The sequence below is a fragment of the Cyanistes caeruleus genome, chromosome Z (genome assembly GCF_971803275.1).
Source record: "Cyanistes caeruleus chromosome Z, bCyaCae1.hap1.1, whole genome shotgun sequence".
Classification (NCBI taxonomy): Eukaryota; Metazoa; Chordata; class Aves; order Passeriformes; family Paridae; genus Cyanistes; species Cyanistes caeruleus.
The window spans coordinates 68,834,872-69,123,229 of NC_141732.1; the positions used below are offsets into that span (position 1 = coordinate 68,834,872).

The following is a 288,358-nucleotide window of genomic DNA, read 5'->3' on the forward strand; positions in this document are numbered from 1 at the left end:
TGCAATGCAGTGCAGTCACACAAGAGTAAAGAACAGACAGGAATGAATCCCTCGTCCTCTGCAATAAGATTTCCCCAGTAACTCTCATACTTAACACTTTCACAGCAGATCTTTGGTGACCTAGTTAGTCTCCACATAAATTTAGAATTTCAGCTTTGTGAGAAAAGTACAAAATTTTATTTGTAAACATGAAATTGCAGTTTCATATATAGGGCAGCAGTAGGCAGAATTTTTCCACAATTTTTCATTATAGGCTTCAGTCACAGGCAGAGAGGAAAGCCAGAATTAGAAGGCCCATGTGGAAAAGTGAAAGGCACATTTGCTGTCACCTGTCTTGAGCGCAAGAAGTAGTTGCAGCCTCTACACTCTCAGATCATGCTCGTTCAGAGGATTATTGGGGTGGAACAGGGAGAGGCTGTTTAAGTTCTCAAAGCTGTAAGTGGCATAGACGCACTTTTGTCCTGTGTTTAAATGGCTCCATCTTTATGTTTGGAAAATAGCTTTGAAAAAGTTGTATTTTGAAAAGACTGTTACTCTTCGTTGTAGTATCTGGAGCTCTCTTTTTGGAGCACTTACAGGAGAAATGGATGTAATGCTTAGAACTTGTGTGTCAGATCTGAAGCTGCTGTGAGGCAAAGTCTTCTCACAGACCTGTTCTGATGGCAGAATTACTTTATAATTACTGATCTTGCTTTTCTTCCTAAGATGCTGTGCAGTTACAAAGATGCAGGCTTTCTTGCATAAGCTGTTGTGAGATCACACCATTGCCATCTCTTCTGACACTGAGCTAAAAATGGATATTTTTTCACCATGAGTCAATACCTCAATACAAGAAATGCAGGCTGCCTTTTGAACTGCCCCTTATTGTAACCACAGACTGTCTTTAAAACAGCAACTCTCAAGACCATAAATCTTAGCTGACATGCCTGTGATCCACTTTTATTTAATTAGTCACAAAATCCTTCTGCTAGCCACTCACCCCACTTGCCATCAGTAGAAAAGACTTATGATATTATGAGGCACTTAAAATCTGTTTAAAAAAGTAGGTCTGAGATTTTTATAGGAAAAAGAAAGTCTTTTGGGCCTTAGACACTGCACTAGCAGGAGTGAATTGCTTGTTTTTACACCAATACTCATAAGCTAGTCGTAAGCTGGCACTCCTGAAGGGCAGCATGTGAGCACTCAGGTGGGAGAGGACAAGTAAATAGGACTTTAATGAGGAAGTGGCAACATACTGGCACCAATATTTTTTTTTCTTTTTTTCTTCTTTTTTTTTTTTTTTTTCTGAAATAAATGGAAGGAGCATATACAAAAGTTTTCATTTATTGAAGAAGGCAAAATGTAGGCTAATTTCTAAATTATATCTCCGGCATTTGTTTTTTTAAATTCTTTCTGTAAAAAATGGATTTGAAGTTTATTTCTAATTTTAGAGTATTAGGCAGACTAATTAGGGAGATTCTTCCAGTATAACATGTAAGACCAACATGGCATGTAGAACCATGTAGCTTTCACATCCTGGTGTAAAAATGCACAAAAGGCTCGCTTATGTATTTCCCTTTTTTTTCTCTGAAACATGAGTGTTTTTTGTATCTTTATTCTAAAAGCCCTTTCACACTTTTTTGGGGGTTTGGTCATACAGATATGTTTTCTTTGGTAGTCTGAATTACTAAACTTTCCATTTCCCTCCATCTTAATAAATATATATGTTTAGTGCATATATATATTATATATATATTATATAAAAATAATAAAATAATGAAACTTAGTATGCAGTATAAATCTACCTTTGGTGCAATTATGCTGTTTATTAATCAAATAATCCAATTCTTTAAAGTATCTATTAGCACATTTTGAATGCTGATGACTATGCACAGTAACTTTCTGATATTTAAATAAGCAAACATGGTCTAATTCACATTATCCTTTTGCTGGAGTTTTGATTTCCTTCTCACTGCCTTTGTTTTCTTATGGACAGAGGGAGTAATCAGTGTTGTATGTAAGGACTGACTGTTTTGGATTTGCTTCAACTCTGATGAGGAGGTATGCCTTGTCTTTCTTACATGATCTTGAGCAAGTTTGTTTCCCCTCTTGCTTTAATCTTTGTAGATAAAACGTTTTTTGTAACCTAGTCCTTATCCACAAAATCTCTGTCTGTGCAACCTGTTTCTTGGAAAATAGCATTGATGCCATGCCTGAAAAGCATTGATGGTAGGGTAGGTCTTGTGGCAGCACCTGACATTTAGTTTCCTGCTGATTTATATGTCTGGAAGCTCTGTTTGTCAGCATTCATTCACTGACCATCTCTGTTAGAAACATGAAGACTCATGTTCTCGGCATGAGATATGTCCTGATAAATAGCCTCCAGCTTATTATTATTAGGAATTTACCAGTTAACTTTCTATTTATGTATGAGAACCTTGCAACATTTGATCAACCACAATTAATAAATGTTCTAAATATCTAACTTTAGCCATTTGTTTTTAGGTGTTGAAGTTACTAGAAAAGAGTACAGTTTGCAAGGAAAGTTGTTGATTGACCTGAAGTCCTTACACAGAACCATGAAGTTCCCCCTCTTATGTAGTAAGACAGGTTTATTTGGAAAGGACTGTAGTCATTAAGCTCTGAATGTTAAAGTCCTTCGCAATACTAGAAGAAAGAATAATGACTTTTGTATCAGAGGCTAATTTGTTTTGGCCATGTAGAAGAAATGCGAATTCCAGCAGCTTAACTGTATCACAGGGATAAACTCGTTGATGAAGCTACTTTGCTGTAGCCTTGCCAATTCACTCTTGATGCAAGGAGCACCATTCAGTTTACTATTAACTGGAGCTGCTCAGGCTGTGACATAGTTCTGGTTTTTCTCAAGGTTAGGCAAAGGAGGGGCTTTCCCTACTTTTGGAAAAAAAAATTGTGGGCATGCTTTTAAATGGATACAAACTTTCTATGGAACTGCAAAATCATTCTGATCTTCCAAAGAAAGAATCAGGAGGTTTGAAGGTTTTCAAAGGTTTTTGAAAGATCTATTGCAACACTCAGAGCTTATAATACTTTTGTGAAAATAAAGTTTGTACAAGTATTTTGGCAGAAGTTTCACAGTCACTCTGATAGTGCTCCTAAACCTCTCAGTTTGGACTGATTTCAAGGAGCCAGCACACTCTCCAAGAGGAGCACACAAGGCTCAAGCAGAGGACAGTCAAAAACACACAGGGACAGAAGCATAGATCCTAATACTTCCTAATCCTGTCTTCAGCTTTTTTTGTAAGGCAATCTTTGGGAAAAATCTGAATTGAAGGAAGATAAATATGAGACGATTGTTCAAAGAAAAAAGCCAAATGGTGGCTTAATTGAAGTTGGAGTTGACAGCAAGTGAGATTTATTCTTTGCATTCTAAAATGAAAGAGGAGTGGAGGCCTGAACAATGTACAAGGATGGGAAGCAGGAGGGCATTCAGTCGTAGGTGAGAGGAGAGAAAATAGCTCTGAAGAAGGAGCCATTCAAATTTGAAAACATTAAGAATGCTTGTGGTTCCAAAAATAAAAATAAAAATTTTAATGCTGTGCAACCCAAAAACCGAATCTTGTTGCTTGCTTCTGAAGGCAGCAAGAAAGGCAGTATTCAAATGCCTGTCAATAACTGTTGAAAAAGGAGATTTAAAACATAATCTCATATTCCCTTATAACATTTCTCTACAAGAAAACTTCTTTATAGAATAGATTTGTGTTTACCTCATAAGCACATTCCCTTTTTCCTGAATATTTCGCTTCTAATACAGCCTTATTTTTCTAATAATTTTTTCTTAATCTGCTGAAATGAAGCACAAACACTACTTTTAAAAAGTAGTAATAGCTATCTAAACTATGTGTGGTTTTTCTTTTTTTTTCTTTTTTTTTTCTTTTTTTGTAATGCTGGAACAATTTATTTGCATTTGTTCTTGAGATTGTCATCTGACCAGATATAGGTACTTGCTAAATATTGCTGCTGTCAACATTCAGAAACAGACAATGGCTTGGCTAAAATCCAGCTGTCATTAGAAAACTCTTTCTAAAAAGAGCTCTGTGGGATTTTAATTCCATCTGTCCTTCATCATGACTTCAAACATACCAGTATTTCTAAAAGCCAGCTAAGTTCCTTTTAGGTCAGTCATGATCTCTAGGGACAAAAGTAAAAAAGAAAAGCTTTAGCTGACAGCTTTATCAATGATATATGAGGGAAAACAGAATTCAGTGTTGTTTTTTTATAGCTACATTAGTTATGCATTGCTGGCAATTAAATATAATTTTCAGCAGTAAAATAAGAACATAGCTATGGGTGATTTCTTCTCCCTTGAAAAGTTTTCCCATACTGGTGAGCTGCAAATTGTGCACAGTGAAAAGGGAGCTGGTGGAAGAAATGCAGGAGACAGAATGGGACAAGACAGGGTGAGACAGGATGGGATGGGGTGGGATGGAATGCAATGGGGTGGGTTGGGATGGTCAAAATCCTGACAGTACCTTAACAGAGCTAAAAATGCTGTCTCATACCAGGAACAGATCTATCTACAGGTAGTTAGAAAATGATGATGGGGAAGGATGGTAAAACTTCCAGCAGTTCCCCTGGGAGAAGTATACTTAGAGAAAAGACTGTTTTAGGGGTGTCTAGCTTCTCTAGGACCTGGGAGCAGTGTGCTTGTACCAAACACATACAGCCAAGAGTTGGGGTAGAACAAGGGGCATCTCCAAACCTGTTTTTGCCTAAGGTTGGTGGGGTCCCTGACACTGGCTCTTAGGTATGAGCTACTCTATAAATAGGACCCATCACTTTCAGAGGGTCTTGCTTGAATGTCAGTAAACCAGACACACTTCAGATCTTCAGAAGCTTAGCTCACCTGCAGTGAAGGAATGATACTTAAAATAGCCAATCCTACTGACATTGTCTGAAAATGGCATATTTTGAATAAAAGAGTATTGAATAGGAAGTAATATGCAAAGCAAAACAAAGGAATATTATCTAGAAGATACAACAGCTTAGTTCTAGGACCAAAGCTAGGCCAGAAGTAATAGTGAGTAGCACTTTACTTTTGCTGTCAGTACGATGCCTCATCATTTGGCTTTGGCCTTTCTGGAAGCAAAAGATTTCTTGTCCACAAACACAAGAATTCTCTTTAACTGTGTCAAATTTATTAAGTGTTGAAGAAAATTATCTTTTTCTTGGTCTTTTGTTTAAATCTGTGGCTGCCCTGTTTGAGGATTGAGCTAGTGTCAACAGTCTAAAAGATGTGAATGAGAGCAAATGTGATACAGCCTTTTGGGCACAGCCAACTAGTGGTTTATTCTTTAGACTGGGCTTTCATAAGGGGATAATATTTCAATTTAAGCTTTCAGTGTAAAATTACACTATTGTTCTGTCTCAGGATTGATTGAGCATTTGAGGATAAGTATTATACAGTAGCCTTCAAAAAAAACCACCAAAAAAACAAGCCCAAAACCCAATCTGGTAAATGTGGGGGAGCTTAACTAGATTTTCTCAAGAATACCAGAGAGAGAAGGGAAGGGAAGGTTATAGCTATGGGGCCATCTGAAATCCCTGTTTAACCTAATGATTAGCTGTTTCTGAGCTAATCATGACTGACTTCGAAGGGAGTAATGCAGTGCAGGAACATAATTTATTTCCCCATCTGGTTAGGGAAGGTGGAGTTCAGGCTTTAAACACAGGATCAAAAGTTTTCTTGAAGTCTCTGGGTGATATGTTGAGATTTGAGGACCTTTGAAAATACTTGTCTTTCTACTGCATCCAAGTTTATATAATCCATATCCATTGATGATAAATGGGAGGTGTTTATGCCATCAGCAAGGATGTTACAATATCACAAAATTTTGTCCCATTTGCTTCAGTGGGATATCTTATGGATTGAGCTTCTACTTGACACACACATAGGATTTTTGCTTTGAGTAGTTCAGTAGTTCCACAGTTCTGTTAAGCATATTGAAGAAATATCCATGTGAATTATTTCTAAGGTCTGACTTTTCCTGAAGAGAACTGTAGAGTGCTGTACCAGCCTGGCTATATCAATCACTGAAGATAAAAAAAAAAAGTTAAGGGTCTATATTTAATGTTGTTCTACAGCTGAACTGTGCCTTTTCTTTTGGGATGATGTCTTAAAATTGCTTTCTATCTTCTCACATAATGTTTCATGAGATAGAGTCCATACTTGTGATATTCTGCCAGGAAGAAAACCACATATTCAAGATCATGACTGCCATCCTCAAGAGAGTGTTGGGAGAATGAAGAACTGCCTGTTGTAGGACATGACTGAGTCCATGAACATCTAAGGAACTTGAAGATGCACATGTCCATGATATACATCCATGGGTGCTGAGGAAGTTGCTAAGGTGTTAACCATCACATTTGAGAAATTGTGGCAGTCCAGTCAAACACCCACTGATTGGATAATGTCCTATTTTTAAAAAGGGAAACAAGTAACACCCAGGGAACTATAGGCTGGTCAGTCTCACTTCAGTGGTTGGTAAAATCATGGAGGAGGTTCTCCTGAAAACTGTGCTAAGGCACATGGAAAACAAAGAGGTGACTGTTGACAGCCAATCACCATGTTAACATAGCTTCAATAAGGGCAAAAAGTGCCTGACAAATTTCATCACCTCCTACAATGGGTTTGCAGGAGTGGTGGATGAGGGCAGGGTAAGAGACATCCTCTACCTGGACTTGTGAAGAGCATTTGACACTGTCTGGGACAACATCCCTGTCTCTAAACTGGAGAGACATGGATTTGATGGATGGGACACTTGGTTAAAAAATTGGCTGGATGGTAACACTGAAAGATTTGCAATCAACAGCTCAGTATTTAAGTGGCTGCTGGTGGTGTCCATTAGGGACCCATGTTGGGACATTATTTAACATGTTTACCAGTGACATCGAGAGTGGGATTGATGACACCCTCAGCAAGTTCACTGATGACCCTGAGATGTGGGGTGTGATCACTACAGTGGAGGGAAGGTGTTCTGTTCTAAGGGACCAGGACAGTCTTGAGAGGTGGATCTGTACAAAGTTCAACACAGCCAATTGTCAGGTCCTGCACTAGGTTTGGCACAATCTGGTTTGGCACAATCCCAAGCAGAAATATATTCTGGGTACAGAATTGATTGAGATTAACCCTGGGGAGAAAGATCAGGGGGTGCTTGTGGACAAAAACCTCGATATGACTCAGCCCCATGCACTTGCAGCCCAGAAAACCAATTGTATCCTGGGCTGCATCCAGAGCAGTGTGGCCAGCAGGATGAGGCAGGTGATTCCCTCTACTCTGGTTTGGTGAGACCCACTTGGAGCACTGCATCCAGCTCTGGGGTACACAGTATAAAGAAGGGCCATGGACCTGCCAGAGCAAGTCCAGAGGAGGCCACAAAGATGACTGGGGCTGAAACACTTCTTTGTGAGGAAAGACTGAGACCATTTGGATTGTTCATCCTGGAGAAGCAAAGGCTCACGGGGAACCTTACAGCACATTCCAGTACGTAACCATCCCTACCATAGGGGTCACAAGAGAGCTGGAGAGGGACTTATTGCAAGGGAGTATAGTGACAGAACAAAGAGCAATGATTTTTAAACTGAAGAAGAGTAGATTTACCTTACGTATTAGGAAGAAATTCCTTAATGTGGGCGCGGTGAGGAGCTGGAACAGGTTGCCAAGAGAAGTTGTGGACTTCACAACCCTTGAGGTACTCAGGGCCAGGCTGGATGGGGCTTTAAATAATCTAGTCTAGTGGAAGGTTCCCTTTCCATGCCAGAAAGGTTGGAACAAGATGTTCTTTAAGGTTCCTTCCAACCCAGACCATTCTATGATTCTCTGTTTCTATGACTGTATGATCTGAGTTGCTTGAGCACCTAGAGTTTTCCATGCAGCTTACTTTTCAAAATCCCTAAGATTTCAGCTTATGACTTTGGTTGCTAGGCTAAACACCAATTCTGTCTCTGTTTTCCATATTTTTAAGAATCCATTCTTCACTGTCATGACTAACAGTAATGCTACTCTAGACATAGTGAAATGATACCACCTGAATTTCTCTGTAAATGTTTGATGAGAGAAGGAAGGCTTTTAAATTTGCCAAACGGTAGTTTCATAATGCAAAGTTTACAGATAAATACCACTTCCATCTTTCAAACATCTGAAGTATAATTAGACAAATCTTAAGTACTTCTGAGCAATCCATTCCAGGATGACAGTCCTGATCCCATGTTAGAGCACAGCTAATGCAAGCCTCTACACACTGCCTTCCAAAAGTGGAAGAGGTTGGCAGAAACATCAAATTATGATACTTATCTCTTGGAGCACTTTTTGGCTCTAGATAACCAGAAGTTCTCCAAGTATTGTTGCAGCATACTGGAGTGCTATGATAAGCACAGGTACCCCCTCCTTTTTCTTACTACTCTGGCAGTAACATTAACTGGCTCACCCCAGAAATTTGGCCACATGGAAGAATAAAAACTCCTCATTGTTGGATGTGAGATGGCTTTATTTAAAGGACTTTCTTCTTTTTAGATAAGTTTGGAGCTCCTAATGCCTCACTCCAGGCAGACACACAGACCAGAGACTGTTCCGTCTTGAATTTTGCTTTACATCCAGCAGAGGTTAGGAGAGAAAACAGAGAGCAGCTAATACCAGGCATGCTAGCCTGCATACAGATTCAGGGAAGAGGTATAATTAGATCCATGACCTCCTACATTGCATGTAGGCACCTGCATAGCTTTTATCCCTACAGGCTTCTCTGCATGCCAGAGAATGCCTAGGAGCTGTTGAAGGCTTCTGACAACTCCTGGCAGCTCCTGCAGAGAGATAGTATTTCTATGGCTCCTTAGGCCTATTAGCTACTAACACAGTTTTCACTTCCTTGTCCTCATATTCTCCATAAACCATATTTCTTCCTTTTTTTCTGCACAGGAGGTAAAGAAAAAAGGGTTGATTCTCAGACACTAAATGATCCTTTTCCTATAGACTGTGAGAAGTAAGACAGCATCAAGCTACATGGTGAAAATAAAAGCTAACCCTGAAATATTTCCATGTGTTGTTATTATTGTTTTTAGTTGTTTATTATTATTTAGTACTATTAGTTTATTATTGTTGTTATTAGTTTATTAAATATGTACATTAGATTTCAACAGTTTCCAGCACTAGTTTTCAATGCTACTTGATTCCTGATCTATTTCTGATTCCTGCTTTTTTTTCCCAAATGGAATGTACTTCAGCAACAACGCTTTTTCCCCACTTAAAGTTTATCACTTTTGACCGTTACCAAAAGAATCAGAGCATGCTCAGAGCACCAGTAACATCCATAAAATTCTGTGTTGCACTTTGGCATGTTCAGAAAGCTTTAAAATTTTCAGGGAATGAAACAGTTTTTCAAAATTGCTTCAGTTTTATTAGCATATTCCTCCCTCCAAAGGCATGAAGCTTCAGTCATCCCAGACTTACAGAATTGTTCTCAAGAAAGATTGTCAGAGTTGTCACATAGGATATCTAGGACACATCATAGGAAAGCTAGGACAAGGTTTGCCTACAAGACATCTAGAGGTTTGCAATACCTTTTCTTCATTCTGGGAAAATACAGACACATAGGTTATTGCTCTTTTAGGAGAAAATCAGAACTCATAAAACCATGATTATTTTCTACTGCGCAGAAACTTTACAAAATAGAACTGGTATGTCTAACGTGGTGTAGCCATCCTATAGGAGCATCCTCATTTACTTTTAAGATAACTAGAATTTTATACACATTTGTTCTGCATCTGGACTAATGGAAGACTGAGTCTGAGGATCCAAGTAACTTCACCTATAGAAAATGAAAAATATTTTCTGATAATAATTTGCTTAGAAATTCCAAGACAAAGGAAATGAAAGTAATGAGTAAGTGAGCATTTTAAGAGAGAACAGATCTTGTGGGAAAGTCTCCTGGGAAAGAATTGTTCCACCCACTGTGAGTGAAAGCAAACACTGTTTTAATGTTTAATAACATGTTTTCTTTCCTTTGGCCTGGCTTTCCTCTAGAAAATGTTCCAGTGCAACTGAGTGGTAAGGAAAAGACTTGACTGTCTTGGAGCAGTTTTATTAGGCTTTGTATAGCAGATATGTATTGGACCATGGAAGTGCACTAGTAAGAGCTTATCTCCCTGTGCAAGAGATGAAAATACTTTCTACCTATCTACCGTTACAGTGATCTCAAAGTCATCCACCACTGCAGTCAGGAGTAGCTTTCCCATTTTCCAGATACACAGCCAGCCTAAAATACATTGATCAGAAGGTGGTGTTTGAAACATAAAGCCCCTATGTGTCTGCACCCTGGTTCTAATTTGTACACATAGCTTCTACCAATTTGATCCATTAGAGCAGCCAAAAGGCTAAACTCAGCTTCCTCCACAAAATGTTATAATGCAGGGCTTCCTGTGTTTCATCCTCATAAATCTGTGTGTTTCTCTTATCCCCCTTCATCCCATTGGAACTCATTGCATGCCTGGCACTCCTAGCAGTGGTCAGCTCTGATCTCTATCCATAATGAAAATGTCAATGTGCTAGTATGGAAAACAGCAGGGATTTCAGAAAAAGCTGTTGTACTTGTCAGACCACAACAGGGAGGTTCAACCCTTCTCCTACAGAGCTGGAGAGGTGCCAGGGAGAAATTATTTTAAAAATACAGGTCCTTTGATCAGGCTTTCCACCTGAGTGATTTTGCGCAAACAGTGTATGAGGTCAGGCACCTGTCAAGCCTGCAAAGGGCTTCAGCTATAACTCTGAATGCTATTAAATATCTATACAAAGGGTCATGGGAATTCCCAGTAGGTGTCTGTGGCTTTGCTGTTCTATGTACTACTCAGATGTGTTGGGAAGAGGATTAAAAAGTTTATGATGACATCCAACAGATGATTAAAACAAACAAACTGGCAGGCCGAGGATGAGGAATCAGCAGCACAGGAGCATGGCTTTAACCTAATGATTTGTTGCCTCCACTGGGCAGCTTGCCTAACCTTGGTATATCTGAGTTGCATCATTTCAGGGAATAATGTCCTTGAGTGATTATTACCGCAGTGAAGTTACAGGTCAAAAGGTCTGAAACATGACCTGTTTGGAAAGATGGAAGGAAAGGCAGTTGTTTAGTCTGGAGGAGTAAAGACTGTGGGAAGAAATGGTACAGCTTCAAATTTTCAGGAAAAAAGGAAAGGAATACAATGTTGCAGAGAAGACAGGAAGTAGTGGGTACGAGTTACAACAACAGAGATAATGTGGTAGAAGCATTAGGTAATCTGTCTCAATCTTAAATTTCCTAAAATACTGTTGAATCCTCATAAATTAAACTAAGTATGAATTAGACAAGAATCACCAAGTGACATGGGTACTCTAGATAGGCAGGGAGATGACCTAGATGAACTCATGCTTTATTCTGGCAATAATTTGAATAATTTTTGTGGTATGTCTACATACCAAAATTGCACACAAAGCTATGTATTTTAATACCTATTTATGAAGGACTTCTCCTAATCATCATCTTGATTTTAGAGAATTGCACTGAACATTTTGCACAGAATAATGGAGTTTTTTCTTTTTCAGCCTTTTTTTACCATCCCATATTTAAGGAGGATTATAATAGAGTTTTGCAATTTTAGCTCTCATGTGATAAAAGCAACTTACTGTTTTGTTTCCTGCCTCATGTGTTCATCTCTTGAGGGTTTTTTTTGCCATCATTTATTGCCAACAGATTCAAAGCAGAGAAGCTAGTCAAAGAAACCTTGTAAAACACTGACAACTGTTTGTCATACCATATCACTAACTGCAGTTTGTAAGGTTTTTCCAGACTCTCAGGATTGTATATGATAAACAAACATACAGTTACTGTAGTCAGGGCTGATCTAAGCCCAGCCAAGAGCATCTGGTACAAATGTGTAGAGATTCACAGGGAGCAGAGCAATCAGGGAAGCAAGGAGGTGTCTAATTCTGTAGTAAAGTAACATAACAAGAGTACAGAACTGACAGCTTGCTTATCACTGCTTGTTAGTGTTTTAGTAGAAAGAAATAGGTCTCCTAGCTGGTCACTGCAGCCTTTTCCTGCACAATCTAGTTCCCTTCTGATCTGATGATTCATGTTTATGAAACTTTTTAGATCAATGGTGTGACTTTCTGCTTAAGACTAAGGCTGTCTGCCAGCTCTGATTAGGGGAAATGCTTGAACGCGTACAACCAGATGGTGTTTGCTTGCTTTACTTAGATTGCACAGAAATCTAGGCAGCAATAAAAGGTGCAAATACAGTGCAGTGCCTCTCAGAGACACTGAACTGGGACACAAATTACCATATTTGCATAGCACTGCATTGTGTTCAGACCTAGCTCAAGTGTTCCTACATTTTCCTATAAATGGTATTTCTTTCTATTAGTTTGTGATTTGGCCAAAGCTAAACAGATTTTCATGCAAGCAACACAAGATCTAACATTCTCAGATTGTCCCTTTATCATATTGCAAGACTTTGTCTAAATCTTGAGTGTTTTAAAATCTGATGCAATCTAGTTTCTCCTTATTTAACTTTCAGGAATGGAGGAGGTGGTGTTTTGCCAAAACTAGGAACAAACCAGAACGTTGAAGCAATGCTCATTAAGTGGTAAACTTCTGGCAAAAGAAAAAGAAGGTATATGATATCATAAGTGAAACAATTTTATATTGCCAGCTCTCTCGATTATGGTCAGTATAATTTAAGATCTTTATTTCATAGAGAAAGGACAATGATAAATCAATTATTTTCTAGTTCTTAGAAACATTGACAGCTCTTAACTTGAAGTATCTTGCTGTGATGAAAAGTCAGGTTTGATCTTGGTATGACCTTTGAATTTCGTATAACAGCCAGGTAACCCAAAGTTATTAATAACAAAGTATTTAGAAATGTTGTTCTTGTTCTGGGCTGACAAGTGACATGTACTGTGTTATCAGTTGGCTCTCTCCTGCATACCTTCTTAGGGAAGTAAATAGCTGGCACACTTGGAGACCTCTGGTTAAGATAATCTGGGGACAAGAGCAAGGAAACTGGAGATGTTAGAGATCATTAGGCATGATACCTGGCAAATACCTGCCTGTACTCTTTGTGGTTATAGCCTTTGCTTTTTATTCCTCCCTAAACATTAACCTTGTTAAGAATTTTAAGTGAAAAGTTAAAGGAAAGGATAAAGGCAATTCCTTTTACCTTTTAGCAGCTGGTAGTTCTAAAACATAATAAACCTCTATGACAGTGTTAATCAAAGAGGGGAGAGAAAAAGTAAATCAAAAGGACAGTGGCATTTGCTTCTAGACTCCTAAAATGCACAAAAGCATTTTAAGATGCCTTTGGTGCATGACTGTCTTCTAAAAAATAGAGAAGACCTTTGGACTGAGTTGCCAAAATATTTTTTAAAAGCTAGCCATAATTTCTTAAATTTTTGATGTATTCTGCAGAATGTACTCTGATGTACTTTGCTATCCATTCTCATCATAGACACATTCTGTTTTCTGTCCCCCAACTATGGAAATTAACAAGTGTTTTACACAACAGATGCTCATGGAAATGAGCTTAGAACAATAGTCTCTCTCCTGTTACACATAAAGGTGCAGCTGGTTGGTCTGATCTTTTGCTCCTCTAATCAAAGCACTCAGCACATGTGGCCCAGAGCAGGGTAATGATCATTCTGCAGTGCTATAGCCAAGACAAGAAGGGACAATTTATCTGTACCTCATAGCATGTCCTTTGAAATGAAAGCGCCTTGCCAGAGGCACAATGACAAGCTGCAGCCAGGCTCTGCTCCCCTGTGCCATGTGTGGACCCCTGTTTCTCAAGGAAATACAACCCATCATGTGTCCTAGCATGCCTTCATCTGTCAATAGCAAAGAGAAAGTCACCTACAAGTCTACAAATGTCTTGTGATGAACAGCTGATTTTCTTAAACATAGAATGCTTCCTTTCTTCTTTCAGAGAGTTTGCAATAAGACCAGTCTCTGACTTTTTCCAAAGTAAATTGTACATTGGGTTTATTTCCCATATTCAGTATGAGCTCCATGGGCTACATCAGCCACGGGCTTTACTTGTGATGTCTAAAGTCCAATGTAATGCAGCTAAAAATATAAGAAGGAAGAATAAAAAAACCCTCAACTTGTTCCGGTATAGATTGCCTCATGCCTGTACTGGCAAAATTATACTAAGTTGATAATAATCTATCACTTTGGGTGAATCTCATGTCTTTTCTTTTTTTAAGTGACAATATTATAAAATATATCAAGTGGAAGAAAGGTGAACTATTTCTGCTTAAAAATAAATGCATGCATTATTAAACACTGAAAGATAATTTTATACACGTTTTGCTGTGCCCTAGTACCAAGTAAATATCATAGAATCATTGCATGAGTGAACACAAATGAAAAATTACGACAGGGAATTTCTTTCATGTGTTTTGCCTTTGGGTAGGGATTGGCTGTGAAAAGGGTAAGGTTTTCTAAAACTGAGTCATCCGTATTCAAAACAGCTAGAAATAATATTTTAACTGAGGCTTTAAGACTACAACATTCATGTTTCTTCCTAAGAGACCAGTGTTTATAAATACAAGAAAATCTTTATAACATGCCTGATAAAAGACTACGCTTAGATTTGATATTGAGGTGAAATTAGCAGCCAAAGTTTCCCAAGACAGAGAACCGCTTCGGCATTCTTCTACACAAACCCAACATGATAGATGAGATGAAGAATATATTTTTCCCTTCCTCCCCATCTCTTGAAGATCAAATCATTACTCTGGTTGCTTAATGAGAACTGTCATGCTGACAAGCCTGTTAAGCTCTGACAAAACCTCTAGCCCAGTATCCTGTCTCTGACAGGGAACAATAACAGATACCTAGCAAGAACTTGAACAGTGTGACCTGCTGCTAGCTCTGTCCTAGTTGTTGGCTTTTGTCAGCTTAATGCCTTCCTGAGCCTGTGGCTGCATCTGGAGAGTGCCTGACAGCCACTGACAGATGCAGTACTGTAAAATTCTTCAGTCTTTTCTTCAGCCTTGTAAGGGGTGCAATTTACTATATCTTTCTGTGCATTCTTCTGGGAGAAGCAGGTCAAATAACAGAGAGGATGTCTGCTTTTGATGGCCAAAAAAGGGTCTTTCAGTGCCCTCCTTTCTTGGAGGGCACCCGAATGTGCTTGACAGGAGCAGGACAGAAAGATGGTCAAAGAGCCCTTTCCACAGTATGGAGTGGAACAGACAGAAATGAGTCACTAAAGCCTCGTTTCTGTTTCTAAATGGGACAGGCTTAGGAGAGAAGCTTAGCTGCTGGTACAGGTTTGGCCTGTGTCGGCTAGTACCCTCTGAAATACTGCTTGAGTATGGTGCAGGCAGTAGCATGTGCCAGGCTATTCCCAGGCTATTCCCAATAAGCATATGTTGAATCCCTAGCCTTGAACACAGCCCTTTTTCTATTCTTAGACAACTTCAACTGAAGGAAAAATAAAAAGGAAAAAAAAAAAGGAAAAGAAAAAAAAAAGAAAGAAAGAAAGAAAAAACCAAACCAAAACAAAAAAAACAACCTCAGAGATGCACAATCACCACATGGAGTACAAAGGAGACCCAGAGCCAGCTCTCTGTAGTTTGAACCCTGCCATTTGGCACAGAGAATGGGAACAGTCCCTGCCCCTGTGTCACTTAGCAAAATGAATGGATCCAGAGAGACCGGGAAGCTGATGAGAAAATCAGTAAGCACACCCCAACCAGAACTCAGAGATGGTAGGAAGAGTGTTTTTTTAATAAACCTGAGCAGCTGCTTGGAACTGGTTGTATGGCAGAAACCCACTACACTGGTGGAGTAAAAATCTGAATCCAACATCAAGATAATGAGGATACTTCTAAACCTATCTATTCTGTCTCAGTATGATCTTCTCTACTTTAAAAAAAGTTTATAGCCGTAGTTTAACATCCCAAAAATGCTCAAGCTTAGCCAAACTCAAACTATTGAAGCCTTTACAGAGTCATCCTGAGGTCTCCACTCAACTCTTGCTCTGACACACTCATAGAACACTGGACAAAGTTGTACCTTTAAACTGTTCTCAAAAGGATATGTAGCTTGCTCCACAGAATATAATACCAGTAAAATTTCACTTATTCTTCTCTGTGTGAGTTGTCTTCTACACTTCTTCCTGATAAACTACTTCCATTAAACTGCTCTTTCCATTAAACTTCTGTAGCATGGTACTCAGGAATAGGGCCGGAGTCACACAACAGCGGTAATGTAGTAACATTAAAGTAACCATCGATAACTGTTGGCAATATGTAACTTTGCCTTAATCAGAACGCTGGCAAGAAAAATTTCACCTCAAAAGGACACTGGTCCTTCAGAGTATCTCTCTCATCATACTCCTGATTCAACCAGGTTCTGCCAAGCTGTGATAAGCACCATTTTCAGACAACTCAGTTTTACACACTGAATTTAACTCCATCTTTTCCAGACTCTTCCTACTGGCTAGAACAAGCTACATGTGGTTAAATACATGTCAGTTCTTTCAGTTCCCTTTTTGCAAAAATCTGAATATATTTTTTCTGAAAATTGAAACAGTAACTCTCTTCACACATAAATTCCTGTAACCATATAATCTGTCATTGAATTAATGCATTTTTCAGTATAATTTATCTCATAAAAGTTGATTTCTCATTTCTTTAGCAAAAAATATTCAATCAAAAAGAACAACAAAAAAAAGCATTTAAAATGAGAAGATGTGTTTGCTGCAAGCACTGCATATTGCACATACGTATAAAAAATATTCACACTTTTTCATTCATCTTCTTAGTGGCCAGTTCATTCTTACAAAATATAGAAGACAGCCAGGATAAAGTTAGATATGTAATCTGAGAAAAATAAGAAATATCAAAGGTGCCAAATATATTCACACTGTAAATGGCTTCAGATGCCTCTTTCTCTAAATCCACAACCCAGTCAGAGCTTCCCAACACTTTATCAATTTGTTGTGGAGAATGAAACGGAATGCTAACTTGGGAGGATTTCCTTTTTTCCATTGGCATCTTTTGGTGCCAGTGAATCACTCACCCCTAAGGCTGTCACAGTACACATGTCAATATACTGAACTTAGCTAGACAAACTGGGGCCTCATTTGAAGCATTCTGCTGAGTTCTAATTCCACATGTGGAATATTCATAGTGAGAAAATTACTAAAATTCATGAGCATTATGAGAAGAGCCAAAAACTAATCCCTTGAGTAAAAAAAATGAAAGGAATTAGCTCATTTCCTGGTTCAGAATGGTTAACAGCATACAAATTATTTTTTTTTCTACTGAAAATGGCATTTGCTGTCATGCAGGTCAAAACTGACAATAATAGTATACGCTCAAGAAAAAAGAATTTAGATGTTCAGAGCCTATAATATGGTGAAATCACTGTTTTCACTCTCTTCCTCACAGAGAGAAAGAAGCATAAAGCCATTCTTCATGGAGTACATTAGCAATTTGATGCACACGGAATTTACACCATGACACCAATTAAGCTTAAGAAAAGTTCTACAGCTGAATTCCCTCATGCTTTCAGCTGAAAATGTACTTCTAATGGTGTTTGAACTAATTTCTCTCCATGAGTTTTCCTATATAGGTTTTTTACCTTTTATGTCATAAAACTTGCAGCACAATTTGCATACTTGGCAGTCACTATGTCCATGTTTCTTAATCATGTGGTTTTCCTCCTTAATTGAATTTCAATGGAATTGCTCGGCATGCTGTGATGGATAAGACAGAAAGTGTTGACATACAGCATTGATCTCCACAACCACCACCACCTGCCAAATTGGATCTTGATTTTGTTCATTTGTGGAAGGTTCTATTAATTTGCTTACTTCTTTCACTTTTTTCTGACCATGTTTTGCATTTTGTTTTTCTCTAAGCGTTCTTCTCCTCCCTACTTTCTACCTCCTATCTTGATTTTCTTCTCAACTGCATAATCAACAGAGTATTTTCTCATTATATATTAATGACCTGCATGTTTCCAAAGCTTTTATCAGATCTTTTTAATTGAAAAAGAAAAACAAAAACATTTGGGGAAGAAAAATCACAGGTCTTCAAAACAGAGCTCTTACTTTTTATCAGTGACACTTATTCATTTAACCATTTACATGCAATTACATGCCATTCTGGACAAGTTCTGGATTCTTGTAAGTTTCATTGTGTACAGGAGAACTTCAGGACATTTCTCTGTTTTTGCACTGCAGATGCTGAGATTGTGTTTTGACCAAATGCATTGAGAGAAATGTGCAAGTGTTTATTTAAAAGAAACCACTACTTTTGTGTTTGATCTTACATACACTCCTTCTAGTAGAAGACCTCACAAAATCTGGCTCTGTCTTTTTTGTGAAGGAATAGCAAGAGCACAGTACTGTACAAGGTAAGAAAAATCAAGACAAACCAACCATAACAGGCTGGGCAGAATGTTCCAGAAGACGTCCAGGAACAATCCAGAGAGTCTCAACAGGAGCAGCAGGAGATAAGATGAGGGAAAAGAGTTTACTGAGCTATAGCATAGCCCCAAGAGTCCTTTAAGAGGTAGGGCTGGACAAAAGGTGTGCTAACACCTTACAGCTCAGCCAGGCAATGAAAGGCCCAGGTCTGAGCCTACAGGGAGCTCCTGGGTGTGGGCAAAGGGTGCAAGTCCCAGATGATGCTGGTCAGAGCTTCAAAGATCTATTAGTAAACTCCCAGCCCTGACCATGGGGTCTTCCATGTATTTGGTCTTCCATGTATTTCCTGGTGTCAGGTTTTTCATCTATGTCATCTAATTCCTACCTACTTCATAATTAGAATCTAGTGAGCTCTTTAAAAGTCTTCAGAAATTTGGTTTCAAGTGCAGAAGATACTCAGCCATTAGGCACCTAAGAAGCTTTCAAACACATTCCTGAGGCTAGTGAGGCCATTTAGCTGGTCACCAATTGCACCAAGTGTTTGCATTGCATTTTAGTTTTAATCTTTCTGTCTCCTAGCTTTGTTGTTTTGAAGATGGCATTCTCATGAGGATTAATTAGCCCAAGCCTGTATTGCATGGAGGGTACAAAAAGTTCTTCAAACTGCTAATAATTATGCTAGGAGTCACTTTACACGCTAATCCTAACCCTAACATCAGAATTGATCTTCACACCATATAAACTGTAAAAGAGAACCAGTAGAGCCCATTCAGAATTTCTCCATGTGCTTTGCTTAAATCAGTTTTTCTTCATTGACAGGCATGTAAAAGGTCAAAACCATAAAACTTTTCTTACAGTGTTTTAGTAGGTGAGACAGAGGAGCAGTGGCAAGGAAACACAAATATCAGATATGTGAAACTTGATAACAGATCTGTAGTTTTTTTGGGATAATTAGACTGAGCCCCCACAGTGCCTCATGAACCATCTCATGAAATCTGTATGTGAGAGCACAAGTACAAGGTGAGTTTAGGTGGAGTGCACTTTGTAATGGACAGGGACTGCTCCTCAACATCCATGTGACAGATTGTTCTACACTACTGATCTTGCAATTCCAAATGCCTTTATTCTATTTAACTTAGGAATTGCAGCTGAAACATTTGGCAGGGCATGGAGGGATGTTTTGGGAAAAGTAGACTGTCATACTTTGACAGTAAAAATGGCAAGGAATACTTGATCGACTTCTGATGCATCCCTTGATGTCAATATCTAGGGAATACTACCCACATATTTGTCATTTTCAAGGTCCATTTTGGATTTTTAACAGTTCAGCTATGTGGCTGTATAGCTGAGTTACTAATTTTGTAGTAGTGCTATCTTTGGAAAGTGAGCCACTACTAGCTGATTGCTATAGCAGTATGTTGAGCCAAATTTATTCTGACATGACTGCTTTGCTCATAGCAGCCACAGAGGTCTGTTTATGAGATTTTCAGACAGCAATTCACATCTTCTCGATGCTCAACAATTTCTATTTCAGGTCCCTGTATCCAGGCTTAGCTCAACACTGCATTACTCCACAATTATGCTGGTAGAACTACTTTAGACAAGTTGATATAAACTGGAAGAACACAATGATAAAATAGGCTTCCTTTCTTATTTTCAGGACAGTAACATACCTCCCTATGATAAGGATGAACAGAAGCATCCTGCTCCAAATTACTTCCTCAGCATGTGTTTGTCCCTTGTTGTTTTGGATCTTTGAAGCTTTTAAACATTTGCTGCATGTTTCTGAGTACCCCTATTGGATTAGTCTGTTTTGGTTTCTCCCACAGAAATCCAACATTAAGTGGTTCTTTTCCCAGCAATAATAATCTCATTTACTATAAATTATTATATCTGGAATACCTTGGAGACGCTCTAATGTTTTTACATAATGAAAGAAGCATTTATTTCTAAATATTGTAAAGCTAGTTTTCAAATTTTTTTCTCATTTTAAAACTGAAAATCATTGAATTTGAAGGGGAAATAATTGCTTTTACAAAAGAAATCAGTTATGCAAGTGTATGTATAACTTATGTGCAGGCAAAGAAATTACTATTTCTTAAACGTACAAAAAAAATATGAACTTTGTATAGAAAAATAAATGAAAAGTACACAAAACAAGTGAGCTATGCATTAGGTTGAGCTTTTCCTTGACATTTAGATTAAAGTATACAGGTGTCTGCATGAAAGAGATGTCTGATAATAAGGCAAGTTTCAAAATTTAACTTGCACAAACATGGCTTTATTTTTAGGCAAGTCTGGCAAAGGGAGGAAACTTCAAAACCCAGTTATAGAGAGAGGGTGAGGTAATGATACAGGCATTTGCATAATTTTTTACATAAATCAAGCAATAGAACAGTCAGGAAGGGCTGCTCAGTATATACTGGAAAGAGGATACATAAGGTACCACAGCAGCATAAAAGAATTTTGGGCCTTTATCATCTTTATGGGATATGGATATTTTTGTGGAGATAAATATATGTCCATAAAAATAATATCTTTATGGATAAAATTCCACCTTTTTGGAATACACTCCAGGTGTGAAATTTTTCTGTGTGACCATCTGAACAGCCTCAATGTATCTTCTGGACAAAAGAACCAGCCGGCCCAGTCCAGTTCCATGGTTCCCACCGAGCAGCTGGGATCTGCTTTGGCAGCTTGTGCCAGTGTGATTTCCAGAGTGTGACTCTAAATAAGCAATCCTCTCATGCTGCATAGGTGATTGCTGGGAGGTTTAGAGAATTTAGCACTGTCCCATGAGCACTTCTCAAACCCAGGTCAAGTGCAGGACAGGTGTGCACGTTGCTTCTTCAGAAAGACCAGTGACCAGTGACTGTGTGATGGGAAGCTGCATGCCAACACAATGGACCAGGCAGCAGGGAGGCCCTGGGTCTCATTGAAAGGGTGGGTTGTGTAGTGTGGAGAGGCTGAGTGGGGTCTGGGCCAGGGATGTTAATGTTTTTATATAAATGCCACAGATTTAATTTCTGGTTATTTATTTGGTTCCTTGTAGCTGCCTTCCGTTCAAGGCTTAGACCTAGGCAGACTTGAGACATGGCCTGCTACAAACTACTGGAAATTCAGCACATCTGAGTGCCAGGTTCTGCACCTGGATCAGGTGACAAAGACAAACAAATGTTTCATTTGGAAAGGATTGAGAACAACACTACCAAGAAGGACTTTGGAGATAAGAAGCTTGACATGAGCCAGCCCTGTGCACTCCCAGCCTAGAAAGCAAACTGTGCAGTGGGCATCCAGAGCACTGTGGGAGGAGATTCTGCAGCTCTGCTCTGCTCTGGTGAGACCTGCCTGCAGCACTGCATCCAGTTCTTGGGGCCCCAATGCAGAAAGAATGTGGACCTCTTGTAGCTGTTCCAGAGGAAGCCAAGAAGATGATCAGAGGGCTGGAGCACCTCTCCTTGAAGACTGGCTGAGAGAGCTGGAGTTGTTCAGCCTGGAGAACACAGGACTCTCAGGAGGCATTATAGAACCTTCCAGTACCTGAAGGGAGTCTATAAGAAAGTTGAAGAGGGACCTTTTAGAAGGATATGTAGTGATAGGACAAAGTGGAATGGTCTTAACCTGAGGGAAGCCAGGTTTAGGTTAATTATTAAGAGGAAATTCTTTACTGAGAGTGATGAGGCTCTAGAACAGGCTACCCAGAGAAGTTGTGGATGCCCCTTGTCTGGAAGGCTGGATAGAGCTTTGAGCAACCTGGTCTAGTGGAAGGTACCCCTGCCCGTGACAGTGGGGGTGGAACTAGATCATCTCTAGGATTTCTTCCAATCTAAACTATTCTGTTATTATAAATTAAACTAAACAATTCTGTAATTGATACCTATGAGAGAGCATGGTAAATGTGTGTAGGTGCATACCTAGGAGTCAGTAGGAGTCAGTTTTTTGTTTGAGCTGTTATTAGTACTGTTCAGTAAATGCAGTTTATTCCCATCTGACATCAATGACATGTCACCACAAAAACAGATTGGTGGATTTGAGGTTCTGGGTGTGTAGCCTTTTTCTCTGGGCCATTCCTAATTGAAAGACATTGTCCCACTGATGATTGTCAAACTTCTTCCTATGTGAAGGGCTAGAAAAATTGAAGCCAGAGTTATAAATCAGTTTTTACTCCATGAGTCATGGAACACAGTAGAAATCATGCATGACACTATCAAAAAACTGCTTGTACTTAATTTGCAGCAAGGCTTGAGGAATAATTGATAAAATGTTTGGATTTCCCAGGCTGTAATGATTTTGCTTTGATCAGTCTACCTTCCCATCTCTTTGATGATGAGGTTGTTTCCTATGAACCTCTGATAACTTGATTTTTATGGAAATAGTTGCTAGCATTTACATTTGTTCTTGTTCCCACCTATCACTATCATTATCCTTTGAGGTGAATACCTTTTAAACAATTATGTGTGTATTAAGAGTGCAGTGTTAATGCTGCAAATCTAAACATCCCATATGAATTTTAAATAATTACCGGTATAGTTTGTCTTCCTACATACTTGGAACATATATACATTTTTCAGGTCAACTGATGTGCTTTTGTGTTAGAGAAAGTAAATGCAAAAGTAATTAAGAACAGCTCAGTAGTGGGACTGGAAGATTTTTATGTCATTGGATCAGTTTTGCAAACACTCTGTGTGAATGTCTAATGTTCGACTGAGTGAGCACATCAGTAGCAGTGGAGATGCTCAAGGAACCTTCAGTACACAAGAAATAGAACCTCTTCTACTCATCCAGCAGTAGATACTGCAGTTTTACTTTACTGCTTTTTACTTTGTGGAGTGCTGTCAAAACAGTGTGCAAATCTTTGCATTCAATATATGTGCTCTGTAGGAGATAAAATTACGAGGAGGAGCCACACTGATGTTTCTGGTAAGAATTCTACTTTTTTTATTCTTGGTGCTGAGAGGGCCAAGTTATTAGCTATCAGTAGAGGTTACAGGATGTTTGAACTCTGCTTTTTACTGGAAAGAAAGTGAGATTAATGGGAGTTCTAGTATCTCTGCTTACCAAAAGCCCATTTTCATTTTTGCTTTTAAAGGGAAGAGCCACATTTCTTGCGCTTTGCAAGACAGCCGTCAGCTACATATAAGGAAAAGAATATATATTCAGCCTCCCTTCTGAGCTATGGCATTCTGGTTGTCATGCTTACTGGCAAATGAGCATTCAAAACCACTGCACTGCTGCGTTTGTTTAGCAGTTAAGTGCAGACTTCAGCATACTGGGACTTCATAACTTACCCACTCCACCCTCCAATTAACCCACATATTGACTTTGCATCCTTCTCCTGGGCTTCTGTCTTGCATGTCTTTCCTCTGCTGCAGATAGTTTCACAGAAATCTGTGTTGAAACAAGGACAGCCCCTGTGTCTTTGGTCAAACAGCTCTTCCTCAGTGAAGTTTGCTTTTGGGAGTTCGGGCTGTGGGCAGTGAAGCTCTGCAAAACCACTCTGTGTCTCCACTGGTTTGTGTGCACAGATCTGTCACACTGTCTTGTATTTGCCCCGAGGGTTTGTCTAGTACCTTTTGACTGATTGTGCAGTGATTAATTTCCTCTTTTTCTTTCACAATCCACAGTTACCAGCACTGACAGGAGACTGCACACAAAGTCTTTCAGTGTTTTCTGTGAGGTTTTCTGCATAACCCCTAGGCTCCATTATTTCATAGAATCATAGGTCTCAAGTTGAAAGGCATCTATAAGGATCACTGAGTCCAGCTCCCTGATCCTCACAGGACAACATGAAAACTAAACCATATCACTGAGAGCATCATCCAGATGCTTTCTCATCAACGGTAGAGGAGTTCTCAATAACTAGTGTATTGCAAGCCATTCTCGGACTGCTATGCCTAGGAACTGAAAAGATAGAATGGAAAGGAAGAAGATATTAGTTAGGAAGTGGATGAAGCCTCATTCTTGCTAATTAAGGTGTCTTGGTGCACTCAGCACCCCGAGAGCCCTCTGGGGATATTATAGTAATGGTGGTGAGTGCTTCCAGGAGAAAGACATTTGAGGCTGTTGTGGCAGTGAAAGCAAAGAGTTGGGAGGAGGGAAAGTGATGTGTTTGGGATGTGCTGTAGAAAGCAGTCAGGGGAGATTTGGATGGAAGACATAACCTTGTGCTAAGAGGTTGCCGTCTTTGCTGGCTCAACTTCTAGTGATAAAAAGGCATTAGTGAAATACTAAATGAAACACCACCATAAAGTTTTTGGCTGTTTCATACTGAACTATCATTTGCCTAACTTTGGTCTGAAAAAGTTATCCCTGATAACTTTTTAACCTAGGGGTTGCTGCAGAAATACACAGTGTGCAGTCAGATAAATAAAGTAAACCGTTTCTCATTTTTGTTTTACTAAGAGCACAACATACAAGTTTTGTTATTTCTATACATGTTTTCCACAGTCACTCTCTGCACTAATTTTAGTCCCTTAAAACAATAGGAGGAAAATTGTACATGGCACAGTATTGTTGATTAGGCAGTAGGGAAGATTTTGCAGCCTAACCAGCTTCTGAGTCACAAATGAGATATCCAAATTTGCCATTCTTCAGAACTCCCTTTGCTGTTTGAATACAGCTTCCCTGACATTGTCTGACTCTGAAATTTTGTTCTCTCAGACAACAGTGCTATTTCTACCACCTAATAAATTGCCATGGCTTAGTATAATTGTGTGATCTACTTAACAACATTTTGATATGTTGTGCTAAAGCATCTCTTACTGCTTCTCTTAATGCAGTCATCTTCACTCAGAAAGTGGCCTCAGATTAGCCCAATTTCTGGGCTATTCCAGCTTTTCTATTATAATTGAATAGATATAACTCAGGCTCTTCAGGTCTTATTTATCGTAGTTATAGTGGTGCACTCCCTTCCTCAGGGAAAAGATATGTACACTGGCAAAAGGGCTGTTTTGCTGTTACTGCCCTTACCAGTTCCTGGAATTCAATGACTATTCACTTCTAGGCTGGTACGACCGTGGCTTCAGACCTTGGATCAACCTCAGTGAAAGGGATCTAAGCTGATTCAAACAACTTTGCTTCTCATGTGGGTAGAGCATACACAGACAGCTGCAGCTATCTTGCAGAAACTTGTTTTGTCTATCTAGGGACTCCTCTGGAGTGTCTGCCAGCACAGTTGTCAGAGAGGTGTGTGATGGTTTTTTCCCCACACTCTTAACCAGCGTCTCTCTGCCAGTAAAACTTCCAAGTTTAGACTGGCTGTAGTGTGAATGCAGCTGTATCAGTAATGCTCATTTCTCTATTAGAAGAGAACAGTGTTGTACCATTGTAAGGAACTTTATCATCACACTTATATTGGGGGCTATATCAGCATAAGCACTTAGGCACAAGTGAGAATTAGGCCATTTATCTATTGCACACCCCACTGCTGATGAAAGGGCCCAGTTACAGCCATCTCTGAACCTCTTAGGAAAAACTGAAGGATTTGCTGACTGAGACAAGTTGATATATCACTGGAGGGATTCACAATGTGAATCCCCACAGTTCTAGTGGTGAAAAAAAGCATGGGAGCTAAAAAAAAAAATAAATCTAAGTTGCCATAGCAACCTGATGGGCCACTGCATGTTTCCTGGCTGGCATGTTTCCTTCCTTGTTTGCAGAGTTTGTTGGGCTGGCCAAGTTTTTTTGATCTTGATCATTCATGCAGTTCTTAATAAGATGTGATTCTATGACCACCTCAAAGGGCATTTTTAGCTGAAGACAAGGCAGTACCTAGATTTCATGCCTTTTATTTTCAATAAGATTATTCAAGAGGAAAAAAGACTCAGTTGACAAAACACTGGAGTGAAAGAAGAGCATGACAGAATGAAGAGAACTACATTGCCCTTAAAATGCTAGTACCTTTTTTTGAAGTTATGTAGTGTCTGACTGTATAACCCAAGTATCTTTCTATTTTATGTCTCTTACCTGTTGTTGAGGGACATGTCATGTACATGCTTTTCATGAAGACTGTGAGGGCTTGCAGAGCATTTTCCTGGTCATTCTGTGTACTCTGCAGTTGAGTGGGAGCTGTTTTCTCCATTTTCTGGGGAATTCCAGAGTTGCTGTTTCAAAATTTTCCCCATCACAAAATGGTTCAGATAGACATGCAAATATCTGCCAGGAACCAGAAATGTCCAAGATTTGTCCTTTACCTGAGAGCTTTAAGCCCTTGAGTTTGAAGAGTTTTCTGGCAAGTACGTGCTTTTGTACTTTAATGGTTTTAGATGTGGAGAAGCTGAAGGAGGAGAATCTGTGCCTGTCGTTGCTCACATGAAAGGCAATATAGGAAGAATTTACTTACAGCAGCAGTAGTACCTGTAACCTGTAATCACTACCTAGAACAAGATTTCTGAGGCTTTCCTAGTACCCAATGTGTAGGCTCTAGAGATTATGTTTCTGCTACACCTTGCCCTCCTCTGCCTGCAACTGAAGATTGCAAACTGAAGATCGCAATACTAGCATTTAATAATATTGTGAGGAATCATCTACTCCTTTAACATAAATGCTTTGCAACATGCCAGTGCAGGGTCCTGGAAAAATGTTTAGAAAAACTGACCCTTGTCTTTCTCAAGAAGTAGTAAGCTGGTTTGTATGGGCAGTATCAGGGGTTTAAAGGAAAAGATTGCCATTTATATGCAAAACTTCTCCCATAATCTAGAATGAAACCAGACACAATCCTGAACTGAAACAGGAGAAGCCCAATAAAGCTTTTGCTTGTCTTGACTGACTGACTGTGTAAGTGCACTGCAGGCTCCCACCTCAGCACCCTGAGGTGCAGGCTGTGAGGTGGCCAGGTGCTGCACTGCAGGCTGTGAGGTGGCCAGGTATGGTTTTGCTTTGCTCACAGAAATAACATAAAACAAATCTTCCAGGAGAGTTAAAGCAAAGTGAGCAGCTGAAATAGATTCACTAGTGTTTCAGCTGAGTTATTAGCTGATTTGGATTACTTTTAAAAGAAAAGTCTAAATAGTTCTCCTTTGTAGGTGGACCAAAGCTAAATGATAAAGTCTCTGTGATGTTTTTTCTCAGAACAGGGATGCTGTCCCTCATGTACAAGAAACTATACAAGTTGTCTCTGAATGTCTCTTCTCATGAGTTCAAAACACTTTTGCCCTGTATTACATAGGTTGCTATGGAGCAAAGGCAGACACCCTCCAGAGTCTCCAGGGTCTTCCCAGGTTTTAATAAATGCATGCAGGAGCAAGACACCCCTTGTTTCTGGTATTGTCCTTGGCTCCCAGGTGGGTTTCACCTCAAGCACATGCTGATAGACTCTCAATAAGAAAAGACAGGTAATAAAACACTGAAAGCAAGCTTACACAAACCCCTTTTTCTCCTACAGGTCTTTGCATACATGGTTCTTTTTGGTTGGAGCAGAATTTTAAAGGTCATGTTGTTTCAGCCCTTTGAACCCCAGTGTTCTGTATGTCCTTTGAAACATTCTGTTCTTACACACATCTTCCAACCTCTTTACATCAGCACATTTGGTGTAGGAATCTGCTCTTTGGATGCCAGCAAATATGACCTGTCCAATTTTCAGGATGAGTATTTGTTTAATCATGAGTTCTCCAGTCAGCTTTTCTACTTTTTTTCTAAACCCATTTCTCAGGGGATGAAGTGCAAAAAGCTATTTTCTGTAAATGCCTGGAGTTGGTCTGAGGAATTTAAAAAAATTCAGGGGATTTGAATATAAAGGGTACAGTGTGTTTTCTGCTTTTGGGTTTTTTCCTGCTTCTACATTCATCTATAATTTGTGGCATCACAGTTAAATCATGTTGTGCCACTGACATTTTTGTATGGTGTAATCATTCCTGATTGCTGTCTCTGCCCGTTGCTAGCTGGTTTCTGTCTACAGTACAGTTCTCTTGAGAAACCCCAAGGAAAGGAACAGAAATAAAAGGGAAAAAAAAAGAAAAGGAAGTAGGAAAAAGGGAAGGGAAGGAGAAAGGAAAAGGGAAAGGGAAGAAGAAAGGAAAGGAGAAAGGGAAAGGGAAGAAGAAAGGAAAGGAGAAAAGGAAAGGGAAGGAGAAAGGGAGGAAGAGGGGAGAGGAAGGGAGGGGACGGTACCAGAAGGACAATTTTTTTATTTCTGAATGTTTGAGTAAAACAGGTCTCTCATGGAAAATAAAGCCACATGAAATGCTGAGATGAGTTTTGTGCCATCTTGTCGTCTTTTTTACGGGTTTCTTTCAAAGCTACAGGGACTTGCTGTCATCAGCAGGTCTTAAGAAACGTTGGTTACTGAAATGGAATCAGTCTACACTTTAGAAAGGTTTTGCCTCACCATGAAGAAAATAAAGGCATGATTCACATGAAATCTGTTCTGTTTCTGCACTGTACCATGTGCACCTCTCTTGAACTCCTGGCAGTGGCCTAGCATGAATGTCTTGGTCTTTTGAGTTTCTCTCAGTGTGCTGGGGTGGGCAGGTCATGAAGGAAATAAGTTCACCCCAACAGACAGGACATTCTGACACTTCTGCCCTATAGCTGGCCTCAAACAGTGCAGCAAGGAAACTGCTTTCTGAACAAAACACAGCTCATAAGGAAAATGAAAGGCTGTGTTGTGGCCTGGCTCTGGAAATGTCATCTGAGTCTATCTGGCCTGGAAATACTGGGAAGCTTCCTCTGCTCTGGCTGTATGCCCACAGACTTCACTGCACTGCTCTCCCTATCCAGATACCTGCATCTTCAGGGCTGGGAAATCACTGGACAGTCCTAGAGCCAACACTGTTTGTTACTTTGGAGGCACTGCTTCGGACATACACTCAGTGTTGGCAGTAGGATTTCTGAAAGGTGTAGTGATGGTTTGTAACTCCAGATGAGCTTTAATCAGTGCAGCACATATGTCTAGAGAACAAAATATAATGTATGACATCTTTTTCATCCAGATTCTACAAAACGGCAAGATGCGTTTTAAGATCTTTTCAATTGTACTTTTTAAAAAAACACATTCTGGCCTGCCAGCTTGGTGATACTAACTTCAGCTGAATACCTGCTCAATTCTTTCTGAGGTAACCATCTCTTCACTCTCAGCTGACTTAATCCAAGAAGTCATTAGTGCATTTGTGAGACAGGACTGTGAGCAGTGATAAGAGAATTCACTCATAGCTTACTACTGGTAGCTTACAGGTTCTGGCTATAGCTGCAGTCTTATGTAACTCATTAGTACAGAAAGTGGGAACAAAAGGTGCTGAAGATCACTATTACAGAGCATTTCTCAACAGCATGGAAGGCTTAGGTTAGTTTTCATATGTTTATAAGTCAGAATCATTACACAACTTCTCCTTTTGGATGATCTGTTTAATGATAAAACCTCCTCAGGAGACTATTTCAAGATTTAGATTTGTTTTGGCTTGGTTGTTTTTGTGTTTTGTTGCAGTTTTTTTTTTTTTTTTTAACTATGGATGTTCAGTAGTCATAAAATTTAGCTTTTGCTCATTTTAAGCCATACTAAGTTATTCCAAATTACAACATCTTGCATCCCTTCTCAACTCTAGTAACTGTACTATCAGGTCATATAAACAAGTCTTTCAAAAAATGTTTTTTCTCATGAATTTGAGAAATCTGATCTTTAATATCTCTGTGCACTAGTTCTGATTTGTGAAAACTATGAGATCTAATTGGCCTCTGTAATTTTTTAATTTTTTTTTAATTAATAGAACTCAAATATGGATAGGACTATAGTAATTACTTTAGTAAAATCTGGTGCCTTGCAGATGACTGACTGATGTATGGAGCTCTGACATACGGAGACCACAGAGAATTTATTTTGATTCATACAGTTAAGGAGAAGGATAATTTTTTCCTTGCAGTTGAGTTATACTTTATTTTTCACATAAATGTAAAGACCTTATGGGTGAAATTTGTTTTACATCATTCCAGCTTTAATGTTCAGTTTTGTATAGGTTCACTCTCTAGATAACACAGAAGCAGACATTGAAGGCTGACATTTCTGAGAATGATGGGCTCTATCATCTCAAGAGCCTTCTGTCTCTCCCCACTGACTCTAGAAGAGACCTAAACAATTAGTTGGGGACAGATTTTCATAAGCAATAATTTTATGAGACACCCTAAGTGCTAGTGTGGGGATGTGCCATCAGCACTATAATTACTATTGCTTATATATCGAATTTTAATTTTTTCTAAGAATAGCTTCCCACAAGAAACACTTGCCCAGACCCTTGATATATTAAATTGTGACTTAGGTAAATGAGAACTCTCCTCTTTATGGTACATCCTAACACAATAACCATGTGCCATTTCTAATCTCTTTCACAAACTCAGAAGGTCAACTTCTTTTAATCTTCTTTAATAAGCCTGTTTTTCTAGGTTGTGTATCATCTCTGCTGACAGAGAAACAACCAGAAAATAATCCTGCACAAAGACCCTTAGAGATTGTTTTCACTTTCTCCTTTTCCTGGGTTGATAGCACCTTCTTCCTTCCTTCCTTCCCATTTCTAGCAGAAATTGTCATAGCCTATTCTTTAAATCCTCCAAACATGGAGATTTCAGCATTGAATTCATCCACCTATCCATGCTATATCTTCACTGTTTTTCTTAGAAGAGCGTTTTCCTTAAGATTTAATATTCATTATTGTGACTGCACTGCAGAGTCCATTGTCACTGCCTTTGTAGTCTTCCAGTCCTGGGATACTGGGAACAGTAGTGATTTTCCCAGCACCATACACAGGACAAATCTTACTTTCCCCCACTTCCCTTATTTAGATAAGATATGTTATAGAATGCAAAAAATCATGAGTATTTTCTCTCTTTAGCACTGTTGTTTGGGGTTTTTTAATCTCTGTCCAGACCACATGTGTTACCTGACAATAAGTATCTGCCTTTTCACCCTAAGATAGCTCCTTGTTAATCTTACACTGAGGAGAAACTGAGGTATACATAGGTGAAACAGCCCTCCTAACTTTGGGATGGACAAAGCATGACTAATGGTTCTTAATAAAGAAAGGCATGCTGGAAAACTAGCCACCAGACTAAGTAACTATGGAAATAAAAGGCAGAGCTGTGGGAAAAAACATTCTGCTCATGGGTTCAAGTCTGATTTCTCCAGAAAAGACTGGCAGACTATAGCAGTTTACAGGCTATTGTTCTTTACAGATACAGAATCTGCAGAGACAGGAAGGTGCAGAGATGGATAGCTAAGTTATAACTTGCATGCAAAGCACTGCCAGGACAAACAAGCATTCTGGACCATTTCCTAAAAAGAAATCAGGATATTGTTTTCCTTTAGGGATATATTAACAAGAGAAGGCTGCTGAACTAATGATCTCCATGTCATACACAATGCCACAAATTTTGAGTTGAAACAATCTGGTGAAGATTATGGTCCTGTTTAGCAAAGAAAATGCTTGACTATAGCCAGCTAAGGTGCACTTACTGTTATTTGACTTAACTTCCTGCAGCCATGTGTGGCATAAATGGAACTGAAATGTTTGGTAGGGGTTTATGTCAGTATCCCTTCTCCTGTGCTCTTTCTGAGTGGCATAGCAGCTACAGCTGGATATAGAAGAATACAGTAGCTCCTCAAGTCCCTAATTTATCTTGTGAAGAAAGATCTTATTATGTTTATAAATATGCAAGGTCTGCCTTTAACCTTCAGCCTCCATGTATACTGGCATGGGGCAGGGTTTTCCAGGCAATGTCATACACCCTGTGCCTGTGTCATGCAAACACATAAACAAAATAAGTGCTTGGTGTAACTGGAAACATCTTGAAGCGAACTCTGTGTTAATAAACATGGAATCTTTGTGACAATTCCAAAGGAAGACCAGGCATTCTTGAACTCTTGATTGAATTTAGCTCTGAATGAAAGCCTGAAATGAGAGGGCTGATTGTAAAATCTACTGTGAAATATTGGGCTGTTTATTTGGAGATTCAAACCAGACATGCTAGAAAAAACGCAGGACCAAGTATGACAAAGCTGCACACACACAAAACCTGCTCTCAAATTCTTTGAAGTTTAGAGATAAAACAATTTTTACAGCATTTTTTGTTGTTCAGAGTCCTATTTTCTTCTCTGTCCCTGCTGCAGTGTAACTTGTGGTGCTCCTGTCATGGAGAATCTGTTTCATTATCAAGGTCATGGCTGGATACCATCATAAACCCCTTCTTTAAAGCATGCAGGAAAAAACAGACCATGCATTAGCTGACCAGACATCTCTATTTCTGAAACAGTTTTTGGCTGAAGCTTGCATCCAAATATTCCCTAGTTGGAGAGGACTCTTGTGTGAAAGATGACTGATTGACCATGAACAGTAATACATCAGATACCTCAATCCACCAAAAATAGTATGGTTATAAGGGCATGAAGAAAAAATGTTTTCTTTTGCCACTGAGAATGAATTTTCTTCCAATAATGTCAGAATGAGAGTGAATGAAGGTGGAGCAGAAGTCAGGAATTAGTCAAGCTGAAGTATAAAAATAGTTAAGGAAAAATCAAGTCACATCTTTATTACTTTAAAATTATGCTATACATTCATTATATAAATAAACCCATAATACAAAGATTTAAAATATTATAGGTGATTTATATTAAAATATCATACTATCAGATGATGAATTTAGGAGGAACTGACTCCCCATACATGCAGGATCTGTAGTTACGGACTGAATTACTCAGTTAATCCTTGGGACTGTGGCTGCTGAGACAGGATATTGTCAGTCCCCATGATATATCCACAGGCCCTAACTACATTGGCCAGCCTCACCTGGGACCTCCACACACACTCTGTCCCTGCAGCTAGGTGCCTCTTTTAAGTTCATGTCAGGGATTTAGTCCTACTGGAATTATGTTTTGGGAATACTGATCTCTAGCTCAGCCACAGCCCAGCTAGCAGTGGATCCTATTGATCCCTGTCTGCAGGATGACTCCCTTGTTTGTTCTCAGATCTGTCTCATTATTATAACTGGACCTGCTTTGTTACTGCTGATCTGTGTCTTGCCCTGGGTTGCCCTCATCATATCTTATCCTAGTCCTGATCTGTGGATTTACTTCATGGCTTGACCTCAGACCTGCCAAAATACCATGAATTCACCTGATAATCTGGATCCTTTGCTGACTATGACTGCCATCTCTGAGCCTGATGAGATGAGATGCTGCTCATCTTCCTTGGCCATTGTGGGGTCTTGGGTTTGCCCTGGCAGTCTTGTATTGTGCTCAGCTCCTGGCTCTCTTTCCCTTTAGGAATAGCCAGTCCTCGCTGTACCTGTAAGGTCTATCCTAAGCACTGTTACCACTGTTGTTTTTCCAAATGACTCTGTTCCAATTAGAGGAGAACTCAAACTATCTATGTTACATTTCAAAGACATGATTTCAGTCTCATTTCTGATTTAAATACAGCATAGACTTTGTTGCAAAATATTTTAATGATTGGTAATGAAAAAAAGTGCTCCAATATGGAATAATTTTGTGTTCCTATTAGCTCATATGGGACTACAAGCAGTGCATCCTAACTCCTGGGTTGAATATGCTATTTTCCACAGATTAATTTTTTTTAAATTTTTTTTTCCTCCAAATATATAACTCTATGTATGGCAGTAATGCAGCCCCATTCTTTAGTCAGAATCCTAGAGCTTTATTCTTTCCCACATCTGTGATACCTTGCTAAGTAGGATGGTCCAAGTTGCTTACATGAGAAGGTGACAATTAAACTGACAGCTGTCTGCTGAGATGTAGTGGAGCAAATAACTGTCTGTACTTGAAAAATAAATTGTGCTACAGATACATGACAACATAGCCAATCTCTTTGAACAGGGAGAATAAAACTGTTCCCTGAAATAGTGTCTGACTATATTGGGAACATTCAGGTATGACTCTGAAAGCTGTGGCTTCAGCAACCAAAAAGTAATCACAAAATAAATAAAGAAATGAAAATACACACATTCCCACACATTCAAGCAGAACAGGGAAAACAGAAAAGATAAACACAGGGTTCAGTGTATTTACTTGGTCACGAATGAAAGTCAGTGTCATAGCTAAGAACAACAAGGGCCTTGAATTGTTTTTTCAAATAGGTGAGGCAGTCTTTTGGTTAGAACCAGAAAAGAAGTGGTTTGAGTCAATGTGGCCCAAGAAATAAGCCAGATTTTCAGAGTGCTCAAGTCTCACTTCAGTTTGAAGCCTTAATTAAGTTGATATTTTTTTAGGGTCATTACTGGAGACTTCTAAATTTATGTACTTGGGACTAGTAGTTTCCAAAGCCATTCAGGTCAATAGCAGCTCCATGGACTTCAGGAAGCTCAAGATCAGGTCTTTAATGAGAGTATTTAGCTGCTACATACATACACAGAATTAAATATGTCATATATATGTAATGCATGTATTCCTACAGGATGAAGCCATGCTTTACATATAGTTTTTCCTTCCTATTTAGCATTAATAAAGAGGGTTAAGCGTGCCATTTCACTTTTTTTTCTCCTAAGGCAACCCGTTCCATATATGAACAATTACATTCTTGCAAGTTAAAGATTACACAGTGAGTTATTAACTTTAAACACTCGTCATTCCTGAAAGCTATGTGGTAGAGACATTTTAGGTTGAGGCAACTCCTCTTACATAAGAGAGTTTTTCTGCCAAGTTATTACCTGAGACAGTTTTTGTGTTGTAGGTGAATATTTATATAGAGATTTCTCCTCCTGACACAAGGGCTACCAGGGAGCTTGGATATCCAGAATACAGCAAAAGCAGAAATAAAGCAGTCTTGGGCTTGATGAAACTGAAGAAAAACATCTCCAACAAGAGCAGACAAAAGGAAACCAAATGCTGACTTGTAATCCTGTCTCCTGTGAAGTCTTCCTCCCCCCTACTGCTTCCAGCATATGCAGAGCTCTCTTGACACCTTGCAGAAACTTAGGAGCACCTGGCTGGCTCTCAAGGGTAAGTCTCAACTTGTTTATGAGTTCACTAGAAAAACACTAGCATGTTGTTCTTCCACCTGATTTTTCTTTTCAGTTTGCCTACAAAGGCTCCGGTCAGCACAGTTTCTGCTTCTCAGAAATTCCACTAAATAAATACTGATATGGTTGGCTTGCAACTTAAACTGCCAAGTTAAGCAGCTGTCCTGAAGGTCTTGGGCTCCCCTGGGTGCCTGAGGTTTCTGTGTCCTTAAAAAAAGAATAGAGAAAATGACAAAAATACATACTTCTTTATTTTTCTCTTTTCACTGGTTTGTTGGTCTGGGGACAGCATGTACTAGTTAACAAGTTCTGCCTTTTGCTATAGTTACCCTAAATTGGTACTCTTTGGTCAGACAATTAGATCAGGCAACTAGAGGGCTCTGTTGTTAGGCTCCCTTTTAATGTGTATTTAGATTAAGGGCAGCCTAAAAAGACTACTGTATGTGTCTGGCTGGATCCATACAAATAGGGTTCAGGACTACTCAGTCTAATTCACTTTTTTCCCTTCAGTCAGTAAAAAATATTAGGATTGTTAACAGAGAGAGGTTTCTCACTAAATTGTAGTCAGACTTTTAAGGAGTGGTGTCTATGAATGAACTGGGGGAAGGCTGAGAAATCCTGCAGAAGAAAACTGCTTTGGCCCTGCAAAAGAGTCGTGAGCAAAGAACCTTTCAGACATTGGCTTGCTTCTCACTCCCACTGGAGTCAGGGAAGATGCCTGTAATTAATTTCAAAGGGAGAAAACCATGCCAGCATTTGTACAGAAGTATTTTTTGAATACTTCAATATATGTGACCAAAGTTCTGGCCCTTCTGTAGCTTATGTAATGGAGTAATCTCCAAGGAAAGGGAAAATTGGCTGCTATATAGATGTGGAAACATTCATTAATCATTGGATCAGCACTCTAAACATTTCCTGTTTATATCCAGAGTGACACTTCTTTAGATGATATTGCCAGCTTCAATTTGGCATCAATGTCTTATTTTGTAAAAACAAGCTGTTATCAAATTTAACAAAAATAGAACAGTTTCCATGAAGAAAATGGTTCTGAATGGCCTTTGGTTCAGATCACATTTCAGAAAACAAATTTTCTTCAAAAGTTTTGATCCAGTCACCTCAGACTGAAAAACTGAAGGGAAACTGGTTGGGGAAAAAAGAAAAAAAAAAATGTTTGAAATTGTTCTGTATTGTCCACTTCAGGGGTAAAAAAAAAAAAAATTATTAAAGAGATGTGCAATTCTCTGGCTCAGGTCATAGTAAATGAGCCTATGGTGGATATCTTTCTATCTGCAGTTGTACTGCTCACACACAAAAACATCCATTCTGATTATTGCTGTTTGTCTCTTTTGCTCTCAGAATTTCCATGATTAACAGTTCTCGACGTCTCCCACTCCCGGCTCCCTAGACCTAAACCTACCTCCTTTTTATCATCACAACACAAATAACACACAGATTTTAACATATTTAAGACCACTGCATGAATGTATAAACAGATTTTGCAGGGGGAGGGAGAGAATGGAGTGGGGGGAAGGAAAAAAGTTATCTGAATTCTAAACCTTCTAATATTCTATTTCTATCAATTGTCTTCAGCATGACAAGGTCTGGCTTTTCAGGCTAAATGTAGACTTGCAATTTCCTATATTAGGAAACAAGCATTTTTGGCGCTGAGTTTAACTGGTGCAGAGTAGCTGTGTCTATTCTGTTAAGCAATTTTGCCCTTCAAGATGGTTTGGCTGTATACAGACCCTGACTGATTCCTGGAAGTATACCTGGGAATTGTCTGGGAGACCCCTACTTGGCTTCAGCCAAAGCTATATCCCACTGTCCAACTGCTTGAACAGTTGAACAGTAAAGGCTGGTGATCAAGAATCACACAAACGTCTTGGATCTGCTTAGTTTACTAGTTGTTCCCTGGACTGCAACCACTAAGTTTAAATTATAAAATAACCCACCTGGGTTCAGGGTCTCTGTGTTGTAATCATGAAATTTCTTTTTGACAGTCTGATGTATCTCTCCTCTCCCGCTACATACCTAGCCAGGGAAGACCCTATATGGTGCTGGGGTACTGGCAAGCTCTCTATTCTCTAGGGATTATAAATTAAGAGGAAAAGTAGTTTATGAGACAACATAGTGAAGAATGAATCCAGCCTCCCAGTTTTTTCTTTGCCTTTGTGTCTTAGCTATCACATCAATGCACAAAAACACCATGCCTAGACATCAAACTCCCACATCTGTCACCCCTTGGAAAACAGGTGGATGAGTAATTCACCTAAGGTGTGAATGTAGGTGTATGTAAGGTGTATATAAGGTGAATGTAAGGTGTATGACTGGCTAAAATACAGTAAATACTAGAACACTGTGTCTGTTCCTACTTCTTATCTGTTCTGCTGCTTCAGCACAGGAAAGAAACAAGTTTAGTGGCATATAAACTGCTGATGAAAGTGTGAGTGTCTTGTCATATTTTGTGTTAAGTAATGGTGAATCTCAGAGTCTGGCTTGCAAGGTAAAATGGTCTTTAGTAATCCCAGCAGAGAATCATTGATGTCAGTGTCCTGTGTCATGGCATTTTTAAATCAAGTCATAAACATATCAATAAGGAAGGATGTATTCTAATCCATGGAAATTCTTCCCAGTGTAAGAGGAACAGTTTTAAATTCAGTGGGTTGTATCAAAAGAGGTTACAGAATAACTTAATCTAGTAATCATTTGTGAAGTTCAGGTCCCAGGATATGGCCAGCAAAAGAACTGTAAAACTCTGGCTTTTTGTTTGAGCTGTCCTGACATACATTACCCACAACAAAGCATTTGGCCTTTGCCTCCACAACACTGGCTTGTTCTGTGGCAGAGCCAGGAATGTAGAAATGTGGCTTCCAGCCAAGCTGGTGGGGAGAGGAGAATGCCTTTGACCTGGAGGATTCCAGCTCCCTCCATGTCTGCATCTTTTATCCAGCACTTTTTGCCATTTGAAGTGGGTGCTTCTCCATGCTGGTCACAGCTGCTGTTCTCCCTCCTGCATCTGCCATTCTCACACTCCCAGCCTGGGTGGCCGTGCTGGGTTTGTGCATTGCGGGCTAGCCAGGATGTGGCTATTGAAAGGGCAAACGTGGGGAAGGCTGGAGCTTGGCTATATGTGCATAATAGCAAGTCAGTCAGTGTTCACAGGCTGAGAATACCACAGTGTTTGAGCTAAGGGAAGCTCTTTGTTTGCTTTTCTTTGCACTAGTGACTGGGTTACTTCAGCCTAATAGAAGGCTCTTTATTTTATTTTATCCTCTGTGAACCTGACCTGTCACAAATCAATTTACAAAAACCTTATAGGTTCTTTCATCCTGCTCCTCCCAGGAAGGGCAGCTGAGAATAATTCATGATGAATAAATTTGCTGGTTCCCAGAAGACTGTACTTAGTGAGCTTGAAGTTATTCCTTCTGCTTCAAACATTCACTGAAACACTTGAGTTTCAGGTGAAGTAGTGGTAGTAGAAGAAAAGATGTTTTACACTTCATTTTTACTAGTGGGCAATTTCTGACTGTTCCTCTGATGTACTCTATAACTTCAGAAAGCATCATCCCCCAGGGTATGGTAAAGGTGACTTTACCACGAGGTGAAGTCAGTAATAACTGCAGGGCTCCGGACTCTTGCTTGACACTTCACAGTTCTTCCTGGCATCTGAATGTGCCAATTTCTTGGAAGTTTAGGGTTAAATAAGTGACCAGTTTATTCTGTTGAAAAGACTGTTAAAGGAACTATTTTGAATTCATCCTGTGGCTGTAGGTCCAGATGTTAAAATTGACTAAGACCTACCTCTAATTCTAAAATCAGTGGTAGCCTACAGAGGAATTAAATTTATTAGTAAGAATTTAAATTACATCTTTTTCCAAAGCCTGTTTATATTCTTTACTTTAATCATACTTTCATTGGGCCAGCAAGCAGTAACATTGTAATAACATCATGCCAGACAAGCCACTTCAAAACTAGGAAGAAATAAAAATTACAAACACTGAACTGGCAGAGAAGATGACCACTAGAGATTGCCCAAATGGGGCCACAATGTCTGCCCTGCAGACATTGCAGGGAGACAATGGGATATTGCAGGAGGCATAAGAACCAGTTCTGGAGGCAGGGTGTTTGTTCAGGACATGGAGAATCACAACCTCTGGGATTTCTATTATATGTGCCTTACTTAAGGCCATGTTAAAAGAGTGTGTAGGTATCTAAAGAGTCAGGTTGAACCTATGAGATTTTCTATGGGAGATGGAAATATAGGTGCTTTTGAGGTCTTACAAGTCACTATTCTGCTGCTTTAAATACTTTAAGAGTTTGGCTTTTTGAGACTGAGACAATCAAAGTTGAGGATTACGTAACTACTGAGTAGCCTCCACTCCTGTTCGCACTGATGGGAGTATGGAGATCCTGTCCTCTGCCTCAGTGTTACTTTAACCCATCACTTAAAATACCTATACCCAAAGGTAATCTCTGTCTTACATGAGATTGCTCCAACAAATGGTGTTTTTTTGCCAGCTTTTTAATTTCCTGTCCGCCTTGCAAGTGTGTTGTGATGTGTGGAGTTTTCAAATTACTCTGGCAGGAAAGCATTCTGTCAAGCAATATATTGTGTACTGCAGGACTTGGTTTTAGGCCAAACAGATAGAAAAACAGAAGGAGGTCAGAATTTTCTCTCATCCCTTATGTTTCTGAATCCACATAACAAGAAATTAGGTGGGCTTAGAAATCTCCATGTGCTGGAGAACCTGAAAAGAGTCTTCATGTCTGCTTATGAAACTGTACTTGAAATTTTTCTCATGCCATTGACTCTTGCAGGTCCAACACTTAGTGCCTCCAGGCTGAGAGAGGAGCCACAGTGAAGTTCAGCCTGAATAATGCAGACTGAAGAGATGCCTCTAGGTATCAAGGGTGGCTAAGTCCTAGAACCTCCATCTGTTTGGAGTGGATTAACTCCCAAGGCATAGGAAAGGACAGTCAGTTCACTACCAACTACTAGTGCATAGTAAAGGAGATATGTACACTTGTGCAAGGAGAATACACTGCAGACAGTACCCACAGCAAACAACCTCTGACTCACCACATGGTTATTAGCTAACTTTTTTAACCTAAAATTTTCTCTTAGTTAAAGGGAGAATGCTGGACATTTGGAGTTTGTACATCCTTACATCATTTAATAGAGCTAACAAGACAGAGTGCTTAAACTCCCTATTGCAGCATGGACATCCAAGCACTGTCTGCTTTTTATGCTAATTCAAATACTTGTTGCTGCTTTGATTTTGTGCTTAGCCAGTCCCAAGGGATTCAACTCTCCTTGAGTTCAAGGAGAGAGCTGTTGCTAGCTGTTGAGAGCTGCTATTTGTGAGCAGGTGTGAAGTTGGAGGACATGGGCAAGAGAAGGAAGCCTGATCTGTTGCCTTTCTTCTCAGCTTTGAAGAACCCACATAATAATATAATTTGTAATACATATCATTTGTAATACATATCATGGTCACTTTATGAAGTGGCAGCAAACCAGAGGGGAAAGGGCTTATACATGGGAAGTAACACATACATACATGTATATTATCTTGGAATAAATGGTATGTGTGTATGTAGGTAGGTACATGTATGTGTGTGCCTCTGCACATGCACACTAGAGTGTGACGTCCCTCTGCCAGGAAAAGCAGGGAGGAATTCATAGCTGTCTATAATGTCCACAGCTAAACTAGTGACTCCACACTTCCTTACAATCAGTGGTGAGAAACAGGCACTTAGCAGAGCACAATTCACCTAATCATCTGAAATTAATCACCTTTTTAAAAGGCGATTTTAAAAGGCTGTTTCTCACCATTATCTGTAATTGGGCAGAGATCCTTGTTGCAGAGGTGTAACATGAAGTGAGATGAATCTCACCTTTCCTGTCAGAGCTCTCTGGAGTATTCCACATGCAATTTACTGTATTATATGTTACCTACAGTGCTCTTTGTGTGTGACCTGGGTGTTCACTTACCAAAACCAATGAGTAAACCTGATCTGAATCCAACTGAAAATTATAACAGATTTTTCCACACAGCAACCTCATTACTTATTACAGTGGTATGTGCTTTCTTAAGTACAATCTTAAGTGTAAGAGATCTTCATGTTTTGAAGGGTTCTTTTAAAATTAGTTGTTCTTTGATCTACAACATAATGTGATTGCACAGACAGTTGTATTAGCACAATCAAAAGAACACTGGAACATGCCATGGGACAAGAGGCAGGAATATTTTAAACCAATATTTCTGCTAGTTTCTGTTACTAAAAAGAGTGTGAAGAACTGACTTGGCAGACAGTTGCTACAAGGTGAATGAATTCACTTCATTGGTAAAATAAGTATAATAGATATGTGCTTCCTCCAGACACAGCTGGCTAGAATGTTAGAGGGCACCCTTCAGGAGGAGTTAAATAAGCTGTGTAATGTAAATGTTCATGTTTCAATAGCATCTGCATTGATCACAGGTTTACATGATATAATGGTTGCCAAGGCAGAGGGCTTGGAACTGTATGATCTCTAAGGTCTCTTCCAACCCAAAATATCCTGTGGTTCTATGATTCTCTAAAGGTGGGTCTTGGAGATGATCAGGGCAGTTCAGGTCCTCAAAATACACAGAGAAAATGTCAGTTGACACCAACCTGATTATACATCCTTTGCTAATTCATATGATATTGATATAGGTAATGACACAGGTGAAAAACAGGGATTCCTGAGATATACCTAGATTCATCCTACCTAGCTTCAGATGCTGAGATGTCCAGCTGCTTTAACACACCGTGGAGTTTGTGGGGTAAGGGCACAATGACTAACTCAGATATGGATTTAAAGTGCTCTCTATATCTCCCCTGATGATAGAGAGATCGTAGAATAAAAAAGTACAAATGCAGGTACTCTGGTTAAATGGATGAGCACATTATCAACCCTGTAAGGCATTCATAGGATCCTCAGCAAGTCCATCTGGATTTGGTATGTCAAGGGAAGAGCATATTTTTCCCTAGTTACTCAAACACGAGTTATCAGTTGCTGTGTTTGCTGATAATCTCAAGATCTCATTCCTGAGAGTGCTGACAGAGGCATGTGTGGTGCAGATTTTAGGCTGTGCTAGCTGGAGGGAACAGTACTTACAAACAGTTCATTAACTCCACTTGCATTAGGTACTTACACAACGGATGTTTACAGGCTGTCCTGGCTGGAGTTGTAATGGCAAGTGGTTGCTAGGAAGCAGGAGTGGATTAATCCTAAACAGAAAGGAAGGCAAGAGAATGAGCTTTTGAAAGGACAAGGATGACCCAGGATACTACAGGCCTGTCAGTCTCACTTCAATGCCTGGTAAGGTTATGGAGATTATTCTGGGAGGTATTGAAAAACACCAGAAGGTCATTGCAGTCATGGCTCACAGCCAGCACAGCTTCATGACAGGAAGGTCCTGCATGTGGAGAGCACTGCTGTCTGCAGTGCTGCAGAGCAGACCACAGTATCAGGAACTAGAAGACATTTTAACCCTTGCTTCCACTATAAGTAAGAGGGAGTTCTACAAACACCACCTCTTTCAGCGAGTTTGTGATGGAAAACAGAATTTTAATGATCCCATAGGGTGCTCTTTGCTATTGTTGGAAATAAAAAGCCTTGTGCAGAAGTACTGGAGAGTCCAGAGAAGGACCATTAAAGTAATTAATGTCTTAGATAGCTGCCCCTGCTAGGATGGGCTGATAGAGCTGGGAATGCTCAGCACAGAGAAGGGAAGTCTTACGGAAGGATCACATCAGTGTGTATAAAACCTGAAGGGAATCAGTAAACAAGATGGAGCCAGGCTCTTTCCAGAGGTGCCCTGTAACAGGATGAGAGGAAATTAGCATCAACTGAAACACAGGAGGACATCAGGAAACACTTTCCCTTTTTTACTGTAAAGTTCACTGAGCACAGGAACAGGTTCTCTGGATAAGGGCTAGAGTTTCTAGCCTTGGAGACTCTAATAATCTACCTAGTTCATGTAACTCTTCATGGTCCTAGGCAAGTGCTGACCTGCTTGAGCCGGGGAGTTGGACCAGATGACCTCTAGAGGTCACTTCCAATCTTAGCCCTTGTGATATTCTATATATGTTAGTCTGGAGACCATCTGTGGATTTGTGGTTGTCAAAACCCAAGGCAAGAAACACATACATGCAAGAGGATGATAATGGGGAAGAGATCACTTACAGCTTATCTTTGGATGTTGCTGTCCTTGAAAGCTGTTGAGGAATTGGCACACATGACAGCACTAACATTTGCAAGGAAGTTTTGGATCTGTAGATCTACATGCCTCCTCAGCAAGAATAATAGCTGAGAAAAATTGTTTCATTGTTCCTGATACTTTTTTTCACACCCAGGAATCAGCTTCCCTTGGAATCTTTCCATCTTTGGAACTCAGCTGCCAACAACCTGGTTTGGGTTTAGCTGACCTACTGTATGTTTTCCATTTTAAATATCATAGACCCAAAAAATAAATTAAAAAAAAACAGAGAAGAAGGCTAATTTCACTACAACAATGAGTAAGTATTAAGTAGATTTTCTTTCATATGTAGTGTGTTCATACCTGGCCTATGTCCTCCTACAGTCACGCATGAAAGAAATCCTATGCATGCAGGTTACTCCTTTCTCAAAAGTGGCAGCCAGTGATCCAGGACTTACAGCAATAAGGAGTCCTGCTGGTTTTTGCAAGAAACCTTAGATTCTTTTCATGCAAATTCACCAGATAAATGATAAATTAATTTTTAAAAATTAAATTAATTTTTAAATTTAATAATAAAAATAAAAATTAAATTAAAAATAATAATAATTTTTCCCCCTACTTGATAGGAAAAAATAGCTTTCATAAAACTTTCAAGTAAGTTGATATTCTATTTGTTTGGACTCAAGCAGAGAAAAGAGATCGTGAAAGTGACCTACGGATAAATCATTTTGGGGGCCCTGGTATGAGCAGTTTTCTAACTGAGCTGAAGCAGAGCACACATAGTAGGAGATCTCAGATTCATGTGGGTGAAATAACCCTGCAAGGAGTGGACCCAAATGATCCTGGCACAGTTCTGCTTTCACCTCCCGTTGCTATCAGAAGTTACAGTTCTCATTCTCCTTAGACATAACTACATCCTCTGCTGCAACACAACTTTTTCAGCTTGCATGAACATTCCACTTCATAAGTTGTATTCAGAGATCTTCCCAAGCAGTTGTGGGAGTGTTCCCTAATATGGAAAGTATATTTGAAGACTGGGAAGAAAATGAAAATGTTATGTGGTCCAGAATCCTCTGTTTACATACCTTATTCTATTTATATGTGTATATATAAAAAAACAGAAGATATATATATATATATATATATATATATATATATATATATAAAATGTGCCAAATTGGTCTCTCTGTATGAACTGAGAATTCTACAGTAAGTGTGCTTTATATAAGATAAATGCTTCCTGTTGGTATTTTAAAGCATACAGAGGCAGGCTTAAAATAATGCACCAGCCCAAAAAGTCCTTTAAATAGCACAGGAAATATGACAAATTCTGAGTCTACCAGTGACAGCACAAGAAAAGGAAAAACAGAGATAGGACTTTGGTAACAGGAATGACAGTGGGATTATATTCCTCCAGAGGTTATCACAAGCTTGATTCTGATACAGGTAGAATATCACTAATAAAGAGGATATTCTTCCAGGATGGGTTATACTCTCCTAATTATGGAGCTGTTTCTGTGGCACCTGAAGAAACCACATTTGACCTGGTTTTGTTGGCTTGTGTATCTTTAATGATATGCTTTCAGAGAATTAAGGAGAAAACAGTGACTTGTGGAAGGCAGCATGGGAACCTATTTTGTCCTGTTGTCTTGCTTGAACACACTGACTGCTAGACAGAAAAACTCTTGCTATCAGATGCCATGCTTGGTTACAGCTTCAATTGTATAGAATAGCCTTCCACATTGGGAGGAGGGGGGCAAGGAAGTTTTATTCTTATGGCTGGTACATTGTTGCTATTAACAGTTACCGCAGAGTCTGTCTCCCTCCCCCTTATCTGTTGATTTATGTGTGTGTTGCCACACAGAATTACTTGATAATCTCATTATACCTAATCCTGTTTACTCCTACAGAGGAGACTGGCAGAGCTCCTTTGTTTTCCTGTTTCTCTTTTCCTTTAGTTATTTAAGAGATATTCTCTATAAAGCACAGTCTTTCAAAGTGAATGCTTATTCTGTCCTTAATTCCAGACTCATCAAATTCAGCACCCACTCTATCTCCTTTAGTAAACATTTTCTTTGAGTCAAGCATCACACAAACATTAGCTGTGGCTCTTCTTATGTTCAGTTCACGTAATTGCATTATTCTGAAGCAATTAAAGCTTCTCAAATAACATTTTGCATTTACATTATCTATTATGCCTTTAAAAAGTGGTCTCCCTTACAGGGTTTCTTCATGGAAATGCAGTAAAGAAGACTAGAAGCTGTAAATGTCTATACATATTTTTGGTTCTTGAATACTAAGATGCTTATTAAGGTAGATTGACTTAATTCAGGATATTTCTAAAGCATAGGGAATCACAAGTATACTTTTGGTGACTAGAAGCTCTTAACAAGGTTACTAAAAGCATGTAAATGCTGTTGATATGAATACAGGCATTAGAGGCATGCCCACAGTAAACAGACATCTAGACAGCTGTTGTAAGGCAAGATGAGAACTGTAACTTCATCTACCTGTTTACTTTTTTAAGTGCTGAATGTAGTTAACAAGAACATGCTTGGCTTAATAAATATTTCCACAGATAGGCTTACTAATTTTTGTTTTACTTATTTAGTGCTTGTGGAAAGTTCTAAGGAAGATGAATGCTTTATCCTTATTTATATATAACAAGACAGTGAATAAACAAATTTCCTGAGTTTCTTTTAATCAAATAATCCCATTCTGAAGTGATGACTTTCAAAAGTACTGCAGTACACACTACTTAGCACTACACAAGGTTTTGGAGAAAAAGAAGGCTCACAATTTCCTAATCATTACTTTTAAGCCATTTCAAAAGCTATTACAGTTAATCATATTGTAATTCTCCATCATTAGCAGTCATAGAATTTCTAAGCTAAAAGGGGCAAGAATTGTAGGGGAAAGTAACATCACATTGTTGGCTTAAAAGAAACAGTTGAGTTTTCTGGGACTGAAATAGGAACAGTTCCACTCAAAATTCTTACATTCGAACTTTTGGACCAAGATGTAGGTAAGAAGACTCCTTACAGCTTGAGCACTACATGTATTTTACTTAGTTATCTATTGTACAGGAGAAAACTATTTCAGCATAGTCACACACAGTGCGACTATGTCATGCAGAGGAGTAAGCCACAATTCCATCAATTTTCAGCATCCAGTATCTCAAGACTGACAGCCCAGAACTGCCACTCTAGGCATTAGTCATTTTTGATCATTTTATTGCATTCAGGAGCACACTGAGGCTTTGATAAGGAACTCCATCAGGAAAGTTTTCAGTCTAGGTAGGAATCATTATTTGATAATGACAATGCAGAATCTCACTGAGGAGGGGAAAGAAAAACGTTTCAGCATAGCCTCTGAAGGAACAAAACTTAAAGTTATGAGAACTGTACAGTTCTTGTATTTTAGGGCCCAGATTTCGGTACCATGTTACCACTAGGAACTTCTAAAATCAGTGGCTATGTAGCTGTTTATCTGCTTAAAATCACTGTGTAAAATCCCTGTATTTGACTTCTTGCCTTTAATAATTCTGAAATTTCCACCATCAGGCATTAGGCCTTTCCATTGAGCTTCACTCAAAAATCAGACAGCAAGAAGTCCCTGTAAACAGAAGACTTGGTTTTACATTCTTACTCCAAATCATTTAAAGAAGAAAGATTTTAAATTGGGTCCTGCCATCTCCCAGCTGAGGTCTCCAGTCACTGCCCTCTGAATTAGACATTTTAGATTTGCTTAAGCTTTTCTGCTTCTCGTAAAATACTGATGTACCTGCTGGGAGGAGGGATAGGAATCACAGCACTACAGTATTGTTTCCTCAGAATCAAGACACAAGTATTTTTCTTGCCCATACAAATTTCCAGAGGTTGTGTGGAGTGAGATAAATTCTGCAGGAGAAAGAGAAAACAATTGCTCTCTTTGACATAGGAAAGATCTGTTCTCAAATTTGAGCCAGGTGAGATCCCATGTCACAGGTGGAGTGTTTTAATCAGGCTATTAAATTATTACTGGAGACCTTTTTTTATTTTTTTTTTCCACGAGAACAACTTATCTGGACACAAATTGATGCAGCTGAGATGCTGATTCACAGAAATTGGAGGTATACACACACAGACTCCCCCATCATGTGACAGGCAACATGTCCCACTAAATGATGCCAATTGTGTGGGAGAGAGAGGCTGTGACCAGTGCTGTCAATACACATACTCTTATTGTTTCCTCCCAGGCAGCTCTAAGCTAGAGTACTCTAGGGTCATTGTCAGCTACTGAACCTTCAGTTCTTGCTTTGCCACATGCAAAAGATGCTGGATGTTCATCCAAAGCCTGTTACCTTTATCTAGGTGAGAAGAAGTTATTCATTCACAATGGTGAATGTTGTTGCATTCACCACCAGTGATGTTCTCAAAGACAGCTATGGAATTATGTAAAGCTGAGCCTAGACTTAATTTCCATGCAAGTGTCTTGCTCTTTTCCTCTACTCATCTGTTTCCCTATAGAAATGATTCTTAAAGTACAGAGGCCAGATTTGCAATCAAGTATATCCTGTGGTTGTAAATTATTGTATAATAATTTACCATAAGAATCCATTTAGAAATGCGCCTATTATAATGGCATAGGAAGCATCCTAAGTACTTACCCATTTCAGAATTTTCCTCAGTTTCCCTTGTTTCTCCTCTTTAAAATTTGAAAGCTTTTATAGCACAGAATGTGAACAGAGCATATTCCCTGGGTACTACAGGATGTTGGCCTCTGGGGAAAAGGCTTTTTGAGATCTTTGCTGTTCCTTATGCTGCCCCTTTTGCCAATGCCAGCCTGTTTACCTCATCTCCTTTTGCTTTTACCTGTAGGAGTCTTGCAGAACTCTTCACAGCTGGGCACTTAAGAAGCAGATCCTAGGAAACACTTTAATATCTTCTGCAATTGACACCTGGTGACAAACACATAAAGAAGCTCTCCATGTGCAAATTATCAGTGTAACTTGGTTCAGGTTGCAGAGTGCACTGTAGCAGGAGACTTTGTAAAGTCTTCTCTATAGCACTGAGTCATTATTAGTTTTGAGACAATGACTCAACAGAGCATTTCAGAATAGAGCTGTTTTATCCTAAAATCCATCTGTGTTCAGCTAAGAAACTAAATATCCACTTGTCATAAAGTTAAAGAATGTTATAGAGTTCAAAAATGCTTATATATTTTGCCAAAACAATCCTTTACAAGCAGCCTGATTTTTTCTTGCACTGATTCTTTTCCTATTCCGTTGTAGCTGTGATTCTGGCATCTCAACAGCAGGAAGGTGGCTGTGTCCCAGGGGAAAAAAAGCAATAGAATTTGAGATAAAAACATTCTAAAGAGAAATTCTAAGTATGTGTTCCTTCTATCAGTTAAATTAGATATACAGTGGCAATACCACCCTGCAGATATGCACAGACACTGATACTCAGACAGATATCCAGAGAAAGACATTCATGCTTTTTTTCTTAGCACGCCACATAGTGATTTTTTGCTTTACAGGAATTCCCACAGACCTCTAGACATGACATGATGAGAGTATGCTGCCTTTTGCCTAAACAGTTTCAACTGATTTAATTATAAAAAAGGAATATTGGAATAACAACTGCTGTAAAAGACAATATGCCTCTTATTCTGACATAATAAGTGCTGACAGAAAGAGAAGGAAAATGTATTTTCTGTAAGAAGTCTCAAAATGTCTGACAACTGCATTTGGTGTTGTGTTTGGGCTGTAATTTTCAAAGGGAAGCAAGGAGAGAAGTGCTGTCCTTGAGTGAGTGAAGTGTAGCCTTCATTCATTAGGGGTGCCTTCAAAGCTTAAACCAACTGTTCCATTCTAAGAGGCAAGAAATATCCCCTGCCCTACAGATCATAACAAGGCGTGCAGGCATCTCTACCCAGGGCAGGAGTGCAACAAATGATAGTGCAGAAAATATGAAATGACATGCACATGATAGCCTTTTTAATAAAGTTTGTTATATCCATGCTGGTTTTCTCAGACAAGACGAGCAACAGTTTTTATTGAAATAAACTTCATGGTGAGTGGTACCGTGAAGAGAGAGATAGCATTCACATGTGGTTCTACCAAATGGAGGAAAAGGTATCCAAGACTACTTCTGCTTCTTAGAGAGGATCATCACTATTTATTTCAGCGGCAATAGTCATAAGGAGGAAGAAAGTCAAGGAGGATAAGATTATGTCTCTCTGTATCACCACTGATACATTATCAATCCTCTGAAATTATAGTCTCCATTTTTATAATCCTTGAAGGAAAATACAAGCAAACTGTCAGTACCTCAAGCTAGTGGAGCATCCTGAACAAAGGGGATATGAAAATGTGCTCCCAGCAAAGAAATCCCTAACAACTTACAAGATTAATTCTCCTTGATTGTGATAATAATCTTCAAGAATATTGAAAGGAGTGGTACCAAATAGTGATGTATGGTTCCAACACAAAAGTAGCAAAGGAAGATGTTGAAGACAGGGATCTAATATTTATTCATTGGTTTTGTCACAGTTAAGGATACAGCTGAATAGCACCAAAATGTTCTTAATAAAAATGTTTAAGCATATCCATTTTTTGATCAAAGTGGTTCCCAGTAATCACATTGCATATTTTGTCTCAAGAGGCAAAGTAGAAGAGTTATGAGTGTGATAGCATAAAAATGGTAAGAAAAATCATTAGACAAGTTACAGATATAACACAATATTCTGGAGGTATCTGTAAGATAATCTGGAATAGGTAGCAATTAAAAATAGACTTCACAAAACATCATGACAGATCAAAAAAGATAATTCAGATAATTCAGGAGAATTCTACGTGTAAGGACAAAGAAGCATTGAAAGAGCTCATGGGAATGTAACTGGAGACAGTCTTGTAACAGTGAGTATAAAATACCCAAGCTGGTCTCATGCTAAGTGTAATACAAGCATGATGAGGCAAAAAAGCACCTAGAGGATCATGCAGGGTTTTCAGGATTTGGTGAAACACATAAAGTAAGAGGAACATGCACATAATGTGGTAGTATTTCATGTGAGCTACAACACATGGAGACAAGATCAGCTTTGAGTGCGATAGCAAGAATGCGGTTATGGACAGAAGGAGAGAGGGAGGGAGGTTTTAGTGGCTTTCTCAGTACAGATAGTTAAACATAGCTAAGCTGTTTGAGGAAGATAAATTTATAAGAGAATTAAAAGGCAGTTTAAGCTCTTATCAAGAAAAAAGAACAAAGTATGGAGAATTTTAGAGCCAGATAATTGTAACCAGAGAGATGTTGGAAAGAATTTTGTGGGATGGTGGGATAAGATAGATTAAAGACTATAGAGACTGACTTTGTTAGACTGTAAATACTTTTAAGAGTGTTGAAATAAACAGTAATAAGTGCCATAGAATTTCCTACTTATTGAAAATTCCCATTTATGACATGGTATATAGCTTTCCCTTACACAAAAGAGATCAGCTAAATAGAAATGTGGTTTCTGTAAAATAAGAGAGGAAATACACAGAAAGACTGACTTCGTTGTGTCTTCTTAAGATGTTTTGGGAGTCATAGCACAACTATAATATTTTCTGGAAGAAATAAGGTGATCTTCACTAGTCCTGATGTCACTGGTAATTTTGGTGCTTGCAGAAGAAAGAAAATAAGATAAAAAGGATAATCAGACATCTCAAGGAAGTAGAATGAAAAATGGGACTTAAGATAAATGAAGATACAGCCAATTTTACAGAATTTTAGACAAGCTTCTCTATCAGCAATAATTATAGAGACCAGAACATGGCAGCTAAAGCACCTCAGAGTACTGACAATCAGAATTTCAGTGGGACTACTGAAATTAATATCAATCTGGGGAGATAAATATATTAGGAATACGAGTTACTTTATTTTTAAATCAGAATACCAGAATTTATAATACACCAGATAATTTTAATTCATTTGTTTTTACATAGAAGTGACACTTAGTCATTTGCTAAAAAGACAAATAAATGAAATAAATAGAAATAAAATAACTGCTCAAACATGTGTGAGTAAGAAAATTAATTAGGAATAATGGAGGGAGGGGGTGGTCAATAAAGATCATGAGTAGTCATTTAATCCCCACAGCTCCAGTGGTCAAAGTATGTGGTTAAGATGACACAAGAAGCATCTGGGTAAAGCTCTTCTGTTGCTACTTAAGGCTGGTCAATCAAAAGGAAGCAAAGTGGAAACACTAAGTTAAAACTGTGTTCTTAATATGTGTGACCAGCTATACAAAAAAAGAGCCCTAGCAGAAGGAGATTGGGGCAAACTGAGGAATCATGAATCATTATGTTCTCTAAGTCCTTGAAAGGGGGAAGGCAGCAAGAATCTGGGAATGAAATGGACCACCAGCAGAGATTTATGCCTCGCAGCCATACTGACATGCCATAGGAGACAGGCGTGTAACAGACAAGTATATTGTGATTACGGTCTGCCAAATGTTGAGCAGCCCAGATCCTAACCCATATCACCATTTACATCATTCCTGAGTTTACTCATCTAGGTCTCAAAATAAACAAAGGAGGAGTCTTATATTTTAAGCAGTTCTATTTCAGCTTAAACAGAAATTTGAACATATTGCCCAAGTCCAAAAAGATGAGGGGAATGTCCAGCTCCTGGTATTTCTGAGGCAAAAGTGAGCTGTGCTTACTGTACATGCTGTACTGCTGGGATGGCCACACAGACAGGATTGAAAGTAATAACAAAAATTGAGCTCACTGCTCATTTGTTACATGCTGCAGGAATATTTCTGCGCAGAATTATCAAGCAGTCTTGGATTTCAAGCCAGATCTAATTGCCATCATGAAGGAAAAGTCTTTCCCACTTATTTTTTGGAGTCTCTAGTGTTTTCCCTAAGTATTTGAAAATGCACTGACTTCTGCCCTGAAATACACAGTAGTGAATAATGGTGTTCCTGGTTCTTGCATTTAAAACATTATGCCTGGTGCCAGATAATACCTTAGTAGCAATATGAGCTATGAAGTTTACATTGCGGTTTTCCTTATGCAACCACATCACATGCCCAAAATTAAGTAAAATAGTGATTTTTATAACTTCAAGAGCATAAGCATGCTTAAGATCATGCTTAAGGATGCTTTCCAATTATCTGAAGCGGGAATATATAAACTGTCCTTGTCCAATCAAATGCAGCTGATCACTATTGGATGCTAAACTCTTTATTCCATATTCTTTCATCAAACCATTGAAGGAAGCGGCACCTTTGGGCTTGGAAATTTAGGGAAGGGTATTTCTCTCCTGTAAGTGATTTTATAAAAGAATTATTTTTTAACTTAGCTTTGTGCCAAGTTTTATCTACAATTGAATATAGAAATAAAATATACACTAGGGCTTTCTGGAAAGAGTCAGAGGCACAGAGAGAAGATAAATTACTTTACAAATATAAAATCTTCCAGATTTGAAGACAGAGTGCATAAAATGTGCCTATAACAGCTGAACCAAATTTGAAGCTAAATCTATATTTTAAGAATACAAAAACAACTTAGGGTGAGTCACTGAGGACACAAAGGCAACCACAAAGTTTGAGCACAGTCTATATAGCGAGCTTGACATGATTTCCAAAACCTTTAATTTCTGTTGGTTAGGAGAACGAAACACATTATTTAAACAAAATGCTGTGTTTTTGCAAAATTTATGTTTTTCAAAAATGAAAAAGTTACTGAAGACATTAACTCTTCAGTGATGTACAAATGTGGGAAGGATGTTTACTACTGAAAACTTCCACAGATCACCTTGGAAATTAATGTCTGAACTAGGGACCTGGGCTGCAAAATTTTCTTTGAAGAGAAGGAATAGTTTCCAGTACATATTTTTTTAATAGTTTAGAGCTTCTCTTCTAGTTGTATTTCAACAGTATGATGGAGTAAATATTTTATTTATTTCATAATAATTAGATGCCTACCAAATAACCTTGATACCTAGTATGGCCACAGACTGATTATTTAGGCTGTTATCATCACTGAATCACTAAAATTCCTCTTTGTGCAAATTTTGTCACCTACTGAGAACATATCATGGCTTTTCTGTAGGTACTTGTCCAAGTTAATGAATCTCTTAGTGAAGAAATTTTTCTGGCCTCAGAATCAAAGGAACTTATCCAAAGCCCACTGGATTCAAAGGGAGCTCCTCTATGACAAAGATTTGAACAAAGCCTTTAGTATTAACATGAAATCCTGGAGGGAATGGTTGCAGTTCATGGTTGCTGTGCTTAAAGGCATATTTTATCAATATCAATGTAGTGTCAATGGTGTTAATGTCTTCTGTGGGAAAAGACTGAAGAGAAAGCCATCATTAACACAAAATATTTTCTGAGTTACTCTGCATGAAATGAAGAAAATAAAAAAACCTGTCATAATAGTCTTCTAAAAGACTATTGCACTTAAGTGGGCTCTGCTTTACATGTGGTATGAGCACAAGTTAGTGAGGATGACATCAGTGAAAATAAACAATGTAATGAAAAATCTGGTGCCCCTAAACATCAGTAGAAATTCTTATTGTCTTCACTCCTATTTGCCTGAGTCATGAGTATGCTATCCCTTCTCTTTACAAGGGAATTAAAATCTTTCACAGATATCACAGGAAAGCCTATAAAATTTTTTCTGCACAAGGCAGCAAGATTATGGGAACTGGAAATTATATATTTATTATGATTAGTCAGTATACATATTATATTTTCAATGTCACGGGTACTATGAAGTGCAGCTCTCTTTTGCGTAGACTGTAAAGAAACTAGTGACCTGAAGTGTTCTACGTACCTGGTGAGAAACTGCATATACAAGGCAGGTTAAAAGTGTTAAACAGTGTGTGTGACACAGGCAATCAGTGCCTTTTTTTAGCCCTTCTGTAAAAGCCAGGTCATTCTGTAGCAAGACTTCAGGTCTCACCAAGCAGGAAAAAGACAGCAGTAATTCAGTAATTGTAGTACTTTCATAGACTAATGGAACGCTGGGTTCTGGTCCTGCTTAAAGGGCTATTTATGTTAAATAGTGATCAGATTCAGGGCACAGTCCTTGGAGCAAGGGTTGGAGTTCAGATCTCCCCTTCTTATGCCTAATATTCAACTTAACACGTTCTAATAGGAATCTGGAGAAATCTGTGTTGTTCTGGTTTTATATTGGCTATCTTTTAGGCATCTTTTGCAATAAGAACACCGACTGAAGGCACTTGCACTCAGTGTTCAGAGAATTAGTTATGAAAGCCAAATGCTCAAGGGCGAGGCCATAAGTGACTTTGAAGAGCCTAAGAAAGAGACAGATATTGGAAGCCAGACTTTCCAAAAACTCTTTCAAAGCCTCTTCCAGCCTCAATTCTGCTTGTCTCTCACTAGGCACAGGAAAATAACTCACAGCATCTGGAACTGTGAACTAATAGTCAAAATTATAAACCTACATTCATATTACATTACTATATCTTACTTATAAAGTCCAGTCTGTTAAGACTGACAGAAAATTATACAGATATTGTTCAGAGTGCAGGAGGAAATATGCTGAAATAGGTCATTATTTGGCCATCATCTATGTAATGCAGGGGCCAAAAATGTTGAAAACAGATTACTTCTCCCTGTGTATATTGAAGAAGAAAGGTTACCCAAGTTTTCTATGCATTTGGCTCAAGGATGCTGCAATATGAGAACATGTGATTTGTTAGGGAAATCCTATGTGACTCCTCTACAGCAGCTTACCAAGTAAACAAGAAGTGAGCTGGAACTTTCTGTACAAGGACCTTTACTGGAATAATTCGGAAGCTTTTGAATATACTCAAGCTTCCTTGGGAGGTTCCATCTGTTGCTGCAGGCATCATCTCTCATCAAATGAACTTTGAATAGCTCACAATTTTCATATCAAGGACTTCAGAAAAGGTTTTTCACTCCCTTGCAAGTTCAAGGACATGTTAGCATTGTCATTTCTATGTGACTTGATAGACTGTTACAAAATGTATTTTAGACTTCTATTTTAAATAGGAAATAAACAGCACAAACATCATTTAATAAATCTTTCATCTTAACAATCTTGCTAATAATCTTCATGTATAATATGAGTGTCTTTAAAAGACATTTTTTGCATATCTCCACATGTGGCTTTTCAGACATTCGAGCTGGCACCTGTCCATGCTACTAAATACGAAATGATTCAAAACTTCTGATCTTATTTTAAGCCTTTATCTATGGAAATCACAAGGACATTTCTTTATTTGACTCCAATGAAAATCATATGGGATCACTAAATACTGAATGCTCATTATCATTATCACATTCTATCACTATAAAATTATGTCACTCAGGAGAAGTCAGTGGTAATGTGTTCTTAAAAAAATCACAAGCAGAAGACATGAAAAGTGGGGTTATTGCTGAAAAAAAAAGAAAAAGAAAAAGAAAAAGAAAAAGAAAAAGAAAAAGAAAAAGAAAAAGAAAAAGAAAAAGAAAAAGAAAAAGAAAAAGAAAAAGAAAAAGAAAAAGAAAAAGAAAAAGAAAAAGAAAAAGAAAAAGAAAGAAAAAGAGGAAAATAAAAAAGAAAAAAGAAAAGGAAAATAAAAGCTGGCCAGAGCACCTCAGTTCACTCTTACAAATGATTTTGAGCCTTCTTTCTGCACTGAAATTTCCAGAGGTACATCAAGATTTTGACAGTTTCTGTAACAGAATATGGACATCTAATTATTGTTAAAAATTTCTTTAAAATACATTTTCTTTGTTCTAATATGAAAATAGTTGTATTCAGAGGTTGGTGGTAGGTGCATTTGGGTGTATTTTTCCCTCTTTTGCTCCTCCTCTATTTCTTTTTGCTCGGTTTTCTTATTTAAGAATTTTCACATTATTTCAGAAGGAGGATCTCAACACAAAACTGTTAGTTTGTGATTGCAGAAACAAGTCTCAGCAGTGAGAGCACATCAATTTTAAAATTCATCTACTTGTCTTTACAGTGATTATCCTGTTTGTCTGAGCTCAGTGGCAAAAGCACACCAATATTTCATGCCAGAATTCAGTAATCACTGGATTTGTAAATTGGTGGCCACTGTCCTATGAGTAATCTTTCACCTTTGCACCTTAACCACTACAGCCCCATGCTCTCCAATTATTGTTTCCAATGCAGAAATTGCCTGTGAAAATTACTTCTCATGTCATGTGTGCTGCCATTTCTAAATAATTTGAATGAAGCAGAGCAAAACCCTGAAATCTCTTCAAAACAGCTTATAAAACACTTTCTTGTAGATGAAGACTAGACACTGTATTTAAGTTTTCAGTTCAGCTGCCTGCTCTTTGGGCTGTCGTAGCAACCATCAGGGTGAAAGCAAAACATAACATTTGAGCACTTGTTCAGTGCTCAGGAGTTATACTTTGCATCTAGGATGTTCCTAAGATTCATATTTACTATCATTCCTGGTAGTTTTTTATGAACCTTACAGGTAATATTTGCTCTTGGGTTCCCCACTTCATTTTAGCAACTAACAAAATTTAGGCTGTTGTAGATGACTCGTATTCAGAGGAGAAGGTAGTGACAGACTCAGACCTTTTGTGATGTACTCTAGTTTATGCACAAAGACCCCAGTAAGCCTGTATTCCTGAGTACATCAGCCTCTAACAGCTGGATTCTCTTCCAGTGATCCTAAGTCCCTGTTTCTTTCAGCCAGCACTCATAGGAGCTAACTTTCTATAGCTCATGGCAAGTGCTTCTGCAGTGACTCCTACTTCCATGCTACTTTATCTTCGTGCTCATTTATCTGTTTATTGGCTACGCAGACCTTCACAAATATGTATCAGCAAAGTCCTCCTAGAAAAAGTTTGGGGTAGAGAAAACATTTTTTCACAAAATGCCAATGGACTCACACATTCCCTGTCCAATCCCTGGACAAATACTAGTCTCAGTTCTGTTATTCTGAAGCAGAAGGAAAATGGGTAAATGTCTTAAGGATACTGGAACACCCCAAGACAGTCCTGTGACTTCACTAGAAAACCAAGAACACAGTATTTTATATGTCTTTTTGCAAACCTGAGAGATCAGTGCCAAAAGATGTACTTTGTAGAGATTCCAAACTCCTGTCATCAAAATCATAAGCTCCAAAGAGCATCAGGGAGGTAGAGGCTGCTGATGCCTAAGGCTGCTCTACATGTTTTCCTTTCTCTAGGTCTGGATCTGCATAGCTTTTCCTGCTTCTCACAAGCCACCGGAACCTTGGATTTTGCTGGATGAAGGAGTCATATAAAATAATGTCATAGAGTTCCTCCTCTGTTCATAGAATGCCACAGATTCTTCGTTATCTAAACAATTTTGGATTATTTTAGATGTTATAGGTTCATTCATTTAGGAGTAAATAGGAGATTTTAAAGGTCACAAAAAAACATAGACTGGAAAAGTAAAATGTTGTGGAGTATAATCCCTTGGAAGAGCACTTGTTACCTCTCTGAGTTTTTTTAAACCAAACTAAATACTTTTATAATAATAAATCAAAATAATATAGAAAATTTACAAGCCTGGAACAAAAGAAAACTAAGTTTTATAACAGAAGCAATATGTGAAATTTTGATATAGATTGATCAGCAATTATTACTAACTTATCAGGATTATTCCGAAGCTGCCCAATGTTGTTCCCCTTTCGACTGACAAAAGAAGTTTGCATGCATAAAATCCTCCCTCAAGAAAAATCAAAATGTATTGATATTGAAACTTGTAAATATTCAGTGTTGCATTAATTTCAAAAGCAAAATTGCAAAATGTAACACAAAGTATGTGCTACATTTCTTTCCAAAGCAAGCATTAACACACACCCTTTAAATATCATTAATTGGCTTTTAGGAATAAAATCAGGGGGAAGAAAGAGTCATAGTAAAGTAACAAACTTTCTAGTGATAATGCAGTTATCCTCTGCTCTCCTCATCTTTTTCAGGAAAAGTTTTGTGAGGGTATAGGTCTTATGGCACAGAGTTTTTTCCCACTAAAAGTGACAGCAAAGGTTTGCACAGGCCTGATATGCTTCGGAAAATCAAAGACAAGGGATTTATAACTTTGCCTGGCCAGATTTGATATTACACATACATGCTAGTAAATATGGAGCAGGTTTATGTCCCTTAATAAAATTTAACAGTATACATAGCTTTATCTTTCCAAACTGCTGCAAGCTGCAAACGGCTAGCTAAACACAAAGATAACCCTTCCTTTCTAATCTTTAGAGTGCCATGCTTCCCATTTGTTTCCAGTACAGAGATTTCCTGTGAGAGTTATTTCTCTGTACAGTGCTGAAATTAGAAGAGGAAAATTAAGGAATCTCAGGGAGACTATTTAGTAGGTTGGTTCTGCAGCTTGTGGTTTTTCTCAAAAGGTAAGAATAGCATCACATTTGGTCAGTGACTGCTGCAGGATAGAATGAAGGCTAGCTCCCTGGAAATTTCTATGACACTTGGCACAACAGACCACGGACCTTCATAAGAAAGTGCTAGAGTAGCTTTTAACCAGCTTGTTAAACAAAAGGCCAAAGAAGAGGGGAAGGGAGAACAAAAAAGAAAAAAATAACCACTATCCAATCAAAACAGAGAAATAGAGAGGCAATAGTATTTGCAGAGCTGTAGTAGTTAGCAAAACTAATATTTTTAGTGTTTTAGGTAAGACTGCCCCTAGATTTTCTCTTCTAAAACTGAAATGCTTGTTTCTGGGTCAATCTGAGACTGAGCTGAGTAGCTCCCTTTGGAAACAGAGTTATTGTTGTACTTCTTCTTACCAGCTGTGAGAACCCATCCCACAGGCCAACTGGTACAAATTCCCCCTGAAGCCTTTGGTACACTCCCTCTCTCTGGAGTCAGAGCCAGTTGCACTACCAGAACATACTTCACATCCATGTGCAATAAAAGCAGCCTGCAGTCTCTCTGGCAAACACTTCTTGCCAAAAAAAATCAATGATTTATGCAACCACTGTCATCTGTGCAGCATATAAGCTTATCTCCTAATACCAGAGCTTCTCCCTATGGCTGTGAGCACCACTCTCTGGAGCTGCGAGATGCTTGCTTTGCTATCACTGCAGCGTAGTGCTGGTCTGTACTCCCAACTGGGAACAGAATAACCAGCCCTTAATTCCCGAGAGTCACCTTTTCTCACTGCTGCAGAGCTTTGGTTGTCACATACCCATGGCTACTGTAACTCCTGCCTCCTCTGGATGTGGGAAGGGCTAGGGAGAAGCTTTTACCACTTGGACGTCAAAAGAAAACATGTTAATGGCACAGTTACTTTAGTGTCGAAGAAGTGGGAGTTTCAGCATGTCTTTCTGTCCAGGCTTTCTCTTCTGCGGGTGGGAGGAGTCAGGCCATTCTGAAATAGCTCAACACAAAGGGTCGTGTTCCCGTGATGTCCGGGAAAGTGTTAGGATTGCACAAGAGAGTTGTCAAGGTTGCTGCCTGTAATAAGGGACAGGGTGAATCATAGTGTGACTGTAACGGGCATACAAGTTTCTTCCCAGCTTTCTGAGGAATTCTCACTGTTCTGTGTGAAAAACACACGTTTTCTGCACACGAATACAACGAAAGAAAGAAAAAAAAAAAAAAGCTTGCCCTGGAGCAGGGACCAGAAGTTTGCACATCCCACTCCCTACCCAGGCACTAGTGTTTGCACAACCACCTTCACTCCCGCTTCAGCCCTTTCTGCCTCCACTGCTTCCCTGTTGGTTTTTAAGGGGTGTCCATGCTTCAAAGTCAGAGTGGACAGTGCCCTCTAGCCTAAGGAGGCGGCCAGAACACCCTGGGGGCACGGAAAAGCCTCTGGAGCAACCTTTCCCATTGCACTCCAGCTCTTCCACTTCCCAATCAAGCCTTTAAAACCTGTATCTACATTTATGATGGCATTTGTTGTTTCTCCCTTGTGACTTCAGAGAAACAAATTCCCCTGGTGTTTAAACCCAAGAGAGGGTTTCATGGCCAAAAAAGCCAATTAAGTGAGGCTTGAGTAGAACAGTTGAGTAGGTAGGACAAGATGTGACATAAAAGATTGATGTTAATGCTATCATCTCCAAAGCCAGAAGAGATTCCATCTAAATATGACTTCACACAGTATGTATATTCCACATTTTAACAGGCTGAAACTTTCAGAGACCTCCTTGGCATCAGTTTTGCCAACTACAGGCATGAAAGGGAAGACTGCACATAAGGCCAGGGTCTGGAACAAGGCATGGTGGAACTGCTGCCTGTTGATAGACAAAACTCAAAAGACATCAAAACCTCAGCTTACAGAGCTGTGTGGAGGAAAGCAAAACTGAGAAAACAAATGAAACAGCAGGAATTTCCTTTTGGCTAGTACAAGTGCTCTGTGCTCAGCAGGTTGCTTCCTGTGAGCCTTTTCCCCTGTTCACTAGATGCCTATGTGGATTTTTTATTATATATTTTAGGTTCAGCAGAGTGTGTCAGTACCTTGACTTCTGAGTTTGCAATTTTCATTAAACTGAAGGAGAGCTAGCAGCCTATCCAAGTATGAGGAACATCAAAATGCCAAGTGTGCAGTGTCTATAACTCAGTATATTCAGCCCCATGCATTAAACAGGGAACAGACCCAGGCTGAAGAGGCATTCAATACTCAGAGATTGCAATACCCAGCACACCAAAACCAAACACCCTTACTGGTGCTTCACTGAACTACCTCTAAAATTGCAGTTAGTAGCCTAATAAAAGTTTCTAGCATCTATGTTCTCCTCAAAGTCAGGTACTCCTCCCAGGCAAGTTAGTTTCCCTGTTCCAGTGGGCATCCAAGTGAGTCAGATATACAGTTTTGTGGAGGGTGAGCACTGCTGCCATGCTCAGATGCAGGCTCATAAAGAACAGAATCCAGATGATCTTTGCAACTAGGGACACAGCTCACCTCCCTCAACTATGATGCTTCAGACAATGAACAGAAGGCAAATTCTTTCTTTCTTCAGGTTCCTACTGTCAGTTCATCCTGGCTATTGCAAATGTTCTTGCCTGGTTGTGCCTGAAATACTCCAATCTAATGGCTAAGGCACAAAGCTGAAGTTTGAACTCAGCACCTCCACCAGACTAGGGTCAACCTAGAGCCCAGGACTGTGGTTTGACACACAGCAGGAGTGCTCCTTCAGCTCCTGCTCTTGGATGCTAATTCCAGCCCTATAGTCTTTTAACCTTTGCCCTTGGCTGTTCATTCCTGTTTATTCCTACCTCCTACCAGCCTTCCAGAGGCTTCATGTTTGTACTCAGTGTAGCTCACAGCAGGAAATCTATTCAGTTAAAAAATTAATTGAGGGGAGTTTAATAAAACAAAGCAAAAAAAATGACAAAAAAAAAGAAAACCAAAAAAGAAAAAAAAAAGAAAATAAAGAATAAAAGAAAAAAGGAAAAGAAAAAGAAAAAAGAAGAGATAATTGTTTCCTCAATCTGTGTTACTGTATGGATGTATGCAAAGCATTGTTAACACAATGCCAGATCACAGAATAAGAGATATATGATGGATGCTGAAGTTCATACTGGTGGCAGAAAAAGTACCTGCCAAACCCTAATCTAGGCCAACAATGCATCAAGTCATTAACATGCATGAGCCTGTGCCTCATGCACTCACATCACCTGTCTGAAGAATGTGCTTTGCAGCCTCCCAGGTGAGCTGTATTTCAGCAGGGAGGACAGAACAGAGACAAGTGTGGATGTAAATCCATTTTAGCTCAGTGCTGACAAAGGTGGTTCTGTGACACCTGGTTGGTCTGCATCTCATGTGACCCCAACGGGGAGTGAAGCTGCCTAAACATCCAGCTTGGCCAAGAATGGGAACAAGACAAAGCTTGCTCAGTCACACAATCTTCAACATGTACATACATACATTTCTGGTGTCTCCACTGCTGTCCACATGTGCCCTAAAAGCATTTTGCAGAAAATTGTTCTCTGCTTGAAGAAGCAGCAGCAGCCTTGCAGCACTGATGCTGCAAGAAATCAGGCGCTGTGCAGACAGCTGCTTTGGCTTCACCAGGTTACGCAGAGGCAAAATAAAATCACCACTAGCCTTCAAATTACTGAAAACAAAAGTGCTAGTTACACCAGACGGGAGGATGTAAGGATTTACACAGATATGCAATTAAGTCAATATTAGGTTAGAATTGTATGCCATTATAGAGTTATTTTTACAATAATAAAAACAAAGCTGAGAGCAAAAATAGGTCCACCTTGATGGAAACTCATAGAATAGGTACAGAATTTGCTGAAATAATTAAATTCATAAAAACAGTTGCCTGTTTTTATGAAAACTTCTTTCAACCCGACTTCAAAACATGTTGGAATTATCTGCTTCACTGAAGTTAGCACTACTGTTTGTACTCAAATGCTGACCTTTTATTAGCCTTTTATTAGAGAACTGTGGTTAACAAAGGTAAATGAAACACAAACAAAAAAAAGCAGTATTTCTTAAGTCAGGGGCAGAATTTGTTACATATCTCTACCTCCTCTCTAGCTGAGCTGTCTTTGTCTCAGTACATCTATGCTGATGCAGAGAAATTTGCTTCCAAGCAGTGAGTGGGCTAACAGCTCCATCCAAGGATATTGCTGGAGAAGTCATATTTCTTTCCCTGGACACAGTTCAGTATGGGGAGAGGGTGTTGCTGCCTGGAAGCTTTGTGCAATGAGAATTTGAAAATTCTAGTGACTTACTTGGGATTCACTGAAACTGGCAGCTCAGCTTGAGTTGCATGAATTCTGGTTGAATGGTTCCTGTGGATGTGGAGCTCCGGAGTGCATCTAAAGTTCATAACAGCTTAAAGTACTTCAAATTCATCCAACATTCATCAGACATGTTCAGGCCATGGACTGATGCACAGACAATCTGAAGCAACAACTTACTAAGCCTTGTAGTACAGAGGGCATTTCTCGGTGAGATCTCTTAGAAATAGATAAAGCATGGCAATATCTAGCTGATAAACTGGTGATCAGAAAAGTGTAACTGATGGGAAAGGCACTGGAAATAGCACCAACACAGCAGTGACAAAGAATTGTGAAATAAGGAGCATAGTTAAAAGTTGCACAGAACACGACAATATGTTTGAATATGATATGCTGCTGTCAGGGAGCCAGTGAAGTGCCTTGTAAAATTACAAGCATATGAATGTCTGAGACGTTCTTGGTATCTTTTATTTTCAGATTTCCATGCTTCTCTGGCTATTACAAATCTAAATTGCTTCTGATTCTCATAAATCCTCTTTTTTATGTAATTAGGCCCTTCAACTACTGTACAAAATATTCCTCTTCAATTTCATATCCATAAATCACACTTAGTTCTAGGACTGATTCCACCAACTCTTCCACAATTAGCAAGATTCTCACCATTTGTTGATGTTTCTTCAAAAAATATATATTTAGCTTTATTCCTTCCCAAGAACCATTCTGTGTCTGATATCACTGTCTCAACAACTGACCTCTCATGCTACTGTGTTATACTCAGCAATATGATGCATCCAACGGGATGATTAAGCATGTGCTGTACTTTACACTGCAGTATAGCCACCTGCAGGATGACACAAGTGCTTAGATTGAAAAGCAAGCCGGCAGCTCTTAATTGGTTACAGCATGGAGATGGTTGTAGCAGGGGAACTACAACACCAAGTTCCTTCTCAGGCACCAGTCACTGTAGCCCCTGTAGACATGTTTAACAGTGGTATTAAGACTTAGCTGAAGGAAATACAAATGGAAATGCCTGCTTGTGGGAGCATCAGAAGCCACACTAGAGCAAGGAGGAAAGAATGAGCATTATTGGACATGAATGGGCATAAATGGCTGTACTCAAATCAAGGAACAGTTATAGGAGTGTGCTGGTTACATCAAGTTCACAAGATAAGACCGAAAGTTCAGTTCCCTTAGCACAGGCTACTCATTACCCCCCCAAAACTGTGCTAACATGGGTTCAGATGACATCATGTCAACCAGAAGGTAGACAGTAGCCATGAAGAAGTGGAAATGAGGATATAAGGTGATGGGCAGAAAGTTTTCCGAAGTTTCTGCAGAGTAAGGCAAGGAAGGATCTGAGACAAGATCATTGCACAGCTGCTTGCCTCAGGAAGATATAAAAGACCCGTTCAAAAGAAGTGTTTGTAGCTGTCAGTGAAGATGCACCCCAGGTACTCCATGAAGACTCAACAGTTGGTACCCTTGTCCTCTGTGCTACACATAAACACCCCAGTTAGACACAAAGATCTTGGCATTTGGCAATGTGGCAATGCAATCCATCTCCTATCACCTCTGTAATGCATGGGAGAAGCTTTACTTTCACTGCCAACAATAAGGGTCCTATTACTGGCAGTGAATCTAGTATTTCAACACCATGTATTTCCCAGGCATCTGAGGTAGATTTTTTTTCCCAGTGAAAGGACTGTGTATGCATTACATTTAATTGGTTTTGGCAAGCAGTGTTTTTCTTCCCATTTCTTTTTAAATTCATGGCACTGTCAAAGTTAGTGCAGGTCACTAGATCAAAGTCCTTCACTGCTTCGCCCTGCAAACGCAAAAACCACAACGGGCTACATGGTTTTCCTGCAGACAAGAGAGACCAGGGAATTTTTTTGAAGCCCTTTAGCAATATATTGCAAACATGTCCCTGTTTTACAGGCATAGGTCTTTAATGATGAAGAAAATGCTCTGTATTTGAAAATTATTAATTACCAAGAGTTTATTTCTCTGGGATCAGTGTCCTCATTTCCAAGAAAAGCTCTGTGTCAGCTTGCAAACAAGAGATGCTTCCACTGAGACTTCATAGGAAAGAACCGTTGCTTTGTAAGTGCACAAAAATAAATGCACTATCCCCAGTACACGAGGTTATTCTTGGCATGTGCAGAGGTTACTCCTGCGTTTATCACAGTCAATCTCAGTTTTGTTACTGGCCTTCCTGAACACATTCAGCCAGACCCAAATTTGCTTTGTTGGTTGTATTATATAATTTTGTTTTAAAGAAAACAGGAACAGATAGCCCATAAAAACAACCATTGGCAGACCTTTGCTGGCAATACTATATATTTGCAATTTCTGGCTTTTGTAAACACTTGTAGAAGTACTACCATTCAAACTTCTGGTTAAACTGTATGGTTTGTAAAATGTGCGCACAACTTCTCAGCAGAGGAAGTTCTTTAATATTCCTTATTGGCTGGAGGACAGTGGGTGCCAAATACAACTGTGAAATGGGAAACAATGCACAAAGGAAAAGTTCCAGAACATCAACACATCCGTTCCTTTTCTCTGCCATAAATAACCAACACACCCTTAAACACAAGACTAAATGGCTCCAGGAAACTCTCATTAATGAAAATGTCCTAGCTGGACTTTCTCACTTTCATTTGGAATTACATGCCTGAAGAACTTTTTCTGACCTAGACAGCAGATCTGTCGTCCTCTAAGTAATACTAAGCCCTGAGATAGACTAAGATAAACTGAAGCTGACCTACCTTCCACAGAGACCTAAACATCTCCCTCTCAACGTCCAAAATATCAGTGTTGAAAGGCGTAGCCCTGCTGCTGTTAACATCAATGACAAGATCTTACTCTGACTATATAAAGACACAGTTGTGCATTTCAGCATCTGTCTTTCAGTTTTCTGGAAAACAGATAAGGCAGGAAACAAAATAAATGGCCTTCATGTATGTACTCTATGCAGATAAATTTCCTCATAAAATATAGCAGCTATGATATGTTATGGAGAAGATATTGTGATGAGACTGGATGCATGTATAGCATAATTACTGCAGATCAGAATAGCAGGGTACTCACTTATCTAGGGGATGTTGATATTAAAATTAACATATTTCACTGTATAAAAAAAAGAGATAAATGATACCAACCATCTGTAGTCTTAATATCTTGAAACTTGTGCTATACAGACTTGTTGTAAATTGTAGAAGATCTAGAAAATTCTGTCTCTTAATATCCAATTGAGTCACTGAAAATTGACTCATTATTACAATATCAAACATTAAAACAACTTCAGGAACTATCCCTACCTTTGTTTTGTCCTGGAAGCCTCTTCTAATTTTGCAATCACACTTTTCCACTTTAAAAACCCTCAGACACACACAGCTCCTGTATTAAATGTCTGTGAATTACAGGGAGGCTATCTGACTAATTGAAAAGTGAAAATAGTAAAAATTACTATTGCTTGGTTTTGTGATCTAGAAAATTTGCCAAATCTGCCACTACTGATGGTATCATGTACATGGTATAGGGCTTTCTGACAGGTGAGATGCCTGTGAGCCTTACTAAAGTTAAAAGAGCATTAGCTGCAGAAAAGGAAGGTAGTAAAACTTCATTTAACATTTTCAGTGCCTTTTAAAGACAGTCCTTGTGTCATTTTTATGGATGAGAACTTGCATTTGTGTGTGCCATCCATAGCACAAAACGCATGCTATGTCCTCATGAAACTTAGAAGGAGGCTTTAGAGAGGACACCAGGCTGTAGTTAATGAGATCTGGAAACAAAGACAGAGGCAGTCCTTCCTTGAACAGGTGTGTACAATGAAATGTCCACCTTCTCAAAACTTGTTGTGCTATGGGTATTCTCAGTTTCGTTGTGATTTGGGCGTTTTTGCATGAAAGAAAGTAGAAGGGCTTTGGGGCTAGAATGGGAACTAAACGGAAAAATGTTCCTAGGCAGCTGACATAACAAACCTCTTTGTGCCTGCAGAGAAGTCTTCACCACAGAATTAGCCATCCAGCAGCCTTTCCAGCAAGGAGAGACTTGGTACCATGAAAGGATGATTGATATGCTGGAAAGGCAACTGCTTAAACCTACTAAATAGCAGATCCATAAAAGGGGTCTTGTCTTAAAGTCTGTCCATCCTTGGAGCTGTGAGTGTTTCAGTGGGTATCAATGCTCTGCTTGGGATTCACAGCCCATGGCTTCTCTTCAAATCAGGTTTAATATAATCCAGGAATGGTATGTGTATGAGGAGACTCAGTCCTTTCCCTTGAGATGACACAGGCCAACACAGTGTCTCAGGGCTCAAGGCCTGAAGTGTGTTCTCAATGCATGACTGAGCCACAATGTTCATGTGCATCTTGCTGGTCTACTGAACCTCCAGTTCTGTTTGCACAAGTAAAAATGCTGGAAAGGAGATAGAACAGTGGCAGATTTCTTCTCTACGGAACAGCCTGTGTTCACTTAGACCATGCAAGCAATGTGCAGGATGGCAGGGGAGTCTGGATTTGTGGACCTGAAATCATCTCCTTAGCCCATCATGGGACACAAGTCTGGCCCAGGAATTCCATGCAAGTATTTGCAGCTGTCATCTAGGTTGTGAGACAAACAAACAATGCAGCAACTTGGAAAACTGCACTAGGAAAATGTAGGCAGAAAAATACAAGATAAATCCAGCACTCTTTTTCTCCCCGTTCTCCTGTGGTTGACTGGGGCACAAGAGAAGAGCCAGAGGCTTGCCAACTCTTCTGATTTTATGGGTCTCGTGGCATTTTTTTAATTTTTTTTTTTAATTGCCCGACTCTTGAGACTGTGGGATTGTGAGGATTTCAAGTTTAATTTAGAAGGGAGGCTGACATGCAACAGTTGTGGCTTCAAAGAAATGTTGGAGGTCAAATCTCAGACCTCAAAAACTAGTGGCTAATATAAAGATAAAATGAATTAAGAACCGCCTGCGTCTGTGGGGCCAGGCCCACCACGTCCAGTCCCGGAGGTCTGGCAGCGCTGGAATTATATTATTCAATATAATACTTTTCTATAAAGGATATTTGACCGTGTCACAGGGAAAACCCGAAGGGCTCAGAAGACATTCGGACCTTCACCCTCCCCGCAGCACACTCGCCACAGCCCGCTGGGGACCCAGCCACACCGCCACACTGCAGTGTCCCCGGCGCTCGGCCCCCACCCAAGGGCGCCGTCAGCCCGCAGGGCCGGGCAGCTTCGGCCCGGCAGCACCGGGGCTGCTGCAGCGGGGCCGAAGCGGGCCGTGCCGGGCGGCGGGAGGCGGCGGTGCCCGGGGTAGGGCCGGGGGCGGCGGCGGGCGGTGCGCGGCGCAGGCTCCTCCCGCGGGCAGCCCGCCAGCCCCGCTCCTCCATCCCTCCCTCTCTTTCCCTCCTTCCCTCCATCCCTCCTTCCTGTCGGCGCTGCGCACTGCTGCCGCCGGAGCTGGGCCGCGCCGCGCACCGCCCGCGCACCCGCGGCATGCGGCCCCCTCAGGGCACGGCCGGGCGGCGCCGGGTGAGTGCGGGACCGCGCCGGGCGCCCGCTCCCGGCCGCTCGCACCTGGGAGGGGGCGGCCCGAGGGGCGCGATGATGGATGTTCCCTCCATCCCTCCCTCGCTCTGCCCGCCCCGGGGAGGTGCCGGCCGGGAGGGGCGGAGAGGGGGGGGCTGGCAGCCCCGCCGGGACCCAGCGCGGCGGCGGGCATTTTCGGGGAGCCCCCCAGCTGCCTGTCTGCCTGCTGTGGTGCGGCTCGGGGCTTGGCCGGGGCTCGGCCGGGGCTGGGGACAGGTGGTGGTGGCGGGGGCGCGGCGGGGGCCGGAGCCAGTGCGGGCGCAGACCGCGGCAGCCTCCCTCGGGGGCGCGGGGGGAGACCGGCGGCTCCTCTCTGCCGCTGCCCGGAGCCTGCGACTTAAATAGAGGCTGTGTTTTGTCAACAGCTCATTCTGCTGGCCGGCAGGTTGGCTGGCTCGAGGACTGAGCAGCGGGTAAATACTATTTATGCCTCCTTTTGTAATTTAATTCAACTTAATTTATTTTGCTTTATTTTATTTTTAAATTAGCAGCGCCCCTATGAAAGATGGACTTTAAGAGGGGACTTCAGAGCCCCTTTTGTGTTTGGGGAGCACCCAGACATGTTGGGCTCCTTGCCGCGCACTGGCTGTGCAGGGACTCTGGCACGGCGGCTGCCGTGTCTGTTTTGAGTGATTGAATTTCTAATGTGTGTAGATATCGTGTTTGAAAACCATGTCTCAAAATCTTTGAGGCATTTTTGTGAAGCACGTTATTCCCTCGTTAAAATTCAACGTGTAAATTTGAGTTGACTATGTTGTGATGGCATGCTGTGTGTTACTTCGCTAGGAATTGGTTATATGCATGGTTTGTTTTTCAGTTGTCATTGGTGGTGAATGCTTGAGAAGTTTGTTATGAATGGGAGTGAAGTTCTGGATAGGTATTATAACCACCTAATACTGAGGAGAGTGGGATGGTGAGCTGTTGTGTAGGAATTGTCATTCTGATTCTTTTCAACAGACTTTTGCACTTAAAATTACTGTTGCAAAAATAGTAAAATATTTACATTCCATTATCAAGGCCATGTCCTGTCAAAATTTCCTTCAGAAAAGCCTGGGAATTGGGTTGATTTCTGCTGTATTTGAAACTCAGCTTGTTACCTAAGTAAGGCAGTGTGACTTGCCTTGAAAATCTCACCTGGAAGTCTGTTCTGCCTTTTCTCCTTACTGTAAAAGAATTCCTTAAATTCTTCCTGAACCCTTAGTTCAACCCCACAGCATGAACCCAGACTGCTAATAAGACTAAGCAGGTTTAGTAGCTGTGAAAAAGATTAAACTCTATGTCATGCCACGTTCCCTCTCAAATCAGCATGTGGCAATGCCAGCTGAGACAGTATGTTTTTTTGATGTAGATCCATCAGTGCCCACGTGCTTTATATATAAAGCTTTACACATCCTGTAGGGAAGAATGCTTGAATGCCTTGATCTGCAAAAAGTCTGTGCTTGTCCTTAGCTTATCAACCATTTAATGCTGCATGATTTCGGTGATAAACATAAGCTTTGATTTCTGTTGATATCTATACATAAAGGTGAGAATAGAACTAGAAGTCTCTTGGATTTGACCACAATTTGAATCAAGATCAAAACAAAAATTATCTTTGATGAGGGGAAGGGTTTGGATGTGAAGCAGTCAGGAGCAAATGCCGTCAGTGTATCCACAGAATGAGTAGCAAGCGCCATATCTGCACTTGGTAGTTATTTCTCAGCATGAGTTGCTGACCATTAGCTGGAGATGGGTCTGCAGGTTCCTTCAGAGAGGTCTAAGACAGACTAGTGTCAGTTGACTGCAGGGCTGTGATCTACCCTAGAATACGTTGCAGAAGCTCACAAAAGGAAAGCTTAAAAATCATTAAGTTGCAGCTGGTTTGGAATGTAACTTTTAGGGGGTCAGTAGATCACCTGATTTGTCTGCTTTCTCTTTACTAAGTCTTTGCATCCTTTCATCTTATCGCTGTTTCACCTATTCAAACTTTGTCAGCATTACTAAGTGATAACAGTTTCCATTGTGCACTCTCCAAACGCACCACTTTAGTCATCTAGAGCAACCAGTGGCAAGCATTATCTGCGAGTTAGATTGTGCAAAATCCCTTTACAGGTGTGCTGAGGAAAGGGAGAGACTTAACCTTTAGGTGAGGGCATTCTCCCAGACTTGCTGATGGCAAATTGGGAATACACGGGAACTGCTGTATGGGTGGAGATGCTCGTCTCAGAAAGAATTTTTCACAGGTGGCAAAGCTGCTGCTGCTGCTCTAGCAGGTATTTATAGGACTTTAATTTCAGGCTGTTGTTGAGTTACAATCTCTGGCTATAAAGTCACATGTATTTCAGCATCATGCAGCTCAGGGCTTTAGAAAATGTTTAAAAAATATCTTCATTTATTAACATCCATAGGTAATGCTAGAATAGAATCTCTAAATGTATTAGAAACAGATCTTTTAGAGTATGAATATTGGCTTGCTTAATCCAATGAATGTGTGATAGCAAATTTTGTGCTTTATGAAAAGATGTATTTAAAGATGTATTTAAGCAACCTTGACGTTTGTAAATACTGATTGTATCTTGTAGAGTCCCATATATCACAAGGCTGATGCAGATAGATTATATTTTTCTTTCCCTCTGAGATTTAGTTATGATTAGTTCTTGACTGGTAGACATCAAATTTCTGTCTAAAAAGAAGAAAAATTAATTAGATAAGATTTGAGAAGTGCTCTATGCTCCAAAGATGGTTGATACATTTTGTTCCATAAACAGTTTAAAGTAAAAGATTAAAATAATCCTTGGGACCAAGATCTGGAGACCATAATCCTGCACTTCCAATGTGCCCTGTCACAAGGACATGAGTGTTGCATTGAGTCTGTGGTTACTTAAGCTGCAGAGAGAAATACCATCGACAGAAGGGCTGGAGGAGGCTTCATCCTGACTCATCTGTCACTTTGAGTAGCCCGACGTGTTTCTGATACCCGTCCCCCTCACCCCCCCACGCAGGCAAGTGCTGCCGTGACTTGGGTTGCCTCGGAAAAGGGAACATTCCTGCTGCTTTCTTCTCCCGTGTCTTTAAACAAAAGCAACAGCTTTTTTTTTTTGGAACCTGATTCTTTGGTTCTGTGCTCATTTTACCAGCAGATACAGGCAGGGAGTAGTTGCTTTGTGAATCTTGAGTGTTTATGCATCAGGCAAGTGGTATGGCACTGTCAAAGATGAGACTGCATCTGTGCATGCTAATGCCTACAAAATTTATCATCACTTCTCCTTTTATTTTTTTCCCTATCTAATACTTACCTGCAGCTAAGTGAGATTTTCAAACATGTCTCTTTTAGGTTGAAGCATCAAAAGTTTGGGTTTTATATGTGCTTAAATGTCTTCAGGGATCATCTTTCAGAAACATATGGATTTCTTCCAGAGTTATTAGCAGGGCAATGATGAGGGCCATATAAATTCCTAGTTGAACAGACCCACTTTCTTATCTGTATTTTGAGGGATTGAGGGGCAGCTAGGATATCTATCACTAGAAAACACAGAAGTCCCCTGTGTTCTTTGCCTTCCTTCCTTACTGACTTACAAACTAACAGATTTTAATTAGAATAAATGATCTTTGGAAGTTCTTATCTGTCCCTGAGAAGTATATCAGGGACTGTTTTTCATACACATCATCATTTTTTTGCTGCTCATTGCTCTCCTCTTTCCTCTGGAAAATTTGCAGTCCCTACATTTACAGACAGACTGTGGGAGCCCTGCTGCTGTGTGTCCATAAGTTCCTTGAACTGCAAGCACCAGAAGCTCAACAGGGGTTTTGCCCCTTTGCTGCTGTCTGCCTGTCCCTGCTGCTGTCTCTTGGAATCATTCCTAGTAGCAGGTTTCACTGTAAGCAGAAAGTGCTTAGGCTAAAAATAACTCCTAAGCCATTGGTATGAATGTTGGTCAGGGTGTAAGGTTTTGAAAGGCATATGTCCCCCCTCCTTTCTGTGCACTGTCTGGAGCTGGCACTGGAGTGAGGTCAACTGTTGCTACAACAGAGCCAGCTTTCCCTTATCCCACAGGCAGAGAGCTGCTGAGTTGCCAGCTGTTGTGTCCAAATTGTGCCTTTTACCTCAGGGAGCACAAGTTATAAAAGCACATGTCATGAAAACAAGGACAGCACTGTGGCAATTCTCTGCTCTTTCTGCCTCACTTCCTACCCTGCCAAAAATCAGACCCTTAGCACAGACCACAGCAGAGGATGGACTGCTGTGTTGGCAGGTTGGTTTTAGCACCACCTCCCCCCCTGTTATGCTGTGTGTTGTCAGGGGGCAGTTTCCTTTCTCATCTATATACCCAACAATTCAGGAGCAGTTTCATGTAGAACCAAAAGCAGAGCCTTTCAGCCAGCCTCTGTCTCATGAAATTTCCTTAAGTAGATAAAATAGCACTTTCTCGAGGTTGATTTTATGATGCATCATTCCCTCCCCAGTCAGCCACTTTCAATGATACAGTATCATTGGCTAGGAAATGATTATGGGGTGGTTTTTTAGTTTTTGGTGGAGTTTTTTGTTTTGTTCTTTTTTTTTTGTTTTGGATGGGAATGGCACTATATTGATGAGTAATGTTATGCTTGTGTTCTCTGCCAGTATAGCTTACTGCATTTTGATCATCAGTCAGGAAGTACTTTCTTTTGGAATATACATAAATTCCAAAAATAGAGGTATGCATTTATGCTTGCTTTGTACCTACACTGCACTGATAACAGCTTTATAATATTGACTGAACCATGATAGTTTCATATCAAGGTTGCCTGGTAATATGTGGTGTGTAATCATGAAATTTAAATAAAGCAGTGTATTTGAGTGTTTTCTTTAGGTGATAAACAGTGTCTGAAAAGTGTGCTGGAATGCTTCTTATGCTTGCATAATTTTGTCATCATTGCATAAGTTGCTTTAAGGTATGATAAAAGTACAAGTAACAGGGGTGGTTGAGGGTGGTTTACACTGTCAATCTGGCTCAGAAATGGTCTGTGTTTTATTTCTGGGTCTCAGCCATCCACTTAAACTAGTTTTGCTCCCTGAATAAATCAGTTACTTCCCTCCAAGAGGAAATGCAGGCTCAGTTGACTGTACGTAGCTCAGGCACAGTTAAGCATTTTTTCTGGCGTGGGTATGGCCTATGGCAAGGTTGGCTAGGGTAGTGAGCAGAGCAAGCCAGCCCTCTCCCAGCTGCCTTGATGCCCTTGAATGCCCCCCACATTGTGCCCTCGGGCATGACACACGCTTCAGCCTAAGGCTTTAAAAATTGCTTTTTCTTCATTCAAACACTTTGAACACAGAAGCACAAACAAAAAAAAAAGCTGTTTTATGTCAGATGGTGACCCAGGCGACTTGCTGCAGAGTTGTCTAGTCCAAAATCAGGGTGGTCTCAAACAGTGTGATGATGAGTCCCTCTGCAGCTTTTAGGCTGTGGGTGAAGACACCACACTGCAGTCCATCAGGGTGGCCTGAGAATACCTGAGATATTCATATTTTCTGTAAATTTATTAGCTGCATTTCAAATAACATACATGTTTGAGAGTTGCACATCCTACGTGCCTTGGAGAACCCAGAGGAAAGGAAAATTTAGAAAAGTGAAAGAAGAGTCTTGGCTCTGCTTAGCATAGGACAGGTCTGGGCAGGCAGTTGCCTTTTGGGGTTATTTGGTGGTATCTGCCTTAACCTGGCAGCCCTTCTTTCCAAACAAGACTTAGCACAGTCATCCAGAAGCTCTTGTGGAAAGAGAGCAGTGCTGCTCATCATGTGATGTAACTATGTATGGCAGATCATGGTTTTGCCCTTCTTGAACTGGGTGATCTAATGGCCTATTAAGTATAAAATCAGTGAGGACAGAGCTTCAAAATATCTTTCTCAAATAATTGGTTATAATACTACTCTGGGGCAAAAATGCTTCCTAAATCAAATTAACTTTGGAAGAAAATGATAATGGTCAGTATTATGGGTGGAGCTTTTGTAGATTTTGAAGCCCCGAGGGTGAATATAAGATAAAAGTATTCCAATTATAAATAATTTTCACAATAATTCTTGTTTTGGATCAAGTTCAGCACTTGGAGCAAGAGATGCATGACCCTGAGATTTTTACAGCTACTCTGGAGCTAAAAACCAGGAGATAAGCGTCTAATGTTTAATCCCCAGCAGAAAAACAGAGAGGAGGTGAGACGAAAGGAAAAAAAACCAACAACCTGATGAATTTTTTTTTATTGTAAACTTCAGGGTTATCTTGAATTATGTGCAACAAGAACTGAAGTACTGTGTGGGTGAAGTTTGACATAAATGTCAAACTCTTTTAAGGCTCCTCTTGCTTGTGAGGATAATAATATCTGTTCCCTGGAGTCTACCTGTTCCTCTTCCTTTTCCTCTCCTTCCCTCTGCTCTACACATTTCCAAAGGTCATGGCTGTGGGAAGCCTTTAGTGCACAGGTCTCAAGGCACGTAACTCATAATTCATCTGCTAGAGCAGCATTGTCACAATTCCCAATATAGAACAGCCTTCTCTGAATTAAAGGTGATTGGTCTGTTTGTTTTTTCAAGATGATGGGAAATTTTGGACCAAATGATGCCACATATTTCAAAAGACAGGGTCAGTCTTGATGTAAATCCAGCAAGATGTTATGTGACCCTTCCTTTAAGTCTTACCTCAATGTCTGTATTTTGTCCCTTGCATATTGTCTTCGTTCATCATTAAAATTGTTATTACGGTGAGATCTGTGCATGATTTGTGCTAATCTAGTCTGGTATTGGAGTAATATTAACTAAAGGCTTTAATATAGGAAGACTTGCATTGAATCCATATTTAGAATTTCTTATTAATACATCCAATCTTATTTTTATTTCAACCAGTTCACTCCTCCTGCAAAAACCTTTGCTAATACTTAATTAGTTTTGCTTTTCACAACGTTCACTTTTCAGTGGAGGTCTACCACATGGCATTTCCTCTCATGTCTTATACTGGCCAAGTTTAAATCCTTTCTCAGTGTAGGTAGTTGAGAACTGTGACCAAGTAACCTCTCTGAACTAAATAGTTGCATTGTGTTAGCCTTTGCAAGAACAAGCCCAAACTGTTCAAAGTAATAATTTGATCCTGAGTATGAATCGACTTTGTACTGGATGAAACCATTTCCACTGCTAATGAATGGCTAGTTTTTCTCTTCTTTTCTTGGATCAATGGCTTTTGTAAGGTAGCTTGATCCATACAGAAAATGTTGTTACGACTTATATTTTCAAGACCTTTTATGTATTTATTTGTTTGAGCTGTGATAACTGATACTTGGAAAACTGCATGTTTTCCGGTTCCTTGCTCATATTTCAGCTACTGAGTGGTGCAGCTGGTGTTAATATGCAAAGAATGTATTCTTGAAAACATTAGATTCTCGTCTGCTATCATTTTGCCCTGGTGTATGCATGCTTGCTAATCAGTAGGTAGCTCTGGGTTGGAATTTGGGCAGTGATTACTGCAGACAGAAATGGGAGCAAGCACTCAGCATTACAATAGCTGCTGTAGAATTAGGTCACTTACAGACTTTCAGCAAAATAGTGGCTCTACACACTCAAATACAGATTGTATACTTACAATTTCACATATTTCTGAGTGATCCTCAAGTGTAGCATTCATACCAATGGTTTATATGAGTCTTTCAACTTCAGGTGCTTCATGTGACTGCCCAGTTCAACATTCAGCTATCCTTCACCGAAGACTAAGGAAAGAGCTCCTGTAGTTGGGCTCCTGCCAATGTGAGTATGTGCATACCTTCATTTGTAAGTTAGAATTAGTCATATTCTTATGTGTTTGCAAATTCCAGAGCAATATGTGTATATATGTGGTTACTGAGACTTATTATCTTGCATAAATCTGCAGTGAGTTAGTCACGAGCAGCACTCCTTGGCTGTGAAATACCCTCTACCCTCTCCTCAGAGGACATAGGTGGTTACTGATAGCATTTAGCAGCTTGTTTCATGAGACCTGAGAACTAAGATCAGTAAGATGCTGTAGTCTTAACCCACCTTTCTGACGAGCTGATCACTTTAAGAATTTAACAAGTATTGGTAAAAATTGCCTCCACTTGATCTCTTCTTTTGAAATAATGACTACTACCATATTTAATGGTAGTGACTTGGTTTGGTTTGGTTTTAGTTTTTAAAATTTTCTTACTTCGACAAAATAAGGTATTTGTCACTTGCATTCCTAATACCAATATAGGTATCTGATTTTTTTTAAGCTCTTCTACTGTGTCTACAAATATTTTATGTATATAATATTCTAAAGTAAAATAATTAAAAATAATTTAAAAAGTATAATTTAAAAAGTAAAAAAAATAAGTAACCTAATTCCCTGAAGCATATGTATTGGCATCTAAATATGTTTCACATTTATAGTCCACGTGCAGACTTTGTGAATAGTTCTTTAGTCTGGGGAGTTGCAGAAATGGGAAAAGCAGAGTACTCTCTAAAGATGTTTGAGGTGGTGTGATTTGTATAATGCTTTGTGAGAGGTTAGACTGTCATGAGCTTTTGTTGAAGAATATTTGACACAAGGAAGAAAAAACGAGGCGTTGATGTTTCATACTATAAAATTAAAGGTTCTGCCAGTCTCTGGATTTAGACAGGTGAATTTGTAAGGGTGCACTTGGCCCTGTGTATCTTGTGCTGTGTCTGGATAGACCTGACTAGATTAATGAAGAGCAGAATTTTTCTTAAGGAATAGAACACTAAATAGAATAGAAACAAAAAATAAGCTGAAGCAGAATGTATGATTCGTATAACTATACCCAGATTTTAGTTGTCCAGCTCTTCAAGTTCCCCTTGCCTCTGCCTTTCCTGCCCCACATCTGGCCACCTCAGTCTGCAGCCACCAGAGAAATCATTGAGAATTGTCACACATCTCTTGCTCCTGCAGTCAGACTTGCTCAGCACTTTGGAAACAATAGCTGCTTCATTGCTGACTTGTGAAACAAAAAAGTTAAACATATCAGCAATAATGCATGAAAAATGTGATGAACGATCTTCCACAGCAAGAGGTTTTTCCATTCTACTGTGTACGTATGCAGAATATATTGGTATCAGAAGCTAATAAGTAAGAAATCCTTCTTCTTTTGTGCTTTATCTGCCAGCTCAATGCTGAGAAAAGTAAACTGTGAGGTTTACTAATAATAGGAGGAAGGAAGAACCCTGTTAAGCATAGATAGAAAAGTTGGAATGACTCGTGTGTGTAAAATCCAAGGTTGTTTTTTCCTCTCCTCAGCCCTTTTCTTAAGTTACCCTTCATAGGAGAAAAGAAAAACCAAGAGAACTTCAGTAGGTGAATCTCACTTTCAAGTGAGGATTGAGGGAGAAGAGGAAGATGCAAGTTACAGATGCTATAATGATGGTTATATGAAAGTGATGTGAAGATGTGAGACGTGGCCTTTAAAATTTCTGTTTAGTTTTCTTATTCTAAGCATGAATCATGTTAGAAGAGACTTGTGGAACTGACTCACTCTATGTCCTATTAGTAGCAGTCTCAATCTTGTATAAGCTGCTTTCAATTTTAAATGAGGTGCATCATTACCCTTGCAGATGCTGCTGTCTCAGCACTTGCTGGTGGGTTATTTACAGGGACTTGATTCTCTGTTTTTCTTAACTTCTGAAAGAAATTATAGAAAAGCATTGTTTTATTTTACAGTAGTAAAAATCATGAATCCTAGCCATCGTGTATTATTTTAAAATGTTCATATCTTTGTTGCTTTTTTTTGTTTTTCCGAGTATTATTTTAATGGTGCAGAGTTTGCTTTACTATTTTATCCCTGTTGAAACCAGGACAACATCCCTGCAAAGTACTTTTAAGCAGTATTTTCTATTCTGAGATCCTCCATGAAGCATCTAAAGGGTTGCTAGGTTTTTTACATCAGGAAAAATAAAGAAACTTTCTAAGATAGAAAAACCCAGCCAACAGACAAAATATAAACTTAACATTTAAATTATTCTGAAAAACTTTGGAATTTTTATCATCTTATTTTTTGTGGACTGAGAGATTTCAGTCTATGTTTGCATTCTATTTGCTGTCATTTAGCAAAAATTGAAAGTAAAATTTGAGCTTTCCTTCATGTTTTCTTTTTAGACAATGTGCTGCCTGAACTGAGTGATCAGTCTAAATTATTGGAAATGGAAAGCTGGGTGCTAATTTACTTGTAAAACAACATCTTGTGCCTTTGGTATTGCAATAAGTGATTTGTTTCAGTTAGGGCAATACACTTAAGGAAGTGCTGTGTATGTGTAGAGGGGATAAGGTGAAGGAGCACACTAAAACTGAGGTGAGGCTGTTTGTGTCTGGGCAGCATCTAAGTCCATTAGATGGGTAGAGAGGACAACATGAGTCAGTTTATATTGAGGCACTGGGTTGTTGTACTGCCACAAGATCTACAAGTGGACCATAAGCCCTTTGCAGGGACCTCTGTGAGAGGAGCAGAGCAGAAAAGTAGTGTTGCCCTCAGAAAGCTGAATATGTGTGCCTGCATGTCTTTTGGGTCCCTGCCTCCATTGGAAGCTGCAAGCAGCAAGAGAATGAGGGAGTGCTGATATCATAAGCAGGCATGAGAATGAGTCCATGTACATGCATGAAGTGTGTGGTTAATATTAATTTCTTGTAGCCTGGGTATGAGAGTTTATTAGGAAAGAGACCAACTCTGATGTATATCAACTGTAGAAGTCAATATTTGTATTTCTGAGTACTTAATTCCCACAATTTGTCACCTTAGAAGGAGGGATATGCATGTATATATGCGTAAGTGAAAAAGTCCAGGGAGAAAAAAGTACAATTAAAACAGCACGTGAAGGAAATAAACAGAGGAAATACAATTGCTATGTAATTACATATGGACTGAGTTGTTCTGATAATGTCCTACTATATTGTAGACATTCTTCCTTTGTCAAGATTGGAAGGGGAATGGCAGCATTGAGGGCCCACTGTGTGTGGAGCAGAGAGGAAAGAGTTTGCCCACCCCAGTGGAAGGGTTGAAATACATGATAACATGCTGCAGTATGTCTTCATGTAATCTGTCAGATACTTATTAAGAGAGGAACTATGACAGGTCATGAGGGCTTTTAGTCTTGGTAAAGATTAGTACAACAGGAATTTGTCAGAAAATATGGATCTATAGTTTCAGGAATTGCCCATTTCCTTGATTAGTAAAAAAAAAATCAATTTATTTCTCGTAAGTGACTCTCATTCCTTACATTCAGTCTAAAAGGATATCACATAACTGTTGCTCTTTATTCTCAATCTATTATTTAACGTGAAAGCTACATTTCAGCATTTGATCTATTTATGTGCTCCTTGGACACATGAAGACAGACTTTCTTTGGATTTGGTTCATTGTACCTTAAAAATAATTTGAATACCACAGGTTTTATTGTAAACAATGAAGTATTCCAACCCTTGGGTCATTGCCGGTTTTTAAAAAAAACACACTTGGAATTGCTTCAGTAATTATCAGTGCTCTCTTACAAAACTAATTAGGCTTTTCCTGTGATGGAAAGAAGATTAAAGGTTGTATAGTTCAAAATAAGTTTTTGGACATTTCCAGATAAAGGAAAATAAACTCTCATTAATAAGGCAAACTTCTTTAATGTTTGTGAGTTGATAAGGTCAGATGAGCTGACCTGGCAGGGACAGAATTATGCAGATAACATGACTCTTTTAAGGAACAGCAATTTTATTCTGAAATCTTTGTAGAGTCTGCATGATGTGGTCTGGCCCTTGAACCTGACATTGAGTAAAGTGCAGTTGGCAATGTGGGCAAATGACATTTTTATCTGAAGACATGCTATTTTGAGAACTACACAGTGGCTAGCAATATCCTCCAAAACTGAAATGTGCTTTGAAATAATTGGATTATATTTTCTTCCAGTAATGTGTCAGTAAAATGCAACAGGCACTAAAGAAGTGGGAAATCTCTGTGTTTTCATTGGATTCCTGGTTTATGTACTGCAAAAATAAAAGTGGGTGCATTTTTTTCTATGCTTTGCCACCTATATTAAGTATTGAAAAGACATGGTGGGTAGACAGCCATTGGAGTCATGATAAGAGGTGTTTTTTAGTTAATCAGACTTATATGCATTTGCCCACTGTGCTTATTCCATGCTGTGTTGCAAAGCACAAGAATTCAAGGAAGTGTGTCGATCATGAGGTCATCAAATTCAAGCATATCAGGAAATGTGTGTAGCTGAATCAGATTTATGAAAGTACATCCTTCATCTCCATACAAAATTAATTTGCAAGTTGTAGTAAGTATCCAGAAAATTTTTGAATGGGTTAAAACACAAGTGTGCAAGTGAGTCTGAGCTGTTTCCTTCTCTTGCACAGCACAATAACATAGAAGATGAAAAATACTCTTTTGGCCAGTAGTGTCCCTTAACCTTAACCCCTTTGCTTTTGTTCTTTGTTCAGATGATTAGGTGTTTTCCATCTGCACCTCTATGGCAGAAGAATCTTTGCTTGTTAATTTGAGCTGACTTCCTAAGGAAGCTGGGCTTATCTGATAATGTGTTGTCTGTCCTCTCTGCCTTGCAGTAACCTTTGAACACACTGCTCAGGTTCACTTCAGTCAGGACAGGGAGGTGAGATCTCAGTATACTGTGTCCTTACAAACTTGGTGAAGCTCAGCAGCTGGATGGAGAAACCCTGCTGAGGAAATGGCTGTAGAGTGAAGTCAACCTTTACTTGTACTGCAGTCCAGACCTTTCTAGCATGCTTTTTCTGATGTCTGAAAAGGCCTTGGGGTAATCTATAATAATAATGTCCTAATACGTAACAACAATAAATCATGAACAGGCTTGCAAATATCCCAAAACATATTTAGTCTATTTTTGGTAGTATTTGGGCTCAATGTGTTTCTCAGAAAAGTCTGGTTTTTGTTGTTACCATCTGGAGAGCAGTGCTGTGCTAATAAGTAGTCATTGGTGTGCTTGTATTTAAACATGTACTTGATGACTAATTGATACGACAAGACTTCTAAAATCAGGAGGGAGACACCAAATTTTCCTTTGAAAACGCCTTAATTCTTCTGAAAATTTCACTCTAGGGACATTAAATGCAGTGTCTGGATTGGGAACTACTCTTGAGTGGGGTACACTAAATGATGTGTGAAAAAATTATTCTAGTAGGACTAAGAGTTTTTAAATTAGCATAGAGTTTAATTGAAAACAGGCATAAATCAGTGAGAGCAAGACAAAGTGTGCAAAGTACGTTTTGCTTGAAAAACAAGAAAAGTCACCTAAAAAGTTACCTTTTTGATTGTAGTCTTTCTTTTCTTTGTACTGCCCTTTCAGTCCACTGCTCTGCTTGACTGCTCCACTTCTTCAGTATCACTGTGCTTTTTTTTCTTCATATCATCAGTCTCAGCAGGGGTATTCTTCCCAGTGATCTCTGTCTTGTTCTTGTTTGGTAGGGCTTTTTTGGTTTACATGATTAATGCTAAGGAGTCTTCCATTGTACTTTCCAAATCCATCTCAAAATTGTATATGTTGATATGATCAAAGTATTTCATATCTGCTTCTGCTACTTACTTCCCTTTTTCAAAAGGCAAGTCCTGAGAGTCTCAGTTTCTGTGTGTTTATGTTGTGCTGTCCAACAAGTACTAAATGCTTTCATAAAATGATCCTTGAGTTACAGCATTTGTTCATGAATTTGTCATCTCATGTCCTTGCCAGGTAGAGCTGCTTCTCATGCAGATCACCACCTGGAAATACCCTGCAGTTCTCCCAGTCTGCAGCTTGCTTATTTGTATTTTCTTGGTGTCTAATTGTCCTGGAATCAGAATAAAAAAGGAAGAACTGAAACTGCTGGAATGCACATGCAGTTGCAAGTTGGCCTTAGAAGCTGAGACAGGTGACATACTCCATCTGGGGTGCATTTCTCTACCCTTGTTGGTAAAATGTCTTGCTATAATGCTTGCCTCTGTAGGTGGTGCTTTGGGACCAAGAGCTTTGAAAACGAAATGCTGTGGTGTTGATCCTTGCACTGAGCTTGTCATCTCCTGACTTCTCACTTCTCCTTGCAGAGGCAGACTGGGGTGCCTGCAAGATTAACTGCTGTTGCTTTCCAGTATCTCAGAGGTGATGCTGCTGTTTGGCAGCTAGAGAAAGCAGTGAGGAGGGAATTTTTCTTCTTGTGCTTGACAGGAAAAGGACCCCAACAAAACAAATGTCTCATAGGACTGAAAGTTTGGCCTTGTGTACTCCTACACATTTACTGAATAATATGTTTACACCCTGTCTTTTTTTTTTCTTCAGCTAGAGATTAGAAGACATTCAGTACAGATAGGAAACTTGAATTATTTTATCAGCTTTCAGAAAGAGAAATAGCAGATTTTTAAATTAATTCCTCAGAACTGGGGAAAGCCAGATTCCCAAATGGGATTCAGTCTCCGTTTATAAACGAGTTTCGGTGATTCATGTCCTGCAAATCTTCTATAACGTGGAATGGTGCCATGTTATAAAACAGAGAGGGAAAGCCTGCATCTAGATTACTAGAGATTTTTGTCTCAACTTCGGAAATTTTTCAAGGAGGCGAAAGAATGTACTCTATTGAAAAACAGCCAAGTTCCCTCTCCCTCAAATAAATCTTATTAATTCTTTTTTTTTTTTTTTTTTATTACTCAGCTAGCTTTAAGTCAAAGACTGAAGCCTGTGGGATCAGCTGCTCTAAAGAAAGGCAGTTCATCTTCTGTGTTCATTGCCTTTACTGTCAGCTGTATTGGCCATTTGCTTGGTTTCCCAGAAATGTGTACTTCTGGCATGGTTTTTCAGAGAGGGGAATTTTTTTGGAAGCTTTCAGTTGGCAACAGTAGAATGTGTAACTTGATATATGCATTTTTACCTGAATGTGAGAGTCTTTTCTTTCACTTTGAAGGTTGAATTAGTATCTTTAAGTGGAGATAAGTAAGATGATCTTTCTCTACCTGCTGAGCAGAGTAATTTTTCTTCCAGTAAGGTTTGATCTAGGAACATGCTTAGCACCTGCATTTCTGCCCAACAGTATTTGGGATGTTGGCTGGCTAGTATTGTCAGAAATGTAGCCTCTTATCATTCTGTACAATATTTCGGTGGTATGCTATGTAATTTTCCTTGAGAGCTTTTTATGTCCTATTTGGTGGTAAATCATTATAATACCTTTAGCTGTGGAAGCAAAATATAAATTGTAATTTGAAAAAAAAATTATTGATAAAGAGACTTCTTCATTTGCATTTATTAAATATATTTTTACTGATTTTATGGTTTCATCTAGACTTCTCCACTTAGTTTCTTAAACCTTTTGTATAAGCTGACTTTAAAAATTTCTTTCCATGTATCTGCTTCTTGAGCAGAATTATATATTTGAAAACTCTAGCAACTAATCCTCAATTCATAGACATTTTTAAAAAACATATCTGGAGGCTTGTGACTGTCAGATCAGGCTGCAGGCAGAAAGCAGGCTGGAAAGATTATTAATTTTTTTTTTCTTTAGCTGTTTTGTTTGTTTGTTTTCAAAGTGGTTTCCAAGCACTTGACACTGAAATACATTGGAAGACCAGAAAACTCAAAAGTACAACAAAGCTTTGCAGAACTTTTGTGCTTAGAGAACTGATCTGTTACAACTAAGAAAACACTTTTTTTTTTTTTTTTTTTTTTTTTTTAAAGAGAATTGAGCACTTGGTCAGCTATGCTAAAAAAAAAAAAAAGATAGGCAGAACCAGTTAAGCCAAGAAACACGTAATAACAAACACTGTCAGAAAGAGACATACCAGTTATTTTCTGGTTTCCCCTTTTAGAGGTTAAGTCTAAAGAGGCTGGTAATATCTTAGCTGCCCTTATTTCCTCAGTTTGTCACAGAACCTTTAACCTTCAGCTGACAAGGTTTTGAATCAAAGCTATCCTCACATGTTTTTCCATTATTGTCTAGGAGTATTTTTCCCTTTCTGATTTATGTGATCATCACTAGATGCATCAAAACATCTTTAAAAGTAATTTAAAAGTCCATGATGGCTATTGAGCTCTTTTAAATATTTGCCACCAACTACTGGCTTCAGTGGTTAAGCATCTGAATATAACTGTTCTTTTACTACCTTGTCTGCAGAAAAAGATACTCAGAATTTCTTTTTCCTGACAATAGGCGCAAGGGTAGGTCTTCTGCATGACATAAAGCCCTGGGTAGAAGTCAGGACATTCCCGTGTGCTGTACCTTCCAACAGTTGTGGAATCCTGCTTGTAGTAGCGGCTCTTGAAAAAGGGCAATTTACAGTGAAGCCTGTCATGCCTTTACTGTTGTTATGGCACGAATTTGCATGTGAATACTTTTTGTATGCACCCACAGTTTTTCTACTTAGCATCAATTTATGGGAGGCTGCTTCTGTATTTTAAAATTTTAAAACTAAAAGACCTTTTTAGGCAAAGACTTCAAGGTGAATTTGCTGTGCAAACACACTTATGCTCAGTCAGGAGGTTTTCAGTCCATTTGAGGATGAGATTGAAGTTTGAAGTATTAAATAAACAGCTACATGGCAGCTTTGTACATTATCTGAGGTTGGATCACACACTGAAATTGAGTCAACAAGGTCTGAATGTAGGAGAAAGCAAATATGGCATGGGCTGTGTAAACACATAGGTTTGCCTTAGGTAAGTTCCTTCATTGTTCTTGATAATGGTCAGGCCTCAGGGCAGAGATATTTCAAAACTGGATACAGCAGCTTTGATTCACAGAGAAATGTTTATTCCAGGAATGACCGGAAATGTAAAAACTGAGACTGGGAAATGGTGAAAAAAAATTGGAGGTTTTAAGGGAGGAGCTATTAGAGATCTGATATCAGTCATCTGTGTAAGAGGTTGTTGCAAGACAGAGGATAAACTGTTCTTTGTTTGCTGGAGATAGGACAAAATAAAGTGCTTAAAATGGAGCAAAAGGTAGTTGTGGAGCACATTTAGAACACTGATGATAGTGCCAGTGAAGTGACATATATGAATATATTGCCCAAGGAAATGAGATTGTTGTGGGATGTGCTATTGTTGATATTTTTTTAAGATGGACAGCTGTTAAATCCAGTAGCTTTTTCAGGTGGAGACAATGGACCCTCTTCATACTGTTTCTAAAAAAACTTGTAGTGTAAAGACATTTATATTTAGTTACTGCTTTTGTTGCACTCCAGGCAAACATGGGCAAGGTTTTATCTTCTTCTGACAATGTTGAGCTGTCTTGTCCTAAATAAATATCACTGCTCCTAAGAGCACCTCTGTCTAGAGGATAACATAATTTTAGTATCTTTCATGGTAAGGAAAAATATCTAAGCCTTGTTTGAGTTAGTCTTGAACTGATGGAAGGCTGTTTTCATCCAAAGAAAGTAAACTTCCTTTTTTTAAAGTACTTCAGTTATTTTGTAACTTCTTAATAAAACCAAGCCTGCAAATGGGAATCTTTTCTCCTGACTAATGGCATTAATTATGTGACATGAGGCTTCTAATTCCCAACTTTTCAGCAACTTATAAAATGTGAAGAGCAAGGGAGTCTATTCTTGTTATGAAAGACTGTGGTTCACAAGACTCTCATCATGCCCTGCATGAGACTACATAGGTTCACTTCTGTGCCTGACTCTGGAACTGAAATTAAAACTATGCTTGATTTAGGAGAACTTGGTATGACTCAGATTTCTTGTAATGCACTGCTGTGGTGTTACTCTTAAAAATTCTGCAGTAGGAGGACAACTTAGTGAACTAAGTGTTGAAAGAGGTGCAGAAAACCAGATTTTCTTAAAATATACACACACACGTAGTTGCTGAAGCTACCTCATAAGCCTGGCATAACCAAACGTGTTTTGCACAAATTTACAAAGGTAATGCGTTCAGAGACTTGGAATTTAATTAACATCACAGCTCAGTTCTTTCTCCTTAAAGTGGCATCAGTGCCTTTTATTCTTTCCTTTTCTTTGCCAGCTGGTAGGGGACTGTCAATTGATTGTGCTACAGAGCTTGGAATTTTGGGTTTGGACTTTTCTGCAAACCAGAAATAGCCTTTGAAGAAATTGTCAGAAACAGATAAAATTTACATATACTTCATAGACTGAAATAGAAATCAGTCATTTTATTTATGTAACTCCCGGGCTTGTGTAAGTGGTTTTCACACTTTTTACAAAGTTAAGAGGTTTGTGAGCAAAGTTTAAACCTGGAATAACATATATTTATAATATTTTCATTAATGACATGGATAAATACAATATGAATACCCTGAGGTACACCAGAATGCAGCTATTTGGCACAGAGATTAATATATTTTATGTGCTGATTGATTCTTGATTCATCTTTACCTGGATTTGTCAACCTCTGCCTCTGATTTGGCTTTTAACATGTGGCACAGCATAGATATTACAACTTAGGAACAGATGAAAGATACTCTCTGGGGGCAGCATAGTTTAAATTAGTATGTGTTTCATGAGGTTTTCAAGTGATTTGAGAACACACTGAAATCAAGATAATTACTAAGTTTTATGGGTGCCCCTCCATATGCAACAGTGGTCTTGACCATAGCATTTCTCTCATCTCTTGTGCTGCGTATACCTTTCCTTCAACCTGGTTATTGACCAGAGAAAGAAGAGAAATGACATCTTGTGAGCAGCTCTGGATTATTTGGCATAGTGCTGCTATGTTTCTCCTCTCACACTGCAGATTGGTAACAGACAGAAGAGCATTTCACACATTTCCAGCTGTCCCCTAAGGGAAGATTGCTTAAAACAAATGAAAAACCAAACATAAAAATACATGGTTTTATTACAGGGATGAGGGAGCACAATCATGGTGGCACAGGGAATTTAAGTGTAAAGGAGTTTCTTTTAAATTTACAGAGGGTTTTAGACAGATTTTGTTGTTCTGGCAATGTTCATCTGGCTTTGGAAGATATTTCTGAGTCAAGGGCAGGAGCCTTTCAAAATAGTAGTCTGGACAAAATGATATCAAAGCTGCTCTGTAGGACAGGTAGGTTTGGTCATATTCTAACATGAAAATGACATAGTTCTTGCAGTTGGTTGCTGAGAGAAGACCTCTGGCTAAATGAGAGTTTTGGTCACTGGAAGGGTGCTTATGTCTTCACAGATTTCAGGTAGCAGGGAAACCATGCTCCAGATATGGACTGGGCTTTTGGATAACTTTTCCTTCAGTTTTTCCCTTTTGAGGATAAAATCTGAAGGTGTTCAATGTGTGGGTAGAACTGAGTGTATTCCCAGGGTCATGCTGAACAGTTGAGCTTCTCTTTTTAAAAGAAGAAACCTGTTCATCTTCAATGAACACACTCAACATAATACTCCAGATAAGTTTTTACTCTAAGGTCAGTAATTGCAGCAACAAGTATTTTTTGATAAAGAAATGGCTCACTTTTTTCCCCCATTATTTTTCTTCCAGGGGTTATTAGTTAACACTGGACTGAACCAGTGATCCTGGGTGACCAGGTCTGGTTCTGCAATGTCATGCAGAACATGCCAGAAGCTTTGAAAGCTTTGAATCACAACTTTTTGAAAATTGAACAGAGAAAAGAAGAAAAAAGATGGTGTGTTTCGTCTTAAGTGCATAAATGAATCAGAGGGCATTTCCATTCACAATATACAATATCCTTTGTAGATACGATATTTCATCTAAGATGAAGAGGCTTATCCTAGGGGAATACTCTGCCACATCTGTTCTGTTCTGATATTAAATAGTCCTATCTAAGATATTAGAAGAGTTGCTATGAGCTGTAGAGTTTTGTATGTCTATGATTCTTGAGGAAATGCCTTACATAAAATTAATGAATCAAGGAGTTGCTGCAACAGAGATTTGTTTGCCAGATGAAGGGATAGGAGTTGCTATGCCCAGGAACATTAGTGAAGAAGAAAAGAATATAGAACAAAAAAGCACCATTTGTGGCATACCAGGTCCAGAATTTAAAACTTTGGTCTTTTATTTTTTTTTTTATTTCTGTATTTAATTTTAGAACTGACCAGCTTGTTGGAAGATGACGTTTACTCTTGCTTAAAGCTGCTATTCTTAAAACAAACAGTGGAAGAATGTGGAAGAACTCAAGCCTCCGCTGCCTTTTAGCACTAGCTGTTTTATGCTTAAGAAGCTTAACGTCTAGCCAAGAGATAGGTAAGTTTATAGCGATGTGATTCACTAACTACTTTTTCTCTGTAGCTTCTGTACCTTGTAATTGCATTGGTTTACTACTATACGTGTGCTCAAAAGCCATCACCTCTGTGGCCCCACACCATCCTAGGGTTGGAGGCAGTGCCAGGCCTGGTCTCTGCTTTCCAACACCCAGCAGCATCTTGAAAACCAGTGCAAAACTGGGTGTTAAATTCTCCATAGTGCCACTGATAGTCTGCATATGCATTGGTGTAAATGTCTGCATTGAAACCTTTTTGCTGTGTATGTTGGCTCTCTTCAGCCATTTCACACATTATCATTAACTGCCCTTCTGTCATTAATTGCCCTCCATGTATAACATGGCTGAGTCCAAAAATCTCATTAGGTTAAAATCAAAGCTTGTGGTTTTGCCATTGGCCCAAAGCCTGCTTATTAGGCTAGGCAAGGAATGGGTATTGTGGAAAGTGGCAGTGCTGCTGTTACACAAGTATAAATCCAGATCTCAGGTACCTCTAGAAATCTGTCAGTCTGTGGCTGTCTAATCAGGCACACAAATCGTTCAACAGTTTTAAAATACTGGCCAGACATACATGCAATAAAAATATAAAAAGAGTGGCTACAGATGTGAAAAATAGTAGTTGTTTTGCAGTTGCTCATTTTTGACCTGCAGTTTTTGACTGTACTTCTTACATGCTTTCAGGTTCTCTAGGGGACCCCCAGAATTTGAAATGTGTAACGCACAATTTACACAAAATGCTCTGTACTTGGGATGTCTCTTCTAGAGGAAGCCATGGACAAACTGACTTTTGCTACACTACCAAGTAAGTCCCCCCACATACCTGGTTAAAAAGTATCAAATTGTGATGAAAGTACAATTTTTCCTCAGTCACTGCCCATGGAAATTGTGATGCTGTTGTTTCTCAGCATCTTCCCATCAGTTTTCTTTGGGTGGTGCTCCCCCTAGGCCCTGTTAACTCAGGCAATGGCAGGGATTCTGGTAAAGTTGTTCCATGCTAACAGCTTGCCTGCCAAAATCTGCTTGCTGTTTTCAAAGGACTGGAAGATCCTCTTATTTACTCAGACTTCTCTGTGTGTCTGCCTATCCCTTGCTCAGAGTTTTCATGAGGGATGTCTTCAAAACAGGTTCAGTCCAAAAGGAAATGAGAGTTGGAAGCAGTGAATCCTGATGTTGTGGGCCAAATCAGTAGAATATATGACAAAAGTGTTGAGATTCACGTGGATTTCGTGTGGAAAAACGTGAACAATCTCTCAGTGACTGCCTTACAAGCTTTATAAAAATTTCAAGCTGTATTAGAAGAAACATAAAAATTATTTCACGACTGAAATACCTTTTCTGAAGTGAATGCAAGTTGAGAATTTTGAGAAAAGTTAAAAAAAAAACCCTTAAATCTTCCGTGTGTTTTTTTCACTAATGAGAACTACATGTTCAATTCCCCATGCTGTGGGTCTGCCAAATGCTTATCATGTGCTAGGGATGAGTTCAAATCCATTTTGCATCTTTATCCTGCCCCTAGTCCAGATATTTGTACTGTCTTTTTTTCCTGTAAGTTTTGCAGGCAGCCCAGACTTTTCCTTAGGGTCCCAAGGCTTGGCTGCACTTAGTACACCTACATGCTTGATTTTCTGTGTCTCATTATTCCTGCTGCATTGCTAGCTATCATTTCTATTTTAAAAACACCATGTATACAACTCTGTGGCCAGAGTTCAGAAGTGCAGAGTTCATGAGGTAATGTCCTCTGAACAAGAACAACCATGTAGCTGCTGCTGTTTCTCCTTAACAAAGCAGGACAGGCTGGGGTCCCTGAAGCAGAGTCTGAGGTGAGCTTGGTGCAGAAGTCCCTGAGGGAAAGAGGTTTTGTTTTTCATTTGCCCAAGTATCATCTAATAATGTCTCAGTACCAAAGAGGAACAGCCTTTCTGAGCACTCAAGTCTCAGCTGGCGTTTGCTAGCCCGGAGTCTTGTGCGAATCTCAAGAGTTAAATCCAAGCCCTTGACTCCAGCTGATGGGAGCTCCAGGGTCCTGTTCCAGTTCATAACTGAGTAACTGTCCCTCAGCAGGAAGTCTGGCATTGTTCTCTCTGCTTTCCTTCCTGCCATCATTCCCCCAAGAGGAAGGTCTGGATTTTTCCAAACTTTCTGCCTTTCTAGTTGCATCTCAGTGATAATGAGCAAAGGGACTTCATCCATCCATTATTGTTTCCTGTATATATCCACATCTTCAAGACAAAAGCCAGATCACATTGTGCTGAGCACTGCACATACATTAAGTGCAGGCTACATTTTCACCTGGGATCTTAATGCTCTCTGCTCTTTCCCTGTGAGCTGAGCAGTAGAAGGAAGCTAGAAGATTTGTTCTAAGATGTGGACACAAGTGGTATTCCTGCTCTTTCAACCCATATGCCCTCACTTTGAAAAGAAATGGAGGGAGAGTGAGTCAGGAAACACAAAGGGAGGGGACAGCACTATTATGTTTGGTTTAGTGTTTTTTATATTTCTTGTTTTGAAATGTTGATTCATGGTGACTAGGTTTCAGAAATATGTCTTTTGTTGGCCTCAAGTTTAATTAGACATTAAGAAAAAAAAAATCACAAAATGTGTTGTGAAGCATTGGAACACAGCGCCTAGGGAAGTGATGGAGTCACCATTCCTGGAAGTGTTCAAAAAACATGGATATGGCACTTAAGAACATGGTGAATGTTGGACAGTATGAACATAGTGTTTGTGCTAGGTCAACAGTTGCATTTGATGACTTTAAAGGTGTTTTTGGATTTTATTGATTCTATGATTTTGTTTACAAAGCAATGTTTTCACTTTGAAGTGTTCTCTTAACAACTAGTTGGTTGCATTATGAAGACAGTGCACAACCTACCACTGTGATAAAAGCGATTTGAAAGATGAAGGAATGCCATTAATCTGAGAGTAACAAAAGCCCAAGCAAGTCTCACTCCTTCACAAACTCGATTTGGAGCTTTCTGTTTATTACAGAGAATTTGAGTTTTATTAGTGTGCAAGAGTAGGACTTAACTTGCCTAAGCTTCCTATCCAATTCCTATGAAATAACTGCTTAACCCTCTCTATCTTTTTAGTGAATTTACCCCTCAAGTGTGTTTTAAAACTGAGGAGAGAAGGGTTGAGATTCCAATCCCAGAGAACTTCGTCACAGTGACAATCAAAAGCTCTGGAACTGCTTTTCCTACCAAAGAATTTGTAATTCATCAGAAAGACATCTGTAAGTATTAGGTCATATGTGTCTATCTAAGGCCTCTATACTACGTTTAAGAACTCTTCAAATGTATACATGCTTGCAGGTTTCTTTGGCAGCATTCCTTTATGTAGAATGTTGATATGCTGGCTCCCTGTGAAGCTTCCATATATCATAGGTTGTTTTCTTTAACCCTTCATGAGAAGGAATACTCCTCTTATCCATAGTTCATAGCAGAAAAAATCAAGGGCAAAATGTGAGGACAAAAATAAAATACAACAATGTTACATCCCTCATTCATTGTCCTTTTTGTCCTAGTTATAAATTAGAAAGCATTTGTAAACAAATTCCTAATCTACATACATAAGTAAATCAAACTTTCTCCCACTTCCTTCCAGGCAAAGAAGGAAGTTGTAATCAGAAGATGGCAGTGACACAACCTGCCATATTTTATCTAGTTTTTGCCTTTGGTTTGCCTGCTTACTCCTTCAGTGTAGTCAAATTCTAATGTCAGTAACACTTCTTATCCATGGTTCTGTTTACAGTCAAGAGCAGGTCAAGAACTTAAAATGCAGCTCAAAAATATTTGGTCAATACAATGAGTCTCTCAGGTTCATCACAGGTTATCATGGGCAGTGTATTGATTACTGAAGTGTGTGCTGAACACAATCAGATCAGATCCTTGGTCAGGACTGAAGTTGGATATATCACACATATTTTAAAAATGTTTTAGATTGCACCAGGCCCAGTGGACTGCCATAACCCTTGTGTTACCAAGGTTCCTCCCTGTTTGCAACCTCTTGCTTCACCACAATATGTTTGTAGAAGACATGCTTCTATTTAATCCCCCTGTCCTTTCCCCCTTTCCATGATATCAGGATATCATGCCCTTAATACTTCCTGTAACTTAAAGTCATTTTCTCTGTGATCTTCAGAACCTCATGTGAGCTCCTTCCATTCTGTGCTTCTGCTCTCCTTCCTTGTCACTCTCCCTTTTGTTGCAAGTCCCCACTTCCCTACTGGTCTCTAAAACATACTTCTGGGGATCTTTTTCCAACATTCTGCCTAGAAGTGTTCTCATGCACACTTCAAAGACTGACACCATATTTCCTTTATCACTGTGGTATTGAAGGAAGGTTGGGAAAGATGGGATATCTTCCCTGCTATGCATTGTGAAAGTCATATTCACAATCAGTTACTCGCCCATCTGTGTGCTGAGGTATTAGAAGAAAATGCTACCTGATGATTCATCAACACCTGTGCTTTCCTGAGAACTCTTATGCTCAAGTAGCCACAGAGCCTTGTTCTAATTACACAGGTTGAGTTACATGTTTGTATGGCTACTAGCCAGTTCAGAGTAGAGAGTTGTGGCTGTTAAACACCTGTAGGGCTGGTGCTGCTGAGTAATGACCTGAATATGGCTTTTTTTTTCCCTCCCTCCCTCGGCCTCTTTTTCAAGCCTTTGTTCCTGTCACTCCACACATTCTTAGTTTAATGCCTGACTTTCCAACTTCCACATTAAATCTGAAGTGGAGTGATAATGGATCGGTCTTCCCATATGGACTGGATGCCCTTTGGCAGATTCAGATACTCCGAAAAGAAGCAATGGAAATAGTCACACAAGTAGGTCCCTTTCTTCTTTTATGAAAAATATATGTACAGATTTTGCCCTTGATAATATCCTGAGAAGTCACTTGAAAAAAACTGGGAATGATGAAGATAGTACAGCTTTGCAGGACCTGAGTGCTTCTGGCAGGTAACTTCTTGTTAAGTTTCACAGTAATAGAAAAACTAGCTACTGTTCTGTTGGCACTTAGGCACAGCATATTATTTTTTTTTTTTGGTATATGAACTGTGTAATTAGAACTTAATTACAGTTTTGGCAGATAATTTACACCATTGTTTCTGTATCTCCAACAGTGTCTACGGTCTTGGTCATCTCTGAATGCTCAGCTTGCTTTTTTCTTTTTTTTGTAGCCAGAGTTCTTCCAGGCCAGTTTGTAGCTCTGTGCTATAAATTTTAATAATGGAAAAAAGATGGAACATGCCTAGGGCTAATATTAGAAAAGTTTTATTTTGAAGAAGTTGGAACATTTTACTGCTTATGAGAAGCCCAGGGTACAGTATACCTCTCTCTAAATTCCCTGCTCTCGCTCAAATGTCTGCCCTCTGGTATTTCTGGCTGACAGTACCTAGCTGGTGGGCTCTTTAGAAACTTGGGCTGTTGTCCCAGTAAATTCGCAGTGCAGCTAAAAGTTAAGTAGACCACTCCAATAATCTATGAGGATTTTATGATTTACTTCACCTAATTTGCCATTCTGTTGACGCTTTGGAGATTATATGTCATTACTCACAGGTGTTCATAGGCTCTGTCTTGGTGCAAAAACTTTCCAGGTTACTTACTACTCAAAACTGACTCATGAAGACATCATTCTTTCTTGGAACTGGACATCAGACATGCCTTTGGAGTGCACATCACACTATGTGAAGATTCGCTGCTACATTAATGCAACACAGTTTGTTGGCCCCCAGGATTGGAGTGACTGGAGCCCAGCAGAAGTGATCCCTGGTATGTTTGTTCCCTTGCAACCACAAAGACTTTTATTTCTTTATAAGAATTAAGCCAAGGTAGAAGAAGGGCATTAGGCAGTGATGGGCTGCCTTTGAGACCATTTTGATTAGAGAAATAATGCAATCACTAGTTAGTGAAACCTAGCAAACTTTTATTTGTATGCATTGGAGTACTCCTCAGTCATATTTTACAAATTGTTCATGTGTGGTTTCTTGCTTTTTGTTTGTTTTCTTCTTTCTCTGCTAGGAAAAGATACCGAACCTGGTGGGAGTGGAGTGTTTCCTCTGGACCCTGTGGTGGCAGTAGGTTCAGATTTGACGTTTTGTTGTGTCCATGAAGAAGATCAGCGTGTAACAAATATGACTTATGGATCAAAATCCTACACAATGATGCAACTGAGCAGTCGAAGCCATGCCATCAGAGTCCTCAATGCCAGTGTTTCAAATAGCAGCGGGACAAATGTAGTGTGCAGACTCGAAAATGGGTTGGAAGGAAGTGTCGTGTTTGTAGGATGTATGTATCATGTTCACTAACCTCTGGAAAAACAAAATTGTTTGAGACTCTTAGGGTTCTGCTAGGAAAAAAAATACTGTTGTGGCTTTTTCCCTGCTGGCCCTTGGTTTTGAAGTTGAACTGGGGATTGTATTTTTTTGATTTCACTGTGAAAAGGCCAGCTCATGGAGTTCCAAGTCTGTAACGTTAAGAAGCTCACCCATGTAAGCCCTCTTTAGAATGTGGCCCAGTGCTTCTCTCATTGATTGGTCTCTTGTTCTAAGGTACTTTTTCATGATCTGGAATGCCAATTAGTTTATTTCCATATGAATATTCAACTCTCCACCAGTCTCTATTAGTTTAGGTTTACATCTGTTCTAGTATAGTCCATGATTAGGTGAGAGAAAGAGCAAGAACTCTAAGTGCAAACATTCATTTACCAAGCAGTCAAACGAAGACAACAAAACTTGCAGCAACAGATGCTCATCCAGGGTAGCTCCTTGGGAGCTAATTACAGCAAAGAAAACTAGGCAGTAATTTCTCTTTCCTGGGCATTCTTCTAAAACTTCTTTTCAGTATTTTCTTTAAAGGTACTGACTGGCTGTGTATCTTCTCTGTGTAATCATACAAGGCTCAGACATGTGTTCCAGAAACAGATACCTATTAAAACAAGTGACTTACTGTACCTAATTCTTCTTTCCCATAATTGGTCACTTTAAAACTTAGTGTGTTTTTTCCTCACAGGGAATTTGAGAGTTACCATATTCCAATAGCTGCTCCATAGAATCCCATTCCCCATTACAAATGCCTGCCTTTGAATTTAAGGTCCTTGGGGTTGAGGAAAAGGACAGGAGAAACTGGAATCATTTTGAAAGTGTGTTCCACTCTCCAGACTGCATGATGTCATGGACTTAGTCTGTTAAATGTGCACTAGGAAATGCTAAACAGAATTCAGATTTTTATGACTTCTCAGTGATAATCCCATTTTTACATTATTTGTGCAGAATTTGTTTTTGTGGGAAAACCATCTGGTAAATAAGTTAGTGGTTCAAGAATGAAAGCTGTGACAATCCCATAGGTTTTTCCTTCATTTTTTTTTTTTTTAAACAGATGGGATGTTTCTTGTCAGTGTTTCTTGTAGTACCTCCTTTGTGAGGAGAGTTCTTATTATGGTCCTCTTGCTGGTGAGGGAAAGAAAAGGTGGAGGAAGTAAATATGTATACAAAACACTTCAGTTAAGCCTAGGCCTAACAAAACAGATGCTCTTTTCTGGCTCACCACTCGTAATCTGAACTAAGCCTGCTGTTGTTGCCTTGTGTGTTAGTTGCCCTTCTCTAGGGCAGAGAGAAGGGAATATATCTGGAATATATGGATATTGTTGCTCTACCTTTGGCATGCACCTTTCCACTTTTATATACCTCAAGTGTACCAGACCTGAAATAAGTGCACTGCCTAGTCTCACATTGGCATGGTTACTCTCTGTGTTGGGAGCACTGCCTGTCTTTTCCAGCAAGGCACTCAGCACTGCTCTAGTATGGGAACAAAGAACAAGACTTAAAAGGAAAAGTGATGGGCACTTCCAGAGTGGTGGAAGAGCCACGGTGAAGAGCATGAGCCATTCAGGGCTTGCTTTAATTTTCAAATTCAGTGTGGGATTCATGCTAAAGGGACCATTTCCTTGACATTTCCTTGACTTGTTTGGAGAATTCAAAGCAGTGGTGGGGCTGGCATGTTAGAAAATGTGACACACATCCGACAGCATTCTTGCATTGCTCAGTGGTTGAACTGATGCTCAGAATTTCAGAAAACTCTTGGCAGAGCTTCAGTGGAATGCTTCCAGGTCAGAGTCTCGAGCTTGTGAGCATGTGATTTGCCAGATTACCCACCTACTTAGACTTCTAGAGTCAAGTGTTAGTCAGATGGGGATGACAATTATCCATCTATTTTATTGTCTTTTATTAAAGCATATTACTTCTGTGGTTGGGGTGTAGCTATTGACATGTATTTTTGAAGCTCAGTCTAGACCCAGTAAACAAAAGAGCAATGCTTTCAGTAAGCCAAATGTTGCACCAGGATGGCAAAACATCAGCTAACTGTTTTGGTTTCCTTTCATGCTACAGATGCTCCTGATACTCCCCAAAACCTCAGCTGTGAAACACCCAACTTTCTGATAATAAAATGCACCTGGAAACCAGGCAGGCCCAGTGGACTATATGGAAAACGAAGAACAAAGTACAGTTTATTTGAAAGGTAAAATTAATCAGCACTACAAGGAGTAAAAGGATACAGCTGGAATACCTCCACTGCTGCCTGGGACTTACTGCACGATATCTATTTGAATGTGATTGCTTAGAGCCTGAAATACTTTCCAAGAATTTCAGCAAGCTGGATCTAAACTAAGTTTGGAAAACCATTGTCTAGCCCTGCAAAATTCTAATGGGAATTAAAGATGGCTTTTCCCAAAGGTTTACACCATTATGAAACCACAATTGGATAAAGGACTTAGTGTATCAGGCTACTGCCAACATGTATACAAGGCCAGCATGAAAATACAGGGAGATAGTAGGAGTCTAGCACTAATTTTTAATTTTTTTTTATGTGAAACCTGGGTCAGATCATGTCAGACATTCACTGAGCTTCTGCTCAGCAGGATGACAGAAGTTCACTGAGTAGCAATTCTAAGACAGCTCGTGGGGCATATCCCAAATGCCACTAGAGAAAACAGCAGTTAGCCTCCATCTCTTCTCCTGCCATTAAGATTTAGAGCAGGCAGAGGAAATGTTATCCATAAAACACTGAAAAGACAAATAACACTGGTTTCCCAGGAAGCAGTCAGCTAGTGTCCTACTACATTGTCTTTAAGGCCAGGACATGTAAAGCCTTAAAAAAGTGTTTCCACACTGGAATAGCACTTGCAAAATGCAACCAGTTCCTTGGTGGTTGTGATTAGAAGTCAGTGAGGAGTTAACAAAATTCCCATGGTGAGAGGAGGCCCTTGTGTCATTCCAAAGGAGCAGTCAGGGAAAGAAGCCAGGAGAGGCCTGAGTCACACAAAACGATGAGAAATGGAGTCTCATGGTGGCTTAGAAGCATGCTGGAGGCAATGAGGTTTGAGTAACAGTCACAGATGTCATCTAGAGTGCCGGTGTTAAAAAAGCCACTGGGTAGGGTGCAAAGAGGTGGACAAAACAGGGCCGGTATTCAAAGGAAAGGAGCTTCAGTCACTTACTGCCCATATTCATCTTATAAGTAAGAACGTTGTCCAATCTTGTTTTGCTCAGCCCAGTGATATTAATGTGATGCATTTTGGGATAAATACTCTCATCCTTATTGTCAGCCCACACTGAACTATTGAAGTAGTGTGGTGTGAAGGAAGCTCAGAGCTCAGCTAGGGCACAGTAAAAATACCTGAAAGAAGAAGTTAGTTAAACTTGTGCTATTGAATGAGAGGCTTAACACTGATGAAACAGATACATGTACATATGTACAGATACACAATTTAGATTTTATCCCTAAAGATTCACCACTGTTCTTGTTTGTTTTCAGACTGCCTTTCCTGCTTTTGATTAAAAGACAACTGGGACTAGTGGATGTATTCCAAGTAACAAACCTTAGTTCATATTTGACAGGGATTGTAGAAAGACAATGTATGTAGCATCTCACTAGCTCAGAAAGCAATTAAGAAAATTCTTTAAATGCTAATGTATGCTGATCTGAACAAAGATACTTTAAATCAGAATCTTAGCTGTGACTTGTGAGGTGGTTTTACAGGACCTACCTGTTTTCCAGGCTTTTGAGAAGTGAGAGAATGGAAATTTATGCTAGTGGAAGAGGAGAGTTTCACGTGAGAACAGGGCAAGTCATGACTGATGCCACTTTAACCTGCATTGTGGTGTTAGATATGCCTCTGCAATCAAATCATTCTGTAAGCCATGTGAACTGAACCCATTGTTCTGTACCATGTTTTCAGTCTGGACTTCTGACTGTTCCTAGGAATTAACTTATTCAAAAATTAAGCTTTTCCCTCCCCTCTTTACTTTGTAGAACATCTGGTAAAAATGTTTCATGCGAAGTCAATGAAGTGAACAGAGATCATGCCTGTGGCTTTCCAGTACTGCCTGATAAAAAAACCTATGATTTCATATTAGGTGTCTCCAATCCTATTGGGCAAGCACAATCATCTCTTTTGGTTGATATAACTCAAAGAGGTAAGACTTATGACTTACAAAGGGAGAAAGATGTTTCCTGCATGCTGTTTGTTTTGGGTTTGAAGAGCTCTGACATGGTATACTTTTCATTTTTTCATTAGTTGTCACCAGATTACTGCCATATTCAATAATTTGAACATGAAAATGACTCGGGGCATGTTGCGAGGCAATGATGAACTGTACAGGGAGATGCCAGTTCTCAACAGCAGACTGCTGTATGATAAAGGCTAATATGGGATCTAATAATTAGCCAGCTGCTGTTTATCATGGAATTCCAGAGTGGCTGGTGTTGGAAGGGACCTAAGGATCATTTAGTTCCAAGACAGCACACACAGTCCCCATGCCCCACCTCCTGCCATGGGCAGGGGTGCCACACACTTGGTCAGGTTGCTCAGGGACCTCTCCAATCTTGACTTGAGCACTTCCAAGGATGAGGCATCCACAGCTTCTCTGGGCAAGTTTATGTTTTGTTTCATATTCTATTACACATCAACAATTAAAATTTAGGTGTAGCTTTATGAATCAGTTATAACTGTATGTAAATGATCCTGTATTTCAGTGTCTGCTTATAGGGCAAATTATTACACAGTTTTACAGCAGCAGGATTTGGGGCATAAAAAAAACAAAACATGAAAAGACAGAAGGTAATAGCAAGACTATTGTGTGCTGTTGGTAATAGCCATGATTATCTGCTGTCAGGATTTGGAGAAAGAAATAACTTCTCTTGTTAGACCTTCAGTTTAAAAAGGGAGAGAAAGATGACCACCTCTCTAACACTGCCTTTTCCCACCCTTTTCACCTCCACCATCATAGCTGAGGTTTCAGGTTGCAGTGTGTAACCAATACATTCTGTTCTCCAAAAAACTGAATCAAATATGAGGACAGTGCATATTTTTTTGTCCAGATCTCAGCTCAGCTAGCCTGAGATTAGAATTGTAAGAGTAAATTGACAGAGTTGAGAAAAGCATAATTTGTTTCTATTGATTATAAACTGGGCTATTTCACACCCAGTTGATATGGTGGTGTTTCCTATTTGTTTCCTTTTCTTTCTTTCCTGCATTGTCCACTTAATCCCAAAACAGTACATAATTCTGTAAGGTATCTGGACCAAATCTAACAGTAGATTTTTTTTTTTCTCTGATAGCTGTGAATGTTAGTGTTGAATATTATTGAAAAATTCTGTGAAGGGAGTTTTGGGGTGGGGTCATTTAGGAATCCTCCTTTGTCCTGATCTGCTGATTTTAAGTCCTAACTAAGAAACTTCACAGGAATTGAACAAAGTTAAATAAATTCATCCGTCACTTGTCATCTGAAATAGTTGGTGTTTCACTTTTTTGATAAGATCAGTAAGAGGAAAAATGTTCTGTGTCTCAGCTCCTTATGTGTGCAGTATACCCAGTCTTAAGTAAATCAGTTTCCATGTTTGATAGTTGAGAAGAGAGTCAGGAATGAAACTGCTTGCAGGTGCTTTCCCAGCACCAGTTTTCCCAGTTGCTGATTGAAACACTTATCCATCTGATTCTCTCTGATCTTCTAAAATAATATTTTTCTGAAGTAAAGTAAATGTTTTTTTTTTTATTATAACTGAAGGATTTTTATTTCTTTTTTAAGTTCATCCAAAAACCCCAGAAAAGTTAACTGTTACTGGGAACAACTCTACCAGTATCCAACTGCGTTGGTTTATAGATGGCAGCTTTGCTGAGATCAGGCTTCTGTGTCAAATTGAAATTAGCAGTAGTCGCTTTGAGAGAAAACTGGTAAGTGTTGTTTTCAAAAGATAATTTGTTTGGAACAAATGCTGATCTTTTTCACTGAACTAATCACATCTCAAATTCTTTTCTCACTAACAGCTTCATTCTAGTGATGTTATTAAATTGTTAATGTAGTAATCAGTAGAAGTTCCTTTACTAAAATCAGAAAAAATCCTGCTCATTTCTGTTATTGCCTGGGTTGGTTGGTTGGTTGGGGTTTTTGTTTCGAACGCTAGAGAAAAGTCAAATTACGCATCATGTTATTCGGTAGTTGAAGGGGGCGCATAGTGCTTTGTGCTGATCTTTCCTTCCTAGTGCAAGCTGTATTAGCACACTCTTGTGTGCTAGGATGCACACAATAGGATGCATTGCTGCCCTGCAGACTTCCACACTGACTGTTTCAGATCTTGAAGTCTGCAGCTGAATTTCTCCCTTTATTTTTTCCCCTTAGAGAATAGCTCATTTGTTTGCTGTCAGCAATTGACACACGTGTGGCCACAATTGGCAGCTGCTAAACCTACTCATATGTCAGTGATATATAAGCAGGATAGGAAGGATTCTCCTACGGGATGTATCAGTAGGTAAACTCCAATGAGGACCTCTGCAGCATTACAGAAGATGGTATTTCTGGGTGGGGTACCGATTTTCAGCTTTTCAGGTTAGGCTTCCAGCTGCAACCTGGTGCTTTGCATCAGGGACTGGAGCATGTTTACTCTGCTGACTGTTGGGACACTAGCATCAGATACTGAATATAGGTGAGGTGAATGTATCCTCTTCTGTATTGCCTGATTTAGTGTGGGGTGACCTGTCTCACTGGGGAAGCCTAATCAGAAGTGCATTTTCACCTGGCCTGAGATTTACCCCCAGTTTCTTTGTGCATATGTATGTCTGATCATTTCAGGTAGGCATGTGCCTGCCTGCATTCTCAGGTAGGTCTTGGTGCACAGAGCCTGAATTTTTAATTTGAGTACGTTAACCTCAGAGGCTTGTTTTTGTGATGCCTGTTTGATTTTTAGCAGTATTCTGTTACCCTTTGCACTTGGCAGCTTGGCGCAGCCTTGAATAATGTAAAGCAAGCCACAGAAAAGTTGCAGCTAAAACTGAAGATAATCATCATGTACATGCCTCCAAAATAATAGGGTGCATGCTCTGGAAGAGTATTTTTAAAATACTTTCAAAGCACTTAATGAGTGCAGAAGCCTTAAGCTTTTATATTTTCTCTGTAATAATATGTGTTAAGTAATACCAGAGATTAGGTACCACAAAAGCAGCTTAGATATTTTTGGAATATGCAGCTCAAAACCTGGAGCATGCACTCATTTGTGAACCCTGCTACTGCATCAGTCATCATCTGGGATAGTGGGAGAGGGTCAGGACTTACACTTCCACAGCAGTTTGATTCCCTTCACCTGTATCAGAGCTCTCATCCACAGATATTTTGTATACAGCAAACAGCTTGGCAGGAGCTTTCCCAGCTTTGTTTTATGGTCACTGGTTGCTTAATAAAAAACCTCCAGGGGTTTCCTGTCACAAAAGTAGCTGTGAAATTGTTATGGGGTTTTACATGGCATTTTGAGGATGTTTTCAGAAGCATTTCCATCCGTATGAGAGATTGTTGGCTTTTCTAGTATTTTTCAAGTTGTCATTTGGCTTTAGAAATGCACAATTAGTTTCATCTTAAAGTCACTTGGAGTCCAGTTTTTGGCAGCTGTGATGCACATGTGTTATAATTAGATTCAGTAAAAAAACATTCCCAGGCTTAGGCCTTCTTTAAGTAATTGTGAAAATGAAATGCTCTCTAGACTCATTGTGCTTTAAGAATAGTAGAAGAGACTAGTCCTGTCATAAGAGCTGTTAATTGGGATCACCTGGGTAAGACCTGGATACTATATTTTGAAGGAAAAATGAAGGCAGCAGACTGAATGATAAACATCCTGCTCAAACAGACTGTCTTTAGTGCAGTTCTGTGCGTGTATCATAGGGAAAAGGCCTTTGTCCCCACGGTCTGATGTGCATGTGTTCCATGGAAGTGTGGGTTCCAAACACCAGAGGTGAAATCCTGGCCTGCCCCATGTGAGCAATTTTGCTGCATATGGGAGAGAGGGGGACTGGGAAACAGCCACACACTACTGTGTGCAGAGCTCATCCTGTTGAAGAATCATCTGTGTTGCCTCTCCTTTTTACTGTTCACATCTCAAAGGTGCTGCCATACTGAACTATGCTTCAGCTTCTGGCTATATAGAACTTTATGCTGGTGGATCTCTGAAGTTTCATTGTTTAGGGTTACTCCATGGGACATTTTTTTTTCTCACTGTTTTCTTCATGGGGCTTGACTGCAGCTTTGACACTCAATATTTTTGGGGGACAAAAACCCCCACCATTTTAGGTGTTGACTAGCAGTATAATCTAGGATTAAAAAATACATGTATCCTGTCAATTTCTGTAAATTTTTAACAGCACAATGTCTCCGTGCCTGGTCGGAAATCCTCAACTTACACAGCTCAGCTGAGTGCATTGCACCCTGACACCAAATACCAGTTCAGGGTGCGCTGCTCAGCTGCTGACCACTTCTGGAGATGGAGTGACTGGAGCAGGGCAGTGGAGCAGACAACATCAGAAGCCCGTAAGTTCATCTAACTCTTGCTTATAAAATGTTGAAATTGTGAAGATCCATATTTTAAAATTAGTCATCTAAAAAAAACTAACTTTTCATAGATGGTAAATTGTCTACTGTGCAACTGGGGAAAAAACTACCACTTGTATTTTTTTATTTAGCTCCTGCGAGAGGACCAGATATCTGGAGAGAGAGAAGTCCTTCCGGTGAAAGTCTAATAGTCTTCTGGAAGGTAGATAATACATACACATGTAAAATAATATGTAATGTAACTGTACAAAAAACTACTTACTTACACGTTTATAAATTAGTGAAGTTTATAGTCAATAAACCAGACTGCTTTTCTTAACTTTTTATAGAACATCCATTGAGACAAATATTTTCCCCAAATAAGAATGTTATTAAAGTTTTACAATTTAAACATTGCTTTGAGAAGCATTTCACATGAAGATTTAAATGTTTTATACATCTCAGTTGAAAATTAAAAACTTAGGAACTTTCATGTTAATTCTCAAAGTCACACTTGAGTTACTTTTTTGCCTTATGCAGTCATCAGACTAGATCAAGAACAGTAAATTCTTATTATCCTATGTATATTGCATTTTGGTGTTAATGTACTCTTTTTCTGTTCATAGCCCTTATCCCTTTCTGAAACCAATGGAAAAATAGTGTCTCATGAAGTGTCCTGCTACCTGCTAGAGACACTACTGGAGCATAAAGTAGTCTTTGAACCCTCAAACAGTACTGAGATAAAACTTGGAAAAAGTGATTGTGTAATTAGCGTTGTAGCCAGAAACCATGCGGGCTCATCTCCCCCTTCAAGGATAACAAGTGTGGAGATTCCAAGTGGTGAGTGCTCCCAGCTGAGAGTTAAACACCTTCAAAGCTTGGGGAATACCTGGGAGAGTTCATTTATTGTAACTTTTAAAATGTTTATTGTATAATGCTTTGTTTGTTTGTGTTAATTTCCCCACACAAATCTGCTGGGTGAGGGGGAAAAAATGCTGCTTTGCTTTTAGAGTAGTGTCTCACAAATTAATTGTGCTCTTTACATAAAATAAAGATGATAATGTGCAGTCTTTACAGCTATTTGCACTTTTCAGAAGCAAGAATGAGGCTTCAAGAGCATACCAGTGTAGATCCCCGGTATTTAGGGAGCTCAGTATATTTTTGTGTATTGCTAAGGCTGAGAAGTGTTACATGCTAAAGAGATTCAGAAGTTTAAGAGGTGTTGTGTGGCTTTTTAAGGCAAGAATTGTCAGTTCAATGCCTGTGAGCTCTGCAGAATATTAATTGGGCTGGTTGGTTAAGTGTTGGCATCCTTGTGCTAGGGAGCCAGTGTTTGAAAAGGAGTTAGGGCTTTAGCTTCCCAATTAAAACACTGCTACTCTTGCTGAGGGCTTTGTAAAGGCAAATAGCTGAGCCAGATAATGATTTTCTGCTCCTAACACTGAGCTTGGAGAGTAGATAATATTACAAAGCAGTTATTGAGAGTCCACTCTTCCCTGAACACCACACAGTGTAATCTCCCAAAACCCAAACCTTTAGCTCCAGATCCAGCTGATGCTCTGCAGGAAGAACAGATTTACACAGCAAGGCTCATCTCTGCTTGTTTGCCAGGAGCATTCATGAGTCTGCTTCTCCTTGCCCACCTGAAGAACACATTTGGTGTCACATTTGGTTGTCTGGCAACTCAGGATGGCCTAAGACGTGGCCATCTCTCATAGGAAGAAGAAATGTGTTTTGACTGAAATTCACAGTGAGATGAAAATACAAGTTTGCTTCTGTGTGAAGGGAAACCATGTAAAATATGTTTCTTGTGCTTCTCCAAAACAAACAATCACAGAATAGGTCTGGAATAGGTTGGAAGGGTCCACAGTCCAACCTCCTCACCCAAATAGGGCCATCCCAGAGCACATGGCACGGGGTTGTATCCAGATGATGCTTGGGTATCCCCAGTTAGGGAGACTTTATGACCTCTCGGGGCAGTCTGTTCCAGTGCCCAGTCACTGCAGAGGAAAATTCTTCTTCATGTTCAAGTGGAACAGAATAGGTCCTGTCCTATTGCTCAGCACCAGCGAGCAGAGCCTGGTCCATGCTCTGACCCCTCTCTCCAGGCACTGACAGACATGAATGAGGTCTCCTCTCAGTCACCTACTCTCAATGTAGAACAGGCTCACTCCCTCAGCCTTTGCTCAAGCATTTTTGTTGCCTTCCACTGGACCCATACCAGGAGCTCCATGTCTCTCTTGTGCTGAGGAGCCCAGAACTGAACCCAACAGCAATACTGATACTGGTACTATATTCTTAGTCTGCCCATTGGAGGGAAAAGTAATTGTATAGGACAGTTGATTTAAAATGCTTTTATTGCTCTCCTTCAGCGGAGAAATAGTGAGGCTCTGGGAGTAAAAGAGGTCTCTGTAATAGGTTTGTGGTGTAATATATTTGGGATAGCTGATGGCAGCTAGAGCTTTGCATTCATTTATAGCTTGCTATTAGATGTCTGAGGTTCCCTTTGGTGTTACCCAACTTGTACTCATTGAGGATTTGCTCCTGAGTTGGTATAGGAATTGAGTCACTGACTGGAGTCATAAAAGATGACTCATTCAAAGAACTGGATGACATTTCTGCCCAGACATCTTTTCTGGCTGCTTCCTGTGTGCAGTCTGTAAGTGCTTTTCATGTCCATAAGAGAGCAGAGGGTATGAAGCTGGAGATCTGCTGAGGTTTTCTGACAACTGAAAACACGAAACAAAGGATACACTGCCATAATTAAGTTGTCACTGTCTCTGAAAAATGCTCTGTAGAGAGTTGGGGCATGTAATCTGCCTGATCCAGACTCCCTTACTAGAGTAGTGCTCTAGTGGCAGTAATTTTTTCTTCTAGTCTAGGTTGCAGCTATAAATACACCAAAATGAGTAGTACTGCCCATGGTGAATTTCTAGTCATCTAGCTCAGAAAATAAGCTGGAGTGTGGTGTTTTTAAGTATTTTTTCAACAGTATGTGATTACTGTCAGTAAAGAACTTTTTTCCGTAAATAGAAGAATTAAAGGCTGCTAATTAGAAATATGATCATTTCCAGCATCATAGAAATACAGTTTCACTGGACGCATAGTATTTTTTCTGGGGAAAGTATCAAAGCCCTTGGAGTTATTTTTTTTTTATTATTCATGTGTCTTTTTCTTGCCATGAGCAAGCTACAAAATAATTGTTCACTTAACTATATGTTAGGATTATTTAGAAATAGACAGTCCATTTACCATCTGTGAGAGTAAAGTTTTCATAGCACAAATTCTTAAAAATTGTTCTTTGCCCTTCAGCCTTCCATACTTTATGGCTTTAATAAAATGAAATAATAGACTCAATGGGAAGCATAAATGAGAACACTGAAAAAGGAAAACTGAAACCCTGAGATTGTTTTTGCAGATATGTCATGGGGCCACTGCTTTTGTGGTGGCCTTTGGAAACCATCCCTCAGCTCTGTGGGATCCCATCTGATGGACAGCCGTCGAGGGCAGCTGCAGGAATCAGAAGCTGTTCTCAGATCTGATCACTTCAAGGGCAGCTAAACCTTTGATAATCAGAAACAAGGAAAATAGACTAAAGGCAAAGCCTTTTTTTTTTTTTATTTTTCTTTCTTGTATAACTTGCCCTTGGTGTAGACTGAAGCCTCCCTAAAGTTCACCAGGGACATGATTATTGCTGTTGATTCTTCATGAAAAATGGTTGTCTGTGGTTGGGCGAGTGACAGCAAGACACTTTGAAAGGAACATAAAGCAAACCATTTGATGAAATGACAGCAGGAATTTATAGCTGGAGGCTCCTGCCAGATTGGTGTCAATTCATATTTGAACCTGACATCTGCTGTAAATCCCTACCTTGAAAAAGTGCTTTTTAAGCCAGTCCTGAGCTGCTGCATTTCTCATCATCATATTTAAGACTGGCTGAGGGATTTGCTGCAGGCTATGTCTGATTCTGAGCACTCCAGAAAGCTCAGCTGAGTGCACTGCTTCGAATTTCACAGTTCTTAGAAATGACTGCCGTTTATAAAGCCATTGTGCTGTGGCTGGAAGGCTCTTTCATCTCGGGCTATAGATAAATGTCTGCTCTTTGATGGATTTTTGTGTCATCTTTGCTGCAGACAATGTCACAACAGATCAGGCCGTGGCAATGGGGAATGGAATTAATATTTCTTGGGATTCTTACCCCAACATGACATGTGGCTACATAGTAAAATGGTGTCATTCATCTGGGTCTGAGCCCTGTAGTGTGGACTGGCAGAAGTTTCCTTCAAATACAACAAATGCAGTGATAAAATCTGGTAAGTCAGAAATAATTTCTTTGAGTTTTTCTGGTTGAGATCCTAAGCAGCAAGTGGAATTAGAGCAGCATGAAGCTATAGGTTGCAGATTGTTTGATTGCTGTGTACTTGTGTAAATAAATGAAATTCTTCCTGGTACTGTGTTTATTTTAATTTCTTATACAGTCTTGCCAAATCCAAATATCAGTCTTGACTTAACTTTTATCATTCTATGTTTATTAACTGTTTTGAAATTACCTCTTCTAGCTGTACCCCACGATTTCCTAACTCAGCCTAATGCATAATGGTTAATCTAGAGTTTGGGGTTTTATTTGGATTCTAAGCATAAACAGTGCTGCTCAGGATGGGAGAAGACTAATCTGTTGTTTTCACATGAGGCAGATTTTTTTAAGTGTGACCTCCATGTGTTGGCTTGCTGTCAGCTATTGAAATTTCCTGGAACAGGGCACATTCCAGGTCTCTAGATGCTGGTGGGCAGATCAGGGAAATGAAATTCAGCTGTGGTGGGACTATAGTAGCAGAAGAGGAAAGAGAGAGCCCATTAAAGATGTGGGATTTTTTTTTTCTCTGCTGTCTGTAAGAGTATATATTTGCCTTTTAGAGGAATTTCTAAATGCTCCATTCAAGAAAACAACTTGGAGCTGTGCATATAGGAAAGTTGAGGGGGAGCAAGACCTGGGAGGGTGGGAGCAATATGTTTTTCTGTCTGTAATTACAACACTGTGTCCATGTAGTTTCCGTTTGTGCTAGCTAGAGATTGCTTTTTTTTAAAGCAGACAATAGTGTGTCTGTCCAATGATGCACTGCTTTACTCCTGAGCTCTTCACTGGGATGGTTCTTGCAGCATGTGACCCTTGTGTGAGTTATCCAGATGCTAGGGCTGGGCTCAAGCTGGCAAATACTTCTGCTCTTAGTCCTGCTAGGAGAATCTCTTAGGCTGGACCTGAACTCTTGCAAAACCCAGCTGACTTCTGTGTAGTTTCACAGTGGTATCTTGTTTAAAAAAAGTCTTGATAGTGTACAGCCCTGACTTGAGAAAATCCCAGAAAGTGGTAAATTATTTAGATAATATAGCATCAAATATCTGTGCTTCCACCAAAGACATGGGAAGCATAAATTTGATGATGATCTGTGTTTTTAAAGTCAGTTCAGGACTGAAGTTCATTGCTAAGTTGCTTCATTGTCACTTTTGAGCATTTTCTGCATATCTTTTGTACTGTTGCTCCAGTAAGCCTGGTTATTTCAAAGTGCACTTGTATTTCTGATGAGGCAGGATCTACATGGCTGCTGTGGGAGGAAAGGAAGGGGATTATTTCTGGTAACTTCTATTTGTGTTTCCCCATGGAAAGGGCAATTTATGCAATTTGAGTAGCTTGTTTTTGAATCTTCTTTGTTTAGTACTTAACTTTCTCTGGGAGCTAGATTTGGTTACTGCTTCTAAACCACATCTGATGGCATAGCTTTTATAGAAATTACAAGTAGGGATGCTATTTATATCATTATACTTAGTAATCTTTTAATATGTATTTATATGTCTGCATCATGTGAGATCTAAAGTCATCATTCTTCTGAAATTAAATATTCTTACAGCAATTTTCTCTTGCAGCTCTGTTCAAACCTGGCGTGAGATACAACTTTTCTCTGTATGGCTGCAAATCCATGGGTTATCAGTTGTTGAAAAACATCACTGGGTATATGAAAGAGCTGCGTAAGTGCATTTTTATAATTCAGGATCTCTGCAAAGTGAACTTAGTCTGTGTCTATTTTTAGCTCAGTGTTGGCAGAAGAAGACTGAGACCAGAATCCCTATGCAGTACTACTGACTTCTGTTTATTCTCCATGTATAACTGTAACACATTTCTCCAGACACTTCCAGTTCCAAGCATATGCAATAACCCTGGGTTCTCCAGCTTGGGTGGTGACACAGAGTGTTGCAGCAGTTCTCAGCCATAATTTGAACTACATGGCCATGATCCCTTTTACACAAGAGGAGGCAACTTTTTGGATTCATCAAGTCCAAGTAAATTTCCAAGTATATTTGGTACAGCTCAGCAAGTGTAAAAAGTATCCATAACTTTTCTGTTTGAAAGCACTTCTTCAATCCAAACTAGATCCTAGAGCACAAACCACTTTGAGAATTGCACTTGTATTCTGTCCCACACCAACCCTGTCTGGGTAACTGGCGTTTGACCCAGTGCTGAGCTCTGCAGGCCTGAGGATGAATTACTGTCTGAATGCTTTCTATTCCCAGGTGTCTGGACATGACCTTACCCCTTAACATCACAACTGTACCGTACTGTATTGTATTGTGTTGTGTTGTATTGTATTGTATTGCAATTACAGCACCCATTTAACTTTGAAGTTTAGTGTGTTTTCTGCTAAAATACTTTGCTTAGAAAACTGAGCTGCTGACATAATCTAAGTCCTTGGAAATGGTGTTGTTTATTTCGTTGCTAAGGTTGAAGGTGAGGTTAAGGCAATTTTACCAGAAACTCAATTTTCAGCCATTTGTATCTCTGTAAAAATTCTGAACGTTTTCCCAGAAGTGTTTTCCATTTGTGTTATGAACAGATCAGAAGCTTTCAAGCTATAAAGACTTTGAGAGACTAAAAATGCACTAAACGTGCAGAAGAAATTTATTAGGAACTGAGAAATCCACAAGAGCATAAATTCATTCTAAAACTTCAGATTTGCCTTTGGACAGATAACCATCAAGAGAAAAATGAATGCCTTCCTAAACATGAGTTCAGCCCTGCTAGATCAAAGCCAAATGTCAGACTAAGCCCTGGCATTATACATGACCGTATGCATTATCTGCTGTAACACTTTCAGTAGGCTTCAGGAATTGGAATAAAGACTTGTGTAAACTGCTAAGAGTAGTTCTTTTAAGCTGAGATGGTAGGAATGTGGATTTTTTTGGTTTTAAGGCAAGCTATGATGTCACAGAGTTAAATACTGTAAAAGATAATATGTATCTTCTGAATATTTATACAATCTTTAGAGGTTTGTTACAGGAAGAAAGGTATTTACATGTATGGGTCTAACCAAAGAGAAATTTTTTCTTCTAGCACCTCTTAGTAGCTAATACAGCATTAATTATTAACAATTAGTCCAACATAGCTGTATTTTTGTAGCACCTCCTGCTTTCACATGTACTTTATAGTGAGGAGTCTTGAGGAACTTTTATAAGGTTAGAAAATGCTAGCTCCAAAATAATACTGATTAAATACTTACATGATTTCAGCATTTTATGATAAGGTAATTTCTTACCAGTTTCTTCCTTCATAATTCTCCCTACAGCTCCAAAAACTGCACCAAATTTTATTGTTGAAGAAACTTCTTCAGATTCTATATTGGTAAAATGGGATGACATTCCTATTGAAGAATGCCGAGGGTTTTTAAAAGGATATCTTCTTTCCTTTGCAAAAGGTGAAAAAGATGCTTTAAAGCCTAGACTTTCAGAATCAGGTATGTTAACTGTGTAGATTGCAACTTCTTTGCTTACATATTTCTTTTTTATTTTTTAATTATTTAATTTCACTTTAATAAAGAAGAATCTTTAATAATAATTCAGTTGCACTGTTATAATAGATCCTTGATATGTGACAAAGGCATTTAAATTAATCAGCTCCTTGTGTGATTAGCACAGTTGTTTTTTAATATGAAACAGAAGTTAGAGAAAATTGTGTCTCACTGGGACCATAAAGCAATGCAGTGACTAAGTGGCAATGTGTCATGCTGTCCTGTGCTCAGATACCCTGGGTAGATGAGGTAGGGGGGTTACATGGCTATATTTAATAGTGTATATTCTTCCAGTTCTGGTCTTGTCAGGACTGAAGCCTGACTCACATTTGTAAGAGCACAAGCAGGGTAAGGAAATTAAGTCAATCTGCAGCAGCAGCACCACGCTCCTGTGCTGTTTGGTGCTGTGTAAGCAAGCAGCATTGCTAGGGTTTTTTATTTCAGTTTTTCTTTACATGGACTGTTATTCAGGCTTCACCTGCTCACTTCAAGAAAGTTTTGCTAAGGCTGAGGTTGTCTTTTTGAATCCTTTCTTACAAAGGTATACTTTTCTTACTGCTTCCAAACAAACAGGGAATCCAGAACTTAAAGTTAACAATATCACTGACTTAACAAAGAAGTCTATGAAAATACTTGATCTTCAAGGCAAAACGAGTTACCAGCTGGAACTGCAAGCCTACACTGCTGGTGGGTTGAGCCCTCCAAACAGCCTCTATGTGGTGACAAAGGAGGACTGTAAGTTGATAATTCCTGTTGAGATATATCCCTGTCTTTAGCACAGGTGCTGTACAATGTATATAAAGCTGAGTTTATTTTGCTGGTCTGTGGGCTTTTTTCTGGTCCTGTATGTGGTTTGGGTCTACAGTCTTATTTTCCCCTTTATTTAGTTGGTTTTTTTGTAAATCCAAAAAGTGGTGCAGCTTAGAGTGAGGGAAAGATCCTTTCCTCTTACAGCTACTTCATAGTTCTTGGTAATATATGCATATAAAAATAACTTCTAACCTACTACTAAATATAGTGGAGTCTGAGCTTAGTTTTCTCAAACAGCTAGTTGATTTTGTCAGATTTCCCATGATGAATATCTGTTAATACAGGGTGGGAAGAAAGACATTGTGGAAATAATTATCAGTTTCAGAGTTGTAAACAGATGCTTCTGTGCTTTGAATTCAGCTTTATGATCCCTGGACAGAAGCAAACACAGAAAGACAATTACAAAAAAAATGAAAAAGAGATTGGCTTTGGAGAAAGAGAGAATAAAAGTATTTTCTATGAAGGACTAAAGACTGGGGTGCAGCTAAAATACATGAAAAATCAGTCTTGAGGCATTTAATATCAATGGAAGAAGGCACTGGGGGTGTGTTGCAGCCATAGCTCAGGGACTGGAAGCATTGTAAAACATAAAAGACAATGCTGTTTATGTAATTAGTTGTTGACCTAGAAGAACCATTAGCAGAAACTTGGCCAGCTCCGGTAGCATGAAAGTGCAATGCCAGTGCTTAGTGAGAAGAGAATCACTTGAGCAGTGAGTCTTATGCTGCACATGAAGCCTTCTGTAATTAAACAATCAGAGAGAAATATCTGCTAATTCCTGTAGTTATCACTGAATCTTTTTATGGATGGACTTTTGCCCTTCCATCAAAGGGGAAGGTTGATCATGTAGGTCACAGCTGGCAGACCACTGCATTAGCTGAGTTTAATGGAATGGTCTTTAATTGGGGGGAATGTTAGAAAAGGTGTAAAACTTGCTGGTAACATTGTGTATATATTTTCTGTCTTTTCTTTTTTCTTATCCCCCAGCTGTAGGATTAATCATTGCAATTCTCATCCCTGTGGCAGTGGTGGTGCTGCTCGGAGTCTTGGCCAGCATCTTCTGTTACCGAAAGAGGGAATGGTAAATGCCTGCCTTGGGTTCCCATCTTTTCCTGGAAGTGTTTGCTTCAGTGCTAGGGTTTTCCATGATTTTTAGTAATTCTTTGTTTTCTCTAAATACTCAAAGATGTTAGTGGGCTTTGTTTAAAGGTAGATGGCAAAAACACATGGTAGAAGGTGAGGGAGAAACTGAGTTGGAGAGAGGTCAGAGGGAGAAATGCAAAAAAGTTTTTGCAGGAGCCTGTCTTCCAATGAGCACCATTTATAAATAGTTCCAAATGGAAATAAGCTGGCAGCATACTGTAATTTGTGTGCCCTCTACAAACAAAGGTAGACATACTATCTTCAACTTTCAGTAAATGTGGCATATTAAATTCCCAACTTAAAAAACCAAAAACGGTTGCTGTTTTTTTCCATCATACTCAGTGAAAGTTCAACACACTAAATCTTTGCACCAGATGTTTTCAGTATTCTGAGTTAAAGGAAAGTGTCCTGACTCCATTTGTGTATTTGCAATCTGATTCAGGCCTTGCTGTCTTTAAAATAGTTTATTATTTTCTCTTTAAAGGATTAAGGAAACATTTTATCCAGAAATCCCAAATCCTGAAAACAGTAAGGCGCTGCAGTTTCAGAGGAACATCTGTGAGGTAACCCTTATTTTAAATCTTGTATTTTAAGTTTCTAAAAGACAAAACAAGTTAAAGAATTTTTTGCAAACTTCAACTCATCTGTTCCAATTGTAGAAGAAACTCTGTGGCAGAAGGAAGCAAAACAATTCATTAACTTCTATCAGGTGCTATCTAGAGCTCTGTTTTTGTTAATGTAGTTACTTGCAATGTTTAAACTAAAAAAGGACTGCTGCATTTCTCTTCTTCCAGCTAATGAGAAGTGTCTGATACAATATGGGAATAACACACCCAGCTTTGTCAAAGTGTTTAAAGCAGAAAGTATGGAGATCTGCAATATCCATACTATCTACCTCTCTGTCTACCTCCTGGTAGATACATTAGTTGGAAATGGGCATAACAGTTAAACACCCTTCAGGAGTGGGTTATACAAAGATGAGATATGGGGAGAGTTCTCCAACACTTACTGCACTTACTCAAATCTCTTTAATTTGCATAAGATACTTCTAACATTAACAGGAATGTAAGCCAAAAAATGATAAACTTTTTTCCTTTTTTTATTGTATTGTACTAGTGGCTATGGGAAGAGTACAGTCCACAAGCCATCAAACTGCTGTAATCTGGGCAAGTTGTTGCTTTCAGGTTTTCCAGGTCTTTTAGTTTAGTGTCTCTTCCTTTTTGTTTTTCTCATTTCAGGGGAATAAGACACTTAAAACACTGGAAATGAACCCGTGCACCCCCAACAGTGTTGAAGTGGTGGAAACACAGTCTGCAGCTCCGAAGATTGAAGACACAGAGATGATGTCCCCAGCAGCAGAGACCACTGTGCCTGAAGATGGCTCTGACTCAGAAATGGAGAACCACGTTGTTGTGTCCTACTGCCCCCCTATCATTGAAGAGGAGATCTCAAATCCCCCTACAGATGAACCTGGGGGGTCATCTCAGGTGGTTTACATTGACATCCAGTCAATGTATCAGCCTCAAATTAAACCAGATGGGGAACCAGAAATAGACATAGTGACTACAGCAGGCTATAAGCCCCAAATGCAGCTGTCTATCAGTGCTCTGAAAATAGAGGGTCATTCACCTGTGGAGGAAGAATTGGATAAAACTGCAGGTTATAGACCTCAAGCAAACACAAATACCTGGAACATGGGCACTCCAGACTCTCCTGGATCAGCTGAAAGCAACAATGAAAATGCATCTTTTGGGAGCCCATGTTCAATTAATTCCCGACAGTTTCTGCTTCCCCCAAAAGATGATGAAGACTCTCCTAAACCCATTAACACAGGGTGGTCCTTCACACACTTCTTTCAGAACAAACCAAATGATTAACAGCAAGTCCTTATTGCATGTGAACCTGCCTTCTGAATAAGCTTTTATTCCTGATGTTGTAAAGAAAGGAAGAAGGAAAGTGCAAAAGGCATAAATTATTCTTGGAGACAGTCAGCAGAAGTTCTAGTGAGCTGAGTGTTACCATGTTTAAGTTAGTCAAAGTGTTAATATTCCATTGTAATAGAGGCTAAGAGGCCAAAATTATAGCAATTTAGTTATTACTCTAGTAAAATATATTGGATGTAAGGGGTTTTGATTTTACAGCCCCTGATAATTATAGTTGAAGAACTCTGCCTACCTTCACATAGTGCTCCAAGATTAACACGGTCTCATGCAATTTATAACTTGGAAAGATTGCTTTGCTTTGTTGTAGTTGTTCCCAATCATGCAGACTCAAATGATGCAGCGCCAACAGGTTTCCTTACTGAAGGTTTAATTTATAGCAAATCTCAGCCTAAGACATGGAAACAATGTGGTGGGAAACTGGTGAAATCTTTTACCTAGTTATAAACTAAGAACAAATGAGAGTGCTATTTTTTTTTCTTCTCCTGTATGGAAGGTTATTATCACTGTTTAACACGTACAAAGCAATGGCCATTCAAATCTGTTGCTTTTTAACTAGACACTAATTTCTGTACCTACTGTACAATGTTTATTAAGTGCTTGACTCAGGGGTACAAACTTGGGGAAAAGAAGTGTAACACTGATTGAAACCTCAACAAGAACTGCATAAAGTTTAAAACTTCCTTTTTTTTAAAAAAAAAACTTAGAATGCTCTATATTTTTTCTAATTTTTGGTTAAAGAGTTAATCTTTCCTAATGTATTGCACTAATACATTTTGTATTTCATAGCTTCTGCTCCAGATCTCCTGCTTTGAAGTGGTACAGTAGTCCATTCACCCTCAGTGTTCAGCAGTCTTTGCACTATGCAGTAATGTAAACCAAGGGGAAATCGCTGTCTACTCACGTTAGCTGCTGATGCAGTTTGGCATATTAAATTAGAGGTAACAGGACTAGCTCCTTGAGAAGAAATTGCTCTTTGGATGCTCTTGTTGTATTAGCTTTGTATTACCTGCTGCCTTAGGTGATCTTATGTGTCTACCCAACAGGACCTTTTATACAAATCCTACCTGGCAGTACAAGGTAGGATTTCTCTAGTGGCAGGCAGAAACCCAGGGGGGTTTTAGTGCCACTAATTCTACCTCTCCTTTACCAGACATGTGATGCAAAGAAATCTTATATGATGTAGATTTGTGTGCTTAAAGGAGTGTTTAGAACAATCATCTTTTAAAATGCTTGTTTTCACATGTGCATCTCTAGACAACTGTAACTGTAACATTTCACTGTAAATTTCAGTCTGTGGCATATATGAATTTCACTAGCTCACAGGAGAAACTCGCAAGAAACTTACTTGTTTCTTGCTGTTAAACAGTGGGGAGGCATCAGATGTTGAAAGAGCTTGATCAAAAGGGTCTCCATAAAGTTCTAACCATTTTTTTTAATTTCCATTTCCTTAACTACTTTGTGTATTGTTTGGGGTTTGGTTTTGTTTGTTTTTTGCATTTTTTGGTTGTTTTTTTAATAAATAGGACATGGGAATGGTTTTCTAAACAAAACAGGTAACGAGACTGAATTGGCTAGGCTGCTAGCTGTAAAGGTGTGAGAATAGACTGGGAGGATGACTTATCTTGACAGACATTTGGTCTCCAAACCACATGATCTGGGTGTGAAAATAAAACCAAGAGCATAAGGTTAAACCTAATCACAGCAATGGATTGTTCCGTTTCAGAGGCTGGCATGTCTCTGCCATTTCCATAAAGTGAAAGTGTAAAGGTATTTCAGAGCTGACAAAAAGGCAAAGCATTAAATAGTTCTCATAATAGGTAACAACTTCCTATGTGTGCCTCCTGTAAGAGTGAACTGTGAAGTGAAAAACAGATTAGTCTGCAGGCCTGGCACAGTGCAGAGTGTCTCTGCAAAAACAGAAAGTGCTCATAGGATTCATCTGTTGAGTCTTTGAATTAGCAGGACTGTGTGTGAAAAGACAGGCAGCGCGAAGAGCCGGGGGCCATTTGTGACCAGACATCAGGACAAGGGAAGTGTCATACCCTGTTACTTAGAACATTGAACTAACTCATGAAAGGAAGCAGTTAAGCCCTTTGTGGTTGATAGCTGGGAGGAGGCTAAATCCCAATAGTAACAACTGTTTTTCATAATTATTCCTTTTTAGAGTATTTCTTTTCACCAGTGTAGATTTGGCTTAATGTGTTCATCTCCTGAGATGAATTTTAGCTTGTGCTGCTATATGCTTTTAACTGAAGGCAGGTGATGTCATGGACAGTGGTATGGGTAGTGGTTGGGGTTTTTTTAACAGGGTGATTTCTCAGTGCAAAGGAGCACTTTGTATACTCGGTATTGTATGGTGATTCAAGTGGAAAAAAAAAACCCTCTGTAGCAGAACAGCTGACCATGAAGAATAACTGAGCTTTTCATATGGCTGTATACATATGTATATTGCAAAAAAACAAAATCAATGCAGTTTGAGAGTACTAGCAATTTTTAATTTTTAGACTGGAAATCAGGGCAGCTGCAGAGAGCACACAGAGCTCACAGGGAGCAGTTTAGGGCCATTCTCAGTGTTCACATGGTGAATCACTTACACATAAGCATCACATACTCAGGTTTCCCAGTGTGCTGCTCCTCCTATTCAGTAAAGACAGCGGCATTTTTAATTGCTTCATTTCTTAGTGATTAGGTAAGTAAAAGCTCCACAAATGCATGTTCTGCCTTGATGTTATAAACTCTTACCTAATTATTCATCTCTCTTTTTATTTTATTTTATTTTTTAATTCTTGATTATATACCCAGTGTTCTGACTTTCAGGGTGCAGGTCAGAAAGGTCTTGTTCACATCAATGGCTTCAATAAAAGAAGAGTGGGTCAGATGTGGGAGAGAAAGTCTTGTGCAGTATCTGTAGCATCATTGTTGCTTAATGCTGATGAGCCAGTAAGCAGTTGTCATTCCAGCACTTGAAAGTTCAGCTGCTTCACCTCTGTGGTTTCCTATGAGCCTGTTCAATACTGCCTTTCAAACGCCTGTCTCAGATGTTCAGCAGTGAATTCAGATGCTTAGGGAGAGGTGGTGTGCTAATGTGATCAGCCACCCCTAGGTGCATGGAGCAGTAGGGATGAGTGACAAGGATTGTAAGGGTACAGACTTGCTTTCTGAGCCCAAGTGCCATGTTAAACCAGTGAAGCATCTTCCGGAATGTCTTTGAACCAAATACCATTTCAAAGCATGGTGCTCTTTCATAGCCTCTTAATACTTTGATAAAAATTGTAAGCTTCAGAGGGGATCAGATTCTTTGTACTAGTGCCTTCTAGCTTCCTGATGAGCCTCTTCGGAGAATTTTTTTTTCTGGAAAATATCTTAGGAATCCTAAAGTTTAAACTGCATTTCCTTCCCATCATTTCGTGAAAGTTCTTATTCTTTATTGAACATTTATTTTTACTTCCTTTGGCTTTTTACTTCATTTTTTAGAAGAGTAGAAAGTGCGGCTTTAAAAAAAAATAAAAAATCAAAGAACCAAACAAAAAGCAAAACCCGACAACTTCCAGAAGGGATATGGTCAGAAGGGATTGTGTCCAAGTCACTGTCATGCCTAACTCAGTGCTTCAGTCCTCCAGGATCAGTGTTCAGAGATGTAGGGTGTTAATGCCAAGCAGTTGCTTTCTGAAGAAAGTCGTTGGTTCTGCTGCTTTTTATTTTTGAGCCATGCCTGTCATATGTGACAATTTAAGTTTTGTAATGGATTTTTGTACTGTTCACTGTATATGTGAAACATCAGTCACATTTAATGTATCATTGTGCACTCTCCTATTTGACACATTAATTTTTTTTGTTTCTCTGACATGCATGAGATCTGGGATCTCAGGTTTGTGTTTTAGGTTTTGGGATGGTAGATCTGCGTGTGATATACCTCACAGAACTACTAGTTAATATATCAACAAAATAGTAAGCTAATATTACAGGCAGGCAGTGAATTACCTCCCCTGTTATGCAGTGGCTGTATAGGCAGACCTAGAACCTGATAAATGACATTTGCTCTCTTTATTTTCTCTAGTTGCTGCTTTAATGGGTAAACCATTTCCAAAGGGAGCCAGACACTGTGTTGTTTGTCACGGCACAAGTGGCAGATGTGCCGTGTTTCTTCATCTTTGGTTTATGTGGGGGACCAGAACTTTCCTTTGCTAGGAATGTGGCAGCAGCACACTGCTGCTGACCTCGAGCTTCAGGCTGCTCTGAAGAGCCATTTTCAAGCCACCTTTTTTGTTGCTGTTGATAGGTTTAGTTGGGTAAAGCTTAGTGCTGCAGTGTTTCCTGTGATCATATCCTCCAGGACACTCAGTTGAACATGAATAGGAGCAAAAATGAAAGCAACTGGGTGTACTGGGGAGAGAAGGTGTTTAGACATCACTCTGAAAAGGCAATGATAAATTGTGTGCTCTATTTAAAAATAAATACCGCTTTGTAAATAGAATACTTGTATCCCTACAAGTAGATAGAAATATAGTAAAAGAATTTGAAATATATTAAAGAAATGTAACATTTAGAGAATGAGATTGCTAACAAGGCTCTGTGTACCATAAATCTATGACAAGCTTCCCATGTAAATAGTATCTTCTGTTCTGCCCAGACTTTGATGAAGACTTCAGTGCAAATGACATTTAATATTTTATAACACCAAGTCCTAGCCCTTTATGCACACATGTGCTTGCATCATCGTGTGCCTATATGGCAGAGGATGTTGGCTTGCAGTTGCCAAAGTGACTTTTTTTGGAGTCCTGTACATGAATATATACCTTCTGAGACAGTTTTGTCTAGAGGAAGCACCTGCCATCTTGTGCTTCTCCCAACACACTTTGCAACACTTGCGGTGCTGTGCATTAAGTGGTGCCCTGCATGGCTGATGCTCAAAGATGCTGTTGGCAGTTCACAGTATTTGTTGTTTTTTTCCCTTGCCTTTTCCTTAGCCAGCCTGGAAACACAGTCCCAGACCCCAAATACTAGACAAGGATTCAGAAATGTTGGAGTGTTTAACTCCCTGTTTAAGACTGTCTTAAATATCTCATTAGGAGGTTCTTCCACCACAGTTTTCTTTCCCCTCCCCCATTTATATAACTCTGGATTTTCCCCAATGTTTCTAAGATAGGCCAGTGTTTGTTTCTTTTTTGCATATTATGCAAACAAACCTCAGATGACACTGGCAGGATTTCTGAAACTTTGTAAGTTGTCCCAGGATGTGTGACAATGCTTCTCCCCCACAAAAACATCTATTAGTTCCTTCTGCTTTTACAAGTGGAAAAAAAGATACCTCCAGAGGGCTTTTGGGTTTTGGAGGCCAGGGGCTCGTCATCCCCACACAGGGTGTTTCCTGAGAGGATGGGGTTAATCCCTCTCCAGTCTCACCCTCTTCTTGCAACAGCACTGTCCAGTGCACTTTGTGGTGCACCAGAGCAGATTAAATCCTTGCTTTTCAATGTGATACCTAACAAAATCTCTAGGACAGTCCTAAATCTGCATTTTGACAGAAAGCAAGCTTCAGTGGAGGTGTATGCACAACCTCCACTAGAAGGCTCGATACCTTTGCAACTCACTTGGTCTCACATTGTACAAAAGGTAGTGAGTAAAACTAACCCAGAAACAAAGCAAAATGTGAAATTTTCTCATTTTCATTACTTGGGTTAAGAAAAATGTAAAAATAAACAGCTCAAGCAGGGCAAAGTAAAATAGAAAGGTCACACTCTTTAGTAGTAATACAATAAAAGAATCCTTGAATATCACTCTGTCAGTGTTTTCCCAATGTGGCTCAAAAATGGCTTTGGATGAACAACATTTTACGTTTGATAGCATGTCAAAAGTTTGTAAAGCTGGGGATAACAAAAAGAGTAGACAACTGAACCAACTCATGTCTGAAATCCTACTTGAAGGTAACAGTAATTTGAACTTTGAGCCTGTTGTGGCACACAAAACATCAGAACTGGTGGAATCATACAGGTCACCTGAAAAAAACCACACAACAATGTACTATAATGCTGTAACTTTAAAACATATACTGTGAACAGGTTCAATGTTTTTTTAGCTCTTTTTATACCATATTTTTTACAGCATAAATAATTTGCTTAGAGATATTTTTTATGTTCTGTTTTTATGAAGATTTTAATGGACTTTTGTTTAATACTAGTGAAAATATTATTTGCGAGTTTGATATAGTCATCTGTAGATGTTAATTCTGAGAGTAAATCAATAGACTGAGCTGAAAAAAATAGTCTTCATAACATACTAAATCTAATAAGTCATTCAACATATTTTTGTTGCTGAATGATAATGAAATTTTCCAGCTTCCAAATCTGTTATTGAAAAATTACTTCTTTCACAATTTCAGCAAAATCATCACAAGGCACTTTAATGAAGCGGTAGCATGCCAAGTAAAATACTGATTCAACAAAGTGTATCAATATGAAAATTTATCAGCTAAGCAGTTAAACAAATGCATGCTTAAAAAAGGAAGCATGGGATCATGTTGGGGATATAATATTTCAGTGTGGCAACTGACATTTAAAACTAACACTAAGATACAACTTTGCATACATTTTAAACCTAGTTGGCTTGCTTGTTGTAACTCCTGTTGTATTGCTTGGGTGTCTAAAAGTTAGCATGTGTTTAACAATTTTGCCATAGTATTGCCATGAAATTTAATAAATATATTTTCTTACACTCTTATATGTCTGCATATTTTTTGCTTTCCTATTTATTTTTTAAGTAAGAGTTAAATTCTGCTTGTGCTCCAGTACAAACAGACTTACTTGAATTTTGTGCCAGAGTAAATAACCACAGGATCTAGCAATCACGGCCGTGGCTTCCTGATAGGCAGAGTGGGTAGTAACATACTCCCGGAGCGGCTTCTCCTCTGCACACCAGACCCCAGCATGTCCAAGGCCCACTGAAGGCCTCCTGTTCTTGCCATATGATGCAATGATAGGAAAAAGTCCAGGTCACTTACCCGTGTCCTCCTTGGCTCGTGGCTGTAACAGAGCTGGGGGTTGATATTTGATCCCCCTGCGTGCCTGGGCTGAGGGTGGGCAGACATCAGCTGCACAGACTGCACAGGGGACATCCCCTGTGCCAGCATGAAGGGCACAAGGGCAGGATGAAGGGGCCCAGGCTGTGCACTGCAGGGTTGGTTTGGGTGGCACAGGACACTTTCTCTGCATTTTTTAGTGGAATTGAGTTCACCAGTAATATACCATAATAAATAATATGGTAGTTGTAACACGGGCCTTATGTTTGAGGCCATTTATGTTTTGTCATTTGGTGTCTTAGTGACCACCAAAGAATTTTGTGGCTAATCTAACCAACAGCACCTTGGGAATGACACCTGAATTTAGCAATATGCGTAATCGCAGGTGCTACAGCACATCACGTGTGGCCCTCATGGCATGGTGGCATTGTGCTCTCTCCATCTCTTTGGAGGAGGCATCCTTGAAAGTCAGAGTCAGTTCCTTGTCTCACGATAGCAGATTGGTGCAGCTTGGTGTGATGGCAACTAGGCAGGATATAGGAGCTCCTCAGCACTGGGGAGGTGTGTTAAGGTCTTTTAGTGGGACTGAGGAGCACCGCCCTGAAAAGACTGAAACTTAGAGCTGTGGAAATGAGGAAATTCTTAACTGTTCCAAAAGTGAAACCCACGGCTGCCCTCTCCAGCCCTGCTACTGATCTGGTCAGAGCAGCGACCAGGGAACAGTTCCAGACTGGTCTCACTCCGTCATCTGTGTCTCAGATCTAAAACAGGATGATGGCTTTGCAAGATCTTCTGAAGATACTGCAAGTGTTCAGATATAGCTCATTCAATCCTTGGCAATACGAGGCTAATCCAGTTGGGCTGGATATTTAACACAGCTCCTGGGCAGCTGGAACAGGCAGAGATACAAACATCATGGAGATACTTGCACAACAGCAGCAGCATGAAAGCAGGAGGGTTTTTTACAGGGACCATGAACTGTCCCATATGTCACCATTACAGTGAGGGTGGAGAGAGGGAGTCAAACCATCCATGTTTTCTGTTTCAAGCACACATCTTTATCTTCTGTTTGACCCTCCCTGTGCTGCCAGTCCTGGTTGCTCCCAGGATGGCACTGGCTGCAGCATTACAGCCACTCCCCTGGATTTGCAACCACAGAAAGTTTCTCTCAACACATAGATAGAACTTTAAGTCCCTTTGTATGAATCATTTGTTAGGTATTAAAAGAAATTTTTGTTTTGATAAGAACAATCAGTTCAAATTAAAGCTGCCTGAACATGATGATAAATTGGTGGTTACATGTTTAAATTCTGCTTTGCTGACACCAAGACGAAAAACTGTAGAGGGAAAAAAAATGGAAGCAAGTGAAATGGTAAAGAAAATATTAGATATTGCTCCTCCTATGTTTTCAAAAGACTGAAAAATTTAGGAAAATTCTGCCACGTTCAGAAAAAGCAATGATGTAGGCTGTCAACACTGCCACTAGAAACTATTTAACGATCTGAAAAACAAAAAATTAGGTTGGAAACTGCTGTTATGTGAGACAGAACATGGGGTGTCTGTGCTCTGCAGCTCCATTTCTTCCACGCTTCTCTGTACATCTCAGTAACAAAAAGTGCTGGAAAACATGGCCTGTGGGGATAGTGTTGAAAGAACTGTCATGGTTGTTTTCCTAGAAAGAAAGACTGAGGCAAGATTTGAAAAGAAAGAGCAGGGGAAGAGGAACAATGTCATCTTTGTCTTAGTGCACAATGAACAAAGAAAAATGCTGTGACAGTGAATGGATATTCAAAAGAAATCAGGGCAGTCGGTCACAGCACTGCCAGGCAGTCTCCATCACAAGGTGTTTGACAAGAGGACACTCACAGATGAGCGAGTCCTGTCCACAGGGACAGAGAGCCAGGACCTTGCAGAGCTGCACTGACCACAGGTGCTGGCACCAGGCTGTTACTCATGAGTGAAATGCCTAAGTGCAGAATCAAGGGCACAACATCCCTTGCTCCAGCAGAGTGCCCACAATGACTTAAACCAATTCAAAAATGAAGTGGGAGGCAGTTGGGAAAAGGGACCTGACACCCACCCCCCACACCACCACCTAAGAAATAAAATGGTGATAAAAGATCTATCTGTCTGATGCGGTGTACCCAGCTCTCCCTGGGTAAACCAGTGGGGGGATGCTGTCGTGGAGGGAGCTGAACATGCAGAGCTGGAACAATATATTTCCCACCCAGTTTACTTAGCTGTGTAATCAGAATGAAAACTTTTTCTCAAAAACAAAGCCTGGCTGACAAAACAGTAACACCTACCAGGCAGCTATTGCAGTACAATACTCCACCAGGGAAAGGGCAACTTCCCAACCCTGGTAGCCCCCTCCTCCTCATCTTCACACTTTTGCTCCCTGGGGCCAGGCTAGGAGGACTGGGATGGAAATGAACTCCTAACTGAGCCAGGACAAACCAGTGGAGCAAGGATTCGCTGACCATAGGGAGCATTGCTAAATCTCATCTGGCTTTAGAACCCCTTGACTTGCTTTCTTTTTCTTTTTTCCTTATTTTCCTTTAGGATAAAACAGATTAAACCTAACTGTTGATTCCCAGTGGCTGGTTCCAGTGATGGAGATAAAGGAGCAGTGAAGAGCAGCAAGACAGACTTTGCCCTGGCAGAGTGAGGGGCAAGCAGGAAGCAGCTCTGGCCAGCAGCCAGTGCTCAGCACAAAGCCTGACTCAGCCCGCCAAAGCTGGCATCAAAGGCAGGGGCTCAGCCTACTGAGTGGAATATTACGTATTTTGGGAATAAGGTGGAAAACTGCTAAGAAAAATAAGAACTGCAGTTTAAGGAAGGAGACTGAAAATTGCAAAGAGAGGTACAAGCACTTGTGGCTGCTGCTTTCACTGCTGGCGTGCACAGGTAACTGCAGCAGGAGACACGGCTCTGCAAAGCGGCAGGAACTTACCCTGTTCAGCGCTGGGGTCATGCCTGGCGTCTGAGTCAGCCCGAGCAATGAGTAATGTGACTAATAAACATTCCTGGAGACAGCGAGCAGCACATGCAGCCCAGTTCCTGGGAAAATGACTAATCACTCGGCCATGCACTGTCCACCTTTCCTTTCTCCTTCCCTGAGCCAGCATCACTGGGGAGGGTGGCAGCGAGCGGGAGGGGCAGAGCCTCCACATGTGGCCTCCACATGCGATTTTCTGGTACCTGTCTCCTGCTCAGGTTTCCCTGGAGTGGAAACCACAGTGGAAACCCATCCCCAAGCTTTACCAGGAAGAGTGGAGACGTAGGTGATAATCTCAGATTATCTTTAAAAGGATGCAGAAAGTCTCTTTTTTTAAAAAAAAATTATTTAAACCGCTCAACATCTTTGCTGTTCACCCCTCCACCTCCCGTCGCTGCTGTTCGTGCTCAGCACATCTCTGCAGGGCGATGTCGCAGCCCCGAATTCCCGTGCGGTGATAATCAGAGTTGGAAACAGGCATTTGGGGAGCTTACTTTTGCTGCTCTTCTTTTTCCACAACAACAGAGGTATTTCCTACCCACCCCCCTCCCTACCCGGCATTTCAACGGAGCAGCTTTTGTTTTGGAGAAGTACCGCCTTGTACCAAAGCGCCCGGTATTCTGCAGTACATTATCTTAAAATAGAGACCTCTCCCTCCAGATGTTTGTTTTGGAACAGGTCTCCAAACCCTGTGACAGAAACGAAAGGATGGGAAAGGCGAAGCACGGAAGACAGAGCAGAGGGTGACGCTGTTTGTGGACCATGGTAGAGCCCCATCAGCAGCCAGGCTGGGTATAGCCAGTCAAATCTCCCTACTCTGTGCCAGGTCAGGACACAGCATCAGCGTCTGGAAAACCCGTCAGGTCCGTAAGATGTGAATTTTCCTTCTCAGGCAGCCACGGCTCAGACATGACCCAAGCACAGGCTGTGTCCAGCCACTCCTACAGGGCTACACTGAGCAGACAGAAAAATCTTCAGCCTCCAAAGATTTTGATGCTTTTTCAAACTCTACTCATTTTCCTTTTACATCCCAAGGCATCCAATTCCATCTACTTTCCTTTCAAAGGCACACCTTGATCTGGTGTATTTTGTCCTGCATTTTCCCGGCCACAGAGGGTTTCTCCTTCCCCATGGGGCTCCCCGAGTCAAACAACACTTTGCTTCTCCTGGAAGGAGAACCACGAGTGTCTCCAGCTCCTCTGTAAGCTGCCCATGTCTTCTACAGACACTTTTTTCTGAAGTACCATTTGAACAGGGGGCAGAGCACAGGTGCCCACCTCATGATGGCACCACCAGGTATTTTTCTTTTACTTTCTGTTTCTAGTAAGTGCCTGCATTTGTTTTTGACCACTGCTACCTTATAAAAGGAGAACAAGATCTGTCACCTAAAAGATCAGGGTGTCCCTTTAGCAGGCAGGACAGGAGGTGAGGTACCCTTGGAAGCTATTTGCCTGTGCCATTATCTAGAATTGCTGTAGGTGGGATGAATCTAGGGAATGTGTGTGAGCTCTCGGGGCCAGGAGCACTCTGAGCACAGTAAAAATGCAGCAGAAACCTCCTCATCTCCATTATTTTCACCACATCAGGTCCTTTCAGCTCACAGGCATTCAGATGAGCCTGTTCCCCTGAGAAAGTTTGTGGTTCCCCCACCACAAGCACATGGCAGGCTGAGGGGTGCCCTGCTGCATGGTTGCTCTCTCTTCCTCCCCCCCACCCCTTCAAAGTCTCCCTCATCCACTTTGAGTAGAGAATTAAGGAAGAAAAATCTCCAAGTTATGAAATTCTGGATGACTCTTTCAGTGTCTCAATAGCACTCTGTTCGCCTGCTTAAATTATATTTTGGCAATCAAGGTTGCACAAGTGCTGGTCCAGTGCCTAGAAAACATAACATTTTAAGAGGACTGTGACCTACCAAGGTCTCTTGCAATCCCTTTACTCATTTTTCTCAAACAAAAACAAAACAAAACAAAACTTTATAATACCACAGTAGCAAGTATTTGCTCTTTTTTTCCTAATCTTTTAATCTGTTTAAGACAGGAAAGCTTCATAATGTACAATTTTAAACTGTCAAAATTTACAGAACAAAAAGAGTCAAATGTAAAACTGGTCGTAACTCACAAATATCCCCATTAAAACTGTATAATACAGACATTAAGCCACAGGTCACTTTTCTATTTTTAGGAAAGTGTGCAAAGAGCTAATTGTATAGTACATGTAGATGTTAAAAGTGATGCCATGTAAGCAGGTCTGCTGCTGCTATAAAAAAATAGACAAGTATAAAATTACTTCTACAAAATTGGTTCATTGTTTTGGTTGTTTGCAATAAAAAAGTAGACTTGTAAGAACTTTCCTCCTCATCAAACAACAACATTTTGAAACCAGTCATTGTAAATGTTATCCTGTTGCACAGGATGAAACACAATTTAGCTGAATCAGAGAGTGGTAAGGAGAACTGCTTGTTCCAGGACCTAGATGTGAATGCAGAAATTTGCTGCCCCATGGTACATGAACAGCACAGTCACCGTATCACTGCAGGGTGGGATGATTGCAGGTGTTTCAAGATTGCTTTCTCTGATACTACAAAAGATAACCTAAGGACCACAAAACACAGTCATTGGGCTACTCATAACATCACACTTTGCAGTTTGCACTGACGCACAACCTTTAGCGTTCACTAAACACTTAAGGGGTAGAGGGCACGGTTCATACACAAAATGCTTGGTTTCATTTGGACAGGAGAGGAGAGGAAAGGAGAGGGAATGAAAGGGAAAAATGTTCTTTTTTTTTGTTTGTTTTTGTGTTTCCCTTTGGCTTTATCACCTTCCCAGATGGCAAACGTGGTCAGGCTGCAGAGGACTGCATCAGCCAGCTCTCACTCAGCCACACACACAAGCACACGACAGGTCCTCAGCACCGGGATTCCTCTCTTGTCACTTGGTCCCACACGTGTTGATGTTCTTCCCGCTGGCAGCATCCTCCACCAGCGAGATGTGGTAGTCAGTTGAGAGCGTGAGGTGGGAGATGCAGCCCACCAGCCCCCGCAGGTACTGCCGGTTCGTGTGCAGGGCAATTTCCTTCATGCCACCTGTGGGAAAGGCAGCTGTCAGAAACTCTCCACCAGCACAGGCATCTGCTCCTGCTTGGCAGGCTGCACACCCAGCAGTGCCATCCCTAGTGCACCTCGGAAGGGAATTTTAATTTATAGGTTGCCCTGCATTGTTTTAAATGACAATTATAAGCGCTTGAAAGTACAGAGGTAATGAACTAAGATGCTAATTATTTTTTGCAGAAACTGTAGCATCAGTAAGAGCTGAATAAGCTTGTGCCCAGGTGCAGGGCTTCCAGCTGCCTCTTCTGTTTCTCTATGTACCTGCCAGGAGTACCTTAGAGTGTCCCATGGTGCTCATCCTTTCCCACACTCATTCCCCCATCCCACTCAGAGAGGCCTCCTCACATAAAACAGGCTGTGGCAGATGAGAAGCTGCTGTGTGACACCTCCACCAGGAGCTGGTCCCTGCCTTGCAGCTGACCTTGCATCTGTGTCCTGAATGCAAATAATTAGCACTCACCTACATAGAGATCTCCATTGATATTTAACTGCCTCATCTTCCCAGGGGATTTACCGGTCCTGGCACCGTAATCATCCACGGTTACTTTGCCAGACTGTCCATCCCTGAAACAAAAAGCAAACCACTCTCATTCATCCAGCCTACAACGGGACAGGAGGAGGAGCAGCAGCATCTTCTACTTGCCGGGAGACCAGGGCAACTCAGAGCTTAGCAGGGTTCAGGGTGAAGGCTTGGGACTGGGAAGTCCCACAGTGTACTATGGCCATCCAGACTTTCCAGGTTTTAGGATTTTTTTAATAGATGTCAAAGACCTGCAAAGTGTACAAGACACATTTGCAAAGCAGAAAGTGCTGGAAAAGAATCAAATTAGACAGATAAGGGAGAGAGCACATTCTGACCTGTTGTTAAAAATCAAATGTAACAGCAGGGAAAAAAAATGGGTAAGCTATGGTAAAACTTACTTCTTGGTAGTTTTGTTTCTCACTAGGGACATTTTACATATGGTCAATAACAGTATTGACAGCTACTTGACAGGTTCCTATTCTCACTGAATTTGGTAACAAGTTGTGCTAAATGTCAGACTGATTTCCAGGGAATCAGCCTCTCACGAAGACAGGGGATGTATGCTTTCCCTGCTGGACACAGTTGCCTCCCATGAGGTAATGAGTTATAAATATGAGTTATATATACACTGCAAGATGTCTGCACCTCCTCCAAATAGAAAAACTAGGTTTACACTGTCTGTGCTCCAGTGCTTGTGCCAGCCCGCAAAATGCTCACCAGGGAATTTTAAAATGCAGGCATTAAAGAAAAATACTCCTAACTGAAATGGTAGGGGTTTAGTAGAATGTCTGTCACAGCCCCAGAATAGCTCTGCATGACTCTGGCAGCCTGCCTCGAGCTGTGCCGAGCTGGCACTGTCACCTCAAATACAGCAATCCTTGTGTACATCATCCTGAAAAAGCCAAGCTGCTAACAGTTCCACTCCTAAGTGACGTGTGAGTGTGGGGCCTCAGTGATTCACACCCCACCAGCACCCAGACATGCCAGCCAGCATCTTTAGCAGCAGGGTGGCTCCCAAGTGCCTCCCAGACGAAGCCTGCCCACTTACCGAACAGCTTTGACTCTGTGCCACCGGCCGTCGCTGAAAGAGCCGTTCACCGTGATGGAAGCAATGCCACTGCCCAAATTGTAGCTACAATCAAAAAAAATTTGAATGTTACCGACTTTCTTGAAAGGACTGGTTGCCTGCCAAGTCGCTCAGGCATCCTTACTTCATTTTGGCTTGGCTTTTGGGGCAACCAGTGGAGTCCTTTGGAGGCTCAGCAGCAGTGCTCTTATTTTGCCAAGTCGGTCTCATAGACAAGGAGGAAAAACTCCCTGAGTCAGAGTGGGTACCATCACCACCTTCCCATGGGAGCAAGAAGAGAGCTTCTGCATGGCCATTCTTCCCCAAAGCAGGGGATTATGAAAGTCAGTGATCTACAGACTTTTGGCCTAATGAGAGATAGCAGTGGGAAGTTGCAAACATGGTTAATAAATAAATTTTTACAAGAGCAAATAAGCATGTGACCTATAAGAGATCTAGAAATCATCTGAAATATAGGAAAGGTTGAGACCTGTGATGTTAGAAAATATGAAGTCTAATAAATGTGATTCCTTCAGCTGCCGCTCTAATTTTTCCTTGTGTTTGCTTCTATTAAAATTACTCAGCAGATATTATGTCCCAGTCATGTTTAGACTTCAGCCATCTTAATTTCTGGGTCCCTGAAGCTTGGGCCAACCTTAACAAAAGAGAAGTAGCTGCTGCAGCACAGTGAGCTATTGAGGGCTCAGGATGAGCTGGCAGCTGCTGGACTTCAGCCTGTACAAAGCAGGAGGGATTAAAGCCAACATCCCTGTCTCTTAAAGAAGACTGAACATGGAATGAACTCATGGCCAGGGTGGGGTTCTCAAGAACAGCACATTAAACTGTGAGCTGCCCAGAGCAAATTGGTTACCCTAAATTTGTTTCCTCTCCAGGGGTTTAGGTGAGTTTCAGGAAAGCACCCCCTTTTACCCAGGTTGCAGATACCAGTCTAGGTCAAAAACAAGAGGATTTGGGTATTCAGGATAGCATCAAAATGTTAGACCTTTTATAACAGAAATGAAATTCATATCCCTAATGAATCCCTCTACAACAGCTATCCCCCTACAACAGTGAAATAATCTTTGACAGAAGCAGGGAGCAACAGAAAGAATTTATAGCAGCAGGTACACTATACAGGGAATAAGGCCATAGAAAACATGGAAGTGAAAGTGTGTTTTGGGTTTCAAACTGGATCAGAACACAGGCATCTAAACTTGGGGTGCAGGAAAGTTCTTTTGACCAATTCACAGTCCTGACAGTCTCTTTACCTCATTTCTCAAAAGACTAAAATCTGGTACAGAGATCAATCTTTCAGAATGATTTCTTTTTCTGCATTTTTCCTTTCACCATCTTTTTTGATGCTCTCCTTTAGTAAGCAGTGATTGCTTATGAGGGTTTTATTTTGGTACCTTAATTTTTTACCATCCTAAATTAATGTGGAAAGTAAAAATATTTCAGCAAAATTCAGCTGGTTTGGTCTAAAGCCTTTGACTATCTTTATCTCTGGGGAAGAGCAACAACCTAATAAGAACCGTGCTGCACTTCAGAAACAGAATAGTGTCCACTTACTACCATGCATCTCAGAAAGACATTCCCTCCCAAAGACATTTAAAAAATGCACCACTTCTGCAGAGTCAATTTCTTGTTTATAAATCAATGAGGAAACTAAGAGTTTTTGCCAAGTTAGCCACTGATAAATCATGTTTAAAAAAAAAAAGCTTAAAAGAAATTAATTTTAGTAGAAACATGTACCTTATCTATACATCCATGGTAGCAAAGAGCAGCCAGTTAAGTAAAAAAATTAGCTTATATAATGAGCTCTCTGCCACATGATTAGTGGTGTCCCACTACAGTGATGGCATCTGTAGTTTGCAGTTTCAGTATTGGTCTTATGCAACCTAAAGGTGCATCATGAGGAAACACAAGGCTTTCAAAACACAGGAATTCCAAAAAAGCACCACACAAAAACTTGCAGAGGGTCTGCCTGAGTGTCTGCAGGGGAGAAAGAGATTCTGGAGCAAGACCCCAGCATTTCCCAATACTCCCCAACTTCACCATTTTGACAGCAGTATTACTGCTTAATCAAGTGTTTCCGAGGATGGTGGCAGAAGCAAGGTGTGGTGACAGCTGTGTGTGTGTCACAGGGTTGGATGTTTGAGGTGCTCCTGCTCCCACATGAGTGAGTCCACAGTGAGCACCAGCACCACCAAAGTTTGTCCTCCAGCCCTGCCAGCCCTGTCCTGCTCTGCCTGACTGAGATGGGTTTAAGAGGCATCTGGGGATCTTACCAACAGTATTAATCCACTCATAAGAAATCCCTCAGAAAATCACAATAAAGCCCTGATGTTTGAAAAATTGGGAAGGAGGAGTGATGCAAATCTTGCTGCACATTACCTCTTCAACTTACATCCTTTCCCAAACTGCAGATGGGACCCATCATAGAGCAAACCTTTGAGGATGAGAGTTCTCACACTATGCCAAGGGACAAATGCTCTGTATGTGTTGTAGCAACTCCTTTGAGCCCTGTGTGCTACACAAACAAGGGAGAGAAACTTTACCTGAATATTAACGCTCCCTCCTGCAGGCCTAGAGAGATGAAATCACTGTTGGGTCGCATGGGACTGTTTCCCCTCCACATCAAAAGGCCTTCCTTCATCGTGGTTTTAAACCTCATGAACACATTTGTTCTTGTTCCTGATACCCTGTTTATGCAGAAGTAGGAAAGAATAGTAAAATACTACATTGTGCCAGTCTTATTTAAAAAAAGTATGAAAAATGATGCTGTATTTCTTTTCTGGTCTGGTGGGTTACTGTCCTGCAACTCATTTAAATGCTGACCTGTGAAGGATGCTGGTTCATATCCCCATTTCCATAATTTCAGAGTAGGGGACTTTAACTCATTTTTCCATAATCTCAAACACGATAGCTGCTAGGTTACTCCACACAAGTAAGAGAAAATCCTTTTCTCCTCTAGCCTAGTGTGAAATCCAGCCCAAAAAACAGACTTTGAGAATGCTCAGTAGATGTGATGCCCTCCAAAGGTAGTGGAAAAAGCATAAGAAGGGCAAATCAGAAAGTGCCAGTAGGTAAGAGGCACCAAATGGCAGGTGAGGACACTGGTGAACCCTTCTCTACTCAGCGGATGAAATAAAGGCAGACGGGGGTGTTTGTTGAAACAAGCTGGAATTTGCTGGAATGTGGGGATGTTCTAGGATACAGAGCAGTCAAAAAAGTAACTTTGAGGATCTAAATGTTACACCAACACAGCAGTTAAAAAGGGGTTAAGGTCCTCAGTCTCTTTGGAGACACAGGCTCTGTATGTCTGTTCTTTGCCCTCAGGGAAGAGCCAGCCCCTCTCCATACCAGACATACATGTGTTATTTTCTTTACAGGCTGCAAGATGCTCAAATATAACAAGCTAAGCCACAAGGATATGCACTTAAAATGTATTTTTTCTTTGAAATTTAAAAATATGGCAGAAACACAGTTAGAAATACTACAAATACAGCTTAAAACATGTAAATATACTATACTCTCCCACATAAGGCTCCTAACATTATAACACTTAAGAAACAGAATACTTAGGTCCACAGGAGATACATTACCTTTTCAGGATATCTGGATTATCATACGTGAGGTAGCTGCGACCAATAAATTGTGGGATTTCAATTGCTTCTGTAATGGCTGAGAAGTAAATACAAAAAATGAAGATGAGTGTGAGAGAGCTAACTTGGAAATGGAAGGAAAAAAAGAGACAAGAGTCTTTTATTGATTTACTCCTGCAGTGACAGGTACCTTCCAGTGGCACGGAACTGAGCTGAACACACGCTGCTTTGCAAAAAGGCACTGCCAGATTTTATCTGAATCTAGGGGCAGTAGTTAAGGGACTTTGAATGGCTGGCAGTCCCTCTACTTACAGCCTCCATGTCAGGAGCCTAAAGTATTGCTCCACCACAAATGTTAGTGCAGAAAATTATGAAGTATTGGGAAAACATTGCAAATTTTCTCTTTACCCCCATTTCCACATTTCCTGATTCTCCATGTGGTTCAGCGCTCCCTCCTGCCAAAGCTTATACATCAACCACCTTTGTTTATAGACTAAGAAACTCCCCCCCAGCTGCCAGCAGAGCATTAGGGACCTCTCACCCTGCAGAAGGAGGCTGAGAGGCAGCACAGACAGCCCCCAGCTCACTGTTTTCTCTTTCAGTGACTGCACAGAGCGGCTGCTGCCCGCTCTGAGCTCGGCCCTGGGCTGAGTGTGGGGGCACGCTGTCTCCAGGGAGGAGTTACAGAGTCCAGAGACCCAGATCACTTTAGTCTATTGAAAACAACAGGGGCTATGCTAAAGGCTGCATGGCAGAGGCTGCAGAGCCCCTTGGTGCATTCCACGCTGCAGTGCAGCCTTGGGGGTTGTTTTCTGTGCCCCCATACAGCATTTCTCTAGGGACAGCCCAGGCACCCCTGCGGTGTACACCTGGGACAGTGGCAAACATTGCAGCCAGAACTGGAGTAGGTGCACTGCTGCCCATGGAGAAGACTTTGGCAAAATAACTCAGCTGTGTGACATAAATCATGGAACATCCCTGATACAGAGCCCTTCACCAGGCTATGAGCACTGATTTTTATTTTTTTTTTTTTTGTTGAGTGAACATCCTACAGTTTGCTGGTAATCTTCCACAACTGACTGCTGCAGTAATACAAGCCAGTTGTATAAATGGCTTAAAATAGATGCCTTCATCCTATTTTCTTACTGAGGAATAATCCCTTCAACCAACAGCTAATCCCAGTAATCTATATAAATTTTGAGCTTTCCATGGCAAGGATGCTTACTTCCTTTACACAACACAGGGTCTGGCTGGTCTTTTAGAGCTCACTGTGACACAGATATGCAACAATTGGTGTAGTCTGGTAGCCAGAAACAGCAATATGAAATTTAGCTCTAGGCGCCAAGACTGAGAATTTTAGATGGTGATGAATGACTGTTTTCACCCGTAGTGAAATCAGGAAAGCTGCCTAATGCGTCTAGAGAAACCAGCACAGGCCATGTTCAGCCTGCAGCCTGCCAATGTAGTTGGAAGATTGCAAAAGTTGTGTTACACTGGCCAAACTTTGCTCACCAGGTCTGACACTTCCTGCACTGGACAGCCTCTGATGGCACCAGAGCATGAAAGGAGCCCTTGCTCCCCTTTCACCTCCTGCACTAGAGCCCCACTGCTCTTGCCTTCAGCTGGGGAAGGTGCACATGCCATGCAGCGACCCTTGCCTGTGCCAGAGTACTCTGATTTCCTCTAGAGAGCTTAATGGGCATTTACCTCTGCTTGCTCTTCATTTGTTTCAATGAATTTGAGTGCAGAAAAACAAGCACATTTTAGCAGTACTCTTGATGCAGCCAGGATCTTTGCAGCTGGAAGGGAGCAGGGCCAATAAGGAGATCTAGGCCTAAACACTTCTGTGCTTTGTTCATCACAATTCAGCAGACAAACACCAAAGCTCTCATGACAAGCAGGAGTGAGCTCTGGACTGCAGGGAAGCCTGAAGTCATACCACAAAACCCTCACCCAGCTGCTTGGCCCCTCTGCTCTGCAAATACGTGGACCAGCTCTATAACCACTGTTCTGAGTTTGGCAAATGCTTTGGATGCAGTTTGAAATATCAAAAACACAATGTTTAAGGAAGTGTTATATAAGGTTAAGAAATATTTTGGCTTAATGACAGAAACTTGCCAGGCTTAATGGAAACCCAGCATCCAGACAATCACACAATGACAGAGCAGTTTTCACAGAATTTGCAGTACTTACTGTTTAGGCAGTAACTTCCACACTCTGCAGTGAGTCAGCACAAAACAAAACAAGAACATTCTGAGTTTATTATTCTAAAGCATAAAAATCTCCTTTAGTCCAATTTCATGCTCACTTTTCTGCAAATGTGTAATATCCCATCTACCATTTGCCTAAGTGGCTACAATCACCTGTGAAGATACACTGTTTTCATTATTGGTTTGCTTCTGATATCTATATTTGTCTGTTCAAAACACACAAAGGGACAGGCAGGTGGGATCAGCAGCAAATCCTTCTGCTAGTCCTGCTTCTCAAATCCCAGTGACCCACCAGGTTTTACCCAGGGATCAGCTCTAGCCAAGGGAAAACAAGAGTTTGCTCTTCTATCCCATCTTGCAGTTAAAGTATAAAAATACCTTTAGCAAGCTTGGACAGAAGATATAAAACCTAGCAATGCCAGCAAAAACTCTATTGAGTCTTCAGCTAATGATCCATTACAATATGAATCAATATCTCATAGACCTCATACCATCATTACTTGAGTTTTTAAGTGGTGTGTGTATTTTGAAGAATGAGGTGCAGTCCCTCACAAGCACTTTGCCTTTTTGGGTTTTTTACATCAGCCTACCACCAAGAAGGATGGAGACAGCACCTTCACCTCACATACCTTCTGAGTACACTGACCAAAACCCTGCTGTGACATAGAAATGGACACAGATGTGCATCTCACCTTAATCATGTCTACACCCCAAGAGAGACACAGGTAAGGATTATTTTGAGGAATCTGCTTCAGGGGGTTCTCATCAAGGCTGTCATAGATTGAGGTTCAGGAGCAATCTCCATGCTCTCTGCACACCTCAATTTTTGGTGGCAGTTGAGGCTGCATAAGTGCAACCAGGTTGAGCTGCACCTGAACAGGAGCCACAGGTAGCAGGAACAGAAGCCAGGTGGCTCATGCTTTTGGACACTCTTAAAAATGAATAACGACTGGATTCACATAGGAAGCAGCACCTTAGGATCTGGCTAAGTCATAGGCAAAAGGTGCTTCAGACTGTCTCTGAAAGCCTGGACACCCACTGAGGCGACAACAGGGAGGACATGCCAGCCAAGTGGCACCACTGCTGGTACCATGAGCTCAGACACAGTTCCTTGGGCTCAGCACAGGCCAGGAGCTGAGCAGAGGTGAGGAGCTGTGGCCCCAGCACTGCACACCAAACAGGCAGGCAGTCACACACCCAGGCTGCAAAGCATTCCCTTGACTGACTGCTCCTGGAGATGTGTCAGTACATCTGCAGATACCGTCTTGAAGTCAGGAATTTAGCACCCTGCACATACCTAGACAGTCAAAATCCCAATTCTCCTGCCTCTCTACAAAAAAAACACGGTAAATGACGTTGTTTCAGCTCTTAGTTAGACCACAACAACGTAAGCAAAGGGGTTTCTTGCATTGCATTTTAATATAATGCTTTTGTTCCAAGATATTGTCTGTTTTGAAAAAAAGGCCAATCCATTCATCACAATTTAACCAAAACCACTACATTTAACTTTGAAGTCTGTGACTGTGAGAAATGAAACAGTGGGTGAAGACAATAATGTCAGCCAGTTCTTTTGAACCTAGTTTACTCTTACATTACAAAACCGTCCCTCAGGCGTTTTTTAAACTCAAGCTTGACAGAAGCTAAACGACTCCATCTAGTGGAATAACCCAAAGCGCACTTTTTAAACACTTTTCTTGCACTCTTACCCATTTCCTGAATCTAAGATTTGAACTATTACAGTGGCTCTGAAGAAAAGAGAGTAATGTGCATGTGGATGAGTCTTCCTCCTTGGTGGTCTCCTTTGCCTCACCAAGGCAGGAGCTCTGCAGATGGTGAAATCTCCATCAGAGTAGTCAGTGTCTAAAACAGGAGCAGACCTTTCTGTGTGTGAGAACAGTGTTTGTTGTCAGCTGTATAGAGGATAAAATTACAAGGGTTATCCGTGCTCATGCTTCAGGATGTAACATAACTGCTGGCTGGAGGACCCTGGCAGGAATTCCCCCTTTTTACAGCGCTGCACAATTAGGGACGTGTATGAACTGTTAGTGTTCAGTGTTCATCACCACAAGCAACCAGATACCAGGTTGCTATCTATGGATCCTAGCCCCGTGCTGGTATAACTGTTACCACATTCCTAAATAACAAAACAAATTCTTCCCTAGATACATGGAAAATGCACGGATGACAGAGGAGCTCTGGCCTCTGGGGTTTCTATTTAAAGGCATGTGGACAGCAGCAGTTGTAGGTGTTAAACCTTCCTTATTTTTGTGACCAGTTCCAGATCCCTGGGTTGATATCCAGCCATTGTTACCTTTTTGGCAGTGTTGCCCATCGAAGCCCAGGGGACAGTCACATTCGTAGCTGTCCTTCTTGGGAACACAGGTGCCTCCGTTTGCACATGGTGAGGTCACACAGGGGTGGGCAGCATTTGCTAGGTTGATTCCAAAAGTGAAATCCTGTTTCACATCAATTGTCCGGTCATTCAAGATAATCTATGTATTAAAAAAAAAAAAAGAAAGGTGTGAAAACACATTGTAAAAACTTTCAAATCCAGAGTATCATACTGCTAGTTAGAAAATTCCTCTGAAAGACTTCAGAGAAATGTAACATTCAAAACTTGGCCCAAACCCTATTCTTGTGTATTTTCCAGTTGCAGAGGTCCAACTCATACTTTTCCTCCCCTCGATCCACTGGAGATTAATCTCTTTTGTGTCTTGTGAAACAGCCTTAGGCAACCCCTGTAAGGGGTGAAACTGTGTGGAATTTACCAGGCCTGTGCCTGAACACTGATGTGATGCTTTGTAGCTGAACCATGAGCTGGGATGGTAAAATTAGATGAGTGCTGCTGAGGAAAAGTATTTCTGAGATCAGAAAACCCCCCAGGAGATGAGTGTTGACAACAGAAATACTAAGCAGAACAGCTTGTTTTTCACATTTTCTACTGCTTTCTAGTATCTCATCTTGCCTGAAAGAAGCTAGAGTTAAGATGAATGAAAAACATAAATAATGACTACACATAACTGTTTGTATATAAATGGAAGAGAACTGCTAAATGCTGGGGTTTTTCCAATATGTCAGCAGCATATGTTCTCAAAATAAACCAACATATGTATAATCTCAGCTGACATCTTGGCAAGAGAGATTGCATGCAGGCACAGCATCTGATTTCAGCTACATCAAAATAAGTACATATTAACAAACAACAGATTTTAAGGCCAGAAGTGAGAAAGGCAATGGTTGCTCTGGCTCCTGCATAACTCGGACAATCCACCTTAGGGGATCCTACCCAGAGAAGAGGTTGCATCAAGCACTGCACAACTGTAACAGCAGAAAAAACATCCAGTCCTGTCATGTAATGTGACTCCGTTATGTTTGCAGTTTCCTTCTAAATTTGACTACATTGTTCCAGAGGTTAATAAGCCTACACCCATAAAGAACGTGAATTTTGTTTCTTGTTTTAACCTTTTATTCAGTTTCCAGGCCTTGTTTCTCTTCATGTCTTTCTCTTTATAATTCCAGCACCATCCAAAGAAATCTAACCCTCAGTCTAGGAACTGGAAGACCACTATAAAGTCACCTCTCAGCCTTATCTGGCTAAACTAAACATATTGAGATCTTAGGTCTTTCTTTACACTGCATATTTTCCAGTACTTGGTGATGTTTGCAGCTCTACTTCTGCATGGTTCTCCAGAATCCTACTATGGGTGAGGCAGGCAACTAAATGTTCCCAGCGCCCAAAAGGCAGGCAGTACTTTTCCTTGGCATCCCATTCATGCCTCTGAGAATACAAATCCACCTTACTAGGTACATCATAGAGATAAGGGCTCACAGTCCACATTTCCCAGTCTTTATCAGTGCCCTTACTGTAGCATTCAACCCCTCACCTTGTTATTGTAATTGTAACCCCTGTTAATTTCTCCTAGGCTCTCTATCTTGCACCCCAAAATGCATCGTGTCTACCTTCTCAATGAGGTTCATATGTCTGACCTGTTCCTATCACTGTGACTCACTCCCCCAGTTTCCTTGAACTTCATGTTTTCTGCTGGACAGCTGACAAAGACAGTTAAAAATGTCAGACCAAGTAATGAAACCATTTACACTGAACAACAATTACTTTTCTGTCCACAAGCAATTGTTAACTGTAGAAATTTTTAAATTTTTAATAAAAAACTATTTTTAAAATTTTGTTTCTATTTGTTATTTCTTTACATTCAGCTGATCCAATAATTCACTCTTCTAAAATTCTGAAGATTCAGGGCCAGCCTTCCAACTTTACCTGAGTTATTTAAGTATGTTTAGACAGAAAAATGCTAAGTTCAGTTTGCACTTTCATTTGATTATTTACTAGGCCTGATGTAAACTGCACTCATGCTCACCTGACCACATGGGAACATTATCCCTAATGCCTGCCAACAATAGAAAGCATCTCCTCCATTCATATACCCCATATAAAATTATAAGAGGGGAAATCAGTACAGTGTGCATCTCCACCATGGTGTAAGAGGGCACTAGGTGGACTTTTCACTGTGAAATAATAATTTAACCAGTTTATGGTGAGCTCCTGAGGTGAAATCCTTGATTATTTTGAGTATTGCCAGTCGAATAAGGGCAGGTTTGCACAAAAAACATGCACTGGATGCAATGGAAATAAATGCCTGCAGTGTGTTTTTCTGGGCACATACCTTCTGGATGCTCCCGCTGAAGGGTCTGAGGATCCCAGAGTTCTTCTTCACATCATCATAATTAGGGACTCCACCAACAAATATTTCAGAGCTGCATTTAATCTGTGTAAAAGCCCCCTGCAAGAAACACAGAATAACATTTTATTAGAGTAGCTGGAACCATGCTTGTATCTTCAGATTAGCCTACATGAGTTGTCATAGCCTGTTATAGCATATTTCAGTGCCTTTTCTTTGTACAATGAAGAAAGCCATTGTAGGACACTCTTGCCTGACTTTACATTATCCCAGTCAGAAGTAGCTGAAAAATGTCAGGTATTTAAAAATGGCAATACTGAAGGGAGAAAGAAAGGAAACTGACTCATCATGTTTTCTGACGGGACATCTAGCTTTATTTGCGAAGACTTGAGGTACACTGATGTAAATCTATAACCTAATCTATGAATTAGGTTCATAAAGCTAAAATCAGAGCAAAGTTCATGCAACAGAGACTCATTCAGTATTTCCAACACCTAAGAGATAACCTGCTCTAAGTTGTGGGGCTAAATGAAAGAAACAGTGAGTTTGCATCAATTACCAGAAGCAGTTGCTTAGGATACCTGAGATGGGAATATTCAGGGTCATGGAATAAATAGGAAGATATTTAGCAACTAAAGACAGAATAACTGTGTATTTCCAGCCCTGCAGAAGCTTCTGTGCTTTCATGGTTGGCAGCTCCCAGCCACCCTCCTCCTGGAGCACTGCACTGCAGCACTTACGAGAAAAAAATTGGGAGTGTTCACCTTAACCCATCTATCTAATGAAGTCTTGAGTGCTTCAGCCAAATGTTTGTCACTCAATTTGTTCCCTGACAGACAACTGGAATTTCAATTTATTTAAATTTTTGAAGAAAAGTCAAAGCTTTGATAAAAGCTTCCCAGTTTGCCGAAAGACCTGATATGGGATTTTTCTGCTATGGGATCTGGAGGCTGCTTTTCTGACTGCACTCTCCACTGGGTAAAAGACATTTTCTAAGCAAGTCTAGCCTTGGCTTTTATCAAGACAGAAAATGTACCTCTATGCATGCATTTTTGTTCTTAGAGTGAATATCCTGCTTGGTACAAGTACAATTTCACTTTATTGTAAATTTGACTCACTATGATCACTTGGTGAGTGAAGAACAAAAAGCAAGTCATCAACTGTCTGATTACTCTAGCCCTTACTCTGGCCTGCAAATCACTTTTCCAAGAAGAAGACAAAGAAACAATTCTCTTCAGACCTACATTTCCAGGACAATATTCAGAAAGAGGTAAAAAAAGACTGGGCACATGCTTTTCAGCATGATACTTCTCCAAATTACAGCTCTCATACTGCACATGTTGCTCAACAGATTTAAATTCAACAGAATTCAACAACAACAACAGAATCCAACAGAATTCAACAGAATTCCTAGGTTGGAAGAGACCTTCAAGATCACCAAGATTATCCAACCCATGTCCTAACACCACAACTAGACTATGGCACAACAAGCACCCACAAAAGAACCTCGGGAAGATATATGAGCCAGACACAAAAATCTGAGTCCAGTTACATGTCAAGAGCAGGTACAGTCAGATTCCAGTGGGATCCCTGCCTTTACAGGTATCCTTGTCCTCAGGGGGAAGGTCTTATACAAATTCCCAGCTCAGGGCTTAAGAAGATGTTGCCCTAATGAATATACTGTTTTAAGCTAGTAAGAGCTTCGAGAGCAGGGTGTGCAGTCTACCATGCAATCCCTTTACAGTCCAACAGCTGCATTCAAGACAAGTCTGTGATAAGCTCACCTCTGCCATCCCTTCCACTGGCTTCTGCTTGTCCACTTGTAGGATACCATTCTTTGCAGTGCGAGACACTCGCAATTCATGCCACTGACCCAGACTGACAGGTTCTTCACTCCTGTTTAAGGGCAAGAAAATTTTCAAGCATGTCACACTGTGCCTTTCTGATACTCTGTAATGTTAAAAAGTCAAGTCCTCTGGGACGATTTTCTAAATAAAAATAAATATCAGACACTGTGATTCTTCCCTTATAAGGAAGTAACAATCCTCTGTGTCCCATCAGGAATGACCATATTTCTAGAGCAAATAACAAGCACTCTAGTTTTATTTATAAATTAAACTCTATCCCCAGTACACACTTTAGCTACCTCTGTCCAGTTTTTTTGCTCAGTCACTTATAACATATAAAAATGAACTTTTGTCTCAGCTGTACATCCTCATTTCACTAAAAGCTTTCCACTTAATGGTTGGTCTAGCCCCACATTCTTCATCCTCTTTTAAAACAGAACTACTTTGTGCTCTCTTATCAGCTCTATTTATGCATCCTGTTACATTGACATCTACAGACACACACGTGCAGCCCGGATGCTGTACATAAAAGGGAAGTAATTAAAAAATGATCCTAATGATGTGATGAGATCTTGGCTAGGAACAATAATCCCCAGTGGTGCAAAGTATTCACCAGTCTCAAAGGAAGCATTTTTAAACAGCGCTTACAATCTTTACTTGCACAGCACTAATATGAATAGCAGCCTGTATGAAGGGCAAAACCACATTCCCCTTCTCAAGTTCTGTAGATCTTTGTATCTTGTTTTCAGTGTAATTTTACTACACTGGTTAAAGCATTTTATGTCTAAATGAGATGTTGCAGCCTTTCCTCCAGGAGGACTGGAAACTGGTGCTCGATTTACAAGCCAAACTGGAAAAATCAGAACTGTGTTATCTAGGACCTCTCAGACTTCCTAGCTTCAGTGAAAAAAATACACATTTCGAGGGATGAAATAATATTTTGTATTTTCAGCATACTTAAAATTAAAAATAAACCCCCCCCCCCTTTTGAAAAGAAAAAAAAAAAAAAAGAAAAAGTTATAATTTGAAATAGTGAGTCAAAAGTGACTCAAATGCTGATTAAAAAATGCATGTAATTTTGAAATTGTGAAAATAATATTTTCTTTTTTTTTTTTCCCTGAACAGTCAACATCAGTTTTGCAACCTTTTTGTTGTGTATTTTTTGATCCTTCAAATTTTCTTAAAGCTCATTTTATCTATTTTTATGATGTTGGCAGTATAACTTGGCACTTCTGAATGACACTTGGTCCAGAAAACCTCCATTAAAAATATCATCAAGCAATGGTAGTCACTATTCTGCAGCTATTCCTCTTCTGCAGCACCGTTTAAGGTTTAACTATCTTGGGTGAATCAATAGCTAAGGAAATCTAATCACCTTGAAGAAGTTAATGTATACATATAAAGGAACCAGATAGGTTTGGCTACATAGTAAGTGGCAATACAAACATTATCTCTCTGCTGCTTAGGTCATCATAGTGCTAACCCACTCTGCTTTGCTAGATTTAATTACAATCAGGGATTATTAAGCCTTGCAGAGTCATCCCTTCAGAGCTGCAAGCTCTTTCTTCAAATCACGGGCTTTCTTCTGGTGCTTGAACACTCCTGCCTCTTCATGTGCTGTGGGGTTACTTTTCCCCATGTAAACCAAAGCTTAAAAAAGATCGCAGATCATGAAGATCTTGATCCTCTTGGCCAAGGGAAATCCCAAGGAGTTCTCCTCTGAGACATTTCAGTGCTCAGGTTCTGCATCTGGCCACCCACTCAGCATCCCTTCTCCCTGTGGAGCCCCCAGAGCACACTGTGCTGCTTCCATCCTGGGATGCATCAGAAAATCACGACCTTCACCAGCATCAGCTCTCCTACTGCTGCTGCTGACATACACAAATAAGCCTGTCTCATCCTAATTATAAAGTTATGGCTGGGTTTTGATTATGTTTTATCTAACAGCCTGGTGCTCCTATGGCAGAGGTATCGGGATGATCAGACCTATACCCCTGTTAAAGGGTAGGCAAGAAGTAGTATGATTAAGACAGACTATTTAAAGTGGACATTGGCCAGGCAAGCATGAAAAGCAGGGAATCTATTTGTCTTATTTAATCACTGACAGAGCTGACGACAGGGAGCAAGTTGCACATTTTATCTAGAAAAAGGAGCTAACAGGACAGCCTGACAACTTTCAATGAAGCCTGATGGTCTCCTGGGTTTGCCCATCAGCCAGCTATCTCACCACACTCTTTTCCTCCAGTGCAGGTAGCTCAGGCAGTAGCTGGCATCCAGCTTGCTTTTCTGCTTTCCAACAGAAAGGGGCAGTTTCTACTCCCAGGCATATGCTTGTGGCTCTTGCCACATTTCACAGCCCTACATATCAGTTAAACTTTAGTACAAGGTGTTTTCAAGTGCTGCAATATTCTTGGAAGAAAAAAAAAAAATAATTCTTCTTTAATATTTTATGGTTGCCAGTAACAGGAATTAGAAGGCTGCAATCAGTAAAGATTGAAGGCTGTTGTAAGAAGGGCTATTCTGAGTTGGAGAAAAGGTCTCCAAAATTAGCTATTTCTGTCACTTTTCAGCAAGAGAATAGAATAGGGCAAGTATGAAGTGGTTCTTCCTTTGATATATCCTCCCAGCTTCTGGCAACTTGTCATTTAGCAATTTCCTGAGTCAGAGGCTGCATCCGTACAATTGTGTTTGATCTCCCTCAATGGATCTTTCTTCAAACTTGTCCATTTTTTAAAACCTATTTATAGTTTCGGCATCTGTAACTTGCTGTGACAGTTAGTTTCCACAACTTATTTATGTACTCCTCTGAAAAAAAAAAAAAAATCCAACCCAAACCCAAAGAAAAAAGTCTAATTTTCTTTGGTTCTTTATTTCCTTGGCATATTGAAAAAGATACAGAATACTCATTAATCTCCATGCCACTCATTATTTAAAAACCTCTATCATACTTCCACCAAACTCTTTCTTTTCTAAGCTGAAAGGTCCTGCTGTGGAAAAGCTTTGTGGAAGATGTTTCATTTTCTCTCCTGGATGTCAAAACTACACTCCCTTTTTAATTTTGCTACTTTCTTTTGAAATAATGTGACCAGAATAGCAGCCAGTTTTCAAGACAGGGTGTATTGTGGGCTTCAGCAGAGACATTCTTCGTTCTTCCATTTCTAATAATTCTCTGCATTGTACTTAGGTTTCTGTATTTGTCTCTAAACAGTTTGCTGTTGCTTCCACAGAACTATCCATGACGACTCCAGGATGTTTCTCTGTCTGACAACACTAACTGTTTTTCCACAGCTGTGCATTGTTAGGCTTGTGCATTATTTTGCATTTGCTCCCTTGAAATTTCATATCCCATTTTGTCTACAAAACTGAATGAGTTTTTTTGCTTGAGTCCTCATTCAGTGTAAAATCCATTTTCCCTAATCACAGTATAGTCAAAATTCCTGATGCTCATCCACAGGAATCATTGGTATGCAAGACTTGCACAGCGTACACATTTTCCATAAGCTTTATATAGATAATTTCTAAGTATCAGGTCAGCTTCCTGGGCCATATCCAAGATACTGAGTGCCTCTGTTCAGCCCAGTGCCTTTTCAGAAAGCCTAGGAACAGCTGCCCAGTGAGCATTCAGCAACACAGGGAGAGAGAGCAGTGTTTGTGAGGCATTTTATTGCATCTATCCTCCTAGACATTAATTTTAGGATGCAATGAGTCACTCACAGAAGGTCTTTCTGGGAATCTCGGTGACTAGGTTAAACAAAATATTTATGTTTTTGACATTGTACAAATTGCATACTAGGCTCAGGTCGCTCAAAAAACATCACTATGAGAAAGTGGAGGGACCTGGAGGTGTATCTTCTTGTGCTACCTCCAGCCTGGCACTCCTGCTTGGAACTGAAAACCAAAAATTAGGTTGCTCACATTAGTGCCAATATTGTGAAATCCTGTGGCTAGAAAGTATATGCATAAAATACTTATAGACCCCCTAACTAGCTATGGAGCAGTGTCATAGGGGCAAGAAGGGAATTACTGTAATACCATACACGGACATTAACATCTGCAGTAAGACAAAGCACAAAGCTCTGAAACATAAACTGATGTAGGAAGAAAATCCTGTCCCCTTGACCACAATTTTGGTGCTTCTATGTTTCCCTAAGCACAGGCACTAGGGACCAAGGGGCTCTCACACCTCATCACAGGCTGTGACTCTTTCCAGTGCTCTCCTCCTGGATCAGCACCGTGGCACTGTTGGGAAGGAAACACAAGCAACACCATTTACCTGATAACAGCTGTTCCTGAGCCACAGTCGAACCTGAACTCCACATAGCCAGCCACCATGGTAATGGAGAGGAAATCCTTGCTGTCTGTGTCATAGCTGTACAAAAGGACACCAGTCTCTAAATCTGGACGAAATGTCAGCTCAAACTCCATGAAGGAAAGGTAGTTCTGTGGTTCCAAGGGCCAGGGTGTGCTAGCAAATGATCTTAAGGATTCGTTGAACTGCGGTATGGTCAAGGTGAGTGCTGGAAATCCAGAAATCATAAGCAGGTCACTTGAGGCTCAGACATAAAGGACTGACCCCTTCCTAACCAGTGTCTGTTCTTGTGTTAAGTATTTAAGCTAAAAATTAGCAAAACAGCTTTTTTGCTTTTTTTTAATCAAAATTAAAAATATTTTTCAATCCCCCCCCAATACTACTTATTCCTTTCCTTTTCCATGGATGTATTTGTACTGTAAAGCATTGTGTACCTTTTCTTTAGTGATTCATAATAGTGCCTTTTAAAGTAGTAAACATGCACACAGTGTGTGGTGGCATGAAAATTCTACAGCATAGAAAACAATGCCACATGTATTTTAGTACTCATATCTCGGATATTAGCAGGAAATTGACATTATGTCCTTTACATTTCAAAATACACAACTGACACTGGTTTCAGGAGAAAGGTGGGTATTTTTTTTTTTAGAATTAACATGCAGTCATGGAGTGGTACCTTTTTAAACTTCTGAACAGGAATTTCAAGGTGCTTATGTACAGTTAGTTTAAACAAGGAAAGAGGTTTGAAAATCACAGATTACATAGGAGCTGGATGTAGCTCCAAAGCAGGAAGGGAAGGGTTTCAGTATGTGACTTCAAAAAGATGAAGTAACAAGTACTGTCTTCTGCCAGTGTAACTGTATGAGGCCTCCTTGGGTGTCTCTAAGTGGAAAACACATTGTACACTAAATAACACACACAAAGAAATAGAGGCATCCCAGCAACCACTTACCTTCCTCGCAATGATGACCTTTAAATCCAAGAGGACAAAGGCAAATGTAAGAATCTGCTTTGCTTGCAGTACAGGTGCCACTGTTGATGCAGGCTGCCTCATCACAGATGCCACTGCTACACTCATCTAAACACAAGAGTCAATTTATTGGAGAAGTTTGTCAAAGATTTATTTGGCTATTGATCACTGCTACTAACCAACACAATTCAATTTGCTCTTCTGCCTAGATTTTTTCGCAATTTGTCAAATGGTGTGCAATTTAGACAAGGGAATTCAATTATTCATATATATTTTTTGATATCAGACCAGCAAGACACCTTATAAATAGCAAAAAGTAGCAAAAATCTTAAAAGCAAAACATTATAGATGTAATTTTCAATCATTCCCTGGAGTATTTCTTGTCTGCTCTTCTTCCTGTTTTCTCATAAGATAAAAATTTCTCTAAATTGTTTACAAGCACCATGCCATGTTTAATTTCAATTATCTTAAGTGCTTCTTTGCTCACCGTAAATTCATGCCATGCTGAGCATGGGAGGTGTTAATCATCATCAACTAATCTTGTTAGCCAAAATTACAACCCTCTTGTCCACACTAAAAGGGATCCATATCATCAACATATGGGCTTTTTAAGAAGCATCTCTACTGTGCTGGCACATAAAATTAAGTAACAAGGAGGTTATTTCTTATTGCTGAATTTCAGCTGAACCTGTGGTAGAAAAAATAAATTCTCATTTGCTTCGTAAAACTGACATCTGTGAAGTCAGACTATGCAACCATCAAATGTACATCTGATTGAAGTTCTCGTCAAATTTATTTTCTCATTTAGTTTCTGATCAAATAACTCTCTCTTGGTCAATAGTAACAAACTGATTGTATAAAGTAAGAAAGACCAAGAAAGACTTTTGTGGTGTTCAATGGTAAGCACAGCATTTGGTGGGGCTTAGTGTTTTATAGCAAACTAAGAATTACACATTTATTTTGAGAGACATGGAATTATCACCTCTGAGATTACAAAGGTTTCATGAGGCAGATCTGACAATAAACAGTGAGGAGCAGTTTGCAAGTTGAGGTGATTAAGAGAAGTCTTGAAAAACTATTGCTGTATTTTTTGTTTGAATACAGTACTCTGATTGTAAGGACAGTTTCAAGAGTAGGTCTCTACACATCTTCAGTGAGGCACTGGTGTTTGTACAGTTTTAATTCCCACCCCAAAGCCAGAAAGAAAACCACAAACAAATATGCAGATATAAATAGCTGATGTGCTGGTCCATCCCAATCACTCTGCTCTCCACACTGGAAATCAATCTTTTCTAACTAAATCAGGGCAGAAGCAGTAACAACTCGCAGGTCACCTGGTACAACTCCCAGACTTGTCCCACATTGCACATCTACAAATCTCCTGCCAGGACCAATTTTCATTGCATGGAGGGAAGGTCTGAGTACAGCAGCCATGACACAGAATTCCAGGGCTAACCTGAGGAGCACAGATAAAACATACCAGTTCCCTGGAAGGGAAAAAAAGCTCCTTCTCCATGGAAGGGGACAGTTACATCTGCCAAGCCCAGCCATGGGATCAAGGGTGCTGGCAGTGCTCACTGAGCTACTTTCTGGTCTGCACTGTAATGGCCACAGGTGAACCAAGGCAGGACAGCTATCTTGTCCCTCAGATCACTCATATACTCACCAATTATTGTGACACTGACAGAATAGCACTAGCTCTATTTTACAGGCAAGTAAACAGAGTCAGACTTGTGCAAACAAGACTCTCTATGCATCAAGTGTGAAGACACAAACAGAAAACCAAGATAATGCTCATCTTTGCTGCATCTGCTCTGGTGTTAATCAATGTTGGCAGTTTGTTCATACAGATCAGAGTTAAACAAAGTTTTTGAGAAAGAAAAAAGAGCAAGGAAGACCACAGCAGTAGGACCAGTCATGGGACCCCCTGGTTTGAGAAACAGATTGAACTAGAGCAGTCTTGGTATTTAAGGACAGGCTGCTCTCCCAATGTCCCAGTGACCTTTCACAGCCTTTGGGCCAGCATAGGTGACTGTGCTGAAGAGGCAAACTGCAAGTGTGGTGGCTGCATGTGCTTGGCTGCAATGGCAGATGAAGAAGGAGAGAAGCTGCAGCAGGAGTCCCAGATCCTGCCATGCCCACTCCAGTCCACATGTGGTGTCTCCTCTGTTGATCCCTCAGCTCAGGACCAGTGGCACCTCTGCTGTAGCCAGAAGAGAGAGCACAGAGATGGATGGACCCCTCCCCACCCTCTGTGAGCCATGTAGCACAGCACTCCTGATTCATATAGTGTGCCAACAGAAAAGAAACTCGAAGTGACTCACTGGCAAAAGTAACTCCTAAACCCTAGCAGAGTTTGCTTGCATTTTTTTTATTTCAAGTTGTACTAACATGACCTATTGTTTGCAAGTCTCTTCTGATACAGTTTCATATAAATGTGTGCAGTCACACAAGGACAGTAAGGCTTTATCAGTCAGTTTCAAGTCACACATGGCAGAGCATAGCATTTATTTTCATTGATGTTGATTGTTAATGCAGTAGTATGTGGAGCATTCATGGATGGGAATGAAGCTAGCTGCATCCCAAAAGGCAATAGAGATTAGGGCTAGAGAAGTTCAGCAGGGCTTTCATCTGTCTAAATTCCATAGATTCTCACTCTATCATGAAATTACACTCTGCTTCCAAAATCATACTCTTTGCAGCAACTGTTTCTTGAGCCAGTCTGTTCTACCCCTATACTGCACAGAAGTTTGGCCATGTTATCTAGAGAATACAGAGCAATTGTTAAGAAGTTTCTCATGAATCATTTCTTTCTTGGGATGTCAAATGCACAGATACAGAAGAGAAGAAAGATGGCTTTGTGGCTGAAGCATGGCTGGGAGAGTTTGGTGGCATGGAATCTATTTCTCACTGTTACCTCTTGCCTTCTGTCTTGCGTTTACTCTTATACTGTTTAGACTGGGAGATCATTAAAGCAAGTATTTTGTTGCCTTGCCTTTTTTCAAGTGCCCATTAAATGGATGAAATACATTAATAAATAAAACAAGACTAGTTAATTAGCTTCCCTAATTCTCCATCTTTTACTCTGTGAAGGGGAAATAATGTTATTATAACACTTCATAAAGCTGCTGGAAGTGTTTATTCCAAGCTATTTTTAAATCATACCATGACTCTGGATAGCAAAACAAAGAATGGTATACAGGAAAGCCTATATGCTTCAGCAGTGATTGGGTGTAACACAGAAAGTCCTCTGTAATATCCACAGGACTGCTGTGGGTCTGAGAGATCCATGTATTACTTCGAACAAGTGCAGCGATGTCTCTAGGCAAAACACATTTTGTTGGGCCCATATTTTTTCCAATGCAAGCTCAGCATACATACCATTGATTTCTGATGACATGACTGTGTCAGTCAGGGGCATGAAGAGGTGCCCTGAGAGATGCTGGCAGAAACACTGGTGCAGTTGTAATGATATCTGCAACACAGATCTTACTGTTCACTCATGAAAATGGGTTTGCTATTTATTGTGCACAGGAAGCGTGTCCACAAAGGGCTTGCTTGCACAGTGTGAGGAACTGTCCCGCTACAGACCCAGCAAGAGCAATGAGCAAAGGAACAGAGGAAAACCAGGACAGAAACAGAGACTGCATCTTCCATCTCTCAAAGCAGGACCATCGCTCAATTCGTTCCAATAGGATTAAAGGTAACCCCAGGTCACTGATAGAAGACCCCACACCATCACACTCACCAACGTCAGCACCACTGAGAGCTTTCCCTAATGGCCAGGGTCTCATATCGATTATCTTGCCGTTGATGCTGAGTGACTGGACACAGCCCTGGAACCCGCGGTTGGTGCCGGCGGCCCTGACCAGCCAGTACACGCTGGGAGCACCGCCAACGTAGAAGGGAGTCTGGAAGGTGATTTTGCTGTATTGGCCCTGAAAGGGGAGCAGAGCACAGCACGCTGTGTAACAGATACAACCCAGGAGAACTCATTAAGCCACAGTGGTTTGCAATCAATTTTTTTTCCTCTGCGAAGAACTGTGTCAGAGAATAGGTAGCTTGTTCATTGGTAATTCTTTCCTGTTAGTCATTCCCCAAATCAGTCCACCATTTGAAATCAATCTTTTTCACCTGCATCCCATCACGATAACATGAACTAAAAACACAATAAAAAAGGCTAAAAATCACTGTTCTGAGGAGAAGGCGTGGTCTGTCTTTTGCTGCAATTTCTTCCTTTTCTTTTCCCAAAAAATATTTGTCTTCTAAACCCTAAGCCCTGAGGGACAGACCAATGAAGTGTTGTCTTTCAGACAGAACCCAACAAGTGTTCAGCATTGAATAATAATGAAATTAGAAAAAGAAGGAGAAAAAAAAAGAGAAAAGGCAAAAGCCAGTAAAGTAACGATTTCAGCAGGGTTCTGCTTACTTTGCCATTGCTAAATGTACTGCCCATCTCTTTAACAAATTTAAAGAAACCTCCATACACAAGTTTACTAAAACTGCTACAGTGCACAGGAAAGAACAAAAAACATCAAAAACCAACAGAACCATTTTGGACCACTGACCCAAACTCCAGGCTACTCTGGTCAACTGAGTCAAAATTCCTTCCACAAACTGATCAAAATCTGATTTTTGCCTCTTACTCAACAGTTCTTTCAAAACCCCATGGACCTTTAGAAGAAAACATTTAAAATTCTCAGTTATGCAGGGCCAGTTTTTACCAACCTGTGCTTTTGGCAGCACTGACCTCTAGCCTAAAATCTTTTAGGATTTTTCTCCCCTGCCCTGCCCTCACAGCGTTTATAACAATAAATTCTGTCACCATAGCCTGTATTTTGCCAGGCTAAATAAGCTGCAGTTACTGAGTCTGCAGGTGTTCACTTGCACAGTACACTGTAGAAACTGTCCATATCTCTCCTGATTCACATCTGCCCTATGCATGGCCTCATAGCATTGGTAACAGCAGCACATGCCACGCTGAAATTCTTTCCTCTGTCATTTCCAGCTGATGAGAACTCAATGTACTGCAATTTTTTTCCCTTCAGTGCCTGCACATGAAAGTGGGAAGTAATAAGACATCTGAAGCTGCTTTCTTTCAGGGCTAGGGATGGCTATCAAAGGAAAGACATCTGAAACAATTTGAAATTGCTTTTTCTTCTAGTGCCTTAATTTTGTTTTCTGGCTCAGCAACAGATGAGCAAGTCAAAGAATCTTCCTGTATTATATTTTACCTTGTCAGCTTTGTATGAACTTGCTGGTGTTAACATAAGTCAGGGCAGAATGTCTATTTCCATTGCTATGCTTACATCTTTTTCCAGAATATGCATTTAATTACACCTCTGTGCACAAATTTTGTGTGGGTATATGCATATTATACATAAATATATACTTATATACACTATGCATCTAGTTTTTATGTCTGAGGGAGCAGTGCAGATCTCTGAGGCTTGGAAAAAAAAAAAAAAAAGCAATCAGGGACAGCAGCTGTACAATCTAGTAAACTTCTAACAGCCTGAATTTGAGCCTGACATAGGGTACAGAAGGGTGGCAGAGCATACATAGAGCACAACAGGGAAACTGTGCACAACAGGGAAAAGTGAGGGGATTCAGCCCTGAGATATTTATCTCTGTGATTTCTAGATGACATATTTGGAAGAGTAACTTGTACTCTGATCCTAGTTCACTAAATGTTCTAACACCAATTAATGAAACTGCACCTTATTAATCTGATCATGCTTCTGATGGCAAGAAAAGAAACTTTATCATAACTTTGAGGTCCCCCAAGATCAAGCCACAGGGGCAGGATTACCAACCTGAGATTTTCCTGTCACTGGAGCGTTGTTGTCCATTCTGAGCCAGCCATTCACCCCATCTCTGAACAATGTGACACTGTGCCAGTTCCCCAGCTTGATTTTGTTTTCACTCGTTATGATTCCAACTCCAGTGCCACAGTTGAACCTGGGAGCATGTGACAGAGAGGGAAAGGTGATGATCTTATATTAATCAAATAACCAAAAGTAGATTTTAGATTCCAAATACCCTTTTTGCACTCAGGAATCTCTCTGTTCTGCACTGCATATTAGCAAAGGAAAATCAGACAAGTCTACGTCAGATCTGTTCCAAGTTTCAAACTTCACTATCAGTCTTTCGAATGTGGAGAAGATTTTGCATTCTTTGTCCATATCGAGTGCACTGCTAAGCTTGCCAATAGCTGAAACTGCTTCAAGACGGAGGGTATTACAATCTGAGCTCCTGCTATCACAGTAATTTCTCCTGGGAATTTTTCTAGCTCCCTGGTGAAAGGCAGTGCTACATTAATAACTCTGCTAGTCTATTTGAAACTCAGCACTGATTGACAGGAAGGCCTCCAGGACCTGAATGTGCACAAATGTACCATTTTCCCTGACTATAATGCAGTGCAGGTGAAGAAACACAACTAAGACACATTATCCATTTTGTTATTCCCCACTTTCAAAGGACTCACCCTCCCAAGTAAGGAGATCCTGGAAATACTCTTTCACTTGCCTCATATCTATCAGACTGCAAGAAACACTCTCCAACTTCATTTAAAAAAAACTAAACAAGGAATCATCTAAACAAGGTATATAAGATGAAGTTCCTGTCCCCTTGCTGGCATTGCATCCTTTGTTTTGCTACATTATCTGTAAGTCTTTTTCTGTGAAATAAAAACACTAACTCAATATGCCATCAATATACCAACAGCTTAGCAAATACAGTGGCTCACTGACATTTCTGGTAATATAGCTAAGAGCCCCAGACAAATGCCTTAAAGAAAACTGATCATTTTGCCTTTACACTGAGGCCTGAATAAAAGAGCTCAACAGGGCACATGTTCACACACTAAAGAAGGAAGAGAGAGAAAAGTATTGAAGAACTCTTGAATTAAATTATACTGTCCATTTGGTGCACTCTATGGGGCAGAAGTCAAAGACACTGGAGATATTCATCACTTATAGCAGTCCCAGGAGGCAGAAATTGCCCCTTCTCTTTACATCAGATTTAGGATGGAGGTTTTACCTGAACTGGAGGCTACGTCGGATAATTGCCAGTGACATAAAATCACCACGGCCATGTTCATTTTCTCCACAGTACAGCAGCAAACCATCTTCAGATTCAGCCTGCAATCATTGCGTCAACACGAAAAATCAAAGCCTTACAATTACAGATAAAAGCAAGCAGCAGTGGGGGGGGCTTTTCTCCAGAAAAGAGAAATCATTTTTCAGAATGGGTTTTTAACTTGCAGAATCAGAAATTGTTTGATCAGTTTTGAATCCTGCATTTGAAAAACCTAGCAAATCACTGCCTTAATGGTTAAACAATTGAAGACCATCCCTAAAAGTATGACACTATCAGACCTGAAAAAAAAGCCTAGAAGTATTAAAGGCTGTCAGATGTATCCCATACAAGACTTCTGAGTAAAGAGCCTAGCAAGAATGTCCTAGCAAATCTGGTAAGTGTAGACACAACAGATTCACTGTGCACAAATACATACAACCCTACTTCACACGTTCCATGAGACTGACACTCCTCAAGCCAAACAACCTGTGCTGGCAGCATTTCTCCATATGCTCGTAGCAGCTGACACAGTGGCTGACACAGCCATCCTGCTTTTTAAAATGACAAATTGCAAGAGGAGTGTAAGATCACCACTGAGTCAACTGATTGCTGCTTTAGTAGCAGTCTCCTTCCCAGACTGTGAGGCTGGTCAGTCTGCTTTATGTGGGGGTGGGATGCATCCAAGAGCTTGGCCATCCTCCCTAGAGGCAGCCCTATATGTTCTGTCCATAATGAACAGACATCACCAACACAAGCCATGCATGGGATGTATCCCCACTTTAGACCTGCATTTTAACTACCATGGTATCCTGAATGCATTAGTAGCCCGTGTTCCAGACTTCAGCAGGGAGGAAATAATGTCCATCCTTAAATCCTGCAGGGAGGGGATGGAATACTACATATAGGGCAGTGTTTTGCTCTGTATGACAGGATCATAAACCTTTGTCCACAAAAATACTGCATACCACTTTCAAATCCTAATTCACAAAAATTCTGTGTGTTCTTCAGCCTGTAGCTCCTCCACGTGACTATAACCTTGCCAATGTACATCGCTGCTAGTCCACAATTACTAGTCCCAGGGATTCTCTCATGCAGTGCATACCAACAATGGATGAAAACCCTTCAGCTGCCTACAAACTCCATTTACATTCACTGAGGGTTAAGCCAGACCTTTGCAGATGGAGGTTTATGCACATGTTCACCACAATTACACTGAAGCTAACAGAAGCTAAGTTACTGTTCTATTGTTCACCACATCAGAGTAAGTAAATAAAATTTAAAACTCCAAGTGTGAGAATTGCTTAAACTCACCTTGAATTCAACGGTAATTTGAAATGTCTGGTAGGACTTTTTCAGCGGTTCAAAGGTGATGTATGAGTAGCCAGAGAACTGAGGATACTGGATACTAATGTCTGAAAAACAAAGAGGGAAGCATGTTATGTAGCAGTTTCCTTCCGTATAAAAATCAATATATACATTTAGTACTAGATAACATCAGGTGCCAATGAAAGGCAGAGTTCCTCTAGAGACAGCCATTAGTCAGCAGCAGTCAGCAATCAGTTAACCTATTCCCTTGTCCTTCCACCACTTTTTACAGCTAATTCCTTTATTCACTGGTGAACTTGGAAAGAAACAGTATACTGAGGCAAATAATGCTCAACAGTTCAATCAGAGAGTTCAGAGGAAATTTCTCCAGGTTCTCATCCTTGTTATAGAAGAGAGAACCCATCAACTTTATATTTACTTTCTTTTAAGAATTAATTTAAGAACGAGAGGACAAAGTCATTTTCTGTTCTGCAGGACTACAAAAACACACGTGGGAAATGTGTCCAGACTTTAAGCAGCATTAGTCACTGCTCTGTAGCTGCTGTATCCAGCATCTGGAGAATCACTTGATGTCTCATAACAGCCCAGCAGCTTCCAGCACTTCTTGTAAGTCAGCTCAGGGCAGAAGCTAAAAGGAGTGATGGGGAGAAGAGAGTCCCTGCAGACATCTTTCCATCCCTGGCTGCAACAGTAGCTCTCTTTATTCTTCTTGTCAATTATCAACCCTCACCCTTTGCTGTCTTGTGTTAGACCCTGACCCTGAGAGAAAATGAAAATCAGACCTGTCTTACTGCTAGCCACTGCCAGCTGTAAAATTACCTTTGCAGCTTATCTTCCTAAGGAGCACTGAGGACAGACACAGTTTCAGGCCTGAGTTTTATATTTACAGTGGATTTAAATCTAATGAGGAAGGAAGGATGAGGAATCCTATTCCTCTTTGCTATTTGAATACTGAGTGCATTTTTCTTGCTCAGTTTTTGAATCTGGATAGAGTTCTCTCAGCATTTTTGCTTGCAAGGCATACATATTTCAGGTTGAGGTGAAGGGGACTGGTGGTATGAACCTGAATGCAACCTCAGCAGGGAATGGTTATCTCATGTCCTGATCACAAGCAGAACTGAATGGATCAGAGTGCCATGCAGCTGTTGAATGTGAAGAAGAGTCTGTTTCCATTCAGATTAACATATTTTTAACAATATTGGCTGCTGAAGACAAACTCGCTACAAGGGAGCATTGGCACATTATGGTTACTCTGGAATAACACTCCCCTGTGAAAAATGAAGGGTTTGGACTGATGTTAACAGACTGCTTTACAAGTTGTATATGGCCTTGTCAGTTCAAATAAACCCTCAACTCTTCATACTTGATCAAGGCCTAAAATCATATCTGCAGCTGTTCCATGCCACTGAGTCACAACAGATTGTTTTCAGAAGGAGCTCTCTTTGTTCCAGCACTCCAGTTTGAAGAAGATAAAGCACCCTCAGTGTCTGCATCCCTGATGCATGACACTGTGCAAGATGACGTGACCCTGTAGAAGAAACATGGCTCTCTCATGCCCTGCTGTATGACAAGGTTTTGGCAGATCAGATCAGCATGCAGAGGGATGGAGAGATCAACTCCTTCTTAACTGGGGGAACAGCACCACAACCAGTGGATATCTTCTTTTTGTGAGCCCTGGCATACATCTGACCTCTTGGTCACCAAACCAGAAGAAAAATTACTTCAAGGGGAAAAAAGTGATGTACTTATCGCCTGGTGAGAAAGCCAGACTGGCTCACCAGGTGATCTGCTCAGTGTTAACCCTGTGAAAGGGAGAGTTTAGGTCATTAGAGGGAAAGAACAGGAAGACAAGGGAAGAAGAAGCAGGAGTACTTCCTTCAGCTCAGGAAGTTCTTGCCATGCCTCAGCTGCCCTGAAAAAAGGCAATAGCATGGGTGGCAAGTCCTGACAAACACACTTCCACACGTGGACTCAGCCTTCAGGACATGCTTTTTGAAATGGGGATGAGATTTTGTTCCTCCCTTGCCTCAGTTTGCCTGACATGAGTGTGGCACTGCAGACCTGCAGACCATGGGGAAAGCTCCTCTGGAGGTATTTTTACAATGGGAGTTCTCTCACATGTCTGCTGTGGGACCAACATCATCTGGACCACACAGAAAATGGGGGTGGTTCAGGGCTTCAGCTGCTGCCAAAAGACAAATGACAAAAAGCTGAATGTCTTCAGCTTCCAGCTGAGGGTGCCATGATTGGATCCTGCCACACCTGGGTGATTAGCAACATACCTGCTCCATCAACCCCTGACTCTCAGGTGGGGAAAGGAGGATTAACCTCCCCTGTGCATCTTTACACAGGTTCTGCATTCAGCTTTATTAAGGAATAACTTTTCCCCACCTCACCAAGGGAAAAAAAAAGCAAAGGGAGTGATGTCTGAACTGCAATTTGCTGCTGGTAGGGATCCACAAAGCCCAGCTGGCTATTCCCAAAGTGCACACTGGTGGGTTCTTTGCTAAGCTGCTCCTTGACCCAGACAAAGAGCAGCCAGCAGCAGTGGGCACACAGAAGCCTACCTTCCTCACACGTGTCCCCTCCTTTGCCCAGGTTGCAGTGGCAGCGTGAGCCGCCCCGGTCGTAGTCGTTGATGCAAAAGCTGTCTGCAGAGCACACGGCCTCGTCGCAGGACAGGTCAAAGAGGCGCGCGGCAGAGGACACGCTGCCCCTCCTCGCTGCCCACACCGTGCTCGCCCTCGCTGTGGTGGAAGGTCGTGTGCTGGTAGGAGTGGAAGGAGTGGGTTCAGAAGTGGTTGTAAGGACCCGTGACAGGAGCCTGGAACTAGACTCTGGTGTGACCTTAGTTTCAACCAGAAATTTCCTGTTGCCTCCTTTAATAGCAGGAAGTGGTCTGAGCTGAAAGGAAGTAAAGAAACACTAATTCAGTAAAACTAAAATGCAATGGGGAAATGAAATTGATACCTTTCAAGATACAGATCTGAGGCAATGAACTCATCCTCAATGAAGAAAAAGAAGTGACTACATCACTATATCTAAGTATTTAAAATCAGATATTAAACTTCCTCACAGGATCAGACACTTTAAAATATCCAGACTATAAAGAAAACAGAAGTGCCAAAGAGAAATTATAACATTCACCTCTTCTATATAAATGTCGTAGTCTGAATCATCAATATCAAATCCATCACCATCACCAGTCACTGTGTCTGTGATGTACCGATGCCCATAGCTCCCGCTTCCTATCTCCTCAGAGCCTGAAAAGACATAAATGGCATATTCAGTTCATATAGTTTTTTTCCCTCTTCACACACAACAATTCAGATCTTGCCACCCCTCCCAATTCACAACACTTAAATCTGAAGTGATGTTAATGTTCATCCTGTGCAGAAAATGCAAGTGTCAGTCTGGAGATGGCAAATGCTGTCCAAATGATACACAAAACTTAAAACCAAGTGAAGACCTTTATTTAGTCCCTTACTACGTAATGAAACAAATAAAGCAGATAAAGCCCAGTTCTACCTTTGCAAACTGACTTGTATTCATAATTTTTTCCAGGACAAAGGTTTAAGACCTTTTTTGCATGGACATTTTAATGACTGAATTGTTTTGAAGTCAAACTTTTCCCTTTTGGAAATACGAATCTTGTATCTGCCTTACTGGAAAAGCCAAAGAGATGTGCACAGGTAAGATACACTCTATTTAGGACTTAGTCTACCTCCACTGACTGCAAAACTTCTGAGATTAGTGTCCTATGTGTATTCTTAGACTACTTTTAAAAATGCAATTCAGCACCTTGAAACAAGAAACATGCATAAACATTTTTACTCAGAGGCTTTTTGGGCACTGGAACAGACACCCCAGGGAAGTGGTCACAGCACCAGCCTGGCAGAGCTCATGAAGCACTTGGACAATTCTCTCAGGCACATGGTGGGATTATTGGGGCTTTCCTGGAGATGGACTCAATGATCCTTTTTGGTGCCTTCAAATTCATGATTCTATGACCATGTGTTTTTCATGTACATAATCTACTTCTGCCACTTCTCAGAGTGCTGAACTGTGCTTTGCAGGACTCTGGGCTGGGAATGGAAAGTTTAAATAGTAAGGGGATCTTCACTTCTATTTCATAGAAAGTATCTGCGCTTTTCTGCACTTGACATAGCAAATTCTGCCTAAACAATGGTTTATGCTTTTTAGCTATTAAAATTCACCAGTTCATGAAGAAATATAGTAAAAGCAACCAAATCATTACAGTTACTTGTTATTTCAGCAAGGCTGAGAACAGATATCTTTAAACCATTAAGACAACAGACTCATATATCTGCCTTTTCAATACAATATTTTTCCATCACTTAAAAACAGCATAAGCAACCTTTGGTTTACAAAGTCTCTCTACTGAGCTGAGTGCACTTACCTAAATCTTTTTGTACTCTGTCTTCCTTTGCTGTGATTGTAACCCAGAAGTCCTGGCAGGCAGTTATGAAATCTAATGTGTGTGCACCAGAGATGAATATGTGCCCTGGCTGACTAGCTGGCCTCACTCCATATGCTCTGCAGCAGTTACTTATCAATGGGCTTTGCACATTGCATCAGCATATAGAAAAATTAGATGCAAATGAGTAGAGGCAATGAGGCATACACACTTGCAACCAAGAAAGCATGCAGAACTGAGACAGAATGTGTGTAAGTCTTTCCACTCTAACATATATACCAGTCATCTGTTAATAATATATTTTATCTGTACATTAAACAGAAATATTCCGCACTAAGTTCTACCAAATGAGGTAAGCAGAGTCCTCTGATCTATGACTGGTAACAAGATGAGGCAAACAGGACAAACCACATCCAGATTATTTCTGCTACTGGCTGTGAATGCACAGGCAAAGGATTACTGTTAGAGAATCAGACTGCACATTTTGAACTGGTCCCAGTTCTTCAACCACTGGAATGAATTTCACCATATTGGAAACAATAGGTACTATCAAAGCATAAACAAAACCTCCTACTCCCAGTATTCACTTTTACAGTCATTCAGGTTAATCATCATCTGGAATAATTTTATTCCAGGTAGGAAGCTAAGGAGACTAAACCAGAGTAGGGTAGAGTAGGATAGAATAGAGCAGAGCAGAGTAGAGGACAGTAGAGCAGAGCAGACTAGAAAATTATTCAATTGGAAATAACCCACAATGATCATCTAGTCAAGCAGCATCTTCTACCCATCACTGCATCAGAATCCCCTTCTTTGGCAACAGTGGTTCTGTAAGACATGCATTTCTACAAAAGAGTTTCAGTGTTTAAAACTATGAATATGTGCATTACAAATATGATTTGCAGTTGGATTGGTTTTACATTGCCTGGTTTTGTTAGTGGGGGGACTACAGGGGTAGCTTCTGTGAGAAGCTGCCAGAAGCTTCTACTGTGGTGGCAGAGCCAGTCCCTGGTGGCTTCAGAGATGGACATGCCAGTGGTGAAGGCTGGGCTAATTAGAAATAGTGGTAATGTCTCTGTGAGAATGTATTTATGAAGAAATGAAAACAAAGTTTGTGGTGCATTTTTAATTCCTGACAGAGCAGAGTGGGGTGAGAACACATGAGAGGAACATCCCTGCAGACACAGGGTCAGTGAAGGAGGAGGGGCAGGAGGTGCTCCAGGCACCAGAGCAGAGATTCCCCTGCAGCCCCTGCTGCAGCCCCTGGTGCAGTCCCTGCTGCAGCAGCTGTGCCCCTGCAGCACAGGGAGGTCCACAGGGATGCAGAGATCCACCTGCAGCCCCTGGAGGAGCCCACACCAGAGCAGGTGGGTGCCTGAGAGGAGCCTGGGAGCCTGTGGGAGACCTGTGGGAAGAGGGCCCTGCTCCCAGGCTGGAGCAGCCTGTCCTTGAAGGACTGCACCTCACGGAAGAGTGACCCACTACTGCAGCGGTTTGAGGGGTGCCGGTGCCTATAGGATGGACTCACATTGCAGCAGTTTGCAGGGAGCTGGTGCCCATGGGATGGACTCACACTGGAGAAGTTCATGGAGAACTGTCTCCTGTGGGAGGGACTCTACAGTGCAGCAGGGGAATGACTCCTCTCCCTCAGCAGTGAGAGAAGCACCAGGTGATGAACTGCCCACAACCCCCACTCCCTGTCTCCTAGTGCTGCTGGGGAAGGGGGTCGGGCTGGGAAGGAGGGAATAGGGTGGGGGAAGGTGTTTCTAAGGACCTATTTTACTTCTCATTAACCTGCTCTGATTTTTTTAGTAAAAATTCAGTTCTTATCTCTAAGTTGATCTTGTTTTGCCCATGACAATATTTGATGTGTAATCTTTACAGGTCCTTCCTTAACCCATGAACCCTTTGTTAAATTTTCTCTACTCTGTCCAGCTGTGGAAAGGAGAGAGAGAAAGTGGCTTTGGTGGGAGCCTGGCATCTGCCCAGATTCTTCCTACTGGAGAATGTGGACAGTCATGAAGATTTTGAGGTAAGGATACTAACTGGGAGAAGTAACAGGCAAAACAAGTATTGAAAAGTATTAAGTGTTATAGAGTAAAATGACCATTGGGAATTTTTCTTATAATTGTGGTGAAGGATCAAGGAGCACATTTTGCTTATATTGTTCATTTTTGTCCTATGTTGTGATGATTTTACTTTGGTTTTAGTGTTGGGATTTTTTTTAAAGTTCACCACAAATGGGATTTATTGGTAACACCATGTACAATATCTTTTTAATATCACATACAGTATCTTTGCTTCTGCCTTGATTCAGACGTAGACATAGAAGCTCTCAATGAAGAAAGCCAGCTCCAGTTCACAGTCTGCTCCTGGCATTTCTCATTGGCTTCCTTCATTCTCTGAGCCAAGGGCTTTGTATTCTGCTGCTTCCTCCTTGTTCTTTTGAGCTTCTTCAGAGCATTATGCCTGAGCTTATGCTGCAGCACTCGAGGAGTTCCCAGTCACTGGATCTTAGGAACCTTGGTTCTGGGTAACTTACCCCGCTTTCTTCAGAGGCTTCCTCACAACATACTAGCAAAAGTTATCCTTAGACAGGTTTAACAGCTTGTGGCTTCTGCTGGTCCTCTTGGGACCAAGATGACAGGACTGAGTCAGCCAGCTCCAGAATGCCCTTTTCACCCTTTTTCACTATGACAGAGTTCAGGACACTCAAGTTTGCATCAATGATGCAACCGAGAAAGAATTTGCACTTTCTCTCTCCAGTTCCTTTGTGGTGACAGCAGGAATGGCCCTTGCTGAGCAGAAAGCAGACACACATCTGTGAGGCAGGACACCCTGCTTCATGGAGAAGCCTTTGTCATTGCAACCACTGATCCAGACAACATATCCCTCCCACTCCTCACCAAGGGAATCAGCCAGGACCTCCGTGGCCATTCATTTCTCATAAAATGCTCTTAGCTTGCACCCATCATCCATTTCAATGACCTTTTGGCAGCCAGTGGCTGGGCATTAGATGTTCAGCTTCATCCTGCTCACACCTTGACAGTGCTGGAGAGGGCAGCATTAACTTGGCTTCCAGCATTTGTAGCAATTTTCAGCTCACTGAATCACAGCATCACAGAATTAACAAGGTTGGAAAAGACCTTTGAGATCATCAAGCCTTTTCAACTAAACCATGACAGTGTGCCACTCCTGTCTTTTTTTAAACACATTCAGGGATGGTGACTCCACCACCTCCCTGGGCAGATGATTCCAGTGCCCAAATACTCTTTAAGTGAAAAATTTCTTCCTAATATGTAGCCTAAATTTCCCCTGGTGCAGTTAAAGATCATGTTCTCTTGTTCTGTCAGTGGTCACCTAGGAGAAGAGACCAACCCACCACTGACTAAAACCTCTTTTCAAGGAGTTGTAGAGAGTGACAAGGTCTCCCCTGAGCCTTCTTTTTTCCAGGCTAAACAACCCAGGCTCACTCAGCAATTCTTCATAGGGCTTGTGTTCCAGGCCCTCCTCTGCACACATTCAAGCATCTCAACATCCTTCCTAAATTGAAGGGCCCAGAAGTGAACACAGCACTCGAGGTGTGGCTTCACCAGGGCAGAATACAGAGAGACAATCCCTGCCCTGCTCCTTCTGGCCACACTGTTGCTGATCCAGGGCAGGATGCAATTGCCCTTCTTGGCCACCTGGGCACACTGAACACTGTTCACAAAGTTTCACTGAAAATACAGGTAAACTAAATTTCCATGTGTTTTCAGTGAGCTTTTTGAGATATACACCAGGGAGGATGATCAAGCATTAATATTTGTTATTGGTCATTTATTTCTTGTGCATCTTCTGGCAGCTCTCAGTCCATTAAGATGTTGAGTTCATCAGGCCTTGCCCAGGGAGCAGTCTCTTAAAAAGAAAGTTTTATTCCCTTCCCCAGGGTGAAGATGAACAAAACCCCTGAGTAAAGTTAGTTAAAAATTTTAGAAGTTGTATCATTTCCAATACTTCTACTTATTGCCTTTATATTATATGTCTTAAAGTATTTCAGAGCTAATTTTGTTAGTTGAATGTACAAAAGTGTAATTTGCCTAAGAACAATGAAAGGCATAAAGATAATTTGGGAATAAAGAAAGGAGAACTCACTGTGTATCAGGGGAAACAATCTAATCTGTAAGCAAACAAGCTGTGTTGCACAAACTCAATTTTCTAACTTAGAAGTCATAAACTACAAAATAAACATGTGTTATGGTCAAAATGCTGTCATAATTTTATCTCTTTTCAGTCAAACTTTCTATTGCCTTAGCGGGATGTGAGTTTGATAAGGATGGCAGGAGTGAAGCAATGCAGAAAATGAAGTATCTATATATTCATATATAGGAGAATGTTAGATCTCATATTCATATTCAGATAAACAGACTTGCTTGCATGTATGGATATGATTTTAATGCCATGCCAGTTTCACAGAAATGTAACTCTCCTGATTTGAGTGGTTATCACTAAAGAACATTAACCACCAGCATGCAATGAGATGGGTTAGCTTAGGAGACACTGGCAGTTCCCCAAACAGCAGGTGTTCCTCTTTCATCCTGCAGATCAAAATGTTCCATGCTTTTCCAACAGAAGACCTCGGGAGACGAAATGTACCCTCTATTTCAAACTGGACAATGGCTCCTTTCACATTATTGGACTGGTACAACATTTAGAGCCTAGAGAGAACAAAGAAGGTCCGGCTTATTGTGTCTGGCAGAAAGACTGCTTTGAGGCCCCTCTTCAAAGACATTCACTATGTAAGTTTGGCGTCACCAGAGTAAGTGTGACTTCAGAAGGTGTCCTAATACTCACAGGTCTCTAACTCTCCAATTTTTCCCCTTCTTGACTTTAGCTATCTGCATTTCAGCCAGCACATGCTACATTTCTCTGCCTGCTGACCTGTGAGCAGTTTTGGTAACATGTAATGTGGTTGGGGAGCAATGCAGCTGCTGGATGCACTCACTCCTGACCGTGTCTGAACTTATACAGGCGAGTACACACATGACGTATCAGACCACTGGTTACTCAGCTGCCTTGTTCTTCCCAACAATTGGCTTTTACTCGCTTGACACAACATGATAGCCACATGTGATGTAATGCAATATAACTACAAAACAGGATGCAGAGAAATTAACAGGACTTTTTTGTAGATAAACCTCCACATCAGCCCATCTGTGTTGCTTTCGTGGAGAGCTCATCATGTAATGGGTGGTAAATCAGGGACAATTAAGCAAAGTGGTACTCTGCAAATACCAAAACAATGACTGCAGAGATTATAAGCAAACTATACATAATTAAATCAGTGTTCTAGTGTACAAGGAGATGAAGTCTGATTAAGATCTTCTACCAGGTCCTATAATCCTTCTTTTACAAATAATTGAAGAACTTGTGAGGAACATCAACATAGCCAATTTCCAACAATTAGGGATTAAGTTATACTAAAGAAATCTTTCTCAAAACAAATATAAAGCCAAAAAAACTTTTGTTTTGCTAATTAGGTTGCCATCATCATACTGATAAAGAGACATGAGAGAGTATAGGAGGTAGAACAGGGGGCACTGTAACACAGACAGATTGAATGGAAGTGTTAACAGACTGAAAGAACCTCCCACAGGTCTTAATCCAAAATACATCAGGAGCATTTTAAAAGTCATTTTATGCTTTTCAGTGACTCACAGTGCAAACCTGCATGTCACTTGGCTTGTCTCTTGCTTTTTGCCACTGTCCCCACAGTTACCAATACTGCTTTTGTAAAGTCTCTGGAGATGTGTGGGAAACAGTTCTGTGAAAAACCTTCTCCATTTATGATCTCCAGGACACATCAGCACCATTTAAATCAAGGTTTGGGCCCCAGAGACTGCCCTTTTTTTGTGCCTCAGCTGACACATTCAAGGTCCATGCAGAATACACAAGCACCTGTGGCAGTGCCCTGCTCTGTGTGACTCTGGCAGTGACAGCCAGGACCAGAGGAAGGGATGTGCCCTGCTTAAGCAGTCACTTCTGTCACGTTTGCTGTGGAGACAAGCAGGAGGGTATTTTTAACAGAGGACACTTCCTCTGTTGGTCTGGCAAAGCCCAAGGTTGGTGACCTTGCAGGCACAGTGCAAACCCCATCTGTTTCCTGAGCAGATGAAGAGTATTTAAGCAATGCAGGTGATGACATTTTTTTTGTTTGTTTGTTTTATTCTTTGGGACGGTTTATTTTGTTGTTTCTAAACTGAGTATGTGCAATCTTTTTATTTTCCAGTGAATTGTCCATGACATTTTGAAAGATTTTATACAACAAAATCCCAACAACCATGTAGGTGAAATACCCACCATGTGCAACTGTAATTAAGAAAGGCAACAAAAAATTGATTTATTGCATCATTTCCCTCTAGAAAAAAATTAATGAAACCAAATCACAAATAAATGAGAACCCTTGGGGAAACTTGCCCTCTCTTTCCTCCCTGAAAATGGAGCAATTAAAGAAGCATGCATTTTTTACTAGGTAAGGGGGTAACTGCTTATAATCAAGGCCACATGTTGTAATTTCAAGGACCTCGGGAGGTCTGTCACATTAGGTGATACTGTCAGCCTCCCTTTAGTGAAGCAAAACAAAGACAATGCTTTCCTTGACAATGCAGTCAAGAGAACTGCAAATCCACCCCCATTTTAAAAACAAAATCAGTGAATTACCTGTGAGAATGAGATAAATCACAACAGAAAACATTCTGGAGTAACATGGACTCATCTCTGCCTCAGTCTGCCTACAAGAGCTGCAAGAGAATCTGTGCAGGACTTTGTGGACCCTGAAGGTTTTCTGCTTCTGAGGTAATGTTGGGAATTTGTTAATCAATTAAAATAAACATCAGAAAAGTACTACTTATGTCAAGTCATGCCATAAAACATTTAGCATATACAAATGTAAAACTGCAAATTTTTGAAATCCAAACACTGAGCTAAATGTAATGCAAAAGAGTCAGACATTGTATGAACTTCTGCCAGCTTTCTGAGATATTTCAGGTATTTCTGAAGAATATATAGGCAGGCAGAAAATAGCATCAGAAATCTGTGTCATGTAGCATGTTTCACTGCTTAGGTGGGAGGAGGAACCACAGTAATAACGAAGGTATTAATTCTTATGAAGTGCACTCTGAAGAATAAAGGTGCTTCAGTTTCAGAGATGACAAATGTCTGGCACCTTTTCAAAAGCACGAGGTGACTAAGAGGTATCTGCTGGCACTTAGAGACAGTCAAGCAACTGGTGCCACCTGAGATACATCACTGTACCTGAGACAGCCCCAGGGGACTATCAGGTGTCTGTGAATGCACATGCCCTCCTACAGTGACTGTTGAAAACCACAAAACTTTGAGGACTTCAAATTTGCTGAACACTTACACCTGAGCAACTGAAGAGAGTGATTAACTGGACCAAAAAACTGGGCTTTCTGGCTGCTAGAAGCAGGAGGGTACTTTCAGATACATAATGTAAATTGGAAGTGAGATTTAATTGGATTCCCTTCAGCACAGTGTAGTTTGGTTTTTTGGGTTTTTTTCCTGTTTCTGTTTCTTTCTGAAATTTGTCTGTGGTTTAAATCATTCTTCAGAGGTTTTTAATGTCTTGGGGAAATATAAATGTCCCAGCTACACACAGCTTTAATGAAGAACTATTTTCTCCCAATAAAAGTTTAGCCTTTCTACTAACGCACAGTGTACTGTGTGTCTGGTTAACATCAAGTCAGTCTCCTACACAGACATCACAAGTAAAGACAAGTGAGAGCTGCTATCAGCTAGCCTATCATCTCAGCTACACTCCTCCCTTCAGAAACCCAAATAATTTATTTTTGAAGGCATGCATCCCTGACACTTTTGAGCAACACTCCTTGATCCACACAAATCTGGTTGTTTTGATGACAGGTATCCACAAGGTAATGCAGGTTTCCATGCATAGTGGCTATATGTAGTTTTTAAGCCTATTTTCAAAGAGCACACTGGCAAAAGAGCAACATTTGCATTTGCCAAAGAGTTCAGAGTGCCAAAGTAGCCCCAAGTACAAGTGGGGCTGGAGCAGGGCTGGAGCACATCACAGACATGGCCCTGGCCTGCAGGAGCTCTGCCTGGTCATGAGGGTCTCTACCAAGCACTGCCAGGCCCTTGGAGCAGGGAAAACCACCTCTCAGACACTGCAGCACCCATCTGCCTACCTGCTGGCTTGTGTGGGCCAGCACAGACTTTAAAGCCCATTCAAGGAGCAGTACAAAATGCATAATATACTGAATTTTCAGATCTGACCCAGGCATAGAGAACCAAGCTCATGTCCCTTATGAATGCTCCAGGAATCAGTGCTTATACACACCAGAAGTGAATTTGATTCCAAGCTCTAATGACAGAAAACCATGTTTTAGAGACACCTTGGCAGGCCTCTGTGGAATGAGCTGTTTCCAAGGCAAAGAGCCTTCCCTGAAGTGCTGCAGTAATAAGCACAGCACGAAGACCATTCCACCCCTTCTAATAGAGCTAAAAACACTTTATCTTTTCAGACCAAAGGATGCAGCTGCTAACATCCGAAGATAAACAAGATACCAAGGAGCACACGTGTGCCTGAAGCAGCAGGAGCTCACCCTGGGGGATCCATGGGCCAAGGAAGACCAGATTACACTGCACGAGGTTTTCACAAACATTTACTTCAGAAGTTAAACTTATGAACTCAGCAGCCATAGCAAACTAAATGCAAACTATTCAAGTGACTGAATTTATGACAGAGAGACAAAAAAAATGGAAATTACCATGAAAGAGTCAATGAAAAAAGGGATTCCACAACAGAGAGGCTGTTTAGAAAAAAAATCTTTATCAGGTTTAATTGGTGGATCACTAAGCACGTTGTTTATGTTCTTGCAGGATGCAAAATTTTCTTGCAGAGCTGACAGTCCTACCTGAATATTTGCTGCTCATTTTCACTAGTTGATTAAAGATGGTTTGCAATTGAGAGAGTGAGGGAAAAAAACACAACAAAACACTTAAAAGTACTGAGATATATTTTTATAGAAAAAGTTTAGAACATTAATGATATAGCTCAGTTAGCTGCCATACCTTGCTGGCTTTAGCTGTGCTTCCTCCATTGCTTCTCTTTGTGTCATTGGGTTTTTTGCTGTTAGATGTGATTTGTACAATTCCCAATATGCTCTGTGTTGGCTCGGTTGGGATTTGAGGAGCAAATTCCCCTATGTGTGATGAGGAGCAGCAGCCCCCCAAAGTCACCTTACAGAGACACCAGTACTGGCAGAGGATTGCATCCTGAGGAAGCCCTGCAGCAACTGGACCAACACTTACTGCAGTGTGCATGGTCTATATTGCTATACAAATGTAAATATAATAGTTAACAAGTTGGTATGTCAGCATGTTCATCTAACATAAGCTTACTTCCTTAAATCATTATTTTCATGACTGTGCTAAATAGTTAAAGAGTCTTACTCCTCAGAAAACCATACAAGTTTGATCTGGTCTTTCTGAATAGCTGAAATTATAAATTTAATATATAAGGTTCAGCTTCAAAGAACAGAAAAAATGAACAATAGACTTGTCTCTCTCATTTCTCCCCATGATATTCACTTATCAGTTCTGCATGAAGCCAGCACAAAATTCAGAAAGTAGCGATCCAAAAATACCCATCAATGACCTCCAGAGCAAAGAAATGGCACGAATGTGATGCTGTCTGGGTCTTTTCAGATTTTTGCCCATGGCTTGGCTTTCTCAGGGTGCTTGCTGCAAGCTCCTCAGACAGGACTGAGAGGTGTCAGAATGAGGGTGACTGTGCCTGGAGAGCAATTCTTTCCAGCAGCAGGCCTCCACAGCTAGCCCAGACACACTTTATTTACAGATAAACCTCATTTTGGTCTAGCTTTAGTAACAGGAGCGTGTTTGTACTCACTGAATGTGCGGATGACATCGCTCGGTGCACTGGCAGGGCTGGATCCAAAGGAGTTTGCTGCTCGGACGGCAAACTGATACTTCGTGTTTGGGAGCAGTCCCTTGAGAACCATCGACTCCATCTGGATCTGCTCTCTTATTACCGTCCAGTTGCTGTCAAGGTCTGGCCTTGAGGATCAAACAAAGACCAGATCTTAAATAATTAAAGCTGGCTGTATAAATTAGCTGCATTTGTACTTTTGTAGGGAATACACTAATAAATGAGACAGTAGTCTAATAAATCATCACTGAAACCCTTCACTCTTAAAGAATCAGACTCTGCAACCCACCATTACCAAGCTGTGAAGCCTGTGATGTCAAAACTGTACAATCATACAAACCAAATTACTCAGATTTTGCTTATAAAGCCAAGGAGGTTATTTAGAAGACAAACTAACAAATCCAGTTAAGTTTATCTGTTTTGTGGATTTTGGATTCATAGTTTTCAAGTAGGGGTCTCTTACCCAGAGTTCCACACTCCTTATGTGGCTGTCTAAGCAATAGTTTGTAATAGAGGGAAAGATCTTGATTTATTTCTACGAGTTTGTGTTCTAATGCCAGTAAGTCCCTTCAAACATATACAAGCATTAGCAAGATGAGAATCTGACATTTGATCTCCCAGCTAATCAGGTTAATCCACTCACATAGGAACATACAGATCCAAAGTCTTCTCTTCAAAAAAACAAACAGACAAAAAACCCAACCCAAATTGAAAAAGCCCAAACAAAACCACCAAAAAACCACACACAGAGAGCCCACAAAACCCACTGAACAATAATGCAGAGGACATGGCCTATGTACCTGGATTTTGCAACAACATTCCTGTATCTGCCTTTGGACAATGCCTGCTCAGCTCCTGATTCATACTTAAAGCCGACTGCCAATAAGAGCTTCTCTAAGTGCCATTATATTTCAAGTGAAATCAGTACAACCATTCACATGGCAGTTTGTTATCAAGTGTTTTAAGTTCATGCATCCAGGCACATTGCAAAGGGGTAGATGGCTTCAAGTACTCTGAGAGAGTATTCCTGTGCTTTTGCACCATTTCTACCCTCTCTGAAAGTGGCCTCTTATCAAAGAGAGAACAAAATAAGAAGCTAAACAAATACAAACAACACAATAATGTAAATATTCACTCTAGGCTACCCAAAATATTAAAATTAAAGTTTATGAAAGTAAAATAAGGACAGAAATGGCCTTCAGAGAAAATTATTCCAGTGTTCTTGCAATATTTATTACAGGAAATAACCTCCAAGTGCACCCTGAATCTACCAGTGTTTACATAGGACTAGCTGCAAATGTCTCCAACAGTCTTTGAATTAAAAATTATAGCACAAGGCAGGCATTTTGTATTTGTTTATTTTCAGCTGGAAGGAAACACCAAAGTTAATGTATGTTTTCCTTTAGTGGTCAATACAAGATTTATTGATCACTGAGGTTCCATTGCTTTGTGCCAGCATGGCAAATGCAGTTCCAAGCCGCCTGTCTCAAGTGCACAGTGGCACACAGGGCATGAGTATTTCATTGTCTTGCTAAAAATAAAAACAAAATCAGACCAATGCACAAGATTTAATGATAGCTAAACAGACCCTCTTAAGTCACCCTTCACCACCATTTCCTGGTAGACAGGAGAGCATTTATTTTGGCTGCTTTTCCATTGTTTCCCTCCTCTGAGCTTTTGATGCCTGGGCCAAAATGAAAATATATAGTGTTTTCCAAATGAAAGCTGTTAACATAGCTTCCTTCCAAGGCTTGCTTAGTAGTGTTTTCAATTTTCCTGTACACATCCTTTTTTGGTTCTAACTCCCATCCAAGGAATTCCTGCTAGCTCGAGAACTGCCTCTTTGCAACAGACCTTGCTCATGTGTCTACCCAAGTGGAAACAACACGCCTTTGATGAAGAGACCCAAAGGAGGCATTGCGCCCTAAAAAGATTTAGGAGATAACACAAACAGCAGGCTAGGCTTCAAATACACTGACTGTCTCTCCCAACATTTCCTTCTGCAGAAGTTTATAATAAAGGAAATGCCTGCAAACATGTAAGGATCTGCAGCTGAAGGAGAAGGAAAGAGGGAGATTTATCACTTGACCTTTGCTACTTCACCAGAACGCTCCCTGTGTGAACAAAACAGTATGAGATGAAAACATGGCAAACAGATGGGGAAAGGAGCACAGATTCAGCTGGTGACTGCATCCAGGGCAAGCCAGCTCCCATGTTCCCTGAGACGAGAACGTTTTGCTGAAAAACGTCTCCATGGCCCTTTTTTTAACGTTGTATATCGGTGTGTTGTCAATTTTTACACTGGAAGGACTCATTCTGATACCATTTTCCCATTTTCCTGCAGCACTACATTCCCCAGCACAGGTCTTTCTGCCTCTGGCCAACAACTTACAGGGCAGCTCCAAACACTGTACCTGTGAATGGGGAAATCAGACAACTTCCATGGATGTTGCCTGCTCTTGAAGCTGCAGCTGTGCATCTCCAACACAAAAATGCTATGCAGAAAGAATCTCATGCAAATCATAGTGGTTTGAAGATAATAAATGTATGGCTAAAACCAAGAGGACTGGATGGATACAAAACAAGGGCAGAATTCCATGCCAAATGTACCTAAAAATTTGGATTATTGCTTTATGCTGTAACCTGGGGACTTATTCAGTTCAAGAAGGAAATTCTTTCTGATGCAGGGAACAGCAATTTTATAGTCACTTGAACTTCCTTTTAAAATCACCTGGAAATTATTTGTGAGGCACCCACTGGCAACCCAATTTTTCTAAGGCTTATGATTGTTCTTCCATGCCGTATTTGTAGTCATCTCAAGAGGAAAATTTATCTCTATAATGGTTTTTAAAAAAAAATCCAGCAAATAATAAATATGATGACAACTACAATCCATCATCATTTGCTGTGGAAAAATCTCTTGTAGAATATACTGTACCATAACATATTATTTTTATTAACTATTATCATGTCACATTATTGTGACACTTTCTACAAAATATATCAACCAATACGCCAGGTCAACTATGAGGAAAGGAAAAGTGGACAATTTCAGTAACTCATTATCTTGTTAAATATTCTTCTGGTGCTTCTAATGTTGTTAAGCAGTTCCTCCCTAAAATCTTTCTCTCCTCTTTCTTCACCAGTTACCTTTTCAAGGAGTTAATCTCACATGCAGTGAGGTAAATACTGAGTCATATATACCTGTTTCATGCAATAATCAGGGAAGCAATAATAGAAGTTTTTGTCCTAGACACTGGGAGGTGTCTCCCTGGTCAGATCTGTTGTTACAGATTCTTTGCAAACAAAAGCAAACAATGGTTGTCTGGTTCAGTGCAGTGCCAGAGACAGAGAGTTCAGCAGGGAATGGATTCAGGGATGGATTTTTCTGGGAGGGAGAGAGAAGGCTTCAAACTAATCAAGAAATCTGTGCACAACACTATGCTGAATCTGAACCACCCTAATATCTGAATACTAATAAATCCTCCAGTTTTATCAGCAGAACCTGCCTAGTTCATTGCAGCAGAAGTTTCATGTCACCACCAAGATACTGAAAAATTTCCTTTGCATGCCAAGATTAATGTTAAAAGCTTTTGATTTCATCTACATACCAATGAGATGAAAAGAAAGCGACCTGATTATTTCAGGGCATGTGCTGCTGAAACACTTGTGGTTCTGTAGTTGCTACATGGCTATAAAAACTTGTATAATTTAGTCACCAAGTTGAAAAGATCATGTAGGCATTCAACAGATTAAAAATCTGAGTATTTGGAGTACTTGAGTAAAAATATCCAAGGCATTTTTAAGAATTAATTTTGTATAGCCTCTTCAGGAAAAACACCCCAGCTCATATTCTTAAGTCCACAGTCTTGCTTAAGAGGCTTTCACAAAAATGAAACTTTTCATTAAATACTTCTCACCATTAACCAGCAGAATATTTACACTGAGCCTACAAAGTTGCGCAGACACTATATATTTTGGTTTTAACACATTCTATTGCACATTCCCTATGAACTATCCAGTGAAGAATGAGTCCTACAGTCTCCCTCCTGACTTTCAGCATTTAGAAAAGTGGGACTGTGGTCTCCTTAGCATCCTCTTTTAGTCAGCAGCAGAATAGAGCCTGAATCAGATTCATCTTATATATGAAGCTGCCTGCAGCCCTCCACTGCCTGTGGTGAACCATAAAGTCTCAAGGGAAACCCCTTAGGCAAATCCTTAAATAAAGCACCAAATTTAGACCCTGAGTAGAGATAGGCTGAAGGGTAGCCAGAGTTCTGATGGGATTCTGGTTGTTTTGATTCTCAAAACAACTAATGTACTGAATTTTCATTAATGTACTGAATTTCCCCAGTGTCACAGCTCAGTAACAGAGAGGAGTGTTTTGTCCCAACATGTTTTTCCTAAGATTAAAGTCATAAAACAAATTCTAAAGAGATGGAAATTTCTTAAACAATGTCATACATTTGTGCTGTACCCAAGCAAAATTACACATTTGCATTAGAAACTTATTCATTTTGCAAAATCACAGGATAATGATGTATTTCTTTGGCATAAGAGGACTAAATCCTAATTTTTTTTAACAGATTTGTATTCATTTTACATTGGTTTGGTTTACTAGCTTTAACTCATGAAAATATATTTTATAGTAATTAAAACTATATGCAGCAAAAGACAACGAAGCTTAAATTTAAATGTTTACCTCTAACTGCCATTATGGCTTATGGCTCATTGATTTACTACAAATATACAACCAAGCTTCCAAGTCTAAGAGACCATAATCCCAAAATTAACAAAGTCACTTTCAACTTAGCTTTAAACCTCAAACTAAACAGTGCAATCAAAACATTTTGCTATTAGTAAATTCTTTCCCAAAGTCCAAAGCAAATGAGACACTGAAATTTCAGTCACTCGCATCTTTTGACCTAAACAGCAGCTTTCAACTCCCTGGCTGAACAAAAACATTCAAGGGTCCACTTCCAGTGTGGTAGATGGAGATGATGGTGCCCACTTCTTCCATCAGCAGGTTTCTGGTGCTATGAAGAAGTGTACACAAGCCTCCAGGTTCCACTTTCCAGTAAAAGCACAGAAATGATAGAAGTGCAGTCAATCAGAACTCAACAAAATCCCTTCCCCATCAACTGAACAAATGAGAGAGAAGAGATGGAGAGAGAGCAAAAAGCTCAGATAAAAATTGTGTTCAAAAAATAGATATTGAAGACATTTCATTGTAGGTCTACAGCAGACACTACACAAAGGAAATAAGTATCTTCAGCCCTCATGTCCTGCCTCGTAGTGCATTGAACATTGGAAGACCTCCAACTAAATATGGGGAATTTCATCCCAAATACAAAGTGCATCAGTTAAAAAGTAGGCTTTCAGTCTGGGTCTTCTTTTTGCTATATCAGTATCTCTTTTGCTATATCGATATCTTCTAGATTGTACCCATACTTTGAAAATCAAGTTCTTCCTGTCTGTTCTAACAACAACAATTTTTTTTTAAAATGACTATGTTTTCCTGAAGAACGATTTTTTTTGACCTTTTACAGATCAGAGTAGTTAAAGAATCAATTCTCTCTTCTTTTCCACGAACCTCAACTAAAACCTGTCATCAAGTATTCGCTCAAAGGATTAAAAGGGTGAATTTTACATTTGCTGTAAGGGTAAACATTGAGGCAAACAAAAATAAATAGATCTGTATGCAGATATTAGCTCCCACAAGCATATGAACAGTCAAGTACAAATACTTGTTTATGCTTGCAGATACAATCACCTCCTCCTGACCCTTTTTATGCAGCTTATAAAAGCGATTTGACTGGCAACTTCTGACAGTTCAGTTCTACTGCTGTGAATTTTAAGAGTTCAACATAAAAGAACAAAAAAGCATCCCATCAACACCCCACTTTTCCCCCCCAAATCTAAACAGCAAGATCAACGTTTCACGTAAACTTCATTAGCATTAGCATAACAAAGCAGGTCTAAATCCTGCAAGCTCAAGGCCCAAACAACTTTGTGTTCAAGAGGTGTCTGGGTTTGGCACTGGGTGATGTGACTTAGTGGTTTAGGGACCACAATGGTAGTGCTGGGTTGATGATTGGGCTGGATGATCTTGAAGGTGTCTTCTGATATTGATGTTTCTATGATTCCACAACTTTTGTCAGATAAAACTGTCCAATATACTGATTTCTCAGTCCTTGGATTATTTTCTATAGCAACCTAGGGAAACCACTCTACCAAACACTCTTTTCTCAGCATGGTTTGACAGCATTTGATGACAGGAGAAACTTAAAACTTCATTCACCCAGGCCGCTATTAGAGCGAACAGATCAAATCAGATCTTATTTTTCTTCCATCAGAAAGTACAACATATTGGTGATTTTATAACAAATTGGATCCTTTCTGGTTTTGTCCTTAAGTTTCCATGGTAATTCAGCACATACTGAGAGGAGAACAAAGCAGATGATAGACAGTATGTAAATAAATCATATCCATGTGCAGTTAAATAGTGCAGTTTAGGTGAAAAAAACCCCAAAACACTGAAATTCAGGCTCCACTAGCACACTTGCCTGATAAACTCCACCGTGTAGTACTGGATGGGGGAACTTCCTTCACTTACTCCCGTCTTCCAGGACAAGGCAACTTCTGAATCAGAAACCACCACAATCTGGGGCTGATAGGGTGGCGCAGGAGGCATGCACTTTTCTAAGAAGTGCAAAGGAATAGCATTAGAGTTGCTACACATATAACTCCAACACCCACAGCCTTAGGAATCAAATTCATAGGCTTCTCCCCTCACCCTACTTCCCCTCCAAAACCCTACATTTGTGGAAAAGTACCAGTGAAATACTGTGATACTGCACATGGCAGAGGTTAGGTGTGAGTGCGACAGGCCCTGCCAGTTGTGCAACAGAGCCCTGCAGGCAGAGTTACCTTGGGATAAAGTTGTCACCTCCCTGGGCATGCTGGGGCGTCCTTTGCCCGCCCAGCTGTACGCTCCAACGCTAACGCGGTGCGGAGTGCCTGGCTTCAGGTCGCCAATAACAACATCCTGCCAAGTCAAGAGCAGACAAGCACATTGTGACAGCAATTCTGGGTGATTGGGGATGGTGCTGTGAGCTGAGACTCAGGGATCTTACATGGTGCTTTCCCTGTACTCTCCTAGGAAGACTGTCCCCAGCCCAGCTCAGAAACAACAAACACAAATAGAATCATGTTTCCTCTCAAGCTGCAGCTTTGCCTCAGGGGAATCCACAAGGTTGACCTGGACCCATTTCTCAGCATAACTCATAAGGTTGCAGATCATTTGCATTTGATATCCAGCTTTTTCACTGGTGAAGTCAAAGTCACATACTATTCCCTCCCTTGAGCCAACTGCTAGCATTTGGTATCAGTCTGGTGTGTTTTCCCCTTTTTTCTTTCTTGTTTGTTTTTATTTCTCTTTTAAATTCAGAGGCCATAAAACCTCCTGAGAGTGAAGCAATTTGATGCAGTGTGAACTGATGATCCTTAATTTCTCACGGAGCAGAGCCCTATCCCATCATCTCTCACAATTTTATGAGCTCAGCTAACAGCCTTGACCTGAAGACAGCATTTCTCTTATTTGTCCTTCTGCCACAAACACAGAAAGATTAACCCACAGACAGCTACAGTAAAGGGGGCAATGTTCAGTTCCATGTGAAGAGCTTGGGCTGATGAATGCTCTTCAGAGGAGCCTGTTCAAATCTCCCAGAAAACAGGAAACATCACCAAAACATTACATTTTGTCACTGGCACCTTCACAGAGCATGGATCAGCCTCAGACATTTAGATCTGATCTTTAATGGAGAATGTGTGCATGTGTAAAGAAATTGAGTATTATTTACATGTAGCCTACCTGGAATGTCTATGTTAATCCCAGATTGATGAATTTTGACAACATTTACAAAGAAACAGAAATATCAGGTTCTATACCACAGACTGTTCAGGTGTGAAAAATAAGAACTTAAAAAAACCCTGTTTTACAGCTATTATTCTTCTGGTTTTCATTCTCTGATATTAAACACATTAGTCACAGTGAATTTGAAAATGCAGAGCTCTCTTTTTTCTTCATGTTGGAACAGACTTAAATCTGCACTTCCAGTTGCATTAAAATAGTAAACAATCCCAAAATTTTATTAACTGCTAAATTTCCTTTTGATTGTCTTTTGGAAAAAAACACTTCCTCTCAACTCTTTGGGGAACTTACATTATTACTACAACATTGCTCAGCAACACCCTGCCATCTGTCATTTCTCTGGACGTGGTTTTGGAGCTCCAACACTGATTTCCTATTAGCATGGACCACCTGACAATTATCTTGTTTTTCCACCATTCACTCTTGATCTGCTCGAATGATCTGAACAAGTCTGAGACTATAACAGCGCTGGAATAATCCAGAGAGAGGCAGCAAGAACACTCACTCTGAAAGACAAATCTGGGTCTTTCAGTCTCATAGCTGAGGGGACTGAGGTCTTTCACAATGTGATCTGAGAAGCCAGTTGCTGAAAACCCTGTACCTCCACCTGGTGAGAGAACAGATGTCCTTGCTCCTGCCTTTCTATCCTCCATGCCATACATACGGTCTGTTTGCCCTTATACTATGTGCATTTTTTCCTGACAGTATTCCTCTTAATTACACTTATGCTTACAAGGAAAAATCCTTCATTATCTGTCTTATTGTTTTGACACTATTGAGGAACTTGGCCCTTGGAGAGACTTGGATATTCATGCATGTGCTTCAGATTATCACCTCCAGACTCCAGTCTACAATAAACTAAACAGAGGGAATCTCATCAAGTGCCTGGCTAATCAAGATCAAAGCCCAACAAATACCTGCTAAGGTATTCAACTAGTTCAACATGTGTGCCCTCAAAACCTCAGCAAGGTGCACCCATGCCTTACACACATGTCTACCTGCCTCTTTCTGGCAGTGCCAGATCACACGAACACTCCATGAACACAGCCCTGGAACACAGAGTGGGTATCTCTGTAACCAAACATCTAATCTTCAACGGTCAGGACATCAGTAAATAAGTAAAAATTCAGGTCACCATCAAGCTACCCTGACTTATGGCAATGCCAGGGAATACCCACCTCACACCAGGAACACTTTCAAACCAGATCCTGGAAAAGAAATTTGTGCCCCACTGTCCAGCAGCCTGGGAGTACATATTTAATTTCTTTTTTACCTTATATTTAGAAGACAGGTCTTAAATCCAAGTTCTGTCCCTCTCAGAAGAGACAGAGTGGCCTCACAGATAATGAATTTAGGTAGTATGTGGAAGAGCTCTACCCATCATTTTCATAGTCCCCGCCTCCACTCAAATCAGCTCTATATTTTAAAGCTTGATGCTCCAAACTCAATAATGAATTGTTGATGATGCTTCAATAGTCACCAGCCTCACTTTCTTTTCTTGCGCAACTCTCTTGCTAAAATTGTGAAAAATGACATTTGGTATTCTCATTACAATCTCACATTGTTGAATGGGGTGAGGCAATGTGATGTCTTTTCTGTGGAACAGGAGCCAAATTCACTTAGATTATCCCATGTATCTCACCCTGCCCTGCCACACAGCTTGCCTTCCCTACAAGTGTGTTGAAGCTGTTTGTGAGGCTCAATAAACTGCCTCACAGAAACAAGGATTACAAATTGTTTTTCAGAAGAATGTCTGTTTTCATTTTTGTTTTAATCCAAAAAACCATCAAACCCTGGATTACAGAACAGCTGCAGGAACTGAGCTGATTTTAATGACACTCTCTCCCCTGATGACAATTCCTTCCCTGAACTACTGGTCTCAGCTGGTCACTTCCCATTTTGTACTGGTATGTTTAGCGATTTGACAGGGAGCAGTGCTGCTCTCCAGGGCTCTGTGCCCAACCTAAAACCTCCCACCTTTAAAGTCTACTAATTTTTATTATTTTTCTTGGTTTTTATCTATGTGTGCTAGAGTTCCTGAATATTATACCCAGTTAGAACAACTGCCTGTACTAAATGGTACTGCATCTGCATTTCTCCTGGCAGCTGTCATTTACATATTCTCTACTTTATGATGATATAATACACAATAATATATTATCCACTTTGCTAACACACAGACACATGAACATACACATGCACAGAAACAGGCAGTGCAAATCAGCTCTTGCTACAGCAGTCCCACATGGCCCAGAGAAGCCTCCAAGTAGGGTCATACCCAGCACCAGGAGAGGAGGCTTAGTGATGGAAACATTAACTATGCAGACTTAACCACAAAACTATTGCAGATTTTCTATTGAGCTTGGTATGAATACAACAAAAAGCATTGCATCCAGAACACCACTTCCTGGAGGATTAATGACAGCTGGGAGCTGATTAATCCCAGTCATTCATACTTCTCCACAAGTATCCATCAGAAGTGTTATTTTTATCAAGCAGAAAAAAAAGTGCCCAGCATGGAACCTCAGCTCTGCAATGCCATAACCCAGACTCAGTTTAGCTAGGGTTGAACCAGATAGTCCTGGTTGAAGTGCATCCTGAGGACTCAGCCTCCTGTAGTCCAACCAAACTTCCCTTATTTCAGACCACAAAGCTCTGTGAGCTCCACAGCTGTGTGAGATTTCTCTGTTCCTAAAACAGCTCTCAGAAAACAAAAATTTGCAAGAGGCTGTTGATGCTAAGGATTTCAGTTAAACACTGCAATTGCTGTCCTTCTCCTATCCAAACCCAAGCACCTCTCGATTGCTTCCTGCTCACAATACATTAAACCTGTTTACTGCTCACAGGAAGCAGACTGGACTGAGTGCAGGACTGGAAATAATCAATCTGATTAATTCACCAGCTGCAAAGCCATTAAGAGCATTGGTATTTCTTTCAAACTTGTTTTAGACTAGTAGCTAGTCTCCCACTCCTTCCTCCTGGGCGTTGCAAGGCTGGCCTCTTCCTGTGCTCCTCCTCCTCCTTCTTGGCTCTCTCTGGACTGGCTCAGGCTTTCCCCTCATCATCTCCTCTCCAAATGCCAGACTCTGTTCTTCCCTTTTACTGTCTGTCTGACTACTTGACTGTCCCCATCATCTCTAAATCCTCACTGCCTGGATGTATTTCATTTTTTACACAAATTTACTCCATCAAAACAAAACATCCATAAATATGTCTGATGACTAAGAAAAAGATTTATCCATTGCTAAAAGGGGAGCTACTTTGCCTACAGGTGTCCACCTTGCCCACCCATGGATTTTGAGCTTTTTGAGGCTACTATCTGCTACATTTTGACCACAAAAGATCATGTGTAAGTGCTACATAGAATCAACATTTGAGATTGACTTTTGTGGAAAGACCAAGTCAGAAGCATTAAATCTTATTTTAAATCACATCTGTGACCAAATTTCATGTGAAGCAATACTTACAAAAATCGCTTGTCCTTCAAGTTGACCCTGGGAAAAAGCAAATAGGACTTGTTAAGAACTAACATAATAAAAAGTGATAGCAAAACCCCATAAATAATGGGTCAGGGAATTAAAACAAGACCAATCCTGCAGCGTATTACAGTCTGTGTGGCTGTTAGTCACCTGCATGAGTACTGGGATACACTCTCCTCCCCCAGTACTAAGAAGTACTGCTGCTAGGATTAAGATTTAAAAAAAAACAAAACAAAACAGTGCTGTTTGATCTTTCTTGGCACTAGCGAGAATAGTTCTTAAGAAACAAAAAAGGTGAGAGAGGAATAAAAGGATAAAATTAAGAAGGGAGAAAATAATGCATGAATAAAGAAACAATATATCATGACAGCAATATTGTTTTATTCACTGTGATCCCAGAATCCTGCAGAAGTCAGAATTGACAACCAGAGTGATGGAAACCTGCAGGAAACCTGAGCATCCACCTCACTCATGCTTCTAGTGAAGAAGTGGGGCAGAAAAAAAGGAGGAAAGAGAAGGGACAAATGGGAAAAAAAACCCTGAAGCAAGAATGCAAGGAAGATACAAAAGAAAAAAAATAACTTTAAAAAAATGGAGAGCAATGAGAAAAAGTAGTCCTTTCAATAACAAAATAAACACCAGCAGCTGGGAAAATCTTCTAGAATATGAACTTGCAGAGCTGCAACTGAAGTGGCCATGTTTCAGGAGGACACAGTCTCACACAGAAGCAACAGCAGTGTGTGTTAATTCACACAGCTGTGTCAGACACTGCAATACACATACAGTGTAACTGCAGCTCTCTCCAACTGTGCATAGACTCATGCAATTCCACCCTTTCCATGTGTGAAAATGCATGCATTTAAGATTAAAGGTTCTATTTTAGTAGATGTCAAAGGCCAGTACTAGGAAGCTGAGAGCAAGTCCCAGTAGTTTCACATGATAAAATGGTCTGACAAGAAGGAGAAAAAGTGCATCACACAAACACAAAAACATTGTGATTTCCTTTTTCTCAACACCCAGAGCAGATTTGGGGCTTGGATCCTCAGCATATTTCACAAAACTATAACAAGGAGTCAGTTGCAAGTTTCCACTTGCTTGTTCTGCTCCAGTGCTCTGATTGTTGATGAAAAGAAATACTCACCATGCTAATCATATCCAAACTAAGGGGAACATCATGTGAGAGCTGTTTAACTGCTTTGTCACCTTCAACTTCTGAGTAAAAAACCTGGGGAAGAAGATATAGCCAAACCAGTTAAAGCAATAACTCAGTGTTTCAGAATAACTTGAGAAAGAGTGCACCAGTGCATCATTCTCACACTGACAACAGAATTTGAATCCACGATCCCCTGCCCTTTCAAATGCAGGAAAAGCTGAAGTCCTTTAATATTCCTTACATATTTTCTAGAAGTTTTCAGTGTGACCAAAGGACATCATCACACAGTGAATACACTTACCTAACATAAAACACAGTTGTAGTGTTAGTAGCTCAGGCCTGAGCTGATAATTTTAATTGTGCATGATTTGTCTGTGGTTAACATGGACAGCTGAAGAGTTGTGGGACTAGCCTGCACAATACAGACACCTTACTTCATGTAAGGCAGATGTTTACATTACGTGATTATGACATTATAAAAATTGCTCTACCACAGAACGTCTCTCCGTGTCTGTTGTCATGTACTGGAGACTGATGAGACAGACAATCTGCTTTCCTGTGCACAGAGACCCAGAGATGCCAGAGGGGCAAGATACTACAGTGAAGACATTTTGAGTACAGCACTGTTGATGCTGCTTGTCATTGGTTTTATTAACATGCCACACACCAGCCAAGGCCTAAAAAAGGAAGTGGAGCTCAGATGCTTGATCTGCATGCATGAGGGGTGGAAAGTGTTTACTTAAGCTCCTTACTCCCTGCACCTCTGTTTTTGCAGAGAACGGTGGACCCACACAGAGCCCAGCTGAGGCAGGTCCTGGCCACAGCAAGGGCTTTTTGGAGTTTTTGACCACTATATTCTAGTCCATAGCTCTTTCATAACAATAAAATGAACTCTGCAGCTGGGCTGCACTGGTGTCATTGACAAGACTGTGGGATAAAGAAGCGTGTGTACCAGAAACACCTATTGCAGTATTTTTCTCATTCTTTTAGTGCACATTATTGATAAGGTACTCAGTAATATTCTCCTTCCCACCTTTTTACACAACACTGAATTTTGGGTATTTTTATTCCAGGAAATTTCAAATCCATCCACAGAAAATACTAATAAGAAAAACTGCTTTTCATTTCTTTCTGTTGTTTTTGTCAAAAGGGAAAGCAACACATTCTAGTCAACATCTCCCATCTTTGGTGCTAATTTCCCACTAACTAACTTCCATTTTGGGAGTGAGTCTCATTGCCATGGAATACCTGTTGAAGAAATACCTAACAAAAATGAATGAATGGCATGTTAGTGTTCATTGTTCTTCTTCTTGCACACTAAAACACAGTAACCAGTTTAGCCTTGCCCTCTTGTTTTGCCCTATAGGCAGAATATAGGTAACATGGCAGAGGGTTGATGGGGGTCAGAGACTTCTTTATAAAATTGCTGAGTACAACAAGAAAATCATTCAGCTTCTTTAACAGAAATTGACTTCGGAGCTAGGGGGAAATAAAACAAACATCCTTTGGGTATTTATGGCTGTAGGTGGGTTACCAGGGATCCTACACACTACAGTGCCAATCCAGGAAGAGACTCCATGAAACACTCCTTACCTTGTACCTGCTGCCACTCTGGGAAATTTTAGAGGCTTAGATATTCCTATTGAATATCTAAGGATATACCTCAGGATGGAAGTACAAGTCAAAGGACCTGCATGGCCCTCACTTGTACAGTGTAATATCAACCTGCTCTGCTCTACTTTACTGTTTTATCAGCTGCAGAGAGCACTGAGAGCCCTACAGGAAAACCACAACAGAAAAGCAATCCATATCCACTGCAGGCCCTTGGTATCCAACCCAAATTCCCATCATAGCTTGTTTCTAAAACACAAACAGCTTGTTTTTCAAGGTTACAGCTCAATCCACTCAATCCCACTGTCCCCTGGCCACTTTCTGGGCAGTGGCACTGTTTGTCAGGATAAGGAGCTGTCCCACTGGTTTCAGTGTGTGCAGTCTGAGGCCAGGCAGCAGCACAGAGCATCACTTACCGTGTACCCTGTGATGGTGCTCGCATGCTGCTTTGGCATCTTCCATTGCACGCTGAACGCTGTGCAGTTCAGTGAATCCAGCAGAATATCCAGAGGAGGCCCCAGCCTATCTGCTAAAAACAAAATGGCATTGTATAAGGAGCCATAGGAAAAAACCCTTCTTCTTTAGCATCCTGGCATGCATGTCTTTGAAGAATAGGTCTGTGCTGCCATTATTCCAAACTATCAAACATAGACCACTACTCAGATTGGACTTGTGCCCCTTTTCCCTCTCCACTTCTGCCGTCCAAGGTAGCAGTAGAGCAGCAGGAGAGGGAGAACAAAAGGGGACATCTACTCAGTGGGCAAGCTGTTGCTTAGCTTAGGAGCACCCAGTGCTTCAAGCAATGTCATTGAGCAACTCTTAGGCTTTTGAATGTGTTCCTGAAATGCTGGATACTACCCAGGACCCAAAGACAGGGCCATTCACACATTCATACTGCTTGTACAGTCTGTGGCACAGATTCAGGCTACTGGGAAGGTCTCCCAGGAATGGTCTGGAAGACAGCACAGCTCACACAGCACATCTGTAAGTCAGTATGGACATCTCTGGGGAAGGGAAGACCAACTGTGTGAAAGGCAGACAAACTATGCCATGTTCCCCGGGCCCTCACCCGTTTTCTTCATTAGCATAGACCTAGTCCTATGGTTTCCTGCTGGTTCCAGGGGCTCCAAACACAGCACATACCACCTCCTATGCTCACCTTCTGCCCTGCCCTGCACTCAGCAGTAGCTGAGTGTATGGTACCATACACCACCTGCTACTTAAAGGAGTGGCAGGAATGAGCAGCCAGGGCTGGGGTATCAGTGTCCACTTAAGAAGAATTTCACATTCAGAAAACAGCTTTCCAATCTTCACAACACCCAATAAGGCAAATTAGCATTTCAGCTGCATTAGTAATAAGGAGGAAAGAATACCCCCTAAACATTCACTCTTAACATATTCATAGCATCCTTGTATTACTTTCTGGAGAAGCTCTATGAGACAAGTTTGCTGGAAGGCATAGTTGCCTAAACAACAAATTTTAACCAGCAATGACAAATAGTCATGTAAGACAGGCTTCAAATTCATATTCTGAATGCATTATAGGCCAATAACATTATTTACTGAAAGTATTTGGTGAATAATTTGGAACAACAAATAAATTTGAACAAAATGGAATCCATTTGCAGACTACCTGCAAGCAGAGAGACAACATCTGTTTAATAAGGAGCCACATAATGAATTATTCACTCAGCCCTAGAAAACACTACTATCTCTAGGTTGCAGATGATGAAAGAGACACAGAGAGCCAAACAGTGACCTCGGTTACACTGGCCTATAAATTGTCATTGTGGAGTAAATACAAAGCTAAGTTTTCCCCGGACTAAATCAGGGAAAACAAGAGCAAGGAGCCAGAGAGGCCTATGTTTTTATCCTTCCTGTTTAGTTCTCCCTAGAAGTTAGGGAATTCCCCTAACACAACAGGGATATGGCTGGATGCTTGCTTGGGAACCAGGCATAAGCACCATCAGCCCTAGCACTGTCTTGGCAAGCAGCCTCGGGTGACGGCCAGCGCTCACCACACCACTGCATCCTGCCCTCTCCGTGACAAAGCCGGCAGACAGGCAGGCACATGGCACTCAGGCTGCTGGGGACCTGCTGCCTCATGCCCAGACCAGGAGCCAAGAGGAAAAAGAAAGCCAGTGGCATCTGTGACCCATGCACAGAGTTATTTCCTGGGGAGGCTAGAGGGCAAGGCAGAGAGGAGTATCTCATGCAGCGTGGCAGTCCCACAGTCCTCTGCTGTCACCGCTCCCGGCCTGACAGCTCAGTGATGTGCACCTGGGGATTGAGAGTCACTTCTGGTTGTCAGAATTTCACACAACCTGGCAGAAAATAAAAAATGTCAATTTCTGGACTGAACTTTCCCTTTGCAGGCATGGCAAAGTGACGGCAGGATCTGACACAAGCATTGTTTATGGCACTGAGTTGCAGGAGATGTCATGGCTTTTGAACAACCGTATCAAAGTGGTTTGTCAGCTGATCACAACTGCTGCAGCACATGTCACTGCTCTACTGACAAGCCATTTTGAGATAAATGTGAACTTAATGTATTTTGCACAATTTTACAGAGCATCATGTATTAGGCACACTAAAAACAGGTATTGAAGCTGATCTAAACATTTATGTCTTTACGTCTAATGTCATGTTTAGACTATTAGAAGTGTTTTCAAGGGCAAAGCTCTTGGGGTATTTGTAGCTTCTCCTACAACTGGGGTCAGAAATACTCTTCTCAAAACTCAGCAGGAAACCTCTGTAAATCTGGTAGCACCACATACAGTGCAAAACCACAACAGAACCTCCTCCCCTCTGCACCCTGTGGGTTGGGAATCTGCAGACAAGGGGGCTGAGACACATCCACTACTTGTACATGTTCTGAAGATCTGCCTGAGTGATGATCCCCCTGCCAGTGTCCTCTGCTGTTGGGTCCAGTGAATACCTAAGAAGGCATGGAGATTGGCTCTGGTCACAAAGAACATGGAGCCAATTTATATAAACAATAAACACATCTTGTACAAATACAGTCGTCCTCCTTTCTGGCCTATCAGGCACAGACAGTTTGATATTGTCCAAACTGCTTTTATGGTAGTGGAAGCAATGACTCCAGTGCCATGCAAAGAAGCCATTAATCAAGTAGGAGCACTCTCACACATATCTTGACTATACATTGTGAAAGTATATCAAACACAAGAACTTAATGAGGATTTATCCATAGATAAACAATGTTGAGTTGACCATGTTGTGTTTACTTTTCTGCTTACAACTAATTTCCTTCCCATTTATACATGTCTTTGGCTCTGTACTTCTAAAAATATGCAAAAACCACAAAATCAGTAAAGAAGTCACCGAACAAGTTCTCCAAATAAGCTGAAGAATACATAAGCACTCTCCCTGAGATGGAATAAATTTTTCCATTTCAGAATAATGACCATTATTTAAATTTTTGCTTCACAGAACAACTCAAAAATGGTGAAAATGCTCATGCCATCAATACAAATGTCACTTCCATTGTGGCTCTCACTGCCACATACAACAGCCTCTGCCCATTTATTAAACACCCATGGGCTACCATCAGGGTGGCCAGAGGATAGAATGTGTGCCTCCTGGGAATGGCCCCCATTCTGGGCCAATCAGTGTTGTTAACCTTTACTGCAATGAAGAGATTAAATTCTTTGCTGTGAGGCTGGTGAGGCACTGTCACAGGTTGCCCAGAGAGGTTGTGGATGCCCCAATCTTGGCAATGTTCAGGTCCAGGTTAGAAAAGGACTTGAGCAACCCAGCCTAGTGGGAGGTGTACCTATGGCAAGGAGATCAGGATTAGATGGTCCTTAAGGTTCCTTCAACCCCGTAACATCCCACCATTCTATGATTCTATGTACCACTGCCTCTGGATGCTCCTTGCCATTCATCACCGAACCCACCAGCAGAAATGGCACTTCTGCCCCTGTGATTCTGTGCAGTTACCTGGAGGAAACAGCAGAAACACTTCCAATGAATCCACCCTCTGCTCCCAAGACAGCCATGCTGGCCTTAAGCAGGGCTCATGAGCAGCCAGCTCAGCCGGATCCTTTCCTTCAACTACTGCAAAAAAACTGCTTATGCAGGCACAGCTCTTCCTTCCTCCCTTCTAGTCATGGACTGACCAAAATGCTACTACAGTGGTGAACAGTTATGAAAAAAACCCTCAGCTTCAAAGCAAATACATTTCTAATGTTTATAAACTTCATATTTGAAGCACTTTGGATGAATTGGATAAAGCTCATCCCTACTAGTATATAATATTAGTCCTATTATTTCAGAGCAAATTTCAAAACTGATTCAAATTTTAAATTAGATTAAAATAATAGTGATTGAAAACAGTTTAAATATTAAATACAGATGAATGGAATATCTGAAAGAATTTGTGTTAGAAATTTTTCTTTTAGAATTTTAATTATCTTTTGAATTTAATCTTTTCTTTTTAGAGATTGCTGTATCAAGGCATGCAGGTAGTCACAGGTACTTGCAGATCCTGAAACAAATATGCAAATAATTCACAGATACAATCCACATGCTTTAATACAGTAATATATTTAAGAGAAAACAGATGGTTAATTTCATCTTTATGAGTTTTTAGTTTGGGAAATCAAAACCTTTATACTAAATTTTCTGTACTACACCTAACAAGAGAGCAGAAGACAAGGAATGGAGTGTAAGCATTTCACTACTTTACTTCTAAATCTCTGTAGGTAACAGCCAGGACATACTGACTGAAGGACTCCTTATTTTCCAGGTTGAAGTGTCTCCCATTTGTGTCCCATGAAACAAGAGAAATTTGTTGATGAAATGCCAGTTTTCACTACTAACATGATACAATGTAAGAAAATAGGGGAAAAAAAGCTCAAGAAAACCTATTCAAACTAATTCTAAACTGAAGTTTTCAGGAAAAAAAAAAAAAAAAAAGTTTCCAGAAATAGCTCTGAATCTCTTCTGTTTGAAACTTTATTTGTGTTCACCAATTCACAAAAAAACTCACCATGAATTTTATTAAAATAGTGTTTTATCATTGTAATAGCTGCTTTTGAGGGAAAAAAGCTTGTCCACTCCAAGAGGTGAATCAAAGTGTAGAACAGCCTATTCACTCCCTGAGATATTGGTGAAATTCTTATTTATTAAACAATAAACAGCGATAAGGTCTTTTGCTTCCTTCATTTTACAGACCAAAAGTTATGCAAACACCACAGTGGAAGGAAGACAACATGACAAACTGAAAAGGTCAGGAAATTCTAAATGAAAAAAATATGCCATCTTTAAATTTCTTTGAAGCCTCTTCCAGCTCCCACTGCCCAGCAGCAGTACGTAAGAGAGCAAGAATTTCTCAGCCACAACAACTACAAAGGACAAGGACTTGAAACTGGAAAATCTCAACCAGCCTGTCCTGGTTCTGCACCCAGAGCAGCAACATCCATGCACCAAAAATCTTGATTGTAGTTTCTCTGAATGAATCACCTACCACTGCATCAGATCCTGCAGCAGAGATGGCAGGTAACACAGCCCAAGAGAGGCACCATGGTTTTTGATTCAAACCACAGTGCACAAATCTTTGGAGAGACTAACCTGACCTTCATTAGTGCTTTAAAAATACTGCAAAAGAAACCACAACGAAGGCAAAAAAAAAATAAATCTCTCAGCATTTTAATAAATAACAGGCTTGGACTCATGTGATGTTTTGCTGATACTTATATAGCATCTGTTATCTGCCCCAGGGACATCTGAGGTGACAGTCACTGGGATTTTAATAGCCCGGGGAAGGGGAATGAAGGCAACAAAGCTCAGAACTTAAGCTACAGTGCAACACCACGAATCCCATTAAGAACAAACATGTCACTGGTGACTTTGTCGTGGCTTTTCCTGCTGTACCTTGGCCCTGCAGATCCCTGAAGAGAAAGGCAGCAAGGGGAAGTTCTCTCATTACATTCCTTCCTGGAGCAAGGCTCTGCTCCCAGAAAGTCTCCACCTGCAGCAAAGGGAAGGAGAGAGGAGGGGAGCTCTGCACAGGGCAATAGTGACTTCCAGGAGTGAAAAGGAAAAGCAGTAACTACTTTTTTAAAAAACTTTTTGGAGATATATATATTAAAATTTCTAGCTATGGATGGTTGTGCCCTGGACACACTTTTGGAGAATTCCTGGTGCTGAAGGTTATAAAAAGCAGGGGACATCATACCTCTGAGCAAAGGTCTAGTTTGTATCTATCTGACTTGCCACAGGCAAAATTGAGCACATCAGGCAATCTCTAGGCAATTCTTACAGGTTTATGTTTTTAATAATTACTGATCAGAGGCAGGTTTGATTCAGACAAGTGCATATGTGCATAACCTGTACCTGCACCTGGATAACTTGGTGAAATATTTCACCTAATGGAAGCATTTTCCACTTCCAGAGGAAATGAAGTACAGATGCCTGTAAAAACCTCCACCAAGACACTCTACTTGCATAACTTCCAGTGCATTTCTGGGAGCCTGAGTCAAAATCTAACACTCACTCCTCTGAAACCAGGCTCGTGCTTTGCCCATTGAAGCCCCAGTGCTGGGGCACGGCTATCCTAGTTCCTGGTATCTCTGCAGCACCTTGGTCTGCAGAGGCCAGGTTCCTGTTCTTGGAGAAGGGACAGCACTGAGACTCACTTCTCTCTTCTCCAGCCTACAAACTGCTTGAATGTAAAGCTCAGCATTTTTCCTGGCTTGGGATTTCCTGCCTGGGCTCCAGCCTGCCTTTTCCCTGTGGATGTGCCCAGTGACTGGCAGGCTGCAGCTAGCCCTGCCTGCTGCCAGTACACTGCCTGCCCTGCCACTGCCTGCCTTCTCATCAGCTGCTTCAGCAGTTTTCAAATAACTTCGAAAAAACGTGTCTAAGAGATTTAACTTGAGTGTCAGAAGGTAGCTAAAATCAAGCAAGGGTACACGACCCTGTCTGTGTAATAGATTTTAGTAATCAGAGGGACAGGCTGCTTAGGAACCAGCATTCCAGCAGCATACCCTGGCATCTCCTTTTGTCTCATGGGTTATGCATCTGAGGTGCTAGGAAGCACAAACACAGGAGGAGCGTCACAAAACTCCGTAAAGAAAAAAGGTTTGTGAAATTGTAAACATGCCAAATAAATAACTTGAAAATTTATTTTCACAACAATTAATATCACTTATTTTTCAGGTGTTTGCGATCCAAATCTTATTATCTCAGTGGAACCCATGACAAAATTGCTCACAATAGTTGAAAAGTGTTCTCCTTGATGTACCTTAATTGGTTCACTTCACCTACTACACATTTCTTTCTTGCTGAAACCCAGAACAAAAGAGCTCTTGAAGGAACATATTACTTGGTACAAGAAAATAATTAAAGGAGAGCTTCCTAAAAATGGTCAGAGAGAAAAAAAATTACAATCAGACAATCACACATTCATTACATACACACATGCAGGAAGATTAAAGAAGACGAAACTGACTGTGTGACAGGAAACAAGTGTGCAGGGGGAGGACACAACATGTATGATTGAGTCCCCACAGTCCTTCTAGTACTGAGCAATTGTTTTGAAGCTCATTGTTCATGGACACAAATGATCTGGTCCCACCCAAGAAAGTATCACAAAAATCAGAGTGTGGATTGGTTATCCCTGAGGTTCTGGCACAGGCCTCAGAGAGCTACACAAGACCAAGTGTAGCTACCTCACATCAAACACTTTATGCTGATCACAACACCAGAAAACACTTATTTCTCTGTAGAAAGCAGAGTAGCTTGGTTGGTGTTGGTTGGTTGGTGTTTTCAGTCCATGACAGGGTGGAGAAGAGCACAAAGGAAGCTAAACCTGAGAGCTGAAACAGATGTTTTCAGGAGATCCTTGTGACACTCTGCAAAATCATAGAGGGAGTGAGGCTGGAAAGCATGTTTGGAGATCACCCAGTCCAAACCCCTGCTCAGAGCAGGCTCAGCTGCACAAGGTTGCCCAAGACTTTGCATAAAGAGGTTTGAATAACTCCAAGGACAGAGACTCCACAACCTCTCAGGCTGAATTCTCAGTCACCCTCACAGTAAAAAAACTATTTGCTCATGTTAAAGGGAATTTCCTGTTTTCCCTTTGTGTCCATTGCCTCCAGCCCTCTCTCAGGACACCAGAGAAAAGCCTACCTCCATCTTCATCACTGCTCTATCATGTATATACATTTGTATGATTCCCACAAGTATTTTACTTCCAAAGAAAATCTTCTCAGCAGGATGTTTTTCCGTAACTCAGTTCCTCTATAAGAAATGGGATCATTTCAATACCTTCTGCAGTCAGCAAGTCTCTCTATTCACCAGCACTATCAGTAAAACTGGAAGAAATTAATTGTCTCTACTAAGTGACTGAAATAACTGTCTTTTTTAAACCTGAATTCCTGCACTGATTTAGTGTGGGACATGGCCTGTGCTTTCAAAGAACTAGTAACAAGCAGCAGGATATGAGAGTGACAGGGAAGGACAAAACCCTCTTTGGTGCAAGAGACACTGAGACATGGAAATATATCACAGCATAAAGAACAAATACATAAGGGAGAAAACAGCACATGACCCAGGCACAGCTATGATGTCCACACAGTTAGTATCTAATGCCCCCTAATCCTCTCAAGGCATTCCCTGCTTCGCTGGCAGACTCTCTTCTGCAGCCTGTGGAGTCCAACCCTTTGTCCCAGACCTCTTCCCAGGGCTACCTCATGCAAACCATGCCCAAGCTGGTCCAAATAGCTTGTTTTTTCCCCCCCTTTAAACCCATTTTAAGAGCTGTCTTGTTCTTTGTCCAGAAGTCCCTGAGAGAATTGCTTCTGCAGGTTTCTTCTTCCATCCTATGACCCTATGGCTCTGCAGGGGTAAAGGAGAGCTCAAAGGCTCCCATCTCACCCTACTGAGTGATTCCTTTAGCACATGAACAGAGAAACAGTTCTTGGCTGCAAAGTTCAACTCTGCCATTGCGACTGTTCAATTAAGATGGGAACATTAGCAACCTGCACACCACAGGTTCACATGGGAACGAGAACGTCATGAAATGGAACAGGAACTAAAAATGCCAGCAGGACATCAATCCATGCATGGCTGGAGTATCAGCTGCAATGCCAACATCTCTGTAAACAGTCATCTTCAGAAAATGCCTGCTTATTTTTGGAAACATGTTACCTTCTCCTGTAATTGTCTAGAAAGCAGAATATGAAAGAGACCTCACATTTCAGTTCCAAGGAACAGATTCTGGCTTCTGCAATCTCTAATTAAACCACAAAAATTTTGGTCCTAGACACGTACTTTCCATCATCTACAGTTTGACAGTTTTTGTACATAGTTTGGCTTCTTTTTTCCTATAATGATATTTTAGTTTAATTTTTTTCATGCATAAAAGCAATTAAACTTGAGTGAAATACTGTATAATTTTAGCCCTTAGGATTTTTTATCAGAAGATTTTTGAGCCCAGCAACACAAAGCCAGTCTTGATTTAAAACTTTGTATGTGCAACAATACCTCTGGCACAGCAGAAAGATCAGAATGATTTTTATATTTGAAAGAAGTATGATCAAAACTTATAGGACACTCATTTCCCATTGTTTTAGAAAAACAATTTTGCAAGTTGCAAATGTACTGATATGTATTGATATATACCATCATTTTCACAGATGCCAGAAATTTCAAACTGCTTTTAAAATTGAGAGAGGTGTGAAGGATAATCTGTGCTGGGATTCTTCCAGCTTCAGAGATCTTTCTGTGCAAATAACACTGGACTGACTATTCTCTGAGGACGTGGGGAACTCAGAACCACTCCGTGTCTGCTTCTCAGAAGAACTGTTCTTGACATGACTGCTATCTGCACAGTTATATAAAAAGTGTTCATTAGCTGTAAGGTTAACATATATAAGGGGAAAGACATCCTATCATACTTGGGGATACAATCAGAAAGCCATGTTCAGATGTTAGTACCTGAATATGGTTTATATTTCCTAGCTCTGAAAAATTATCCAGGATAACTTTGGTGATGCTTGAGTGAGACATCTTTTTAAGAAAAGAAAGCCAATGCATTTTGGCTATCAACCTGCAGGGATCCAACCCAAGAGAAGAAAAGGTTTTTCCCTTCTGTTGACAATCATATAACTGTCCCCTTCTTTATGAAGAAATGCCTCCCTTTATCAATATTTTGTGGATTCCTTTTTCATTGGAGGCCAATATCCTGAGGGACTTTCCTCAACAGTAATCTTTACTCCTGGGTTTAGCTACCCTATGTTCAACAGAAGAACTGGCATGGAACTTGGTGTATTTCACACTATACACCTCTCACCTGCAGAGTTTTATGGATCATCACACAGTGTACCATTATCTAGGTTTGAGTTAAGTACCTGGTTCTGCTGAAGCTTTCCCCCTAAGCCCTCAATTTTCAGTGGCTTATGCCCTACTTTCAAAGATGAATTCTGGTGTGCTTGTTCTCAGCTCAGTGGCTCTGAAATGTTTGAAAAAGTAATGTTGATCTTTTGCTGTGGTTTGGATGGTCATGTTATATGAAGTAACTCATTTGATTGTCATGTGTAAGCGTCTTCACTAAAAGTAAAAATAAAAGGAAATCAAATCTTGCCTAGTCTTACCCAAAAGTATTTCCTTTCAGCTGGAATTAGTAATGAAGAACAGGTTTGGGGATTTGTTTGGTTTGTGGGATTTTTTTTTTTTAGATAGATCATTGGTTTGCACAGAAAACAATTAAGAAATTTCATTCAAATTCAGACATCTAACATAATCTCCTGTGTCCCTGTGATTTAGGAAGTCTTTTGTTATGTGATCATAGACCATTATCACAAATTCATAGATAAATATGGCACCCAGCTATACACTCAATAATGAGATAATAAACTCTGCAAAGACCCATTCATGGCTGTTTGCTTAGATTACAGGTATCTTTAATATTCTTTAATGACTTTTTGATATGAAAAGCTTTCTACAAGCATTTTAGAGTTTCATTTTCTTGTCATGGAGAAATGGTGAAAAGGTCCAAACAGTACTGTTTTGAGGACATGAAGCACCTTTTTTTTAATTAATTTTATTTTCAATTTAAAAGAGCATTAAAAGAGAAAAAACACACATTAGAAGAGCATAAATAGAAACATGCAAAACTTTGAGTGCCAATATAGGCATGATAAGAGGAGTTACAAGCTTCCAAGTATACTCTCAGTTAATCAATGAGTTTGAGGGGCACTGAAGAAAAATCATGCACTGAAATTTTCTGGTTTAAGAAAAAAAGGTACTGTTCTATTCTTCAGGATATTTTTGGGGTGACATTCAGAATCCCTGGTATTAAGTTAAAGGTGAGTGTAATTGTTGAATGTGTTCACTTCTAATGAACTGCAAACAGTACACAGTGCTGTGTCTAGTCCAGCGTCACTGAGAGAAAAAGATGATTTTTTTTTTCTGCAAGGCACACCAGAAGACACCATGAAAATCACCTACACATTATCACTGTTTCCTGGAAGCACTGACTAAAATTGGACCCTATAGGAGTCTTACCACTGTTTAAAGTGGCATGTCAGGAAAAGGATAAAAGCACAAAAACACTCTGATCCCAATTTTTAAAATGAAAATTTTTCCTGTGAAGGAGTGGCAAGCCATCAAAGACAGTCTGTGACAGCCTCAAGGCAGAAAGATTTCCCAAGGATCACTCTAGTGCCCTAACTCCAAAACAAGCCTTCCTCTCCGATGCATCACTCTGAGCCCCAGCATGTGGTTTAGAATGTCTTGGCTAATTTTGCCTTTCTGAACATTGGTGGAAGTCTGAATAGTCATTTCAGACAGTGGCATTGGCAAAATGGCACAAATGAAAAACATTTACTGAAAGTTTCTTTGTACAGACAAAGATAGCAATTTCATAGTGGAAAGGGCACAAGATATTTTGCTGCAAGTGAGACTAACTAAAATGAGGAAACATACTTCAAAATGAGTAACAGTGACACAGAGAGTAACATGCTCAAGTGGACTAATTCACTGCATTCCTATTGCTGCCCTGGAAAGTATTACCATGGACCCCTGAGGTACAAGAGCAAGTCCAATCAAAAGGACAATGTCACATAATGTTGTGATGCAACTTACATCTGAAGGTGAAAAACAACAAATACATACATAATTAGTGTTTGATTCTATTGGTGTTGAAGACATCAGACATTTTTGAAATTGTAAGAGGATGATACTAATCTTCCCTCAAATAAATTATTCACATCTTTATTAGTTCTAGCTCACAGATATGCAGTGTCTCTGACAGCTCTACATCCCTCACATTAGGAATCATTCACCTTCAGAGTCATTCCTCTTCTCAGACACTTCATATCCAGCAGCAAATCAACCTTACCCTTGCACACTTTATGTGTGGGATTTATTATGACAGTGAATAAGAATTCATCCTATTGTTCCAAAAAACTTTAATATTTAAAAACTCAAATAAGCACCTTCTTTCCCAAAGACTGCTGAGTTTTTTGATACATAAATACAGCCAGACTTTCAGAAGTGTTCTTTATGTAGCAGCTCTTATTATAGGCAGATTTTCTAAAGAATTCAAGTATCCCAGCACCAAATCCTTTGGAAAAAAAAAAGTCATTTACTGTAATGCTGACCAAGGATCTGTACCCTTTTGAAACTCTGGCCCTGATATCAAGTGCTACTCTCTTGTAAAGTCTTCAGACTTTAACTGGTCTGATTCCTCCAGCACTTACACAGAAAGCCGGTGATGTCTACTGCTATGGACATCTGGGAAAGAGATACAAGCCAAATTCTTTATTTGTATTAGCTGGCAAACATAATATATTTATAAAAGAAGCATTCCTAAGCATCAGATATGATTATTTTTATTCTCCATACAGACCAACTTACCCATTTTATTATTCTACAGGGCGTTGGAATTTTACACTATTACTAAAGAAGCACAACGCAATACAGTGCAACAACTTTATTCTGTGAACACCCAAGACGGGCTAACTCTTTCCCCTAAAATCAGACAACCATTAAAATTAAATACTGTGTTTATATTAGTAGCAGAGTAACACATTGGGAGCTACTTTCAGACTCCCTATTCTTCAACCAGTTTCAACCAGCTGAAACTCGAAACAGAGATGGCAAAACCTGTGTCTTTGCAGAAGGCAAAAGAAAGAAAACAATGTGAAAGCAGCAGCCTGAGTGCCAGCTTCTGGGAATACAAGATACAGAGAATCCCAGGCTAATCTGTTCCCAGCTATACTATTCACCACACGGTGTCTAAGGATTTGTTTTAAGCCCTTCCCAAAGAGTCTGTCATCCCGTTTCCTTGTCTCCAGAAAATGTATTATGTAACTGTAAATAAATGTTCAAATGATTTTAGCAGTCATCAGAATGTCTTGTATTTGAGTACAACAGCCTTTTACCCTGAAGATTAATTTAAGAAGTTGCATTTGGGGGACTTTTACTATATATTTTTAACTTCACAAACAGATTTCTGACTTTGCTGCTTTCTTGGCATTACAAAACTGATCTTTGTAAGCTAAGCCTTGAACTGAAACTTGGGAAGAACGGAGATCCATTTTACCATTTTTTTCTTTTGATCCACAGGACCTCCAAGTCAGCTTCTGTTATTGAAGATCAACTAGTTTTACGATTTCTCTCTTGATATAAGCTCTTGCTTCCATCTCATTTAAAATTCCTGTACAATCTATCTTCTATCACTATTAAAAGGACAAAATGAAAGAAAAAAAATCCTAAAGAACTTTTTAGTATCTTGTCTCTTCCTTGCTCACTGAATGTGTCATTTTGGATGTGTGAGTAAATGAGAGTTCTTTTCTACTGTTAACCACCCAGCATATGATATGCTGCAGAACAAGGCAGAGATGTTCCAGCCACCTGAAACTTCACCTGTCCTGAGTGTTTTGAGAGCAATGCTTCATAGTAAGGACCCAGTCATGGGATTCTTGGGAGTACTCAATTCCAACACTCCCTGCAAAACGCAGATAGGAGCTAAATTATATATATATATATATATATATGTAAAATTAGATAGATGATAGATAGATAGATAGATAGATAGATAGATAGATAGATAGATAGATAGATAGATAGATATCTACTGAAAAGGGGGATTCCCCTCTTTGAATCTTGCTACAAGTAGATTTTAAAATGTTTGTAGATTTTGAAAAAATTTTGCCCCATAAAACTCATTACTTTCTTATGCAGCAAAGGAAGCAAGAAAGGAATGATTGAATCAGTCAGTGAATCTGACTTTATAAAAAAATTAACATGAAATGTGTGCTTACAAAAGTAAGGTAAACACAATACTAACATATTAATTGATTTCCTTCACAACATTACAATTAGTTTCCAAGCTTTAAACTGTTTTAATTTAATGCACAGAAATATATTTTCCCCAGGTCTGCCATTCTGTGTGAGAGAAAACAAATACAACAGTATGTTACAGTCAAAGAATACTTAAAAATATTTATACATTTGCCTCCCCAAATTCACATATCCAGCATTCTTAATGCAAGCTACTAATCATCTCGTTCACAATGACTGTCTGCCTAATTTCCTCTGGTACTTAATGGTGGTTATTATGACAACCAAGGATCATGGGACTAGATCCCTAAGAGACAAGGTCAGACTAGCAAAATTAGCCATCTGTCCAGTAAGGGTTTTAAGCTCAGGCTGTATTTAAGTATTAAGTTTCCAACTGTACAGGTATTTGTTTTCTTCTCAAATGAGCAAGAAAAGGCACAATAGTGATTCTAAAAACCAGCAATAAAAATCGTTCAATACTGTGGGATAGATACAAAAGGGATCTGAAGCTACACACTCTTCATGAGATGAGGCAGAACTTACTAAACTTTTTGTATTTTCAATTGAGTTGATCTCAGTGAACTCAGTGATAAGAGTCAGTCACAAAGACTCCCGGACAGTCCCAGTGTTTGAGACAGTCCTGGGCGTAGTTATCTTCTCTTAGCACTGCAGTTTGTAAAGTATACAGAACGTCAAACTTCACCGTGCACTGTGTCTCATCTCATTGTTTATGTTTTACCTTACTGTTTCATATGCTGCAGACTGTAAAAGGGTTTTAACAGACTCAGGGTTTTAACTTTCAGCCTCTAAGGACCGTGCAGGACCTCCTTGATCAGCACGCAAACCTGCCGCCGACAGCTGTGGGAACTCTCCCACAGGACACAGGCAGCACTCAGCCGGGAACAGGACCAGAAGGCACACCACATCATGCTTGGTACACGATAGCTACATTTCTGAGACAAAATCATTGCTTCTCTAGTAATTTTTCTTTCACATTTACTACTCTGTGTCTATGTGTGCGCTGCCGCACATAGAGATGTCGCGGCCACGGAACAGCCTTCCCGACAGGTCACCTCTGACTGGCTTAGGGGTTCCCCTGGCTTCTAACTGCTCACGCCGTGCCGCAGGTAACGGGGTACAGGGAAAAATGGACAAATTTTTTTGCCGATTTCTTCCGCAGTAGCTGCAGTCTGGTCCTGGTCTGTAAATCGAGAGATCCCACCGGCACTCGGAGTAAGACGTGGGAGAAAACTGGTCATACACGACCCCGCAACTTCAGGGGTCCCTGCCAGTGCCCGGACATCCTCTCTTCCCCTTGAGAGGGCGGCAGGAGCTCGCGGGGTAGGGCGAGGAGCGGCGGCGGCCCGACCCCAGCCCACCCTCAGGGACCTCAGGGACCGCTGCCCACCGAGGGCTGCTGCCCGTGCCCGACCCGGGACAGCCCCAGTGTTAAAGGGACGCGGAACTTGGCCGGTGCAAGGGTGTCGCGGGGCGGGCACCCTTCGTCTGGCGCTGCCGCCCGTCCTACCTTGCCGGCGGGGGATGTTCCTGCGCGGCGTGGCCGCACACCCGATGCACGAAGCCAGGAGCAGCACCAAGGCGAGGCAGCGGCGGTGACAGCCGCCCGGCACCTCCATGTGCGCCGAGTCCCCCCGGCCGAGCGGGGAGCTGGGGCCGGTGGCCGCGGGCGAGGGGCGCCGCCGGCGCCGCGCGTCCCCTCCGGGCGGCAGCCGCTGCGCAGCGGAGCCGGGGCCGGCGCGGAGCGGACAGCGGGGCTGGGATGCCGGGAGCGCCGGGCAGGGACGGGGAGGGACGGAGGGAAGGGGGGAGGAGGCTGGGTCCGGCCCTTTGATGGGATTACGGCCGCCCGGCGCGGGGCACGGCTCGGCACCTCCCCCGCGGGCCGCGCCGCCCCGGCTCGGCAGCCCCAGCCCCGCCGGAGGGGTCGCGGCGTCCCCTGCCGGGAGACCCCCGTGCCGGCGGGGTCACTCGGCAGCCGGCCCTGCCCGCGGGGAGCGCGCTCAGGGGCCACCCCTGGGTACCATGGAGCAGAGTGCCACCCTTTCCCCAGCGGGGACCCCTGCCCCGAGGGACCCCAGCTCCGGTGCTGCCCTCCCCAGGGAGCTGCGGCATTTGACACGGGTTTCTTCCCTTTTTTTTTTTTTCCCCGAAGGTATGGGGCTGAAATACTAGCCAACTGCAGGGGCTAAGGCGAAGCTAGGAAGAGGATTTGGTGAGGAAATTGTTGCTGAATTAAGAGGATAAATTAAGTTTAATCCCCCCCAGATGGAGGCTGAGACCTATCCAGCCACTCAGACTAATATAGTAGAGATTAGAGGAGATGGGAAGGGCTGGGGGAGGAAGGCAAAGGTAAGTGCTGGAGTTTGATGATACCAGAAAAAAAAAACTGAGATAAACAAGAAATCCAAAGCATCTCTTCGGAGCAATGAAACGTTAGTGAGATGAAAGACCTAATCAATTTGGTTCAGTATCACATCTTTGAAATTTAAAAGACAGAAGGAAGTGCAGAATCTTACTATTAGCAGACATGAGATTATCTGCCCTCTGTTCCAGGTCTCATCCTAACTTGGTTATTTAGAGATCAGTATAAATCCTGAAACACTAGAGTTGTTACGTCTTGAGGGTTTATGTGGGCTTCAGTTTGGAAATTAGCTTAATTTGTTTATTTTGCTGTTTACTTTGATAACTTCCAGTGGGTTTGATGGCCATATAAATCATGTATGTTTACACAGTCTCTTGTGAATCTGTAAAACAGATACTCTATTCAATGTGTTCCATGCTGTAATTTTATGACATGAGGAGAAAAACCAGGAAGAGATCAGAAGAAAAACTGTCTCTCTGTGGGAACAATGCTGATACAGGAAAATAAGGAAAGCTGTACCCTTTTAGGGTATGAGAGGAGACAAGGAAATGGTGATGAAGTCCTTTTGGCCAGAAGCTAAGAAGAAGGGAGCTTGAGCCCCTATCATGTAAAAGCACTGCAAGCTCCACATGAAGGGGTTGGAGGCGGTAATCAAAGCCTTCACAGGAGACAGTAGAGAGGACAGCCCTTGCCTACATCAGGGACAAGGAAAGGAGATAGAAACATGGTCCCCTTAGAAAGGGCAGCATCCAAGTTTCACAGTGATCATTGCCAGGAGAGTATGCTCGAGGCTACAGGATTAAAGATGAGGAATAGTTTTGTTACCGTGATTGAGATGCCAGTGGTATGTCTGTCTCACACTCTTATCAGCCTGCCTTTGCAGACACAGAGGAATTGCAGTCCATGTAGGAGAAGTGCAGGACTCATGGCAGGAATTCCTGGCAGGGTCAGTAACTGTGGCATGCTGTGAAACTGCAGTTCACAGGGCAGAGAACAAACTCTGGACTCCATATTTGCCCAAAAGGCACATGGACTGCTCACTCATTGGCAAAAATGGCAAGCAGATCACAGCCAAGGATGGAGAAAAGCAAAGCCTGTCCTTTATATACACTCCAAGTAATTGTGGTTTGTACAGTGTGCTGTCATCAAATTCATTACAATTTCTGCTTTTCTTCTTATTTGATCTCCTTCCTCCCTTCTTTCACTCCCCCATTTCTTTCCTATGACTTTCTTTTCTGGCAGTACTCATAATACCACTGTAGTTTGTCTTCTTACATATCTACACAAAGTATTCTGTGATTAAGTTGTAGTTGGACGTATTGAGGCCAAAATGATTGGAACACCGAAGTTGATACTACTGAGTTTCAGGCAGTTATAAGATTCAGACAGGTTTTTAAATTTTAATTACCCTTTTGGGAGATTAACTCTGCAGCCATGCAAGTTGGCAACTTGCCTTCTGCTGCGATGGAGCAGGATATTAAGTTCTGGATGTATGGAGAGGTGCTCTTCCTGAAAATCCTACCAACAAAGGTAATCCACCACTAGCCTATTGAATTCCCTCTAAATAACAATATGAGTCCCAGTGGCTTTCTCACTGACAAGATTTTACACTCTCCTCGTTGGCATAGTCCCTGTTGTCTTCCAGTAGCATACTGATAAAAATTAATAAAACTTGGTACACATTTGTTAATGCAACCTTTGTCCAAGGAATGGTTCTCTCTTCCAAGAGAAGCATTTTAGTAGAGTGTATAGAATTAAGGCTTAGAATTTTGTTTCTAAGATAAATGTATGCCTTGCTATTCACTGATCTGTGAGATGGCAAGATGAGTAAAGAGTTTCATGAACTTTTGACAGTGCTGAGTTTTGCGAGGTTAGACTGTTGCTGAGTTTTGTGCCTGTGTCAGACCCACTTGTAAAATACATCATCATCTTACAGATGAAAAATTACTTTTGTCACGGAGGACTCTGTTCTACCAGAAAAACACAGTTACTAATGATACCTCTTGTCTGCATATTCATCCAGCTGCTTCTCTTTTGTCCTCACCTGAAAATTGCTCTGTCTGGATTTGACTTTAATCAGTAGTCTGCAATTGGATTCAGCCTCAGACCCATCTCTATACTAGTGATGAGATTTTTGTTTTGTTCCTGAGAAGATGTAGATGTGAAAAATATCCATCATATGCCTGGTTCTCCAGTGTTTGTAAAAACTTGTTGAAAAGGACTGAGACATGTCTTTCAAAACTCCATAAACCCGGGAGTCTAGTGGTGGTGGAGGCAGTTTTCCAGCATTATCTGCTCCACCAGGGAAGATTATAACTAAGCCAGCACATGAATTTGGATATATTAGCCCTCTGTTCGGGTTGGATATTCCATTCCTTCTCTTGCTCTATAGCTCTGGGAAGGAATCAGACTTCAGTCCACATCGTTTCTTACTCAGTGAAGCAAAGGGATGCAACACAGAGAACTTTCCCCTCACCTCTCTTCCTTAAGAGGCAATGCATGTGCATACAGCAATAGCAATGCAAGGAATGATGTCCTGGGAAGGCAGGAGAGAGTGTGTTTCGTACTTCTATCTACTCAGACCCCTCTAAAAGCTATAAAAGGACCAACTTGATTCAGCTTGCAATTATATTAGCCTGTTACATCAACATGTCATTAGCAAGTGTCAGAATCAAGAGTCACCCCTTTTCCTTGAAAAGGTAAAAATAGATATAAATGCAAAGCACCAAATTTTCAAGTATGGCCATAACATCCCTTTCAGATTTTGGAGGTCCAGTGTAAGAGGACATCATTATTTTTTGTAAATTTCAAAGTTGGCATGTCAGGACCCTCTAAGAAACAAAGTGTGTTTAGTAGGCATCTAGACTATTACTCGTTCATAGTTAAAAATAGATTCCTACACTTATTTTCAACACCTGATTTTATAATAAATACCTGTGGAAGAAAAAACAGGATGTTTACCCCAAAACTATTTGGTAGAAGCAAGGAAACCTTTGTTTGTGGGCATTTAAGTGAGCAGATGGAGAGACTGGGGAGCAGAAGAATCTGGCCAGTGAGGTTAGCAGGCTTTTCCACTGTGATTCATGGGGGTAAAAGAGCCTTGTCTTTGCCTTGGAGCTTGTCTTCACCTGAAAGAGGAGTGCAAATTTATAACATTTTCCAGAGTTGCTCAACATGTGGATACATTTAGTCCAGAATAGGATTGAAAGAAATGCAATGAAAAAGTATTTTGAGATAGAAGTGTAAAAATGGGGGGGGGGGCATGTTGAAATGGGATATTTTATACCTTTATAATTATTTTTATGATGAGAGTATAGGGGACAGATTAAGACATTTTGAATCTGGATGTTTTCATAATTATGAAGAATGGATTATTTTCTCATTACCTAAAGGTTTAAAAAATTTATTGTTCTCCCTCCCTCCTTTTTTTTCCTTTTTTGTTTTTCTTTCTTTTTTTTAAATAAACAGAGTTTTTTAAAAGACAAATTCCAAATACATAGCATTGTGTCAATTTGTTCATGATCCTCTATAGATTTTTGTGAGGAGTTTTTCATAGGTTCTTCTCAAAAGAAAAGCATAAACTTTTGACCTATTAAGGTTCTTTTAGTATGCTATGATCACTCAATCTATTTCACCATCCTGGTATTAATTTCAATGAGATACTGATTAAGAGTTATACCAATCTGTATATGTGTTAAATAAAATTATTTAGAAGAAAAGATCTTTTTATTGACTTTAGTAACTTTATAAATTTATGGAAAATGGAAGGACTATTACTTACTAGCTTCCAAAATTAAACCTCAGAAATGTAATATCACTTAAAACCAGCAAACATTAATTTAGCAAGTTACATTTAGTTTTATAGCAATAACAAACAAACCAATGGTATTTTGTATCTTACTATTAAATTAGAAAACAGTGATGTTTCGTAAGTGAATATATTTGTTGCTTCTTCTAATCTTTATAACAAATAATTGCTTAACTTACAAAATGCCATAGATGTGAATACAGAGCATATGACAATATCTCACAACCATAATTCTTCTGCATAAACTGCTTTTTTTTTCTGGCTCCACTAAACAGAGTGTCTTGGGTAGACCTGTTTCTGATACTCTACAGCCAATATACATCTGAATGGGTTAGGAGGTTCAGGCTGCCCCACAAACTCAGGGGACAAGGGTCATGGAAATTCTAGTTTTCCTGCAGAATTGGTACGGCTTCTTCCTTAGGATTTTATTAGGAAACTCAGAAAGGTTTATGTAAATTTAAACTACCTTGAAACAGCGAAGGGATGAGTTTATCCTATTAGGCTCTTAGCTTCTGACACCATCTACTTATTTTAGGACTGGATCTGAACTGAGCCTTCAAGGCTCTTTCTATCTCTATGTTTTCCATAAGACAGTCTATGAATGATTTCATTCATTTAGGGGAAGGAACATAAAACAATCCCTGCCTGCCCTTTGTCTTATCTTAATATAAAAACAACTGTACATCAGAGACATACTACACATGGACATGTATTAAATACTGAAAACTGAAAAGACCAAACTAACAGCATTGGATTCTCTTGTCACATCAATAAATATTTCACATATATTTATTACCCAAACTGTCAGTTTTAAGTCCATCAGCTTCTCCAAGGGCTCAGATTTTTTCTGTCCTCCATTGTCTCTCATATGGACTCTCTGCAGCATTGACAGAAAGCACACATGAGTGCCTCCAAGCTATGACTGTGCTACAGAGTAGAGTCTTTACAACCTTCATTCACATGCTGCCACCTCTTTCTCCTAACCTCCCTGCCTCCTGCTGTATTTCAGGCTATTTTTTGGTCCCTCCATCTCTTTGCTTGACATTTCAGGGTGGTTTTATTAAACACATTCCATGGGTTACCTGTACTCCACCAGGACTTGCAAGCCGCAGCCAAGACCTGTAGTTCTATGCACAGAGACCAAGAGATAACATAGAAAGGCCTTGCTGTGGCCCAGACTTCTGAGTAAGTAAGCACTGAGAACAAAAGTGAAGGATTGGAGGATGATGAACAACAAGAAAAATAGTGGTGATAGCCCTGCAGTCATCTGGCCAGTGTAAACCATTGCATTCCTCATTGTTGTCTCACTTTTTTGCTCCAACTCATTTTCACTTTTTTTTATGTCACATTAGTACTTATCATGTTATCAAGTGTTCTTCCCTAATACACTATACACTTATTATTAATCACACTTTGCAGTATATTTATAATTTAAAAAATCTAGATTTATAAATTGTAATAACTTACAGTAATTTATAATAATTTATAATTAAGAACTAGTATGCATTACACTATTAAAATAGGATTACACAGAATAAACAATTGGTGTTCTGTTTGTGGGCCAACTTTGTTATTTTTTTTAAAATTTAAAATAAATGTGATCAGGAGCGAGCACATGTGCGCACTCCAAAATGGATGTTGCAGCCTATGTGCTCAGATCCTAAAATGTAATCCTGTAGTTTATTTTGGTAAATATTACTTTTTCTGACTCCTCTAGCAAAAAATTTGACAGCTCTTTGGTCATAGATTAGAGTGTCAGTGTGCTATAGATGTCCAAAGTAATCTCCAAAGACCAGTCTGAGTAAATTTAACTACAAGTTTGGAAGATTCTTAAGCAAAGGAGCCCCTTGGAAATGGGGCCCAGCAACACATGTGGTAGCTTATAAGAGCTAAATCTGACACTTTTTATTTATGAGAAAGCTATTTATTTATTCTTTCTGTCAGACTTGTTTGTGGATTTGTAGGTTCCTGTTTTAATAACTTTGCTTTTCTTCTCCTTTTGTCTTCCTTGGCTGTGTTTTGGTAAGGTGGGGAAAGCACTGTTTTGCTTTCAAACACTCTTGATAGTGTCCTTTATTCAACTTATAAAGCAGCAGAAGCACAAAGACCAAAATTCAAAACAATTTTCACCTAAGAATATAAGCATATTTTTATACATCTTTCTCACCCTTTCACCTCAGATAAATCAATAATTCCCAGGGTTATTCCTGGTGATTTAGCAGATCAAGTTGTTCTCTTGCAAAGTCAGTTCTTTGGACCTATGGTAAATGCAATGAAAAGCAGCAGAAGGAAGAAATGCACTCCTACAAACTTGATATTCCATTTGACACTCATAAAGTTTACATGTATCAAATATTAAATATTTATTATTTGTAAGTTTGGGAAGAGTTGGAAAAAAGATGGGTTTTCTGTCTTTTCATGATAATGATAATAGAAAGAAAAATGGATAATCCACAAAGCTTTGAGGAGCTCATGGCAGTATCTTCATATTTGTTTTCCCATTTCAGTCCTTCAGCTGCCCTCAAAGAAAAGTGACTTCAAAGATTGTCTTTGATTGTTTTTCTATTTAATATAATAATTTGATATGTATCATGTCCCCACCCAGTATTTATATATATAATATGTATCCTCTGTTAACTTCACAGACTGGTGTGTAGGTGTACATCTCTTGCATAGGATATAATTTCCCTGGGTATTTTACCCACATCTGTGGTCCGGATTTCAGAATCACAGGATCACAGGATGGGTCAGCTTAGAAGGACCACTGTGGGTCCAGAGCACATGGCACAGGATTGCATCCAAACAAATGCAGTGAGGGAGACTCCACAGCCTCTGTGGGTAATCTGCAGAGAAAGTCACAGTGCTCAGTCACTGCACTTTAAAGAAGTTTTTTCTCACGTTCAGGTGGAATTCCCTGTCTCATGTCCTGCTGCCTCGCACCACTGAGCAGAGCCTGGTCCCTCCTCTGACCCCTCCCTGCAGGCACTGACAGACACTGATGAGGTCCCCTCTCAGCTGTCTCCTCTCCAGGCTGAACAGGTTTGATTCTCTCAGCCTTTCCTCACAAGAGATGTTCCAGTGCTGCATCACCTTTGCAGTTCCCTGCTGGGCCCACTCCAGGAGCTCCAGGTCTCTGTTGTGCTCCAGAGACCAGAACTGAGCAGAGCCTCCAGGTGAGACCTCACTAGAGCTGAGTAGCAGGGCAGGATCACCTCCCTTGACCTTCTGCAGTGCTCTTCCTAAGGTACCCCAGGTTCCATTGGCCTTCCTGGCCACCAGGCCACTGCTGGCTCATGGACAGCTTGTTGTCCACCAGGACCCCCAGGTCCTTCTCCACAGAGCTGCTTTCCAGCAGGTTGGGCCCCCGCCTGTGCTGGTACCCAAAGTTGTTCTTCCCCAGGTGCAGGAACTTGCAATTTCAAACTGCTATTTTCTGTCCATTTTTCCAGCCTGTTGAGGCCCTTCTGAAGTGCTGTACAACACTCTGGGATATCATCCACTCCTCCCTTCTTATTTGCCAGAAAGAGCACTAAAAGATTAATTTGCAGAAGAAATGACACTTCTGGAAAGGTTATTGAAGAAGTGGAAGACTACAGGATCTGCTAGTTCACTTTCACTCAGTCCGCCTCTTCTCCTCCTTCCAAAGGGAAACATAAGCACTGGAGGAAAAAGCAAAAGTTTTTAAAGTTGAATTTTTCTTTCCAAGTCAAGGAGAAAACTACTGAATGAGTGCCATGTAACTTGTCATGGTCTTGAGTGTTCTAACACATTGCCATGGATATAGCATCATATACCAGTTTACTTCTTGAACCCGAAATTAAAAATCTCTCTTGTAGATATCACATGGTCCACTCAGTTTACATGAATATAAAAGATAAGAGGTCTCCAACTAATTTTGATCACTGATTCATGTAACACATTCCTCCTCTGTCTCTTTCTAAAGATCACTGAAAACTTCACTTTCAACACATTAATTTGTTGTTATGAAACAGAGAGAAAATACCATAGAGGTAACTCCAGATGTCTCACGGCTTGACAAGCCTCTAAGGAGCTTTTGAAAATCGTAATTTTTTAAAGACATCTTTAAAAGCAGTTTTAAGTGTTTGCCCTAGCAGAGCAATAATGTTTATATAAAAATAGCTTGTAGGTCCAGCCATAAAGGCACCAACACCACCAGGATAGAATTACAAGGTGAATAAGTTGTGAAACCTTTTAACTGTTTTATTTTTTGACTAAGAAAATAATGATAATTAAAAAAAAAAATGTTAATTACTTCACAAGATGTGTTATTTATTTCACAAGCTTAACTCGACATGATCTCAAATCTTTCTTGTCATTATAAAAGCCCCCTGCTTGTGCAAATATGAGAACAGTGGGTTACTAGGTACTCATCCTAAAGTCATGATTCTTATTTTTAGGCTGAAAAATGATTTAAACAAAACAGCAATTTCCTTTTGCTTTACCTGTATAGGGTAATATCTAGGTTCCACAAAATTCTAGAGGAACAAGTTCAACTGCGACTGCTAAGGGTGACTGCTTGGTGCAGTCACTGGCAAAAGAACTGCCCGGGCAGCTAACATAAGGGATCTGGGAGATTCTTTGTTTCTCTAAGAGCACATGACCAAATGAACTTTTGAGTAGCGATAGAGCAGCAGATTTTATGGAGTAGGAAATGTCATCATCTATCTTATCTATTTTTATAATGACTATGTTATGATATTTCTGGTTCCAAGTGTCTTGGTGGGCTGCAAAGCAGTACAAGGAAAATGGTGCTGATCTGCAATGCAGTTTCAGGGGATGAGGATACTATTCCATTGATGTAACCATAACTCTGAAGGTGTTTGAAGGTTTCTGTGCAGGGAAGTTATGTTGTAGTATGTTTATTCAGCTCTGTTAAAATTGTTATTATTTCATCTGTTTGGTATGTTCCTGGTTCTCCCCCATTTACTCCTTTGGTTGGTTTCATTTGTCTGTTATGTAAACCCCTCCTAGTTTTCCTGAATGTTCCCTGTCCATCACCTTTACCCTGCCCCATCTCCCCATCCATCACTGTAAACCCCACCTCTCTTTCCAGACCCTTCCATGTATATCATCCCTTCCTAGACGTGTTATTGATTGTTATGTTGTATTCCTGCCTTCTTTGTATCCCCATTGATCCCTGACATTGTAACCTCCTCCCCTTACCCCTCCCTCCGTGAGCTCCCATTGGACCCTGGACTGTGCCCACCCCTGAGATAAAACCCAGTGCACAGAGGTGCTCAGGGCTCTCTTCGGTCCTGAATTCTCCCAGCCCAGACCCTTGTGTTCATTCCCCTCTCCTGATTAAACCTGTTCCTGGGAAGTACAGCCAAGTGAGTCTCCTCCTTCCTTTTAGCACCCCCCATGACACCTGATCTGGCAGAGCCCGGCAGGATTCGGTGCTCTGAAGGTTCTGCAGTGGGATTGCCTTTCCCCTGCAGTTCCCCACTCCTGGTGACTGCCCGTGCTGGAGTGGCACCGTAGAGCTAGCCCGGAGCTCCGGTGCGGCCAAGAGCAGCGTCAAAGCTGTGCACTGACATCATGTGTGACACCCATGCTAGTGTACATAAAACTGTCTCAAGTCTTGGTCAGTTGTGCTGCCTTCTGGCCTGTACATGCATCTCCATTTCCTTTGATGCTGGAATTCAAGGCGAGATTTTCCAGCGCAGTTTTCTAATGCCAAGGCAGTTTTGACATGCATTTCCACTCAAAAGTCCTGTTATATTGCAGAGTGGGTGGGATGTAGGGTACTGTATTTCTGTCCCAAAGTCCATCTTGAGCTTGTTTTCCTAAAATTACCACCCCATTTTCAATGCTGAGCACCTTGCCATTTGCTTCACCGTTACCAACTGCTGAGATGAAAGGCATCTCAAGTGCAGAGGCAAAGTCACTGTGAGACAGTGATTTTGGACTTAAGTTATGAATTAATTTGGCCAGCTGTTCCGTTGCCAATGACCAGACCAATTTGTTTTCTCTCAGAGACAGGGAACAGAATGGTATATTCAGCTTGTAATTAAAATATGAATTCTGCATCTGATTTAGCATTTTTTTAGTAGGGATCTAATACAAATAAGACACTTTGTTTGTAACTTAGACCACATGGTTCTGCAAAACTTATTAATACATTTGCCTTACCAGACTGGAACCAAAGCTGGTAAAGTCAACCGGAAACCTTTTTAGTGAATTTAGTGGATTTTGCATTTGTCAGTTGAATGTTGAGGTGTTCAGGCATAAGTTTTAATACCTCTATTCATGGGGATACATGAGGCTGCAACCACTCTGTTCCTGCTCAAGGCAAAAAAGGGCAGCAGCTGGGAAACACCGCTTTGTATTCTGATCTATGCACATATGTAGGACTTTGTATCCAGCTTCCAAAGAATATGATGGTACCTGAGCTACACTGCTCTTGTGTAAGAGCAAAACTCTTGTGTAGTCTTAATGAGACCAGAAACCTCATTTAGACACTGTAAGAACCCATCAAATTTACTTTCTAACAAAAAGTTAAGAAGCAAAAAATTATGATTTGGCTTACAAGACAGGGGAGAGAAAACCATTGACCCAGCCACCCTATTTTTTCAGGTGCACATGCTAAGGTTATTAGGATTTCCTAAATAGTCTTACTATCTGCACAGATAAGTTGTAACAAGGATGTTAAGCCTAAGGCTGACAAAATCAGCTGTAATGTTGAAAAAAAAAGAGATAAAGGGGAAAATAAAATAATGTTTGTTTTTAATTTTAAAAAAATCTTCAATTGGAATTGAAAACTTCGCGGTTTTGAGAGACTTCCTTACTATATGCCACATCTTTTTAAAATTGTTTTGAATTGCAGTACTCTGTAATGTTATCATTTCAGTGGTACTGCTGTGGCTTTGACCAGGTTTTCCTTTCAGAAACAAAGCCCTGTGTGCATGGTCTGGTGCCTGCTCTGCACAGGTGTAAAGAGCACGTGTACTAGGTGGGATGTGGATACTCAATGAGTGTCACCAGGTCTGCTGTTTCATTAGGCCTGATTCCAAGAGATCCTAAAAGTGCGCAGAAGTTTTAAAATTCTGTCCAGATAAAATTTCCAGAAAGAACAAGAATAGCCAGAAAAATTGTTGTGCTAACTACATTGGATAACTATTTCTTTCATGTTTATATTCTAGTAAGAAATGAGCTCTATCAAATATTAAACTACCTTCTTTGTAGAAGGAAGTAAATACTGACTTTTACACAATTTGAAAGGGAAAATACAACAGGTTAGAGTAACCTGCCTATCTTTACCCATTTCTGTAGAGCTATTCTGGGTTTATAGTACTATTTTTCAGTTCAGGATCACTTTTCAGATCAGGCTCAAGACAGAGCACTGAGAAAGAGCATATACATAACTCTTGATCAAGTGGAACAAACCAAGCTGTATTTCTCTATTCTAGTTACTAAAGGTCTCTCCATATAAAAGAGAAAAATCTCTAAGACACTGGGTGCAGGAAATCCAGGGATTTTATTAAGAGGAGATACCAAGTAATTTCTTGCTATGTAACTAAGCTCATTGTTTCATCTGCCATACAAACAGATACCACCTGTATCTTTGCTTTGCAACCACGTTTCCTAAGGTCACTTTGCTGCTGCCAAACATACAGAGGACCAAAAATGATATAAAAATATTAATATTTTAAAATTTACATTTACATCATCCATTTATATCAGCCATATTATGTTTTGTAATTTACTAGGTCAGATCCTTTGTAGATTAAGGTCTGGCCAACTCCTAGGATGCTCCATAAGCTCAGAAAAACAGTGCCTCTCACAGTGACCAAGGGTCTGGCCCTAGCACATTACCTTATAGCAGTATGGGGAGAAGGGACAGTTTGCTCATGAAATAAGATTCCAGCGCTTTTGTGGCTTGTATTTTCCAAACCCTTCTTCAAAGCCATCAAGGCTTTCTCTTTCTCACTCATCCAGGAGGAAGACAATGACTGAGTCTTCCTATTACTTAAAAGCATTCTAACATTATATTTAACATTACAATTTTATTTTTTTTTTTTTTATTTTACATGGTGAAAGAATATGTGTGTTCTCCCTTTTTCTACCATCAGGAAAAAATATTTTCAAAAGAAAGAAATAAGCAAGTTATGCCCATAAAAACTTCTCAGATCTTTAGGGACTTCCAGATGCACTCTGTTAACAGAAATAATAGAAGTATTTGCATCATGAGTATCATATCTGTGAGACATCACACTGTTTCTTGGATTAAGCCAATTTAAAATGTATTGAATGCTGATTTGTTGGTGTCATATTTAAATATCTTTTCTCAAGAGTACCATTCTGTATCTTCCTAGAGCTTTCTTTGATTTACTCCTATTCCTGTACCAATCCCAGAGTAGCTGTACCAATTTTCTTGTTGAAAAGCAATTGGTATTGAGAGAGCACCACGTGGATCCACCTAATGTTGTGTTCTCCACATGCAGTAGAATGGCAGTTATTAAAGAGGCTCACTCTTTAAACCTCTCTGACCAATAAACTCTATATATTTTCATCTTCTGTAGCCTGTAAATTTGTCAAGATTTCAGTTAACCTAGTCTATTGTGTAATGCCCATGTGGCATGTAATTAAGAGCTTAAAATGTTTTCATCTTCATTTTGATAGATGTTAATATGTACTGCAAAATACAGTACTGTAACCTTTCCTCCCACTAGTAATCTAATGCTGACTTTATGCAGAATTTAATTCTGAAATACCTACTATTTTTTCTCTATTTTTTCTGTCCAGCACAGCCAACAAGGCACAGCAGGAATACAGTGTCTCCAGTGTTCTGTCTCTGATCTCCCCAGAACACTCTGGCTTCACTCTGGCTTTCAGGCTGTGGCTCTCAGAGGCACTGCAGCACCACTGGAGTCCAGAACCCACACCAAAAAATAGCAAACTGTGCTGGAACTGTTGTGTTGGCCCCTGACTTTGAAGCACTTGTGACAGCACAGACATCAGAACCCTGCTGGCCTGTCACCTTTGAGTGCAGTAGAGCTGGTGTTGCTGTAATTCTGACAAACCATCCAGACATGCTCAGCTGCTGGTTATAATCACATGCTGTAACCACTTTTCTTGCTATTTGCAAACCCATTGTTCGTGAACTCTAGAAAAACAAAACTAAAAATTGGTTTAGGTGATAAAAAACAGTGCTTAGTTTTCTTCATATGAAGAAGAAGGATTTTAAAAACAAATGGGACTTAGAAATGCAACCATACTCTGGTGGCTTGGCCTAGGGATTCTTTAAACACTTATGAATACCTAGCCATGTTATAAACAATTAAATTCCCCGCCCATGTTGTATGTACACAAGATAGTTTGAATGTCATACAGAGCTCTTTGGAACAAAATGTAAACAGGCCTTTCCAGCTGCAGTGGGAGTCTCAGAAATCAAATGTCAAAGTGCAGGCCTGTGAAAGCTGTAGGGGATCACTGGGGTTTGTTCATCAGCTGGTGTGACCTGCTGTCTGAGAACTAAATTGACACTGCTCCAACTTAGTGGGTGAAGAAAATAAAAATACCTTCATTCTCCCCACACTATGAGAAGCAAAGTGGTGACTTAGAAAAAGGATAGCAGTAGAACAGAGAAAAATTAGTGCCTCCCATTGCTGTAGAAGCCAGCCACTGTCAGGGGCTGACAGTAAAAGGGCAGGCGACAGTGCAGTGCAATTCTGTAGGCTAGTGATATCAGCTTTTCCAAAGCAAATGAGGGGGCAAGAGGTAAGGATAAAGCCTAAACTTTGACCACCACACAAAGTGATGCTGTTCTTTCCATTCATCTCAGCTTAGACTGGAAATTTACAATCCAGCCCTTAGGGTCTGCTCTCTTGTTTAAGATTTGGTGGGTCACTTGTGATCCGGGCAGGCTAGGTCCATGGCCCAAGGCCAGTTATATGAGGTTCAGTAAACCAAGTCTTGCCCTTGGGTAACAACAGCCCCAGAAAGTGCTAAAGGCTGAGGTAAGAGTGGATGGAAAGCTGCTGGGTGGAAAAAGACCTTGGAGTGTTGGTCAATGGCAGCTGAACATGAGCCAGGGTGATGAGCCAGATGGCCAGAAGTGCCAAGGACATCCCGGCCTGCATCAGAAACAGGGCAGCCAGCCGGGCCAGGGCAGGGATTATACCCCGGTACTGGGCACTGGTGAGGCCACACCTCGAGTGCTGTGTCCAGTTCTGGACTCCTCAGGTTAAGAAAGATGTTGAGATGCTGGAGAGTGTCCAGAGAAGAGTAGTGGGGCTGGGGAAGGGTCTGGAGCACAAAAGATTCTTTTGAGGAGCAACTGAGGGAGTTGGGGTTGTTTAGCCTGGAGAAGAGGAGAGACCTTATCAGTCTCTACAACCTCCTGAAAGGGGGTTATAGCCAGGTGGGGATCAGCCTCTTATTCCAGGCAACCAGTGACAGGAGAAGAGGAAATGGCTTCGAACTTTGCCAGAGGATGTTCAGGTCAGACATCAGAAGAATTTCATCACTGAAACAGTATTAAGCATTGGAATGCTCTGGTTGGTGGTGGAGTCACCATCTCTGAAAGTCTTCAAGAAACATGTGAGTGTGCACCTGAGGACAGGGTTAATGGTGAACATGGTGGTGGTGCTCGACTGGACTTGATCTTAAAGATCTTTTCCAACTTCAGCAATTTTATAATTCTATGAGTGAGAATCTGCCTTGGAAGATGTTAGGATACAAAGGCTTTTACAGAGGAAAACTTTGGTGAAATAAGTTCCAGAAAAAGTCTTGCACAAAAATGGAAAATGAGTGGATCATTAGAAAATTGAAGGACAGCTGCAGGTTATAATCTGGAAATTGCTTTTCCAGAGCACTTCTTGGAAACAAAGGGAATGAGACCTTCAACTGACTCCTATCTATGTAAATAAATTAAAGGAAGGTTACAGTCCTCCATGCCTGGCACTATCTGGTAGGTACAGCTGATGTTTTTCTTCCTGACCTCCACACAGCAGTGCAGCAGCCTAGTCTGAGGAACAAAACTGGTTTTGTGATGGTTGCTCCCATGCAATTGGACAGAGAAAGGATGGTCAAAGATGGGGTAGTGCAGCTAAACTTTTCCCCTTTGAAATGAACAAAGCCATTCTACACTAAATTGTGTATGAAAATGACATCCATGCATAATCAAGGTAATGGCATACCAACATAAATCACTAGGAGGAAGGAACAACAACAAAAAATTATTAGTGATGGCTGCATGCAAGAAAGGGGTAATAGCATTCACAACACCAAAATATGGCTATATCATCCAGAGAGTAAAAAAGCTTCATCAGAGATGAGTGCAAGAATGTTTAGCACAGCCTTGCCTATAAACAGATAAACTGCACAAATATGGAAGATAAAAGAAAAGAAAAAAGCAACTAAAAGAGAAGATAAAATTTGCTTTGTTTGCAAGGCAAAGATAAAAGTACATGGATACAGGCCTGAAATGGGTTTAGCATAATGACAAACAGGGAGATTTGAGATGCACACTCCAAAAGAGGATGTATCTTGATAGAGAGAGAAAGTGAGTGTCAGGGAGAAGAACCAGTGAAGAGCAAACTCCAGAGGAGAAAACTAGAGCCAAGCATGAAAGTGTGCAGGGTATGTAAGATCAGAGACTTGAAATAAGTCTATGGAGAGTGCTAAAGATAGCAAGTCAAAGATGAAGATAAAGGAACCAGCTCTAAACTGCAGCTCTATTGAAAAGCTATAGGAGCTCTGAATCCCTCAATTTTTTGAGGAAACAGTTGGGGTGACAATTTCTGCATTATGAAACTTGATCTCCAGGAGTTACATGATCATATAGAGAATGAAGGATTTAATTTTAAAACTCAGTTTTTTGTAGTTTAAATTGGAGGAAAAAAATAAGTGTTCTGCATAAATCCTAAAAAAATCCAACAGCAGACAGCAATCAGTGGGAAGGAAATTTATTCAGCTGGGTATTTTTACGTGATTATAAAGCAAATGATATTATTTCTGAGCATTCACAGACTTACCTATTCCCCAGTCCCTCTTTGAGGACAGAAGTTCAGGGGACTCTCCAGTCCTGTTTCATACCCCCTCACAGCCCAATGATGACTGCTTGCTTGACATAGGTGTTATGATGGAACATGCATTGGAAGCATAAAATACATACTCCAAAAGAATTATCCTGAAAAAAAACTTGCAGAATCACTGAATGGTTTGAGCTGGAAGGGACCTTTAAATGTCATCTAGTCTGGCCTCCATAAGCAGGGACATTCTCCACTTGACCATTTTGCTCAGAGCTCCATACAACCAGACCTTGATTGTTTCTGTGGATAGGGCATCCCCAGCTACTCTGAGTCACCTGGTTCAGTGTTTCACCACCCTCAGCATGAAAAATTTCCTCCTTATATCTAGTCTGAATTAACCCTCTTTCACTTTAAAACCACTAGCCCTTTTCCTATCTTTACAGGCAGTCCTACTGTAAAAAAAAAACCTCTTCAAAGGAGATAGCCATGTACAAACTTACATTCCTGGGGTTATCCCAGGAACATATTTTTGCATTTGAGAAGAGGGGATGCTATAACAGAACACACACAACCACACTCCCTCACATGCCTTTGAAGTAAGGGAATGTGAAATGAAGGGTTCTGCAAGTGTTGGGATTTCCCTTATGCAGTATAACAGCACTTAACAACAAGAGAGGCCTTCCTTATATTGGAGGTGCTTGTGTAGCACCTCCAATAATAAATAAAATAATCCAAAAAATGAGAATGAGTGATGAAGAAACAGGACACCCTAGGGCTGTGCTGAGCTCATCCAAGGTTGCCCTGTGGCTGGACTGCTCTGTCTGGCACCCGTACAGCCAGATGTGACTGTACTGACTCTGCTTTTGCTCACATGGGCAAATGACAGCAAAACCCTGAAAAATTACTCCCATTCTGTGAGGAAATGAGAAGATAACCTGAGGTATCTGCAGCAACTGGCAATTCCATTTGCTTTTCACTGTATTCCAGGATAACAGTCTTATTTTCTACTTGGCTACCAGTGTCAATCAGCTACTAATAAAAAATCAAAATAAGGTCCAGACTTGTGATTTCATGCTGTGACAGTGCAAAGCTTGCCAGCTAATACCTGAAAGCAAGTGGCATGTTATCCCAGGGGAAATTTGGGTTCTCCTGTGCACCAGAGAATCAGTACTGACTTCTTGGCTGTAGCAGACTGTAAAGAACATTTGGGTGGAACATATGGAGACAGACTGCGATTTTCTATCAGCAAGCTGAAGTTCTGGGGCAGGGTGTTGAAGAGCAGAGAAATGAGCAAGAGCACATGTCCTTTATGCTGTGGCCTAAGCCTGGCGCAGCACGGTGGGGAGGACACCGGAGCAGGCTGGAATGCCAGGATTGATGGCTACCTCATCTCTTTACTAGGGCAAAACTAGGAGGAGGTGAAACAGAACAGTGTAGTTTGTGAAGTACTGATGGTAATTTTAATTACATATATATTGATATAGTAAATAATTATAATAATATCTATAATAATAGGGAGGTGTGTGTGTGTGTGTGTGTGTGTGTGTGTGTGTGTGTGTGTGTGCATGCGTTCGTGTGTGTGTGTATATATAAAATTAGTCCATTGGTAATCCCAGTGTCTTTCTGTGAGTGTTGAGGCTGGGACAGTGAGTTTAAGCATAGCACATCTCTGTTATCACCAGCCTTGTCTGGCTGCTTTTGGTCATCTGAGGCATGTCCTTAGTGCACCCAGCTGAAATAAGTGGCTCCTCCAGATGAAAACTGTCATGTAAGGTCAAATTCCAAATCTTTAGCTATGAAACTGGAACAGGATGAGACTGACTTACCGTATTGGACATTAGAGCTGAGCTAGGCTTAGCAAGATTAGTATCTACTCTGTATGCAGCACAAGGGGACAGAGTTTGTCTGGAGCATGAGTTCTTTTCACCTCAGGAAAATCTGCAGAAAATCGGACACAGTGCAGGGAAGTGATGGCCTTGAAGCAGGAAAGAGCAGATAGGTGTTAGACATCAGAGTTCTGACACATGTGAGTGACACAGCTACAACTGCAGTGGCCTGGAACATGCAGAAGAGCAGCAGAAGGTCCTGGTACTTTCCTGAGGAACATTTAGGAAAAAAAATTGTAGGGTGAATATTTTAATCTACCTCCCCTGGATGTGCAGAAGTCCTGTTTAGTGGTTTATTAAACATTATAGTGAACTGGACAAATCCATTTTAGTTCTTGTTTGCATTATGGCAAAAATCAGGGTATCTTCAGGTTAATGCAGCATAGCACAGATGTATAGTCTGTTTTTGTTCCTGCTTTGCAAAATGCAGAAAATATATGACATGAAATAATACTGTGCAGATGGAGAGATACACTGGAATTTATTCTTCTTTATTGACACTCAGTTTTTCTTCAAAGAGCTGCCTCAGCTTCATTCTAAAATTCCAAAGTCAAGTAGATGAATTAGTGGAGGAGAAGTTTCCTGCATTTCCTAATTTAAAGAGCCCCATCCACCCCTGGGAAAATACCAATTTTGAAAAAATATTTCCATTTTTCAAAACAGCATTTTGAAATTAACCAAAGTGCCTTTTTCAAAATGTCAGTGCTTAGTTTCAAATTTCTGGTTTAACTCAGACTTAATTTTCTCTAATGCAACAAGGAAGTTCCTAGAGAGAAAATGTAAATCTTTTCTTGATGTTTGATTTTAGAGAAATCTGCAAAAGAGTGAACTCCAAGGATAATTTACAGTTCAAGAACACAAATTATTTTCTATGGAACATATAATGATTTGTTTTCCTGTTAAAATTTGTGTCCTTGTTATTTCTTTTTGCCTTCTCAACATTTCTTTGACATAGCTTCAAGTTAATAATAATCTATCCAACCTCACAAACAAGCAAAAATTTAGACTAAAGCCAGTGGGAAGTTTGCCATCAGTGTTGATAAGGACAAGGTGCAGCCTCAAGTTCATTACCTCTGTAATTTTATGTTACTATTGTGTTTTGTCTGACTGCGTATTAACCTGATTCACATTTGATGCTAGATATTCAGATTCCACCATTCTCTTAAATTCAGGCCATCAGACTGTGACTTCATCAGTGAAAAGCCACTCATGTTGTGTCCGGAATTAAATCCAGAAAAATCTGTGTACTTTATTAGGAATTAATCAGAAGGGCAAGCCTAGGAATATGATCTATTACTTTGTTTTCCTGCAGTGTTTATATTATTGTTCTCTGTTTCTCTGTTTTCCTGCTGCATAAATAAACCCTTTTCTTTTTATCTTTGAGGTATTCATGTAATAAAAATCTAATTTTTTCATATAATCAGTTGCCATTTCTCTTGTTGCATGGTATTTTATATGTTAGATTCTCCAATTCATATAGGAGGTAAGACAAAAGAATGAACCCTATCCACAGAGAAACTTTTTCATTGAGTGCAAAGCACCGTGAAGCTACGGGGGGTGTAATTGTATAAATAATTTAAAAGGCAAAGAAAATAGATGTGGAATGCAATTGCTGAATGTACACTTTTTGTCAGATGTTTAATATTTTTTGTCAAGGGAATGAAGTTACTTTTATTCTACTGCTTTTTATTCAAGCTGCTAAAAATACACACACAGACACACAGACACAGACACAGACACAGACACAGACACACAGACACAGACACAGACACACACACACAGACACAGACACACACACACACACAGACACAGACACAGACACAGACACAGACACAGACACACAGACACAGACACAGACACAGACACACACACAGACACACACACAGACACTCTCTTTCTTTCAAACACAAAGAACAGCATATGATAGCAATAAAAGACAAAAGTACTTTCTTGCATTAATTGTACTGTCTCCACCTGACTGACCCTATCTTTGGTCAGTGTCTTTGTCAGTGAATCAATGTTATATTCTCTAAATTTCTAGTAATGTAAATATGCTAAGCTGGCAGGTAATGATACTGGTGGAAAATGTATGTGAAAAGAAGCTTCAGTACTCTGAGGAAAAATCTCTCTCTTCTCTATCCGCTGCTCTCCTAAAGATACCAGACATGAGTCTGGGGCTGCATCCCTGTCCTGCAGCAGAAGGTTCCTGCCCTTCTGTACAGAGATACTACAATCATGAATATGTTGCTGTTTGCATCTGTTTCTGTGCTGCAATGATCAGCAACAAAGAAAAATCTGAGTGTAAAACCATGCATATGGAAATGGAAGTTTCTGTCACAGATCAGGAATGCAGATGGGGTTTTGGACACGGAAAATGTGTTTTGCCTAGAGGAGCCCAATTGTTACAGATGAGCAAAGATACAGCATGGCCACACAGTACCAGAACTCAAAGAAGTCCTGCTGCCCTGACTTGTCCATGCACAGATGGTCTTCAGCCAAGCTTGTGCAAATTTCTCTGTGTAATGCAGGTATTTCAGCCAAGGATAGGCATGTTAAAGTAGTTCTCATTTACTAGGACAGCAGACTGTTTACAGCAAAGCAGTGCTAAGCACACATTTTACTGCACCAGTTTAAGATGACAGTGTGAAGAAGGCTGCCAGGAGGGTCACTGACTGGCAAGGGAATTGCAGTATTTTGGTTATCTCATGTTAATTCCCCTGTGGGTGCTCATCTCATTTACTCCCTGTGGAGGAAACAGCACATTGGCAGGTTATCCCCTCATCACTGCAATGTAACCTCAAAGAAACCCTGTGGCACTCAGCTGGATGTGCTGAGACCATAACCAGAAGACATCTCACAACCTCCCACCCAGCCCCCTAGTCTAGCTTTGGCAGAAAAAAGTGAAGCATGACTGATTGTCATGTGGAAAGTGACCATCAAATAATAGGTATTTAATGGCATTTGTTCTGAAGGTAACTCTGAAGTCTTCAGTCTCAGATTTATGCCCAGATTCAGATTAAACAAAATCTCCTTTCTTAAAGTTTTTACAGCAGTTGTGTGAGGAAAAAGAGATTTGTGGGGGGTATATGAGGAAACCTGCTGTTATTATATATGGGCATTATATTATACCCCTGCACATCCCATGGATCAGTTTTCTTTGTGAAAAGTACTTCTGAGCAGCCCTATAACCTCCATCACACCAGATCTGACTTCTCAGAAATCTCTGCACAGACTTTACTGGATAACCCTTTCTCCTGTAGCACAGGGCCTACTGCAGAAGGATGGAAAGCTGTGCTGTATCCAATTTACCATCTGGTAAATAGGACAGACACATATTCTTCCTGTGGCAGAACACTTGCAGTAATACATTTTCAGGGGAACTGCTTGGACTGAACAGGCCTTTGCATGACAAACTTAGCAGTTAGGAGATTCAGTCGCTGTGTTCAAGAGCTAAGTTTTGTTCTTGGTCTGAGTTTCCATGCCCTGGTCCCCTTTCCACTGTTGCCTGTGGTTGGTAAAGTGCTCGGTGCTGTTCTATTAAACAGCTCCTGCACACAGCCTGACTTTGTATTCCACATATCCATAGACATTGCCTGATGAGAGGGGGCTTTGTGCTGCCAAGAGCTGCTGGTTGGAAAAATATTCCTGATTATGTATAGTGCTATTGTTTCTCAATACCACTGCTTAATCAGCAAAGCTGCATCCTAACTTCTGCTAAAATATTCAAGGAAAATGTGTATGTCAGCAAGGGGTCCTAAGCAATAAACCCTCAATGGCCCAAGAGCTGGTGAGCAACAGAATCAAGATGTACAAGATGTACACCCCCTTCAAAAAGGCACGTAAGAATATTTAGAAGAACTGAGAGTTTTCATTTCCTTTTCTGTGAACCTCATATCAGGTGCTGAGGAGGCACTCACCTAATGCACTTCAATGCTAATTGAGGCAGTTGAAGTCAGTCTTCCATGGGAGATGAGAAAAAGACAGCAGCTGACAACAGCAATGGGCTGGGAAAGGCATTGAGAGGCCAAAAGAAGCACAAAGATGGAGAAGCTGTGAAGTAAGATCTGAGCCTTGATCTTCAAAGTGGAGGTTAGGTATTTAAAATTGAAAGTAGTGATGAACAAGAAGGAACCTTTGGAAGAGGGGTTAGGTTTAGCAACAAATGATCACAAGTAGAGGATCTATACCAGTAAAACTGGTATAGAAGTCACTGAGAGTCCTTGCCCTAGATAAACTAACAATTGATCTGATCTTCTTTTTTCTTTAGGAGTACCTAATATTCAACCCTTATTGTAAATATTACCATACCACACTGAGAGCCCTATGCTCCAGAGGCATAAGATCAATTCCATACTGCAGCTTCTATTGAAAATAAGTAAGATCCTACCCTTTGCAGCAAGAAGGAAAGCCTATAAAAGTGAAGGTAACTAGTACAAGTAGCTGGAATATATGGTAATGAAGCTTATGAGCTACCCCTGTATTTCAGTGACAGTCTTACTTCAGCACACTGCGTGTCTCAGGGAAAACACCCATGGTATTGTAGGACAAAAAAGGGTGCAAAAGAGCCCTGGAACAGGCTCACAGGACTGAGAGGGGTGTTCTCAATCATTCTTCTGAGTATTAAAGGCAACCATGGAAGAAAATATCAATATGATGACACCAATATCCTTTGGGAACCAGGAAGAACAAGCTACCAAGAGCCTAGCTCTGCCTATCAGCATCAGAGATGATAGATATAGGGTCAGTTCATTGAAAGAAGGGGAATTGTTATACACATGATACTGTGTTTAGAAGAACCTTTCTGCTTGCCCTGAAGTAGAAGAAAACTCCCTCAGATCAGTGTCACACGTGAGTTAGTGAGGGTCTTTGACTATCTTCATAGAGCTGTTTCATGTTCAGTGCCTACCTGCAATGTCACTGGAATATTTTGGACACACTCTCATGCTGCATTACCATTTGACAGTCCCCAGCTTTTAGGCCACCCTCAGTGACCCTGAAAGTGTTTTACTAGGAAGGGGTTACACCCACATAAGTGGTAAGGGAACTGAGCTATGGAGAAATGACCTTCTGGAGCCCTCCCAGCCTTGGCAGCGTCAAAACTACTTGGTGGAATCCAGATCTCTGGGGTCTTCTAGGACTGGAGGGTGCTTCTGTTCCATCTGCACCACTGAAGTTCTTTAAGACATCACAAAGGCCACCTCTGAATGTTTCCTGTGTTACAGAGTTCCTCATCCTTAACATAGGAGATCTAAAGGCAGAACAGGCACTGGAAGATTTGAATATAAGCACTTGGGTCAAAACAAGCATTTGCCTGTAGCTTAGTGGAAAGATTCCAGTACCTGAAAAACTGTCACATCTGATCTTCAGTTAGTTTTTCTGTGTCTTTTCCTGTCTTCTTATTCCTTTAGAACTGTCTGTGTAGCTATTTTGACAGTAACTCCTCAAATCTGCTTTTCAAAAAAAAAGCTGGATAAGACACTGTCTGTTGAAACAAAATAAAACAAAACAAAAATAGCTCAGATTAACCCTGGGTCATTTTGCTAGCAAAAATGAAGGAAATGAGCCATGGAAGAGAAGGATGGATGGGAAAGGGAGGGTGCTGGAGAATGATACTTCATTTTACAAACATCAAGATACCATCTGAGTGTTGGCAACAAACTTGAATTCCTAAGGCTCCTATGTGGTGGATATGTCTAATGTCTGAGGCAGGAATAATCAAGAGGCTGCTCTAATACTTGTGTGTCATCTGCAAAGCAAGCACATCAACCCTCATTGCCAAAGCTAGTCAACATGGATACCTAAGTTAACAGTCTGTCAATTCACAAGCATTTCCTTGGATGCCTAAATGCAATTTACTCTCACCCCCCTTCACATAAAACATAAACATGACACTCACCATATCTGTCCATAGTAGGGTCTCTGGGTAAAATTTATCTCAAAAACAAAAAGAAGGGCCTTATGCAACAGGATCACAGTTCCTCGCTTTTCCTTTTGTTTTTAAATGCAGAAAAACAAATATTTATTTTGTGATAGATTAAGGATGTACAACTGCTAGCTTCACAGTGCAATGCAAATTAAATCTTCACCCAGTGGGCTTAGATGGAATTTACAGGGAGCAACATAAATAAAAAATTTATTATTCACTACTTCATTGCTTATTTGCTGTGAAGGATATAACAGTTTACTGTTCAAGTGGCTTATGATTTCAGAGTGCAATAAAAATGAAATCAATGGCCAATATGTCCAACACTTACAAACAATTCTTTATGAAATAAAACCTTATTTCCTATGGTGCCTTTCATAGCAACTGTATTCCAACGAGTTATGCATACTGAAAGAATCCGATTACAGAGATAATAAATAGGGAAGGGGAGTATAATGAAAGAGATACTGGGAGACAGGGGAGAAACATAAATAATATGCTACAGAACCAATGTTTCTCTTACTTAGCTTTGTACATAATGATTACCTTGGTGGGATTCTGCTGGAAGAGGTAAAAAATCCAGCATGGTTCATTTTCAAAGGCCACAATCAGCAACAATTTATCAGCTGCTGCACTGGAGGATATGATAATGTTTAAAGGGCATCAAATCAGGCCCATAAAAGCTAATGGAAGGCTTTTTCTTTCTGTGTGTATTGGATCAGGCCTGAGTGTACATATTAAACCAATAATACACATCTCTCTTTTTTCTTTTTTTTTTTTTTTATCTAGATCTCTACATCAAAAGAACAAAACTCCAAAAGGACTTTTTCAAGAATGGCAACAAATCACCAAAGGAAGATAAAAACTCTTTTAACTCTGCAAAACTGATGTCTTTCTGGCACTTTTTATTCCGGTGCATTTCACAAGATACTTGGAAAAAAATGTGTTTTCAAACTGCAAAATAAACTTAGTAGGGCAAAGAAAAGGAAACTGTTGCATTCTTCTGAAATGCAAAATGCCGTAGTTGACTAATTGAAATACTACCCCAATCAGGCAAACATTTTCTAATATGAAAATTTAAGTCCTCAACCCATTATAGTGAAAAACAACAAATATCTGCAAAGAGATCTGAGCAAAACAAAAAGAAGTGTTAAAAATACTGTCCTTAAACTAACATATTTCAGCTTCAAAATCTACTTCATAAAGGCTTGGGACAGACTCAGTTTTCAATCTGGCAGAACAAGTATGTCTACAGGTACTTAAAAAAAAATACAGTAATACAGTTTCATTTCTTTTTAAACATTTTTATGTTGATTTCACAGATAATCTATAATGGTTTTCAAACACTTACAAACGTAGCGGATTTAAATATAAGATGTGCAAACAAGAGACATTTTTTAATGTCAGACTGGGGAAGGAGATGCTGGAGAGCAGTGCCATGGAAAAGGATCTGGGGCTGTGGGTCCATTTGGGCAAGTTGAACAGGAGCCAGCAGTGCCCTGGCAGCCAGGAGGGCCAGCCCTGTCCTGGGGGCATCAGGGACAGCATCACCAGCCAGGCAAGGGAGGGGATTGTCCTGATCTGCTCTGGTGGCCTCACCTCAGTGTAAAACAGACATTAAACTATCAGAGTGTGTTCAAAGAAGGGCCACAGGAAGGGTCTAGAGAGGAAGCCATTGAGGAGTGGCTGAGGTCACTTTATCTGTTCAGCCCTGAGACCTCATTGCAGTACAACTTTTTCATGAAGAGGAAGACGAGGGGCAGACACTGATCTCTTCTCTGTGCCAAGGGAATGGCCTGAAGAGGTCAGGAGAGGTTCAGGTGGGATCTTAGAAAAGGTGCTTCACCCAGAGGGTGGCTGGGAGCTGGAACAGGCTGCCCAGTAAATTTGTCACAGCATCAACCTGAAAGAATTCCAGAATTGTTTAGGCAATGCTCTCAGGAACATGGTGTGACTCTTGGGACTGTCCTGTGAAGGGATAGGAGTTGGACTTTCATGACTCTTGTGGGTTCCTTCCAACTCAGGATATCCTATGATTCTATGACATAAAAAATGGTTGCAAACGATGTTGGAGCACATTTAATCTGAAAAACAGAACATTAGTAATCAGTAAAGAAGTAAATATCTAAGTAAGACCTCTGACAGGACCAGCCATGGGGGAAGATTAAAGATGTTTCCACACGTAGCTGGACTGGGTCTGGGTGAGGTGGAGTCCCACAGAAAGCCAGATTTACAGCTCATGAACCTCTATTTCCACTACAGTTTCACAAAATACTGCTGAACTAGCTTTTCAACAGTTTGGGTCTGTTCAAAACCTTCCCTTCAAAAGCTTCACAAGAATCTTCTTTCCATTCTTGTCTCAAACATCTTTCACTCTTTGTTTCCTTCATATTACTAGATTTTCTTCTGCTGTCCTAGATTTTGCTTCATTCTAACTTGAAGGTCAGTATCTAAACTATTTCCTCAACTATTCTCTTATCACTACACAGCAAATTTCCCCTCAGGACGCATTGTGCAGCCAGAGTCTCCGGTGCCTTTTTCACCCCAGGCATGCTAGAAAGTCTCCCCTGAGATATGTCATAAGTAGAAGTATGAAGTCAAAGAACCCCAGACTTTGGCAGAAACTGCTGAGAACATGCTGAAAATATGAAAATATTTTCACTCTCCAAAGGGAAGACAACTTTGTGATAGGCTTGAGAAGAAGGAAGAAAAAAAAAAAGAAAAAGAAAAAGGAAGCACTAAAAATCTCTTTGCCAACAAGGAAGACAAGCTTTGTTAATCTATTTTATTTTAACACTGAAATATCCATAAAAGTCCTAGGCTGTTATTTTGGGTTGTCTTAGTTTATCTGGCTATCTGGGTTTACAAAGACACCCACTTCCCAAAAAGACGCTGATTTTTAAGAAACATTAACTAGAGAAGACAATCCCCCATCTTCATTTGAACTTTACCAAAGGCTCTACAAGACAAGGCTGTGGAAACACAAAGGTTTTCCTTTCCACTAAAACACAGCACACTAAATGATTTTTGTGTTTTATTATTTTCTCAGTCTCTATCTGAGCAAGTACTTGAAGGGAGATCCACTGCAAATGATGTAATAATTAAGACCTAAGTCCTCTCTTAGTAATCTAAATCTAGTTTCTGTGGACTCTTCATCTCTTTTAAACTGGTGCCATGTAGACCCTCATGGGTCTTAAAGTTGAAAACCATCAGTTAGAAGAAATAGAGGCCACAATATTGGCTCAGGTGGTTTTTAGCCTAATATGGAAAGGCATAACCAGGTCCAGGGCCGGAGTAAAAGTGGGAAAATTCCATGTGGAGACATCTACACATTTTCAGAAATGAGAGCAATTAGTTAGCAGATCAACACACCTAGGATCACAGGGGATTTTACAGTCTTCCCTGCACTTTAGGTATCTTTCTACAAGCTGTGTTATTCTCAGCAAACACTTCATCTGTTGAAATTTTCTAAATACTTGCACTAAATGCATGGCCTCTATCCCTGATCAATACTAAAAGCATGTCAGAAAAAAGTTCTTGTAATTCTTCACATTTATAAAATAAAATTTTAAAAAATCAAATCCAGTCTATTACAACACTTTTGAGTAGTATTCTGACTGCAAAAGGAAAAAAAAATAGTTTTTCACTGTAAGTGTAGTTTAGCAACGTTTAGGACAAAGTGTCCCAAATTCAGCTGCCTAGATAGTGCAAAAATGAAATTCCAGGGCACTGTGATAGCTGTAGAGTCAATAATTGCAACAAGTTTTAGCTCACAAATCCAGCATTCTCACCCTTAAACCAGGAGCAGCAGCTCTTGGCTTTTGTTCAAATAATAAAAAAATAGAGATACTCAGGCAGCTAAATCTCCATATCCTCAGTGGAAGAGTTATTAAGTGCATCTTTGTATGCTAAGCAGAGCAACTTGTGTATCTGTGGGTGTCTTCCTTATATATATTTAGAGAAAGAAGAGTTGAAATTTTGAAAGAAAAAGTCTTATTTAGAAATACAGTACCCCAAAAGAAACAAAAAGTCCCAAACACTATTAATAACAATTTGGGACCAGCTTTGTAAAGAACCTTTGTGTGTGAGCTGTGAATAGCATTACAGCCCAAGAAGCACCAGATCCTAAACTGTTTTGTTCATTCTAATCCCCTATGGTCCAATTAGGCTTTCACAACTTGCTCAACTGGAATCCTTGAAGGAAGTCCAGCTTCTAACAATAAATTCCCACTGAAATCTAGTTTAATCGATGTGCTTTGGAATATTTAACTTCTTCTCCAGTATTTCTCAAGCATCAGCATACAGATTAATAAAGAATTTCTCTTTAGTAGAACATGTTATTTTAGGGATGAGAAACTTTCGTGGCTGAGAGAAGTGCTGGTTGAGCAGAATGACTGCAATCGCTGGGTTTGTGGGACATCTAGTGGGAAAAAAAGGTTACTGTCATGGGTATGCAGTTTCTCAGACACGCCGCTCAAGGAGGATAACCCTGCAAGCGTACAATGTTGAGCATAATTGTGAGATGCATGAGGCTGCTTCCACCTGAGCGCCTGGGAGAAAAGTCATCTGCTACCCTACATCTGCTTCATCTGAGCCTGTTTCCCAGAGCATAAGCACCCCTCTGCTTTTCCACTGCAGCCTGGCAGCACATACACACACTAGGAGAGGCATCCATTCCCTCTGCTGGCTGTGATCTTGCACGAGGTAACGTGGTTAAAAAAGCGGCGAAGGTAGACCAGCACAGATTTTGTCATGGGCAGAAAACTTCGGCATTTTACCAGAATCCTGAACAGCCTGTACACTCCCATTGCTATTTCTCCCAGCCATAAGTCAGTAAGCTGTCGTGGGTCACCCTATAGGTTTACCCAATTTAGCATTCTTCTCCTGAAACAGCCCTTAAAGAGCCACAGGTCCCAGTATACCTTCCCAGACATTCCTGTCACAGAAACGACTGAGCTTCCTCTTTGTGTCAAACAGATTTTTTTTCCATTCAAGGAACAAATACTATCTTTTAATCCACACTACCATCTGTCATTCTCAAAGTTCTGCCAGTGTTTTCCACACTTCAGAACCTATTATGAAATACATCATTTTGATGCTAAGTCTCCCTGTTCTGTGTCATTATGAAATAGAATCATTCAGTAGTTTGAGTTGGAGGAGACCCTTAAAAGTCATCTTGTCCAACCTTCCTGCAATAAGCTGGGACATCCTCCACTGCTTGGTCAGATCACTCAGAGTCCCATCTAACCTGATCTTGAATGTTTCCAGAGGTGGGAAGTCCAGCACATCCTATTCCAGTGCCTTACCACCTTCCTTGTAAAAAAACCTTTCTTCCTCATGTCTAATTTAAATAGATCATCTGTAGTGAAACCCGTCTACCTATAGTCCAGTGCAAAAGACAATTTATCCCCAAAGATTAGGCTCTCTTCCTACATATCTTCTCTGTGTTGTTCTATTTAGACATCTCTTCTTTTTCTCTCTCTCTAACATACCTTTCTTTGTAGATAGCAGAATCTTTACCTGTTCAGTTGACCTTCAAACTGATGCTGCTGCAAATCTTGGTTCATTTTGGCCACCTTTTGAAATCTTTTCTTTTTTATATTACTTCTGCTATGTCCTCTCAATGACAGCAGTTCTGAGGTGAAAACAGTTGTCAGGGTATACTCACACCATGAATTTCTGTAGTAGCATAGTGGTATTCCCTTTTCCTTACTTTTCCTTTCTCAGTAATGCATATTATTGTGCACTTATGCAAAATCTGCCATCTTCTTCTCACTCCCTTTTCCTACATAATTTATTAATATGTCAGATAGCACAGGTCCTAGGATCCCCAGAGGATTCAGAAATCAGACTTCCATTCCTACTCCATATTTCTACCTATAACTAGTTATCAGTCTATGAGGAACATTTAATCTCATTCTTTTATAGATTAGCAGGGGTTTTTTTGACTTTTTTTTGACTTGTTGAGAGTCTCCTGGAGATAAGCACATGCTCACATAACCAAGAGCTTCATCAAAGAGACCCAACACAATCCTGAGGTGCTACTTTCTTCCTGTAAAGTCACACCTAATCCTTCTCCACTATGGCATATCAATTCATATCTCTACTAAATTTAATTTGCAGAGATGCCATGGAGCCTGAATTGAGTTTCCCTGGGCTGTCTTTTTTGTCACACTCTCTAGTATCATCCCTCACAGACAGTGACTGCCCCAGGCAAGAGCAAACCCAACCTGGAGGTATCACACTGCAAGAACAGAGGCTCAGCTGCAACCAATTTATATATCCTGAGACTAGGATGATAGGTGTCCATGTCTGAATGCATATTTGATGTCTCTAGTTCTTTTTAAGATCCCCATCCTTTTTCTCTCAGAAATAATTTACCATTACACCAATGACCACTGGGAATAATCCCAGCTCAGGCCATGACATTTTTCCCTAATTTAAATGTGCTCAAAAAACATAAACTTTACCTGTTAAATACAGGTAAAAAGGAGCAAGGTAAAATGAGTAAGAGTTGCTCCTGTTCCTGACCCTGGACAATTCTCCATTCAGTCTTGTATATCTGGGCTCTCCCCTTCTGCCCTCAAATCTCTCTTCAAACATAATTCTTTTAGAATCAGATCAAACTTCACTTCTGCACAATTTCTCAAGTTCCCCAGAGTAACATGTGTGTTGGGATGCTTGCCTGTCTTCATGAAACAGCTAATATTGGAAATAGAGCACTTAATTTTTTTTATATTGTAAAGTCAAGTAAATACAGGAGTGTAATTTCTTTCTTTCTTATTTGAACAATATGTCCTGCAAAGACCTTTCTTTCCTTTTTAAAATATAGTTCATGAAACAGGAGAGTTTATCTCATTTTTCACAGTCACTGCACTAGCAAGGTTCACTAATAAACACTGATGTGTTAAGATTAAGGGAAAACATTGACTGAAAGATCAGCTTTGTGTCATGCTTTGAAGGTGACATCTGGCTTTGATAGACTGCTGCAGAAATTCTGGGATGGTTCAAAGAGGCTGCCCTGACTCCAGTTGTGAAAAACACTCATTTACAGGCACCTTGCAAAATAAGAGGAGAATAGAGCATGTTGCATCTGCCTTTTTTGCCACTAGTCATTAAAAAAAATAATGGCTGTCAGATGTATTCAAGTAGTTAATTGAGCATTGCTTGTAATAAGATGTGTTTTTAATGCTAGAAGTTAGCCATGCTACTGCTAGCAAAGGGGAATTCAGACCATGTCCTCATACATCAAATCTCTGCTATGTTGTTTATGAGCAGCAATTTGAGATCAGGATTGGATTTGTAGAGGTATGTGAATTGTAAACAGTTTGCAGAAATGGCAACCAAGATTCCAGCATGCTTACTGTAGGCCAGGAGAGGTTTGTGAGGCCTTATTGTTCTTTAAACTTAATTACCAGGTACAGTTAAATCCTAGGCCAGATTTTTATCTTGCATCATGCAAGGAAGGCTGAATTTGATCTTTTGGAGGCATGTCAGTCAGTTGCTGGGAATATCATATGCATGGTCAGCATCAGATATGCTCACTTATGCTATTTCAACACTGCTAAAGGAATCTCTCCCAGTATTTTTTGTTCAGCCCTTAGATGAATCCAAATAAATATGGTGAGATCCTTGCTTAAAGTTCTGTGTAGAGGGCTCTTCTCACTAATAAAGCTTAATCAAAAAAGGAAAATAAGAGCTCTCTCACAATGCTTTGGAAGAAACTGAAACCATTTTGTGCAGTACTATAGTATCAAAACTTGTAAACTTACAACATACATTATTTGGGGAAGAAACAACAAATTATGATCACTTCGTACATAGCAAGTGCAGGAGTTCAAACTTTCCTTTAATTGAAAGACCACTAAGGAAAACAGGCTTCCTGATAATGGGTTTAAGTTGAAAATGAGAAGTTCTACTTTTCAGAAAAAGCTGAAAGCCACATGTTAACATTACCAGACAAAGCATCCCAGGAACAAAAATGCAGGACAAGGTCAATGTCTTTAGTGGTCAGTATCCAAAGTTTTACACAAACTTGCAGCAAGTTCTAAAGATACGAGCTGCCATTTGAAAAACTTCATGGCAGTGTTCAGAATTTGGGCTGCACAGCGTGCAACTTCGGCCAGGGATTCTCTTGGTGCTTCCCCTCTCTGTAAAAGTGTACACAAGTGTGCTATGACAAGAATATTCAGTCAATAAATGGGGATTTGTAGGTTTAAAATAGCACCAGCTGAAATAGTAGGCTAGCATCATGTAAACGTTTTTGCACTTTAAATTCTGATGTCAAGCTTTTGGCAGTTGACGCCGCCAACATTTTTTCAAGCCACTTATATAATGCAGGATAAGTACCGGACTTAGCGAAGAAAAGGAGAATGAGTTTGACAGCTGGAAATTGCTACTCCAAAGAGGCAAAAAGACATAGTCAAACGGGTTTAAAGCGCGGGGTGACTAGAATCGGGGCGAGGCCAGCATCAGGGGTGCGCGGCTGCTCCCGTGGGCGAGCGGACACCGGTGGGACGACAGGGGGAGAGGGGCTGGTGGCCGCCAGAGGGACCCCGGACCTCGCCGGACCTCTCTCCGTCCTTCACTCGTCTCATCTCAGGGCTGCCACTTGTCCCTTTCCTGCGCGCTTCTGCCGCACGGGGAGGAGCTGCTTGCGCTGGGTTCAAACTCGAGATGCTCCTTCGGAGGACAGGTGGTTACGTGAGGTGGGAAAGCCATGTCTGAAGCACACAAACAGACGAACAAACCCAAACAAAACACCCCTAAAAACAAAGCAACAAAAATTTTCAATAGGAGAAAAATACAAAGGCTGACGCCTGAAATAAAACAGTGGAAAAGAGCAACAAGTCCAAGGGCACGTACAGAACGGGGGGTGAGGGGAGAGAGAGGGGGAGAGTGAAAAAAGCACAACAGTAGCTGGCATAGAGTGTTGCTTTCTCCACTCTTATGAGAAATAGAGAAACAACTAGGGAAAAATCTGAGCAGAAGTATTATTACAGAATTTTTGCTGATGACACAAGCAGGTCAAGGGAGGCGATTCTGCCCCTCTGCTCTGCTCTTGTGAGACCCCGCCGTCAGGGGAGCTGCATCCAGCTCTTGGGTCTCTAGCATGGAAAAGACATGAACCTATTGTAGAGGGCCTAGAGGAGGCCACAAAGCTGATCAGGGGGCTGGAGCACCTCTGCTATGAGGACAGACGACAGGAATATGGGGGGTATTCAGCCTGAGGCAGGCAAGACTCCAGAGAGACCTTACTGAGGCATCTTTATATTTAAATGAAGATTATAAAAAAGATGGGGAGTGACTTTTTACAGCAGATAATGATAGGGGCAATGGTCAAACTAAAAGAGGAGAGATTTGGATTAGATGTTAGGAGTATACTGATAGTCAGAGGGTGATGAGGCACTGGAACAGAGAAGCTGTGGCTGCCCCATCCCAGGAAGTGTTCAAGGCCAGGCTGGATTCACCTTTGGAAACCTGGACTGCTGAGTGGCATCCCTGCCCAGGGAAAGGAGCTAGGCGAAACTAAATGATCAGTAATATCCCTTCCAACCCAAGCCATGCTCTGATTCTAAGTTTTAGGATACTTACTTTCAGCTAATAGTAAAAATTCTACTGTTTGTTCTCATTTCTCTTACATTCATTAAGGATAGGTTTTTCCTGAGAATCTGATGAATTGTTGCTATTAGATGGGCACTTAGATCTCTTATTTTAGAGATATTTGAAATGAGGCTGAATAATTTCAAGATGGTTTGGGGTTTAATTTCCCATGGCTGAGATTCTCATATTACTGAGATGGACCTTATTTTCATTATAAGTTCTTGGAAATGAATGGAATTGTTCCATGTTAAAATTAGTTTGTTCAGAAACTTTGTCTTTAGACAGAGAAAATGGAGTTCAGAGTTATTAGCAGAATTTTGGATATTCTGTTCTGTTGTTTTGCTTATGGGACAATCTGACTGAGTCACATAATTATGCTTTTTATGATCCAATTTCTTTTTAAATGTTATGCTAATATATAACCCTTGCAATTCTCATGAAAAAATACTGAGGATCAGACCTGAGTAATGCAGTTAATTCTTCTGAATTTGTCAAGGTTTTTCCCCCATGAATGAACCTAAAAACTAGCTTTCAAAGGTATTAATTTCCCCACTTACTTCAACAGGTAGGGTCTGAAATCTACTGTCAATACTTGACTTCATGAACTTCAGTGCTGCTGCACTTCTTGCCTGAAGTGCCAGAAAAACTACCTGCCAAAGGTCTCCAGCTTCATCTCTTCTCTTTAATGTTCTAATACTAATACAAATACAAATACTAATACAAAAATACCTGGGCTTACTTCTACAATCAGACCAGTCTAGTGAAACTTTTGAGGGACCTACTTTAGATACAGTATTTACTGAGCAAAGTATGAAGATTGTGCTTCATCTGAAAGCCTGCATGTAATCTTAAAGTAGTTGGTCATGCTCTTAGATGCTTCCTAAGCATGTTTTGGATTTAACAGCTCTGGGCTCCTAACATTTTTGCAGAGATTAAAGTTGTAATAAGGACTGTAAAGGCTGTAAAACAACAGTCTTAAATAGACCAGGAATGTCAATAATTCAATATGTAATTCCTTCAGTTAATGCTGGCTTTTGCAATTATTTGTGGTACCCATGCAGCTGAAGTCTTCTTGAAGAAGGAAAAAAACCACTGGATACAGCCTTTGCTGTAATTTGCTAAAGCATTGTCTTTCTCAGTCGTACTGCCCACTCCAGTCAGCCTCAATTTTTTCAAATGCCAATTAACAGGTGTGAGAAATGCTACTTCTTACCCAGGGACCAATGTCTGTATAACAGTGATACTATCTTGGCAATCCAGTCTGCAGCATAAATATCATGGTGTTTGAGCCCTTGGGGCCTGTGGAGTTTACAACTATGCTGTCAAGATCTCTTCGTTGGGCTAGTCCTTGAAGTCCTGCCAAGATGTAGGGGACTGTGGTGCTTTTATGTGCTCCCAAGCACAGCTCTGGCTCCAGGAGTCAACACTCTTGTCAGGCTGAGTGATGGTGTGAATCTCAACTCGCGAGCTGAGATTCCAGCGGGGAGTGTGACAGTGCATGCTTGCATGATGATGCCAGAGAAGCAGGTGACACTGGCAGATAGCTGCAAGGAATAGTAACTGGGTGGCTTCTTGTTACATATCCTCCGAACTTCACAGGATGGAATTTGAGAGAGAGGAACAGTTATAAAATGAGGTTACAAAATCCGGATGTCCTGATCAATTCGAGACAGTTGTAAGGTACCTAACACTGCATGCACAGGCAAGAACAGCATTCAGTACTGGGTCAGGATCTGTTTGCATCATATTTTGACTAATCCAAGGATTAATCACATTGCAAGTCAATGAGCTGTTACGCTCTTCCAGGCTCTCCAGAGACTGCCTGGAGAGAAAAGAAGGGGTCGGTATGTCAAAATAGTGACACGAGGAGGCGCAGAGCAAGTATGTTTTCCTTGTAATAAAAAACTACACAGGCCCAAAGTATTTAAACACAGCTTGTAAAGAAAAACAAGAGTTAAAAGGGCAAAGTTTGTCTCGGCCACATCCCAAAAAAATCAGGAAAGCTGGATCAATTCTGAGTTTATCCTACTGCATATACAATAAATGGAAAGAAAGAGCAGTAGTTTGCAGTCTGAAGCACTTCACATTTGCTAGATCTCAGGGATACTTGAAAGCCTCAAAACTGACAGAACTCTTGCAATACAGGACATTACTAACAGGTTTCTGTGCATTACCTGCATTTCTGCAGCTGTTAACCATGAATATTTAGATAGCAGCATGCCTGATTTTCACCTGGGTCAGAATTCAAAGGCAAATTCAAACACAGCATTTAAACAGACATATTCATTCTGCTGACAGCTGAGGCTGATTTTGTAGTTATTCTCAAGCTCTACTACCTGCCACAAATAATAAATGTACTAAAGTCTTTTAGTGTAGCCATGAAACATCTACTGAATGTCAAGAGGCTGTTCTGTTGTCTTGGTTTTCCAACTATTTATCCAAGGGTATAAGCCTGTGTAGATCTTTGTGCATGCTTTCTCTGGTACCAGCAACTAGCCATGCAGTTCTAGAATAGTGAGGGAGGCTGCTAGACCACTCACTGCTTCTGAAAAGCTTCTCTCTTGTAGATCACCCCTAGTACAGGGGCGGTACCCAGATGAGACAAAAAATCAACAACAGAACCATATCTGAGAGACACCATTAGTGGCTGTATTGTACCTTTCCCTGTACTGACCTTCAGGGACAAATGAATTTAGATAAGAGTTTATTTGAATTTTTTTTTTTTTTGCAGAAAGCAAGGCTGTTAAGTTTCACCAGTCTCTTTTAAGACTCTATGAAATAAATCCATGTTCAGAATCAGCTTTGTGATTTACTCAGTGTCCTTGACCTCTCACAGAGAAGGACTGCTCTGATGAAACACTTCTGGCAAGATTGTCCTAGCTTCAATATGTGCTGAGTATCTTCTGTTCACTGAAACATGCAAATACTCATACAAATTACATATTCAGAACAAACATTATTTTCCCCCATAAGATTAATTTTGAGCTCAATTCTGCAAGGTATTGTCTATGTACTGGAAATCTCTGGTTAACAGAGTTGGTGGTATCCAGTAGCCCTTTGTAAAAGTGAGCCCCTATGGAAAGGACTTTAGGTGTTGATTTCTAAATAAATATGAAATAAAGCAAAAAGGAATTCACAGGCCAAAGTGGTTTCTCTATAAAGCATCAAGGAAATTACTCAGTTAAGTTATGCCTGTGAATGGAAATCAGTGTTGTACTACTCTGAATAAGAATAAGGAAAGTTATAGCAGGATTGTGTACAGACACCTCTAAATTCCATTTAAAGTTTTAAAAGCATTGGTTTGTGCCTTATCACATGGCTCCTAATGAAGCAGTCTCACACTGCCAGATGAAGATGAGATGGAGGTCACCTGCAGAGGAGAAGCAGGTTGGTACTGCAGTCTGCATACAACATGCACTGCAATATGCTGTTCTGTGGATGTTCACAGTAAACAGGTGGAGGCTGATTGCTAAACGTTGGCTTTTCCCAGTGTTAACTTTTTGGGTTACATTTACAGCATTCAGAATGAAAGAATATTCCCAGCATTCTGAGAGATGGAAGAATAAGTTTACAAGCTGAGAGATTTAGCTAAACAAGGATCCTCCATGAGCTTGTGTGAACAGAAGAGTTGACCTCACAAAAATCTGTGGTCATTTAGTTCTGGAGTAACAGTGTAGATGCCCACACCAAGGAGCGGCAGCTGCTTCTTTCTGCTATCATTTGCCCTTGAGCTACCTCTATTTATGTCCAGCACAGCTCAAGAGCTTAGGTACATGCCAGCCACCAGCTTTGCTTTTACTTCTGCCAACAGAAGTTTGCACTGCGCTGAAACACTGGAAACAGAGCTGCTTCCTGTGAGAAAGATGTGCTTTATTTATTCTCTTCTTTTTTTAAAGGATTTCATATAGAAAGTGTTTTCAGGTTTGGTTTCTTCAAAGATTTTTCAGAGAAATCTGTGCTGGTCCTGTAATTCCTTTTATTTCCCCTTCAGGATCTGTGCATCTACTAGCATGTCAAAAGAATTGTCTTAACTTTGTTCATCACTATCAGTTTGTATCCTGCTGCATTATGCTAAGAGAAGCATGCTGAATACAAATATAGAGAGAAAGCAAAACCAGCAACCCATTTGCAAGCACTCACACTATGGTCTCAGGTGGCTGCAACCAGCAATCTGCTCTAATCCTATGCCTGTGTGGATCATAATCTTGATCAGACAACTGCTGCTGACACTGTTCAGTCTGTGGAGTGGTGACTCCATCCTGATGGCAGTGGGTAAATGATACTGCCACCCACAAGCACCTGTTCTGCCCACGTGGCAGGCTGCTGAAGCAGTCTGTAGAGACATGGCAGCCACCTCCAGGCACAGGACAGCATGCCCTCTGGAGCAGGGGCGTGTCTGGCTGTTCCTGCGCACACATGCTCGTCTGGATCCCAGCTCAAACACCCAGACTATAATGCAACCAGTCTTAAAAACCTGTGCACTGCAAGCTTGGAAATGCAGATGAGCAAAGTCTCTACAGCAATGCCTTCAAAGCTGAGGAAGCCATGGCTAATCTCCATGCAGGCTTTATAAACCCGAATTCTCTTCTCAAGCTATCCTAGGACATCAGGGGCTGCTTTAAACAATATTGTTTAGAATTGCTATGCTCTTGCCTGTAAGGGGAGGGGAGACACAACTTTGCAAGATGAACCCGCACCTCCCTGCCTTAAGATTCCTCAGATATCCATCCCTTCAGCAAAGAGAATTGTAAAAGCTATTTCCTTAGACAAAGGGGGTACTATGACAGTCTCACCACATCATTCCAAATGTTCCCAAATGTAGGGCAAAGTTGTTCTTAACATTAAGGCATGACCCAAAACCAGGTTACTTAGCTTTTTGTCTGCTGTCATTGAACATACTGCTGAATCTAAGTGGAAATTTTACATTACTAAAATGAATTCCTGTAGGAAAAGTTTACAGGATTCTCTTTATTCAGGACTTCCATTTCAGAAAAAAGAATAATATATGCTGGTGATTAAATTATTTGTCAAAATTCATTTTACTCATACTCTGCATCATCCTGTTGGAAGGGAAAGGAAACATATGAGTTTCCAAAATGAGCAAGTATTACCTTCAGATACTTCAGGCTGTTGTTCCACAATTCCCAGAGACAAGGATGCAGGTTTTCTATGGCCATAGGTGAGATGTGGATAGGGATAGGGATAGGGTTAGGATAAATAGGGTTAGGATAGGGATAGGCTGAGGGTAAATGTGAATGCAGAGAGGACGAGCTGAGGACATCAGGATGTTACTGAAATTGTGCTATACAGATCGGAGGGAAGCAAAATACTTTGGGATGTCTCTGATTCAGAAACTATTCCTAAAGTTTCATATGCTGCGCTTCACCAAAAACTCTTTTTATTCAGCTGTGACTGAACTTCTGTAGGATGGTACTAACATATTGGAAAGACTGTATTTCTGGAATTACAGGGGCTGACTTTACATCCTCAGTGCAGGTGTGCAAGGTGCTCCTTTGGAGGACTTCTCCCACTCAGTTTGGCCTAAGACTCAGCTCAGGCTTCCGTTAAGAGTCAGAGAAAATCCAAAATTTAACTGCTCCTAACTGAGATAGGATTAGGAGATTTTTCTGGACTAGAAATTTAATTCTGAAAACAACCAAGCAACCATAGGCTCTGTAATCTTTGGGCCATACCAGCTGTTATAGGACACCACAGAAAAGTGGTTAGCTGAGGGATGATTAAGAGTTGGCTTTAGGCTACTGTGACAGGGAACAGTTACTTCCTCTTTACCAAGCAAAAATCTGCCCCAGTCCAACCATACACTTGCTAACCCAAGGAAATTCCTTTGCTTTCAATGCCAGGTGATGTTTGGCACTATCAGAGTGGAGTTGTTCTCCACATCATCCACTCACTAAGCATATTTCCATAGACAGCTAATGAAAAATAGGAATGCAATATAAATCACACATTACCTCAATATGTGGCATATTCCCTGCCTAGACCAGCCCTCTGCTGAAATGGATGCCTTGCTGCTGTCAGCCTCAGCAGGTAGCTTTTGTTAGAAAGGGTGGTCAAGTCAGGATCATCAGACTAGGTGAGTACAGAGCTGGCAAGAGCAGTCCAGTCTTCAGCTACAGGCAAGTCTAGACAGGAATGTATGCTTAGAATGCAAGTTTAAACTTCATTCAATTTTTTTAAAAAAGTATACATATATATGTGTGTGTGTGTGTATGTATATGTATATATGTATTTATATGTATAGATGTCTATATATGTGTATATATGTATATAAATATAATACTATATATAATATTAATATAACATTATATATATTTATATATGTATTTTTATATATGTGTAGATAGATAGATAGATAGATAGATAGATAGATAGACAGATACACAAAACTGGATTGGACTTACTGAGGGAAAAATAGGTACCATATCCAAAGTATTAAAAAACCACAAAAAATAAACCAAACCAACAAACAACAAAGCAAACAAAAAGAAAATAACCCAAGCAGAAATCCACTCATTTAAATGAGAAAATGAGGCTCTGACTTATCCAAAAATAAATGAAAATCAAGACTTTTATTTATCTAGTTTGGAATTTTTACTATGTGTGGTCTATTGTCTGTAGTTGTATTGTGGTAGGGCATCTAACTCTTATAAAATGATAAAAACTCTTCCTAATTCAATTTTCCTCCTAATTCAATTCAGAAATTTGCATTCATTTCCCAGAAGTGTTCTAACTTTGAGCTTCAGGAAATGAAGAAAGTGTTTGAACTTTAGAAATTCCTTGCATCATTAGTTTTAGCAGATGCACAATACAGTAATCATCACGAGTGCTGTAACACTCATGTAGCTGACATTTTATTAAAAAATGGAAATATACAGATGTGCTAATCCCTGCAAAGTGCACATGCATCACCACAGATGACTTTTTATTCTTAGGCCATGGTGACCAAGGGAACAAATGTGTGGGCATTAATGATTTCCCCTGCAGTGTGCTCCACTAGGTCATCATCAGCACACGGTGTTTATTCTGGTTGAATAAAATGCTCTGGGCAAGTAACACCAAAGATTCTGCAAGGTTGGTAGTTTGGGCATTTCTGTTGTTCTAAAATGCACCCAAAGGATAGTTACAATCTGTACACATGGTTGTGTGAGACAGCCCTTGACAGGTAAAGTGTACAAGCATCAACTGATTTCTTAGAGAACAGCTGTTGCAATTTTCAGACATGCCTCCCAACCCTTCATAAGATATACAGCAGGTATTACTTATACTTAATGATATCAGGTCTGTGAAAAGTGGAAACATAAGTTAAACAGAGGTGCTGACATTTTGTCTGACATTGTGGATGACACAAGCAGCCAGATCACTAAGTGAATAAACAGAGCTTTTTATTTTCCCTGCAGATATGTGAGCTCTGGTTATTTCTGACACACCTGCAAAGCCTCTGTGGAGATTAAGGTAAGTGTCTCACAGAGCAAGTTTGACTTAAACATACATTTTGTGTGTGGGATCTGATTTTGGAAGAGATGGGCCAACTGTTAGAGAGCCACAGCAGAGGACTGTGAGCTGGTATATGTACCAGTTAACATTAAACCCTGTGTTTGTGAGAGAAAGGTTATGTGTGCCTTCCTCATGAAAAAGATACAGCTGCATATTAAGGCAGATAAAACCCACATTTGGCTTCATATGCTCTCCATGTCTTAGGACATTTGGATTAAAAGAGAGAATCTCTATTTTTCCCCATTGTCTATTCCACCAATAAAATCATTACCACTTTCATGAGGACAAGTTATAAGGCAGCAGTTCCACTGCTTACAAAGAGACTTTGGAAAATACTGGTACCATAACATATGGATGAGGTGCTGCTTCTGCTCAGAACCCTTAGCCCGTGTTCTGCACTACTCTTTGCAGCATAACTCCTGGTCCAAGCAAGCGTGATGGGGTAGGCCCAGCTGGGAAACAGTAGTTTCTTTTTCTTCTTCACTAAAGGCTGAAAATTCCTTCCTTCACTGAAAGAAAAAGCAAATCCAAAGCCAGCCAAATTTGTGCTGCCTTTTTCTGAGTATGCAGGAGAATCTACCAGAAGAACCGTTTTTCTCAGGAAAGATTATCATCCTAATATATCAAAAAAGATATCCTGTCAGACAACTTTTTCACCTCCTCAGTTATAAATGAAAAAAAAAAATATTTATTTTAGATTTGAATAGAACAAAGAGACCAATTATTTTTGCTTGTAGTAGAAAGTGGAAGCACCTTCACAAATATGTTACTTACCTACAGTTCCTTCACTACCCAGAGGGAAGCAGGCTGTTTAATAAACTTCATTTACCCAATAAAGCTTGTGGGAAGCAGTTTGAGAGGCAAAGATGCAAATGTTATTGATGCTAGTAGATCTGCTTGTCAGATAAAGACATCGGGCAGAAATGTCTAATGGGAAATTCTTCCATTTTCTAATTCTTTCCATTGGGAATATATTATGGGTATGGTCAAGATCTGGAGCAACAGGGAGAGGTGGAAGCCTAGAAATGGTGCTATTTGTTAAATCACAGCTCTGCATATCACAGGCTGCCTACTATTTGATTTCCTCCTCACCCTTAAGGCTTTAACCTGGTTTGCAATAAATGGCAGGTCCCCCAGAGTTTCACCTTGTGACAGTGAAGCCAGTTTGAGCTCTGCTATCATCACAGAGCAACTATCATGTACAAGAATATTTAGTGTCACCTATCAAAAAAACCCCAAAAAACAAAACCCAAACATCTGTCTCTTATCTTTCCTTTGAAGACAACATGGCAATGACTTTTCTCCATGGGAGGTAGGTAGTGCTGCCTGCAAGTCCAGGTTATGGCTGAAGATGAACAAGGAAAGGGAGGATTGGGCCAATGACAATATTAATTCCCCAGCACTTCTACTGCTCTTCCAACGTGTCTGTTATTAAGAACTTGGTATTTTCATAACACTTAGATAATGGCCAGAGGGTGTTTCTATGGTGACATACTGAGAACTCAAAGATTAATGTGTCATTTTACTATTTCCATTCTGATATCTCTATGCTGATAAATGCTTGGCAATCTCACCATCCCATTAGTAATATTAAATACTGTGAACCTAGGGTTTCGGGACATATAAACCATTTTAAAATTGAATGTGACCAATAAAATGCTCTGTGGGCAGTTTTCCAGTGCAAACACTCTCCAAGCTCACTATAAAAACATGGTGAAGAAAAGAGCTACTAGACATTTCTTTCATAACTGAGAGTAAGGAACTTGAGGTTTTGGGGTAGTCTTTTATGAACAAGCATGGAGATGAACATGCAGATATTTCTGGTTTCAAATAATACTGCAGCATGGATCAGAAATGTTTGGAGGAGCATCATTTAGATTTTCCCATTGGTGTTGGATTGAGTCTTTGGCAAATGGAAGCCTCTCTATTATACCACTCTGTTCTGACAAACTCCACTCCTCTCATCCATAAAAGATGGCATTGTTTTTGTAAAAGAAAACTCAGAGAAAAGCCCAATAAGCATGAAAAGCGATGAATTAAGGCCTTGGTGGGGGTTTTTCTTTTACACAGAAACCTTTCTTTTACCAGTACAAGACTGAGATGAGTTAGTCACCAGCCTGATGAAGTCAATCCCTGTTCCAGTACACTTTCTCCAAGGTCATCCAGTGAGTCAATGCATAAACTGGGCTAAGAACATAGGAATTGTGTTCTACAAGAGCAATAGTTCTACTATTTATCCAGGCTCTTAGGATTCCTAGAGCTTTTCCTTTTTATGGGGAACATCAGCAGGCTGCTCAAACCAGGCAATTTTTGAAACCTCATACAAAATAAGATATGCAGCAAATCAGCATCAACAGACAGGTGTGAGTACTTCAGAGGCCTTTGGGAAGGCTTCAGAAATTAATCTGAGACTCATGATGAACTTTAAAGTTTAAACATTTTCTCAAGAGAGAAAAAAAAAGAGAACTCAAGCCCCAAATGAACGTGACCCCAGGAAAGGTCATTAAAGCACAGAGACACTTTTCCACTCTGTTTGGTTTAGACACTAGGATGCAGTCAGGATTCTGGCAACTCTCCACTCCTACAAGCACCTTAGCAGCATTACATTTAGATGTGTATATCCTACTGCCTTATGTCTCAGCCATAACGGGATCTTTTCTCTACCCTGAATAAACAAAACCTAATCTTTTCTCATATCACTTCTATTTCAGTAGAAATAAAGTGCTCTGGTTATTGGTCTTGACTCCAGTAAGCTGCTTTCCTCTATATATGGGCTGAGGCACACAAAATGCTGATCTCTTTCCGGACACAGTTTGAACCTGGACTCAAGATGACACAAGCAGAAGCAGATTTTTTCAGATCTCTTCTGTTGGGGGCCTTCCAAGAATGCATCAAATTGAAGAGCAAATGTTTTGAAACAGCTGAGAGGAGCCTTGTGAAGCACTGCCCACCACCAGTACCTGTAAGGTCTGATGGGAAGGGTGAATGTCTTGGGCATGGAGGTTGAACTGGAGTTGGCTTAGCAGCTCAGCTGTGTTCAAATTTAAATAGACAATACTTCACTTTTCCTTCTCCTTCTTACCTTCCCTTATATCATGCAGAGCCTTCCCATGAGTGTACAGTAGAATTTGGTGCATCTAGCCCTCAACAAATTTAATACCACTAACAAGAAACCAGAGAACAAAGCACAATAAACCTTCCACACAGACTCTAAAGCCGCATAAAGAAAACATTAGTTTGCAGATTGTCACAGTATATTAAAAGAATGAAAAGGATCACAACAATGTCAGCTTTAACAAAGGCAAGCAATCCCAAAGTATCTTCACAATAGTTGCCAGTCTGGAAAACCATTAGAAAAAAAACAAGGGAGCATTTTGGACTTTACACACCTCTTTCCTCAGATGATTGCCTAAATGTGAAGCTTTGAATGTTTAGATAGAGGTAAATATCAGAAAGTAGGGCTGATTCCTCAAACACATAAGATTCCTCTGAGGTGACCAGACATCCTCATGTCCTAGTGCCACTCCATAGGAAGGTCTCTTTAGAGAGGCTTATAGGAAAGGGTGGGGCTGAGAAGCAGAAGTGCTCACCCTTGTCATCCACATATCCTTTCTCTAGGACAGTCTAACACCCTCTGATGGTATCCACTGGATTTAACCTATTCAGACAGCAGAGTAACCTGACTTGGCATCTGCTGTTGCCATTCAATAAGAGTTTCCTCTCCCATGTCCATAAGTCATTGTTAAATGAGGACATGAACTAGGCAGCTTCCTATTTCTGTACTCCTTGATGACCCATAAACATGAATTGCTTTGATGGCTTTCAGCCCTTTTCCAGAAATAGGTGCCCCTAGCACTGGCTCTTCCCGGTCTCTTTCTGCCTTCTTTTAGAGCAGGCCTGTGGAGCTGTGCTAGTGCTTTCCCTATACAGAGAAGAGACTGTGGGAGGTGAGACTTTCACTGAACACAGGAAGACAACACATCAGGAGACTTCTTACCTTACTCTTCCCTCCTACGAACAAGAGTGCCCAGGAACCAGGTAAGCTCAGTCACACATTAGACTCAGCTTGCTCTGCAAAATTATCTCACAGCAGAACATGTTTGATTAAAAAACTGCACAGCACACACACTCAGCTGCCCACAAGTTGGCTGGGACTCAGGAACTCCCAAAGCTGGGTTTAAAAATCTGTTCTCACAGCTTGAAAGTAGCGCTCCTGAACCTAAGGACAGTGTCACACGGGGACTGATTAACAAAAGTTTGCCACGGATTTTGGAATGTAATTACCTCGTATCAGTGAAGGTTAATTTCAGTTAAATAGATCATAGCAATATCCTTTGAGTCTGGGTAAGCTGATCTAAGATGAAGCTGCCAGTTCAGTGATTTAAAATTAGAGCAATGCTCTCCCTCCTTCAGGCCCCCCAGCATAATTCTTGTTACCACATGCTAACCCCGCTGCAATCTGATGCTGTACCCGATCAAGAATTGCTATGCTTAAGTGGGAGGCAGTGAGAACACAAGCACCACTGCTACAAAATTCAAATAGAATTTTCTTTATTGCAAAAAAGGATGAAGAAATACAAGTGTCTGTTTCTGTGGCATGGTGACGGCACTGTGTGCAACTGCTATGTACAGCCCCTTCTTTGCAGGACAGGTATGTGCCCTCTCTTGAGGAACTCACCAAAGAGAGCACATTAAACAGCTGTGAGGGATCTCAAAAAGAGAAATAGGGAAATAGGCACTAAAGGGCTAATATTGAATAAATATCCTTTCATTAAAACTAGATTGCTAAAGGAAGAGAAAGCCAAAGAGCACACTCACTTATGACCAAATTTTAATAACCCATCACATTGAAAAGCAATTCCTTCTCAGACTTGTGGAAGTCTAATTCACAAGGAAGGACAGTCTGTTACCCTTCTCCAATGCATCAAAGCCCTTAGCCCTTGTCCATTACGGTTTGCATATCACTGCCTGGCCCTGTCAAGTCTGCTCACACACAGGCAAAATAGCAATGTTATTGCTGGTGATTTGGTCAGCAATTAAAAAACGGCAGCTGAGTTTCAGCCAGAAGAATACAAGAGATTCTGTCTTTTGGGCAATTTGGGTGGTGCCTCATTGGAGAAAAAGAGTTTTCTTTTAAATATCAGCATTCAGCATCCCCTAGTTGTGTATGTGGACAGAGTACAGCAGAGCCGTATCCCAATGTTTCCTAGTTATATTAGACAAATATAACAAAGATTCCACTGGCTTTTATGGCCCCTTTCCACTTTTTGCTGTCTTGTTACATGACAGGTCTTAAATTCTCTGTAAACTTCAAGCCAGAACAAACAGCTCCAGTGCACAAAAGGTGAAAAAGCAGTGACAGACCATGTCACACACACAGCTAGGACTGGAATCACTAAAATGTCACTCACCACTCATATGGAATCAATTTCTGGGATAACACACATATCCAAAAAGCCCGTTCAGCTTTTATAATGATCAATAGTAGACCTTTTTAATGGCTATGTCTAGTAACTCACTAGCAATCCTAGATAAAAAACTTCCATTCCCCCCTTTTACTACTTAGAACTTGTAAACCAAAAGCACTTTCTTTTATAGTCTGTATAATTTTTAAGGACATATTTGTCATAATTTTACATTTCTCTGTACTTACTGAATTCTATATCTTCAAAACAACTATTCATTTTTCTCTGCCCTAATGTTTTCCTCTTTGCCTAAACTTTTTCCCTAATTCCATTTTAGATGCTTATTTGAAGATCCTTTCCTGCTATAGCTAAAATTTTACTACTTTCATCTTCAGCTCTGTTGACTCAGTTCTACTCTCCTGGAGATCTGAGCAGGTTGATATACGCATTGCAGTCAGTAGAACAATATAAAACTGTTTTGAGAGAAGATCCAGATGGACAAAGACATATGAATCCTGGGCATATGAGGACACACTTGTAGTATTGACCCTGAGGGTTTTCAAAACAGTTGATGCTGTCACTGGATTGAAAACTCTGTTTTATGCTAGTAGCACATAAAGATTTTCACTCTTGTCTGTGGTTGCCTGCAACTTATCAATAAGTATTTACCATGCATTTTTCACATAAATGACCTTCACCCTCTGAGTTCAGCATGCCCATTACTGCTTTGTGCCACAAGATGTATCTGTTGTTTAATAAAACTGTTGTTAGCAGCAACCTGAGAAATGTGTGACCACATCCTTTCTGTTTGGACAGCCTGCTTTTCTTGCTTTGTGCTGTGGAAGCTGAAGGGGATACAGCTAGGATAACTGGCCAGGTTTTCCACGACTTACATCAGAAAACTTTGACCTATGACCTAAATTTTACCTCATAATACTTCGGTTTTACAACTGTCTTCACTCACAGATCTAAGTCACTGCTCCCACCAAGAGGAAATATGGCCTTCTCTTCCCTATATAATTTTAATGCCAAATGGAAGAGTTTCATGAGAGGAAGCAGCCAAAGCTCTGCATATATTATCTAAAACAACATAACTCATTGTAGATCTTATAATTTCTCTTTTACCCCCAAAGTAGTCAGGAGGAAAAGGTTTTGCTTTCACCAAACTATGAGCTGAAAATCAGGTTCTTCTGAAAGCATCTTTGATAGGAAAACACTTTCATACCAAAAATGAAAGACAGGCTGGTCGCAGGTACAGGCCATCAGCAGCATCAGAACTGTCAGCTAGACATAGAAGAGCCTTGGAGTGTAAATCCACCTTGTTTGGACAGCTTCCCCTAAGACTAGTCCTGAGAGAAGCCATTTGTCATTTGCAGGGCAGCCTAGCAAGGCACTGAAGGGCAAAACCAAGTTTCTTCTGGTCCTCCTGAGGAAAGCCTGCCGTGTGACACTCCTGCCTTGCATGGTCTGGGGCAGCTCTTCTTCCTGATGCCAGGGATACATATGCCTAAGAATCCTATTTGCCTATTTGCCGGGGACACATTTGCATTTGAACCCTAGTCAAATTGTGGAGTTGTGCCAACCACCAAAGGATGTTTGTTGTGTACTGTCACCTCTCGGCAGGACCTCTGTGGTTGTGCAGCTGCACTGCTGCTCCTCTCTCCTCACCATGGGTGTGCAAAACATCAGGAGGGCAGGAGGGATTACCCAGCCTTTAACCCAGCAGTGCTCTGGGAGACAGCGCTGCTCTGGGACACCTCTCTGCACTCCTCTCCTTGTCCCCTTTCTGGGCACTGGAGAACACTGGCCACAGCTGATGTAATGAGGGTCCTTGAACACAAACCATTAATATTTCAGAGCCTGTCTTCCCCTGGTAACATCTGTGACAGCTCTTACCAAGTGTTGCACATCAGTGCGCAGCTAAACATGCCAAAATCCATGAGGCAACAGGTTCACACATTTATGGGGTGTTAAGGGGGAAAATGTAATGTCAACTCACCAAAGGCAGCTGAAGTACTTGCACTAGAGATGGGATAAGGGCCTTAAAGAGTTAATAGGACCAGTTAGGATACTATTTTTGGACTGCCTTGTGTGAGTAGACAGCAGATTTTCCCAGCATGTCAGTGACCTCCTCCTGCCTACGCTTATCTTTGGCTGCATATAAGACTCTGCTCATGAGAGTTATCACTGGAGCCTTTAAAAAGCCCATAAACCCAAACACTACATGGGAGAAGAGACACTAAAAGGAGAGGGTGAAGGATTCTCTTAACTGATTCATCACTAAGACCATCTTGGTATGTTCTAGTGACATACAATAATAAAATTTGCACAGCTCTGTTTTATATCAGAGAAATTTATTGTTTGGGAAAGCTGCTGTGAGAAGAGCTCTGAGGAGACCTGCTTCTGAGAGCAGTGGCCACAGAAGCAGTGTTGTGCCCAAGCTCACTGCAGGCAGGGTGATGGTTGCCTCCTGCCTCTCTGGGGTGCAGGCAGCCAGTAACAAACCAGGTTCTGCTTTAGAGGAACAGTCTGGGATCAACTGATGGGGTAAAAATTAAGTAATTAAAGTAATCATCCAAATACTTTGAGATATGGGTGATTTTAAATCACCCAAATGTGATGGTTCAATTTGGAAAGTCCTGGGTTACACCACAGCAAAGAGCAATGACATACATCAGCTCTCCATGAAGGAAGGACAATAGATAGGAGTTTATCATAGTGTGACATTTTCAAATGTGCCTATGCTATTTCAGAGACTAATGTAAGAAAAATATGGCCACAGTTACTCTTTATTTCCTGAGATCATCACTTGAGCTCAGTTGAGCAGTTTTTAAATTCTATTTCCATAGGATTTAACCAGTATTATTCAGCAACCTTTTTGAATAGAAATAGCCCTTTAAAAGATTTGAGGATTTTCTTGTTTATAAGGAAACAATTCTCCCATTGCAAAATTCTACATATTGAGTAAATCACATTGTTTAGTGATTCATTTGGCAATTTTTCTGCTTAACAGATACAAAAGACTTCCAGCTGACAACACACCTGGAGCTTCTCCTCTGCAACCCACAGTGGGTGGCAGTAGAGGCCTGGCAGACAGGGCAAAAGCAGCCTGAGTCACTGAGATGTTTATCTAGATGTTAGCAGATGTTGCGAGTGACTTCTCATGTTGTTTTGTCCCTTTTAAATGAAAAAAAAAAAAAAGTTTTCTTGTAACTAAAACAAAAGACAGAAAACTGGTTGAGAAATAAATTCATGTTCAGCACCCTGTCCAAAAGTGTTCATGTACTTGTAGCAATATGCATAACAGATTTGTTTGATGCTAAGCATGAGAAGAGCTTGAAATACTTGCTTTCTATGTAATGGCAAGTATTTGCCTTTAAGGTACTTGCTGTTGATGCAGCCAGCAAAGCATTCAGTCCTGAGAAGAAACAATAGAGATGTCTGTGACAGAATTTGTCCCAGTGTGGACAAATCAGCAGCAGTAGTCAGAGATCAGGTGGCTGCTACCAGATGTTAAAAAATTATACCCAGGTCCTTACAGCATGGTGTCAAGGTTTTAATGATAGCCATTCCCAAGACATCCCTAACTCAGAACACCTGTTAGAGGGAAGCCTTAATTGAAGTATGCATCCACCAAAGATAAAAATCTTTAAAATCCAGCTTTGAGGAATTAGAAGCTAAGAGGTAACTGTGGTCTTATATGTGATTTCATGCTTTAATGATTTTGTCCATTCAAACATTTTTGCTGTGTCCCAAAAAAATATCTGGATTCCCTCACCCCATGGGAAGCACAGTGGCAGCCTTCTGAATTTTCACAAAGGATGAGTTAAAAGCACAGTGATTTCCTCCTAATTTGTTATCTAACACAGGGACCCAACAGGCTGCTTTGCAAGTACTCACAGTATTCAGATCCCTGTATTAAAAACTGACCTCAAAAAAGAAGTAGGATGGAAGAATCACCCAAACGTCTCTCCTGTACCCAAAACGTGGTGGCTCACATAGGACTAGGCTGGCATAAAGAAAAACTGGTGGCTTAGTGAGCCACAGGGAGGTCAATCAGGTTCTTAACAGCCCTCATATGAAGCTGATTCAAGTTTATCAACATTTAAATACATATTTCAGTGAATTCTCCCTTTTTCCAGCATTTCCCATGTAATTATGTGGATTAAAAGTTTCTAAAATTACATGAAAAAGTAAAATTTTCCATCCCAAAAAATCAAATCTCCTATTGTAACTCCTCTTTACTGGGGTGCACAATTAGAGCCAGCAGTACTCATATGAGCAGAACTCATACTATAAAAACACTAGAAATATTAGTAGAAATAAAAAGCATTAACTACCAAGCATGAACATAAATCCAAAAAGGAATATTTGGTTTTCATAAAAAATGTTTTTGTCAGTAAAAATCCATCAGAATACATTGCAGCTTGCACAGATTTGGGTCAATTAAATCCACTAAAGTAAGAAAGGACAAAATAAATGCAATCTGATATCACTAAACTTCTGTCTTTTAATGTGGATGCCTAGTTTACACTAGTGGATTCATTCTTATCCCAGGACTGAGCAGATCTTATTCTTCTAAGTGTATATAAATATCAGGAAAAAATAAAAATAAAATAAAATAAAAATAAATAAAAAAGGAACATAATTTCTTTGAAATTCTGTAGGGCAGCTGTCAGTACTCATGTATGTACAATTCACATGTGAACACAGTTTTACTTCAAATGGTGCATTTCAAGGTGACTTTGTGGAAATCATGCTGTCACTGTGTCTGAAGGGAAAAGGAGGTTTAAAATTATTTATATTCTGTCTGTTCCTCTGGATTTTGGTATCACAAGCCACAATAGAAATTTAACTCATTTATAAGGGTAAAAGCTTTGAAGATTATGTTGTTGGGGGGCTTTTGGTTTGTTTGGGTTTTTTCCCTCCTCTTTCTCCTCTTTAGACTCTCATATTAAAGGTTTTGTTGTGAAAGGAATAAAAAGCAACTTCCAGACTGTTGCTTGACTATTTAGGACAGATGTGCTGCCAAAGTCCAGCATACTTTTTTAACTGCTTACACATGTACTCCAGATGAGTTTAATGGTGAAATCTAGGTTTTATTCTTGGTCATATGGCTATAAATTTAAAAAAACATAATAAAATAACAGCTTCCTCCTACCCTTGCTTGTTAAATTAATCTACTAAATAAAAACTGGTTTTCTTTCCTGCGTCTCTGCTAAACTTTGTCAACATAGGCTGAAAGTCCAAAGCTGATGGAGATAAGGAAATATTAAGGAGGAGTTTCAGTTAAGACTCTGTCAAACTGGATTAGAGATCAACTGATGATAAACAAGTTACAATGAATTTTTTGAAAATGTATATATTATTAATCTCTCTCACAACTGCAGGATCCTTGTCATTTGACAATGTAAGAGATCTTAGGCTCTGCTCTTTCTGGAGCTGCTGCAACCTTGCAAACTTTGTGCTCAGTAGAAGAGGAGTAAAGTTTCTAAAAACTAAACAATGGATAAAATTTATTTGCAGTGTGGTTCCATTTACTTGTCTGAAGTCAGCATAGTAATGAATTGCAACCATATATTTCACCCAGAGGATTTACTGAATGAAACTGAACAGGTGGCTCCAAAAGAGGTCATGTAAGACAGGAAAGACCACATGGTATTGGAAACTCAACCATGGTCTCCTCAGCCTACTGTTTGCACATACCTGATAACACAGAAATACCTCCTTGAAATTAGCTCTGGGAGTTTAGTCAAAACAGCAGTTTTAATTAATCCTCTCAACAATGTGTGTAGGAATACTACATTCTAAAATTCAATTTTGCTTGAAAACTTTCACCAGTGTCCTTCAGACACATAGACCTGAGTTGAAACAGAAGTTGCATGCTTAAGACAAAAGGGGATTGTTTAAATTCTGTGAGACGTGCTGGTAGGAATTCACATGTGGTCATCCTGAATTTATTAAAGAATAATCCATGATGTGCTGTGATTTTTTAAAACACAGTTTAGAAAAGCTGCTAGAGGCTGGTTTCTTCTCTCCTATACCTTGTTCTCTGAATAACTTCATCTAAATTTAGAACAAATCCTGTCCTTTTCATTGCCTTCAAGAACTCACAAGTCACAAAAACAATGAAAAGAAACTCAGAGATAATTACATGGGATTTTCATGAGGGTAGCAAGAGAATGAGGCACAGACTCTCTGATCCTGAGGGAACATCTAATTCCTCTGTTGGCCCCAAGAGCAACGGGTATGTGCAGAGTTTTGGGGAACTGGAAACAGAAGCTGTACCACAAAAAAGTGCAGAGTGGCAGAATAAAACAGTGAATCTTTATTCTTCAGGAACAGTTACATGTGACTATTGAAATGTCATCTACTTTTCCAACTCTTAACCATCTACGACGTTTAAGTTAAAATAAATTATTTTGATGTCTTTATAATGAAGTCACGATTAAACTTTAATGAAAGGCTCAAAGTCTAGCAGCAGAATATATTTTTTGAATGGGTCACCCACATCAAAGCTTTCATATTCCATCACAGAGATAACATTTTAAAAATAATTTCCTAGATTCACATCCTTCAAACAGATGATTCAGGAGGGAAGAAAATTATAGAGTTCAGTCTTGACAAGGGCAGAGTGCTCATCTTTCTTGCACTAATACTGCTGTTTGAACAGGTTAAATTGTGGAGGAGGACTGAGAAACAGGCTAGTCAGAAGAAAGAGAAAGCTTATTCCAAGAGAGTACACATTTCAGATGTGTCAAAATCAAATGACTAATTAAGACAATAATTCAAATTAAAACTGGCTGGTAGTTTAACATTCCTCAAACCCTTATTCAGCAAAAGTTTTTCATGTTTGCCTGGTTTGAGTCTCACCAAACTCAATTAACAGTCAAAGAGCAGTTCAGAAAGTTTGAAACCTGAGGATAATTTTCCCTAGTTTTTTAAGATTTCTGAGGCTTTGGTCTGGTGTTAGCTATCTCAGTCCTGTGCTAAACAGGACTTTTGTCCAACAAGACCAAACTACAATTACCCTTGGTATAGCCTACGTATAAGCACAGCAGCACAACACATAGGGTAAAGTCTTGACCCTGTGAATCATTCTGCCCAAATCTTGGTGACAAGAGCCTCCATTCAGGTGCAAGAAATCCTTTCTGTAGAGACCCAATCACTGGAAAAGCTTCTTCCTTATCTGTTTACAGAACAGCATTTCCCTTTTTGAGACTTTATTTCCCTTTTAAAATTTCTATATAATCTCAGCTAATACACTTGTTTCAGATTATGCAGTTTATTTTGTTTCTATGACAACCTGAGGATGAGAGTTCCAGTGATTAATTACACATCCTGGAGCAGGATCCTAAACTTCTGGCATTGCCCAAACCGGCCATTTTTCAGTTCAAAATTCTTTTTTCCATGTCAGAACAACAACCTTCTTCATTCCAGAGACGCCCTAAGCCTAGGAAGAGGAGAAGGCAAGCAGTTCTACAAAACTGCTCTCCAAAAGTCTTATTGTTAGTGTACAGTAAAAAGTCTCTAACAGCCTTTCATGAGACCTTTCAAGTAAGTCACGGATTCTTTTCCCTTAACAGTTGCCAAGGACAAAATTCAAGACAGTCACAGAAGAGCTAAAGTAGTTGCTGTCACTAGCAATAAACTCCAGAAACTTCAGCAGAAACTTAAAAGCTCTCATGCTACTATAGAATAATAATTGTAATTCCCTTCTGGTCTCTCAGACTACATAAAGTCCATTGCTTTCATGAATCCCTCAGGTTTTATTTTGGGCTTCAGACCTCATGAAGAAGGATTTGTGATGATTTTATATTGCTGCTAACTTGTTAGAAATTTAGATGTATGGTTATCTCAAGCAGTTTGGATATATCCTTAGAATGTAGCTATTTGTGTTCTGGAAAGGTTTTATTGCTGCTATTTTTGAGATATTTTGTAATTGCTGCAAAGTTATTTTCCTGTTATATTCATTCCCCTGCTGCATTCCAAATAAAGGGTTATTGATGAATCTTTTTGATGCACACATGTTGCCATCATCTCATAGTATGAGATAGTGGATGTAGCTTGTGGAACATTGTGTTATATATTTGGGAAATAAATCACACTCCAAGTTATTTAATGTGTATTTCACACTGAGGAATGTGTGTCTTATATCTTCTTTTACAAACTTAGTCAAGATCCGCAGGTATTCTTAGCAAAAGGAGAAAAACATTTGGGAAAAGTAAAAATCCTTCTTGGCTGGTTTGTATGAATTTTCTGAGTGACAATCTGAAACCCATCAAATTACTTGCTTTTCCATGAGACTGAGCTCCTTAGAAGCATAATCTATTCTGAGACCAGTGAGCAAGGAAGAAAATAACCTTGCAGTATCCTTTAAGCCTTATCCAAACAATAGTCAGGATTTTTTTTAAGTGACTAATGACTGTAGGTGCCTTGAGACTCCATAAAGAGGTCTGATTTCCAGGGCTTAAGGTGTTGCCTGAAAATAGCAGCCTTGCTGGTGCCTTGTGTTAGCCAGTCTAGTACAGAGGCACCACAATTCACTAGACATCAACTTTACTGCAACCTACAGATGATACTGAGTGTGAAACAACCTACAACCTTCCTCCTTCAGAGACTCCCCCATGTTTCCTCTCCTACACAAGACCTAATTATCTGTCCTGGTTGTTTGAATCAAAATTGAGTAATCCAGTTTGTCAGATGGAGATACTTTGGAGACTCTCATGACTGAGAGGTTCTCTACTTCCAAACCTCAAATGGGAAGAGAAGAAAATGAAGTGCTTTGCCCCTTTAGATGTAAAAGATAACCTCCAAGTTGTAAAACAATCAGCTCATGTGTTATAGAGACCTCAGGCAGACAGACTAAAGCAAAAACAACCAAGGTGCTAATTTCAGCAATCGATCTCCAAGCCAGGGTTCACTTCAAAGGATATTCGTCATCATTTGAGTGTTAACATTTCCAAATAACTAGTGTAAAAAGAAATATCCTGTACTGGGTTAAGTGACTTTTCTAAAGGAGTGTATTTCATTCCAACTGATATACCAGGGAACATATGTTAAAAATCAGACTCTCTGCAGCATATGAATTGTTACAATTAAAATAATGGAAGTCTACCCTCTAGGGTAAAAATGAATATGCCTTTACCAATGATACAAAACAGCATTGCAACATTAAGAAGGAGAAAACTCCACTGTATTTTTAAAGGCACCCCCAGACCACCTTCAAGAAGGAATCATTTCCCACTAAGATTTCACTCCCAGTGGGCTCATCCCTTGTGCCTTAGAGTTCTGTTCCCAACAGTTACGCTGTAGATGGCTTAGGACAGCACTAGGCATGGATAGTTTCACAGAAGATACTTCCCAGGGAAGGAAGGAAGGAAAATGAGAGACATTGTGACTGGAAGCATTTACAGCATAAAAAATTCATATACATTGGTCAATGTAGCACCGTCTCCTGCTTTCTCTCTAACTGTAGAATCAGGATACCATGTGTTGTAAATGAAATAGAGGGAATTACAGCCATGTCTGCAGCAGACCAGAGTCTACCTGTCCTGAGTGATGTTGCAGGTTTAAAGATAGCCACTGTGAATGAATTAACCACTCATATTCTGACTACCTATATAGTTTATTTTGCTTGTCATGGGCATGTGTACCTGGCAGGTCAGAGACAGGAGCCTGGGAAGACAGTAAGAATGTTATCCACTAGTCAGCATTTGTCCACCATTTTTAGCCCATCTACCCTTCTGCAAAGGAAGGCTTTTCTGACCGTTCCATGCTAGAGAGTCTGTGCAGTCAGACTAGGCTGGAAACAGACACTGGGCTGTATTCCTTTCAAACCTGTCAAACAAATAAGGACATGTTCACACTGGCCTGGGAAGACACCAGTTTATGGCCTCAGACCCAGTGACTACTTATCATTGAAAACTCTTTCCTTGAGCTAGGCCATATTTTCATGTTACCAGGCCATGTTACCTTGAGAAGGTAACACCTCCCTGGGAATCCAAAGTCTTCCAGGCCAGTGAGGAATATTTAGGCCCTCTGTTCAACTGCAATGTTAATGGCAAGGTGCTCACATGTAGTGGCAAATCACAGGATCACTTGCAAGACAGCTCTGCTGCCTAAGTTATGCTCCAGCTGTCCATTGTGGGTTCCCATCTAAGACAAAACAACTGCTTAATGAGCACTCAGCCCACTTCAGAAGAAACTGGAACAATCAAATCAGAAGGCAACTGAACTGAACGTGTTCTGCTCAGCTGTGTTCTTCTGATTGATAGTGCAAATTCTACATGACAGATCCACCATGTAAAATTATTGCTGTCTCTGTGTTGTTAAGATTGATCAGTCAGAACTTCTTTAAGCTGCTAGTCCCAAAAAACCCTCTTGTAATGTGGTAGTGCTCAGTCTGAGCTTTTTTCCATCATAACAAGTGTTTGTTCTGCTGAACACTATGCCAGGATTTCTGAATATTTCTTTTAAAGAATGTTAAGGCAGATAGGTAAATCTTGGACTTCTGGGAAAGAAATTTATTTCTTGGATATGTGTTAAATTACATCCACAGCCTGTTATATATAATATTTCATTGCTGGCTGTCACTGTCAGGTGACTGTCAGTTCCAATATGGCTGGTCATTGCAAGCTCTAATTTGCTCCAGTCCCAGAGAGAATAAAGAGACCACAAACTAATAATCTGTGGGTTCCATCACAAACAGCCAGAGTTGAAAACCCTTTGCAGACTGCCCATAAAAGCTTTGTGTGGCTCCAGTGGCCAAAAAAAAAGGTGCATATTTGGAGCTCTTGGAAGGAAATTATGTCTGATTCTCACAAGCGGTTTTCCATGTGAACCTGGTTCCCATGGCACTCTTAGATGCAATGTTATGCCTGCATGGAAGTCTCTTCCCTTGCCACTTCTTCTAGACTGAATGGCAATACAAACTGCCATGTTACCTCCTTAAAACAGCTCAAGGACTTCAGTTCCCTAATGTAAAAATAGTGATGGCATCTGTGCGAGTATCAGCTTGATGCTGGCAGTCAGATGTCTACTCACCTATTTGTGAAGAGCCCTGCCTCACATATTTGCTCTCATACGGTTTGTGCTGCATGAAACATTAAGAGAGCAGAAGGGAGTTTCTCTTGCCCACCTTTGAGCTTCACTGATCAGTTATACACAAGAACTCAGCATGTAATGAGTATGCATTTCAAACTTTGTTCAGCCCTGCTGCTCTGTTGCACAAAGAAATATATGTCCCTCACACACTGGCAAGATGCACTTGGCACACGGGCTTTGCACACCAGGGCAACAGAGTCTTGCTGGCAGAATGCTGATGTCACCTAGCAGACAAGAGCTTAACACCTTCTGACACAACCTTTCACTCCCCAACAGCCAGCAAAAAGAATCACAGAATCACAGAGTATTCCAAGTTGGAAGGGACTCACAAGGATCATCAAGTGAGCACCTTTGCTTCTTCTCCTAGGAATCCCACAAGTCTGGGATCAATACACGAGGAAGACAAATTAAGGCCATGATGATTGTATAACAAAATCCACAGACATAAAGGCCAGATCAGATTTGGAAAAAAAACACATCCACCTTGTAGGAGAGTTTTCCTCTGTCTGGCCATGCCCTCACTTTTTTAACATCACAGAATTAAACCTGACTATGTTAAAAATGTTCAGTTGAAAACTGCAAATGAATGTTACTGAACTCAAGGTTCTTGTCCTTCTCCACTCTCATCTTCTTTTTCTCTGTCATCTCTTCTCTTGTCCCTTCCTTCCTCCCCTCCCAGTCAGCATTTTTGAAGTTTATATCATACTCAACTCTGGAATTTCAGTAATGCGCTTGGAAGTTGATCCTAGAGGCCAAACTTTATTCTTCCATGTGAGTTATTTTTTGTTTCACTCTTGAACAGGCATTTCTTGGAAGTGCAAGTACTCACAGAACTGTAGCACATGGCAATCATGTAAATATTAATATTCACACAGCACTGAAGATTACAAGATAATTAGAAGCTATATAACCATGTAAGTCAGTTTATAAAGAGTATGACAGTTACAGGACCAAATTTTGTCTTTCCTCCAGGCCTGACTCCTTGGAATCTCTTTCTTCCGCTTTGTTTATGAGGAATTAATCATTTGGAACCTGATCCAAAAAGCTCTAGAGTCAATGCAAGTCTCCCATTGACTGCAGCAGACTCTGGTCTTCGATTAAGTAAACTCTCTATAGTCCTTGGCAGCTCAGATCTGAAGCACATTACCAACCTCCTGGTACCCACCCCTCAGCAGCATCAAAGGGAGTTGTCAGAAAACTTCCACATGAGATTCACTCTTGGAACAGATAGAAGGGTCAGGCAAAGCCTTTCATTTGGACAGAGGCCATGCATGTCCTCCAGCACATTAGGTCATGTACTGCCAGAGCCTCATTAGACTGCAATGTCTATGGGTCCACTGCCTGGCTCTGCTCCCACCTGGTAGCACCAGGCAGACGGTGATACATCTCCCCAGAGGAGCAGAGGGACTGTGGGGCTGTGCTGTAGACAACTCTTCACAAAAGGAACATGGAGTGGGAGTTGTGAAACAAGGTTTGGCAGGAAAGAGTGTTTCCAGCTTCCCCCCCTCCCCCCCAGCCACCACTTCTCATCAGATGTTGCTTTTCTGGTTGTAGCATCTATTTCTCTTTCTGGATTGCACACAGTTATGAAGTCAAACAAACAAATTACCCACCTGAATACAGCCCTTGGTGGATTTAGAACCTGTTACTTTGTGAGAGATTTTTATAGACTTATTGTTTTAAGTGTTTTCCTTCTAGCTGTAGAGGGGCAGCAAACAATGAAGAGATGCCAATGGACAGGTTTTCTCTCACATATTGTAGGAGCCCATGACAGAACCCAACTGTCAACATATCCACTACCAAAAAAATGGATGTGTTTTAGACTAGAGGAAAACTGACTGGTAAATAGCAAACAATATTTATTTAATACTGGCCTTTTATTTTTGTCTTAGAAACTGTAGAAAATCACTCCTTAGTTAATTACATTCACAGGGAGGCGTTTCAGAGATGTCTGCATCACTCTGCTTTAACAATGAGACATAAATAACATTTTATGGTATTCCCCCCAAAACAAAGAACCTACTTGGAGTACCTTTTACTGCACTTTCTATGTGCATGTTCAGAAAAATCCCAGAAATGTTACAGTGAGTCTTTTGAAGTGAAAGTGCTTCTCAGGTAAATACATATGTGTCATGGGGTAACTTTATCTTTAAGATAGCTTTGGGTGCTAAGGAAGTTGAAGCTGCTGGAGGCTGATGGGAGTCTTTTCTCCTGACCAATTATCGGTCATTTCTGAGAACTGTCAGTGGTTTTAACCACTGAGAAGTGAGATCAACTTGTGAACACCACCTTAAGGTGTAAAGCCAGAGTTCGCTTGTTCTCTTTGTTTCCTGGCTGTGAAAGGTAGCAGAGCTCCAGCTGGCTCCCGTCCCCTGGCCAGGCCATGCGGCCCGGGCACGGCCCGGGCTGGGCCCAGCGGCTCCCGGCCGGGAGATGGGGCCTGCGGGGCTTGCCCCGGGCTCTGGCCGGGCCAGGCCGGTCCCTGGCTCGGCTGCAGTTTCTGCTGTGACTGAATTCACCAGAGACTGCCGAGTAAAGAGAGGAAAAGCTCTTGACCTGCGGCAGGCTGAGACAGTGACCACACTCTCCAGAGCAGCCATGAAGAATCTTCCATCGCTGACAACTCCAGCTGCTGCTCCGGCAGAGATCACAGAACCATCTACAAAGCCTGGGAAAGATTTTAACTCTTTCATTACCCAGATGAGACTTGCACATTAATCCTTTTTTCCAGAGAAAGAAAGAGTAATCAACATGTAAAGAGACTTTATAAACTATCAGAGACAGTAAAGAAAAGAATTAAGCTTCAGAAGAGGTAGAGAAAAAGGAGATGCTTTAATTAAGCTGAAATATTTTTCTGTTAAAGCTATGGAGATGGACAACAGTATTCTGAAAAAACTTTAACTCATGACAGAGTATATTGGGAGGAATAGAGTGTTCAAAGTGTAGATTTTGAGGAAAAGGTGGAGTAATTGTGATACAGTGAGGTGCTGGAACAGAGGGGGGAGAAGTAATAGTTGAAGATTTGAGGCCTTGAGAAGCAAAGAGAAAACTTCTGGTTCCAGAGAAGCTCACAGAGACAGATGAAGAGAACTTTTACCTTTGAATAATTCATCCTTAAAAATGACATCCCTAGACTCATGGCCCATAACACACCTCAGAGTGATGTGAAATGGGAGGAGAAAATCTGATGGCAGATTTCCAGGCAGCTGGCATCAGAAAAATAGAAAGCTATAACAGAAATAGTTTTCTTGTGAGATACTCCATAGATTAGTAGAAGAAGACTTCTGTTTCTCTACAAAGACTGATAAAAAGACTCTAGCAGGAATTGGGACTGTTTTAAACACCGAAGTTCCAAAGTTTTTTGTCTCCATGTTGTCATGTAAACAAGGGAATGGCTGGGTAGTGGGGGGAAAAAAGGGTTTTCTGGAAGTTTTATTTTAATTTTCCTATTCTTGTAGTTTTGTTAATAAACTTTCTTTATTCATTTTAAGTTTTAAGCCTGTTTATGCTTTAGGTGTTTATTATTACAGTATTGTCTGAAGTTGTCTCCATCCCATTGTTCTGGAAGACTGGATTGAAAAAAATCTTTTTTTAAAGCTATATTTAAACCATCACAATATTGCATGTTATCCAAAAGAAAGCAATTCTTAAGGTGAATTTTAGGTAGTACACATTTCACAATGATTCAGTTATGTCGTGTTTCTTCCTCTGCCCATACACATTCTGTGCCTTGGGGCTGAGGTTTCACAATACTACCATGCCTCAGCAGCTTATTCCCCACACCCTGTGTTGCCCCTCCCTGACTATTTGCGTGCCCTCCAGAACAAGCTGGGTCATGTTTTGGGAAAAATTTCTTTAGTAATTAATGTTTGACCTCCAACTAGTTTGTGAAGTAGTTTGAATCGCATGTATAAATAGATAATTTAAAAGCTTGTGTTTAGTGTGAAAATACTAGTGTGAAGGCTTTCTCCTAACCACTTAGAAAACCTTGTATGTATCCATTGAAGGAGGAATTCCAAAACATTACCACTGACTGGATTCCAGTACGTGATTTCTGCAGTCATTTTAAAAGCCAATGTATCACTTATTTGCATTCATTTTCTCAAACAGTAGTCCATCACTAATCCCCAAAACTAAATACACAAAGCAGGCTGAATTGAATTTTGGTTTTGATACTGAATGAAGTTAAAGGAAATGGTTTGGTCTTATGAATTTCTACTGCTTATTTGCATTCTTATTTGCATGTAGAAGGTCAAGATTCAGTTTAATAATTACTCACTGTTCAGTGCTAAGGGAAGAAATGGACATGAATTACCTCCATACTCCCACTAATTTTGCCTGTGTCAGGAAGTTACTTTGAGAGACAAGAGCTGGCCATGGAAGGCAAGTTCTCCGATGCTTTTGAGCAATGCTGGAGCTGCAGAAACAGCAGTAGCCAGAGCTTTGAAGAAGCAGTAGTTGAACTTCACATATGTAAGTTCTACACTAGAGTGAATTTTCTCTGGAATGTCTGTAGTTGCATGTTCTTCTGAATAGCAGTATGTCTACATTTTACAAAAAAGTGGAAAATATTATATTCTAAATCTGAAAATTAAGCACCATCCTTTCAAATAAATGCTCTGCATTCTTCTAAAAATTGTGCTGCCATAGATACCCAGTGGGGCACAGCATGTTACCAGGTCATTTCTACAAACCTCTTTAAATGAGTAATTGAAGTCAATACCAATAGCCATAGGAAAAAAACTCGTACTTCAGCTGAGAAGAGAGATATTTTATGTTCAAAGCTTACAGCAGAGGATAAGAGGGATACAGCCTTGCATTTGGAAAAGAAGTCACAACTCTATACCACATAAGGTCAGTCCCAGTTCCTGAGTGAGGCATCAGGACATATGGCAAAGAATATCAGAATGAGATCTGGGCAGCGAGCTATCAATGGACATTTTCACAAAATACTCAAAAAGTTGAAAAAATAATAAAATATATCCCAGAGTATACATTAAAACCATGAATGAGCCAAGCTGTTTCTCTTCATCTTGATTCCTTATGTGTATCTTATGTGATACACATATTGATATCTTACGTGATACACATATTGATATCTTACGTGATATACATATTGATATCTTATGTGTAATATACATATTAACAGAAAAAATCATTCCATTTGACTGTGAATTTGGAAAAGAGATTTTTAAAAAGTCATATATACTCTTTCTAATGATTTTTATAATATTCCATGCAGCTGTCTCATGGCCGCAGACAGGATGATCTAATACCTCACCCCAAGGATGTTGCAGCAAATTTTCCAGGATGCTTGCGTGAGGGCTCTGTCCCTCCATGTTCAAGTCTGTCACAGGTTGTCTTGATGACATCCAGGTACAAGAAGAAAGCTTTCTGCATATGTCAGCTCTCTAACCAGTACACCACTACCTTCTCTATTGCATTGTCCCTTATCTTTCTCAGCCTTGAACTTTCATACGTCTGTCTCTAAATCAACTGAAAAATAATTCTCTCCAAATGCAGTCTGTCATTTATGAAAAACCACTCCATAGAGCTTGTTTGACAGAAAAAAAATTTGCTCCTAATTTTATTAAAAGTGAATGCTAGAGAATCTTTTGAGGGTTAAATTTGGAGTGGCCAAGTGTGTCATAACCTCTGTTTCTCCCCTTGTGATTATCCCCATGCCTAGTCTCAGTCATCAGCTAGCCATCTTCATCATCACCGACCCCGTGCATGAATTCAGAACAAGTGCATTTATTCCTATGGAAGTTGGCAGGGAATTCAAAGGCATGGAGGCTGAAAACTGAACACAGAAACATAGACACTGCCAGCTCTAACACCAAAGGAGACCTCTAAGGCCAGAGCTCCCATCTGAGCAGCATCAGGCCCATGGAGGATGTATCATTAAGCTGCCTCTGCCTGGAGGTGAAAGGAAGAATTACAGGGAAAAAAAGTCGTCAGGAGGGAGTTGATCTCTTCAATCAGGACCAAGCTGGCCCTGAAAGGTTCTCTCCAAGCTGCAGATGCAAAAGACAGAAAAACCCTGCAAGGTCTTTGGGGCAATGACAAGTCAGCTGAAACCCAAAAGATTCTGTTAGATGTGAGCTTGCTGTGATTAGATTAAGTGTTCTCTTTCTGTAATTTCTTCGTTTACCTCTTTTATAAACATTTGTAACTGTGTTGCCTATATTGGATGCTGTAAGTACTTCTCCTGGCATACTTCCCAAAACTCTCCTTTAATTTAAACCAGGCTAAGGTAGCTGGGTAAGATCGAAGTGTTTTTCATCAAGACTGGTGAACTTAAAAACATGAGTATCAAGAAACTATCTTGTGTATCCAGCTCCCCAACGTACTTCACGAGAGTCAAAGGGTAAAGGTCCTGCCCTCACAGAAATTTCATGAGCTGACTGAAGACTTGGCCCTACTAGGAAGGAGAAATAATCCTGTGAACCTAGCCTTCCCTGGCAAACAGAAAGGTGGTGGGAAGCAATCCTGTGCACAAGAAGGCTCCAGGAGATTTTTCTAAAAGAATAGTATTTTTATTTTCCATGACTGCATGTGGCAGACGGCATTAGACAGTTTGGCAGACCTGCCACTCTCAGAAGTCACACGACTCTCTTCATTTGCAAAACCACCCTGGAAAATCTAAGTGCAGCTGAAAAACCTGGGAAGGTTCTGAGTGTCCAAAACCTGTAAGTTTCACAGTTCATCCTCAAAATCAAGCCAATGTTGTGTTAGAGTGGTATTATACCTGTTTCAGTACAATTTTTTTGCCTTAAGGTTTTCAAATAGAGCTTTAAAGTTAAAAAGTAATCTGTTTGTACAGTTGTGTTTAATCTGTGTGTGGGATTCATATGGACAGGTCCCCTCATTTAGAAAGAGGAAAATTTTTTGACCACACAGTTAGGTTTTGGGTGTATTTAAGTCAGCATGTTCCATTTAAAGTATGATTCAGAAGACAATATCACAATGCTAACAAAGTTCCCTGCTACATGTAATCTTCTTTTCACTTTAAGAAGCAGTGGAGAATGAGGCTTGTGCCAAGTGCCACACCCAGAGAGCAGCAGACTGGCTCCACAGAAAGAGCTTATTGAAGAGACCCAGTGGTGGGAGACACAGAAGTTCTTGGAAAGCACAGTGAATATAAAACAGTAGCTCCTGGGTATTGGAGTGAGGGATTGGCCAGAAGGTTTAGGCAATGAAAGGAAGAAAGATGCTGTAAAGCATGGTAGGCAAAGAGATAAGAGTAGAGTGACACAGAATTGAAGAAGCTGAACAAAAGGGAATGGGAGGATGGAAACAATCAGGCAGACAGCATGGCTAGCTGCAGTCCAGGCAAAATTCCATGGAGCCTCTGAATGCCAGAAGTCCTGGGCTGTGGTTGGCTAGTCTCTGGCCAGTTCCTCTGCAGAGTTCCCCATGGGCCACACAGTGCAGTGGGGAGGAGGAGGCACCTGGGCAGGGCTCTCCCCTGCACACCTCTGAGTTCAGAAGGTTGCTGGCAAGCTCCATTTCTCCCCTTCCCCTCCATGCAGCAGGCCCAGATTTGGCTGCCTTCACAGCTGCAGCTGTTCCTACCAGCTGGAATCAACCGTCCTGGCCCTGTTCCAGCCCAAAAGCAATTACATTCTTGCAAGTGGATATTGCAACTTCCTGTCCTAAACAATCATGTACTGTTCCTCTGCACTTTTAACCAGCTGCTGCCTTGTACTCAGAGATGGCTGCAGGCACAGGGGTGGGGCCCTGGAAGAAAGGTAATGGTGTATCAAGAGATCATTCCTTTGTAGGTTCACCTGCAGCTTAGAAAGGTCAGGGACTGCTTCCTGACTGCTCTGAATGTCTGTATATAGCACTCAGTGCTTCAGCAACATGTAATAATATTACATGGGCTAGACACTGGTGAAGGAGAGTGCTTTTCTTGGCTCAAATCTTCCAGGAGAAATCTTCCTCTGTGCCTGAACTTCATAAAACAGGGCATCTCCAAGAACTTTGGCATGAACTACCTTGCCTTTGCCAAGCGTTTAAAACCAGAGACCAGCCGATAACACCTGGTAAAGAGTTTTGTAAAATACCTTTGTAAAAAATTTGCTGAAGGCATCCAAATGGTAAGTGGGATTATTGGTCTCAGAATAAAATACCTATTTACCTGCAGCTGGTTTTCTAAAGCTCTTCCACTCAATCTCCAGCTTCTCAAGGCATATTTTTCCATTCCAACTCTGCTACATGAGCAGCGTGGATCTGAAGGGATCATAAGGTTTTTGATTCCTGTAACTTTTTCCACATCTGAGCTTTTCAGAGGCATGGATAAGTCAAGGTACCCACCCTTTAGAGGAAGGTGCTCACACATTCATTAACGTAAGCACATCACAGTGTTGCACAGAGTGAGGCAACATACCTTGAAGAACAGAGTAAACACATTAAAAAAAACTTCTCAGTAAAGCTGGGAACCAAGCTCCCGAGTGAAAGGCTGTGAGCATGCTGTAAAAGGCCAGAAGGATTTTGGGGATAGAAATTCCCACTCAGGCAGGCACCATCTCTTGTGAATCAGCAGATCCACACCACTAGTCTGGACAGTTAAACCCCCTCATTTCATCTAAGAATAATTGACTACACATTTGGGGAGTGAGGGCTTTTAAACACTGCTGATTCTTACCTCTTTAGTTCCTAGTGCCTAAACCTCGATGTCTGTAATTAATGGACTTGATGAGCCTGTGAATTACTTGTACCCCCACATCAATTAGACAAAACAAGTGAGCCACTATTGTGTTGAAAAAATGCAGAGGGGTGCTACCATAGGTCAGTCACAACCTGGGGAAATACCCCATCATCTTGCCATCATTCTTCTGTCAGGCTCTACTTGCAAGATTCTGCTGAGCACTAGGACATTTCAGGTCTCAAACAATGTGTTTAGTCCTGGTGAAAATACAAAATATTCTAAATACAGAACAGTCCCTTAACATGACTAAAAAAGCCCGATAATTTTCTGAAATTCTGACAGTGCTGTTAACATTCTTTCCTATTAACTTTAATAGACCAATATTAAGTGATGCAGCAACAAAAAAAGCATTTTGCAAGAGGAAAAAAGAAAAAATAATTAAACTAAGAGTCACATGTCCACCTAGTGTTTTAGATTTGTGATAGGCTCTGTCTTGGCTGACAGCCAGGCGGTCCTAAATATAGTCTAAAACCAAATATTTAAGTGTAAGTCTGAACAGGCAGGGTTTTTTGGTTGGTTTTGTATTTGGTTTTTCTTATTTTTTTAACACATTTCTTTCAAGTGCTACAAAGGCGGCTGCAGATGCAGCAATTGATAAATTTCTCCTCCAAAGGAAGTATTATATGCTCTGGATTCCCAAGGTAATGCTACAAGAGAGCACGTACTAAAGTACTATGACGTATGGATTTGAGTGCCATAATTTATAAAAATGTCTCAAAGTGTTGTACAATACAGAAAAGCGTGCAGATAAATCATAGAAACATATACACTAGGTGTAGTATGTTTTCAGCATGTGCTGTCTGCCAGTTTGTAACATATACACCTGCCCAGGGGAGTGCTAGAAAGCAGTACATTCAATATTATTTATTACCTATTGTATCACAAAGCTGTCTTTATCTGCATGTATCACTTGAATACTCTGCTTTGCACAATTGTACTCTGTGGGTAACAGAGTACATATGTGAGTATCTCTCACATATGACATTACCTGAGCAAGGCCACTACAATGAGAATGAAACAGGGCCACTGAAAAAAAAAAATAACCAGGATGTTTTACTGAATTTCCACAACATGCTGATCTTACACCGGATTCTGATATTTTATCTTTTAATTTTGTCTCATATAACTGCCTTCTCCAGGTTTTCCCCATGCTAGCTTTGTGCTGAATGATCTCCAGCCTGTCTCAAGAATGGGAACACCTTACTTGTCCCTTCAATAAACGATTCTTGTTCTTCCTGCAGCTCTGTGCACAGGCTCAGAACTGAGCCATCTGGTGCCACAAGACAAATTTTCCACATGAAAAACCCTCCTTGCAGAGGAGCATAACTCTGTGTTATAAGTGTACTTACAAGTGAACTTCCTTGCACTAGTAAGTGAGTGTATCTGCAATACCCAAAGCCAAACAGATCTCCAGTTCTAAGCCAGGGCTGAAGAAATACTGACATGAAAAGACTTCTTATGATGGATCCAGGAAATTCAGCATCAACTACAAAATCATCACCGAAACTTCTGTGGTGTTGTTTTTTCGGGGGTTTTTTTTTTGTTGTTGTTTGTATTTTTTTTTCTTTAATTAAAAAGTCTTGGGCTTTTTTAAACTTTAAGTACTGGGAAATAAAAATGAACCAAAGAGAATGTTCTTCATTCCTTTTATCACTGTTTTCACACTCTAACACCACTTCCAACACCTGATAATATTACCACTCTGATTTTGAATCCCCTCCCAGTCCTCCTGCCAACCTTCTTTCTCACATAAATAATTCTGGTCTCTTTTCTATCACTCTAATAGCATGTTTCTTCTCTTCATCTCATGCACATCCTTTTCATGCTTAACCAAAGTTTTTTCAGAGCTTGGAGTGAGATCTAATCTAACCTTTTTAGTTTTCAAGTCCTGTTAATCAAAGAAAAATGATTATCATGTTATCACAAAAATCAAGACAATTCCCATAGTCATGAAAGGAACTCCTCCTTTTCTTAACTATCATTCTTACTATAACCTTCCCTGTCCCTTGTTCTCCACAGCAATGGTCACACTGGCTGAAAAGCTTTGGATTTGTTTTAGCACTGGCACATCTCTTGCACTCAGCTATTGGACACTGTTGGGAATTTAGATTGTCTTTATTAATTGCCCATTAGTAACAACAGATAATAATGATTAACAGTTTAAAGAAAACAAACAGACAGCTCCTATTACTTTTTAAAGCTTCTCTTTGAGTGTCATATTTAAGTAGTTCCTCAGGGACTGCTCTTCAAAGTCTGGCCCATTTTGTTGATATGTTAAAACATACCAAGCATCCAACTGGCCGGGAAAAGACTTAGTGGGCCTGTGAACCTGCCTAAATAGGCTCTCTTCCTCTTGCCAGACATTTTATTTTTTTCCCCACAAAATCTGATGATCATAAAATAAGGTTTAGGATATGAATCTTTCCAGCATTTTGCAGCTGTGTTAAATCTATTAAACAACATCTAGGATCCTTATGCTTTAGCATAAACCAATAAATAGTATACAACAGGGAAGAGGTTTTTATAGCCATAGCTATTACTTTGAACTGTGAGGGTACAGCTTTTCAGGTTTGGAGAGAAGAGGTTTTACTCCAGACTCATTATATTTCTGTGATTTTATGTGTCAGATATGAATTCTGGATGGCCCATTCCTGTTACAAACCACCATCATGTGCAGGTTCTCTGTCACTGCAGCTGAAAAGCAGGAATGTTTTTTCTTCACTACCACTTATAGAATGATGTTGAGTGAATATTTTTTGACCCAGTATCTTTGATCAGGTACAGGACAATGAAATTTCACCATATATTGCTTTCCCCAGTAAAACTCCCTTTCTGTACTTCTTAATAGCTTTGTTCTCAGAGCTGACACATTCCTTTTTAGCATTTCTAACCCTTCTAAATGTACCTATGGACACATGTGCTACAGACACATGGTTTGCACACATGCTGTAACTTTTCCCTCTTCACTTGCCAGAATTAGCATGGAAGAGGCTGATGGCCAGTGCAGTCCAAGATTAACACGTGGCCAGATGGAGCCTTTAAAGGATAATATCCATGAGCAGATCGAGGAACCTTCCACAGAATCATAGAATAATTCAGGCTGGAAGGGATCCCTGGAGGTCACCTAGTTGATCCTGCTGCTCCAAGAGGGGCCAGTTTCAAAGGTAGATCAGATTTCTCAAGCCATTCCAGTCTCAAAATGAGCTGATCTCTGCCAGAAACCCAATAGTGACACTTCCCAGAAAAATAACCCTATATAGCATCTTTCCAGTAAATCAGCTACAGATCAAATAGGTTTAATTACAGCCACTACACTTACACAATTGGGTAGTTCCACAACTAGTGAGAGTGCTCACTATACACACATTTTCTCCTACAGAAGAGGGGCAGTAGCTCAATTGGATAGAAGATCTAGACAAAAAAAAAAAAAAAAAGAAAGAAAAGAAGTTTGGTACCATAAAATAACAGTCATGTTACTCTCCCATTGTCAAGATGCTCAACTCACCTTTAGTTTGTCCCACCCCTGGGACATACAATCAACCTTTCTTCTCTGCAGCCATAAAGTCATTAGTTTTAAAGGTTGTTAGGATCAACTAAATATACCCATGCCATTGTCTATTGCAGATTTTTTGCATATATGAAATCAAAGAACAAGCCATTAGAAAACAAACACATTTTGCTACGTCTGCAGGACTGAAAGCCTCAGGTACAGGTGAGTGTTGTGTTGATACAGCTGTGATTCCCTTGGGAATCCCTTGAGCTATTCTGGGGGTTCACTGTGGCACATATTCAACAAAACTTGGGAAGTTTCCACAATCTTACTCCTCTTCCAGTCACTTTCCTACAAAAAGGAACTCAAATTAATAAAATTGTCATTGTGGTAGGAAAGAGTTATGTTTAGAAAGGAGGTTCAAAATAATATTTCTTTTTTTTTCTCACAAAGCCCTAGTCTCTTTGGGGAGATGGACTGGGGTTTTTTTCTATTATTGCTGTTGGACAGGAGAGAAGAAGATTTTGTGTCTTCCAAAGAGGAAGGAAAATGTAAAATAAAAGTTGATTTAGTTTTCAGGCTTCCAGCACTGAAGATTATCAAGATTTGTTCTTTACTTTCAATCAGTAGATTGCATTGGAGAAAAAATAAGTTTTAAAAATTCAGGTATTTTTATGTCAAGTCTTTATAAAACCATTGGAAGTTATTTTTGTATGTGTGAAAATAAACCTGAAAGAAACTTTAAAAAGAGAGATTACTTGAAAGAAGAGAAATGCCAGATCAGATACCACTTACATTTTTAATGCAGAAATTAGGAATTGTTCTCTTTAAATTCCCCTACTAGCATTATTCTTTTTAGTATCACAGTACACAGGGTTTAAGACAAAGCAGCACAGAGTGCTCACTAAATCCATGCATAAAACTGAGACCACAGACACTTGCATCCTAATTCCACTTTTATTATTCTCAATAAAATGGAATCTTTGAAAATCATAGAGGATCAGTGATGCTAAAAAATACATCCTCCAGCTGTTCTAATGACTGTACGACTAACACACAGGTAAAGCAGTTGGAAAACTAAAAGCAGTTTAATTATATACAGACTAGTGATTGACAATACCACTTCAAACTCCTACTTATACCAAAAAAGGCATCAAACACCACTGAGTGGGGAGAAGCAAGGCTATCTGTGCAGCCTCCTGCAAGCAAGGCAGGAGTCTGTTCATCAATCTGTCCGTCACTCCTGTAAGACCAAGACCTTTTAGGGACATTACACAGTGACAGGGGCTGCATAAGAAGGTCTAATATTCCCCCTTGATCTCAAGGACATGCGATGTCCTCAAGAAAACTTGTCCATTCCCTGGATACTCTGACCCCATAGATCTCCCCTTGCATGGCAGTTTTGCGGTAGGGCTTGGCTGAGCAGAGGGCAGATCTCAGAGAGCGGAAGCTGGCAGGCAGGCAGGCAGGGAGGGCAGCTCAGGTGAGGCAGGGGACAGGAAGGGCAGAGGACAGCACAAAGCCAGGCTACGCCAGGCTACACAGGGCAGCCCAAAGTAGAAGTTGAAGAAGCATCCAGGGTAATATCAGCAGCTCATCAGTTTGATAACGTTGATTGTGCATATTATTTGGATCACAGCACTCCAGTGGTATTGGTACATCAGCCACTGCAAAAAGCTCCCCAAGCAGCATGGAGAATTTAGAACACAGCTCTCATGAACTTCAATGAGAATGATGCATCTGTCTCCTGCGGTAGCTTTGAAGCTCTCGGCCAAAAGTATTCTTAGCCCTACTGTCATGCATGTCCCCAAAGAGACAAAAAAAGAAGGTGCGAGCATGTGAGACCGGGAGCGGACGTGGTTGAGGAAGTGAGAGACCAAGTAGAGCCTGATCTGGGAACCCTGCAGAGGCAGATCATGTCCCTCAGGCTTTATGTTATCAACACTTGCTTGGAGGCAAAGAGCGGGGCTTTTTCTCCTAGCAGGATGAGGGAGCCATTCTGGAGCACTGGGCTCCTGACACTTAGCTGCTTTCAGTAGTGTTCCCAGATCATTAAAGTCTGCTCCAGTATCTCTACCTGACCCTGTGGACACAGACAGAAATCAGAACAAACAAGGTAGAGAAAATAGCACAACAAACAAAGGAAAGACAGGTTTGCAAGAGCTGAATGTACAAATATTTCAAATAAAGTTTCCTCTGTGTTTATAAATTGTTTGTGTTTTCTCATCAAGTGCCTGGATATGGAAAGGGAGAAAACCAGCTCCTAGATAGTTTAAAATAACCCCTTTTTGCAACAGTACTGTTCAGTATCAATGTACCTTTCTTCCTGTTATACATACAGATTTTCACTCTGGCCTGCTGCAGAAGGCTCAATTTCCCTTCCCAGCTACACCTGCATTCTTTATTTGTGTGTGGTCTTTTGCATCACCACAATGCTGATATCATCTCCTGCTCCCAGCTCAGAGGGGCTGGAAGGCAATGGCAAGAGCACATTAATAAGCAGTGTGCTCCATACTCCTCTGGAGCCTAGGGGTTCAGGGGGTTAGAAAACACTTGTGCAGAAGAAAATGTCTTGCAATACTTGCATGTGACCAACTTCCAATCCTTGTGAAGCTAAACCAAGCAGTCAGAGCTCCCTGTGATGAATAATTAACACACAGGGAGCAGCTTCTGCACTTCAGAATAACCCTCTGTGCCACATAAAGGCATTTCATGGAGAGGAGGCAAGAGTTAAAGTATTTTAGATACAGCTTATGTGGTTCCCAGAAATAAGGAGATATCTGAAAGATTATGAAAAGTCAAGATCAGTAATATTACATGTCAAGGAATTAATTTACTGACTATATTTTCGTTCTTATCTACATTGTATCTGAAAGGGCGGGATGCCAGTTCAAAGCCTGAATTTGACTGAGCATAGATGTTGCTATTGTGTATTCCTTATTTGCTGCAACAATTTTTGAAGCCTGACAGTTTGAAATTACATTTTCATGTTGGAGCTGTATTTTCACAAATCCTGGAAGTTAAATAACTCTTATAATAACAGAGAAGATATTACATTGCCAAATAGAGTTGATATTCTCTTTCATTATTTGTTTCTATAAATAGATATGATCTTTTTTTTCTGGAACATAGTCTCATGTAGAGCAATACCTTTTCCTCAGATGGCATCAAGAGGCACAAAGTAAGCTTAAAGTTATCCACTATGCTTACTCCGCCTCCCTTCAAAGCTCTTGCAAGAGACAGGGCAGATTAAAGGACACGTAATCATGTTGCTACACAGGAGTCCCAGCAATTCTGAACCTTGCAGGGATAAAACTGGAACTACAAAATATCCATTCCACCTGAGAAGCCATTCTTTGATATTAGGTGTCCCTAATGTTTTGTCACCTTTCTGTACTTTCCCAGAATAAACTGTAGGATTACTAGATCCACAAGGACTGCATGCACAGAGCAGGAGGATTTCCATGGCCCCCCTAACACACAGAAGATTGTCACATTCAACAATTTGTTTAACAACAGAGGTGATATGTATTGAGTGTATTGTGTATCAACAGTGGTGTTGAGGAATACATCTGGTGTAGGTAGCTGAGTTTGCAGGCGGCAGTTTGAGATGCAGATGGAGCTCTGGGTGGGACTCTGAGACAAGAGGCCGTGAGCTGCCAACAAAGATACAAAGGGCACAAGAACCAGTGGCCAGACGGGTGAAGTGACACAACAGGGGAGTTGGACTAAGGAGAAGGAGCAAGACTTGCACCCAGTCTGTACTGTGAGGGTACAAAAACCCAGGTGTTCCTTTGTTGGGGGAGGTCCTTCCTCAGCAGCAGCTCAGCTTGAGCTGTTTCTGTGTTACTGAGCTGTGAATAAATGTCTGTATGGAATGAGACATCTGAGACTGTGCCACGGGAAATGTCAGGTGAGGAAACCTGCTCTGACTGAGTGGGGCATGCAGGGACCCCTCAGGGCAATGAGCCCACGGTGGAGGGGCTTCAGTCCCAGCAGTGAAAGTCTCTGACCTTGGGAGTGCTGTGAGGGCCCTTGGGAATGGTCAGGCTGGGAAGTTTCCCTAACACTGCAAAGAAATTAAATAAAATTACTATTCAAGATTTCTGTTTGATGGTATTTCATTCTTCAGGTTTCTAACATAGCTCATTTTCAAGATAGCAGTTTAAACTTCCATTGCGTAGTCCTTAAGCACCACAAATATAAAACATTCAGAAATTACAAGTTATGTTTTAACATCACAGTTGGTGTTGTTGAAATTTGGGTTCTTAGTTTTGACCCCGAGAATGCCATTTCCAATACTGTCTCCCTATTCACATGAAACAAAACTTTATTTTGAAAGAAAAAAAATACCTTAAAATTCTTCTACAGGCCTGACTGTGGAAACTTTTCTTCTATGAAAAACATACGAGGCCTAGAACCAAATCTAGGTGAATGAGCCTATAGTCACCCTCTAAAAACAATTTTATTTTTCATAGCACAATAGAATCTAAAAAATAGGCAATGAAAAATGGAAGCTAAATCTAGTTTGATACAATTCTTTATACATTCTTCAGAGCAGAGTCTGTCCATTTATTTTGTAGATTTGGTAGGTCTCAGTCAGAACTATGGCATACTACAAGAATTTGTACACACTCAAATGTAGACCAAAGATGGTTGTATACAAGTTTTCTGCCACTGAACTGCAAAAAACCAAGTACCCATTTATGTACAAGGATTGAGGAAAGAAAAACATAAAAACTAAATACTTTCCAGTCAGTTGATTCAAACTGTGGTTGTATCATTAAGTTCATTAAAATATACTTTGCATTAAATAACCTAAAGAAAATAGTCAATGTGGCAACATGCAATACAAAAGAGAAGATAATATTTTCAGAACTACTGTACAGGAATTTTGTGTGTATCAAAGTATTATATTTTTATGAAAAAAAAAATAAAAATGAGTGTATAAAAATTAGACCTTACCTAATAGACAACAATCTTGCACTTTCTCACACCTGATCTAAACCTTGTTTTGGAAGTTACCATTAACATAATACCTGGATCTGTACACTTCTGAAGTATCACGTATGTTTGAAGAATGCCTATCCACTTCACAGTCTCTAAAACTTAGTGAAATGAACTTCAGAGTGATTAATTTAGGGTATTGTGAAATTTCCTGTTTGTATTAGCCTAGAAAAATACAAAGGCAGCTGGATATAGTCACTGTTTGCTCTGTGTCCTCCAGAAGAAGGCACAATCCACCAGCTCTTGGGAAGGTTGGAAGAGCAGGATATGCTGCCACATATTTGAGAAGGACCACACCAAAGCTGTGCCTGCAAACCTCTTGGGATCATTCCATTAAAAACAAACAAAACCCCCCCCAGCAAATAAGGCCAAACAAACAAATAAACAATACACACAAAACCCCACAAAGAAACAAACAAACAAATGAGAAATCCTGAACCAACCAACCGCCAAACAAGAAAACAAACAAACAACAAAAGCCAACCTAAACCCCTAACAATGAAACCCCATATCACCCTGATTTAAATTCCTCAGTGGTTTAGGGCACCACAACTTCCAGAAGTGAGGAAGTACATTTTCCATCTCACAGAAGTCACTGTCACAGTGGTAAACCTAGGTCAGACACCCTGTGCATGATTTGAAATTACTCATGTCCTCCTTCTCAGACTGACATTTGTCTGAGTTAATAGCAGCTGAACTCAGGCAACAACAGGTCATTTTCAAATGCCAGCTGTCGTTTCCTGGGCACAAGACCTGTACAAGAGCCCTGGCAAAGTCAAAAGTACCCCATCCCACCATGGTTTGGCCTCACAGGTGTTGCAGTTCAGTTTTCAGAACAATTGACTGGCAAGGTAGGCCTGTGAGTCAGATTGATCGGATTGTTACACTGATGTTCTCCAACAGCTTAGCTCACTCACAGGTGCAGCCAGATATATAGAAACCATGGAGAAACCACTTATGAAACCATGAAGATCACTTATGCATCTTCAGACATACAACAGCAGTTTCTAAATTACCTCTGGTCTGCCCTGCACAGACAGCCTTGTCACTGTTTCTGTAAGCTCCTTTATCCAATACAGGTACTCTGACATCTTTGTAAACAAAGCTAACACTATGATTTTGACATCAGCAGATAAGCATGGATTAGCTAAACTTGATAACTTGTGGTAATTTCATGACATACTTAAGCTTTTATTCACCCAAGTGAGGCTGAAAACAACTCTTAAAAAATGGAGATGGTGTTAGTTATGAATTAAACTGGGAAATCTGAAAAGTGGTTGTACCTATGAAGCATACTGGCCTAGAAATAGGAAAGTGATTTGTTGATAGGATGCATCTCCCAAAGGGGAACATGCATCTTCCTTAGAGAGAGATTTCTGTTGCTCCATCAGTTCTGTTTTATTAATAAAATCTCTCTCAAGGGAAAATAAAATTTGACTTCAGGTATTTCAATGTTGCCTGGCTGCCAGACCTGTTTAAGTCATCTCTGCTGGCTGAGAAAACAAGCTCCAAATGTCCTGAGCAATGAGCATCCCTGTAAAAGCTGGAGCCAAGGACAACTACGCTACTCTCTGCAGTTTTTCAGCACTGCCATATCATTCTTGCTGTCTGGAGCAGTGACCTGAGGTTGGCTGCAGGGAACAAATATGCCCAAGCCAGTAGTATGAGCACAGAAGTTAAGCTGTAGCAGGACAGGTTTCATCGTATCTACATGTGAGTTTTGCTGACAGCTCAGAAGAGCCCGGCAAACACACAGGCTTCTGGAAGGCAGCATACACAAATCTTACCAATTCTGCTTCAGCTGGAAAACAGCTGTACTCACAGTGGTAATTAGTGTGCCCACAGCCACAGTGAATACACTGATAATGTATAGGAAATAATACCAATTCCAAGTTTTATACTTGAGAGAGGCTTTTTAGTGGTGCTCCTGACCTTCCAGCCACCTGCTAGGGAGTAGAAGGCCCAGAGCATCACCATGAGCTGGGCACGCGTGGCAGATACCACTGTAAACTCACAAGCACACAAGCTGCAGAAGAGACATGTTTTAGACAGCCATGGAGACACCAATGGTGAGAGGGCAATGAAAAAAGGGATTTAAAGCAGCAGAATCAGGCAAGAGACTACCTTTTAGTCATGGTATCTGCACTGACAGGTTAAGTCTTCCTCAAAAGACCTGGCAGTGTTTAATGTATGCACTCATGCTGAAGGACAACTATTTAAACAACTGCCTGAGAGTGCTTTTAAGAAATCAGCCAGAACTAATGTCAGAGAAAGGAGAACAATCATTAAAACGTTCTCAAAGCTTTATTATATGTCTTAAAATAGCGTCCTTGCATATAGGAATGCCAGGAGATTAAGATTCAATATCTCATGATCTACTGTGTCTAGGAACAAGTACTTTAATAAGGTTGGAAATGTGCCCTCTTGAATTTTTGACTGCATATTGTTTCCATCTCTAGCTGTAATGAGTGTCAAAGTCTCCTTTTCTAAAACATTATTGTTTGCCATACATGGGTATGATTTGGGCTTAGAAGGTCATATTTTGAGGAAAAACAGATTATTGTTTGGGTTTGTTGTTTTGGGTTTTTTTTTTAGTTTTAAGATGATACCTTTTAAAAGTAATCTTGACAACTGGCACACACCAAGCCACTTACAAAGTACAAATTGTCACAGGTGTCTCCAATACATGGGTGTGATTTACTCAGCTTTCCTAAAATGTGAAAGCATGCAACAACAATGGTTTTGCCACTCATTTGGCAATCAATACAACTCAAATGTAAGTCTACTGTTTATGATTAATGGCATCACACCAATGCATGCTAGCAAGAATTTATGGCAAACAGGCCATCACAAATTCTAGCACTGTTTATCCTTTTACCCTCACTTCCTCCACACGATTTAGTATGAAAATGTCCGTACTTCCACTGTGATTTTTCACCAAACGCTGGTTCAGAAGAACTGAGTTGAGTTCTGGGCTCCCCAACACAAGAAGGACATGGACCTGCTGGACAAAGTCCAGAGGGGCCATGAAGATGATCAGAGGGCTGGAGCACAGGCTGAGCAGGTTGAGGTGGTCAGCTGGGAGAAAAGAAGACTCCAGGGTCACTCTGGAACTTCTTCCAGTAGCTGAAGGGAGCCTATAAGAAAGAGACTTTTTACGAGGGCAGGAAGTGATAGGACAAGGCAGAATGGCTTCTAACTGAGAGTAGTTCTAGATTAGATATTAGGAAGATAATCTCACCACTATGAGAGTAGTGAGACACTGGCACAGGTTTCCCAGAGAAGTTGTGTATAACTCAACCCTGGAAGTGCTCAAGACAAGGCTGGATGTGATTTTGAGCAATGTGGTCTAGTAAAGGTGTTTCTGCCTCGGAAGGGAACTGGAACTGAATGATCTTTAAGGTCCCTTCCAACCCAAACCGCTTCATGACTGTATGAGTATTTTGAGATAAAAACTAGCAAATTCTCAATTGTAGATCATGCAAGTATTTTTTTTTCCTTGTGAAAAAAAGTAATTGAGAGAGATCTTTAAATCCAGTTTTTTTCCCCCCCAGGTTTTCCTCAGGATAAACCAGTTGGGATTTTCTTCAGTTATGTCTCTGATTATGCTTTCCCTCAATCATCCAAACAGCCCACACAACCACTTTAAAAATAAAGACAACAAAATAACATATCTTGGCTACTGCTAACATGAGAACAGGTGGTTTCAAACAGCACTGTGGCCATCAAGGACCACAGGGCTGAAGAAACCTCAAAGATCACTAAGAATGTCTAATACCATGTTTTATCATTGTTTTAGTCAGATTATCTCTTGAAACTTAGCAATGACCTTCACCCAAGATGTACAATCCCAAACCCCAGCTCTGAAAGTCTTTAAAGATATTATTTCAGTCTCCAGTATTTCCACTCATTGCCAACAACAAGGAAAGCTTATCCAAATGTAATATCCAAGTGATTATCTTCTGCTTGCACACACATGTACCTAAAGAAACACACAGTTTTCATTTTATTTAACTCAAATTGGAAAGTGCCATTAATTAGTTATCATAGCTACCTCCTTCAGTGGCACACACTGGCTCCACTCCCCTTCCCTGGTGGATGGACAGCTGATCCCACAGCTTGGCTGTTCCTTTATCCAGCTGGGAGGTATATGACAGGAAAAATGGTGCTAAACCAGGAAGTGGTGGAACAAAATTTTTTATGAGTAGAACTGCAAATATTTGGATGCCTGTCATCTTCAGCTACTGCAGGCCATCCTGCAGCCATAAATGCAATTAATCACCTGTCTGGAGGTTTCAGGGCTGTCTGCTAATGGTTTTTGTATGTTTTCTTCTGCTAGTTTTGAGAAATCAAAACAGGCACAAGAAAACCTGGATTTTGTTCTTGCTGCTTTATCTTAAGGTGATGAATATTATTAATGACATTCAAGCCTCTCTTACAGTCTTCAGTGGCTAAATAGAGATAGATAATAAAATCATCTCCAGACCTTCCATTAACTAGAAGATCAGAGCCATGTCTGCTTGTTCCTAGCACAGGCATTTGGAAAACCCCCAGCACGACAATTGAACACTGGGAGAACATTTAAGTTTTGTTCACAGGCCACTCCCTGTCCTTTCCTTTCCCAAGGAGCCGTAGTACTTCCCCTGCTGCAAACACACAGTTTTGTTGGAATAACTTGGAATCCCCACAGTTAAAGATACTTGATTGCCCTTTTGCTCACCTTACTACAGTGGGCAAATATCTCCAGGAGATTAGCAGTAAAAACAGATGAAGGAAGCAATCACACCTAAATTTTCCAGAAATCTTAAAGATCTGTGCATGAACATAGTGTTTAGCACAACTTCCAGCTGGAGGGGATAAGTTGAATGACCCCCCTACTGTGTTGCATAAAATAATCAACAAATCAGTTGGAAAGGATACAAAGCCCCAAGTAGCCAATATTTATATCATTTGTGACAAGTTACTGAAAGATCTGATTTCCATAGCTTCATGCAATATGGTGAAAGCAATAATCATATTGACAATTTATACCTCCTGCCACATGGATACAGAGACACACAGAATAAATCAGCTGTGGCTATGATGAGTGGAGACTGGTTGCCATGGGGAAGCTGGCTAGTCAAACTCAGAGAAAGAAAAAACGATGAAGTGTAGCTTGTATGGCTAAAAATGAATGGGTCAAGGCACCCTGACAGTGCCAAAGGAAGACCTGGAAAGGCATAATATACCCACTCCTTTATGGGGTATGTGAGATTTTTTAATGAGCAATCTATGCTTTTACCCTGATGGTTGTCAGGGAATACAAGAGCAGTTTCTGAGAATGGTTCTGGTGTATGTTCATATCAATTAGGTGAAAAGGTTCCTGTGTCAATGCACTTCCTTTCTGTTACTCCTGATATTGACAGCTGTTCTGGGCCTTTCCAGATGAGGAGGAAAAAGAGGGGAAAAAATAACAGCAACCTGCAAAACATGTATTGCACAAATCCACATCTTTACTAAGAGTGAGCTTCCAAGAGGAAGGAGGAATCTGAATCTGTGTCTGCAAGGACATCACCCAAATAATGTATTATGCCAAAAGTCAGTTCCTTCATTAAAGCAGTAGGAATGCCAGTTACTGAGAGCACTGGACCTTCAGTAGTGTTGAGGCAGTTTTGTGCTGACCAGTTAGTAAATGTCAGGCGGAAGGAAAATCAATTTTTATCATATACCTAAATTGAAAGCAGAATTAACTTATATGCCTATTGACTACATAATGAAAAGTGCAATTAGATATATTGCTTGCAAATTCTACCATAGCCAATGGCAGCATAGGGAGACATGGGAAGCATGTGAGTATATTTGAGTGTATGCTCTATCTAGAAAACAGAGGTAATCAAGTTAGAATTAAATATAGTTATACCAGTTCAGTTAGACCACACAATTCATTTCTAGAACAACTCACGAAGTGAATGAGATCATTAAAGCAAATATACTTAAGAAATTTATTTGCTGAAAGCATGGGACTGAAAGCTTTACTTAGAAATGAAAAATCTAACAGATTGGCAACAAAATGTAATATAGGAAGGAAATAAAAATAAATTCAGAACAGCAGGCTGACTGCCACAGATAAGAAACAATAAAAGCTGGAAACTAATCCCTGACAACTGAAAATTTATGGCACTGCAAAATACAAGTGACCACCCTCAGACCATTTTCATTTAGTAGAATACTCAAAAGCTTCTTCTGAGAAAATCAACATTTTCAGATTTATTAATATCCATTTGGATTTATGTTGACTTCAATAAGTGTACCTATACACACTCACAATATATATGATTTTTTTTCTTGTATTATTACAGCAGAATCTGGAAACTGTGTGTAATTTTTTTGCTCCCCTTTTGCTAGATTCAATAGTTATACCATGTTATACCTGAAAATTTTTATGCTGAAAAAGTAACTTTCTGCATTTGATGCACCAGAATGAACATGCAAAGGTAAGTATTCCAAAGAAAGGAAATTCAAAATCCAAGCTACTTAGATCCACTTTCTTTCAACTGTCCAAAGTTTTGCTTTTTATATCCTTTTGAACTATGTTCTTTAATATATTTCTGTTTATATTAAATACATAACATAATACACATAGGAAGTGAAAACTATTCAGCCTTTTGCTATTCAGACTCCTATGTATTTAAATGCATGCAGCTAACATTTCCTTAAATGCAAGGTAATCCAAAAGTAATTCACAGCAGTTGCTTGACAAGATGGTAACAGAGAATACAATAATTAACATGGGAACCATCAGGACTCTGCAGAGCCAGCCAACTTTACTCCTACCTGTTGTAGAAACATCATCATACTAACAAAGGAGCAAGGTCATTTTAAATCTCAGAACAATTAAAGCTGAATAAAAACCTCATCAGTGGTATATCTCCTGCTAACAGTCCCCATTACCTCTGCCTGTAAAATGAATGAGGAAAATATTGATGTAGGTACAATACCACTACAGTGTAACCCCCTTAAAAGGCATTAAGTCACTAGCATAACTAGGTTAAAACACTGACATACCTGCCCCATCTAGTCCTGGTTTTATTTTATATAAAAATTACATTTATGGGCAGACCAGTAGTTGGTTATTAAGGTTTAAGGCAGGGGGTAAAGGGTCTTTTCCCTGGGAAAAAATATTTACAGCAAGAAACTTAAATAATCAGCATAATTCAAAAAGAAAAATAGTGGATTCCTGTGTCTGGAAAATAGACTGAGCCCAGTATCTTCTTAATAGGGCATTTCTTCTCAGGAACACAATATTTACTGTCTCAAACAAGCCTGGAAAGGGATCTAGGCACATCAGATAATTAACCCCAGGCTTCTTCCTAAGAAGATTAGTCAGGGCTGAACACCAAAAAGATGTCAGTGATCTAGTAGAAGGGTGGTAACTTTCTGTTCTGCTTCTCAAGTCTCTCCTCAGCTTCCAGCAAGTGTGGGAAATGTCAGCCATAAGGAGTTATTATGTTCTGCTTCCTGGGGAAAGGAGCACTGCACCTCACACAGGCACCAGAGGCTGCAAAGTCTCCTGACTCAGTGGCCTTACAAGTGGAGCCCTTCACAGACCTTTGTAGGATTCCAGAAGTAGATGGGAGCAGGGAGGAAGAGACAAAGCAAAGCTCTGAAACGCGCAAAAAGAGACACTTCAGAAGTCCTCAAAGGACTTCTTAAACCTTAAGGTTTAATCTCTACTCAGAGGGAGCAAAGAAATGGAGGCCAAGAGATACACGTTCTGCACTCTGATGGCATCTGTGAGGACAAGCCAGCAAGTCAGAGGCTCAGATTTCTTCAGTCTTGCTTGCACCCAGGAGATGCTCTTCATTCAACTAATCTTCCCCTTTCTAGCAGGGAAGTAATAGGCTCTTCTTTCCACTTGCATGCATTAGCCCCCATTAGACAATCAAAATATGATTTTAATTTCTGCAGAGTCCTATCCCCTGCATAGAGAAACAGCAACCACTCAGCATGAATTACCTTCTTCCAACCCCAGACCCAGTGGGAAACTGATACACCTTAGTTCTTATGAACCCAGGCATATCTCATTAGCAGATAATCAGCAAGCGACTCATTAACTAAAATATGAGCATTTTATTACAAGAATAGAGGGAGCTCTGAAAAGGATACTTTTACCACATTTCATATGATTTGTTGTGATTTTGAACATCCGGCCCCATGATTTGTGTTTCAGGGAATTGTTTTTATGTAAATCAGCATCTGAATAAGTAAAGATTGTGAGACTGTAGATATTGTCTGTAATTCAGCTCAGGATATGTAAATGTAAAAACTTGAAATCGAAATGTATGCATTCTGCGCAACTTTGTGGTCTACAGAGTAACAGGAAATAGATTTTGATGTGATTTATGCATAAGTAGATGCAAAATAAATCCAGAAAAACTGAAAAATATTCTCAAAACCAATGAGAAGCACTTCTGTCCTGAGCACAGGAATCTTGACTCAAGAGGGAGCTAGGTAGCTGGCTTCATAAGCAGAGCATTTCAATATTCTTACTCATTTTCATTTGAAAATTACGAAATTAAATAAACCTGCTTATGCTCACAATTGATGTTGTTGACAAGACGACAGATAGGAGTTTCATTCCCTAGGGCAGAACCCATGACTGCATACTGATGGTGATTTCACTGACAGATTTAAAATGAACAGTCAAATTCAGCTAAGCTGCCTTTTTCTATAAGCTGCAGAATAGTGTTTAAGAAATCCTTCATTTTCACCTTCTCTTTTCAGACAGGAATTCAGAGCATACTCAACTGTTTTTTGAACTAGTAAAGCAAAAGTAAACACAAGGACTAGTAACATCAAGGAATCACAGAATGACCTGGGTTGGAAGGGACCTTAAAGATCATTTTTCTCCTACCCTGCTGCCATGTCCAGGGACACTTTTCACTAGACCAGGTTGCTCAGAGCTCCCTCTGTGTCCACTCTGGCCTTGTACACGTCCAGGAGTGTCACCCAAAGTATTCTTCATTTCCATCAGGAAACTGTAATGGTATCTGACATATAATTTTTATTGAAAATATAAATTTTCAAGAGATCAAAGGTCACCTGATATTTTGGTGCATAGATTGCTAAAATGCTTTTAATACAAGCTTCTACCATGTATTTAAAAACAGAATGAACCTGTTAAACTATCTAGGGGATAAACTCTATCACAAATGTTGACAGAGCCATCCAGATGCAGCAGTGACAAAATTATGACAAGCCAGAAGTAAGGAATGATTTCTTTTTGCAGCGAAAGATAATTTTAAGGAATCCTTTACAGATTGTCCCTTTAACTCTTCTTTAGAGGTTGAAATTTACATTTAGTACTACCAAAGTACTGGAAAATCCCTACTGTAATAAAAAAATAGCCTGAATCATATGAGGAGAGCAAAAATAAAATACAAAAATATGTAGTGTAGAAAATACTTTGAGCAAAAAAAGGAATGTGTTTATATTTCTGTGCTGGCTGGCAGGGGTGCACCTGGCAGCTTAGCTTCCTGCTGTAAACAGTAGAGAACTGTACCCAGCTCTCCCAAGTGGGCAGATGGGAGCCATTTATTTACTGTTTCTCCAATACAAAACTCAAATTTCTAAAAACAATTTTCAGCTTTCAGTTATGACTTCTTCCAAAATTATGATGATGTTTCTCAAACATAACATCAATCTAGTCAAACTTGTGTTTGTGACTTCTGGTACCCTTGAAACTGTTGTGGGGTAAGGCCCAAAGATGAGGGATTGACTCTGGACTGGGGTTAGCAGTGTGAGAGCCTGTGTGCCAGTGTCAGCACACAAACCTTGGCACTGCACTGGACACTTTGGCAGGGGAGTCACCCCATAGGATGATACAGCTGTGTTCACTGGGACTCTTCCCACAGCCAAGAGGAGAACGTAGCACACTTACCTCTCCATCCTGCCCATTGTTCCTTGCTGTTCCATGACTCATAATCTCTCCTATTGAATTCAGAATAGGTAGAAGGGAAAGCAAAGCCTATTCACAGAGTGTTATATAAAGCAAGGAAGAACATCTGCAGTCGTTTGTCTGGAGGAGGGAGGTTCCTCCCCATCCCTGGCTAATGACCACAGAATTTTGACAAGGAAAGAGGGAGGGAAAAGCCTTATGGCCTTTTGGCACTTGCATTCCCCTTCTTGTCACCAAATTGTAAAATGGGAAACAGTTACACAAGCTTTGTTCCTTTCACAAATAAGGAGGGTGCTGGAACTGATTGACTTATTTATTTAAGTTGTACAGTAATGGTTTTGCTCTCTGAAGTGACGAGGAATGCTTGTATGAAGCAGACATATTGGTGAAACTTTATGTTGGGACAGAGTCTACAAAAGCAAACACAGAAGCCCAGGCTTTGTCACCTCTACCCCCAAATTCAAAGCATGTGACAAACAAGCACTATGCCAAAATCTGCAGAAGTTATGTTTAATTAAATGCATTGGAGTTTATTTACATATCATAATTTACAGCAGCAGGAAAGAGATTTAACTAACAAAAACGGACATTGCTCCTTTTCTAAATAATGCTTCTAACTTAGCATGTAAAGAAAATACTGTGTAATTAAGGGTTAAACTTCACTACCATGCCAGAAAGCCATCCAAGTTCAGTCTGCTGTAAACAAATTCTACTGCCAGTTAACAGGCATTATGACTGTAACTCTGAGAAAAGTTCTTAAATAACTGTTTGCCATGAATGCATTGAATTATACATTAAAAAATCCATGTCTTCCTTCAATGTGGCAAATGTTGGTGAGGATTTTTCTGACCAAGAGGAACATGTCAAACATTCAGCTAGACAATATTAAAACCTTAAACCCTTTGGGAGCAATGAAAGTAACACCTAGAAAACTCAAATGAACAAAAGTGGGCTTTAAAGTACCATATGAAAAAGCAACAAGAAAATAATTAACAACAGATTCCTGCATTAGCTCTCCTTGTTTGATGCCTGATGACAAGCTACATATAGTACTAAATTCTAAATTACAAAAACATTACATATGTGATTGGATCAGGGGAGAGCAAGGGGGCCTGTCCTGAGAGGCTGGAGATGAGCAACTGCTGCCTCTGAAAAGAAGTATGAAAAGCAAGTCTTGGGCTCTACAGTTTGGGAGCCAGTCTGCCTGGGATGGGGAGAGGATGGTACAAGCAACCCAGAAATGCTAACACAACCCACTCACCAGGGCTTTCTGTTTTGTAATTCTCCTGCTGGTCCTAGTGGGAAGGAGGAGGTAATAAAAGCTGTAGAATACATCCTTATTCCTCATCAGTGGGGAAATGTGCTACACATGGCAGCCAAGCAGCAATAGCCCTTCCCTCTCAGGAGAAACACAGCAAAAGGACAGCAGAGGACAAACCAGCAGGAGAGACCCTGTGCCATGTGGCTCTTTAAGGTTCTTTGTACAGCAGCTACAGAATTGCCAATGGCTGCTGCTGCAGTGAAAGTTGTTTTTAATCCCTGATAATACCTGTGAGTTTCCCAGTGGAGTATTAACTATCCAGCCATCCAAATCAAAACTTGGCAAAAATTAAAATTTCCATTTTGGCATCCGAACATTCACAATACTTTTTTCTTCACTGTTTTAGAATTATGAGTGGAAAATTACACATTTGCATTCACCCAGCTAAGCAAAAGCATACCAGGACTCCAAAGCCCACTTTTTCAAACTGTGAAGTAATCACTTAATTTTGTTTAAAAGTAGGCAGTTATTAAAGCTGAAAAAAACCAAGGTCAGTTAGAACTAGACACGAAAATGTCTGCAGGTTTTAGAAAAACACAGTCAAGAACATCATGTCAGAATCATATTTAAGATACATATTGCAAATAACTCGTAGACAGCCAGGGCTATGTCCTTAAAACTTTGTAAACAGACATGTTTTTATTTATTTATTTAACTTTAGGCTTTGAGTTACTTTGGAACTGGTTTTAAATGTCACAGAACTCCAAACCCACAGAAATGAGGAAAGCAGATTATGTGCCTTCACTATTTGAATTCTACAGAAGAGGGGAGACACTTCCCACAGTGCTTCTTTAGAGGTATTTTTTATATATATATATGCAAATCCTTACATAGAAGTAGCCAGAAGAGTTGCATTACCTTCACGAAGAGTAATACAACTTAGTGAGCAAAATATTTATAGCAGACATTTCCACTCTAATTTTGTTTCTTTTGAACAGACTTGTCATTTGGCAGTACTACTTCAATACCCACCTTTGAAGCAGTAGAAGCTGACATTCACATGAGCATATGGGCATG

General features: G+C 40.3%; 2 protein-coding genes, 2 long non-coding RNA genes and 1 pseudogene across 12 annotated transcripts; 1 reads left to right on the forward strand and 4 right to left on the reverse strand.

The window, feature by feature from the left end:
* Positions 1–32,911: 32,911 nt before the first annotated feature.
* On the reverse strand, positions 32,912–42,636 carry LOC147648552 (uncharacterized). Its single transcript, XR_015281044.1, has 2 exons — positions 42,561–42,636; positions 32,912–35,589 (listed from the first exon to the last, which is right to left on the reverse strand). It is a non-coding gene; the product is annotated as an uncharacterized LOC147648552 (long non-coding RNA).
* Positions 35,132–122,310, forward strand: LIFR (LIF receptor subunit alpha). Of its 8 annotated transcripts, none has more exons than XM_086869299.1 (22): positions 68,732–68,810; positions 69,233–69,280; positions 76,525–76,611; positions 88,841–88,995; positions 89,693–89,813; positions 92,101–92,243; positions 93,676–93,839; positions 94,611–94,785; positions 95,035–95,301; positions 97,401–97,530; positions 99,325–99,488; positions 101,100–101,245; positions 103,697–103,862; positions 104,015–104,085; positions 104,489–104,702; positions 107,996–108,175; positions 109,782–109,883; positions 111,476–111,643; positions 112,271–112,432; positions 113,495–113,588; positions 114,135–114,213; positions 114,889–122,310. In XM_086869299.1, exons 4-22 carry the CDS (start codon positions 88,914–88,916, stop codon positions 115,525–115,527), a joined length of 3,267 nt encoding a protein of 1,088 aa, XP_086725425.1. In that variant the 5' UTR covers positions 68,732–68,810; positions 69,233–69,280; positions 76,525–76,611; positions 88,841–88,913; the 3' UTR covers positions 115,528–122,310. The 8 variants fall into 8 exon arrangements, with proteins under 8 accessions (XP_086725429.1, XP_023799728.1, XP_086725426.1 ...); XM_086869298.1 differs by lacking the exon at positions 68,732–68,810 and adding an exon at positions 68,984–69,038; XM_023943960.2 differs by lacking the exons at positions 68,732–68,810; positions 69,233–69,280 and adding an exon at positions 35,183–35,362.
* A 5,292-nt stretch (positions 122,311–127,602) lies between these two features.
* EGFLAM (EGF like, fibronectin type III and laminin G domains) lies at positions 127,603–201,007 on the reverse strand. 2 transcript variants are annotated; one of them, XM_023943885.2, is made up of 23 exons: positions 200,774–201,007; positions 185,346–185,455; positions 183,307–183,390; positions 182,154–182,180; positions 177,684–177,801; positions 177,320–177,455; positions 170,715–170,881; positions 159,496–159,611; positions 158,916–159,252; positions 156,334–156,434; positions 154,984–155,084; positions 153,759–153,903; positions 151,691–151,880; positions 147,925–148,050; positions 146,937–147,180; positions 142,601–142,712; positions 140,802–140,918; positions 138,431–138,611; positions 133,910–133,988; positions 132,863–133,006; positions 130,287–130,370; positions 129,176–129,279; positions 127,603–128,691 (listed from the first exon to the last, which is right to left on the reverse strand). In XM_023943885.2, the coding sequence occupies exons 1-23, from the start codon at positions 200,880–200,882 to the stop codon at positions 128,537–128,539; spliced, it is 3,087 nt and encodes a 1,028-aa protein (XP_023799653.2). In that variant the 5' UTR covers positions 200,883–201,007; the 3' UTR covers positions 127,603–128,536. The 2 variants fall into 2 exon arrangements, with proteins under 2 accessions (XP_023799653.2, XP_086723421.1); XM_086867295.1 differs by having other exon boundaries at positions 185,346–185,458; positions 200,774–200,932.
* On the reverse strand, positions 163,166–165,473 carry LOC111941113 (small ribosomal subunit protein eS6 pseudogene; annotated as a pseudogene).
* Positions 201,008–219,780: 18,773 nt separating the features above from the next.
* Positions 219,781–224,447, reverse strand: LOC147648553 (uncharacterized). Its single transcript, XR_015280204.1, has 2 exons — positions 224,225–224,447; positions 219,781–219,854 (listed from the first exon to the last, which is right to left on the reverse strand). It is a non-coding gene; the product is annotated as an uncharacterized LOC147648553 (long non-coding RNA).
* Positions 224,448–288,358: the final 63,911 nt, after the last annotated feature.

Excerpts from the sequence above, each read along its gene's own strand:
- EGFLAM (XM_086867295.1), bottom strand. The coding sequence starts at position 200,882 with ATGGAGGTGCCGGGCGGCTGTCACCGCCGCTGCCTCGCCTTGGTGCTG. Across the intron at positions 148,051-151,690 it reads TCTCAGTGGTGCTGACGTTG|ATGAGTGTAGCAGTGGCATC; the intron begins GTGAGTGTGATG and ends TCTTGTGTTTAG. Across the intron at positions 129,280-130,286 it reads CACAGAGTCAAAGCTGTTCG|GGATGGACAGTCTGGCAAAG; the intron begins GTAAGTGGGCAG and ends TTTTTGTTTCAG.
- LIFR (XM_086869303.1), top strand. The coding sequence starts at position 88,914 with ATGTGGAAGAACTCAAGCCTCCGCTGCCTTTTAGCACTAGCTGTTTTA. Across the intron at positions 92,244-93,675 it reads AATTCATCAGAAAGACATCT|CCTTTGTTCCTGTCACTCCA; the intron begins GTAAGTATTAGG and ends CTCTTTTTCAAG. Across the intron at positions 97,531-99,324 it reads AAGTACAGTTTATTTGAAAG|AACATCTGGTAAAAATGTTT; the intron begins GTAAAATTAATC and ends TTTACTTTGTAG.